The 288358-nt window shown below is 47.5% G+C and overlaps 6 protein-coding genes and 1 pseudogene across 10 annotated transcripts in view; 2 read left to right on the plus strand and 5 right to left on the minus strand.

The window, feature by feature from the left end:
• Window positions 1-7402: 7402 nt before the first annotated feature.
• Window positions 7403-8568, minus strand: LOC149343115 (uncharacterized; annotated as a pseudogene).
• Window positions 8569-29729: 21161 nt separating this feature from the next.
• LOC149343116 (blastula protease 10-like) lies at window positions 29730-68609 on the minus strand. The gene is made up of 11 exons (XM_089545639.1): window positions 68446-68609; window positions 67042-67246; window positions 46608-46737; window positions 45774-45843; window positions 43153-43347; window positions 41265-41397; window positions 39668-39817; window positions 35582-35688; window positions 32643-32797; window positions 31101-31237; window positions 29730-29820 (listed from the first exon to the last, which is right to left on the minus strand). Exons 1-11 carry the CDS (start codon window positions 68524-68526, stop codon window positions 29738-29740), a joined length of 1446 nt encoding a protein of 481 aa, XP_089401765.1. The 5' UTR covers window positions 68527-68609; the 3' UTR covers window positions 29730-29737.
• VhaSFD (V-type proton ATPase subunit VhaSFD) lies at window positions 56807-98194 on the plus strand. Of its 2 annotated transcripts, none has more exons than XM_089545634.1 (13): window positions 56807-57786; window positions 75664-75745; window positions 76543-76732; window positions 78201-78314; window positions 79073-79177; window positions 80024-80121; window positions 85188-85295; window positions 87889-87973; window positions 89072-89250; window positions 92172-92297; window positions 93230-93331; window positions 95950-96063; window positions 97639-98194. In XM_089545634.1, exons 1-13 carry the CDS (start codon window positions 57519-57521, stop codon window positions 97709-97711), a joined length of 1644 nt encoding a protein of 547 aa, XP_089401760.1. In that variant the 5' UTR covers window positions 56807-57518; the 3' UTR covers window positions 97712-98194. The 2 variants fall into 2 exon arrangements, with proteins under 2 accessions (XP_089401760.1, XP_089401761.1); XM_089545635.1 differs by lacking the exon at window positions 56807-57786 and adding an exon at window positions 74830-75176.
• On the minus strand, window positions 97670-99205 carry LOC149343118 (homologous-pairing protein 2 homolog). The gene has a single exon (XM_089545637.1). It carries the CDS (start codon window positions 98931-98933, stop codon window positions 98298-98300), a length of 636 nt encoding a protein of 211 aa, XP_089401763.1. The 5' UTR covers window positions 98934-99205; the 3' UTR covers window positions 97670-98297.
• Window positions 99206-99440: 235 nt separating this feature from the next.
• Window positions 99441-237024, plus strand: ck (unconventional myosin-VIIa ck). The gene is made up of 46 exons (XM_089545638.1): window positions 99441-99713; window positions 167023-167080; window positions 174458-174718; window positions 177937-178121; window positions 179920-180041; window positions 181593-181735; window positions 182051-182164; window positions 182349-182502; window positions 182635-182711; window positions 183298-183557; window positions 185104-185314; window positions 186225-186467; window positions 187269-187406; window positions 188210-188455; window positions 191723-191902; window positions 193737-193832; window positions 194689-194811; window positions 196161-196268; window positions 199646-199777; window positions 203582-203653; window positions 207077-207283; window positions 207869-207946; window positions 208044-208142; window positions 209683-209900; window positions 210639-210756; window positions 211275-211577; window positions 212163-212390; window positions 214884-215057; window positions 215666-215910; window positions 217521-217684; window positions 218150-218248; window positions 219312-219525; window positions 220463-220629; window positions 221686-221777; window positions 222410-222471; window positions 223216-223368; window positions 224649-224754; window positions 224897-225011; window positions 227194-227280; window positions 229697-229803; window positions 230213-230331; window positions 230524-230590; window positions 230681-230797; window positions 231940-232023; window positions 232457-232576; window positions 235447-237024. The coding sequence occupies exons 2-46, from the start codon at window positions 167063-167065 to the stop codon at window positions 235534-235536; spliced, it is 6516 nt and encodes a 2171-aa protein (XP_089401764.1). The 5' UTR covers window positions 99441-99713; window positions 167023-167062; the 3' UTR covers window positions 235537-237024.
• Window positions 237025-238675: 1651 nt separating this feature from the next.
• LOC149343120 (uncharacterized) lies at window positions 238676-242341 on the minus strand. Of its 3 annotated transcripts, none has more exons than XM_089545642.1 (4): window positions 242056-242341; window positions 241906-241994; window positions 239862-240015; window positions 238676-239129 (listed from the first exon to the last, which is right to left on the minus strand). In XM_089545642.1, the coding sequence occupies exons 1-4, from the start codon at window positions 242125-242127 to the stop codon at window positions 238986-238988; spliced, it is 459 nt and encodes a 152-aa protein (XP_089401768.1). In that variant the 5' UTR covers window positions 242128-242341; the 3' UTR covers window positions 238676-238985. The 3 variants fall into 3 exon arrangements, with proteins under 3 accessions (XP_089401768.1, XP_089401767.1, XP_089401766.1); XM_089545641.1 differs by having other exon boundaries at window positions 239862-240081; XM_089545640.1 differs by having other exon boundaries at window positions 239862-240065; window positions 242056-242339.
• A 7519-nt stretch (window positions 242342-249860) lies between these two features.
• Window positions 249861-288358, minus strand: part of LOC149343121 (growth factor receptor-bound protein 14-like) — a 200689-nt gene continuing 162191 nt past the window's right edge. For both annotated transcript variants that reach the window (XM_089545644.1, XM_089545645.1), the window contains 9 exons: window positions 275945-276104; window positions 261165-261295; window positions 260351-260440; window positions 259804-259941; window positions 259522-259626; window positions 258869-258970; window positions 258181-258375; window positions 256853-257140; window positions 249861-255444 (listed from right to left, as the gene is read on the minus strand). In XM_089545644.1, coding sequence (XP_089401770.1) covers window positions 255238-255444; window positions 256853-257140; window positions 258181-258375; window positions 258869-258970; window positions 259522-259626; window positions 259804-259941; window positions 260351-260440; window positions 261165-261295; window positions 275945-276104 — 1416 coding nt within the window. In that variant the 3' untranslated portion in view covers window positions 249861-255237. The remainder of the gene's footprint in view (window positions 255445-256852; window positions 257141-258180; window positions 258376-258868; window positions 258971-259521; window positions 259627-259803; window positions 259942-260350; window positions 260441-261164; window positions 261296-275944; window positions 276105-288358) is intronic.

Raw genomic sequence — 288358 nt, forward strand, 5'->3', positions numbered from 1 at the left:
CTCTCTCTCCAATATGAAGAGGCTCACACAGCCCTCGCTGTGAAAGTGATTTGAAAGCTGAGTGTGATGTGATTTAGATTGCACCGCGAATACGATACCATCTGGCTTGTCGACGAAATTGATGAGCGCCCTGAATCCTTTTCCCTCGTTGCTCCTCCTTCCGAATCCCGTGATGAGCAGCATTTCGGACCCCTCTGCCGTCAGCGTCTCGTTGGGCTTGATCTCGTCACCGCAGTAACTGCGTAAAGAGTGTGCACAACGCGGCAACTCACTGAGACTTTGTGGCTGGCATCCACAGACTCAGTCTTTTTTTTTTTGGGGGGGGGGGGGGGGGGTGGGGGGGGACACATTAGGTCATACCAGCTTCCGTCAGCATCACTGGCTAAAGAAAAGCTTATAATACGCCTGGTTCATTCGAAGTTCATCAGTCGAGAAACTTCACATAAATGGTCAGCAGCCACTGCAGTCGACTACCCTCTAGGCGTACAAGACACAGTTTTGCACCAAACGTAATAACATAATGGGTCTAGTGAACATACGAAGTCACCAGAAGAAGGAGTACACGAGACAGCGCTGTCCCGTGTACTCCTTCTTCTGGTAATCCCGTCTGTTCGCTGGTCCCTGCATGTTTCATTCACATAAACTGGCCCGCATATTTACCTTGTTGAAGCACAGTTTTGCTCCCGAGAGCGACTGGCTAGAATGACAAATGATGACTGTGCTCCTCGCCCCTTCTCCCTTTTCCTTTTCAATCCCCTCGTCCCTCCTACTCAGTGCAGCGTAGCCAACCGGAACACCTTTCTTGTTAACATCCCTGCTTTCCCTCTTCCCCTTTATCTATCGCTCCCTTTCTCCCTCTATCATATGAGCCTGATGAAAACTGACGCTGTTGCACGTCGGCAGGAGACGTCGAAGTGTATCGCGACAATTCGCTGCACAAGTCAGATATACAATTCAGAATTGAACTACCCTGAACCACTTAAAAAGTATTAGCCTGTGTTTCGGCGTGTGGCTGCGTGCGCAAAAAAAGTGTGCTCACATGTCGCCATCGAAGCGATTCTGGGTGCGCACTTCGAGCCACTCGAAGGCGCACTGGCCGTTGTAGATGCTCTCCGGGTGACCTTGTGGGAACGCACGACGGGGCCTGAAGCCAAAACCCGTGAATTCCGCCTGGACCGCCGTGCCCCTTGGACCCTGCGTGGGCCGCGGTGACCAGGAGTGCTATTCATGCGCAGCGTACGCAGTGCAGCTATTGCTCAACTATATGATAATCTCGAAATCGTTGCTTTCATTCCGTTGCCATGAAAATAGGACGGTACTGATGCGATAGCGGAGTTGCCTTTTCGAAACCGAATGGTAACACCGCAGTATAAAAAAATGTTGTGCGACTTGAATTTCCCACCTGTTGGAACAAACCGGGTAAACCTTCCACGAAGCTTGAAAAATTTGCCGATCAGCGAACAACGAGAATTGCACTTTCGAACCGAGCAGCGCATTTTCCGCTAACTGGTTCGTCTCTGACACCTCTTGACATAGCTGCTGTGGACACACACACACACAAAAAGAAACGCGTGGCCGTTTAATGCAAACTGAGATACCGCGAATTATCATCACTATATCGAGCAGCCGCGATAATATGCGAAAGTTATCAACGTGAAACACATCGGTTGCCCGTATAGATATGGACATTCGATATATTGAACTATAGGATCGAAACACTGCAATCTGCAAAGCGTGACCGCTTCCGTACATTTCAGCTTGGGGCTTCCATGAAGTTCTTAAATGACAGGAAGTAGCATTTGTAGTTGTCATGACTCCTTAAAGAAGAAAGAAACCATCCTTGAAAACGTCAGCAATGACGCACCTGGTCTAGCAGTCCTTCTGGGAGGGCGTGACATGCACAATATGAAATGCAAGATGCCACTTATGAACCGCACAGCCTCATTATACTCGCAATAAATATATGTCTCCTGCTGTACGTGAGGCACTTGCTTCTAGTGCACTGCACGGGCTCGGGCCAGCCCGAAAGCCCGGGCCGGGCCGGGCCGGGACGTGATTTATATTTCCGGGCCTGGGCCGGGCCCGGGCCTGAAGTTGCGGGCCCGGGCCGGGCTCGGGTTAAAGCTGCGGGCCCGAGTCGGGCTTGGGTCCGTACAGAAACGGCTGGTGTCCGACTTTTCATTCGCTATTGCAGAGTGAAGTGCACAACTGCGGCATTGAAGCAGCGACACGGATGAGCTGTGGGTTATAGTACGCGCCGAGAAAAAAAAAACTAAGCTTTATTCATTGACTTATTTATTTCCTTATTTCCACGCCGCGGTGCAGAACGAGTAAAATTCAACCGGCCTTAATTGGCCATTGATCGTTCGTCATCCCAAAACATACCTATACACTACTAGAAATGCATTCGGGAAAAACATATCAGTTTATTTATTTATTTATTTATTTATTTATTTATTTATTTATTTATTTATTTATTTATTACAGATACCTGCAGCGCCCAAGGGCATTATTGCAGGGGGGGGGGGGGACACAATAACTTCTGCTCATTTGGCCGAAAGTACACATGATAACAGCAATACAATCACACAACTAATAGATGAGGAAAAGCATGCACTGAAGGAAGACAACCACGCTCCACAAATAAAATGACACTAATGAAATGAAAAAGACACGCGCAAGACAACTGCGCGCCACGTCACACATCAGCTAAGAAAGCGCGGAATTGACCTTCCGTGCAGCACTCAGTGACGCCGGCTGGTAGCCTGTTCCACTCATTGATCGTCCGTGGAAAGAACGAGGTTTTGTAAACAGCTGCGCAACACTTAATCTCTCGGATCTTCCACTGATGATCAACTCGTCTAGAAAAAAAATGAGGTTGAAGCAGATACCGGTCTTTGTCAATGCTCAGCTTTCCAAAATAGATGCGATGCATGATTTGTAATCTCAAATGTTTCCTACGGTTAACTAAAGATCCCCAGCCAAGGTGGTTTTTAAGAGACGTGACATTAGTTGAGAAGCTGTAATTATTGGACACAAATCTCGCAGCATTATTTTGGACGCGCTCGAGCATATCACATAAGTAAGCAAACTGGGGGTCCCATACAGGGCAGGCGTATTCAAGAATTGGTCGGATGTAAGTGAAATACAGGAGTTGTTTGACATTAGACGGTGCATTATTGAAATTTCTTTTTAAGAAATTAAGTATTCTGCAGGCTTTGGATGTAGTGTACTCAACTTGCCTCGTCCATGTTAGGTTAGATGAAAAATAAACGCCGAGGTACTTGTATTCAAGTACTTTTTGCAAGGGAACATTATGCAGTGAGTAATTTGTTTGTAATGGAGAACGCTTTCGAGTGAAAGAGACAAATTGGCATTTTGTGGCATTCAAAGACATTTGCCATTTTGAGCACCAGGACTGGATGGAATCGAAGTTTCGCTGTAGTTTTAACGCATCAGAGGAATTTTCCACAACAGTGTAATCGACACAATCATCAGCATAGAGTCGAACTTTGCAGGTAAGATCCAAAACAATATCATTGATATAAATCAGAAAAAGAAGGGGTCCAAGAACAGACCCCTGCGGTACACCTGAGGAAACGTTTACATAACCTGAGTGCGAATTATTAATCAAAACGCTTATGATCTTTATGGACGCTTATGGTCTTTAAGCACACACCGTGAAATACTCAAGCCTTTTAGCTTTTCGTTTCTGCTGAAAAGCGACCAGTTCGGCTATGAGGTCAACCTATGAGATCGCGTTCACTAAAAGAAATGCCATCCCACTGCTTGCTAGGCAGCTTTAATATTTATACTTCGCGGGCGGCAGAATATAACTGATTAAAATCAGAGGGGAACGCAAAGTAGACTACTAAGAGTGTATTCGGCCCTTTTTATTTAGCTCTCGGTACATCCGAGTTTATCTTTGCCCACCTGCACGAGATCACTGTCCAAAAGACGGGCCTGGCGAGCACTACTCTTCATCACTTCCTTCTGGGTTAAAAAGAACCAACTTTCTGAAAGCCAAACTGCGGTTTCAGAACCTTTGTCGGCCAGTTTCTTATCGGTGTAGTAGCGGTCTACTTGCTCAGAGTGAGCAGTATACCTGAAGCGTTACTGTGAAACGGGCCGGGCCGGGCCCGGGCTGGGCTTCACTCTGGGAGTCACGGGCCGGGCCGGGCTCGCTAGAGCGATAATTTAGCGGGCCCGGGCCGGGCCCAGGCTTGAAGCCGCGGGCCTGGGCCGGGCTCGGGCTTCAGGTCTCGGGCCCGGGCCGGGCTCGGGCCTCAGATTGAGGCCCGTGCAGTGTTCTACTTGCTTCTCTCTTTTACGGCGTGAGCCTTTATTCCGAGGCCACCTAGAGCAGTCACATGGATGAAGCCCGTCCAAGGTCAATGATCGAAGCAGTCAGAAGGTAAAGAAGAGATAACGAATAGAGGGAATAAGTAGAGAGATAAAATGGAGGGACGCTGTTGCTGACAGAGAGGTTGAAAAAAGAAACAAAAAAAAACGCTGGGTAGGAGAGAAAAAAGGAGGGAGAAATAAGAAAACAAGAAGGGCTGCCTAGGGAGAACGAAGACAAGAACGGAGTGAAAATGAAGGAACGCTGTTGCAGAGAGAGAAATCGGAAGATCAGAGTCTCAAGCTAGTGGGCTATAGCTGCGAAAAATTTCCATGTGCGTATTGCCGCCCGCCGCTTGTTATCTAAGCCACACCATCGGTGCTGCGATCTCTACGCCCCTTCCCCGTCGGTGAGAGGCAGCTGAGCCAGGATTCGCTATGCGGGCAGCCGGAGAAACAAATCAACAAAGCGAAAAGCCAGGTCACGCCGATGGCTCAGCAGCAGCTCAGCCTTCTCAAGAGAAAGATAAAAAATACATAAATGAAAAAGAGAAGTCGCTCGGACCGGCTGGGCTTTGCCAGGTGTAAAGGCAATACAATATCAATGAAAAGCACTTTCGTCGCGCTTGTGCTCGCGATGCTCGCCGTTGGTAAGACCAAGTTGTACGCGTTGGTAAGACCAAGGCGTACGACGAAGACATAGCAGCTGCGAGAGCAGGGGCCGGCAACCGCGCGTAGAGAGCAAACCTTCAACATCCGGAACTACCACAGGAGGGCGGCGCTGTAGCAAAAGCGTAAGATGTGTCAGCACGAAGCAGCAGCCAGCTCACGCCGATCGTTTAACTTGGCCTTGGACGTTGCTTAGCTTAGCCAATTTTTTATTGCGAAACCAATTCTACACGACAGGTCTAACCGGGCCTTTAGAATGTGCCTGGCTTGACCTCGAGCGGGATCCTCACGCAAACGGTCGGAGCAGCCGATTGCGTCTTGACGCGGCAGCTGGTGCAGGATGGGGAGCGCGCTCACCTCGGCGCGCGGAGAAAGCCGCGGCGGCGGCTACGTAGAGACATGTAGAACTTTGGCAGCTGCGTCAGGCTGCCTGCCATCGGGTTCCGGAATGCGCAGGGCGCACTAACGCGTGCAACTGTGTTAAAGCAGTGAGCGGGCGGGTTTCACCTTCTCACATGTCTCCGTGATGTTATCGGCGCGCAGCTTCTTGGCTCGCTGCCAAGGTCTCTGCGGACATTGGAAGCAGCGACGCGAAACTGAACTCGCTCCCTTAGATGCTCGTATAGCATAGAATACCCTTCGACACGAACGTGAATCTTGTGCTGTTCAAATGTCTGGCGGCGTTAACATAATGCTGGTATACATTGCGCCCAACGCGTCCAATGATGGAGCAATACACGCGGTTGACTCTGGTTTACCCCTAATGTAAGACAGCGGATCATATCTACGATTGTCTTAGGGGACTTCAACAAGAATGCCCAGAAAGAACACCAGTTCCTGCACCGAATGAAGGAAGGGCTCAACCTAAACCTGACGTCGTCACCAGATGTGCCTACCGCTCAATGGAGCACATGCATAGGTTTACTCCGATTTTATGGTTTTATGAGGGTTTAACGCCCCAAAGTGACTTCGGCTATGAGGGACGCCGTAGTGAAGGGCCCCTTGAAATTTCTACCACCTGGGGTTCTTTAACGTGCACTACATCGCACAATACACGGGCCTCTATATTTCGCCTACATCGAAATTCGACCGCCGCGGCCGGGATCGAATCCGCGTCTTTCGGGTCAGCAGCCGAACACCATAACCACTGAGCCACCGAGCGGGTTTACTCTTTGAGCAGTCAAGATCGGTTCACATCGTGCCAAGGAAATGTGCACAATTGCTAACTACGGTACAGACCACAAAACTGCGTTAACATTGCGGCTGAAGGAAGTGAAAGCAGTAAAGGTTGACTTTGCTTTACCATGTGTGCTAATTTGTGTATATCCTAGAGCGTAACCAAAGTGAAATTGAGAGCAAAGCCAAAGGCAAACCAACAACTAAAAGATGTCAAACCATGCTTTCGTACAACTCGGTTTGACCTTAACTGAAACCCTGAAAATTTTTTTTCTGTGTGCCTTTATTCGATGAACCCGAGTAACGTAACTGATTACGAGAATAGTAATTTTATAAGAGTTCGATTGTATAGAAGAGCATTTAGGAGTCTCATTTGTCTGACCGCAGTGTTAGTAAAGTGGGCTGTTCGGTAAGTGTTTGGATTGGGGGCACTGCGGCTGTTACTCTTGCAGCCGGTGCGTGTGGCATAAGCGGTGCACCCAATCTCTACAGTGCACTAAACACCACTTGATAGCATAATTTTCTTCGGCGTAAAGTACCTGTATCCACCAGATGCATATGTGGTACCCGGAATCGATGATGGGGAAACCAGGTGACTCGATGATCACGTTGCCTTCGGTGATGTTGCCTCCACACCGGGCACGAGGCCCTGCAAAACGTTTATTATGCGCGTTACTTCAGCAGAATTCACACGTCATAGGCTGCATGAAGTACAGATTACTTCATATACAGCGAAGTCTACTGCCCCCCCCCCCCCCCCCTCCAAAAAAAAAGGACTTCAAATAATATTGTTAAAAAAATTGCCGAAGATTACGTTATTTCCTAATGCGAAATTTGAGCACAGCTCATCAGCTGTTTCAGCTTTTCGATAGATTGAGGCAAAAAATGCGAGCAAGACATGTATGTACACTTGGTTTGGTCTGGTTTATTGGGGTTTAACGTCCCAAAGCAACTCAGGCTATGAAGGACGCCGTAGTGAAGGGCTCCGGAAATTTCGACCACCTGGGGCTCTTTAACGTGCACTGATATCGCACAGTACAAGGGCTTCTAGAATTCCGCCTCCATCGAAATTCGGCCACCGCAGCCGGGATCGAACCCGCTTCTTTCGGGCCAGTAGCCGAGCGCCGTAACCACTGAACCACCGCGGCGGGGTATGTGTACAATTACAGACAGCTTTTTATTTTTCAGACATATCCCTTCTTCAAGAAACACTCCACTAACAGTTCTTGATTGTCGGGAAGGAAGCTCTGTCGTCGGAGAAATAGATCGATATATGCTCGACTTGCTGCACCAATGCCTGGTTCTCAAAGACGAGGTCTATGAGAGTGTTTCACGAGGTTGTCACAGCCGTGGGTGCGTTACGAGCGAGAGGAACGGGACGTTCTCCTGCATAAGTGGTACGAAATTCGTGTTACTTTTTATATCTGCGAGTCGCAGGAAGTGCACGACGTCTTTGGTAAGCGCGGTAGGAGAGAAGTAGACAGCTACTACCAGCAAGCCGTCGGGCAAGTTTGCAGCGCACAGTCCGCCAACTTCATCTGACGTGCCAAACATTTCGATAGATATTGCAGAGACCCGTACGCAAGTAGATAGCCACTCCCGCCGCTCTGTTGTGGCCTCTGCGAGCGCCACAGCAGTACTTGCAATCTATGATTTCGAGAGGCTCTTCAGGATCCATCCAGGTTTCCGCAAGGCAAAGTACAGAGGCATGTCACAGAATGTGATCGTGATGTACGTCCTTGGCATGTGCGGCAAGGGAGCGTACGTTAAGCGCGGCACCCACCAAGTATTGCGGCTGTTCAGTCATGGCTAGGCACTTGGCGGTGATGGTGTCAATTTTGTGGGGTTGCAACCGACGAAATTCATCGCCTAGCTTTCTGTCCGGATTGGATCTTCCGTGGTAGAATGTGAAGTCGTTGCCAACATTGATTAGGTAAAGTCGGTTGATGTCTGTAGCGCGACTCAGTGCCACGTAACCCAACTTTAGTGGATCATTCTTGGCGTAAGAGTACACGATCTCATTGTATGTTCCACCCTGGGATTTATGAATGGTGATGGCACTTGCCTGCACAACGGGAAGTTGGAATCTTCTGACCATAGGTTCGTCTTCTTATCGATAACGCAGGGGACCGCGCGCCTTTCAATCAGTATCCAGTTCGGTTGAGTGTTTCTGTTCACCTTCCGCAAGTGGTGGGATTTTGCGGCCGCCACGGTTCCGATCGCAAGTTTTGAGCCCAGCTCCCCGAACTGCAACTATATGCGTTGTGGTTTCCCATGGGTGTCGTTTTCGATGTATTTCACTGTTCCGGCCGATCCGTTAACAAGACCATCGGAAACATCCAGGTTGAGGATGATCACGTAATGCTTTCCAACGCACTGCATTATATTTGCTGGCAAATTTCCTAGTTGGGCCTTGGGTAGCGTTTCGACCTTGCTCATTGCCTCGGTTTGCTTTTGCATAGACCTACACTCTACGATTGTGTCCTGTGCCGTGCGTGCTACAGCGTTATCCTCGGCTCGTATGGCCTTTGTTGTGCGGTAGCAATCGGACTCCTTGTTGGAGTAGAAAAAGCTTATGCCACCGGAGCAAGAAGCTTCTGCTTCCTGCAGGTGGACGAACCGACTTTCGATCAGTGCGTCTTCCTCGGGGTTTAATTCGACACCATCTCCAATTTTTGGAAAGTAACGTGGATAACCTGAGTCTGTGTTGTCGTGCCACCTTCATGAGTGGAAAGTAGGCAAGATGGTGCCATGCGATTTCTCTGTTAAACACATCGTCTGTTTTGACGCGCTTGAACACCTCAGCTGCATGAACGGGTGGAAGCTGACGCAGGTAGAGCTGTGCACGGGCTCGGGCCTTGCGGAAGTCTATTCACCCGGGCCCGGGCCGGCCTCGGGCCACGGTATATTTGTCTCGGACGGGCCGGCCGGGCTTCGCGATCGCGATTGCTCCTGCGTGGCTAATCTAATCCTGCGAAACTAATCTCCACATGAGTGGTCTCACGAGCCCAAATGACACTACACAAAGGAACGTGAGGTGTGTCGAATCGAAGGCACTCGCAAAAGTACCCTCCGCCACGCGTTGACGGGGGCCGTGTGGGAGGGGTGGGGGGAGGGGTCATTATCACATGTACGGGACAACAGGATTCTCGCTCGTGTGGCAACAACGACGCGGGTTCCAATAAAATCAGATGTTAGTTGGCGCTCTGTGGTGTTATTCTACGTTTTGTCCTTGTCTGCCGCGCCGAAGCATTTCTTGAAACAACGACGTGTTGTGACCATTATATTCTTGCTCGCCATGGTTACCTGCGTAGGCGCATAGTTTAGTTGCCGTCACGTGAATGCGCAGAGGTCGCGCGACTCGATTCGTCACGGAGGACAGCGAAATCTGGCATCAAACATGTCGCTGGCGACTCATTGGGGGCGCCCCCTCCGTGACGATTCGAGTGCCTCCGCGAGTGACCAGAGTGAATTAGCCTTTAGTCAAAAGTTAGAGCTCTGCGGGTTTCCGGGTAGTAAGGTTCATGTAGTATTCATGCAAGTCATGCTTATTGAAGGGGGCAGAACTAGGAATTTTACCTCCAGGCTTGGAACTCTAGGAATGTATCACGAGCCACACGGTGTGACTCAGAACCAAACCTCCTGGGCTCTAAACTTTGGCAAAACGTCCGATCTTTCCCTTCGCTTGATACCAACAACGGCGAGTCAAAGAAGTTAATCCTTTCCCCGGACGCTGCTACAAAAAACAAGGACCTCTCTTGCGCTGGCAGTGACGTTCCGTTTGACAACCTCCCGTCAACAGCCAGTGCTGCCAGTCTTCAAGCAATACCGCAGTTCATTAGAAAATCTTCCCTTGCCGCCACGGCTTTTCTAAATTGTATGCGTTGCAAGGGCGACCCCGTGTGCGCCGTACTCAGCCTCACCTTCGCTTCACAGTATACCCTTCATACTGCAAGGCTCCCACAACTAGTGGCTTCCAGCATTGGTACCTGCTAGAAACGAAAATGCGTTTCGAGCCCCACCTAGCATTTGTTTGCTTTTTTGTTAGCATTTGTACTTTCTGCCCTCCTAGTACATTCCTTACTTGATGGTGGTAACACAAAGCACTTCCTGCTGTGCCTGCAAAGCCCCAGCGCACCGTGGCTAAGTTCACACTTTCCTTCTGCGAAAGTGCATTTTAAAAGCAAAAAAGCATTTTAAAAACATTGAAATAAAATGATTTTCCTTAAATTATCTCTTTCTGTTTCATCGTCACTTCAATTTCAGTTTTGCAGGTAGGGCTGGGCCCGGGCCGGGCCTTAACTCGGGCCGGGCCCGGGCGGGCTTAGGTTTCTTCAGTGTCGGGCCGGGCCGGGCCCCCGTCAGTAGTGTAGGGCTCGGGCCGGGCGCGGGCTGAAATTTGCGGCCCGTGCACAGCTCTAGACGCAGGTCCCCGCAGAAAATGACATCGAACCCTACGAAGGACTGCAGATATTTGCAGGTGATTGAGCGGAGCCGCGAGTCGATTCTGTGAAGTATATCAGCAGACATCATGCTAACTTCGTCAATAATCACGCATCTGACATTCCTGAAAGCATAGCGGAAGGTGTTCAACTCGTTGTCTCTGAGTTCGCCGTCTGTATTGAGGCTAAGTTTGAACGCTGCGTGCACATTTACTCCGCCTATAGTGCCACCGCCGCCTTTCCTGTTGTAGCGCAGGCCACATATGCGTTTAGATTGTATGAGCCAGAAGGGTTACAGCACCTGTAGACGTCCATGCTGAGGCGCAGTACAAATGTTTTGCCGCATCAGGCCATTCCCGTGAAGAATATTTGCAGTGGTGGGGAGTGCGGAGTTGTTAGTCGGTGTAGGACCTCTCGGACGATCTCGTACTGCTCTTCATTTGTCTTTCGCATGGTGTCCAGGTACTGATCTGTGGTCATGACATCTTGGGCCATGCACACGGCGGGGCATTGCTTAAACGGGGCATTGGACTCGACTGCACCAATGTTTATGAGATTAGAGTCGTCGTTGTCCATGGCTGGCGGGTGCACTCTCACATCACAAATCTCAGAAGGCGTCCCCAGTTCCTCGTTATTGGGTCGTACCAGGAAAATACAAACTTCACGGAGTTCTTTAATATTTACATCACTCTGGTAGCGTGCTTTGTGCACGGACCATGCACTACACCCTTCTGTACAATTCTTGCATAACCAGATCTAGCCTCTCTTACAACTTACTTACATGAAGTCTGGGACACTAGGGTTCTTCCATCTTCCAGGAAACAGACCACAGTCATTGTAATGCCCATACTCACACGCCAGCTCTTTTTAGTGCCTCTGCTGCATTTTTCGCCTTCTTTGTTCATTGCCTCGTTCATCGCCTATCCGACGGCGCGGTTGAGGTGCTCACCGAGTGTGAGACAGTTACTGTTCCTTATCTTACTTCATAATCAACTTTGGTAACAAGAAGGCTTCAGTTGCATGTTTTTTCTTGGCTGCCCACCATTTAACGAGACTAAAGGGTGAGTGTGACTAGCTGAGACGCACTATTCAGTATTCTTACGTGCTCTGAGGAGGTCCATTGTGTCTCTCATGGAGAAGTCCGGCCGCTGCATATAAGATTCTATACCCTGGATATGGGCCCATATGCAGTAACTACTAACGGGTTCAGCGCGGCTTTAACACATACTACTTTGTACGCAAGCCGAAACTTGGCCCAACGTCATTTCAGCCAGATCTCTGCGACAGACATTCAATGTCATGATCGTACAGACAACAGCACCGTTGCAGTAGCTAACCTATTTGGAAATACTTGCGGCGAGAATTAAAGGCCGTTAAATTACATGTCGTGGACATCATGTTTACCGAGCGCGCATGTGTACTGAGCTACACAGTAGGGCATGCGCGCATTATTCCTTGTGTGTGCATGAGCAGAAGGTCATGCACGTGGCAGTACGTGCGTTGTCCCACAAGTCGACGTCGTAGTAGACGTTCCTGCGCGGCCACAGTTTCCAGGTGAAGGGTGTGACGATGTTGCTCGTAGGCGGCACCGTCCCATTTGTTGGATTCGTTGCAACCTGCGCCGCTCTGCTGCCATTTGTGATGCGCACGGTCATGTCGACCTTGCCCGTTCTAAGTGGGCGCGTGGGCTGATAAAATTCCCATTCTATTCTATTCCTTTTATCTGTCCCGCCATAGTTTTTGCCGTATCTCCCTCGATGAGTGTCAGGTCCTGCACCGAGATGTTCGCGCGGCTATTCTCTAGAGCTTCTACCGTGTCAAGCGGACAGCTACCGTGTCAAGAAACGCAGTGAAACCTATTGCCAACCTCCGCGAGATGACGTGCATGTTGAAAGGGCTGAGCTTCTCAGGTTTACTTGGTTTGTACACTTCTTCACCTTACTTTCTTATTTCTGCGGTAGAAAAATGGGAACATTGTGCTAATTGTCCGCAGTGCAAGGCAACTTTACGTCTGTTCATAGCAAAATACTGCTCTCTTCATTATATCCTCTTGAGACTTAGCTGTCCATTCCTCTTAAGGCTTGAATCGCTGCGTACTAGATGTCTTTCATATCGGCAGCCTTACGTAGATATAGTTCACCGCAGTTGGTTACCATAGAGTTGCTGGTAGCGCGTAAAGTTAGCTGTCCTCTCGCATCAAGACAGCTTTCTCTGTCGTTCTGTAACTTGACCGATTCTCCCTATAACCGCAACCATACTGCACTTTATAGCGCGGGCCTGACGCCATCGGACTCAGCTGTTTCTGCAAAAAAAAAAAAAATACCTACAAGGTTTACCTGTCGCGTCCGACGAATAGGTGTCGAAGGCAGTGCGCCATTGTTGTTATTGTCAAACTGTAATGCATCGGTAGCGCAAGTGCGTGTAACTGCATTGTAGTGGTTATATCAAAAAGTCATGTACTGTTGGGCTCAAGTACATCGTTGACTTTAATTTGGATGCCACGTCTTTCAACGTCATCACTTAAAGAGTTAAAACTCATTAGGCAAAACTTACTGAACATTCCTCTTAAATACAGCACGAACATACGTACTACATGCCGTGCTGTCGCGTCCCGATGAAATTCTGATCAACTGGCGCGTTAAAGGTCATCTTGTATTAGGCATTAGGCCTTACCTGAGTCATCCGGCAACTGGGAGGCAGACATAGCTGCCAAGTGTAGGACAATCACCACCGCAATCATGGTCGCTCTGGGTGCTCGAAGGGTACGCGTGCACTGCTTACTCGAGCTATGAATAAGTTCTACACATGGAGCCGTTCTCTCAGCGTCTGGCTTAGTCCTACCTACGAAATCTCTTATACAACGCAGGTCCATGTCGAATACACGCGACGGAAACGTTCCGCCGCCATGTGTTACGTTTGTTTTTGCGCCGAACTCAAAGAGGATATGGGTCTAGGGACATCTGGCATCCGGCCCATGTGTGTTGTATGTATACGGTCAAGAACCTGTCGAAAAGCGCGCTCTTTCAACATTTACATTGTTATTTCATTTTATTTTATTTATTTTATTCAATACTGCCAGCCTCCATTGGGTGGCCAAGGCAGGAGTGGTACAAGGGTACATCGTACATCGCGACAAAACAAAGCAAGTAAAAATGCGAATAAAGAAGCAAAAGCTAACACACAGGGTTTTATAGAAAGACAAAGAGCAAGGTTAAATGCACTCGGTTACCCAAACATACAAAAGAAAGCAAACAAAAGAGCATGAATGAATACACTGCGCTTAAAATGACGATATGACAGCAGATAAAAAAGACTTCTGATCTGTCAAACGGACCACGTCACACGGAAGCCCGTTCCATTCCAATATCGCTCTTGGAAAAAAAGAAAACTGATACGCTTTCGTTCGGCACCGCGGCACCATGATTGTCAAATTGTGTTTATTGCGCGTTGGTCGTGAAGTGTTGTATGCCATGTAGGTCTCAAAATGAATGTTTGTTAAGTTATTAACAATCCCATGCAACATTTTTAGACGGTGCAACTTGCGACGAGATTGAAGTGTCTGCAGTTCAGATTGCCTCAATAGATTAGTAACCGAAACGTGCCTTCCATATGCGTTGTAGATAAATCTAAGCGCCTTCCATTGAACGCCTTCAATGCGCTGTACATCTACTTGGGTGTGCGGATCCCAAACCACATCTGCGTATTCCAGTAATGGCCGTACGAGTGCAGTGTAAGCTGCTAATTTAGTTTTAGATGTGCAGTGCCTTAGACGATTTCTTAACAGCCAAAGCCTGTTGGACGCCTTTGAGACTATATGCCCGATGTGCGAACTCCAACTCAAGTTACTATTGAATACAACCCCCAAGTATTTGTATTCGTTTACGGGGGAGACAGCTGCACCGTTAATTGTGTATGTGTAATTAAGAGCGCACTTTTTACGCGTAAATGTCATTTTTGAGCACTTAGACGTGTTTAGTGACATTTGCCAGACTAGGCACCACCTTGAGACCTCTGAAAGGTAGTCATTCAGCACGTGGTGATCCTCCGCATTTTGAATAGGCAGATATACAACGCAGTCGTCAGCGAAAAAACGGCACCGTACAGGGGAGTCGAAGTTTAAGTCGTTTAAGTAAATAAGGAACGATAGTGGACCGAGAACGGAGCCCTGGGGTACTCCTGAGAGAACTGGAGCTGGCATAGAATTGGAACCTGAGATCTGGACGTACTGATGCCGTTCAGAGAGGTAGGAATCGAGCCATTGAACAAGACGCTGATTTTGTAATAGATGTTTGAGTTTTATTATTAGATTACGGTGCGAAACGCGATCAAAGGCCTTCGCAAAGTCGAGAAATATTGCATCTACTTGCCCACCCTGATCAATGCATGCCAAAAGTTCATTGGTTGTGTGAATTAGTTGTGTTACGGTGGACAGGCCACACCGAAACCCACGCTGGTTTCTAGAAAAGAAGTTACTGCTTTCTAGAAAAGAAATCAAGTGCTTGAAAATGAAATGCTCCATAACCTTACCCGAGGTACACAGGAGTGAAACTGGCCTGTAATTGTTTACACACAACGTTTGTCACCCGATTTGTGGATAGGGATGACCTTTGCAGTCTTCCAGTCAGCCGGAACTTCTGAATTTAAAAGACTTTCATTGTAAATGATGACAAGATATTTCGCGCACCATTCTGCGTAGCGGGAGAGAAACGCATTTGGAATGCCATCGGGCCCAGGAGACTTCTTTTTGTCTAAATTGAGTAGAGCTGCAAAAACTCCTTCGACAGATATTTGTAGGTCTGGTAAGATAAGGCACGTGGATCGAAATTCAGGCTCCTGCCTACTGTCAGTAGAAAACACTGAAGAAAAGTAATTACTGAAAGCTGATGCAATGTCGTAAGGATCCTTACTTTCTCTGTTATTCAAATGAATTTTACTAACTGTATCCTTCTTCTTTGTTAAGTGTATCCAAAATTTGTGTGGGTCTGCGGTGAGAAAGTTATGCATTTTAACGTTAAAAAAAGTGTACTTAGACTGTTTAATTTTCATGCGCAACTCTGTGCGAAGTGACCGTAGGGAAACGTGCCCTGTTTTAAAGCGCTTGGATCCTAGACGCTTGATACGACGCTTGAGCTGGAGCAGATCGCGAGTAATCCATGGACTACTGCGATTCATTTTTCTAAGTTTAGTCGGCACGTATCTTGTGATACATTTGTGTACAATAGACTTGAAGTGCACCCATAGGTCATTAACTTTCATGAGACCAGCCGCGTGTTTCTCAACGAATTCATCGTAGTCTTCGTAGTCTTCGTAGTCGCTTTACCTTTTGACGATTGCCCTGTAGCGTAGAGCACAAGAAATGCCTGATGCTTCTATCCGCGCTTTAGAAATTGTGCGCAGAAGGTGGGTAGAGTAAAGCGAAATTAACTCCATTATAGCCACACTCGATACCCCGATTGTAGCATCACAATATGACCCAGAAAAGTTGCTCAAAGCCACATTTTGCATTGATGCTTAAAAGTTGACCAGATAAGAAAAAAATATATTTTCCTGCATTTTTCATCGAACGCCCCAGCTTGCTCTTGTAGGAAAAACGCAATTGTGGATTTCCCATGCTTCCTTAGGTTCCCACGGGAATGAAATGTTTTAAGCAAGCTGTAAGTTTGGCGATGTTTAGTTTCTTTGATGCCAGAGACTGGCATTTTAAACTTGTGTTTGACGCGTGACAGTTTAGCCACTTATGCGGTATACAAGCCGAAACAACACACCCCAATATTTTAGCCTGCATTATCCGTCCAGGGAGAGTGCTATTTGTCGTTTTCGTTCCCTAGTTTGATCAAACGAGTTTCTGATATTCGCTGCCCTAAAAATATTGTAGCTTTAGTGCTGTGCTGGAGATGATTACCTGCAGTCTATCTTCAGGGAAAAAATAGGTTATAAGGAATGCGTTGCACCTCCCATGCTAGAAAACGGGAAAAAAAACTAACTCCGTGGCCTGAAGAAGTTACCATTTAAATCGCAGGAGAGGAATTCGTGCTATTTGAACCTCAATGATTTGAACCTGTTATGAGCATTTTAATTGTTATTATACTCACGGCCGACTTCCTGTGGCTCTACTGCCAAGGCTAGGCAGGAGAAGAGAGAAGACGGGCCTCTGTCTCCTGCAGGCCTGAGGACCGAAGCGCTAGTGTCATAATGCGGTAGTATATATACCGGGTGTTTTTTTTTTAGAAGGTCCAAAATTTTTAAAGAGAGGTAAATTCCTTTAGATTTATTTTAACCCTGGGGCTATACTGAGGGCTACGGCGGACACGAGGTAAGAGGCAAACTACTTTAATTAGTTTGCTGATTAACTGAATACGTTAATTAACTTTTCTAATTTTTATTTTAGGGGATATGTTGTATTAGCAGAATTGGAGATCGTCTTCCGAACAGTCCAGCCAAGAAAAAAGATTTTCATGAAAAAATTTTTTGCTTGTGTAAAGAAGCGAGAAAAAGTCACCCTGGTAGGCAGCTTCACACTGTAACACAGCGTCTGTGAGCGTCTGTGACGTAGCTCGCTCCGCCCTGTACTTTGTGTCAATGCGTTTTTGTTCCAGCGCGGCATTCCGTGAGGCTGCGGAGCGAAGCGAGATAAGCAGCGATAGCGCAGGCCGCCAGTCCGGGACGCGTGACGCAAAGCGCAGGGCGGAGTGAACTACGTCAGAGGCGCTCCCGCCGCTGCGTTACGGTGTGAAGATGCCTACCAGGGTGAATTTTTCGCGCCTCGTAGCGTGCGTGAAAAATTTTGAATGAAAGTTGTTTTTTCTCGGTTGGACTGTTTAGAGGACGATCTCCAATTCTGCGAATACAACATATCCCCTGAAACAAAAATTAGAAAAGTTAATTAACATATTTAGTTAATCAGCGAAACAATTAAAGAAGTTTTCCTCTTGCCTGGTGCCCGCCGTAGCCTGCAGTATAGCCCCAGTGCTAAAATAAATCTAAAGCAATTTACCTTTTTTTTTTAAATTTCGGACCTTCTAAAAAAAAAACACCCGGTATAGTCCTCAAGATGACGGGGATGAGGCCAACAAGCTCACACAAAAAAAAAAATATACTCGTATCTCGCATTAGCGAATGACCGAACCCGCCAGTCACCTCTCGCAGTTATAGGATTAGGGGGCTGGACAGAAAGGGGCGGTCAACGCACGGCGAGTGAGGGAAAAATAATGGTTTGTAAATTAACTGGCCAAAATATTGCGGTCCCTCTCCTCGTTTATTGGCCGAGCTACTTGGCGCAGAGACATAGTACGGTGATAAAAAGCACTCATCCCTAATAAAAAGGGTCTATAGACGGTCTGTCGACTTCTTATAGACTCTGTTGCCTTCCCATAGATATCTCTTTTTGCGATTCATAGTCTACAGACTGCGTACAGGCAAAAGTCTATTACGTAAAAGTGTATGACCATAATCTATGGATTGTCTATAGACTGTCTATAGCATTTGTATTGTCTATAGACTGCTTTCTAGGATTTGTCTTTAGAGAGCATATAGACTTATAGACAGAGCTCTATGGACGGTCTGTAGACTGCCTAAAAAATTTTGTAAGGGATCATCTTCTTTCCTGCCTATAGGCTTGCCTGCAGAGCCACAGAAAGTTGACCGTGCATATAGATTGTTTTCATAATTCTTAAGATGGCCTCACCTCAATGTCACACGCCTGCATTATTGCAGAACAGGCATTTTTTTTTAAAACAATATACTCGTAGCTCTATCCTTAAAAAGTAAACAATGTATTGTCAGCCAATTCGCAAGACAACACGACACACCTTTGTCAAGGAGTAGCCTGCGTGTTCAGCACTTCATTACCTTTTTTTGCTGATGGCCAGTGACTTCATTTTTAGGGAAAAGGTTAACATGGCGAACACAATCTAACAAATTATGATAGGGCCCTTAAGATCTAATTTGTAAGCTTTTCATTTAGTAACAGCATCACCAACATCAAGGTTTCTACAGTTAAGTAAGTATAGTGAAGGTGAGTGTTAGCGGACGAGGATATTTGGTGTTGACTGTGTGCGCGTGTGTTGTGCGTGCTCTCACAAAAATTTCTCTAAGACAGTATATAGATAGATATAGAAAGGACAGAGTTAATTGGAGAATTACGGGGTTAATTGGATAAACATGGAGGGGGGCTTTGGCCTGCATTGGGCGTAGTCAGGCTAATGATGGTGATGAGACTTTCCAAGCACTTTCGTCTCTAAAGTCTATAGACTTTATGTAGACAAATCCTATAGACTAGTCTATAGGAAATACAAATCCTATAGACAGTCTATATACAATCTATAGATTTATGGCCGTACACTTTTTGCAGACTTGTTTATAGACAATTTAAAGGCGATGAATTGTCAAAAAAAATATCTGTAGGAAAACAATAGTCTATAACAAGTCTATAGACAGTCTAATGACCATTTTCATAAGAGCAGGCCATTCTGGCCGTCAACCCGCCAGTTCAACTCAGCGCCCATGAACTCGGGCTATGACGAGTATACTATATACATGTAGTATACTGCGGGATGCCGGTTTCCGTTGTGATGCTGAAAACTCAAAAGAGCCCCTTTTGCTCATTTTTTTTATCGTTTTCATCTGTTATGTTTCTGTCACAGCCATTTACACCGTCGTTTTTTATCGCCTTTAACTTCATTTTTAGTCCTTTTTTGTAATCTCCATTTTTGACGTTGCTAAACTTATTTCCGGCGATCGCGCAGCAATACCGCTTTTCCCATCCACTCCAGAATTGGGGGACGAGAGAATTTGGTGCTGATCGTGCGCGTGTCCGCTGTGTCATTCTAGCTGACAACGGTGGATTGATGCCGGAAACGGACGGCCTGTCTTCTTCCTTTTTGCAGGCGATAGCCTGTGCTCATCTTTTCATCAAGGACTCGCGGAGTTCGAAAGATCTGTCCAGGCACCCGCCTCTTTTGATTAGCATATACCTGTACGCGCTATCACCCTTATTGAGTAGCTTGTACGTACACAGGTTGTCGTGTTGGTAAGACCGAATGTGAGCTCTGAACTGTTGTGATAGCATCAGAAAGCGATAAAAAAAAAAGCTCTATACGCACGTTCGCAAAGGTAACCAAGACTTGTACGTGTATTGACCCTACTCTGCAAGCAACTGAAGAATGCGTAATATACTGGATGGCGCAGTGACGGCTTTGACGAAATTGGCATTATCGATGAAAAAGTTGAAGACGTGCATAACTGGCTCCCGGGGTCAGAGACTTCACTTTCAGGTACGTGGCGGTGGTGTCCATGCAAGAAACTGTGCTTTCGCACAAAATTTCGTGCTTAATAATGCTGTACTGCCGGCCAAATTTTTTTAGCTTTTATTTAGCCAAGAGAAGTCGAGACCAGGGAGCCTGCTGTCTTATTTTGTGTACCTGAGCCTTTAGAAAAATATATCACATCATATGCTAACAAAGAGATCACGAAAATCACGTGACATAAAAGGACGCTACATAGCGCGCACGAATAGGCCATGCAAGGTAATGATTAAAAAATCTTTAAATATTTGATGTGAACACAAAAATCAGAGAGCAAAAAACGCCTGTTTAACGGAGATATATCCTTCGCACCACCTCTTTGCTTTGAGTGTCCCTTTGCAACTCATGCAGCTCATGGAGATTTTTGCGATTTGGTCTTTGCGATTGTTGGCTCATATTTGTTGGCTCATAAATAGCATGTAAAAAAAATTTGCGCTGCTATGATAGAAGTGTTTAAATCTGTTTTTGTCTCACTGTCGTAACGTCTGCAAACTATGTTTTGTCGATTTTGTACTTGGGTCTTTCACTAGACATAATGACTATGGTTCCAAACAGCTGTTTGTGTATTCGTTTTTCAAAAATAAAAATGCGAAAAAATAGAAAAGGCATGATAGCTGGAAATTACATTTAGCTAAGAAGTGACTTTTTGGTTTTCAGCAACCATAAGTTTGGCAGATGCAACCATATTTTCCTGCAGTATAAGTGATTCAAAGAGTTTCTTTTTCAACCTGACCTTTTTTCGTGATTTAAATTCCACAGAACACTGCTAACCAATATAATGCTAATCTTTCCACGGTCATTCACGTAACGCCTGCAGGCCCTCTCTCCTGTAGTTGTCGTTAGTGCTTCAGCAGCAGAGGACGAAATTCGGCACAAGCATATTTTCTGGCTTCACAACATGGACTGCTGTGACGGTGGTACCAGCAGATGAGAACATGACTCTTCATGCCTCCTGCACCGTACAAAGGAGGAGTTAGCTATTGCTCTTGCGCTCTATACTTCCAAAATTAAGATAGTCATCAGCTACTCTCAGCGCGCTGTTCTGTATTTCACCCATGGTTGTATTTCAGTCGAAGCGTTTTGCATATTCACATCGAATCTGCCTAAACACCTCACCATCCTGCTATGGGCTCCGGCTCACCTGGATCTGAAGGGTAATGCGGGGTCGCACGAGCTGGCTCGAGGGTTCACTTTCCGATGAGCTTACCATTCTGCCTCCTACGTGCCCGCCCTGGCGAGGAAGGATCCCATGATCACTACACGCGACCTGCTCCAACACTATCGTCTTTCTCGCCAACTCTGTCCAAGTCTGCACCCAGACCTTACAAAGACGGAGGACCTCGTTTGGCGCCAACTCCAAACAGACACGTTTCTAAATTCCAAGAGATTTCATATCATCTTTCCCGAACGCTGTGCCCCGACGTGTAAACACTGCGGCATTTCAACAGACCTCCTCATATGGTCTAAACTTGCTCACGGCAATACACCCCTACACCCACATACCACACTTGGGAGGCTCGTCTACGCAGCTCTACCCTGGACGACCAACGAGAAATCATCGTTCTTGCTCTAGAGGCTGTAAATTCAAAGGAGTCCTGGCCGGCCCCTAGGTTGGAGAGATATGGGAGAGGCCTTCGTCCTGCAGGCTGATGATGATGATGACAAAATATTTATATTCCAGTGATGGTAGTGATGGCAACTATGGTCATCTCCTTTGCAACGGGTCCACTGCCACGGCTATCCTACACCATGGCTTGCATCGTGAGTACGGACCGTTTCAAATGACACCCCCAAGAAAGCAGGTGAAGAACAATACAGGAGAACCAAACGTATATACGGCACCAAAATGTTCTTTTCTTCTCTCCAGCTGCTACAGTAATTAAATACAGAGAGAATGGGCTTGGTTACAAATAAGGCAGAGATCGTAGGCGTCCTGCGCAATTATCCTCTGGCCTGCTATTCTGCACTGGGAATGCGGAGAAGGGGAGACAGAGGGTTATGAATGGTGGCGACGTAGGCAGAACACAACGCACTTGATCAGAGCCTCGAATCGAGACCCACGTTTTGGACGAAACTAGGGAGGTCCGGATTTTCAATGCAGCTCTTCAGTGCTCCCAGTATAGTGTCCTACGACAATGAGCTTCTCTTGAAAAGCGCCAAAAATATCGAGTTAAGGTGCTAATGGTTATACCGTGAGCTTGTATACTTCGTCCTTCTTATGAATTCTGCTATTTATTTTTTCCTTCCAGCCACTGCGGTGGCTGAGCTGTTACGGTGCTTGGCTGCTGACCCGAAAAACGCGGGGTTGACCGCGGTCATGGCGGTCGCATTTCGATGGAGGCGAAATGCTAGAGGGCCGTGTACTGTGCGATGTCAGTGCACGTCAAGTAACCCCAGGTGGTCGAAATCGACCGGAGCCCTCTACCACGGCGTCCCTCACAGCCTAAGTAGCTTTCGGACGTTAATCCTCATAAACCAACCAACATTTTTTTTTTCCTTCGAAGAGCGCTCTGGAACGAAGAAATCCCCGATGCGTACAGGAGTGGCGAATAGGAGTAATGACCACGATAAGTGAAGCCTCCTAGGGACTAAAATAAAGTTTTCTTTCCCTTTCTCCCCACTACAAGCGCCAGTTGAACGCCTCATCTAGAGTCGAAGAGGCTGATACGCTTACTACTACGTCGCAGTACAGTTCCGCTCTCCCCCTCCCCCGTTTTTGCTTCAAATGTCTAGAGGAAACCCCAGTACCTGCACAGTAATGTCTAACAAACCCGCATAATGGATGAATTTTGCGTTCCCAATGACTCTCATTCTCACCCCTCCTTTGTCATCCCTGTAAATGTAGTAATATTCTACTGATGTGAAGGGGTTGGCGTGTCGGTTATCGTACACAGTAAACAGCACATAGACTAGAGCTGAAAAAAGACCACATGAAGAAGCTAGAGAGCTTTTTGTTATAAACCGCACCAGGAAGTAAAACTACCCGGGCACAAGACCATAAAAATGCGGACATAAAAAACGAGCAAACGTATATATGAAAGCTTTAGTCTGGATACCAAAAACAATTTCCCTTCCAAATAGCGCACAAGCAACCGTAAGAACGATAGCTCGCGCACTCTAGAATCCTGGGAGGCTTTGCTCTGCAGCCCATACTCTGACGTTCAGCAGGACATCATCGGTCAAGCCCTCGCTGCTGCTGTGTCCCTGGGGATTCTGACAGACGGCTAGGGGTGACGGGGGAGTTAGACTTCTCTTCTGGCGCTCATTGGCTGGTGTTTCAGTAAAGTTCTCTTCCAAACAGGGCTGCTGATGACAAGCTGACACAATTATTTTAAACTCTCCATCAGCGGCTTCCATGAGATCACAAATACAGATCCCTGTAGCCACAAATATTCATCCTCCTAAAGGCAATATGGCAGCCGCATTTCTTGGAACATGAGCTAACATGCAAGAAGTGCACCTTAAAGCAAAGTTTGCTCTCCTTGCACTTCTCGCCTGAATAATTCGTGTAGCTTGTTTTCACGAGATATTTGCTCCGATTCGTAACGGTCCCTTGATTTTATTGCAGAGCCTTTCCTACCCCATTGCGCAAAATCCAAATAAAATAGTTTGCGAGTTCATAACTCGCTCGCATTAAAAAATCTGGCTTGTATATGGCACTGGCGATGTGAAATGTCGAAATGCGCTTAATGGGTACGCGCACATAAAATTATTATGACACCAAGCTTGCTGAGCGTCACATCACAAGGCGTTCACTGCAATGATGCGAAATAAAGTAACGTTTACGCTGAAAATAACAAGGGGTTCTTTCTGGCACAATAGTCCCCGGAGCCAAGTTCAGCGTGCTGAAAATCTGATTGGGGCTTGGTCTTCGAAATAGCGAGTATCCAAAACATACGTTGTGTCGGATGCTTATCCAAGTTTCCTTTCTGGTTTCGCTATACAACAAATCGGCCGACAAAACCGCTACCGCTGTTCATCTTCGAACGTACAAGCAGCCTTCAGAAAGCACATTTCCTCAACGGATTCATTCCGGTGCCAACGGAACAGTTGAACGCATTCGGAAATTCTTTGCTGTTGCGCAGCGCTATTGTCCAGTCCCGTCCGGCGAGGGCGACGGCTCCCGTGTTGAGTCGGCCGCTACTCTCGCATGCCTGGAGCATTAAGTTGACGAAAAAGACCTGGCGATCAGTAAGCAGGAGACCACCCCGCATCCGGACAGCCAGGACTCTGTCCGACGTCTTGACGACCTTCCGGAAGTGAGCGTAGGCGATGCGCGCTGCCAGCGAGTCCCTCAGCTTGTTCAGCGCGGCCTGCTCGTTCTGGGCGTCGAAGCAGCTTTCGATCTCTTGCAGTCTGGATCGAGTGTCTTCGGTAAGCCAGTGCTCGGTTATGTTGGTCGAATTGGCCTCGCTGAGAAGCGCGTCGAAGATGCACCTGATAAGGCGCGGCGCTACCCGAGAGATCTGCAGAGCATCTATGCTGCCGTCGAACGCCTCCGTCATGTTGAAGAGCAGGAGCGGCACGTGGATTGCCCTCGTGCTCGGCTCGTACCAACACTCCGTGCTGAACGCGGGCCGTGACCACCGCTGAGCGGACCCGCGCCTCATTGCGTCGACGAACGTGTACTCGTAAGTGGACACGTACGACTCGAGGGGCTTCCGGCTTCCCGTGATGGCTGGAGCTTTGTCGGCGAAGGCGCCGATGAGATCGGGGTCGTTCACCCAGTCTGGACCGAGCACGCGCACCTGAGTACTGGCGAGCACGTTTCGAACAGCGGTCTTGGAGCTGTTCTCAAAGTACGCAGAAGCGTCGATGCCGCGCGTGAACTCTGAAATAATCTCGCTTGTCAGGTCAACGAATCTTCTCACGGATACGTGAAGCTTGAGGTCAGTGAATAGCGAGATGTAAACCAGAGGAAACAGCGCCTTCTCGGCGACCCGGATGCACAGCTGCCATCGTGGCAACGGGCTCCGACGCCTGCCGTAGATCAGGGCGCTGTAGAAATCGGTCAGATCGGAATGGGGGATAAACGGAGACATCTCGATCATCAGTCGCACGCCCAGGTAATTCATCACGGTGTGGGTTTCGGCGCTCTTCACGATCTCTAGGATCTTGTTCACGAGGACAGGGCTGATCAACACCTCTGAATCGGTCTCGATGGAGGGCGCCCCGTTCACTCCTCGAAACAGCTCACCGACGAAATCGAATACCTCCGGCACCGACCCGAGGATGTAGGGCACAGAGCCGCTCTTCTCCAGCCTCAGATCAGCCAGCATCTCGATCTTCGTCGCGAATTTGACAATGCCGATCGCAAGCGACGGCGGCAAGAAGTCTTTCCTCAGGGTCTTGATTGCCGTGAAGGCTGCCGTCGTGTAGAGGCGGACCGCTTCGTTGATGTCCACGCCGCCCTTTGCGGTCAGCAAGTCCGGTGGTCCGAGCGACACGACGTCCTTGGCCTGCCACGGGTGAGAGCCTATGCCCGCGCTGAGGAGAGCGGAGCTGCCCGTTTTTCGGAGCACCATTGCCGCCGTCTTCCAGACGGATATGCTTTTCCTCACCGGCGGAGTGAGCGGGAAGCCCTCAAGGGACACGTTGAACATGAGCTCCAGCAACGAATTCCAGCCTTCGTCCTCCGTACGCTTTGCTTCCGAACACTTCTCGTAAAGGTCTTGCAGCGGCTGCATGATTCTGCTGGTATGGGACGCGTTATGAAGCAGCGCGTAGAGCCGGTCTTCGAGGTAGGTTGCGTAGTCGTCATTGGAGGAGACGGAGTAGCCGGCGGACGGTGAGGAGTACTGGCTCGTCCAGCGACGGCAGACGAAAGCGTAGAAATCGTCGCACGGATCCACGTTGTCCCAAGAGAGAAGCTTGCTAAGGTACATCGCATTCTGGAGGCAGCTGGCGGAGGTGCATGTGGGCGGCTCCAAGACTGTCCTGGCGTGACCGGAGAGGGCACCATGAGGGTAGAAGAGAACGGTGAGCACCAGTACGAGCGCGAGGCCGAGGGATAGCGCCAGCGGGTAGAGGAGGCGTTCTCTGATGACCAGCGGCCCCCAGGCTATGACAACCGCGCCTTCGTTAGCTTGGACGACGGTTTGCTCCGGTTCCTGTGTTCCGGGGATTTCCGAAGAGTGGCAGCTTCTGCGACTCTCTTGTGGTAACGAGCTGACAGTACCCGCCTTCTTCCGTACCCATCCTTTGCGCAATTCCTCTTCCTCCACGCCACTTAGAAGCACTAAATCAATGGGTGATCGGCTTTGAGCTCTTGGGGTACCCTTCCGTGTTGGTTTAATCTTGCACGCTGCCGGGATCCGACTGTTGCCTGGTGGTCGCGGCTTCATCAGCGGCGGTCGCTTGTCAGGCGTATGTGTGCTTGGCCGTTGGCCGCTGGAACATTCGGCTTGTTCGGCAGACGTATCCAGCTGTCCTATTGGTGATGTGCCTGATGAGTCTATGTTCACCTTCGGCGTCAATCGGCTGCTTCTGGCGTCAATGCTATCCTCGCTGGTCCACTCAAAGACTGGTTTTATGGTTGTTTTGGCTTCTTCGCGGATGGTTCGGTGAGCCTGTCCTTGGGCGCTTGCTCTGGAGCAGTGCTTCCCACGAGTCTTTGACTTGGTCACTGCGGTGTGCTTGGGTGGTGAAAACTCTCTGGGTGGGTACTGGAGCTCGAAAGTGACCATATCGCGGGCGTCGTCTCTTGAGAGCCGTCTTTGTTCTGAGTAAGGGTCTTGTGGCTCCGAATTCGGTAAATTCCGGGTGGTGCTCGATCTGCTTGGCTTACGGCTTTCTACCATCCGTTGTGGAACAAGAGTGCTCTTGGACGAAGTTCTTGGGACGTGTGTTCGTGAAGAACTCGACTCCAAGGCGGGCTCGCTCGGTGAGTCCTGGGCGACGACTGTGTCTGCCAAGCTCTCCGAGGACACTGCTGAAGCCTTTCCCAAGGGCGTTGTTTCCTCCTTTGAGGAGGTGGTCGTCGTCGTCGTTGTCCGATCTTCTTGTCCAGCTGTCTTCAGCTGCTGGTCCCTGCTTTTACGTGGGGGTGCAATGGGCGGAGCGGTACCAGGTTCGCAGTTTGTGTCGGAAGACCGCTGTGGGCGCCTTGACGATGAGGAGCCAATTCGCAGTGGCGTGACGCCTCCAGAACTGGGCGCATTACTTTCGACCGACGACAATGTCGCCACTGCCTGGGGTAAACCGCTGCTGGAATCCTGGGTACTCACGTCAAAGTTGACCTCTCGCCTTCTAACATGCTGCAGGACATCGACGTGGGGCGACTCTGAGCTGAACGCGGACTGGTCGCCGTCAGCAGAGCGTGGTTCGCATGATCTCGCTGAGCTGGTCATGGAGCAGCAGACGAGTGGGCCGGCTGTCTAATCTCTCTCCGTGGAACAAGAATCGAACAAAATGGAGACGCGAGTGAGCGCGTGAGTGGGAACAGCGTGCGATCTTGATTTCTTTTCGTCGTCTGAATATAAGCTCGTGGCCATGGGGGGAGGAAGAGAAAGAAGTCCCAATAAAAAATCCGCTATGCATCCTGACCAATCCCCGCCGTGGGTATGTGCCATTAAGCCTGGGGATCATCATCATCAAATAGAATCTGTTTCCTCTTTTATTTATTTGTTTATTTATTTTTGTCTCCTTTTCTTTCTTGCTATTTCTTTTTCTGTTTTTTCTTCTCTTTTCTTCTTTACTCCCCCCCACCCCCCCAAAAAAAGCTTATTAGGTCCCAATTACCACCCCCAACTATCTCTGTCACTGAATCTAAGATGCTCCTTTTTCCGATATCATCTTATTTCTGCTGTATCCAGCCCACAAAACTAATAGACACCACCTGGTCATGACCAAACCCCACTGTGGGTTTGCGCCATTATATTTCGAGGACAACAACGATTAAATCAATATACTAGATATGCTCTGGGGTCTTGCTTCTACACTGAATGCTGTGTGCTTAGAAGAGCAAAGAAGCATTTCAAGTCGATGACAGAGTGTTGTTTGTGACAGATGACAAAAAGGCAGGGCAGTAACTTCCAGGAAAGGTTTAGTTTCACGCGAAAAACAATACAGGGGCGGAAAGAAGCACAGCTAACATGCACGGGACGCTGCCTACAAGCTGTTTATTTTTTCCTGAGTTTTCATTCGTTCCGGCCTTGCTTTCTGCCGTTCTGATGCACTAGACGCTTCAGATATGGAGTACCGACTAGTAGGAAACTACTCAAAAAAAAAAAAACAGCAGTTGGTAACATTGGGCCACGGTCCGCGGCGTCCAGTATTACTCCGCTTACCCCGCCGTGGTGGCTCAGTGGTTACGGCGCTCGGCTGCTGGCCCGAAAGACGCGAGTTCGATCCCGACCGCGGCGGCTGAATTTCGATGGAGGCGAAATTCTAGAAGCCCGTGTACTGTGCGATGTCAGTGCACGTTAAAGAACCCCAGGTGGTCGAAATTTCCGGAGCCCTCCACTACAGCGTCCCTCATGGCCTGAGTCGCTTTGGGACGTTAAACCCTAATAAACCAAACCAAACCTGTTTAACGTTTGTCTATCGAAAAAGCCGGATGCATCAAAGTTCTTGAGCTTATCATTTTGTCTTATATAGCTTCTTGTTCACGTAACAAGAAGAGTCTTAACAGTGGTCTGCCTTTTGTAACAGATAAATTATGTTCGTCTGTCCAAAATGTGGGCAGAGCTTTTATGCAGACTTGAGATGTATCCAAATATAGCCCTGCTCATGCTGTTTCGAAGGGTATCTATAAAGAAAACCCGATGAATTTTAACATAAACTGCTACCCAGTTAGAACTAACAGTAATTGCCCCTATAAGTGAATTTGCTCCGTATCAGCTGATTTTAAGGAGAATTAAAGAAACAAATGGTGATTAAAGTCTTGACATTGGTGACCCTCCGACCTTTCCGCAGGTTTGGTGCTAGAATTGGACATCAAAGTTGCAGCTGCCGTTACTCCAGGTAATGACAGCTACTGTGAGGCAGGTCGAAGTCTGTTCAGGCGAAAAATATGGGCGAAGGAGCTTAGATGACCCGTGCATTATCGCAGCGTCCATCTCTCTGTTCGGAAAAGAGCTCCTTAATGCGGCAGCAATAGAACGCCCATTACCGCAAAAAGTGTCAGGCGTTGGCTTGTGAAGCCTTGGTGGAGAAGAGACCAACTAGAGAGAGAAAATATCCCTCTTAACATGTGGATTCTGCATCGACTTTCGACACTGCATTAAAGATGTACAGCTGGATTTATACCGTCCGCAGCCACACTCTGCACGCCGTCGCGGAGGGCTCCGGATGGATTTCTACCACCTGAGGATTCCCAACGCGCACCGATAGCTCAGTACAGGGGCACCTTTACATTTCACCTTTACAGAAATGCAGCCTTCTGCGCCGAAGTCGAACCCGCTACCTCATGATCATTAGCAGAACGTCATGGCGACTGAGGCATCACGGCGGCTACCCTACTGAAGTGAAGCACAGTGGGGTCGAAACTTTCGAGAGCATTCACGCTGACATCAAGAATCTTGATCCTGCTCGTTATGCCTAGTGGCATGACAGGAGAGATATTTTTAATTCTTCTTCGGGTGTCGCCCCATAGTTCCTGTCTTTCGGGATACAACTTAAGTCGCGCCGTGGACACTTGGAATATACATGGCTAGCGGTCTTTATTTCCAGCCGTCACCGTGACAACTTTTTGTAATCTCTTCATTTAAAATTGTTTAAATTGTTTTATTTTTTAATAAAATTCTACCGTTGCGCACTCTCGTATGGGGGCCAAAGTAAACTGGCATCACTTCGTTGCGCCATCCGTCATCTTCCGGCCATCTGCGCTTGAATGAAGTTTTCTGCCACGTTGATGGCCCCAGTGATGATATTGACGATCTCGCTGACACCTGCGCTAATCGGAGAGGAAGAAGAGAGAAAGAAAGGAGAAGGGAAAGAATATGAGTCAAGCCAGCATCTATAAGAACAAGCCCATCCTCAGCCCACGTTTTGCACAATGAGTACACGCACGATAGCAGCAAGTCAGTGAAGTGTATACCCACGTGGGGCACAGGACCATCGACGTGTGTGAGTGCCAAATAGAAGGCTTATGTCTCACTACGAGACTGCATACGGTGTCCAGACACCACTACTCTTGAAAGCAACGCTTTATAAAGTGTGACTTCCAATGTTCGCTGGTATCTCTGTCTTGTACTAAACACTGGCTTAATCGGCAGAGGACGCGAATGCGCTGTAAGAGCACAGTCGGGCCGATCATCACGCGCTTTCAAGTTACGGGGTTTCTGTGAACTTTTGTTGACCGCTGCTAACAACATGAGACCCGTCCATTCGAATGTTGCTGTTAACATTTATGGGGTCTGTGCAACACCGTGAAGGGCCAAATCCGCGAACACGCTGTACCTTTCCTATGCCTGGTAGTTTATATTTCTCAATAATCGCAAAAATTACCGGCTCAAACAGCTTTTTGTTAGGGCTATTAGCTGGGTCCTAATTAAAACCAAACTATTGATAACATAACATATTATAAAATTAAAACAAATGACCTGAACCAGAAGGGAGGGGAGACAAGCACTAAGCAGCAACTGTTTATCAATCGAAGTGTCTTCCTGCATCAAGCGTCAGTTGTTACCATTTTGTCTCTGCCTCCCTCTCGTCTGGTTCGTGCTTTTTATTTTTATGTCCAGTTGATTTCCAAAGCTTCAACAAATAATACAAAATTATTGTGCGGCGTCGCAACTCTGTTTTCTTACTTGTTTTTATCTGTTTTTTTATCTTCAATTAACGCGCTACTTACTTTATATATTTCACAGCGTATCAATCCTCATTCGACACCTTACGCCTAACTTGTGCTTCCATTTCGTTCAAATCTAATAGAGTGACTCGAAAGCTTATTGTTTTGGCATTTTGATTGACCCAGTTCTCAGGGTCATTCGGAGCAGTATGCGTACCATGATTTGCGTCTCAGTCATATAGTGGATCACTGATAAGGATAAGGTAAGGAGGACCTTTCTACACTTTTTGATCGTTAGGGAAGCCATAAGGGCCCCACTGTATACGCGTGAGAAGCAAACCATGCAGCCTATTTACTGTTAACAGTGACGCATGTGTCGAGAAGCAAACCATGCAGCCTATTTACTGTTAACAGTGACACATGTGCCGAACACATTACCAGTGGGCTTGTCGACGAAGTGGACGCGTGCCCTGAATCCCTTTCCAGTGTTGGTTCTCTTCTCTCCCAAGATGAGCACCATTTCGGACGCCTGCGCCGTCAGCGTCTCGTTGGGCTTGATCTCACTGCCGCAGTACCTGCGCGAAGAGTAATCCGGCAGCTCATCCGGTCTTTTCGGCTGGCACAAAAGAATAGAGACAGGAATGTTTTTGCTGGGCCATCTCCTAGATGTGCTATCGGGGACAAAAATGCCCAGTGCACATGACCGACATCAAGAGCCTATAACTCTGTTATCAGTTGCTGATTGCAGATCACACTTGAGGAAATGAAACTAGACCTTGGAGTCTATAATGTGTGCTAGAGAAATCAGCCGAGGAATAGCGCACAACGCACCTATAAGGCAATATCATCAGTCTTGCGTCCTGGAGAACTTGGTCCCCAATGGTACACGCTTCCCTCAGCGAGCACTGGCTAACGTAAACCATATACGTTCCAAAAAGTTAGCTGAAAGTTTTGGTCAAGGCAACGGCACTGCCGCGAGGTTGCCGTTTATATCCTCTTTATTTTACTAGCTCACTGAAAACTGAATTGTTCATCGATGTTTCAGGCCAGCAAGAGGCGTGCTGCAAGGGTTCGATCCCGACGGCGGCGGTCGAATTTCGATGGAGGCGAAATTCCAGAGTCCAGAGTACTGTGCGATGTCAGTGCACGCTAAAGAACCCCAGGTTGTCGAAATTTCCGGAGCTCTTCACTACAGCGTCTCTCATAGTCAGAGTCGCTTTACGACGTTACACCCCCATAAACCATAAACCAAGTAAGTCCTTCTACTAACGTGGCAGTTTTTCGTTGGTAACGAGTGCCGCAACAGTTCAGTGTAAATAAAGGAGTCCAAAAAAATTGGCTGTGGCTTAGCTAAGGTTAAGCCTGCATAAGCGAAAAGCTCTCGCTGCTTTTCAGCCAACTCCCAAGCTACCACTTCTGGTTCGGTGTTTCTGCGCCGTCCGACTGTTGCTTCTTCTTCTCCTTCCATGGCGAGTGTCTGCGCCTGTTCTATGGGCAAGCTTGCCTTATATACCCCTCTTTTCAAATGTGCACTGCGCACGGCTGCGGCGAAAGGTCAAACGGTGGCGAGGATGGCCGCCTCTTCTATGGCCGCCACTGCCGCTCACGCGTTCTCGCAACGCCTTGCAAAAGAACCTTCTCCTCTTGGGACGGCGGCGGCGACCACGCGGCAGCGGCGAAGGGTGGCGAGGAGGAGAAGCGGCGACGCTCAGACGACAGAGTCAGCGCGCGGCGACGACGACGGCTGCGGCAGCAGCGGCCACCTGCGCTCCGCGTGACGTCGCTCGGTTTCGCGCATGCGCAGCTGTGGCTAAAATTGATCACGCTGCACGCCAGACCCGCTGTTGACGAGCCTATTATAGTGAAGCTTTTCGCTTCAAAACAGGTGCTCCGTATAAGCTTATTAGTAACACTATTATTTTGTGTTTAATCGTTGTCGGCGTGTGGTTGCGTGCCAGGAGAGTGTACAGGTGCGCTCACATCTTTCCGTGGAAGCGGTCGCGGGTGCGCACCTCCAGACGCTCGCGGGCGCACTGTCCGTTGTAGGTGCTGGCCGGGTGCTCCTCCGGGAGCGCCAGCCGGGGCTCGATGCTGAACTCCTCGAAGGTCAGCCGGGGCACCTGGCCCACGGGTGCCTGCACGCGGCGAGCCGACCAGGGATAATCAGTGCGGAGAGCAAGCAGCGTCATGCAGCTATTGCGCAGGCCAGGTAAACGTGTTATGAGTGAAATCGTTGCTCCTTCTCGTTGCCTTAGGAGCAGGCCGGCAGTGAAATCACTAGCGGAATCGGGCTAAAGCCGAATGATAATTGAGAGGATCATAAGTGTATCTATGAGGATTAAAATTGGCTTTTTCTTGTAGGAAACAGCGCGAAGCGCACCCATATATATTGTCGCACTGATGTATGTACAGAGAGTCTTGCAGGCTGCGAATAACAAGGATTGTTATTTCGCACCGTGCACCGAAGTTCACAATAAATGACCAGTCGCTGATCACTTCTTTACGCTGGTATCGGCATTCTGTACGAAGAGTATTGCGCTGGCCGCTTACCGCAAGTGCAGATACAACGAATTGTGCCCCATATTGAACGCCCGCTACAGTATACGAAATACAGGGTCTGTTCTGAAAGTAGTAGGACTGGTTTTTTCCTGGGCGAACAGGCGGACGAGAGGCGGTCTGCGCGTGCAGGATCGTTGAAGGGGGATATTGGGAATGCTGGGGAAAATCGCCAGTCGGCTCTCGGCCGTTGAAGAGAGCAGGTCACTTGTACTCTGAACCCCTGTCGAAGCGTCTCGTCACGCAGAATCATGGAGCGTTTACTGGATAAGCGATACACGATAAAATTTTGTGTAAATCTTGGTAAAACGGGCAAGGAGGCTCACGATATGATTAAGGAGGCTTACGGTGATGCTTCCATGGGTAGATCAGGTGTTTTTTGAGTGGCACAAGCTTTTGCGAGAAGGTCAGGAAAGAGTGGAAGACGAAGATCGCTCCGGACGACCTTCGACCAGCAAGACCAACGAAAATGCGCGGCGAGTGAAACATTTACTGAACAGTGATTGTAGGATGAGTATCAGAATGATTGCTGATGACTTCGGCATTCCTCAAACACAAGTTTTTGAGATTGTGACAGAAAACTTAGCCATGAGGAAAGTGTGCGCGAAGTTGGTGCCGGGAGTGTTGTGATCTTCATCATGTGAAGGCGGACCGCGATTTTTTGCCCAGCACAAGGCGGAAACGCTACCTAAGGCCCCCTACAGCCTCGACTTGGCCCCGCCAGACTTTTTTCTATTCCTGAGAATAAAATCGACGCTCAAGGGGAAACATCACGGATCGGTAGAGGCGGTTCAACAGGCCGTGACGAGGGAGCTAAACAGCATTCCGGTCCAGGCGTTCCTGGTGGCGTACGAAAACTGGAAAACTCATTGGCAGCAGCGTGTAGGTGCGGAAGGGTGCTACTTTGAAAATTTTTAATCGTTTGTACTATTCTCTTGAATAAATTTTATTAAATAAATTGAGTCCTACTACTTTCAGAACAGACCCTGTATGTCAGTGTGAAACTCATTGCTAATCTGGACATTGTATATATATCAAACATATCGCGTTCCGGCACCTCAAAAGCACAACTGCTTTCCCTTAGTTCCGGCTCCTGGCTTTCTCACAGTTTATGGAAGAAAGCAGCATCGACAGCGATTGCGACTTTTTGATGAAGGAAGAAATAATTCTTGGCCAGTCTTCATCATCTGAGCACCTGACAGGGTTCTCCTGATGCGAATAGCGTCACCGTGCACTCGCGCAGTGGCCGTGCAAAACGATGAGATCTTATTAGTGAAACTAGATCTTATGTGAAACTGGAAGGTAAAACATGCGAAGTCCTTTCTGGCTAGCATTTGAAATGGTGACGTAATCGCCAATTAAAATAGCGATGTCCTTCAGGCTTCTCTGCAGCACGCAGCGACAAGAGGGGGACGCATCATGACGGCATCGAAGGTACCGATACATTTGCAAAGCATAAACGCTTGCTTTCAAGGGAAACAAAGAACCAACGCCACTGAAGGCAAAGGCCACCTAGCGTTGTGTGGAAGTATCCAATGAGTGTGGCTGACGGCAGAGTAAATTTGAAATCATACCTTCCATGACTTCACACCAAGTTTCTCCGCAATCCTGTAGTGTTATGAGAAGAAGCCTAAAATTGAATTGTAGATTACAGCATTAATTTGAAATGCCATCTCTCAAAAAGCACACTTTGCCTAGAGTCTATATAGATTTGAATTCTTGAATTGCCATTTAAAGGGAAATCCCGGCGTTTTCTCTGCCTCCTCCGATTTCACTGAAACTTTAACAGTGCGTTCTCCGCAGCTTTCTTATCCTCTGCGCCAAACTTCGTCTCGAGGCGGTGTTTTGTTTCTGCGCAGACCAGTTTCAAAATTTTCCCTTTCATGGCCTCAATCGGGCAGATTTCTAGCGGCAACCTTGCGTCTGTAACGTCACTGGACGCACGGCCGTCGATATCCGTTCTGCGTTTGCTGAAGTCAGGACAAAATTTCGAGCCGGCTTTTGGTCGTTTCAGACAAATAATGACCCAAGCTGTCCCTTACAGCAGCCAGTTTGGCCAATCAACGCGCTCACGATAGGTTTTGTGACAATACCCGCGACGTCATACACTGTCTGTCATGACGTCATCGTTTGGTCGGAGCCCAGTTTCACTTTCGGTTTTCTGTTTTCCGCTCTATTTAAGCATGTACCTCTCTTTGGCATTTTTAAAAGCTTTGTTTTTTGTACCGGGGCAAGGCTATCTAAGGAGTGTGATGTGATTATCAGCTCAAAATGTAAAAAAAAAAAAAAACGGACGTCTGCGTGTCCTCCTTGTACTGACCTGTATTCTATAGATACCACGTGACGGCATGATTTGCTCGTACCTGTATCCACCAGGTGCAGCCTTTGTAGTCGACATTTCTGTTGGGAAAACCCGGTGACTGGATGATCTCGCCGGTTTCGGTGACGTTGCCTCCGCACACGGGATCCCCTGCAGTAGTGCATGCACCTACATACACAACTCGCGCATGTGGAGCATGAGTTACAGGCTCTATATCGTATCTCAAGGTCAACCCGCCAATTAAATCTTTCGAAATAGCATGCATTGAAAATGACACAAAAATAAAGATGTTGTCAAGCGCTCTGACTTCGATGGAGACGGTACTTGAAACAAAGTGTGTGACCAAATTGTAACAGAAAGGAGGACGCCGCGGAGTGAATGTGGGACGTTGGGAATCAAACAACATATTCTCCACGATCCAACCATTGTTATTCACAATGGCTGCACAAAAATCGGCAAGCACGACCCTGCTCTACACCCTGAAAGCTTATAAATGGGTCACAAGAAATTCCAAATCGAGTTTCAGCCTCATCAACCCCACTACACGCAAAAGTAACCAAGCTACATGGTTCGCTTCTCACTCGTATAGTGGAGCGCGTACTGCTTCCTTGAAGATAGAGAGGCCTTACAAAAGGTCAATACAAGAACTATTCTCACCTTATAAATAATTAGAACTTGAAGGGTGGCATAAGTTCTCCACTATACACTCTAAATAAAAGAAGTGGAAAGGGAATAAGTTATCCTCTAACGCACTCTTTTATAAAATAAAGCCCACCAGACGACAGTTTACTCTCGTTTTACTCCCATATAGGCATATTCGTGTTTAGAGAGTACGACTGGAAAGCAAAACATAAAGCCTGGTTACTTTTGGAAAAGAGGGTACATAGAAGTTTCTTTTTTTTTCCCCCTCTCTCTGAATTGCCAGTGGTGTGGCGGTATATGGCATGTTTGAAGTTCAGAAACTGTGCGTAGACAGTGACAAAGACAGTAGGCACGTAGTGCAGGACTCCCTACTTTCAGAAGAGAAAAACCGCTGCTTCATCTAATGCTGTGCATAGCTCTGTGAAAATCCTCGTAATCCCTGACAGTCGGCAAAATTTGCTCGCCACCGCATCCAGTGCTGCTCAGCGGCTGTGGCCCTGGTGCGACTCATCCTTACGCGCAATTCTGCGAGTGACCTTCCCCGCATATCACGGTTGACGAAATTGGAGAGGCGGAGCTCTTGCCAGCAGCGTACAGCCGGCCAAAGCTTTGGTTAGCATGCGCGACGACCATGTTTTCTGTGCACCTGCAGCTTATGACAGAGCAAACTTGCGAAAATAACAAATCTAAGCACAGGCTCACTAAGCCCGCGCTTGAAATTGAGCTTTCCGCAAGTTTGCTTCGTCGCAAAGCGCAGAAGCGCAGAAAAAGCGGCCGTCGCGCACGCAAGCTAAAGATTTGGCCGGCTGTACATTTTGAGGATTAACCGACTAGTGTCGGTGGTTTGGACGAGAAGCATGAAACACAGATTTGAAAGGTGAAGTAAGGTTCCAGTGACTAGGATCAAGCAGAAAACCGCGCATTCTCGTGAACGCTTCAGCCGCGTGGTTCGACCGTCCTGTTTCTCAGAAAAGGCTTGTGGAAAAGCTCTCTTGCGAAACTTCGCAGGAGGCGGAATTTCGCTTGCTCTGGCCCAGCTAGCTTCGTGTAACGTATGGAAAGCGCCGAATAGTTCCACTACGTCCTAAACACGTTTTGATAAATATGCATTGCGGCGAAATGCCTATATGTACGATCAGCTTCGAGTAGATCGACACGACTTGTACGCCGGCGTTGTGCGAAAAATTTTAAGGCGCAAATCTATGCGGCGTGTGATGAAAGAAACGTGAAGGAATCCATGGCTTTTCTGAAATCACTACGCAAGTGTTATTTTTGACTCCTGTATTCAAAACTATCTTAATCATTCCCTCGCTCGTTTTTTTATCATGTTGTACCAAAACTCGGGAATCCCATTGGCGTCTCTTCTCAGCAGCCACTCGTCATAAAGTTAGATAAATGCGTCCCAAACATCGCAACAGCTGAATGTGAACTCATACACATGTGTGGTGCCGCGATGTCAAGGCGACGAGACCTACAGGGCTCCCACTGCTCAAACAAATGCCTTTATCGTGCTCATTATGCCCGCGCGCGTATTGTCTCTTATGCTCAAAGGGTGACGGAAACTGCACTGTTGACCACAGAGGTGAATTTACACGACGGACAGAATCTCGATTACTGTCCGCGCAAAATGCATGCCGCGTGACTTACATCAGTAGTTTCTATGTATGCCTCTGGCGGTGTGTAGGGAAGCGAAATCGCTCTGCGGAAGTGTTTGCCAATGGTGGCCCTAACATAACACCAACAAAGTTGTGCCTGCCAACGCCTGGCAACATATGTACTATCATGGACAAAATTTTATGGCATGTTATTTCTTTTCTTCGAATTTAAGGAGCGCTAACTTTTAAGACGAATACAGAGAGGACATGACAGGACAGGCGCTGACTCCAACTATGTTTATTGAACACGTTTTTCGTAGAGCATATAAGAAAAGACGACCGTGAGCGCATGCGCAACTACGACTGACCACAGGAGGAAAGGCCAAGAAAACGAGACGGGGGGCAAGAGTAAAGTGAGGTCGCTTTTTTTCTTCTTAAAGATGACAGCAAAGGTAGATTAAGGTGAGCAGAACGCATTTCGTCCCTTATTTTCAAGCAATCTGAATTCGCTGGCATGCAGGGAGACAGAGGTGGCGCTGACACACATGTCGCCTCTTTTCTTGATAAAAAATGCTTCGGATAATGCCCGAGCTAATCTATCTTTGCTCCTGGTTAGAATTTTGATCTTGTCAAGCCATGGCTTACAGTTCTGATCGCTTAGGTCCTTGCAAGAACGGCACTGGGTGAGTAGATTCAGGCATGAGTCCGATGCGTTTCCCAAACTTCGTTCATGTTCTCTGGCACGTTCGTTAACACAGCGCCCAATCTGGCCAACGTACACTTTGCCACAAGAAAGGGGGATTTCATAGACCACACCCGTGGCACACCGGACAAAGGGCTTAGAGTGTTTATTTTTTTTTTTTTCCACAGCCGGATGTTGCAGGGCCACTACTGCTGACTTTAGGGCACATCTTGGCCAATTTACAAGGCGCAGAGAACACCATCGGAACGCCGTACTTGTTGCCCACCCTTTTTAGGTTATGGGACTCCTTGTGGATGTATGGCATAACCACTGGTCTGGCGTTCCCGGGTCTTTCTTTTCTGCGTGTCTTTTTCTGCCTACCCTTGAATTTCTATAGGAGTGCCTCGGTCACAGCTGTCAACACGCTACGCAATCAGCTGATGGAGCATTCATATCTCCTTGTGCTTCCGGAAACTTCAGTGAATACACTCCCCACCCTGCCTGTTCTTTCCTTTACCATCTCCGACCCTACCCTGCATGCCTGAATTGCCGCGAACCCAATGCTAATCTGGAACATTCCCTATTCTTCTGCCCCATTGTCATTCAGTTCGCCCATGACCCATACCCCATCTCCCCCAACGTTGCGAGCCTAGATACCCCGGACCAGCTGATGAACCAGATGGCTTTGGTGACCCTGACGCTCGATATTCTTGGCGCTTATAGCTGCGTCGCAATGAAGCTGTCTCTTTCTCTCTCTCTATGAGAACTTTTTGCCTGACCGCGCTGAAATTTTATTGTTTTCTCGAGTCCGTAGCGCCTAAACTTTTGTCCATGCCCGCGCATACTTCCAGTCTGCGGCTCTCAACGTCAATTTTCCTACTTCACGACATTAGTTGCAGTTCTGAAAAGCTTGCGCACCATATGGGCGGCAAGCATTTAGGACCAAGCAGCGCTGTTCATAGCCGCAGTTCCACCTGCCCTCCACTTCGTCTCTTTCTTCGTCAGGCGTCACCTTTCTTGAGTGATTTCTCCTCGAATACAATGAATGCGTGAGGTCTTCGTGCAGGCTATGAATGAAGTCGTGCTCGATGTTTCCACGGCGGCAGAACATGGGTGGATTTGCCACCAGGTGAACGATCGATCAGCATGCACGCGTTCACCGAGCGAATGAAGCAGTTAAAGCTGTTTGTTAAAAACTGAGTGGACGCACCGTAGTAGGTTCCCCGCAGCTCCTCGCACTGTTCCCCGGCGGTGTTGGACGGACAGACGCAGTTGCAGGGTTCATCGTCATCCGCGTCTCTAGACTGGAACAGGAAGCCCTCGTTCTCGCACTGTGTGCTGCGTCGGTTCGGGCACAGGTCTGCATGCGTAATGAATAGAAGCACTGTGATTAGACACTGCGTGCAGCGTCTGCGCCTCGGTTCTTCGCCATCCGACTGGTTGCGTGCAGTGTAAAAGACAGTGCTGCATGTATACGACTTATGCACGTAGAAATACTGCAACAGGTGTTTTCGCTGCCTTGCGACAACGGTCGCAGCGAAATGCAGTCCACCGGCTGATGTCAACTGATTACTTAGTTATACACAACTGACCTAAAAGACGTAATTAACTAAAATCAACCGGTTAATTCTCTAATTTTGGTTTAAGGCAAAATATTATATTGTCGAATTGAAGGCCATTGCCATCGAAGGTGAGCCTAGTTTTTAAATTATGTTATCGGCATTGTGGTTTGAAATATCCAGAGACAAAAATACGCATTCGAAACCTCACCAACCAAACCTCGTGTAGTTCACTTTCCAGCGTTGCACGGTTTCAAAATGGCGTTGCTGCTTGTGGTATTTTCGCCGAAATCACTTTGGCTTCTTCTACAAGATAAAATGCACGCACTGTATCTCTTTTTCCTGCGTTAGAAATGAGAGCGGCGCCATTTTCAAACTGTGCAACAAGGAAAAGCTAACTTAATGAGCTATAAAAAGCGCATTTTTCACCTTACGTATTTCGAACTGCAATGCCGATTCAGAAATCTCGAAAACTGGACTCGCCTTCGAGACGGCAATGTCCGCCGTCACGACAGTTCGGTTTGATTTTCTCTGCTGGTGTTGTTCTTTCTCTTGGTATTTCGGCCCCTGGGCACAGCAACGGGAAAGTGTTCTCCGCCATTCAAAGTTTCGTTTTAAATACGAAACGGCTGCCGTCCTAAAATCTTCCTGAATTCCATATTCTGGCTACTCATGTTCAGAATTCGCCTGTAATCAAAACATCCAAAACTCTGCACGTATCGTCCCATTCCCATTTTCAGTCAACCCTCTCACAGCAATCTATTTTTTCTTAATATTAATCACCCAATCTGCTTTTCTTATTCTTATTTAAGTTTCTAATTCTAAGAACGTTTTTGAGCATATGTCTGTCTCATCTGTGTCTTGGCCAATACCACGCAGTGGGTACGCGCCATTAACTCCTTGAAGACAACAATCCACGTGTACAGACCGCACTGACGTACCTCTCATTGGTTTTAAAATTGAAATAAAAATCTGAAGAGGTTAAAAAATAATCACCGGGTATATATAAATAATGCAAACAGTTTTTCAGCAATGTAAGCGTGTTTGTAAGTGCTGCTAGAGTTTGAAGACCAACCGCGCAGAGAACCGAATTCAATGCCCTTGCCGACAAATGATCTTAGTGATATTCAAGCTTCCACGTCATATCTCAAGAAACCTTATTTAAAAACTACGGCAGACGTGAACACGCAAGAACAAGGCGTCACTTGCGGACGGCACTTGTGGCATATCGGCTTAGACCATACGCACCGGGGCAAGAGTACATGAAGTTGGCGAGCTTGCGGTCCCGGAAGCTCAGTTGCCCGTCTCCGCCCAGCCTCAGCTGCATGTGCGGATCCAGCGTCACGATGGTGTTCTTCTCGAACGGCTGCGGACTGAAAGCCTGCGCACCACGACACACGAACACCAGCGTGGGCGTTGTCGTCATCGCTGTCTTGCATCCACTCATGCACATTGCTTTCATTTGCTTGTTGCGGCCGCTTTCTACAGTTGAACCTGGCTAAAACGAAGTTGAAGCGGCCCGGTGATTTCTTCGTTATAGCCGTAGTTTCGTTATACGCATATTGACCGAGCTTTCATGGGGAATCATCATTCCTTCGTTAGATCTATTTTTTCGTTACAAACCGTTTCGCTATAACGAGGTTAGACTGTACATGCTACCGAGCTTACGGTACCACAGACCGCTCTTCAGTGATGCAGAAGGGTAGGCTCGGCATAAACCGCGTGCAAACGCCCATTTACCGCTGCAAGAACGAACCGTACTCCTATTGAGGTAACTGTCGTGAACCCCGTGCTCTGAATACCTCGTATCAACCCGCTTACATCGAACGCCTACCTGAATACCTGCTGTTTCTTCGGGAACTCGATGAAGGAGGTAGGACCGTACAGCTAACTTCTGTTCGCCCATGGATGTTCATGAACGGTGGGCAAACCCCAAACGCCCGCTTAATAGACCTTCTGAAAAGGACACTTCCCTACGCATGGGTTGGTGCAATAAAATATACAGACATCCACTACCCCAGCCGTTCCATATTGTATTTAAATGTCAACCTGCACATGATACCGCCTGGCATGCCACTTGCGCATCGCCTGACAGTCTGCTTCTACAATTGCATTTCTACATTCTACAATTGCAGGTACAATTGCATCTTTCCACGAATAACATCAATGCAAAGCTTAGCCAGAGGTGTTTTTATAGCCTGGCTTGTTTAATGCAGTCTACTAGAGAAAATATGACGCTCACAAAGCTGTTAAAGCTGCTAATATGTCAGGATGAAGGAAAAAGCGCAGTATAGCGTGTTGGATTTGACATATCAGCTAGTACTTTTGTTAGTCCAGCGAACGGGCGATTGAGCTAGAACTGATGAAATCGGCGGAAATCTTAGTGACCGCAGCGCCGTAGTGTTGCCTATCGTTGCAAGTGTTGTCACATATATTCAATACTGAGACCCCGCTTATAACACTGGAAAATAATGCCTGGTATTTCCTCCTCATTGCTGTAACGGTTCGCAGCCTGCAGGAACATCTCATCATAAGCGCAATGTATTATGCCATCGTCACCTTTCATCTTTACCCTCTCCCTAAGCTTCTACCGTTACACCTTTTCCTCTCCTTTCGCGTGAAGCAGCAGGACAGAAACATGTTGCTCCAGTAGACCTCTCCTCCCTTTAAAAAAAAAAAAAAGAAACGCTGCAGAGGAGTGCACTGTCATGATTCATGAAATGTAACAGTGTACCCTGAAATGGCACATTCTCCTCAGGAGTGCTAGGTTCGCTTCACACAGTGCAGATAATAGAGGCAATGTGAACGAATCTGGAGTGACCTTTAGTAAAAAAAAAAAAAAAAAAACGATTGGAACACTAATGGCTTAAAAATAGGGCAGTGACTGAAAGTTACCAGATCATAATTCAAGACTGGGATTGCGTAAAATTCAACAGCATTTGTTTCTTTTTTACAAGGAATAATTTTTAGATAGTGCCTGTAAACTGGACAGATTGGTTATATTAAATAAAGAAGAAGAAACGAGCATGGTGGCGGCGGCCACCACCACCCCGTTTCAAAGGGGACGCTCCTATAATTCACACAGACGCGAAGGTGGGAGCGCAGCGCGTATGCTATCTATCGCAGTCGTACGCACCCCCTGCGAGTACTGCATGATGGAGGTGACGTCGTAGGGCACCCCTCGGCTGTTCTCGTAGGCGTGGGCGAACTGCGGCGCCTTGTCCCGGGGCACGTTCTCCCAAAGGATGAGGATGCTCCGGTCCCGGTCCAGGCGCGACTGCTCGTGGAAGAAGCCGATCGCGTGCCCGATCTCGTGGATCACCACCGATGTCTGCGAGGAACCACGTCCGTTGCATGCTAGTACTAGCAGGGGACGCACGACGCCATGCCACCCCAGATGCGTCACCTTCCCGCCCAAATGTATTCACTAGTCTTTAAGAAGACGGAAGTGCGAGCTCCTTAGGATATAACTACTCAGAGGGTTGCGAAAAGGTGAAAACGCTCCAAAGACACCAAAGCATGTTAAAAAACGATTAAGCGCCACCGCGTCCAATGCCACAAAGAGAGTCATTTGGTTAAGGAGCGCAGATGAAGCGCTCATATAGGTACAGGCAGCTCCAGTATTAAAGGGAGCATACAGTTTGCTCACAATTACAAATTTTGTCGTTATTTATGCATTAAAATCGAAAATGTCTAATGGATATTACAAGTTCGGAGAAAACAAGCCCAGGAAACCTGGACAAGCGCTTCTAGTTTCTGCAGTTGCCACCACGTAACGCATGGCGCTGAGCATCAAAAGTTACCGTGGGAATTTTTGAATCCATGGTGTAGTTCATTGATTTCCTATGGCTGCCAAAATCCTTTGGTGCAAGCGTAGGGAGTATTTTATATCAGACTCTGCAGCGTGTAGGAAGAGCAAGCCATCAGTTTTAGCATCCTTGCTCATCATTTCACGGGAGGTTTTAGTTTTTTCTCAATTACAAATGAAAATTTTGTCATTCAGTTACTTGGTGTTCGCTATTGGCGGTATAGATGGCGCCAGTTGGTGATGTCCAAGGAAACCGAGCATGACTACGTAGGAAACAGGAAACGTGGGCTTGCAATTTATACTTAGAGAATAATAACTGACTGAATGCTAATACTGTGTTCTCTGTCACGTTGCAGGCACCGGCACTATTTTCAGTTACCTCGACGGGACGGCTAGTCAATGCAGGCAAAAGAATTATAAGGCACTGCGATCAATAATTAGCAAACCTTAAGTACAATACGCGAATACTCCCTGTGTTTTGGCGACTGCTTTTTCCTCTATTATTCTTATTTTCCTCAGCCTCTTTCCCCTCTATTTTTTTTTCCGCCGACAACAGATGCTTCTCACTAGGCTGTCTTTATTTATTTTATATTCGCACTTCCTCTTTCCAGTTGACACCACGCCCCCAGCTACCGCTCAACATCGCATTTCTTAACATACCAGAAAATATTACGTGACACTTCCATGAGGACCAACGTGAAGCACAATCAAAGCATCACCGCAGAGACAGGGCATCTATAACGATATAGGGTACGCCACATGCTCTAACATGGGGTCATGTACGCGAAGGCGATATGGGCACCTGGACAGACAACGCAATTCACCCACACGGCTGGGCCATTTTTCAACCGCCGCGGTGGCTCAGTGGTTACGGCGCTCGGCTGTTCACTCGAAAGACGCGGGTTTGATCCCGGCCGCGATGGTCGAATTTCGATGGAGGCGAAATTATAGAGGACCGTATACTGTGCGATGTCAGTGCACGTTAAAGATCCCCAGGTGATCGAAATTTCCGGAGCCCTTCACTACGGCGTCTCTCATAGCCTGAGTCGCTTTGGGACGTTAAACCCCATAAACCAACCAACCAAACCATTTTTCAACCCTCCCAACATAACCATTCTAGAAACTCATGCGATGACATATGCCACACAAGAAGCATATCTGTTCACTAAACACAAAAACACTAACACAAACATCTATACTGACTCCAGCAAAGCCATCGGTAACGTACAACAAAGACCACTGGAAAATCAGCTACATGACATTCTAATAGAATCCCATAACCGCAGTCCGAGTATTACAATTCACCCAGCGTTGGATACCTGGTCATGCTGCGATCGAGGGAACTGAGTTGGTTCTTCAACTGGCCTTCGAAATTAACATCCAGACACCCTCGATTTCCCGGCAAAGTCCAACGTCAGCGCAAGGCGCCGCAGCAGAAATAAAATAGCTGAACACTACCAGAACATCAAGGAAAACCGCACAACCCCACCCGTCACTAAGCACGAAACAAGTGCACATCCTTCGCAGAGTTCAAACACTCTCCTCACCCTACTTATGCTCTGCAACTTCGGGTGGCGTGACACTGTACCAGCTGTCCGGAGATCATGGTAGATAAAGAACACATGTACTCATGTAACACTGCCACTACCTTTCCTTATCTCCGTTACCCTCCCCCTCATTCTTGGAGTGTTTGGCTTCACTCGAGCTCAGCAGATCAACAAAGGGCCTGAGAGGAGCAAGCGCTCGCCTTCACTGAGCCTCAGTGCAGGCCTCTCCCTCTTCCTCCTCTGCGATACAACAGTGGTGGGAAAAAGACCGGTTCTTCTCAGGTCTCACTCAACAATGTGCCTAGCTTGGAATGCGCGTTCGTTAAAGCGCTTCACGCTCACGTCGTGTACACGCTTTGTATTCTTTCGAACGTCACGTGCTTTTGCAACCTAAGAACGTACGTGCTCACATCCGGGACCGATGTTGAGGTCTTGCGGGCCAAGAGGTTCCATGCCTACCAGAGACCAGCATCTGCGTGGTTCGGGCAGCAAATTTTGGCAGATTAGAGGAAGGAGAGAGAAAAAAAACTTACTTCCCGCACGTCGCATGGCGCTTAAGCAATGTTTCTACCGCTTTTCTCTCATCACTCCTGGAAGAGCATGAATTTGGTTTGTTGGAGGCTCGCACCAACCACAAATTAACTCTGTCATAGTAGAGAAGAGATAATTACAATTACAAACCAATCAACACAGCATCTTGATTCCTGACTCAGAAGAGCACTAATGCAGTGCCCTTTTTCAAGTAGCAGTGGGCCAAGAACGACGTTGGCGACATGAAAAGAGCTAAATTACATTGAACTAACTTTTTCTCACTTAAGGTGGCTGTTCTCCTTCACATTCTCTTTGGTTTAACTTTGTTTCTCGCTCTCTTTCTCCTACTATTCTTCCTGAGTGAACTGTTCAAAAAGAATTTTTAAAATTGAAGAACTCATTTTTCTGCACGGCTAAGTTCCTCCAAGGTATTGTTTACATCACAAAGTTCCTTCCACTGAAAACTAACAGAGCTTTAGTTACCTTAAGTAGCAGGGTAGTCAGTACTACTGCCAAATCTGCGTCTTATCATGTAGACGATTAACGAGGCCAGAAGTTTGATTCGTACATGTCTGTATTAACTAGCTTAATTGCTCTTGCACAACATTTATTTGCAGGTACTAAACAAAGCAGCGACACCCATTTTAAAAGCTTTCAATTATATCACAGATGCTGATCTCCGCGAAACAAAGTCACGAATCTCACCCGTCGTTGTCGGTGCGGAAGTTGATGTACCACATGTTGGCCCGGGACCTCTTCTTGAACGTGAGGCACGTCATATCTTCCCAATGAGCGATGGACTTCAGTATGACGTTCTTCACCTTGTCGTTAACAGCTGGGTGCCGGAATAACAAAAAGATAATGTGGACAAAGTTTTTATTCATTCTTCCTTTCACAGTGATCCTAGCGTGTGAGCGCATCTGTGTGACGCCGTAATTCCACTGCATTTTTTTTTTGTCATGAGTCGTAGGCACAGATTTTTGTTCCAGTCTTTCGATTATTGGTTGTCAAGTGCACTCCGACGGTGCAAATGGTTATGAAAACATGATATTTCATACCTTTTTCCTTTTCCGGAAAAAACATGTCCCTGTGATCTGTGAGGCGGAGGTGCGCTACGTAGGCTTGCAGCTGGAGCGGCTATTGATCGATTCTGCTTTTTCTCACTGAAAAAGCTCTGGAACTGCACTTTATCGCACTCTATTTGATTCGCTAGCCTTTAATCGCAACTTTCGACTACACCGGCTGTCCAAGCTAAAGGTATATATATAAACAGGATTTTAAGGAATACGGATTGTCCCAGGCGAGTGACACCAACTGAGTGCTGTTAAGGCACGCTTGGCATAGTCAGCAGTAGCTTTCTAGTTCCGGAGACGTAGCTACTTAGTTAACACCAATTGGCAAGCTTTATGATGTTTTTATCGAGAGTAAAGTGCTAATACGGAAACTGAAGATTACCTTGGTAAACAGCCGCCGACGTGTTTGTACCATTTACGTTTACCATTTACGTGAAGTCGCCTTTTTATCGGTCTTAAAAGAGTTCACAAAATACAAAAGCTTTCACCTGACGGCGGTGCTGCTTCAGTGTACCAAAATGTATCTCAGAGAACAAAATCCGCTCTTCTCCGGAAAGCTGTCTCGAATGGAGCTTTGCTGGGGCACTGGGCAAGAGATATGAGCCGTCAGCTGTCACATGTTAGTTTTTTTTAAGACCGGACAGCTGTTTTTCAAGACGATCGACAACTCCTGAAATGACACTTTATTCCTGAAGCCAATATTTGAAAAGTTGATATCTAATCAGTATTTACTTATTAACAAACAGAACAAAACATTTTTTAATTCACATAGAAAGTGAAAAGGGAGGGTGGAGAAAAAGCTGTTTGAACATAGCCTGACAGCGCTCCATCCCCCCACAGGGAATAGCAACAGCATGCATATTTAACGTTTCAAGATTACAGGAAAGACTATAGATTTAAAAAGTTAAATACTGCATACACGACTACAAGCTTAAAAGTTTCGAAGTAACAAAGGTACAAGGCAAAGGACTCTAAGTGTTTACAGAAAAAAATATATAAAAAATGATGATCAGACAGATATACGAGGAAGAGAGTCATACAGACGCAACGCATTTGTTTAAAGCGGAACAACGAAGTGAAAACTTATCCACATTGATAACTTCTATTGGCATCACAAATGTTCACTATGACATAAGAATATGTGCAAAATTCGGTTGTTTTTAAGCCTTTCCACATCCACGCCTTCCGAGTGGAAGCGGTTAAGAATGTCTGGCAACGTGTGCGCAATTCTTTGTTGGCCATAGTGAGTACGCGAAAAAGGAATGTACTTGATGACGATAGGGGTAGACGCTGTGTGTGTTCTCTGAGTGTGCCTGTGTTAGGAATGTCTCAAGTTCCCCCTTAAATGCGCGCTTGTAGCATCTAATTAACTTGTAGCTATATATATCAGTAGCTTTTAATATATTGTTTTTGAGGAAAGAGGTTGAGTGTGTTCTAAGTAATAAATATTCTGAATTGCTCGTATTGCTTTCTTCTGCAATAGAACTAAGCTATGTATATTCTCTAATGTCGTGTTCCCCCAGATCAGTGAGCAATGATCAAGCTGCGAATAGATGAAATAATTGTAAAGAAGTTTTTTTACGCTAGTTGGAAACGAGAGACGGCACCTTTTTAAAATACCAACAGCTTTTTGCACTTTTGAACAAAGAGTCTTGACATGTTCGTTCCAAGTCATGTCATCTGAGAACGTCACCCCAAGTGTTTTCACACTTTTTTTAACTTTGGAAAATGAAAAACACTGCAGATTACGCCAAGCCACTCTCTACAGCTTTCAGTTTGTATACTGGGCTATAGCCCAGTATACAAACTTTTAGCTTGGACACCTCCTGTGTATACATGGTGACTTTTTAACGCTTACAGATTTTTATTTTAGAAACTGTGTGTAAGAGATGTGGCCGGTGCGGTTTCCGTAGATGGATTGTGCAGAAAGGTGAGTATTATATACTGTGTGGGGATGGACTCGCCCCGTGGTTCCCTTTAGTTTATTGAGGGGCTTTAGCTAGAACACTGTACCAGCGCCACGGATGGCGTTTTGCTGCGCGCGCGCGGGGGAGGGACGGCTCTCTTCTCCTTGGGACGGGGAAACACGCGGACGTTTCGCGCGCCGCTCCGCTCTTCGTCGACGGGCGTCTAGTGGTCGGAACATGCTCCCGCCACCCCGTCCCGTCCGGCCTCGGAGTTTCCCTCTTGCCCTAGCATGGACGAACGTTCGCTCGTAACCGTGCTGGTGAGTCGGACATCCTCGATTCCTCAGTGTATTTTGTTGCTAGCTGGCTTTATTGTTGTTATAGCAATAAATGCCTTGTTTGTGTCAGCCAGTGTGTCGTTCCTTTGTTCCCGCAGAGCAAGGCCCGCCGTGGTCGGCGAGCGCTCGGTAGCGTACGCGACCACGGGGTGGGGTCCGCGCGGTTTTGAACTTGGTCAGCCGTGGTTAAACGGGGAATACGTGTTTATCCCCCCCCCCCCCCCCCCCCCCCACATTTTAAACCCCACAACTGTTGGGAGCAAAAGTGGTATCCAACCTTAGCGCTTCGGTTAGACTTGATTACCGCAGAACTTTCGAGCAGCGCCTGCTGTCCAGACAGGCGAGGAGGTGAGAAAGAGAGATACTCTTTAATGAAATACAGAGAATTTAGCCGGCGTTAAAAAATCGCTGGCAACCTACTCTGCTTAGGGAGGGGAATTTGGGAGATAAAGACAGAAGGAGAAGTGTGGAAGAGGTAAAAAAACGATAAAATGCGGCCATGAAATGGGCACTAAGGATGCAATGGCTAGTATTGATGTAACCTATGGAATGATGGAGTGCATTGTCCGACAAATGGGCTGACGAAGTTCACTGCATGAAGAATGCATAAAGGTAACGTGCAAGTGAATTTTTTTTTATCCAGAGGCATGTGGGCTTGCTCGTTTCGGTGCGTGGCGCTCCAGCTTGGCGTAAACGACGAAAGGGACCACGTGAGCAGCGAGTCATGCAAACGCAAGTGTTATATACCACTCCGGCGCCCGATAGTACCTGGTAAAGCTCAATAATTAGAGTATTCATTAATTAAAATGGTCTAATCAAGTTTTTATTTCAGGGGGAGATAAAATTGCGGAAATGAAGGCCGTAAAAATCGAAGGCGAGCCCAGTTTCTAAGTTTTCTTTAACGGCAATGTGGTCCGAAATATCGATCGTCAAAATTACGCATTTCAGAGCCCGTTAGTTGGCTTACCCGCGTTGCGCATCTATAAAACGGTGTCGCTGCGCGTAATATTGTCGCCGAAATTACTGTAACGCACTTCTACATCCCAAAAATTCAAAAATGGAGTCTGTATTTCATGCATTATAGAAGGGCGAGCGCCACCATTTTATTCATCTTCGACGCGGAAAAGCCACCTCAAAGCGCTTTCAAATGCGTGTTTTTGACGTTTCATATTTCTAACCACACTTCCGATAAAGAAAATTTTAAAGCTAGCTAACCGTTCATGTTTACGTTCTTCAATTGCATAATGCAACCTTGCCGCTTAAAATCAATAATAAAAATGGTTAGTTAATTTCAGTTCATTGATCGTCTCATTTTTGTGCTTTATGACGTAGTACATGACGTCCGCCTCCCTGTGCAATGCACCTGCACAGGCCTCACCGATGTATCTCTCACATTTTTAAAATGACCATCTGCAAACGTATAAAAAAAATCACCCGGTATATAGAGTACAAGTTCTTTGCTATATCGATTGTATATAGCAGGATACAGGGAATAACAATCGGTACGTCAAGAAAAAGACAGCAAAAACAAATATCAACGTAAAGTGCATGGTCCCTCCCCCGGCAGGCAAGAAGTACTCGTCAACCTAGAGATTTATGTATTTGTCTGTGTGTTTATCTAAAGCCGGATTTGTGGCAGGCTGCTCACCTGTGCTCACCTGCCCACCGAGCGGTAGGCAGATATATATATATATATATATATATATATATATATATATATATATATATATATATATATATATATATATATATATATATATATATATATCTGGGTGGCACTGATGAACACTCTCAAGGTTAGGTTATTTGTAAACATAAATACCCCCGAAAGCAGAAGAATTGACAGCCGTCGCCGTAGCTCAGAGGTAGAGCACCGGACGCGTAATTCGGAGGTCGTGGGTTCGGATCCCACCGGCGGCATGTGGTTGTTTTTTCTTCTGGTTTTCTAATAAATTAGCTTTAAGCGATGACATATTCAGTAATATTCTAAACTAATCACCAACGCAAAATAAATAAATTAATTTAAAAAAAAATCCCCTGTGCCCCTTGGTTTCTGTGGCTGTTGGCTTCTCTTATATTTATAACGAGCCCCTCATTCCCCTTACCTTGTTTGCTTAATTGCTTAGCGAGGGCCTCGATTCTGGCAGCCTTGATGCCATAGGAAGCATAAGAGGGTTCTCACACAGCTTCCATTCTCGCCGTTTGATGACGTTCTACGTCACACCAGCGGTAACTCAGGACGTTCTACGTCCGCCGCTTACGAACGTGGGTGGCACTGATGAACACTCTCAAGGTTAGGTTATTTGTAAACATGAATACCCCCGAAAGCAGAAGAATTGACAGCCGTCGCCGTAGCTCAGAGGTAGAGCACCGGACGCGTAATTCGGAGGTTGTGGGTTCGGATCCCACCGGCGGCATGTGGTTGTTTTTTCTTCTGGTTTTCTAATAAATTAGCTTTAAGCGATGACATATTCAGTAATATTCTAAACTAATCACCAACGCAAAATAAATAAATTAATTTAAAAAAATCCCCTGTGCCCCTTGGTTTCTGTGGCTGTTGGCTTCTCTAATATTTATAACGAGCCCCTCATTCCCCTTACCTTGTTTGCTTAATTGCTTAGCGAGGGCCTCGATTCTGGCAGCCTTGATGCCATAGGAAGCATAAGAGGGTTCTCACACAGCTTCCATTCTCGCCGTTTGATGACGTTCTACGTCACACCAGCGGTAACTCAGGACGTTCTACGTCCGCCGCTTACGAACGTGGGTGGCACTGATGAACACTCTCAAGGTTAGGTTATTTGTAAACATAAATACCCCCGAAAGCAGAAGAATTGACAGCCGTCGCCGTAGCTCAGAGGTAGAGCACCGGACGCGTAATTCGGAGGTCGTGGGTTCGGATCCCACCGGCGGCATGTGGTTGTTTTTTCTTCTGGTTTTCTAATAAATTAGCTTTAAGCGATGACATATTCAGTAATATTCTAAACTAATCACCAACGCAAAATAAATAAATTAATTTAAAAAAAATCCCCTGTGCCCCTTGGTTTCTGTGGCTGTTGGCTTCTCTTATATTTATAACGAGCCCCTCATTCCCCTTACCTTGTTTGCTTAATTGCTTAGCGAGGGCCTCGATTCTGGCAGCCTTGATGCCATAGGAAGCATAAGAGGGTTCTCACACAGCTTCCATTCTCGCCGTTTGATGACGTTCTACGTCACACCAGCGGTAACTCAGGACGTTCTACGTCCGCCGCTTACGAACGTGGGTGGCACTGATGAACACTCTCAAGGTTAGGTTATTTGTAAACATAAATACCCCCCAAAGCAGAAGAATTGACAGCCGTCGCCGTAGCTCAGAGGTAGAGCACCGGACGCGTAATTCGGAGGTCGTGGGTTCGGATCCCACCGGCGGCATGTGGTTGTTTTTTCTTCTGGTTTTCTAATAAATTAGCTTTAAGCGATGACATATTCAGTAATATTCTAAACTAATCACCAACGCAAAATAAATAAATTAATTTAAAAAAAATCCCCTGTGCCCCTTGGTTTCTGTGGCTATATATATATATATATATATATATATATATATATATATATATATATATATATATATATATTACTTAGGAAGAGCAACCTGTGTCGCAACCTAAACCAAGCAAACCAAGTCCCACCGAAAGAAGCACCTGCCACTGGAGGGCAGTGGCGCATCGCTTGACCGCTGCACTGTTGCGCCAGGAGTGTTAGGAAGACTCCCAGGGATCTATGAATGTCGAGAATGAGAAATTCCGCATATATGGACATGCACCCGTTCTTGCTATATGAACAACTGCCATCCATGAACACTTGATCTGAACACAGGAACCAAAGTGAAAACCGACCTGCTAGAGCATCTAATTCGCATATGGCCTAACTACGAAAACCGACCATCATTTTTATTAATGGTAGCGATCATGATAATGAACCGAAAACAGCGGCTTATCTGGTGTTTACTTTTTTATGCGGAAAACTTTTCCAAACACCACCTCTCCTCTCCGGCTTTCTATTCTTAGCGCGAAGACAGAAACCGCAGCAAGAGGCACAGAGAACGCATATGAATTACGCACGACAACAGTGATTACAAAAGGATTGTGAATGCAGCCATTTTCGGAGTTAAGGCAAAATAAAAAAATTACGAGCACACGTCCCCCTTCAGAGCCTGCACGAAATAACAGTGTGTTCCAACTAAAAGCACGGCGTCGTGGGAGCGCTGTAACGGACATACGTACGTATATCGCCACTGAAACAAGAAAGATCTTAATTAGCCTGCTCTCTGGTTATTGCTGCTCCCTTACGCAAGCGCGTGACGCAACACAAGTGGCTTTTGTTCCTCGCAACCGCACGGAAGGAAGTCTCCCAACACAACAAAGCGACACCCCGCGTGTGAGGAGGGCGCCCAGAGGCACATGCGATATGCATTCCGGTCGACGCACACAAAGACGCCTATTCTAATGAGGGCCGCGCCGCTTGTCGGAACCACGCTTGTCCTGCCTGTGCAAGGGTTCACCTGGATTTCCTCTATACGCGTTGGTTATCGTTGAGACTCGCTATAGCAAGGTCGCCCGATAAGAAGAACGCTCCTGACATGCTGCTGTTGCCAGCACAGGCGTACGTCCGTGAGTGTTGTTCCTGCATGCGCTTAGAAATTGGGCAAAGCAAAAAAGGAAGGTGCTCAGGCCGGGTGTATGCTCTCACTTACAGATAGTAGGTGAGTCCTTTAGAGCGGACTCCCCGCTCCACATAAGTACTCACTTACAGATAGTAGATGAGTCCTTTAGAGAGGACTCCCCGCTCCACATAAGTACCGCGGGTAGTACTTACAGTCAAGCCTAGCCCGTTTCTCCCCATTCTTTGACACCATCGACGAGGCATATATGCCATCGACAACTGAGCTGTTCTATGCCTCGCCTTTCGGCGGCGTATTAAGAGCCCAGGAAATGTGAGTGATATGACGCATGCGCACTATTTAGCGTGATTCAAAAGCGAATCTTTGGAGACATTGCGGAGCGTATCACTCCAAACAGAAGGGAGTAAAAAGGGAGTTAACTGACCTCTAGACCAGTGCGCTAGAGGATAGTTTTTTAATCTTATATAGGTATATTCGTATTTAGAGTGTTATAAGGTAGAGATGAGCGTCGCGTATATGTTTAGTGGAAAATAATTGGCAGAATGCATTTCAGTGCCAAGGTTTTCATGCGTTGTGGATAACATTTTTGCGCGGTCAAGAAAAATTGTACCAATGAGAACATACAATACGAGGAAATTATTAAAACCCTCTCGCGCAGCACCCGTTAATCATTTGTCGTCTTTCCATTTCCGGCAGTTTTCTTCCGGTATTCGTCGCCCTTGACCCTTTCTCGTTGCTCTTGATCCTCTGTCAGGAGCACCTGAGCGATCGTCAACGTCTATACAGCCTGACGGGCCCCCAGCTCCGACTTTAAAGCAGCGGCAGCAATGGATTAAAATTAAATAAAGAAAAGATAATCTTCTTAACCAGGCAGCGATTTTCTCAACGTGGTGAAATGCGTACAATCAGCAGTTGGCTTTGACTTGCCATATTTTTTTTTTTCTTGGTCTGCTGTTCACTTTTGGTCGTTAAAAGGAGCGGTGGAGGATGTAGCTGCGTTGCTGAAAGAATTCCACGCGCAGCTTGGCTGCTCGCGCGCGGATAAGCGGCGGCTATCTCCCTTTTTACGGCGCTGGAGAGCCATTCTCTGCAGGTCACATGCACGTGATGTCCTTATAGTTGACTCTTGGCCGTGTAAACGTGCGCGCCGGCGAGCAGGAAAAGGAGAGAGGGCGAGGGGGATGAGGGAGAAAGGAAGTGATAGCCCACTTGAACTGCTTCTTGAAACGTAAAAAAAATAATAAAAGAGGCGATTAAAAATAATTCATAAAACAAAATGAAAGGTAAAAGTGCATTGAAGAAAAAAGTGTTACCTCTGGCGTATAATGACACAAAAAATAGTGCCGACAGTCCTCCAGAGCACGCCAAATTACCTTAATTTGCGTTAACTGCATACTTAACAGTTTAATTTTAAACCGTTGGTGTTGAGTGGAAGGCTCATTTGCAAATTTCCGCAGCGACGAAAGAAACCGCGAAAAGCGCGCTATTATCGGAGCGCGCAGAGAATTAAATGTTGGGGTAAGCGGCGCGTTTTGAGCTTCCCGCGCTCTTCTGCGTCCTCGCTAGCCTTTGACATGGCGCGACTGCGCTCGCGCAGCCGCTCCCAGGGCGAGTGAGCGGCCTTGTTTCTTTCTGTATGAAGTTCCCAGCGTTTCCTTTAGGGTGTGACAAAATCGCTCACGATATCCTCATAGCTATAAAAACTTTGTCGCTCTGGTTTTGCTTGAAGCTCTACAGCTCTCATTAAAGGCAACTAATAAAGGTAAATACTGATCATAACTAATCATTTCGAACAGTGTGATACAAAAGTACGTTTGTTTGCTCCAGGTGACCCCCAGCATTACTGTGGCAAGTTTAGTCTCCCCAGCAATTTTATTATTTAAGGCCTTGCGTCCGGCACCTACGGCTGATGCTTGTTTGAATCTCGCGCTTTTGTTTAGAAATTCGAAGTCTCCAACAACAAAGAACGCTACTGGAGGAATTCTCTCGGATCGTCCTGCATTTGCTATTGTCATCTTCAGTGTGTCAAAAGCCTAGTCTAGCTAAATGTTTTTTAGGTGCTTATAGTCACCAATGAAGACGGCTGGGTGGCGCGCGCACGCCCAACTTCACCAGACGGAGGCGCCACAGCCATACTTGTTCACCTCAAGCGAATTTATGGATCAACTAGTTAAAAAAAGTGCTCAGAAATTATGCTTATTCACCGAATACAGCTCGCCGCTCAGCCTGTCAAATGGGAAATACTAACCTTGAAAAGAATCGTTGGACCCAAATCTCGCACCTGACGCACCATAACATTAGGAGGGGGGGGGGATACGAATATTACGTTGGGGTTAAAAAAAAGGGAATAAAAAGATTAAGATTCCTGCCTATGCCAGACGACAAATACAGCAAGAATGCGTTTTCGGTCCTGACATACCGCTGCCCGCCAAGCGACCTCCGCTATATATCCAGCGACCTCAGAGCCTTCCACGCCGACAATATACGAGTGCCATAGCACCGCGCGTTGATCGAGACGTCAAAACCGGGAGAACTTTGTTTTATAACGCTCAAAATTCCATCTACGAGAGGCCAACTGCCGCTCACTTCCAGAGCAACAAGTGTCGACCGTTGGAACGCATTTATATATACGTTGGCCAGGTGGAAGCTTCGCGGAACTTCGCTCCGAGGTCCGACGGATAGGTGGGTCTCGTGACGAGACAGCAGCCTCGCCGCGTTCCCGGTGCGATAAATGCGCGCGCGGCTGGCGGTGCGCACATCGCGTTACGGCTCCCTTTCCGACCCCGCGCCTTTCTCTCAGTCCGCGCCGGCAGCGGAGACGGGAAGGGGAAGGCTCGGCAAACACCGCGGACGACCGAGCCTCTGCTCTGTTTTACTATTATCCTCCTCTCGCCCCCGTCTGCTTCTCTCTCTCTCTCTCCCTTGTTTCTGTCACAACGCGACGGAGAACGGAGTGGGTGCGGATTGCCGGCGAGTTGCCCCAGCAGCTCACGTGCTGCGCGAACACCGCGGCGCTTTGAATTGTCGGTACACGGTGCGCTCGTTTCTATATCGGCAGCCTGCAGTGCGCGTACGCGCTCAGGTAGAGAGCGAGGTGATAGCTTAACTCGCTGTGCATACAGTAGATGCGCGAGGTGTAGCCTGCTTCGCCGGGAGAACACAAGTGCACGGAGCCGTGAACAGATCTGCCGGTGGAAGCGTTCCGCTGCGGCAGTTACGGAAGGCGCTGCGTCAATATTCCTCCAGGAAACCTACCTCTGCATCGTCTTGCCTGCTTGAACACTGACTGCTTTCTCAAGGCTCTGACGTCTATCGACCAGCGGCCTTAACAAAGTTCTAGTAAGCGTCGCTCCACAACTCGGTCAACTGTTTCAGTTCCTCAAGACATACAGGGTGGCATATTTCAAACATTCGCGCCATCAGCAAAAGAAGTGGCCCTTTGAAGAGTTCAAAAGGATCACGGAGTTCACTGTACCCCGCCAAGCAGCACTTGGTACTGCGCTCCGCATTCGACTTTCAGTGCTCCCTCTCTCGGGGAATTCTTCAAGTGTTCGTAACTTCGCACCGAATCAAGTCTGTACGACTGAACTTGGTTACCAGTGCTGAAAAGGTTCGAAGGAGGCTATACCGATCTACAAGGAGACATGCCTCGCGGAAAGATGGAGACCGGGAGCGGGGACAATGGGAAACATCATCACCACCACCACCACCACCACAAAAAGCGGGGCGCTGACCAGCTGAGCCCCGTGAGCGGGGGCACGTACGAACGACGCAACAGCGACATCGAGCTGGACAAGGTGACGGGTCCACCGGAGGCATTCTACCACACGGCGAGGCAGTCGAGGCGCGCCTCGGTCATGGCCGAGCTGGTCATCAAGCACCTCGAGGACCAGGAAGACAGGAAGGACGAAGGTGGGTGCCACTCAGGTTTGCCAGCCATGGTTTACAGGGCAGGTTCTCGTTTTATGTGTATCGTCACCCAAATGCTGTTGCTGAACGCAGTGCACGGTCGGTTCTCCGTGACGCGATGGTTTTGAGTGACGAGAAGACCAGAGTCGCAGGCGCTGAGTTGAGGTAGAAGGCATGCGTTCATACTTCGATTTCGAAGCGCTACAATGACCAGAAAGAAGGAGTACGGCGACATAAGCGCTTTCTTAGTCCATGCTATTGTTGCGCTTTGAAATCGAAGCATAAATCCCTTACCAACCTGCCCAATCAGCTTTCTTTTTAAACTTCTTATCCTTGCCTTGCCGCGGGCATCATCACTTGCCGAGTTGTTCTGGGCGATCGCACCTCGTACCGTAATGAGACACTTAAAGCAGTTGCAGAATTTTCTAACCACAACAAATCTCGACCAATCACCTTCTCCTCTGATTATCATCTTGTATGTGCCTGACCGTCAATGTGAAGTATGATCAGTGCTTCCATTCCCTTTTTTTTTTTCTTGTCAGGAGGCAATTGCAAACTTGTACGGCTACCGTTCGGCAATCGTCGTTCGCTTTACGGGTTTTCCTTGTATCCTTGTTACGCAATAATGAACAAAAGGGGAAGTGTATGTGAAAACACAATCAGCGACGCAGGCTGGAACGTGATGTCATTACTCCATCGCCTCTGTCCCATTCGCTGTTCCATTCTGGAGAGGATATGAGAATTATTGAGAGTGGGGGCAGTTGAGAGAGAGGGGGCGCAGTCGCATATACGGAATATATCTTTTTAACTTTTGAAACTGGTAGGAAAAATTAAGGACACTCGGGGGAGGGGGAGCGTGGGTCTCTGCTAGAAAATTTCTCTGCTAGGGAGGAGAGCAGTAGCCCCTCTTGCTCTTTCCCGCGTTTTTTTTTTTTTTTAATCCGCCTATGGCTGCATTCGCTAATGCTTTCAGTTCAAACATGTGGTAGGAGCGTGTCGAGCTCTAAGGAAATTTTGCAGCAGCAATAAAAGTTTGCTTGCATTGTGTTACTGCTTCAGCGAAATGACCTTGGGTCGGAAGCTCCTCTCCCCTCACCCCCCACCCCCACCCCCAACACACACACGCACATACTCCTCGCACATCTAACCGCATAACTGCATTGGCTCTGTCGACTGCACTAGCATAAGAAGTGCATGGCATATGAAAAGTGCATGCAGGCGTTGTTTTCCAGAAGCATGGCCTCCTTTTTCCTATTGCAAGGTGCTGTTAGCTGAATACCAGACCAACGGTGCAGGTGCATTGGCGCAAGTCTATTGACGTTACGGAACTTGAACGATGAGGCACCAGCTGCCACCTACTTAGCCACGTAGGAGAAGCGAATGCCAGCTCGACTGCGAGACAGGGAATGTTCCGCTCGCCCCACGGTGGAAGAATATTCTTCCACCGTGGCTCGCCCACACCCATGCCGTGCCATACTTGTCTGCCGGTCTCTACTGGCGTCCTCGCCTTACATCTGCAGCATGCCGACAGGCCATATGTGGGACTGCTTGCCACCTGTAGGCTGTACTGCTGCTTTTACCTGCAGCCTTGCCTTCTGGGGATAAGTGCATGCCGCTCTGCGTGGCGTACGTATATATATAACTTCCGGTATTCACTGTAGTGCGACAGCAGTGCGGCTTTATAAACTGGAAAAACGCTTTACAGGTGCATGACATCGGATGTAGCCGCATATTCACCTCGGTGCTGACAGTGGTATCAGTATACTCGGCATAAAATATTACCCTGCGCCCACATTTCTTTTTACAGACTCTTCTGTTACAACATTCATAAAAGGGTGGGCTAAGGTTTCTCAAAACTGTCACGTGACCCTGTAGAATGTTTCCCATCTCTGTCGGGTGGCAGTTGAGGAAGGAGTGCTCTTGAGAATGCACTAATTTGCAGCCATTGATCTAAGTGTCCTTGGTTGCAGAAGAGTGGGTGGTAGGGACGGAGGACTGGCTAGACGCTGGCAGAATGTAGTGGTTATTTTTGTGATAACTGCGCAGCGATCTTATGAATGTGGCTGTCATACGCTTCCCTCAATAGAGTATGTAGAGCAGCCCCCTCCCCCCCCCTCCCCCCCGCCCCGTCCCCCCCCACCCCCATCTACGTTTTTCAGTGTGTTAGCAGCGCAGCCCTCATTCGGCGAAGACGCCAGGGTCTGTGTATCTGAAGCTTTCACCTATCTCCCACCACCCGAGTTTTACCCTCCAGAAGCAGCATCCACCACTAACCCATCCATACAATTCCACCCTTTTCCCCTAGCCAGAAGTTCACGCAGCCGCAGTACGAAAAAGCGACGGCGAATTCAAGTTCAAAAATGCAATGGGAACACAATTATTGTAAACGCGAAATGTAAAACCAGCACTTCTGACGCAAATTTAAAGCATAACACTCTATGATCGCCTGCCGATTTTTTTTTTTTTTTTTACGTCCAAGCGATTGAGGAGGTCGCCATCGGGGTCTGAAGCCCCCATTTTGTTATCGTTTCAGCAGTTTCCAGCTTCCTGCGTTCTGCCCGAGTGTTTGGATGCCTTATCGTTTGCAAGAAATGCTCACTTGTCCGTGCACAATAGGATCATATCCGACCTCTTTTAACTGAGTAATACACTCGTCTTCGTGTGCTTCATCAACACTGTCGTTTGGCGGAACAGGTTGTGGCCAAGAACATTCTTAGTGATAGGTCTACGTCGAAGTTGCACTGTAAAGCGAAGCTGTTGTGTATAACGCATCATTCTCTCGCAGTAACGTTGAAACCTCGTGTAAGGTGAGCCGTTGCTGGTTGCAGTGCCAATAAATCGGCAGCCCGGAGGTCCTGAGTTTAGTAAATAGAGGAGATTGAGACACTGGGTAAAATCTTCGTAACTGCTTAAACTTCCCTGTTTCCAACCACAAGTATTCCTTATTTATATCGATGGAAATCTACCCCATAATTACCCCTGCCCTAAAATCTACCCCTGTCCCTGAAAGGGAGTGCTCTGGAGGACAGCTTAATCCGGTTTTGCTTCTTTCGGGTTTAGAATGTTCTGACTACCGCGCATGGGGGGAGGGAGGATAGAAAGTGGCGCCCATGGTTGGCTGAGCATGCCAGAGACATTCTGGGCACCGGATGCTTGTAATTCTCACTGCGTAAAATGAAACAAAGCTTGAATTCAAATGTTTGCTCTCGTCCTTTTCAGGCATGAACTATCTCTCGTTTTCGGACTCTGACGCCTGCAGGCGAAAATACAAGTGGCAAGGAAGGGAAAAAGTATAGCTGTTCACTTAAAAGTCGTCGCTCAGTGTAAGGAAAGCCGACCAGCTTTCTCGGTTACGGAGCGCAATCTTAATCTGCACATCCCTCTTTATTTATCTTCATACTCTAAAGTTTCACATTCTCAACAGAAGAACCAGCGCAACGCACGGAGCGGTTGATACGTCTGTTTAGATTTTGTTGTATACACCATGTCACGTTCAGCACGGATGTACACGCATATACTGCTCAAGATTCGTTTAGAGACCTCACTTTTTTTTTAAGCACAGGTAATCATTTGTTATTACCTGAGCTTCTTTTCAACCTCAGTGGTGCAGTTAGAAGGTATTTTGCTCTTTTAATGCTCCATCCTTTCGTATTCTTCTTTGTTCTAGCAATCCATCGTCCAAAATACACCTCTGCACACGTGATCGTGTACATCTTACACCTATCTCTATTCACAATTTTCTTATTATATACACACTCTCGCATCCTCTTTATTCTAGAGGCCCCTGTACTGTGCGACGTCAGTGAACGTTGAAGAACCCCAGGTGGTCGAAATTTCCGGAGCCCTTCACTACGGCGTCCCTCATAGCCTGAGTCGCTTTGGGACGTTAAACACCCATAAACTATAAACCATCTTTATTTTTAAAGTTTAGTTTAGTTCGGTTTTTAAAGAGGTCACGCCACCCAAATTCGGGACATAACCTGCTTATTGCATATTGTTCCCCGTATGCCAAGCTACATTTCACATCCTAACTTGCGGTCATTGCTCCGAATTAGGAGGTCGTAGGTTCGGTTCCCACCGGCGGCATGTGTTGTTTTTTCTTCGGCTTTTCTAATCAATTATCTTTAAACGATAACATATTCAGTAATATTCTCCTTTAATCAACACCATAAAAATAAATGAATATTTAAAAAATCCCCTGTGTTCCTTAGTTTCTCTGGCTGTCGGCTCTCTCTCTCTCTCTCACACACACACACACACACACACACACACACACACACACACACACACACACACACACACACACACACACACACACACACACACACACACACACACACACACACACACACACACACACACACACACATATATATATATATGTATATGCGGTCATATAACCTTTTAGGCGAATTGCATGACCTTTGAGCCTTGCGTGTGGCGCAGTTAGACATAAGCTGATTTTACGCCAAAAAAAACCTATCATCGTTGTAATCGCCATTTGTCTCTCTTTTCCTTTTTTTTCTCCCTTTACGCTTTACAGCTCAGTCTGCTGGAGCATGTGTACGTGTCCACAATATCCCCACTGGGCCCAGAATCGGGGCCGAATGCCGGCTGGTGCCACAGATCGGCTATTGCTCGTGTCGTTCGTCCATGCCTTTGTGTTTGCTTTACACACAGCTGCACCGCTCTGTCCACGCTGCCTGACTGCGCATAGCGCACGTGTCCAGGCCTCAGTGCGAGCTGCCACTTTCCGATGTGGGTGAGGAGGCCTCTCCCTCTCTCTCTCAACAGAGCACGCGCGTACGTGTCTGTAAATTCTCCCTTTCCTCCGATGCAGCTTCAGAGTATAGGTATGCTTGGCACGCTAGCGCAACTGTGGGCGTCGTGCTGTTGAACTGTGCCTCTAATTTCAAACGCACGATTCCCGCGTGCCAAGCAAGAGGCCTAATAATGAGGTCGCCGGAACAACGGTAGGAATAGCGTTTGTCAGAGGAAGTCATATGAGGGGTCATGAATGAGGCAACAATTGAATTTACCTCTCTCTCACCATACTTCTTTTACTTGTCATCACCTTCATCATCATCATCATCAGACTAACTACGCCCACTGTAGGACAAAGGCCTCTCCCATATCCCTCCAATTAAACCTATCCTGTGCCAGCGGCGGCCACCTTTTCCACGCGAACTTCTTAGCATCATTCGTCCACCTGACATTTACCTCCGGCTATATACCCGGCTACTCCAAACAATAATGAGTGTGGCTTTATCGCCCGGCCATAGGGCGTGCGCACAGGGGGAAAGGAGGTGCCTCCCCCCCCCCCCCCCCCAATCATCTAAGGGGGGCGCCAAGTCTGCCCCATACCTTTACTCTGTCGGACCTGTCCCGTCGTTCTGCAGTATTTGGCCGCGCAGGTTTTCTGACGATACTGGCGGCCAAGGACCCGTAACGTTGGAACTGTTTACTTGCCGGGTCACTTTGAGGAAATCTTTTCAGGTTCTCATTCTTTGTTTGCAGTTAACAACATACAGATGTGTCATATATTTTCTGTGATTCGGAGAGAATGGAAATTACTTCGAAGGGGCTTTTTACAATGATGCCTGAGAGGCGCAGGGACTGCTTTTCTCTGCCGATGTAAAAAAAAAACTGCTCAGTAATATTTTGCATATTTTGCAGTTCCATCACATTGAAATAAGTGTTTTATAACCCTTCCTCATCCCGGCGCTGCGTTTTGACAGTAGGATCCTCAGTGGGAGGGGTGAACATATGTTAGCTGATGTACAGAACAACGTTCATGAGCATGCGTGCGGAGGTGCTACTCGACAGTTCCGTATTTGTATACATGTAATTAAATATTATCTAAACAAGCGCGTTATTGGCCGCGATTTTTATCTGTCGGTACAGTAAAAGTACACAGAGGCTGAGCGGTCCACATTTGTGCTCTGAGTAATTCATAACGTCGGAATCTTTTTTGTCGAGTATGCAACCAGAAGCATAACAGCCGCAAGAAACAGGATATAATGTGGTACACCGCAGAAAAAGTGAAAAAAAAAAAAATCAAGCAGCTGAGACATGTGCCACCAGCGGCATGCCGCAGCTCTGTTGGTGCGATGATTCGGATTATTCTAAAACTCGGTATACGAAGCTCAAAGCGACAGCTTTGCATGCATATTGTTTTAGTCTATAAGTGGGACGCCACATTCATAACGCCGGTTCAAACGAGCAGTATGTTTCCTAGTGCATTTGTTGATCTCTCACTTAAGCGGATCATTCCACCTCAGGCTTCACATTTATGAGGCTGCGAGAAAATGTGTGTGTGTATATATATATATATATATATATATATATATATATATATATATATATATAAGCTGCAAATGGGGCCAGCCCTCAACAGATTCCTTCTACAAGAACGGCCCATAAAATCTGCTCCTGGCTGCCATGCCCGCTATGTAGGTCGTTTCTCTTACCGACTAGAATCACTAAACGAATCGTAGGGTTAGCCACCGATGTCTCCATAGCATAGCGCCCAACTCATTGCGCCGACAAACAAGGCCGCAGTTCTGTGCGGATGCACACCTACTATGAGCAGGGCGCTCTTCATGTCAGCGTGGCCTAAAGCTGGAATTTGACCCGTCAAACTGCGAACGCTGTACGTGAAACGTAGGTGGGCCACATTGTACAGCGTCCTATCGTAGCCGACTGTAGCATATTCGGTTGCCATTGACCTCTGCCAAGAGAGCAGGGGAGCTAGAAAGCGGGGAGAAAGTGCTGGACGAGCCACCTCGCGTGCCGAATTTACAGTCGATGTAGTTCGTAAAACATAGTGGATGTCCAGTTCAGTCATATGCTTTGCATTGCGCCAGTTATCCACCAAGCGCTTGTGTTTTCCAGAGCAGAAGACTGCTGCCCGTGCACGCATGCCTCTTGTCATGACGGTCAAGCAGAGGCTCTATGGTTAGGGCGCTCGGCTATTGATTCGGAGGACATGGGTAGTCCCGGCCACACTGGATATTCTTCCACCGTGGTCCCGGCCGTGGCGGCCGCGTTTCGTTGTAAGCGAAACTCAAAAGACGTCCGTGTGCTGTGCGTTGTCAGAGCTCGTTACAGAACCCAACATGGTCTAGCTAAATACGGAGACCTTCACATACAGCATACCTCACAGCCCACGCTTCGCTTGTGCGCGTCGAGGCCCACAATTTATCGTGTGGTGTCAAGGAGGCGAGTGGAATATGGATGTCGCAAGCCAGAAGTTTAGAAAAGTTGTTGAAGATCCAGCACAGTGTGTTGTCTTCCTCTTCACTTCCTGTTCCGTTCAGTTTGCACTCTTTTCTGTCACACTCTAAACACAAAATGAGTAAAAAGGGAGTAATCTGACCTCTACTGCACTCTCTTTTATAAAAGTTTGTGTGCTACAGGACAGCTCACGCCCTGTTTATTCCCATATAGGCGTATCCGTTTTTAGAGAGCACTATCATGGATATGGATATCAGGGCCCGAAGCAAATAGGCTTTTCAGTATACCGAGCGGTCTGAGTATTGGCGAAGCTAGTGCGTGCTATTTAATTACAGACAGATAATGTTCAGTTCGCACGGGTGTTTTGATGCACAGGTGTACGAGTTCCGGCACAGCGATCTTGATCACATGTAGTGCGTACCAACGGACTCACCACCTGGACGTTCAGTTCCTGGCACGTACCTGCACCTCTTCCGCTCTCTCCCTCCCCATCTTATCTCCCCTTATCTGTACTACTCCGCAACTACGAAGTGGGAGGAGCGTCAGAGAGCGGAATACTGTGCAATCCTCAAATCAATTTTCTTTTTCATTTTGTCCTGAGCGCGATCCGGCCTCTGTTACCACGTGTCGAACCTGTGACCTCGTGCTCATCAGCACGCATAGCGCCTCGACCGCTAAGTCTCAGCGCTGGGACGGACTTCAGCCACTGCTTTGCGTAAATAAGAATAAAAAAGAGGGCGCACACAGATCCCGAGCCCACGTAAAAGATGACAAGCCCAGAGAGAGAGAGAAAGAATATTTTAAGCAAGCGGGTCGGAAAAGTCTTCTTGAAAGTTCTCCAAATTTGCATTTTTAATTCACCATTAGCGTGTGCTCAGCCACTTGCTATACAAGCACAATGCAGTCATAACTGAGCGCACTTTTAACGTGAGTTAGCACTGACAGTGGCGAATGGTATACGTATAATTTTTTGTCGCGTGGTTAGGGTGAGTGTGGCGAGTTGAGACGTATTCGGCGTGATTATATGTGCTCTTGGGAGTTCCTATGGACCTCGTGAGGAGCTCGCGACATTTCGGGTTGGTTGGTTTATGGGGTTTAACGTCCCAAAGCGACTGAGGCTATGAGAGACGCCGTAGTGGAGGGCTCCGGAAATTTCGAGCACCTGGGGTTCTTTAACGTGCACTGACATCGCACAGTACACGGGCCTCTAGAATTTCTCCTCCAAAGAAATTCCAGCCACCGCGGCCGGGATCGAACCCCCGTCGGAGCAATATCATCTCCGCATCTGGGTACACGCTCCTTCGCACTGCCTGTGCGTAACTCAACGATCTTTTTCTGTGTGCGAACGTCGAACCTTGCCCCAACGTCAATTCAGCCAGATCTTTGCGTCAGACTTTCGAGACCATGCTTGCACAAATATTAGCACCCGGCAGTATGGCTGCTTTCCTGTCTGTGCTTACTGCACCGTGCTTACTGCACCGTGCTTACTGCGTACGCTTTGGGCAGAGGTGTGCACAGTGGAAGGTGCACGCTATCGGCGTCATTTGAAACGTGAACTGCAAAACTGGTAGGGAGGCAGACTGCTATAGAGCGTTTGATTTTCGCATCGAAAGCGTAAAAACTGCTCTTTAATAAGACACGCCTGTATTCCCTCTCCGGCCGCTAATATTTTTGACTGTTTGCGCTCGCGGTGAAGTTGTTCATGTTTCATTTGACGCTGATGGTACGTACTTATTCATACAAAAACGCCATGTTCTCTATTACGTTTTGCCGTGCCTCATCCCCTTCACGCTATCGATATGAAGAAGGCCTTAGGCATATAGGTGTATCCCCTCAAACACACCTTATGCTATTTTCTGGTTTGCGTCGACGTCATATAGTGCCAGCCATTTAGAGAACAGAAGCGAGGCGAGAACCTGCAGGGCTTTTCTGACCCGCTTACGCCACCTGCAGCTGCATGCGCTTTGGTATGCATGGCCCGAGCTCCATCATGACGCCAGGTAACGTCAAGTGCGTGCTCACACGAATGGAAGTCGTAGTAGACGGTCCTGCGCGGCCACCGCCTCCAGATGAAGGGCGTTCCCTTGCGCTGATGCTGCTCGTCGGTGGTCTCGTTGCCGCCTTCGTCGCTCTGCAGCCAATCGGCGAAGCGCACTGCCATGTCGCCCTCGATGAGCTGCATGCCTAGTGCCGAGAGGTCCACCCTGCTGTTCTCCAGGGTGTCCCACTGCACACCGTGTAATCAAGGAACAACGATGGAATTGGTTGCATGAAGCCCCCGCGAGATGACGCATCTGTCGGAACTCGGAAGGGTTCTGCTTTGCAAGTTCACTTCGGTCTTAAAAGAGGCTTTATAAGGCAGTCACGACGTGGCAAGAAAAATAATAATGGCTCAAGACCAGCAGCGCCGATTTCCTTTTTTTGTGTGTGTGTGTACGCTTTTTCTTGTTACGCCTTTTCTTGAGCTGAAAAGTAGTATCTGGACAATGAAGCATACCTAGCTGAAATTAGTCTGCTCTTGTTTATAAATTCCGCTTGGCTTTCATATTTCTGCTGCCGTAAACGGGTGTTTTGCTAATTGGATACATTGCCACTGGTAAATTGGTAAATTGGTTTTTGAAGAAAGGAAATGGCGCAGTATCTGTCACACATATCTCGGTGATCACCTGAACCGCGCCGTAAGGGAAGGGAGGAAGGTGGGAGTGAAAGAAGAAAGAGAGAAAGAGGTGCCGTAGTGGAGGTATCGGTAATTTGGTGATCATCGCAAAATACTTATGGGTCAGCAACAACACAACGCTTTGAGCTTAAAATGAGCCGTTATGTAATTTAGAGCATCTGTTCACTTCGCGCTGGATGTTCGTATTGGTAGTCCAAACGAAACATAGATAGTTCACTAGAGTTGCGTTTGCATACTGGTGGTGATGGCATGCGAAATTATCTCGCTCAGAGGCAGGTTTCCTCGTCGTTCTATAACATCACCGGGTCTCATTGCGCTCGCATAGACCTGCAACTTCATTGCACGTCGCAGTCTGGAAGTGGTGTCATTGGACTTGGCTGTTCCGGAGAAATGAACAGCTAAATGATGCACTCTTCGCGTCCGACGAATCGGTGTCCAGTGCGCTGCGTCGTGTCTGTTCTCGACAGCTGCTCTCATTAATTTTACGTAGGAATGTTCAGACCGATGTGCACCAGGCTCAAGGACACGATATTGGTGGCTACTATATATGTAGAAAATTTATGCTCTCCTGGCAAGGAGGTCTGCAAATATTCACTTTGATCCTACATATTTTAATTCCTTACATTAATAAACAGATTAAAGCTCATTAGACTTAAGTTATTGAACACCATCTAATATATAGCGTATATGTCGTTCCGGTCATGCCCTGGTGCGTCAATGGTCGGTTCATAATCGACATTAGGGCTTACCCGGTTTGTCAGCTCATGCGGCAACGCGTAGGCAGACATCGATATTAAGAGCAGGACGATCACCGCCGCAGTCAGATGCATGGTTGGCTTGGATGTTCAAAGGGTGCGTGCACACTGCTTGCCGCTGGCTGGATCGAAATCTACATGCGGGCCCGTTTGCCCAACGTCTGGTCTCATCGTGCGAAATTGCGTGGACGACGCGGGTAAATGTTGAATACATGTGGCGGGAACTTTCCACGGCTGTCACTCTCTGCGTTTATTTATTCTCCGAGCACATTGACTATGCGGGCCGAAGAAGCTCTAGCTGCTGGCTCATGTGATGTATACGGTCAAGAACCTGTTGAAGAGCGCGCTGTTTCAGTTTTTTTCTTTGTTTCGCTCTAACTGTTCATAGTTGCATCGTACCCTGCTGCGCGGACCACAAGAAACTCGTGATACTTCAGGCTGGGAATTAATTAACGAGTGCGTGAGGGCTGAGATGGGTAAATATAAAACAAATAAACTTTCTTGAAGCTACACTTGATAATCGCGATTGTACATCAGCCTGATGACTAAGTCTTCTCAGGAAAAACATCTAAAGAACAATAAAAAAAGACACACGCACGCACTCATGAGTTGTTGCACCTTAAAAACGAAGATGAGGTGTACTGACTATTCTAGACAATGTCCAGCACGCTTCAATGCAAATGAGCAACAGTTGTGTGCAGCACGAACCGAAGTAATGTGAACGCCACTAGTTTTGTTTGTATTTCGAGACGATTGTGAAGTCTCCTGAGATAGAATACCAGGCGCTGGGACGAAATACCTTCAGTCTAACACCTTCATTGAGCTAAGGCCCGAAGACCGTACACTTGGAAGGCTGCATATTTGGAAGATATCAGAGATCACAGTGCACGGCCTCTTGGCAGGCAAAGCCGCGTGGCACTGCGACTAATTCATACGCATCTATCCAGAAGCCTTGCTTCTGACGACAGGCAGATACGAGTGAGAACAATGTGCAAGCATACCCAACAATTGTGGACAAAAGCATTTTTGAACAAGAAACCACTTATAAGCTCAATTTTTTCGTATAATGTAAGATTTTACTATAACAGTCAATGTATTTGCAGATCACCCAACGGTAGTCTTGAACTTTTTGTTTTCTATTAACGTTTTTGCTGTCCTCAAAAGCGTTCCTCATTTGTTTTCTATGGCAGTCTTAACTGTTCGATGCGATCGATGGAAACACTTTAAAAGAAAGATTTTGCTTCATATCAGAAGAATGGATCATTACCTCCAATATTTCCGTTGAAATTTTCAGATCACTGAAGTTACAAATAATTTAATTTATCCCAAACATAGAAGTTTGGACTGATTTCGAGCATGGGGATGTGCGAACTTACTCCATGCACCAACCAGATGATACGAAATTTTCTAACATCAGATCGAATATATTTCTATTCGATCCGCTGTAGGAATCGAATAGTGAAGGCTCCAAATTATGCAAAGCTGTTCGAATAGTATCCTAGGTTTCCGAATAGGTATCAAAAAACGCGCAGCCCTTTCGTGCGGCGGTGTCCGGGGTTGTGCGACGCGACAGGCTAAAAGGTTTATAAGCTCTGCCACGATCCCCTACCTCTGAAGTCTGGCTCAGAGCTCGTACCTCTTTAGTCAGCAACCCAGACATGGGACTGATAGCAAAATTTTCTCTCTTTCTCTCTCTCTCTCTTTAATCTGCCGTTATGTGGTGCTAGATTATACGCTGTCATCATCGGTAGCAAAAGTTTTTTTTTTTTATGCGTGTGACACAGTTTTGCGCCCCGAATAGGGATCAGAACTGCGTCTGTGCAAAGTTGTAGCTAACACTCCATGTCAGCATTGCTGCTATCACTTCGCTGTCTTCCCTCGCAAGCTATAAGTATCGAACATTCGCCACAAGTAGCGAATATTAGTACGATTATTCGATCTGTATTCGATTCGATTCTTTCACCATTTGATTGGGGCTTGATTCGGCGTTGAGCTAAATTATTGTTATTCGATTTGGTAGCAAACCTTCACTATTCGTATTCGATTCGGTTTTGAGAAAGTATTAGTACTCGTGCACCCCTGATATTTAGAGGTGCACTGTGGGGTACCGTACAAGAGTGCAGATTAAATCTGAGTTTGTGGCCACATGCTTATACTCACAAGGGAAAACTTTTGTGGGCACCTGTATATACTTAGCAATTAAGTTGCTTGCTAGTTCGATATTTCGACAAGACGCGATAAACCGGCGCAGGTATCAACGGACACATGTCACGACACCCACACGCATGCGTACCGGAATTTAAGGTCGTATAATGTTATATATCTCCTGGACTCATTCGCTTACTCTCCAAACTGCTCCAAATGATGCAGTGTTTTTTTCTGCAGTTATACCGGGTGTTTCAGCGAAAACTTTCAACAAGGAGTAGAGAGTTCGAAACAGAAAGAGAATATGTTCAGGAGCAAACCATCATTAGGTAGCTAATTAACTAAGTTCAATTATTGGCTTCCTAGTAGGCATGTCGAGGAGTTCCTGTCCTTTTTCTAGCGCTAAGAGGCGAAGCAGAATGATGCGCTGAACTTAGCACAAGGGCGAAGGCTGTTCGAATTGGACGCCGTAGACACTGCAACACGTCATCGGGGGACGCTGCGTTTGCAGCGAGCTCAGTTTTTTGTGCTCAAGCGGCGGGACCGTGGAGAATGATTTTTTTGCTCGTCTAAAAGAGTGATGTGCCATCATCTTATTCACGGCAGTCGTCGCCAATTTCGTGGTCGTTACTTTCGAGAGCGACGTAGCAAAAGAAAGTGCATGCCATGATACAATGGGGCAAGCAGTTCGAATTTGGCGCCATAGTTAATGAAACGTCATCGGCGGAAGTTGCGTTTACACCGAGCTTCCTGAACGCCTGATGCGCTCAGTTTCGGTTTTGAGCGGAATTAAAGTGCCGGATATCCTCGCGCTGCAGGGCAAAACGGTTTTCCCTTCGTTTCAAAAAGTGATAGAGCATAGTTTCGTCCATGGCTTCGAACTTCCAACTTACACCAACGACTAGATCGTAGCCGCCGCGGTGGCTCAGCGGTTATGGTGCTCGGCTGCTGACCCGAAAGACGCGGGTTCGATCCCGGCCGCGGCGGCTAGAATTTCTTTGGAGGAGAAATTCTAGAGGCCCGTGTACTGTGCGATGTCAGTGCACGTTAAAGAACCCCAGGTGGTCGAAATTTCCGGAGCCCTCCACTACGGCGTCTCTCATAGCCTTAGTCGCTTTGGGACGTTAAACCCCATAAACCAAACCAAACCAACCGTGCTAATTAAAGTTGTTTAGTGAAGTTTAATTGCTTAGCTACCTAATTGGGATAATTTCACGTCCGCCGCGGCTGACACGTTGTTCCTGAAAATATTTCTCTTTTACATTGAACTGTGCACTTTCCAAAGTGTTCGCTGAAACACCCGGTATATTTCGGCCGATTCGCCATGCAGAGGGACGACGCGAGGATAGCAGCACCCGCGTCGGCACGTGCCGTTGCCAACACGGAGAAGAAGCAGAAGAAGCCATTTCGTGGTGGTGTTGTAGCTCCGCGCGTTTGTCTCGTCGACCAGCATCACGATTCTGCGGTCCAGATTCAGCTCGCTCTTGAAGACCACCCTACAGCTGTTGGCGGGCAGCCCTGCCGAGACCTCCGAGCACGCCATGCAGGCCTCCCAAGGCCCGTCCGGACCCGACACTGGTAACGAGCATGAGAGCTTACAGCGCCGTGTAACTCTGTTCGCGGTCTTGGCACTAGTCTTGATCGTAGTCTCCTTGTGAATTTAAGGAGGCAAAATTCACAAGGCGATCGGCTTAAGAAGCTTGTAACCTGTCATTAGACAGCCGGTCTGTTTGTGTAGGGACTGCAACAAAACTGGATCGGAGGTAACTGCTACAGAACCAATGAGCAGTTCATTGAAGGAAAAAAATCATTCTCGCTCAGTGGTTAGCCCGCAGAAGCTGCTATTCACTTTCCAATGCCCTTATCAAGAGTGTGCCGTGGCAGCTAGACACTGCCGCTGTAGGTGTATTCACATGACGGACCAATGGCTCGCGGACCACCGCGGACCAAACGACGCGTGACATCCCACTTCCGCTCCATGAGGTAGGCGCCTGGCCCGCGTACGGAGGAAGGCCACGCGCATGTCTAATCCGCTTATCCCAGCCTCCTCAGACCTTCACCTTTGCAGGGCAGTAGGTGGATTAGGCATGCCCACGGTCTTTCGTCAGGCTGAGTTCACCAATATCGGGGGCCAGGCGCGAACATCGCGGAGCGGAAGTGGGACGTCACGTGATGCGTGGTCCGCGGGCCAATGGTCCGTCGTGTGAATCCCAGGCGTGGACCCATAGGTGCGGATCGTGTCTCTCGAGGTTAGCACAGTCGAAAGATATGTATTCTGAGAATAAGTATCCTTTGGCGTTTATACTTCTCTTTAATTACAAATGATAAGTGAAAGGAGACTGCTAACCGACAGCGCTGGTGTACGAAGTGAGCATGAAACACGACTCGATCTCCACTTGATTGACTGTAGGATTGGGGGATTTGGCAGATTCTCGTTATATCCTTAGCCAGTTGGCGTAGCGGTGTGCCTAACCAGCTCAATCTGACACTCGTCGATTTGGTATTAACTAATGAACGTGCATTAAAGTGCAGTCATGGACATAAGTATGGCATGCGGACTAGCGGTAAAAAAAGAAAATTATTTCTGCGTGATCAGCCAAAACAGGTTAATGAAAAGCATAGATGCAGAGGATACATGCGTGCTACATCCGCTGAAGAAAATAACGCCTGTTTGGATAAGCGAGTCAGTGCAGGAATAAGCCTTTTTCTGGGAATCCGCAACCCGCAAACTTGTCCATGACTGTTTGTACCTACGTTTACTTTCTAGACGCAAACATACAAAGCCGCATATTATGTTGACATTAACGGGGATTATGTATGCTTATACGACTTGTTGTTTTATACGTTGCTGAAATGAATGTGCGCGAGCGTGTTCTGCGGTTAAGGTGAACAAATCTAAGAGGTGTGGCTGGTCGCTGGTTTGAAATACAGTAATTACAGAGTAATTTACACGGAAACTCAATTCAAGCTCTTACCGACACCACATAAACACCTCATGGTCTTGTCTCCATTGGTCCTCGCCAGTGCGCATGTAATGTAATTTAAGCTACAGGAAATTATGTGCAACAGCAGAGCTACCAATAGTCCTATGTAAGCCGAAGCCCAGAAGTTTACCGCGTGCGATAATGGACGAGGTTTCTTTTCCTATCCCAACCAGGCGCCAACCGAGCTGTGCACCTGTGTGCAAGTGCGCACCTGTGGAGTGTGACGCACGCTTCTACGTGTTCCAGTGTACGTGCATAATACTTTTGTGTATGCGCGTCCATCTGGGCGTGACGTGAGCGTGTTTTCGCGGTCTGTAGTGAAAATGTGTTCATCCGCTCAGGGGCGCACCCGTAACACGTACCTAAAAATAGATCCACCCATTCGAAGCAGCCCAACATTATCCCGAACTTTTTCTGAAATGCCAGCACACCCCACACCCATCCTTCCCCTCTTTTCCTCTTGATGCCGCTGTCTACTCTGGTCCACTGAGGTTCAGCGGAAGTTGACCCGATGAAAGGTTCTCGGCTCCATTTTTCCGTACTTCAATCCAGCTCACAGAGTTCCATCTTAATGGAATCGTATTACTACTGAGCCGGAGTACACAGGTTTGAACCCGACCGCGGCGGCCGCATTTCGATGGAGACGAAACGCATAAGGCGTCCGTGTGATGTGCGGTGTCAGTGCATGGAGATCCCCAGGTGGGCGAAATTATTCCGGAGCCCTCCCCTACGGCGCCTCTTTCTGTCGTTCTTCTTTCACTCCCACCGTCTTCCCTTCCCTTACAGCGCGCTTCTGGTACCCGCCGAGATGTAAGGCAATTACTGCGCCATTCCTCAAAAACCATGCAATTTTCGGACACCTCGAAACGCGCGAGTGGGTTGCGCAAAAAGGACTGGCCAGCTTTCTCCTTCTTTACGACGCTTGCAGCTAGGTTCTGCGTCATCGCATCCTCACTCAGACGTATCTCAACGCTGCTCTGTGCAAACACGATCACATTTCTTCACAGAAGTAACTTCAGTTTATTGCGGGTGATATCGCAGTTACGCTTGAGATGTCGGTACTCAGATCACGCATTTGAATTTGGCGCCAACTTTGGGCTTGCAGCCGATGTTACTTTAATGATAAATAGCCGCTTAAAGCAACTAATATTAATACGTTACAAAAACGCACTAGATTTATATATGATGTGAGTGGTTTTGCGAGAAAAATATGTCGTTATTGTTTTTGACTCGAAGCCAGCGCTACCGCACGACTACGCCGCCAAAAGTGGCCGTCAGCTGACTGGTGCTTAGCGTAGTCGGAGCACCGTCAGTTCGTGTTTATTGCCGCTTGTTTCGTGCAGGCACGGGTTCGGCAAGTTTGTTTGAGGTTTTATCCTAACCATCGTATACCGCGCCGTTTGTAAGCTGCAAACAAGCCCTCGCAGTTGCGGTGCCCTCCTAGGATTTGATTTCCGCTCAGGAGCGGGGTGTGCCGTGTCGCTGCGGCCTCACGTGACGTCTGCTGCTGTTTCCAGTACCCGCACTAAAAAATGTCTTTGAGTGCGGATATAGGTTCCGTTTTGACGGGATTGCCGGATGATTTCGAAAAAGGAGGTTCGTAACTTCACTTGAAGCCTTTCTTTATTAATACATCCTCTGCATTCGTATATTTTGTTCCGGTGAGCGCATTATCACGGTTATCGCGGTCGATGAAGAACCGCCGCAGAAAGTGCGATTCTCGTTGTAAACGCTTGCGATTGACTTTTTTGTTGAATTCGCGGTACCGTTGTGTAACGAGCTAAGTCTTGCTGAAGTATTTCTTGCAATTTCTGCATTTTAAGCACGCCTTCACATGCCCAACCGATTGCTAAACCACTGCAATCAAATGGAACCGTTTTGGTAATAAAAATGTGTTTTCATGTGCGTTTGTGCATTTACAGCGCTTTACGTGGAAAGATAAGAGCGTAACTATCTTGTAGGCCAAATGTTTTGAGTAAGACATTATCATAGCTTGTTGGATGCGAACACTTGATGCCTACTTCACTTTCGTTTTCGCACCAGAAACATTACCGTGACGATGCGCTTGTCTTGTCCTTCTTAGGTGTGGTGGCTGCAACCAGTGTTCTTCACCAAAGAGCGAACGAAATACGGCAGCAAAGAGTCAATTGGCAGTCCTACCTTCAGTGAGTAAAAATGTTTTTCTGGTCACATATGTAACTGCATGCATATCCTTGCGTTGTTACTCGATTGCAGTTTCATGCATATCCTTGCGTTGTTACTCGATTGCAGTTTCTTGTGACGAATCGCTTTTGATAGCCGTGTTTGAGGCACCGCAGAAGGCTCTTGCATTATAAGCCGCCTGGATTCTTCATATGAATGATATAAGACTATGAAAATCTATGAAGAAAACACAGGCTCAGTGATGCCACGCCGTGTGCAGCATGTTGAGTTCAGGATACTGGCATGAGCCTCTTGAATTGCATGCCGGTAAGCGAATACAACTTCTCAAAATACAGTTTTATGATTCGTATAAAAAGCGTCACATTTAACAAAAACTCTAACCTTGTGTTTGGCGCATCATAGCCTCAGTTGCTTTTGCGCCATTAAAATCACTACAGCTAACTAACTAACTAGTTTTATGATTCGGAGCCTGTCACCTTGGCTCGGATTTAGTTAGTTTTAAATAGCCCAGCTCTTTAAGACACTATCTTTCCAACAGCCGGCACATGCTCGTGCTTTGTTCAAATCGAACCATTACCTTCTTTTTTTTTAAATACATATCTAGGCAATCAGTTACCTGAGTCCCACGTGTGAGAGCGTGTCCCGGGTGTTGTGATAATTCTCTTGAGTTTTCCAACGCTGTTAAAAATTTCATCTGTTAACTGGTCAACCAGGCAGAGAGCCTTCGAGCTCTAGACTGATGCAGATTCGGAACTTCTTCATTTTGCCAATAGGCTGCACTGCGATGTGTGTTGTGCAGGAGCCAGATGATCACCCAGGAGGACTACAACTTCATCGTGGCCCTGGACCAGTCAACACCGGAGAGCAGGGCCAACCTGCTCAAGCAACAGCGGCTTCAGTCAGCCAAGACCTTCTTCAACATGTTAGGACACATCTCGCGTGACCAGACAATTCAGTACATCCTCATCCTGATTGATGAGATGCTCCAGGTATAATATACTGCATCCCTTCATCAATTTTCGCTCTTATTTATTTCTGGTAGTCACTGGAGCACAGGTTTGCTCACGCAAGTGGTGCTGTGCATTGGCTAATTCAGTGAAAAAATAAACGTTTTAAGCATGAAATGCTTTTAGCTCCCGTTGTCGGCAGTGTGGTGACGTCACGCCGAGACCGAGAGCCAGCATCCGGGCACTGAATTCCACTCATCCAGGCACTGAATTCCACACATCCGGGAGCTAAAACGAGAGCATCCGGGCACCGTACAAGATTTAACGAGACTCTCTAAGAGAGAGGGCCACTTAGAGCAAGAGGGAAGCTCCAGGGCGAGAAGGGCTTTGGGCGGAAAAACTGCTTCTGCGCTGTCCCCAAGGATGGCACTGCGGTCCCACACTCACGCATGTAAAAGACCGGCTGCTGGGCCTTCAGCTCATGACATTTCCCCCTTTGGCAGGCAAATGTATACACGCTCGCGGAGTATTCGAATGCGCTGCATATACATTCTTGTCAGGCCTGCGTCTCGTCGTGTCTGCATACGCTTCTGCATCGTCCTGCATTTCAATGCCGCCACCGTCACAGCTGATTAAGCCGAGCAATGGAGCCTGAAAAAAAACGGATATAGCTGATGAGGCAGGGTGGAAGAGATTTCCCAGACACTCACAGGAAACAATTCCGTCCACATGGACCAGTGCACAGTGTGTGTGGTGTGGTGTGTTGAACACTAGACCCATTTCAAGATTTTGACTAGTACCATCTACAACCAATGTGTTGTGCCCGTAAACATTTCATGCTTACTCTACTCTCGGTTACGGGAGAGGCAGAGTTTTTTAAAATGAAAGCAATTAAAGCACCAAATCTAGCTGAATAAAGCTATAATCTGCTTTGAAGTAATACCCGCGCACAAATGACTACAGGTAAAAGTGAGGATTAGTGGTGGTTATTAACAAAAAACCAGTGTAATTTACAGATATTCTGTGTTGCATGCTTTTTAGGTGTTTCAGTGCCAATAATTGTGTAGTAGATGCCAGGCAACAGTAGTCACTTTTACCTGCTTCTAATTTTGAGTGTAGCCTATCTAAGTAATTTGAATTCACTACTGAACAAAACTGCATGTAGTGGCCTTGGATAGGCACTGTCTTTAGTGTTTCTATGCATCTCTCTGTGATGCGTCTCACACATCGTGTAACCTGAGGGCTCCCGAACCAAGCGACAATTAGTGTCATGATCACTGCTGAAGTTTTCAGAGAACACTGGTCTTATGGGTCAGTGGTAGGGACGCACGCTCTTAAATCAGTGACTTAGGCAGAGCATTTGCCGACAGGCCTCTGTAAGGCTAATCCCGCATGTATATTTGTAAGTACCAGGGTTAGTCTTACGGGATTGATTTGCGATATTGAGTATTGAGCTACAATATGCCCTCGTTTTCTATTAATGTAAATATGGCACCTTTGTGTATTGCAGGAAGACAAGTCACGTGTTGAGATCTTCAAGGAATATGCCCGCAAGAAAAAAGAGTCGGTTTGGACCCAGTTTTTGACCTTGCTGAACCGCCCAGATGGCTTCATCATTAACATGGTATGGAGCATGTCAGAATTTGTACCTAGTGCATTTTGTCATTTCAGGACTCGCAAATGGCAGCAGTGTAAAGAAACTGATGACATTTTCCCAACTGATATTGACCCAGTTATGAGATTTTTTTTGTTATGTGAAGCTGAGAAAGTAGCTAAGGTTGATAATTATTACTTTCTGATGTGTTATGCTTGCTAGGTTCAACAATGCCTTTTGCATGGAGTCCTTTCACATGGTGCACTCAACAGGTTGCCGGTAGTTGCATGCCATCTTTTCTATTTAAAGCTTTGTTTTCCTTGAAACCTACCGCTCATGCAGTTAGAGCAGGTAAGGTCTTGCGCAGCTACCCGTTTGCTGTTGGCAGGCTGAAGCGAGGGTAGCTCAAACCATGAAATGTACCATATTTTCTTGCATGCTAGATGCACTTCTTTGTCCAAAATTTAGCAAAAATTTTGAGGGTGCTCTCATTATGGGAAGTTAATACATTAAAAAAATTGACATCTTGATAACCAGAAATAGTGACTGTTTTCATCATGCATTGCATTGTAGGTTTATTTGATTGATCATTGCCATGCATTAGACAGCATCCAAGTAATTCAAGCATTCAAGTCATACAACTATGCTATGGGCATTTTCATGCGCCTGTTTGAATTTGTGTTGGAGTGAACGTACTACTGCATTATGGTGCTCCTGGAGCTGTGGTACCAGGTGTCTTGATTAACCTGGTGCGCTCATGCTTTGTCCTCATTGTCCCTGGCTGCCAGACAAGTCGCATCATTGCCAAGATCGCCTGCTGGAGCCGGGAGCTGATGGAGGGCTCCGACCTGCAGCACTACCTCACTTGGCTCAAGGACCAGCTTCGAATGCCGGTAGGTGGCACAGCTTTCTAATCAGAAGGCTATGAGCACTTGCTGGAGGGGACACTTTAGTGCTGCTTTTCTGCAAAGTATTGGAAATCTCACCATTACAATGCTGTGAGCCAAGAGAGCAAGATGTACGGTGCAAGATCTTTTTTGCAGTCATTAGGACCTGCACAAAGTGTGTGCATTTGACTGTTGGTTATGTGTGCAGCTCATTCATCGTTTGAGGTGGAAATTTTCTTGTCCATTGCTTCAAGGAATTAAAAGCAAAAAGTACTTTTCCTTTCCTCATCAGATAGGTGCTTTCTTCGTGCTGCATGCCAGAACTCATTATTGCGCTGTGCACTTGCTACTTTTCCTCATGGCAAGCAATACACAACTTCTGTTCCTGTCATCTCCAATAGTGTACTGGTTCAGTGTTTTCATATTGAATGCAGCCTAGGACGAACTTGTGTTTTAATTGTTATTACTACCAAGCTGTCGTCAAAATGTTGTGCCATAAAATATTCACGCAAGGCTGTCTTTTACACCCCTGTTCAATCCTGCATGGTAGCTTTCAAAATTTTATTTAAGCGAAGTCACAAAAACTATCAATGTTTCAATTTTCTGCATGCATGTTCTTAGAGCTGAACTTAATAAATGATCTAGAACAGCACGAACAGGACACGGACGAAGACGGAAGCGTAGAACACGAGCGCTGTTTCCTTCTTCCATTCCCTTTCTTCGTCCCGTGTCCTGTTCGTGCTGTTTTAAAGCGTTTATTAAGTTATTAAATGTGATTGCATTATGTCACTTTTCAAGTTGGTTATAAAACATTGCTGAGTGCTTTAATGTTGATTTATTTTTTGTGTCCAGAACAACGACTACATTCAATCAGTGGCAAGGTGCCTGCAGATGATGTTGAGGATCAATGAGTACAGGCTGGCCTTTGTTGCCATTGACGGCATATCGACGTGAGTATGGTCCAATATATTAGCATGTGCTTCTGCAAGGTTGTTTTGGCCTTTTCATGTGTGCAGACTCTTAAGAAGGCTTCTTTGCAGCATACATGTCTGTGACAAGAGTGTTTGTTACACTGAACTCACACTGGGTGGGTTCAGCAAACTGTAAAGCGAAATTTCAAGACTGTGGTATTTTTACTAATAAAACTAAAGTTAGAGCCATAGTGTGTACAACAGTGTGCTTTCATATGCCATTCTGGAATTTTTATGTCCTTTTCTGGACCGCTTGGGACATAATAATGCCATCATAGATTGTAGAAAATTCTGTTGTAGAGCAGCAGACATTTAATTATGTACAGAAAATGGGCACTAGATGTTTTCTGGAAGAAGTATGGTGTTGTGAAAAAAAAAAAAATTTGCACCAGCCTCTGAGCTTTCTTGTTTGTGTAAGCTGCACAGATGTCATCCCTAGTGCAAGCTTTACATATACATGAATGTTAGAAATTTCAGGCGTTCATTATTTTCTACTGTCAAGAAAAATCTGAAAATTTGTGTGTGTTTGTTTGGGGTTCTCTATTTCACACAAATAACATGAACGACCCAAAACCTTTAAGGCACTCTGCTCACTTCCACGATCATGGATTTCCAACTCTGTTCTTTAGAAAAAAAAAGTTATGCTCAATTGATTATTTTTTTAACGTCTGAAGCTGTTTCTACAATGAAAACTCAGCTACAGTGTCCTTTATTAAAATATTTCACTGCGTGAGAGAAGAAAAAAGTTGCAGCACCAGATAGCACTTCCTAGGCACACCATAGAACTGTGATGTCCGTCTTTATTTCTTGTTTTTGAAAAGTGATCTTTTTCTGCACACAAAAGGGCCCTGCCATTCTGTCCAGCAGGGTTTTTAAATGTAGCTAGAATTAAAACTGCTCTGAACCCTGCGTAAAAAGTTTTAGAAGTGGAGTGCACAATCATAGATGCCGTTGCTGGAAGGTTTAATGTCATGTGCTGTTAACATGAAATGAAACGGCAAAACGAGGAGATGGCAAAACGAGGGAGACTGAACATTCGTGCACTTAATTTTCTCTTCGATGATTTAAAGTCTGCTATATGGAAGTGTTAACTGATCCTGCCTGTATTTCTTCCTCAGCAGCTAAGTTTTATCTTACTGTTGGGTCTGAGTTATCCTGTTCACTTTTCATTTTATGCCGATGGTACATTTCAAACTGTCATATCAGTTCACTCATGCAGTAGAACATTTGTAAGGGTGTCATTTTGCCACAAAGAGGCCTTTGTAGTTGGGTTGAACTTTTTTTGTCTAAATGAGAGGCTTTAATGGAGCCACATTAATGGAGCCACACTTGAAAGCCTCTTTGTTTATAATGCTGTAACTCAGGTTTTGGTTAAATGCCAGGAAAGGACCGCTGAACATAGTGCTATGAGCAAAGCAGGGAAACTTGGGCTGGATGGCTCTTCCTATAAAACGAAGTTCTGTCGAAATTGGTGCATAAACATGCGGAGTTAAGGCAGCACTTACCATCTCTTGTTCACGGACATTTCTTCCTTGCATCTTGCCTTGCACTGCACTGTTTTTCTTGCACAGTGTTTTTTCAGCGTGCTTAATAAGCACATTTGTGTATTGAGGAGAAGGCATAGGAAAACGGAAGCGCCATTGTCTGTGCAGGAACTGCGCACAAATGGGCAGTTGGGTGAAAGCTTGTCAGATGATGATCTACTTCGGACATGGCACACATATGCTTACCTTAGTTTTAGTTTAGCTGCTCATACCTGCAGCTTTTAGCTTTTCCCTTAATGGTCTTATAGCTTATTGGATATAACTGCAGCATAAAAAAAAAAAAACATTCACGAAGGAGTCCATCGTAGAGCGAGGGCAAGTGGATGGGTTTCTTGCGAACACAAAGTGAACAAGGGAGGCGGAAGCCTCAAGGTGCTTGGGAACATTTTGGCAAGAGGACTTGTCTCCGTCCTCTTTGAGAAGTCCACTTGTCGAAACGTTGGCAAGCTCGCTGAGACTTCCCCCTCCCTTGTTCACTTTGTGTTTGCAGAGGAAGGCACATGAGACGCGAAATTGCTTGCTGGTACAGTTTATTTTTAGGCCTGATTTATGAAGTGCAGGCAAGATTAGCTTCGTGAGCGTTTCTTTTGCTCTGCAGTTAAGTCTGGGAACCAAAAAAAAACAATTTGCCCAGAATCTTGTCCTAGATATACCTATTCAGCACACTTACACTTTCTTTCTTTGCTTGTTGTCGTCTCCGCTGTAAAACTTTTTTAAAAGCAAAGTTTGCATTGGCCACATGGTCTATTTCCTGGCTTCATTCTTCCCTTCCCCTACTACATTCTGGCTTTGGGCTTTCTCACAATGATTACGTTGCATTTTGTAACACAAAGCACTGTAGCATTCTCAAAGCTGCAGTGTGTACAATGCTACTTGTTTGATGCCATTGTGCACAAGGTTCAAAATTAAGGTAAAGACACAGTAAAACTTTAAGGTGTTGTTCTGTTTTTCTGTTTTGTTCGTTGTTCTTTCCTTCTCTCATCTTCTTCACTCGTTATTGCTTGTAGATTCTTCTTTCTTCTTAGTAGGTCCCGTTTCCCTGTTTCGCCCAATGAACCTCTCGAATTGGCCGGATTAACTGAGAACACTTTTAATTAACACTTGATTACAACAGAAAGGTACAGTACAGTTATAATGATGACAGCAGCATAGAAAAGAATAACTGAGCTGGGCCGCCCCTGGACTTAGGACAGTCCGTCGTCCTAAGCAAGCATGCGGGAGGAAGTCCGTCTCCTACCGAGCTCCGACCTCAACTGCCGCCCGCTCAGAGTTCACGGCCGTGGCTGGGCTTCTTCCACAAAAACAATCATTCTTTCAGCGCTCTCATATTCCCAAGGGCACTTTCCCCCGGTTTCGTGGAATCCATGTACCACGGACGGGGCTGGGACGCCGGCGCATCTGGGCCCCGGTCCGCAAGTTAGGAAACTCATTCCCGAGGAGAAGCGCAAATTTACGACCAGTGGCTCCGACATCCAGTAAAGAAAAGCAACGCAAACCCAGGCACCTAACAGATGTGCGGGGTGTGGTTTGTCGAAGGCGTCCGAGCCCCGTGTTGATGATGATGATGATGATGATGTAGCCTTCCCTTTGTAACGGGTGGGCGCCAACCAAAGGTGCCCCGGCTGGATATACACACCCATAAAAACCCCACTGTCAAACGCGAAGCGGCAAACACACACGCAAATACCGACGAAACAGTACTGTTCTAGTGTCGCACCAGCGTCCACCACTCTGTCAATCGGCGCTTCGTCGCTGCAACCGCCGCCTGGTTTGCCGCATCCGCCGTGCAGCCCTTGTTCGCAGAACGGAAACCCAGCGCCTGCGGAAGCGTAGCGCCCTCGTGCGGTGGCGTTGGCAGCTTCTCGCAGAGTAGGACGATGTGCTCCGTTGTTTCGTCGTGCTCTCCGCAGGCTCTGCACTGGGTGCATTCGACTGTATTGTCGAAGCGCTTGCGATACACAAGCGTTGGCATGGCGCCCGCGCGTGCCTCAAACAACAGGCGGCTGCCTACACTGTTGTCGTAGAAGCTCTCGACGCAGATGTCCTGCTTGGCTGCCCGGTACACTTCCAGCGTCGACTTCCCTTCCATGGCAGTCCTCCACGCCTCTCGCTCCTGCGCACGCACTTGGGCATCAACTGCTTTGGCCCATTTCCTCGCGCTGTCGGCTTGTACTTCATTACTGAAGAAGCCGAACTTGCGACGAAGGTGTTGGAGCCGTTTCACCCATGTGGTCCGCAGGCAGTTTTGACTTACATAGTCAAAGACTCTGCGCGCCCACCTGTTTTTGTGCATCAGGCGCAGCCTGCCGTCGTAGGCTATTTTGCTTCTTGCCTCGCGAGCCTCGAAGGTAGACCAACCGAGGTCTCCCTGCACAGCCTCATTAGCCACCCGCCCATGGCACCCCGGCGCCAGGCGTCCCACCGCTCGTTGACCACGCTCAAGCCATTCCCTTGTGGGCGATGTCACGCAGATAACTGCGTTCGCAAATGACAATGCGGGCACATGCACTGCTTTCCACAGCTCGCGGACCATAACAAACCGATTGCAGCCCCATAGGCACCGCCTTCGCAGTATGTTTCCCGCTCGCTGCGAAGCTTGCTTCAAGTGCTCCTCATGTCTTGCTGCATATTCTGGCTGCGTGCTGAACCTAATGCCGAGGTAACGGTATTCTGTTGCCATCTCGAGGACGTCCCCATTAGGTAAGTGGACCGGCTGCTCGGCGTCCAGCGGCGCTGAAAAACACAGCACCGCCGACTTCTTTGAGTTGAAGCTCAGGCCAAGTGGTGCCATGGTTTCAGCGCATATGTTGATGAGGGCCTGGAGCTCCGCATTTGTCTCTGCCATTAATACTACATCATCGGCGAAGACTAGGCCTGGCAATATCCATCGGTCCTTTACACCACCGCTGATGTAGCTTAGAGTGAACCCCAACTGCGCGTCCAACAGCTTGCGCTCCACCCCTGCAGCGTACAACATATACAGAAGAGGGGACAACGGGCAGCCCTGCTCCGGGCAGCCCCGTACATGCGCGAAGCGGCGCCGTCTACGGAGACACACGGCGCCTTACATGTCGGTGCTAGAACGAGACCCAACAAAACCAGTAGCACACTCAATGCTCACTCCACGCGAAGTGCGAGTCCACCCGCGGAAACAAACACCTCAAAATGCGGGTGATGAACGCGCGGTCCGTCCAGGGGGCCCGCTCCGCACGACAAACAAAAGACAAACAAAAGCTCCGCCCCCGAAGGCGCGCGGCGCCCCGCCGACGCGGCTCGGGGGTACTGCTGTACGAAACAGAACTCCAAACAGCGTACAAAAGACAAACAAAAGTTTCCTCCCCGCCCGGGATGCTCGGCATCCTGGCGAAGCGGCTTGGGACGTAACTCTATAAAAAAAACACAAGCAAAAGAAACGCGTACAAGCGGGTACAAGCGACGACCTTACAGACACATTATGGGTATTGACCCTTTCTTTGCTGATTTTTGCTTTCTTGTCTGCAGCATCGTGACAGTGCTGGCAGGTCGAGTGAACTTCCAGATCCAGTACCAGCTTACCTTCTGCCTCTGGGTTCTCACCTTCAACGTGGACTTGGCCAAGAAGATGAGCAAGTAAGGCCCTATACTTCTATTAATTTGGTAGATAAGTCGTCTCTTTTTTTTACATGGGGCACATTTATGAGCAACTCCTAGAGGGTAATAAAGTTTGCCGGGCTACTTGGTTCATACTGATGAAGAGTGTAACTGCGTGAAAGGGTTAGGACAGTATGAAGGAGCACGCATGACACTTAGAAGCACTTCTAAGTGTCACGTGTGACCCTGTGTGTTGTCCTAACCCTTTTTTGCAGTTAAACCTTCGTCTTCGAGAGGGTGGCTAGGGCACGCAGGTCCCATACTACGATGCATTTTTTGGAAATTTTTCACTGAAGAAGGGGATCTGAATTCAGTAGTTCAGCAGAAGGGTTCTTGCTGGAAGGAAGGGGTTTCTCCATGCTCCCCTTTTATCTTCTCATGGCCACATGAATCAAGTTACACTTTCTGGCCATCCTACCTAGCCAGAAGAATAGGGAGACTCTCTACAACATATCAATGCTAAATTAATGCTTCAGCTTATCCTACTCATTTGCCACAAAAACTGAACTTATTAAACAGTATGCATTCGCTCTATGATAGTAACCTGCTGTGGTGGCTCGGTGACTGTAGCGTTTGGCTATTGATACCAAGGTCATGGGTTCGATTCCGGCCATGGCAGTCATATATTGATTTAGCCGAAATACAGAATGTCTATGTGCTCTGCACTGCCAATATGCGTTTATAAACCCAGGCGGTTGAAATTAATCCGGAGTCCTCCGCTATGCGGCGTCCCTCATATCCCGTATCTTGCTTCAGTTTGTTAAAGCCCGCAATTCACAATTTGCAATTTAGCATGTGCTGTATGAATGGTTTGTTGGAACTGAGTTCGGTCAAATGCATTACAGAAAGTGTGCCAAGACTTAACGACATGAAACCAAGACATAGAACTCTGCTTTCACTGATAAGCCATGGCATGTGATGACCGTCTAATTACCCCTGGTCAGATCTCACAAGAGGGCTTTTGATAAACACCACACTTACAGTAAAGATGAAATGAACCTATTTTGTGCAGCTGAATGACAAAGTAACTTATCTGCACCAGTGCTGATGCACAGCTGAACATAGCATGGGATGTTGATAATTCTGTTTATTTTGAATGTTGCAGAATGTTAGCCAAAACATGAGGTACAGGTAGATTGAACTTTGCTTCATTTTCTGTTTTCTGCTGTCAAGGTGCGCCATTCTTCAATATCAAACTGAACTGTGTGTTTCCTCGTTCTTTGCGCCTAGCTGACGCAGAAATGGGCAGTGGCGTGGAAAGGTGTTAGCCTCTGCAAATACTTCATTCTTCTGACACATGCAGCAACATGCCTTAATTGCACCTTACAGTTATGCTTGGGAAAGGACTTTGTGTAGTAGTGGTCTGGACTCAGTTGATGGTGATGACAATTGGCTCATGGACACTGGTAAATTTGCTGCGTAAAAGTGGTGATAACACTACAGAGGCTAGATTTGGTGGTCGTCTTTAGCAACAGTGTGACTTATGTGCGATTTTTTTTTGGAAAGCTGCTGTTTGTACGGTGTGGCTTATAGACCGGAAAGCTTTCTGTATGAGGTGGGGTGTAACTTATACACAGCTACGACTTGTAGACCAGAAAGTACACTACTTGGGACCTTTTAGCTCATCGAGATAGCTATCAAATGAAACCTATGCAATCCTTTATTGCATTCATTTGCCTCTTGCAAAGGCCACCACTGTGTATAAAACCTGCAAAGGGTTGATTAAACCAAAACTGCATTATAAAATTATTTCTCTTAGAACAAATTTATGGTCCTTGGTGTCAGTGATGTGGAAAGACAAAGCATTGTGCTACTTTGCAAATTTTATTATATTTACCGTATTTACTCGAATCTAGGCCGGCCACGATTCTAAGCCGAGACCCGAAAGTTGAAGGTCACAGAAAAAAAAAAAAAATTACCTCGATTGTAGGCCGGCCGAAAAAACAACTGCGAACAAGAGGTACAGCACGCAAACGACATTTATTGCCAGGAACCCGCTCAGGCTGATCCCGAGCTGGCGTTTGGGCGAGGAGACATATGCAACGCCAGCCCGGGATCAGCCGCCAAAGTCCCGCCCGGCTTGAAGATTTGACGACTGCTCTGCAGCAAGTATAACTTTCTGCTTGAAGGCGGCACTATAATGGCACCGCCTGTTTGGTGCCATGGTGTTGGTGATAAAAACCACGCACGAAAACTTCACTGCTGCGGATGTGCTCACGCCACCGCACGAGAACAGAACAAGGCCAAAATGGCAGCCAGTGCTCATGTGTGCTTTGATCAGTATCGGCTACGGATAGCAACGGCTACAGATAGCAACGGCTACGGATAGCAACGGCTACAGTGCTGTCTTTCGTTGGCGTTTTGTGGGGGCGCCACCTGCGTGCTACATTTATTCGTATTTTACGAATATGAAACCTCGAAACAAAATCCTCGAATCTAAGCCGACATAAGAGTTCTACATCTCATTTTTTTGAAAAAACTGTCGGCCTAGATTCGAATAAATACGGTATTCAGGTTTGTTGGTATCACATAAAGGCGGGCTGCATGCACTGATCGCTGTCTGCTCTTACAGGTACAACGTCATACCCATCCTGGCCGACATTCTGAGCGAGTCTGGAAAAGAGAAGGTGGCACGAATCATCCTGGCAACATTCAGGGTCTGTCGACAATTCATCTCACTTGAGCTTGCATGAAACAGACTGAACTTAACCTTTACAGTATTCTGCACTTTGGCACTAAAACTTTAATTTCAGGTTAAATTAATTTAAATTAATGTCTTTGTGGTAATTATGTGTTTTTTTGAGGTTCCACCGTGACCTCACACATTTATCACATGTGGCACTTGAGCAAAACTCCAATGTGAACTTTGAAGGTTATTCAATTAACGACAAGTTGTTTTCATTTTATCTGTTTCTGCGGGTACCACATATTTGCAGTAAATCACTATTAAAAGAGGTCATTCCGTAGTGTGGCCCCAGGCGCTCTGCAAGTAATGCCAGAGACTGCACGAGAAAAACAGATGAAAAGTACTTTTTATCTGGGGGCTGCGATAATGGTTGCATGGTCTGCACTTTAATGAAATTTCTGATTTGAGGGCTGTTTTCTCATATGTTTCTTGGTTTCTCCTTCGTGTTATCTCTTTTATTTATTAAAGGTGGTAACTTCAGAATCAGTATTTGCTGTGCGCATTCCATGCTGTTAACAAATGCTTGTACATCATGCGACTTAGTCGGTGCATTGATGCAAATATGGTACATGCCCCAAGGCCATTGTGGAAAATATCACACAAATAGAAGCTTGTCCTAAAGCTTAACAGCATGGAATGAGCTGCTGTTGCAATTTCGTGGTAGTGATTTTAATCTGCCACATAAAATGCTTGAATCTGCAGATTATTTTTCTAAGTCATTGGTCTCCGACATAGCTATTATGCAAAAGTTTAGACCTCTACCTATGGCTCATTACACTAAATTATGAAGGAAAGGTAGTGCAGTTTTTGTTTTCTGGTTACATAGTTTGCTGTGGTCATTTTTATGAACAAAGTAAACTTATCTGAGTAGCTATGCTTTGGACTTGATTTACTGGGATTGTTCTTGCAACTTTGGTTTTTGTTAGTGGCTGGTCATCTCTACCAGAACTTCCTCACTCACATGAACATCAAGTGCCTGTGCAGTTGTGGTTGAACAGTGCATGATGCCAAGTATTTGTCTAATCGAGCATTTGACCGGTCACTTCCTGCTGGCTCTTGAAATCTGCAGAACCTGATTGAGAAGCCCGAGGAGAACGAGATCCGGCGAGACAACGCCATTGCCATGGTGCAGTGCAAGGTGTCCAAGCAGCTGGAGATCTGGCAGGGCAAGAAATCCCCGGATCCAGACTTTGTGGAAGACATTGAGTACCTCGAGGAGAAGCTCAACAGCAGTGTCCAGGACATGAGGTAACAACTGTAGAGCAGCCACGGATAATTTGCAGACGTTTCAGGTTCCAGTATAAAGGTAGCTTACAGCAAAGGTGATCTGTCACGGAGACGAGCATCTGCAAGGTTGTCAAAAGACCTTTGTCGTGAGAGAAAGAACATCGAGGCATTATGCTGTATGGGTGGTTTAATGGTCACTCCAAGGGGGCCAAAAATTTTCTCAAGTAAGCGTAGTCTGCACTAAAGAGAGTCCCTCTAGACATCAGTGCCGATGCTCTTCATAGGTTCACACATGCAGTCTTCACCATATGTGCGACTGGTGAATGAGCATGGTTATACCACACATTCACTACGCAGCATTGAGAAGTTTGGGTTTGTGGTACTGCGTTGCTGAAAAATGTGAGTACTAGTTTGTTCATTGAAGGATGGAGGCAGACTAAAGAATTTCGTACACAGAGTTTGTGGCTGAAGGAACATAGAAGTGCTACTTGAAGGGAAGACTGTATGCGTGCACTCTTGGCAAACTGCTTCATGATTATGGTTGTGATATTTGCAATAAGCGATGTTCCATCCCATCTTACCTTGCAGAGTTGAAAAACAGCATATTGCTAGTTTCAAGATTCATGCAGAGATGTATCCCTGAGCACTATTTGAAGATCAAACATAAGCTCAGTGTCTTTTGGTAGGCATGTTGTCTGTTGGGAATCTTACGCATTACCTTTGTTTTTTCAACACTGTAGCTGTGGCAACTCTGTTGGTAGGCCAAATTATGTAGATTATAGAGAAACAGGCTAGTAGATCCAGATATGCTCCTCATTCATCTTAGTCCTTTCGTACATAACATCATAACAATTCTTGGCACCATCATGTGTGCTTCTTTGATGGATACCTTCTCACATAATAGCCGTCATCGAATTATATTGCTGTCCAGAGTCTCTGCAGCTTTTTGGCAGTTGCCGCATCATGGCTCACTTGTGCACTTGACATTGACGCATAGTGCCACGCTTGCTAGTTATGCACCAGACTAAGTTTAGCTGGAAAATTTTTAAAAGTAGGTCTCCTTGCCTCTGGCAGCCTGTTTTGAATTAGTAATTTTGCATTTTCCTTGATTTGAGAGGGGGGTAGGCACCCATTCAAGCACAGAAGTTTCTGGCGAAACCTAAGCTTTCATTTAAATTATCTGAGTTCAAAACGCTGCGATGCCACCACAGCAGCAGCTGAAGAATTCCAGCATTCGATTGACTATAGCATTACAATGAATTGTACATTAGTGGCATTGGGATGTTTCTTTGCGAGATGTTCAATCCTGTAAAAGTAGCAAGTCAGCCTGCCCCCTTTGAACCCTCATAATATGGAAGCACCAATGAAAGAAGGTAGACATTTTCTCGTGTGTATAGTACTATTTGTTGGGATGAAATTCTTTGCTATTGCTCCGCCAGCCACAAAATTCTTCTTTCTTCCTCTGCATTCGCCAAAATACTGTTACAACATTACTTTTTATTTAAAGTGAATTTGCTCACCATAGATTCATTCACCCGGACACGAATAGGTTTAGCTGTTCTCGTCTCCCTACCCTGTACCCAGAGGGATGAACTGATGAATGATTAAAATTATGCAGAACAAGCTAACCCCTTTCACAGCTTTTACTATGGTAGAAGCACTTGGTGTAGTGTGCCTGCAACATTGTGCAGCTGCACTGAATGGCGAAGCTAAGGTGGCTGTGTGCTTTTTGTTACATTGAAGTTACATACACACTGGTTCCTCTCATAATTCAAAAGAAAGCAGCAGGCCTGAGTGCTGCTGAGGAATTATATTAGGGCACATGAAGACCAAAACCTCAAGGATACATGCTTGCTTGTTACTTCCATGCACGGTGCTGCTTGCATTTTAGTTCCAAGGATTTGGCTTTCATCAAATTCTGGTAAATTAAGGGGGGACGCGGCAGTTAAAACTTTGTTATTTATGCCTTTAATTGTAAGTAAATTTGCCACCGATATGCAACTTTTCTGATGATTTCAGAAATGGGTTTTATTTCTTGAAATTTATTGTATGTTAAGCTTGATAGTTTTTGAGTAATTACAATTAGCACCCTTGTAAAGTCATCCTCAGGTCGTTAAATAATTACAAAGAAACTGCGCAAGTTTTTATGTCACCATGTTTACAGAGCCCATTATTGTGCAATAAAGCTTACTTCTTTTTTTTTGATGCCTAGTGCTCATAGAAATATAAGTTAAGCTTCGGAATGCATTTTTACATGAAAATGTTTCTCACAAAAATAACTAAAAAGTATTGCTTGTGAACATAAGAAAGCGAGAGCTGTATTGCACTCCTAAACGTCTCAAGAATCATGTGCAACGAACAAAATCATTCTACTATCATTCGTTATGAAATGCCGAAGGGATGAGTGATAGCAATCACAAAGAAAGTGAAAGCGAAGAAGATCAACCTTAGATTTTAATACCTTGTTTGCCTTTGATCATCTTGTGATCAAAGGCAAACAAGGTATTAAAATCTAAGGCGGTGCTCCGTCGTCGGAAACCCATGGAATTTGCAATGCATTGGGAACATCAGAGTCGCAATTCGCTGATAGTTTTCAACAACCACACATGAAAGAAAACTCATTTTCTAAATTTTTACCGCACATTTTGCTATAATTTTTCACCACGAGATAGATGAAGGGAGTGCTAAAAAAAATAGAAATACAAAAATTTTGACCAAATTTTCCACTTTATTTGCTGCATTGTAAGCACAGGCGCAGCCATTTTCCAGGTTGTTTTCTAAGTCATTTGCTCGTCTGTCATATCGCAGTTTGGACGAGGTAAATATAGCGCATGCCAATTCCTCGTTATGCAGGCACTTTTATTGCTTCTTCACCTGCATGTTTACATCCATGCCTTTGGTACGCTTCATGAAGCTTCACTATCCTCACATGCGTGCTGCAGTTCCTTTGATGAGTACGCCACGGAGATCAAGTCTGGCCGCCTCGAGTGGGGGCCTGTGCACAGCTCGGAGAAGTTCTGGCGGGAGAATGCTGACAAGCTGAATGAGAAAAACTACGAGTTGCTTAAGTGAGTGCGAGGCAATGGTGATGGCATTTTCTTGGTGATTTTGTGTTCAAGCCGCTCACTTTTTCCCTTTGCTTCACAGTGTGCTCATTTACTGCATGTTATTGCGATGGCTCTTTACAAATCTGCCAAATGCGCTATTGGAGTCAAATCAGGCTTTCTGGCGCACTCCATCAAAAGGGAGAAAACAAGGCAAAGCAAGCTGATGATGTCATGGCTGTAGGTAGCATGGCTATTTTTAGTTTGTTACTGCGTGAATCCAGTCTGGACTCGAGGAGGCACTACCACCTGCTTTCTTCAGCTCATGCCAGGCATGGTCGTTTCGGTAATTTCATATGGGAGCTGGGAACTTGTTAAATTTGGACCGTGCGTGCCCACACATTGCTACTTCTTAGTGAGATTCTCAGTGTTAAGCACAGCATAAAGGGTAATCTGAAAGTCTGAAGTACCAATGTTGGCCTCCCGCATAATTCAGTAGAAGGTGGCTGGTCCGATCACTGCTGAAATTTTTATACTGAGTTGAGCTGGAAAGCAATTTCTAGAAATCATGATATATGACAAAAATGCTTTTGAACTTGGTGTTTGGCTGTCACAAAAATAAAGTTTTTTAGTATTGTTGGCTGTCTAGTCTTTGTGTGGGAAGGCCCCCACTACCCTTTTTGTCTGCCAAGTTACAGTGAGGAAAAATATTTTGGTGTTTTTGTTCGCAGATTCCTGTTGTAGCATGGCAGTGAAATGAACTGGTACTTTGGGGAAAAATTGAAATGGCACTTAGTCCAGGCTACAGAATAAAAATAAACCTCCCTTTGTAACCAACTATAGAAGCATTAAAAACACGTTATATTGGAAGTTATCTGTAGATTTTCTTCTGGGTCATAATTTTTGGCATTTGCTAGACTGAATATTGCTGGAATGTTTAATTTTTGCTTGAACAGAATCCTGGTGCGCCTGTTGGAGACGAGCAGAGACCCCCTTGTCCTCAGTGTTGCCGCCCACGATGTGGGAGAGTACGTCCGCTACTACCCTCGAGGAAAACAGTTGAGTGCGGTTTTCTTTTTATTCTTGCCTCGGTCCTGTGGCTATTGGCATATTTGTTATGGACACAGACTTTATTCATAGAACCCACCGCAGTGGCTCAGTGACTTTGGTGTTCGGCTGCTTATTCCAAGGTTGTGGGTTCGAATCCTGGCTGCTGTGGCTGCATTTCATGGAAGCAAAATGCAAAGACGCCCTTATGCTGTACAATGTCAGTGCATGCTAAGAACCCCCAGATGGCCCAAATTAACCCTTTGAGGGTCGAATTATTTTGAAGAAAACTTTCCCAGGTGGTCAAATTACTTTATTGCGGATCTTGAATCTACAAAATGTATATAATCGAGAATAAATAGTAAAAAAAAATTAGGAACAGTACTTTGGTGACAGCATCACTCACAACTGGAAAATGTTCAATAGAATAGAATAGCAACGGTGATAAGCAAGCTAAGAGCAGCACCAATAAAGATAGAAATCAACTTTCGCTGCCTCTGCAAAACAGTGCCCACAAAGAGAAAACACGTTTCGCGCGACTCCGTTGCGATCCCGCGGCGGAATCGAAACCGCATAGGCGCGTTGCCTCAGAGGGCGAGAATACCTCGCGAGCAACGGTGATAAGCAAGCTAAGAGCAGCCCCAATAAAGATAGAAATCAACTTCGGCAGCCCCTGCAAGATAGTGCTGACAAAAAGAAAACTCAAATTTTGCGCCACTCCGTTGCGATCACACGGCGAAACCAAAACTACAAAAGGGGTGTTGCCACAGTCTGTGCTGCCGCGCTAAAGCTAGACATAAGTTCTGCTTATCTCCGTAAGAAGGCAGCACAAAATTCAAACACTTCTTGTAAGTCCTAAGAGGTGGCAGCACCCCCCAGTGAGCACGCATTGTTCTTTTGGCGCAAAATTTCAAACGGAAGATCGAAACCGTACCCGTACGGCAAAGACCTTGTGGGACAGAAAACCGCCGCCGTACATATACGGCAAAAACCTTCAAAGGGTTAATCCAGAGTCGTCCACTATGGCATCCCTCATGACCCATGGCTTACATTGGGACATTAACCTCCACATACCATCAGCACTTTATCCACTGCTCTAATGCTGCTCAGTAAATGCTGACTCTCAGAGAAGGAAATAAAAATTGTGTTAGTTTGCCTTTAGCTTAAGATTCTAATTTCACGACTGACAGTAGCAATGGCTGTTGATGCTGAGCTCTTTGAAGATCCTGCATTTGTTGCTACATGTAGTAGGCATTATTAAGTACTAATGTTGTCGTCTTCACAGTGTACATCTTTCGGCATAACTATTTCAAGCTTTAAGGGGATGGTACCTTTATGTGATTTACCACTTTGTGTTTAATGTGGAGCTTTCTCCTAAGGCAAGTGCAGCTGCTATAAGAACACACGACTTGATTGTAGTCTGGTACTGCTTATGGTATCATTATTCATGGCTCTCGTAGTGCCTATTGTTTCCGACTCGTGTTCTTTCTCAATAGCATTGGTGTGCATTATCCTACGATGTCCATAACACAAAGCTCTTGAGTCTTTTTGTCTGACTATGGCATCAGACGTATGCCAAAAAAAGTTTACCAATGCATATTTTTTGCCCTGATATAGAGACCATGATGTCCGTATACATCAACAGGCTTTCAGCAGGGGTAGTAACAGCAAGCAATGTGGTTTTACATGAAAGTGGGCGCTTTGTACAGTTGTGCAGATTTCCTGCTCACTATGGTTAGCATGTCGCAAATAAGGGCTACAATACTTGAAGCCTATCTCATGCCATTAATACGATTATTAAGTATGTGTTGCTTGGGTATGCAGGACGGCAACTGAGCATAGCGTAACCTCTCGTAACCTGATGTCAAGATATACGGCTTTATGTGCTGAAATTGCTGATGCAAGATCTAATTTATATGTGGCACTGTTAAAATTGTTTATTTTAAGAAACAGGTAGTAGCTGTTTCATGCCTACCATTTTCTACATTTTCTGTTTTCTTCTGCCAGTAAACATACTGAAAATATTGTATGTTATTTCTGGGTTATAATGGAAACTTTACAAATAAATAAAAACATTTGATTCAAAGAACTAGGTACTAAAATAAGTGAATTGTACTAAAAGCAACTTCTTAATATGTGGGGTTTTAACTGGGGAGATCAATACGCTTTCCCTGCTTAACCGCGGCTGGCACATAGTCGGACGGGATGAGATGCAGGAGAACATTTTCCCCCATGGCCTCGCCCCGCTGGCGAAGAGCGCAGCGTTGTGCCAAACATTCCGTGTGTGCCGAATTCCCGAGCCGACTAGAGAGCTCGTCTCCCCCATGCACACACACAGCAATCGCGCCATGCGTGGCGCTCGTATCACTGCGACACCAGCGCCCTTCCTTGTTAGTTAAGGTAACTAACTTGGCTAGGGAGGGTGCATCGTGGGGAAGCCAACAACAGGGGATGAGCAGGGCAGGTTCCCACAGATGCTACACAATGCAAAAGCCATGTTTAGCAAAAACGAATGTTATCATGCTTGCATAGGTGCACTGTTCACCATCTAGTAATGAAGTAAAAGTGTGCTGTTACTGAGTAATGTTTGTTATAGTAGCAGTGGTGCTCTCCTTCTGATTGTCTGCAGTGTCATTGAAAAACTGGGGGGCAAGCACCTAGTGATGCAACTGCTGGGGCACGAGGACCCCAACGTGCGGTACGAGGCTCTACTCTGCGTGCAAAAGATCATGGTGCACAACTGGTAAGGCTGATTGCTGTCTGGGTTTCTGAGCACTGGTCCATTGCTCAAGCAGATATTTCTGAAAGACATAGGAATGACATTCACAAAGCCTTGAGAAAATTTTCGCAGAAGTAGGAGTTTGAATGATCAGACTAGACAGTCTGAAATCATGTGTACTGTGCAAAATTTTAGCTCATACAACCTTGTGTGCTTGGTGCTCCATAATGGTGATCCATTATATTAGATGTTCTTTTTTTAATCTGTACAGATGTTTTTCTAAAAATACCGTGAAATATGACGTGGTCTGCACAGATGCATCGTACGACACGGCAGACTTTACGTCCGTGTTAATAGGCAGTTAAAAGACTAGTTAACTAATATTATCAAATTAACTTTGCAACTCCTTGTTTTAGGACACAGTATTAGATTGTGGAATTGGAGGCCGTCAACTTCATAGGTGAACCCAAATTCCTAAATTTCTAAATCGGCGTTGTGCTTCAAGATCAAACGTCGAACTATGTATATGAAATGACCTGGTACCAAAACAGATGCACAGCATGTGCAGGAATCGTATGGCCTCGCTTCAAGTCGGAGGACTCTCGGTCACGAAAAAAAGCGTGCCCACATTCTAAATTATGAGAGACGAGCGCCTGATTTATACCGTTCCTCATTAGATGCTTCCAAATTGGCCAGTTGGCATAGTCATGCAGGCGCATGCTACACGGAGCTTTCACTGCGTTCCTAGTGATGCTAAAGTGGTGAAGTCAGGAGCGGTAGCCAGTCTCGCTTGTGAGTTCACCTACTCAACCATGCCTATGCGTTTTCCACTGCTGTGCTGACATGCTGAACACTGCGTCGGTTTTATATTTTATAGTAGAAACACAGAAGCGCTTCTTTATCATTGCAGCTCTGTGCTCAGAGCGTTCCTCCTTAGTTTGATACTCTTGCAGCTTAGTGTGTTGTGCTGCGCGTGCATACTTAGAAGTAATTTCTCTTTGAAGGGCAGAGACACCCAGTTAGTGCATTGTTTGCGACATAGGTAGCTGATCGCGTGCTGCAGTAAGGTTTTAGAGAAATAAAGCATATGAGAATGTGACCATTCTGTCAGCTTTATGCATAGCATTTCTTTGATAACAGTGATCTCCTGCATTCTGCGCTTGGTTACAAAGTGCGCATACGAAAAGCAACAGATGACATTAAGTTCGGATCTATGATGTGCATTGATTTGTCATCTTTATGGCTATAATGAACTGTGGATGTGTTCACACAGCATCATGCCCCTATAGAATTACTCTAGAGACTGACTGCGCTTTTGGTTGTCGCTGTTAGAGGCAACAAGTGAGCTCAAGGCAGGCATGTATCTGCTCTTAGAAGGGCAATAGCTGCAAACTAAACATGCCACTACATAGCTCTAGTTGTATGGAGTTGCACACGCTCTCGTGTTCCCCCTTCATAAAGCTTTTCACTGTACATTTTATCTTTGCATGTGCCCGAATTTCTGTGCAGAGTCTTGTGAACTGGCGGGCTTTGTATTCTTTTGTCTGTCTCGTCCTTTTGAAGTAACGGCCCGATTTGTTCTTTGTCTTCCCTTTTCAGGGAGTACCTTGGCAAGCAGCTGGAGAAAGAAACTAGCACTTCAAGACCTTCACAAGGTGCAACCAGATCATAACTCTTGTGTGTGCATGTTACCTTGTTGTTAAAACCTCAGGAGGAGATGTGTAATAATAAACCTGTGTATTTATTGATCCAAAGACACAGCAAGCCACCTGCATTCCACTTCAAGCTTGATGTCATGCTAGTGGTTTTTCTTCAGTCTTGATGAACAAGTTGCCCCATGCGTATGGTGCAAATGACATTCCAAATAAAACTGCCCTAGCTTGTGTAAGTTCTTGCAGAGAATAAAATTCTTTGTGAAGCTGCACTCTAATCTGCTAAAAAAACATTGCCTAGGGCTGTAACTTGTTGCAGATATTTTTTTGGTTTTGTAGAATGTATTTGACATTTCTGCTAGTTCAAGTTAATGGTTTGTTTAGAAGCACATAGCAGCGGATTGTCTGGTGTTTTGACACTGACAGAATTTGCAGAGTTATGCCGATGCTGCTTAGAAGCCTCTGAGGAAAACTGTATGTAGCAATAAACATGTTGTCTGTGACCACAGGCTATGTCTTTTAATTCAACACTTGGTAATACATTACACTTAAACTAAACATTTTTCAAGAACTTCTTTCAAACAAAACTGTATAAATATCCAATGCCTACTTTGGCAGCGACACTTTGACATCCTCATCCGTCTCTACGCCTGTTTCCTCCAAGAGTGCTTTCTTGCCCTTTGGGTAGCCCTCAAGGATAGCCTCAATCATGTCGTTTGCCAAGCGCTTTCTCTTCCGCCACTCCTTCACAAACTTGTCATTGTCTTTGAGGATACGGTCCTTCACTTCGGGCTCAACGAAGTTGGCATTGGAGGTAAGCTTTTCAAGCCTTGCTTTCAGCTTGTCCCGTTCAGCAGCGGTGGCTGCAATCCTATCGGTGAGCTGTTCGGTTGTCAAGCTCTGGCTCACAGCGTTGAGCTGTGACTCACGGGACTGCAGCTGTCGCATGAGTTCTTGGAGCTTCGTGCCGAGATCGCTGATCTGCTGGTCCATGGCGGACAGCTCGGCTTCGGCCACGTCGGGGAATTCATCCTGGTTGGCGAAGTAGATCTTCTGTTTTCCGTAAGTCTTCTCTGTAATCTTGCCGTCTTGCGCGAGTTGCTCTAGTGCTCGCACTACGGCCGTCTTTCCGTGCTCCTTGTGGAGGTTGTTGAAGATGTCGTTCGAACTGTAGGGCCGGTTCTGAGCCTTGACGTAGTCGAGAATTGCCTTCTCTACCGCTCCTTCCTTGGACTTACTCATGGTGCGTTCGATAGAAGAACATAAACACAGCTGCCGAAACTATCGGCTGCGTGCGGTCCAACGCTGCGCAGCTCGAACGAAGCCCGAGAACCTGCCGAAGGTCACCAAACCGACGAGGCAAACATGTCCACTTACGCAGGTAACAACTCGTGGGTGTGAAGTTTGATCCGACACGGGTGGGTTGTGATGAACGAGCACACTGAACGCGAAGTCAAACGGGAGAACCGGTGAAACTTTGAAAGGCGCGAAAACAAGCGCGTACAGACGTGCAGGCTTCCGGAAACGGTAGTCTGCTGAGTAGTTATACTCACACCGAACAGATGGCACCACCGTTCAACGCGGGAGGCGCCCATCGTGGTCCGAGAAGCGCTAACTTTTAGAACAATAATGTTGGCAGCTTGTCTTGAAACACAATTAAAATGCTTCGAAAAAAATTTTACGTGCCACCGGAGACGCGTTTCGTGCCCGTAGGATATCTCGGCGGGTCACCGGCTGTCATTACCCGGCTTGCTGACGTTACATACCTCGAGGGGGAGAAACACGCTCGCAAGTTTTCCCCTCGCTTACCTGTTGGCTGCTGCTGGCCTGCCTGGATTTGCACGGCAGGTGTTGTGGGGTCCAGTTTGTGTTTGATGGGTGTGTCAGTGGCCGGGACTGTGAGAGCCTCAACATGAGTTCATGTGTTCTACAAGCGTTACTCTAGCGTTCGGCGAAAGAAGCGCATTTGATGGGATTACATTGTGGCCGCTTATTGGAACTCCGGATAGCACTGCACCATCGGTAAGTGATAGACAATGGCCCAAACAGGAATGTTTGCCGGCTCTAGGCTTAATTGACAGTTAAGTCGGCAGGATTGTCGCCTCCTAAAGTGTCGTTGGTGAATGCGATCTCGACTTAAACAATGCGATCGGATTGTATGAACCAGGTAACATGTATCCGGCGCTCTTGCTGCCGAAAGGCGCTGTTGCGTGGCCAACGACTTCGTGTTTCGCTAATTTTCTGGGACACGGAAAAAAGCGCGTCGCGTCCAACTTCGCGGAGCGCCGACAATTTGAAGCGATCCGGAGCGTTGTCGCTGCCTCTGCCGTGCATCCAGTTGCAGTGTGTTTTATATGTGCGGTTTGTTGTGTCACGAGAGCATGATATATCGACCGCAGTAGCGGAGTCCTCGTCGCGAGCGCCGCTCGGGAGCCGCGCATTCCTGAGCAGCCGATCAAAGCTCGTTTCGTTGATTTTCTTCTTCGCGCCAGTGTCGTCCTGAACTAGGGTGCCTCGATGCGCGCGCGCTCCGCTGAGGGTGAAGACAACTGCGTCGTCTGCTACGGCAGCCGCCATTGCCATGCCCACTTCAAAGGCGCGGGGCGTGCGCCAACAGGTTTTGTGCACTTGGCGCTGCAAAAGCGCGCTTGTCTTCGCGACCAAAAGAAAACACAACTGCGTTTCGCACCTTTTCTAATGAAGTATCAACAGAATAGGCTTGTAAGAGACAACTGTCCAAATATTTTAAGATTTGGACGGTCATTTCTCCCAGCACACGGCGACTCGGGTGATAGATTGGAAGGAGTTCATAGAGCGCACTAGGAACTTAACTGCAGGACTAAAATAAATTAATAACAACAGCAATACCATAAGCAGGTAGATTGCATTTAATCACTCAATTGTGTAACTAATTAAGAACGCTCCAATCGCTTTATTCACATTTATTGGCAACCTCAGTACTAGAATGACGATTTTTTGTAGAAGAAAAAAGATTAATGTGCTTTACGTACCTTGTCCTAAGAAATAAAAGCCAGCGCATTCGCCACACGTACGCGAACCAAATATCGCAGTACCTGGGCCACGCATGCATACATTGTGCACTGAAAACCCCAGATATCTCCAGGTATTTTTATACGCGTGTAGTCGGCCATTCGAACTTGGCGGGACCACTGTATATTGGTCAAATGATGAGGAAAGTTATTAGTCGCAGTGAAAATAAATCCGTTTATACTCGAATGGAATCGAAATTTTGGTGTCATTGATGGGTCAAACTAATGAGAGTCGACTGCACTAGTATAATTGAACGCACACTGAAGACAGTGTTTTAAAGACAAAGTAACAATATATTGCCGCGATCAGAGGTTAGTTGAAACGAAACAATCATTAATAATGTTTATGACCATGAAAAATGTTTATTTGCCCTGAAAAAAATATTTCAGGGTACTTTGAAGGCATTTTGTGCACAATCATCATTGTCTTCAAAACCTGGAGCCAATGCAAACCAAACAATGCAATTTAGGATACTTATTAGGTGTAAAAATAGTAATTCTGTTAATGCTAGCAGAATGGGTGCACTTTAGTGTAGATAGCAACTTAGGTTAAATTAACTCCTGCACACAATTGCTTGCGTGACCATTGAGACGAGCTTTCTGAAGGTGTCGGAGGAAGATGCGCAGTCTCAATCTTGCGTACCTGTCGGTCAGCGTTTTCCAGATTTCTTCTTCATGGCTTGCGCAGAGCTTCAAGCGCGGTCGGTATGCTTGCATGCAGCAAACCTTTCCTAGGTGTGCTGTAAGTGAGCGGAGAGGTGACTTCATTGTCACTAGTTTGCCTGTGCACCATGAGTTTATTCCAACAAAGTGCTCCTCGTTGATTTTGAGCATGTGCATCACGTCATTACTGGGATAAATTAGGTTGTCACCCCCTGACACATATTCCTTCAGAGCAGTCATAGGCGCATGTTCATCACTAGCACATCCCAGTAGGGCATTCTTGCATTACTGCCAGCTGACAAACGGCAAGATTCCTTTAAAAATGAAGCCTCCTATGCAGTGCAGAATGCTGCACTCTCTAGTGGACAGTTCTTCAATGAACAGAATTTCTGAGTCATTTATCTCATCAGCTTCCGCTTCTGTCCTTTGTTTCTTTGCCTGGGAGAGAAGGTCTACCAGATATTCGCGGTTATCGAGATCGTAGCTCGTCGTCCGTGGGGTAAATAAAAACTGGCCCACGCTCACAAGCCTCAGAGCGCATTTCATGCCATACGCACTGGGTACAGGTTTTCTCAGTCCAACCACCGAAAAGAGGTTCTCGAGACAATCTTGTAAGAGTCTGCTGGTAAGAAAAAAATCGCACTCCTCATTTCCCAGCAACACTTCTTGGAGGTGGTGGTGCACTGTGGCATACAACAACCAGGCATTTTTCGATATGCGCCCGGTCAGAACCAAGAGAAAAGTCGACAAAGCGAACGCACGTGTTACGGCCGCCGCGCCGCCCCGAGAAAGGGCATGAAGATGGCCGCCGGTGGACTGTCACGGCCGGTGAGGCGGCACTCGCCCTCCCAAAGGGTGACTTCACCCTAGAGAGGGCGCGCGCGCATCGAGGCACCCTATCCTGAACCGTTTTAACAGCGCGTTTTCTTGGGGCACGGGTTTCAGACGGATTGCAGTCATGAAAGTTTTATTTCTGAGCCAGGTCTTTGCCGCAGGTCTTTGCCGCATTCTGAGTTAATTTTCTTGCTACTTTGGGGTTTCTCGCGACGAAGCCGATGAATGCCGTAAAGCAGCTGTGCTTTAACTGTTCATGTGTTTTATGAATGGCTCTGAGCGCGTAACACTGAAGCCCTATTCCCTCAGTTTATGGTATAAACCTTTCGCAGAACTTTACCTAGATATTTTGAAAACAACTGTTGGCGTGTCGAAAACCACCAGCACTATTATGCAGCGATAAATGCCCGTCTGGTTACTTCACCGTCGATGTGCTGGAGCACTGCGTAGCTGAAAAGAGCAAGGGGACGAAAGGTCGGTCGCGCTCCCTGGAGTGCGGTATGCGGAGGCCATCCAACTTCGCGGCCACGTCCTGCGCCCGGCGGCGCCTTGGAATCGTCCCGTGGCTCACCGGCCTTCTTTTCTGTGTCTTTGCTGTGTTCGCCGTCCGCATGCCGGCTTCCTTCCCCGCTCTTTCTTGTAACAGTCGGCCGGCAGCGATCCGATTGCTTCCTTATTTGGCTCATGCGGGATGTGAGCTAGGTCTGTGCACATGTAGTACTACACGGATACCGGTTGCGGCGGCAGAAGCCATTTGCGACAAGCTTTGCGCAAGCGCGTGCATTAATAGCACCGGCATGAGCGGCATTATATTGTTTGCTCCGTCGCATACTTCTGTTGAGACTTCACGTTTGAGCAAACGCGTGGAGACGGGCTCGTGAGTCGACTGGCGTTCGACTTGGGGGAAGGTACTTTTTTTTTATCCTGAAGGAACTGCACAGTCCTGCATGGTTGTGTGGACTTGCAGAAGTACACTGGCAGAAATACGGGTGAAGAGGAACCAATGAAAAAGAAGGAAGAAGGCGATCGAAGCTCTGCACGGCTGCACGTTGGAGAACCACGTGGAACTTGGACCTCTATTGGCCAATATCATGAGCGCTGCGCAGCTTGGGTTACTACACTGGCGCATACGTTTTGTTTTACTGCGCTGAGCTGCTACGTTGGGTATACTGGGAATTTGTGGCCTACAGTGCATCACATGGTTTACTCGTGTATGAGTATTTTGTGCCTCATTATGTGTTACTTCACCAAGGACCTGCGGTGAGGACGATTTGAGAGCAAGAACCCTTTGACCACGTCTTCACACCCATGGAGGGTTTTCCTTTCTCCATATTTGCCGCCGCGGTGGCTCAGCGGCTATGGTGCTCGGCTGCTGACCCAAAAGACGCGGGTTCGATCCCGGCCGCGGCGGCTAGAATTTCTTTGGAGGAGAAATTCTAGAGGCCCGTGTACTGTGCGATGTCAGTGCACGTTAAAGAACCCCAGGTGGTCGAAATTTCCGGAGCCCTTCACTACGGCGTCTCTCATAGCCTTAGTCGCTTTGGGACGTTAAACCCCATAAACCAACCAACCTTTCTCCATATTTGCACCCTCCCCACTGGCTCATAACTTGCTCGATGTTACAAGCTGCTGTAGAGGCGACATGATTACGACTGTACTGCGAGGGTAGACGCGTGTTGTTCCGTCTCTTTCTCGAGGTGAAGGATCCATTATGTCCACTTTCTCATCCACATTCGCAGTTCCCATGTGCTTGGATATGTTACGCAAGTAATCGATGAAGTCTCGGCATTGAGAATGTCTGCACCTTCAAGGAATTTTCACTCATTAACGCGACGTTTCCGCAGGAGCAAGCCTGCCCTTTCTTATTGTTTCGTTTTCGACTTCGGGGGCCAGAATCTGCCGCAGTTTCGAGTTTTAAAGCGAAGCCGTTGTCAAGCCTGCACAGGCCACGACCGGTGCGCTGTCCATGCGGTGGGACATTTGGTGGAACTCAACAGGGCCGTTGTGATTTACGTTTCCTTGAGCTTGAGCCTACGACAGAGCGTGAGCTACAACAGAAATTTTGTATCAGCCAGACCAAGAGGTCTGACCAAGCTGTAGCCAGGTCGCGTGTCGCGGAAAAAATTTCGACTACACAATCCCTACCCTACCTTTAGCTTCGACACGAATCGTAACATAATTTGTCAGCCTAGCAAAAAAAAAACTTTACCTCCGTGCTTACTTTTTGTTTTCACCCATGTCTATCCTGTCCGCCATATTTACAGGAAAATTAAGTTCAGTTAGGCATGAAAGAGTGGGAAAAACTAAAACGAGCATATCGATTGGTGGGATGTCAAATTGAACGGAAAAGAAGACTCAATAAAGCTTCACACACCTGCGTACTCTCCCCGTGCCTGTCATTTCGCCGGGATACTCAGGCTAACTGCTGGGTTCGTGTACTGCACGCGAATATGGTTCTGAAGAATAGAAATGGCTCCCGGATTCAGTGTGTTGGTACTCGTCTTGTTTTTACGAACAGTATTCGGTAACGACCGTCCTTTTAAGCCACTGTATACCGATCAAGATCTTACAGGGCTGCTGCTGATGAAAAAAAGGAGGGTTGGCCGAAGTGCGTTATTTTGCACACCTTTTAAATTTTCCATTTCTGAATTCTTTAGTTTTCTTCAGCGTACGCCGTCGCTGCAGCTCGCCCTGCTTCAGCGTCGGGCACGCATGAACGGAATGGAAATGTCGCAGATAAATCCGAAGCAACAAGGGAATAGTTGCGGAATGGTGTGTGTTGGTATAACTGCAGCATAACTGCCTCAGGAACAGTGCAGTGTGCCAACCGTGCATATTGCCTGTATGGCGTGAGCTTCCGTTCGTGTGCGTTTGTTGGGGGAGGCTAGAAAATATAGAGATCACAAAGGCCCACTGTGCTTGTGAACCCTCCTACGGCACCTGGCACGTTTTATGCGTTTTTTTTTTTAATCTTAAATAGTACAGCCTTGCTGTGTTCATTTTATTGTTTTCTTTCCTGCAGCACTTCCTGTCGTTCGAGAAAATTGCGAGGTATATATATATAGCCCGCCGTCTTTTTGCTTTGTTGGTCACGTGGAATCTCGTTAGTCTGCCGCGTTCTATCGCCTCGCCTGAGCCTCTGTAGAGCCGCGCATTCGGCTAAGTTTGCTTTCTGTCTGTTTTTATCCCCCTCTCGGGAAGGGCTTAAAAATAAAAAGCGAATAGTAGAAAACCAGGACGCGCGGTAAAGCGTCACTCGGTTGCCAGGCATGCGCCGCGCCTGACTGCGCTCCGCGCGTGTGTACGCTGGCTCTCTTGATCGGAACGTTTATAGCCTACCGTTGCCGCTCCGACCGGCCGCCAGCTTGACTACGTTTTCCGCGCACGCGCAGTTAGCTGAACGCTTTGGCTTAACTTAGAAATTTTCTACAGGGCACTCCGGCTTTATCATATAGCGTTACCCATGCGCTGTTGGCGGCTAACGGTGGCGGTACACGGTAGTGCCATGCTTGAGCGCTCTACACTCTAAACAGAAGGGGGTAAAAAGGGAATAAGCCGCCCTCTAGAGCACTCCAAAAGGGGGTGCGCTAGAGGACACCTTACCCCCTTTTTACTCCCATTTATATAAGGCGTATTCGTGTTTGGAGTGTATATTGACGAATACGCCTTACATAGGAGTAAATTGGGAGTAAGATGTCCTCTAGTGCATACTCTTTTAGGGGAAGGGTATGCTACCGAAGTTCCGGAACAGATTTCGATCGCTAAATATACGGAATTCTTGCTCTTGGCAACGGAGGTAATATATTCCGGCACTCCGAATCACAGTAACTTGACGGAGTTAGCAATGGGAGGAGGCCTTTAAACGCGGCACCGGAGTTCTTGAAGTTAGCAAATCGAGGAGGCTGAAATCTCGGTTAAAAATCTTCGTAACTGCTGGAATTTTGCGTCTTTTGAAGCGGGAATTTGTTCCCGTCGCCAATATAAGTATTCCGTATTGCTTGGGCAGCATACCCTGCCCCGTAAAGGGAGTGTTGTGGAGGACAGCTTGCTCTTTTCTAACTCCTTTCGTGTTTAGAGTGTCTTTAACTTGTTGATGATGATGGATTTTTGATGGCGCAAGGGCAGCTTTACGCAAAGAACGCCATGACACGCGGAATTCTCTTGTGCACAAGGTGGGGTCAAAGACCTATTTTCCAAGCATTTCACCCTCACCAGGCCAGGGGGAAACTTGTACTCATTGTATCACCGATGGTTACCCTGATGTTCTAGTCTCTAACTTGCCGCTACCACTCTACCGCTACTATTTGCGGTACATGCAAAGTGCATGTTGTGCACAGCTGGCAGCCGACTGTTATAGCGGCTGCATGCCAGCTGCCGTATATGCTAAAGCGCTCTATCACGACTTCCGTGTACTTTGAAGACTGCAAAACCGGACTTTCGCAGATCGAGCCGCTTACCTTATCTGCTTCCCCGTTTTATTCGAAGTTTCCCGTGCCACCTTCTTTGATAGAGCTATAGCAAAACGGAAAAGCGGAACAAAACAAAAAAAGTGCCGTTTCATGTCCTTCCTTCCTTCATTCGTTGCCCTGTGCCAAGTGATTCTTGGCGAGAGAGCGCTATGGTCCAGCGGGAAGGAAATACGAAAAGCGTCGCGCTAGCTTTCCAGCGTATCGCACACACGCGGATAAACGGCGGGTCCAGCCAGCGTCGTACGAAGGTTCCGTAACAAGGGGGGTGCTATATTGGTGTCCATTATAGTGGAAAGAACTTTTCCCGCTTCGACAATGTTGTTCGTTTTGGCCCTCTTCACGGTGCCTGCACACCGGAGGGAGGGAAGTCTAGCTGAGCCCTGCGGGAGAGAAAAAAAAATAAATTAAGGAATGAACGATTCGACTTGTTGCCAAGGGCCACCGTTTATGGCGGCCCAGTCTGCTGTTTAGGCTGGCCGGTGCAACTCAAGAAAGCAGCGAATTTCCCCCGTGAAAGGAGCCACTTCCAGCCAATGGCGTCGGCCGATTCTCAAGAGCTTGCTAGCGTGACAATGCAGGTAGTGGACTATCCCCGACCTACCAGGGCCATGGAAGGAGGGCAATTTTCATCGGCCACTCCCTGCATTGTCGCGCGAGCAAGCTCATCAGATTCGGCCGACGCTTTGACGGAGAAAGCCGCGCTTCGTTCTTGAGTTGTATCGGACTACAGACGTGTTGCTGCTGCCGAATGGCTCCGTTGCAGGGAGCGAATGTAACCGAGGACTCTTCTGTTAGGGCGACTGTTCGGGTTCCATTCCTTATAACTTTGACCGACTGGGTATAGAAAAGTGATGCTTCTTCTAAATTCTGTCAGTTGTGTTCGTTTATTTTTTTTCTTTTCTTGCTCTGCGCCGTCACTGTTTGCAAAGAGAGGAGTCCTTATAGAACGCGGCTTCTTCTTACCACCGCGCGCGCGGGGAATCGGCTCACGGTTTTCGCCTCTATGCGGAATTCTCGGAGGACAGACGCGGCTGTTTCTTCGTACTGTTGTGAGGAAGAAAACGTGTGGGTGTATCGTCCTTAGCCGCCAGCTGCGCCGAAATAAAAAAAAAGGAAGAAAACGACAGAGGTGAAAAATAAAAGAAGCGTGGGTTATTTTGGAACCGAATAATTTAGCATGGCGCGACTAAACGAAGCAAAAAAATGCATGAAGCTGTGGTGCGATTTCTCACTGTGGCACGAACGCAAAGGAATCCGTGTAAAATGCGAAGAGTGAAGAAAGCCTATTTCAAACGGATGCACCGTTTGCGTAGCGATCATGCAGACGACTTACTGCAGTCGGATGCAATTCAAGAACAAAGCGGCAGATATGCCCATCAAAAGAGGCATTCCAGCCAATGGCGTCGACCGATTTTCATTACGTCGCGGTTAATCTTATTAAACCGTGTTTGATACCCTTTCACTTGTCAGCCCCTGGGATGTCACGCTAGCAGGTCCAAGAGTGTTGACCACGACGTCATGAGAATCAGTCGACGCCATTAGCTGGAGGGTCTCCCCTGAGGGGCATTCGCCCTTTCGTTCTTGTATCCGACTACGGTATATTTTGTAATAGTATTATACGACTGAACTGTACGGGTAGAAAAAAGCTGTCATCACGCTCTTCTGTGTAAAGGCGTCTACACGAAGCCTCCTGACGACAAGCGTTAAGGTCTCGTCATGCGAAGAGCGCGTCATGCAGAGGAAACTTTGACGTCATTTCACGGATTGTATGCATCTTTGAAAAAAGCTGACAAGCCGTCGTTTGGCGTGAAAAGCAAAAAAAAAAAACAAACAGGCAAAATCATCGCAGTCGGGCGGCACCTGCTCATCTAGTTTTGTCTGCCCAGCTTTTTTTTTCTGTTTTTTTAGCTGCGAATGCGGCAGACGTCGGAACATCTGGACAGGGCACGTGCAGCGCAGCGGCGGCAGAATTCATCGGTTCATTGTCCTATCACCGTCGGCCAGTCCGCTTTTATGGGGGCGTATTCGTGTGTATAGAGAGGGTTTGCACGGAGCTCAAATCTGTAGAGTAAAATGGAACTTTTCCAGTGGCTTTTCCGGTGACTCTGTTCTCCAGGCCACCCTGTGTGACGAGTTTGCAACTTTGTTACTGCTCGTTTTGGACTACGTGCGAAAGACGAAGACATGCGTATTAAAGTGTCCTGCTCCACAGGGACGAGCGCAGCTGTTGTATTATAGTCGTGCCTTTCTTTCATCATCTTTTTCGCTCATTTAAGATCAGGCACTGAACTGAGCTAAGTAGCCCAAGAAGTCTTAACAAAACTTTGTTACTATGATGCTCCATGCCGTAAGTGAAAATTCCCTCTATTAGGCCCAGAAATTCCTATTTCAAAACTTTTCCCCGTAGCAGTTCGAAAACTCCGTCGGTGTGGGAATAGTGAGACAATTTCGGCTCTATAAATTCCCTGGCACTCCGTAAAAACTCCCGTTTCGCAAAAATTCCCTGACGCGCCTTAAAAACTCCCTTTTCGCCAAATTTTACTCCTCGAATTCCCCGGAAGACAAAATTCCCCGAATGCAAGGAACACCACTACTTTGTTAGCTCGTAAGAGCGGAGCGCAAGCTTCTTCCGGTATCACTTCGTGTTTGATCACGTCAGTTGATGTACTTTTTTCACGTCTTAAACGCTGCATCCGCTGGGCGTGACCGAGGACGCTGTAACGGGAAGCTCTAGATTCAACCGGCAGGGGCAGGTACCTGCTGTGGGGTATGTGTGCATTTTGCTTTTTTTACTTGCTAGAACCAACACTCCAGGTTACGGGGCGCGCCGCAGTGGAGAGCTCTAGATTATATTTCCGCTACCTGGGCGTGTGAAGGCCGCCACCAGTCATCGCAAACAAGGAGCATAAGGGAATGACTCTTTTTCTTAATTTATGATATTGGCCAATGGGTAATTAACAGCGTAATTATTTTAACGCTGAAAGATAATTGACTATAAAGTAGAAGGAAAACGAACCGCATGCTGCCGGTGTAATCCCAACCCACGACCTCCGAATTTCGCGCCCGGTGCTCTACCAAACCACATCCGCCGCTACGGATGAGGCTGACGCTGGTGAACACTCAAGGTTAGGTTACACGCAAACATAAATAGCCCCGAAGGTAGAAGATTGGACGTCCACCGCTGTAGCACTATAGTATTACAGTGCACGCAGCCGCAGTGCCTCCATTCATGCCGCACGAGGCTTCCTGTCCGGTAGGCGCTCAACCCTTCGCCACGCGTCGTCAAAAAGGCGACGACGTGCATAATCGGCGCGAACGGCGCTTAGGAGGCGACCCCCGACACCCTCCGGGAGCGTTTAGTGTATCCGCAATGGACGCCTGAAAGCGGCCTGCCCCGAGCGCAAATGCCTTATGGAGCTTGGCTTCTTTATTTCCCTCGTCTTGCTTTCTTCCCTTGCTTTATTTTCTCTTTCATTCATTCCTTATGTTTTCTATCTTTTTGTGCGAGTGTGTGCGGTATCGCTGTTTGGCCCATTAAAGTGCTCGGAGGTGCTTATGGCTCCTCCTCCTCCCTTGGGAGAGATCGTCAGAGAGGGAGGAGGGGGGGGGGGGGGAGAGAGAGAGAGTAGTCGTGACGACGTCCGAGCGCCGATGAACGCGTCTTTCCTCGGATGCCTGTGGAGGGGGGATGCCGCGAGTGGGTCCGAAGACCACGACTTCTCAACGTCTTCAGGGTCACGCTCAGCGGCGTCCGGCGGCTTTCGGTCCATTGCATCTCGGACCCGGTTCCTCGCTCCTCCACAAAAGGAAGAAGCAAGAATACAGAGGAGTGGTCGGCACACACGCACGCCTGTCTAGCGGGCTTCATTTCCGCCGCCGGGCCGTGCACAGCGCCTGCCCGTATGGCCAGTGCGGCACCGCGGCTTCCTCTCCCGCCCCCCATTTTTTTCCTCATACGTGTGTTTCTTTCATTTTTCCTCTTTCTTCTCCGGCCTAAAGTTCCCCCATCTTTCCGTCTGGGTTCTTTGCCGCGTTATAGGAAGCGCACGCGGGGCGATATGGTGCAGAGCGGATATGTGCGCGCGCATGTCCACGTGAATGAATATACGCGGGCCGTTTAGGGTCCCCTAATGCCGTCGCCGCTTCTCATCGTCCGTCGTCGTCCATCGGAGGCGGGCGGAGAAGGAAGGAGGAAGCGGCTGCATTTGCGGAGAACCGCTCTTTCTTTCCGTTTTCTTTGCTTCGCGAAAAAAGAGATTTTCGTGATCGACGTTGCGGCGGCGCTCAGCGTTGTATAACCTTCGTGTGCGTCTGCGCTGTGTGTGCTTGCTTGCTTGTGTGGCGCGGATAATCGTGCTCTTTGTCACGAACGTTGAAAGCTCGAGCTTCGTAGAGTTCGGCCGCAATGACTTTGGCGTGCATTATGTTTCATTCGTATACCTGGCATTCTTCGTTTATAACGAATATATAGGACCTTGAACTAAGACGATGGCGGGAAGGTACTGGTATGTTGATGGCATTATAGGACAGAAATGTGAAAAGGCCGATGTTGCACTATGCAGTTTGGGAGGCGTTGATGGTTCCTAGAGCGAAAGCTCTACTCCTCCGGTACAAAGCTGAAGGTCATGTGGCGATGAAATTTGACCTTGAAACCAGGAGGAGCGGATGATTGGCTCTGACGTCATACTACGTGTCTCGCCATGACTCGCCACAGCTGTGTATGCGGTTTTTACGATATGGACGCGCTGACTGCGTGTGGATTGATTCTGCAGTATATGACGGGAACGGCCATTCGTGCGGTCTCATTGGCTGTGTGTCGCAGCGTGTTGCCTTTCATTGCTCAGGCATCGCAACTCATTATCACCATCGGCATAATCAGCCCACTTAAGCCCACTGTGGAACAAAAGCCACAGCACGCAATGCATCTTTGCATAAATGTTCGCAGAGGGAAGTTAAGCCACCGCCAACAATGGTCACTTATTTACGTCATTGGTCTTGCGCGCGATCCAAACACGTATGCCACGACGAAGAGCAGAAAAGTTTTCGAGGCTAACCTCTCACTTTAAAGGAACTCTGGATGCTTTGAAGCAGAGTGTTGGAGCAAACAAATTCATTGTTTCCGCTGGCAATTTAACTGTACGCGGCTTATAAAATTAAGAATGCCGAAGCACACACGTGATGGTAAAGAACAGGGGACAGACGTGGGTGGTAAAAAAAAGCTTCCTTGACAGTGGTGCAAAGTATATATTTTATTACAGCGCACTTAGCAGCACTATGTTGTTGGTACATGTCCGCTGTGTTTGTTTTGTGTATGATGAAATTTCCCATTCTGCTGCAATGACCTCGCCGGACTTTGCCAAAAAGCCGACTTTGAGAAGAGGAGAAGGATGGAAGCGAGCGAAAGGGGTGGGAGCAGATTGCTAACTGAGGGCGGTGCGCGGTACGTCTGTCATGGCGGATATAGCGAAGTAATCAGTACAGCGTTCTATGTTTGTAATTCCATTTTCTATCGCACATTCATTTTTTAGTGCGAAGAGCACGCTGAGTAGTGACGAGACCCATAATCCTAGTGCAACAGCGTAACGCACACATCTTTCCTGTTCTTTTTCCCTTTTCCTCTGGATCCGCCAAACTTAACAGTATAGCATCACTTGCAGTCTCTGGCTGTATCTGCAGACACCTGTAGCTGTAGTCGCAGACACCTGTAGCTGTACTCGTAGGCACCTGTAGCTGCAGTTGCAGGCACCTGTAGCTGTAGTTGCAGGCAAGCAGTAGTTGCAGGCACCTGTAGCTGTAGTTTCAGGCACGTGTAGCTGTAGTTGCAGGGACTTATAGCTGTAGTTGCAGTCACCTGTAGCTGTAGTTGTAGGCACCTGTAGCTGTAGTTGCAGGCGCCTGTAGCTGTAGTTGTAGGCACACGTAACTGTAGTTGCAGGCACCTGTAGGTGTAGTTGCAGCCTCCATACCCTACTACTCCCGCATCATCGATGCTGGCCTTGAACCTCCAGACTGAGCTGCCGACTCGGCACCCTTCCGTCTGTCTGTTGCCCCTTTGCTCTAGAAAAGGCGAAGAAAAAGACGAAACCAGGACGGGGTCTGTCTGCTCGACTCTCCTCCCCCTCCGCTTCGCGTTGTCGGCACCGTTCCGTGCCTGGTGTAGAGTCTGTGGCCGTCGATTCTGATGTGAGCTGACGGCGCGAAAAAACGAAGAGTCGCGGGAGAGGAGGTGCCGAACGAGAAGCGAACACGGCAGACGTGGCGGAGAAAATAAGCGAAACAAGAGAATACAAGGACGGAAATTGGGGCAGCCTTGCGGCCTGTCTGTCTGGCCAATTTTTTGTTTTCCTTCGCGGTCGTGGATGCCTCCTCCTCGGCCGCCGCCTAGGAGCCTCGAGCCACATATACTACCTAATAGTGTACTATATTATACTGTACCATACTATGCTACACTAAAGCTGTACAATACTAATACTATACTAATGCTGTAATATTGTAATACTCTACTAACGTTGTACTTTACTTTATTCGTACTGTGCTACTACTGTGCTCTTACTGTACTTGTTTTTATTCTGCACTGTACTACGCGCGTGCCCCCCATTCCATCACCTCCGCCGTCTGGGCCAATTGTTTAACTAGCTGCGCGCAGTGGGTGGAGAAAAAGGGCGGATTCCGCGATTTTTCTCTCCCCGCTCATTTCCAGCATTCCCGCCCTCGGCTATAGCGCATGTATGGGTGTACCATGCCTGCACCCTTTGTTTCTGGCTTCTTCCTCCCCCTTTGCGTGTCTTTTATCTGTTTTTATGCTTTTGTCGACACAGTGAGCGGTCGGCGCGTTCCCCTCTACTGTGTTCTTTGTGGGGGCGTTTGATTTTATTATTTTTTTGACGTTATGACCTTCCTCGTTGTTCTTAGCTTCGCGTTGTCACCTGTCTTTAATTGCGTGTTCGCGTGCGCGCTGTTCGGCGGGCCGCACGTCAGGAGGCGGCTGGGCTTCACGCTGTCAGATTTGGCGTTTTCTCCTTTTAGGCGCCGATTGTGCATCAGTTGCTTTGCTGACAGTTCAGATTCTGTGCAAGCCGGGTGCTACGAGTTTGCAGCAGAGACCAACTGCATTGTGAATGGATATGGCATGAATTGCTGCAAGTATACGCTCTTTGGGCCTAGCTTAACTTCGCCGAACACTAAATTGCCGTTCGGTGCAGAGATTTAGGAACGAACTCGGCGCTTAGGAACGAAGTAATAATAATTGTACCTTCGGCGAGCCTTTCGCCTGTGATCTTCCAGCGTGAAATTTCTGTGTGTGTGGTTTTGTGCAGCGACTCTTTACACGTTCTACGACATCGCTAAGAAATCACAGTCGAATGTGTAGCTCTTTCGTCAGCAGCTGGTGATCGCTGTTGGTGATTGCAGCCAGGTGATTACGCGAGAGAACATTGGTCTTAGCTGCTCAAGTTGCCTTCTTTTTCTGTCGCCCAGTTCCCGTGACTATTAAGTCGTGTTAGACAATCACCTCTGTTCTTAATTTACTGAAAGACTGATCCTTTCTCGCGTTTTCCGCCGGCCTCGTTAAGAAGGCCCGTAAAGCGCACCGAGAGCGCAGAGTTGCCTCGTATTTCTACTACTGCAAAATGGCTCCGATTTTAGGCTCGTATAAAATGTCGGGGCCACCGTTTCCACAAGCATCATCCTCCGTGGCCTCCGCTCGATTCAAACGATCGCTCTTCTCTGTCGCGTCTGATCTGAGGGCTTCGCCGCTGGTATACGCGACAACCGGTCGTGGCGCGGTGGGCACTTGGGGTGGCAACTCGTCCGATAAATCTAGTATACGGCAAAGAGCGAAGCTAGTTACCTGGACCGCGCGTGCGGGGTCGATCACCGGACCGGCATGCGTAAGATCGATGTCATTCCACAGCCGAGTGTCAGCACAAAGAGGATTCTCCGGAGGATTCTCTCGACGGGTCGCGTCCTTGGTCGTTTGGGGTCGGAACGGAGTGGAGTAGTGCAATGGTGTGGGTGCGGCGCCGCTGTGTTCTGTCTGAGGCGATACTCTGGCGTCGGATTTACCCGTTCAGTGACTGCCGCTTGCTCGTTCCGGTGATTCCCCGCGCATCTTCGAGGACATAAAGAGGGGGACCTCGAGTCTTTGTTATGCATCGCTTCGCCGTCAAGCGAGACCCTCGCCACCTGCGCGCTCGAAGGACAATGATTCGCTAAGGCGTTCTCGTGGCATTGCTTGGCTTGGCATCTTTTGTCCGAGACGGGCGGGTGGGTGCGGCAAGGACTCATAAGTGGGGCCGCATTCCGTGTCTGCTAGTCACGTCAGGCGCAGACGTAACGCGGTTTTGAAGGTAGAAGTGCCCTGACGCGCAATCATTTAATCTAGCTGACAGGCCCGCCGGCCGTATACTGCGGCCCCGAATTTAGGACGCCCCGCGTAAGCAGGCACAGTTAGGACGCGTTATGTACTTGTGCTTCTTGTTCACACGGGGGACTGTGTAGTGTTGCGAGGAACATACAAATAGTTTGACACTTTCACTCCCCCATTTCCCGGTGCAAACCGTACTCTGTGATGTGGTTGTGTTTGCTAATGGTGGGCCTTTCATGGCTGGTGCTGAATGGACGTTGGAAAATAAGCAACATAATAACGTTCCGGATTGCTTATTTTCAGCGCGTCTAAGGCTGCCTGTTTTTGTTTTTCAGTCTTTTATTGTTTTTTTTTTCTTCCTTGCATATCAGTCTCTCATTTCGCTCTCCCTGCCGATGACCCCGCCGCGGTGGCTCAGTGGTTACGGCGCTCGGCTGCTGGCCCGAAAGACGCGGGTTCGATCCCGGCCGCGGCGGCTGAATTTCGAGGCGAAATTCTAGAGGCCCGTGTAGTGTGCGGTGTCAGTGCACGTTAAAGAACCCCAGGTGGTCGAAATTTCCGGAGCCCTCCACTACGGCGTTTCTCATAGCCTGAGTCGCTTTGGGACATTAAACCTCAAAAAACCAATAAACCAATCTCCCTGCCCACGTGGTATTGAAATGTCTCTTTAGTAAGTAAATCGAAGAAAAACTATTCATAAAGCAAAGCCTGGTTGCTCGGTGTGGCAGCCGACGTGACGCGCTCTTTCGGTCTCGCGTTGTCGTAAAATCGCGTCGTAAATTACAAACCGGTCGGGGGCCGACAGCCGTCGCACGTACTCTCGTTTTCATTGCAAACGGCCGCGCATGCACGATCTGTGCGCGTATAGCCAATCAAGGGTCCTGCACAACGAGGTGCAGCGTTTATAACGTGGTCGGTTGCTTTTCGTCGTCCCTTAGCTTTCTTCTCGATTCTCAGCCGTCCGTCTTTTTAACTTTTTGTTTTCTAGTTATTCAGGGTCAGACCGGAGCACTTTGAGCGCACTTCGCTGACTTCATAAACCTGTATCGGGTGCAGTAATCAGCGAGTGTTCGCTCTCTCCTTCCGCTCCTGTTTTGGCCGATAAGCGGGGCGGGGCTCCCTCGCTGGACAAAGGAAACTGGAGCATTGGCGCTCTCGGCTGGACGCTCCACGGAGAGTTTTTGTTGTGTTTTTAAAGTGGTCAGTCGCCTTGGTCTGCGGTCTATAGAGCTCTCTAAACGCGCACGGTAGGAGACGCGGCTGCCCGAGCGACATAACCTTGAGCTGGACCGGTGATACATCGTTCCTTATCGTGACTTTCAACAATCGTCCGAGGCGCTGAACGCGTTACGCTGCGGGCGGGATGAAAACATAATGAAGTGGTGCGCATGTATGCGTGCGTGCGGCGGCGCGGGCGCTGCCGAGTGATCTGGAGCAGTTGCTGCGGCTGCAGCACGGCTGGCGCCAGATCTAAGACCGTCCTTACCGCACTTCCTACTATTGACTGAGATCTATAGATCTGAGTCAATAGTAGGAAGTGCTACCGAAGGTGTTGTGCTTGGCAGAGGATTCTGAGCGCGATTAATCATCGTCGTCATCATCCGGACTACGCCCACTGCAGGGCAAAGGCCTCTCCCATGTCTCTCCAATTAACCCTGTCCTTCGCCAGTTGCGGCCACCCTATCATCCCAAACAAACTTCCTAATCCCATCCGCCCACCTAACGTACTGCCGCCCCCTGATATATACGCTTGCCTTCCCTTGGAATCCACTCTTTTACTCTTATGGACCAGCGGTTATCTTGCCTTCGCATTACATGCCCTGTCCAAGCCCATTTCTTCCTCTTGATTTCGTCTGTGATGTCATTAGCCCGTTTATTCCCTCACCACTCTGCCCGCTTCCGATCTCTTAATGTTACACCTATCATTTTATTTTCGATAGCTCGCTGCGTTGTCCTTAACTTAAGCTGAACACTCTTTGTTATCCTCCACCTTTCTGCCCCATATAATGTACCGGTAAGATGCAGCCAATATCCCTCAGGAGAAGAGTATACAACAGCTGTATCTCAGCGCGATTAAGCGCCGCACGAAGTTTGCCTTGTGGCAGCGCGTGAAATTAAATTGATTCAACTCTGGCGAATTGCGATGGGAACGACGCTTCGGTCAATGAAGTGGCGGAACGAACACTTTCGCTTTCTCACTCGTTCGTTTCAAATTAGCGTTTTTGTAACAGTGGGGAGGTAGGGTCGCTGTGCGGCGGGGTATGAGGAAAGAAAGGGCGCAGTGACTGTCTCACTCCTCGGTGGACACATCAACCACACCGCGAGGGAAGTGAGGGAGAGAAAGAGGAGCCATAGTGGAGAGCTCCTGATTAATTTCTATGGATTCTTTGACGTGCACCGACATCGCTGAGCACACTGGCGTGTCTGCATTTCGCTGCCGTCGAAATGCGGCCGCCGCGTCCAGGATTCGATCCTGCTATACCTGGCGTCCAAAAATCGAACGCCATAACCACTGAGCGAGGCACCGCAGCGCAGGTCAAATGCATGCAGTTTCAGAACGAGGAGGGAAGCTACTTTCCATTCTCGCCCGCGTGTACTGCTCCGAGTCGATAACGGGAGAAAAGTGCAAAATGTGATGTCTGTTCCCCTCCGTTCTGGTTGACCGGTTGCGCGCCCGGTCCGTCGCTCGGTCGTGGTGGTCGTCTTTCCAGCTATCGGGCTTCCGGGTTTCCGCTTAGGCTCCGTGTCCCGTCGCCTCCTCCCATGTATTTACTGCCGTTCCCTGCTTCCCGTGTTCAGTGTATTGCCAGCCCCGTTGCTGTGTGCATGTCGCGAGGATACGATGCGATAAGACCGCGGCGGGACGCCGTCGCCGCAGTGTGGGGCGAGGGGGATTCGCCGACCGCTCGACACTCGAGGAGGTTAATGAAGCGTTCGTCTTCTTGCCATTGATAACGGAATAGAGAGATGGGGCCCGGGAGGGGGCTGCTCAAGTGAACGGCCACTGCTGGAGGGACCAGTTTGTCGTAAAGATGGTGCCTTCTTGAGCTCCGCCGCGGTGGCTCAGTGGTTAGCTCGTTCGGCTGCTTAGCCCGAGGACGCGGTTTCGATCCCGGTTTCGATGGAGGCCTAACCCGAAAAGGCCCGTGTGCTGTGCGATGTCAGTGCATGTTAAAGAACCTCAGATGGGCGAAATTTATCTGGAGCCAAACACTTCGCCGCTCCTTATAGCGCATATCGCCGTGAAGTTAACTAAACTGATGCGTACTTCAAGGCGTTTTGCTGCCCTGCCCTGACACGCACTTAAACATGCCCAGACAAAACGAAAAACAAAACATTTAACGTTAAACTTGTGCTTTAGGCGGCAATACTATAGTTGATTATCTAGCAGTATTGTCCAAGGAACACTGTCTGACTATACCTGCCGGATTGTATACTCATTGCGACATCTGTGATGTCGCTTGAGCTTCTATCTCTATATTTTTGGCAACTTTGCATGGGGTAAGGGGCACATACAATCTCTATTATCTCTAAATTTAGGAATCCATTTGCGGTATCTTTTCCTCCACATTTATGTCCGATCTGCGCTGCGTGGTACCTCCCACTCTCTGTGGTGAAAGTCTAAAAGTTGCGTGCGTGCGTGTGTGTGCGTGCGCGTGTGTGTAAAAGAGAGAGAGACATGTACAGAACGTTACGTTATGTTCACGCTGAGAGGAGGCAGCACAGAGGAGGGGAAAGCTACACCCTAGCGGTGGCTCTGCTGTCTCACACGATACCTTGCTTGGTGCTTCTTTTTTTTTGCACTAGCGAAGAACAGGCATCGAGCAGACGCGCACGGAGAACGCTTATGCTGTTCACACCTGCTTGGTCAGCACAGTCAGAGGAGTTCTGTGCGGGAAAAGGGGGGGGGGGGGGGGGGGGGGGGGGGGGGTACAGCGCAGGCGCTCTGCACGATAATTTGCCAACGCGACTGTACGTGATGTTGACGGCTGCAGGCTGGACGTACGCAGTGTGTGTCTGCCCAGATGGCGCACTCTGGACGCCGCGGTTAGCGTAAAGTATCCAGATTGCCTCCATAGCTGTTGTACGGCTGCTGGGACGACTGTAAGAAGAATGCATGGCTTGCTCGAAACTGTCCTGGGAAAAGCTATTCGGCGTGCAACTCGTTCGCAAATTGGCTAGGAAACGACTAACGCTGTTAGAAGAGCGTCCGTTTTAGCTTTGTTATGATGATGGCAACGGCACTATCTCTCTATGTCTCTTAGCAGTGGGCTCTGCTCAGCCAAGGATGGTACGCATCTCCACGTTTCCCTCTGGCAGCGGGAACTGTTGCCGGCCTTTGCAGATAGCGATGCGCAGATTCGAGGAGATGCGGAACAATCTGGCGGATTTCTCCCCCTCTCGCACGGCGCTTCGTGGATGGCCTGCGGTGCGTGCCCATTGTCCATGCTTTGGTACGCTACTGTCTCGTATAGCTGTCGTATAGCTGATTTTCAGCCGAGCCAGTGGCATAATGGCGAAGTATGGGAAGTTTAAACCGACCAAATATTCTACACTCTAAACAGAACGGGGTAAAAAGGGCGCAATCTGTCCTCTAGCTCACTCCGACGAAAACACGACAAAAAGTGCCTGCTAAAGAATGTGGAGGGTTTCCTTTTTTCTTGTATATTCGGGAACGGCAAGAAGACAAAATCTAATGTCGTAGAGGTCGCCCTGCCAGGGAGCTCTTCTTGCGTGGTAATATGCGTATGTTCCTTGTTTTCACTTTGCCAAGACCGCGTTCCTCGAAGTACAGTGCTCTTTATGAGACGAAGCACATCTGTACCATCATGACGATTTGCTGCAAACATCAGACTATGTCACCATTCCGCCACCGCACTTACTCCGATTAGTCGATTACCTCTTTCTGTATCCGCGTGAGCCTGCGCCCAGCGTAGGTGAGGCTTGGAGGTGAGAGAGAGAGAGAGAGAGAGAGAGAAGCAGTGAAAGCATCTTCCCGGAGAATCGGCGCGCTACGAGCGAAGGATCCGCGCCCGTTTGTTTATTTCCGTTTCCTGACCGCGCGAATTCCTGCTATCGGATGGACAGCACATGCATAGTAATTACTACATCACCGCGCCGGCAGCAGGAAGCGTATGCGACCACTTGCTGCGGCTTCGTCCCAGCCGCGTTGTGTATGTGGGTATGTCCCGCGGTGGTCCCATCGCCGCTGTGTTCGTTGCCGGCCCGTCGTTGTCTCCCGCGGTCGTTGGCGCAGGCGTTGGAGCGTCACGCTCTCTTCGTTTCCCCGCTCCCCGCCGGGGGCCGGCCGCGTGCATTGTTCTCCAATGAACCGAACGACAGGAAGGCGCTGGTGGCGGCGGCGTCCGACTCCGAGGTGGCCGCCGCCGCCGCGGTGCTGTTCGCCAACCCCCGTTCCGGTCCTTTTGTGAGAGCGGCCACCTTGTTTCCGTGCGGCGCTGACGGCTATCGGCGTATGCGCGCAAAGTAACGTGGCGTCGGCTCGCCGCCTCCCACGGACCCTCCCCCCTTTCCCCACCGCAAATTGGACGCGTGCATGCATGCATAGACATCCCCGAGCTCTGACCCTCCCCACCATTTAGATGGCCAACGGGGGATCCTTCCGGGTCCCCCGTTTTGAGTACGGCGGTATATACGAGGTGTAGTTGTACTGATCCACGCCCCGTTTGTCCGTGTTGTTGGAAAGCGAGAGGATGGCAGCATTGGTGGAGAATGGCGTCTGAGCAGCTGTAGCGACTACGAGGTGTTTCAGTAAGCGCGCCTTTTAAGGCGAAAGCCTTTAATGGCTCATACTGTCGTCCATTAACAGAGGGTGGCACACTTTTGGCAGCGTTTAACTCGTGTCAACTCGGGAACTAAAAGCGATAGGAAAAAACGAATGATTGCTTCAGATAGAGGAGGAAAAAATGAACCTAGAAGCCAAGTTGGATGACTGTAGATTAATTAGTTAATTAATTATAGGCAGAAATGTCGAAATTGCGTCGAAATAACGCGGACGTCGATATAGCCACGGGAACGGTGTGACGTCACATCCACCGGAAGTCCTCGTGGCATAGTGAAAATTGTCACAGAATTTTCGGAAAAACGTCGCATTTGTGTTAAATTAGATGGGAAAATGTGTAATTAAGCGTAATTAACACTTCAGATCCGGGAACGATGTGACGTCACATCCACCGGAAGTCATCACGGCATAGTGTCCTCGGCTTTCTCCTCTCAACACTTTAGTTGCCAAAGTGTCCTCGCAATTTTTTTTTGTTCCGAACCTGTAACCACGCAACAGCTGTTTTGCGGTGTTCCCAACAAGATTTTACTGTAGTCTTCAACTAACTCTGCTTCCCGCTTAGGACGGGGCTGAGAGATTGTGCTCGCGAAACGACTTATCTTCCTCCTCAGTCAGCTTGGCGGTGAGCTTCGGAAGTCTGTGATTCGTCTTCTCTTCGTGAAAGCTGCTCCTGCACAACTGCGCTCTAAGATGAGCATTCATACGCGATAAAGCGTTCAGCTGTACCTATAGGCCGCGTTTTGGCACGAGGTAATGCGCAGAAACGTTAGTTAGTGCGGCTGTGTCCTATATCATTCTTTTTCTTTCTTTTTTTTTTTTTTACTGTCGAAATACTGCAGCAACTCAGTGCGCAAGCGTGACTCGTGAACTATTAAACAAAGCAAAACCGCGCATGTGAAAATTATATAGCGTGGTTAGCGTGGCACCCCTCTCGCCCCCCCCCCCCCCTCCCCCCCCCTCCTTTTCAGCCGCTCCTTCGCAAAAAGAAAAAAAAAAAGAAATGAATCAGCTCGCTTAAATGGGAAAGTTCCCCACTGGGTACGCAAAGAGCTTTGGGGATTCCTATGACGCGAGTAGAGCTGACTCGTGAGACAATTGGACGACGCCCAAGCAGACTCTTGCTAAGAGGGAAGGCAACTGACGCGGAGACATAGCAGGCAGTCTTGCGCAACAGCTCACTTTCATTTTCTGTAGTGCTTGCGCTGCGTCAAAGGTAAAGGCGCATTCGGTGTTTTGTCACGCTTGCGTGCTGCATACAAAAAAGCCCTAGAAGGTAACCAGCGCTGGTCAGGACACGGTCGCATAACTAGCCTTCCTATAACTACCACATCGGGTGGCACGAATGCTTAGTTGGAGACCACGACGGCCGAGCTCTTTTCTTTGCACCAGCGCGTTCGCGAAAAGCTCTCTCGCATAGAACGCGCGTGCCGTGTTCGCGCTCAATCACGTGCGTGTGTACCGCATAAGCGTGGGAACCGGGACAGCGCAGTTCAGCGCGCCTGTGTATTTGTGTACGCGTGCTTTTAATCGAGCAGCGCCTTACGAGATGCGTTTCACCTACGGCGACCACCCTTCTCCCGGCTGCGCAAATTGGAGTCCCCGCGCCGAAGAGCACGTACGGCTGCGGCTGGGAAAACAAGGCGCACGTGCGCTGTGCGACTGGCCGCAGCTAACTATACGCGCCATCGCGGTCCCCGCGGGGCGCACATATGTGCTAACCGACCGCGGCGTCTGAGCTGGCCACGGCTGCAGAGTGGGCGTCGGCGTGCCTAATAGGTATGCACGAGGCAGCGGTGGCCAGGGGTGCCCCAATGCGCGCGTAAAGGCCGATTCACACGACGGACCGTTCGCCCGCGGCCCGCGCACTACGTGTGCATACGTCAGCACTTTGAGAGGCGCGCTGGATGCATGGATGGATGGCGGCCGACAGCGCGCCCCTCAAAGTGCTGACGTATGCACACGTAGTGCGCGGGCCGCGGGCGAACGGTCCGTCGTGTGAATCGGCCTTAACGGGTACACCGCCGGTAATCGCGCGGCCCCCTCTCTCTCTGGCACGGCGTGCGTGCATGTGCCGGGTCGTGTTTTATGTATGCAGACTCCTGTGATGTGTAGCATTAGCTGCTTGGCTTTTGTTTTTGTGTGCGTGAGTGCGCGCGTGCGCCTTGCCTTCGCCACTCATTTCTGCCAGTCCCTGGATCTGTTTATTTCGTTTTACCTTGCGTTCTGTTTCTGATTACTCTTTTTTTTTTCTTTCTGTCCCTCTTTCTCAAAGGCGCCACGTGTGAACGGTATGTGAACCCTCGCCTACGCGGCTGAGTAATGTCCGCGGGGCGCATTAGTCTGCGCGCTTTGCTTGCACGGGATCGAAGGGGACGCCATTGTGGAGCGAATTCCGCAGCTGCCGAGGGAAAGGCGCGTTCCAGGGAAAGTGAGATATATATATATTCGTACGTTGAACCCGTTGTCTGTACGATTGAGCGATATATCTTCACTGTAAGGGCGCAGTTGCGTCGCTTGAGCGGTAGCGCGCTGACTTCGTTTCCCTTTCTTTCTTTCCTTCTTTCTTTCTTTCTCAGCATCGTTGGGGCCTTTTTATCTCTGCAAATATAATCGAGCCCCTTGCCGGCAGGGAGAGACCTCGCGTCCTGACATGTCAAGCTCACTGGCCGCTAGTAGTTGAATGCGATTTTCCACTTCGTCTTCGCCGGCTTATCTGTGAACTTAGAGTTAATGATAACGCACTGGGAAAGCTGGCTGCGGCCAGCACTGCAGATGTCTAATTGGAGATAATTGGCAGAGGTCTTTTTGCGTGCATTGAACGTTACCTCTTCCTGCTGCTGCTGATGATGATAGTAACAACCCACAGAACTACGCAGGAAGGAAAAGTGAAGTGGCCAGCAGTTCACAACTCGTTTATTGCGTGCCCCTCGTTGGTGCCAGCGCTGTGGTGCAGGCGTCTACCACTTGGCTTCTGTTTCATCGGTCTGAGTGGCGCGATTGCAGGCTCGGTAGTCACGGTGTGGTACACAATAAGGCTTCCGTTGCGAAGACTTGCTACTTCGACCGTTGGACTGTTGCGCAAATTCCCCTGCAGCCAGGGCCATTGTGTATGCGAAACTATTGTGTGCGTATGTGCGCGCGCTCGCGCGCCCCTTTACTGAGGGGAAGAGAGATTGATGGACTCAGACATACGCATGCAGCTACAGCGCGAGAGATCACCTCGCGAAACAGTTTCGCCGGCTGTACACCGTGGGTCTTTCGAGCTGAGCGTCATGCAGCGATCACCTGTGCGTTGATCCCTCGATATCCGTTCCATGACCTGCTCCTTTTTAATGGGTCGCGCTTTTGAAGACTGTAGGTGGTGCGCGCGATACAAGGTGTGCGCGGGAACACACACACACGCACTCTCTCTCTCTCTCTTTCTTTCCCTTCTGTGTGTTCGCCGTGGCGCTGGTAGATAGGATAATGGTGCCGAGCCAACATGCTGTGCTGTTGTACACCGCCTGTCTCAACGCTGAGGAAGGAACGAGGCCGAGGGGGGAGGAGGGGGGGGGGGGGGCTTGGACGTACGAAGTAATTGTTGCTCCTGACTCTGCTGCTGGATCGGTGGCACCGTGAGAGGGACACTCGGGGGGATTCTTTATCCGCTGCTGGCTTCGGCTCGATGCCGCGTTCCCCCAACTGCCGCTTAAAAGAGGCTTTACCGCGGCCGCGCAGCGCAACGCCGGACCCGCAGCCATGCGGCCTTCCTCGTTTCCTCTGGTATCCCGGCCGTGTTCCTTCCGTGCGAAGGTTTGGCATCGCGTCCTCTCTTTCTATATAGGTATTATGTACAGAGGATGCGTCGTCTTCTTGCCGTTTGACCTCGGACGGAACCAGTTGCGATACGGCCCCGTGTTTCCCTGGCGATGCTTGGCATGAGTCTGGCGGAGGATGCTGTTTTTGCCTCGTGTGTTCCTTTAATATGTATGGAGGACGTCGTCGAGCGAGCAGCGCGTGCTGGCTGCTCAGTCGGAAAGCAATTTTGGAAAACGCGACTGCTTTGCCTAATCCTTCCTTGCGCGCGATCCTCGTTTGTCGATTTTAAATGCTAATGCAACGGACGCTCTGCGCAGATTAAAAGATTTGGCTATGTCATCAGTTAGAGAGAGAGGAAAGGTACGCGCATGCAGGTGATCAATGACGAGGTAGTGTTTTTGTGCGAATCCAGACCTAAATTCTGGATTGAGTCTTCGGAAGAAACATTGATCGTGCGCTGTAGTCGGATACAAAACACAGCGGCGAATATCCATCAAACAAGACCGTCCTGCCAATGGCGTCGACAGATAGTCGTGACGTGGCGGTTAATCCCATTTCATAGCCGCACCGGCCAGTCACCTGCGATTTCACGATCGGATTAACCGTGACGTCAGGAGAACCGGTGCATGCCATATGGCTGGTGGACCTCCTTTGAAGGGTATTTACAGCTGCGTTCTTGAGTGGTATCCGAGTGTAGATGCCTTGACGTTACCGCACTGAACGCAAGAACAAAAATAAGGAGGAGAGAGGGGACTGGGGGAAGGGGGCGTGGAGGACGATGCGCCAACATGCAAGTGCCTGTCCGTTTCCCTCTGCTTCGATCTCTCGAGTACTCAGCTGTGATTTACCCATTTATTGGCGATGGGCCAGTGTCGAAGAGCCGCCTCCTTGCCTGTGCCCGTCGCCGTTTGGGCAATAAAACAATCCTTTTTGGCGCTGACGTCTCCGCAACGAGAATGCCGCGACGGACCTCCCCCCCCCCCCCCCCCCCCCCCTTTATTCTCTTCGTTGTTTTCACGTCAACGCCCTACATATTATATGTATGTGTAAGCGAGCTGTCGGGGCGCATTCCGAGTCCGCACTGCCCGCAGGCTCTGCGGGAAATCACCGCACGCACGGCGAGAGCTGTGTTCCGGGCCCCGCCCCCTTTTCATCCGGCTGGCTGTGCGGCATGCCTGCGTGGCATATACGCGCGGACCATGGAATGTCGTCGAACAGACCGGCTGCATGCAACAGCATGTAGAGCCCGTGCTTTTTCGCGTTCTCCCACGCTGTGTCTCCAGACATGCGTGCTCTGCCATAGTGCGTGCATTGCTCTCGCCCAGTCATTGCCGTTCGGTTCTCGTGACTCGATGGCTCTTCATTTGCAAGCAGTACGGCGCGGACGCAGGGGAGAGGAGGAACTTCGCTTATGGCGGCGCGCCTTTCTATACCCCGGATGTGCAGCGGTGGGCTGGAACGCGTAGCAGTAATGGTTATGCGTCTGTATATGCGGGACTGGACCTCTACTACTACTGCAGGCTTTGTAGGGAGACGGAGCCCCAGCGTGTGCTCGAAGCTTCCCTGAATGGATTCGGGGTGCAGTTAGGAGGCTTCCTTTGACGTATACATCGGTCTGTCTCGCGGGCGCTCGATCGGTTTGCGTTCACACAGGAACGCAACCGAATGCAACCGGAATAAGGCGCAGCCAGTGAATGAACTAGTAATTCCCGAAACCCGCTGCTGTCGCGTCGCCATGCGTAATTTGAAACGGAACGTTGAAGCGAGGTCGTTTTACCGGTACAGTATCAGTGACGTCTATAGCAAAGTACGTACGTGAAGTAGCCTAGATTCGTGCTCTGAATTGTCAGTACAGCCAGGTATACGGCCAGCTGAAAAAGTTTGCCAAAAGACGTTGGAAAACTGGATATGTATTTGTGTTTCTATTTACTCAAGACAATAATACGGAACAGTTATCTTGGCGTGACGTGACTAAATGCAGGAAACTGCTTGACGAGGTCACGACACGTTGGGGCGAACAGTTGTTTGCGCTGAAGCACAGTTCAAAACGGCATAATTATCCTTTTACAAGCAGAACAAATCTGAAGAGAATACTTTTTTTTTTTTTTGGCGGGAAAAATATTACTTGGGCCATGAAAGGGCATTCTGTGAAGAAGCGCCACTTGTAACGTGTGGTTAAAATATTCAACATAAATGCACGCACGGTTATACATGTAGGCATCTGGCACTTTCGCGATCCTGGTGTCGTCGACCAGTGGAGTCTAGATCCCGCTTCTGCATTGGCATCACAAATTAAGCGTCGACTGCGTCATTCGATTCCGTTTGCTGCGTACGGGCGGAAACAACTTCTTTTTGGCCGCGGCGGCTAGAATTTCTTTGGAGGAGAAATTCTGGAGGCCCGTGTACTGTGCGATGTCAGCGCACGTTAAAGAACCCCAGGTGGTCGAAATTTCCGGAGCCCTTCACTACGGCGTCTCTCATAGCCTTAGTCGCTTTGGGACGTTAAACCCCATAAACGAAACGAAACGTATGCAACGAGAAAATTCACTTCGGTCTCCAGCGTTCTCGAAAGGTCGCTTTATATGCCATTACGCTATTTTGATGGGCGGGGAAAGTTGAGGTAAGGTGTTCCCTTAACGCGACCTGTCCTTGCTTTGACCTCACGCGAGCAACGAGGGGTATCAGTTTACCGACTGCTCAAGCGCGCACGCGCGTTGCACCAGAGCCGTTTCAAGTTCACCGTCGTCCTCGCAAGCTATCTCGAACAGAGTACATTCTCACTGAACGGTCTTTCTCAAAGGAGGAAAGGGTTTGTTTCGGAGAGTGAATAGACGTTGGGAGAAAAAGAACGCTTTTGTCTGCTGTTAACATTTATTGCCCCATTGTCTGCGTTGTGCGGCTGCTGTATACATAGGAAGCGGTGCATGGGAGACGCTGCGTGAGACCTGGGAGGCCGCGGGTTGGCCGCCGTGCGAAATTTCACGCACTTCTGAGCGCGGTGTGAGAGTGTGTATATATGTACTCAGAAGCGTGCGGTTCCAGACGCTGTGACCTTATCCTTTGCTCATAATAAGGGGCTGCCCGGCCGGCTGCGTGCATACTTTTGTTAGTGCGATGTCCTAGCTTAACCCTGTCTACCCCTCCGCGATTCCCGTAAGTGTCTAAAAGGATATCGTCAAACTATAGCGTGCAAACAGCTTGATGCAAGTCATCATTAGCCCGCCGCGGTGGCTCAGTGGTTATGGCGTTTGGCTGCTGACTCGAAAGACGCGGGTTTGATGCCGGCCGCGATGGTCGAATTTCGATAGAGGTGATATGATGAATTACCTGCGATGTCAGGGCACGGCACGTTAAAGATCTTTAACCCCACGTGGTCGGAATCGTCCGGAGCCGTCCAATATACGGCTTCCCTCATAGACTGTGTCACTGTGGGATGAAACCTCACAAACCAAATCAATGGATTCATAAGGTCATGATTTTATTGATTTCGTTGTGACTTTGTGACTTTCTTCGTCCGATACTGCCGAATGCATTACCACGATCAGGGCTTATATACAGGGTGTTTCATATCATTGCAAATTAATTGAAACAAGACAACAAAAAGTTAATTAGAGCATCCTGGTTAGAAGTATCTTAATGTTCTCAAATGTGCTTGAAAGAGTCACCCGCCTGGCCTGATAACCTCAGAAGCAAAAGCGGTGCTGTGCAGTTATTGCATCTTTTTGTTAAAAGGGAAACGAATTGAATAAAATGGAACATTCCGTGTATGAATCGTCACATTCGGAGTAACCGTCAGCCTGCAAGCTCAGTAGGAAAAGGGGTGTCTGTGGTCATTGCCGCTTCGCGCACATAACCGTTAAAGGAGGCGTGTGAAACGCAAAAGGAGCGTGTCTGTCTAAGCCCTTTGAGGTTCACTCGCACGCCAGCCCGAGCTAGCGTACTGCGGACCGCAGTGAATAGAACCGCGCGCGGCGCCTTTGCACGTCACGCATGCGCGAAAGAATGCGCGCGCCTCCGACCCGCGGCTTGTCTTTTGTTGTCCGCGCTCCAAGTTCGTTCGTCACGCACTTATTGCCGCATGAAAAGCGGTTTTCAACGAGCGCGGTGCCCTGTCTATTTTTTTACTTTGTTTATTCCTGGGGGCGTTCGCCTCGTAAACAGCCGTTCTAACGAACGAGGTTGGTCGTTTGTGGCCGGTGGCGGCGTTCGATCGGCGATCCGACGGCGCTCCTAAAGGAGGCGGCCAGCAGGGAGCTGAACGCGTGTAGTATATACGCAACTCGCCGGTCAGACCCGCCTCCTTCGCTATAAATACTGATTTCGCTATACCGAAGGCGTGCTTCGCTGTCAGCGCGCGCGTGCCGCTCGCGTTCGCTTAGCGCGGCATCGAAGGCCGCCGAGCTTGGGCTGCGGAGTGATCCACTTTCGTTGTGTTGTGTATACGCTTAACAGGCCGCGTGCGCAGTTTCTGAATAATCGCGACAAAAATAGCGAGCAAAAAAGACTACGTGGTGCGGGGTGCTCTTAATGGCTCGTTCACAAATTGGGGTAGCTGGTTGGTCGTCGTGCTGTATGAAGCGGGTCGTTGTTCTTTCACGGGTGGAGAGGGAGAGCGGTAGAAATATTTTATCGTGAGGAGAGCCCAGTGTAGAGGAAGGAGGCAGGGAATCCGGCGCACGCGGTTTAGAGGCAGTGCTGGAGCGTGATCGAGAGCTTGCCATGAAGGTCCGCGAACGTTGTTGGGTTGTGATACGCCTGCAAAAGCGCAAAAAAAAAGGGGGGGGGGGGGGGGGGGGGGGCACGCGTAGCCGCCGCTGTTCCTTTGGTGGTCACGATATCGCGCTCGAGAAAATGGATTGGCATATACCGCGGAGAATGGAATGTGCGCTTATATTAGGAACCTGTGCGTTTGGGAGTACAGTTCGGGCGGTGATGCCTATAGGCATGTTACAGAACTATGAGGGCATCCTTGCGGTCATAGTTGAAGATGTCGAATGACATCGCTCATTAAACTGATGTCAGTTGTAACGGTGGGTATTTGTATCTTTAGATCTGTAGTAGAAATGCGCCGAGTAGAAAAACAAGACGGTACAGGACTGGACGGTTTTCAGTTCGTTCGCCACTTTGACTGAAAGCGATCTTTGTTCTGCTGTTCCTCGATTCTTTCGGATTCTCTTAACGGGCGTGTACTGAACCTCAATGAAAACCGTTCCCAAAGGTTATAAATGTTGGCCTGCGCATAGTTGGGTATAACGTGTTGCCTAGCGAAGGTTAAGTGTTCTATAATTGTCAACAGTCACGTGGTGGTGTTGGAGACAGAAAGAGGACAGCTGGGATTAGAAAAAAGATTGAGTTGACGATATTCTAGCGCAAATGAACTTGATAGGAAGATGTAACACGGATAACAGATAATGTACCGTCTTTGGAAGGGGGGGGGGGGGGGGGAGAAGGGAGGAAGGGTGGAGTCTTAGTGGGAAGGAAACGCATATGTAGGCTGAAAATCAGGTGAAGGTGTTAGTTTAAAGAAATCTGCTGGGATTGGGCGACCATGACTGGCTCAGGATAGGGCTGATGCCCAATCAGAAGCCGCTGACATCCAGTAAGTGGCTTTTATCCTGCGTCCGACGTATATTAATAATGATGATTACGTCACAGTCCTCTCTTCCCCATCCGTGTTTGTCCTCTTCTTGCGTCACCGTTACATTGAGCACAGGCAAAGATGGTATGCTGTGTGATAGCACACAGACACGCACGGACAGTCCCACACGTAAAACAAGGAAATAAAAAGAAGGGGGGCAGACGTAACCCCCCCCCCCCCCCCCCCCCCCCCCCATCTCTTCGCCGCCTGCTAACTGCCTGTGTTTGTGCTGCGCGTGTTCACTTCCGCGTGTGCCCTCCTCGACACCGGCCGCGTCCACAATGTCGTGCGCGCGCCCGCGTCGCTCCCACGAAGAGTCACCACTGCTTTGTGGCTGTGGCCGCACGTGTTGCGTGCCTCCCCGCTGTGGCGGCAGAGTGAGCCAGCGGCGGAGACGACGCCAGAGGCTAGGAAGAGGAGCAAAACGGCTCCTCTGGTCCCTGAGCTGCTTGCTGCTGCTGCTACTACGAATACTACTGCTGCTGCCGCCGCCAGCGCGCCGTCGTGTTCTTCCTCGGAGAACCAGTTTGGCGAGGAAAAAGAACCGATTCTGGGCCACGGCGGCAGCGGCCGGACGCCCCGTCTCCCCCTTGCGCCTGCCTCTTCGATCGACCGATGCCTCCGCCACTGCTTGCCGGTCACTGAGCGCCGCCGCTATTAAAGCTGCCGATAAAGGCAAAAGCGTCCGTGCTGGTTCCGCTTGTGCTGCTGCTTTCGAGTGCGGCTGCGAGAGGCATGGCTGTGCGCCGGCTGAGGACTGACTGAATCGCTGAATGCTGGGTGAAAGATGTATGTGTACGACGGGGCGCGTCCAAACTGCCGCCACATATCTTGTCGCCGTATACATCACGGTGATAGGTGGCAAAACTTCATGCGCCAGTCTCTCTCTCCTTCCTCGCACATACGCTCTTCTTATCTTCTCAATCCATCCTCCTTCTTTAGCCTTGCCGAGAGGAGAGCTATACAGAAACGTTGAAAAGAGGAACCCGCATATTCCGCGCCTGGTTCTGGCTTTGACCTGATGTCTCTCTCTTTTCTCTCTCTCTCTTTCTCTCTTATCTGGTTGAGTTAGTTCTGCTTCTCTAAGAACCGGCAGGCCGTCTACATCGACACGCTTACTGCTTTTGCGTCTCGGTTCCCTTGTAGCCTGTGCGCGAGAACCTCGTTTTGTGGAATCGTCGACAACGCATGCGCCTTCTGTGATGGCCCGTGCCATTCAGGTTCGGTGGTAGCAGCTAGGAACGGGGCTTATCCTGAGCTTTTACGATGTCTGCCGTGTGACCCTTTATATGCACGGACATAAAATCCGTTTACTTCGGCATTTCTTGCATATGTTAGACTTTCAGGCAGCGCTGTGCGCTGCGTGAACAGCGTCATAAATTTCTAACGATGGCGATGCTTTTATTCTGGCATAGAAAAAAAAAACAATCGTGAAGTCAAACACAGAGTGCCGTTTGCAGCGACAGAACGACAGGTTCCTTTCGCACACGCTTGTCTAAGCATCGTGTTGTCTAACGTACGAGTCCTAAAGCCGCCGCGGTGGCTTAGCGGTTATGGTGCTCGGCTGCTGACCCGAAAGATGCGGGTTCGATGCCGGCCGTGGCGGTCGTATTTCGATGGAAGCGAAATGTTAGAGGCCTGTGTGTTGTGCGATGTCAGTGCACTTTCAAGAACCCCATTTTGTCGAAATTATCCGGAGCCCTCCACTACGGCGTCCCTCATAGCCCGAGTCGCTTTGGGACGTTAAACCAGAAAACGTACGAGTGTTATTCCGCGCAAATGATTGGGTAAAAAAACCTCTCAAGACACGGGACTGAGCCAGTGGACGACGCAATGCGTTGCTAGCAACTTATAATTTATTGAAACGACATCGTGCTGTCGAAATGGTGACAGCATCTGTTGATAACTATTATGGGTGTTTGTGTGCGTGGCGGTGAAGCGGAGATATATGCCCCACATTTGTGCCAAAACTCTTGCCCGCAATATTTAAGTGTCGGTACGGTGGAACAGTTGCCTGTAGGTAATCGCAGGGATAACTCTACCAGTAGCATGCAACTCAACTCAACCGTCGAAAAGCAATCGGGAGGCTATAGGGTGAAGCGCTAATGGAATCTCAAATTTTTTCGCTAGCATAGATGAAACCAACCTGCACTTGGAAACGATGAGAGGAAAAAACAACCTAATTCTCACTTAGAGCTGCTTAGCGTTTGCCTAAATTCCATTGTTGTGTCCTTTGAGGATATATTGTATGCCCAAAAAGGGCTTTGCGTAATATTTCTTGCAAATATGGGTCGCTTGCTCGCGCTGAAGCTGACTCATCGCTTGATTTTAAGGATATTTAGTTTGTAGACAATTTTTTAACCATTTGAAAACATCTACCAGCTCAGTCACAGTTGTAAGGGTTGCTACCCGAAGTTCAGTGACACCGAGATTACCGGAAGGAAAAAGGGACAGTTTGAAAGAGAAGTTGTCGAGGCATCGTATACATTCGCAGCCTGGTGATTGTGTTAAGCTCGTCTTGTGTTGCCATACCCCCAAAATAATTATTCTTCTTTTATTCGTGTGACAATTCGGCTGCTTTTCTGCCTTTCGTCCCGTCCGCGTGTAGGTTGTCATTCGCATTTCATTCGAATTTTCACCCTCGCCGTGGGATTGTCTTTCCCACGTTTCGTGGAGGTTCTGGCTTGCAAGCCAGAACCTTTAAAGACGACACACACGTCTTACGAGCAGTGGGAGGCTCAACTCACTACCGTATCCCTGGAAGATTAGCTGAAGCTCATCTGCCAAATTCGTGAAGCAGCTCGGGCCACTGGAGTTCTCGAATGGGGACTCCCACCCATCTGATCTTCAAGCAACTCACAGGACCAGTTTCTCAGTAAAGTTTATTCTCTCTCTCTCTCTCTCTGGTTAGCGATTGCATTCTCATTCTATTCCATTTCGATTCTTTTTGAGCCTCGCCGCTGCCACGGGCAAAACCACGCCGCTGCTCGTGCTGCGATCGGCCAAGACGGTGAGGCGGATGATAAAAATCGAATAGAACGGGTAGAAAAGAACCCTGCTATTATGCCGGCCCAGTTAACGTATGTCTTTCCTTCTCTCTTTCTCTCTCTCCATCTGTCTGTGTGTGTTGTGGCGCCTCCTTTGGCCTTGCCTCATACTTTGCGCAGTAGTTAAGAGTCGTACACATTGCCAGGGGCTGTATTCCTATCGCCCGACTGCGGAGAAAACAGCGCACTTGTAATGCGCGCCTTTTGTTCCCAGCGCGCTGCGGTTGACTCACGCGACGCGTCCTTGCGTCAGGGCTGTTTCCACAACTGTTGTGACGCCGGCTGCGGCAGCTCTTAATGTCGTTGGTGGCGTGAGCACATTGCACTGCTGGCGCTCGTGTGCGCAGCAGTTTTATATATTATCATTTGAGCACACTCTTCTTTTTTTATTTTTTTGTTCGCGTCGGCTCCGTGCGCGCAGCTTGCCTTACGGATGGCGTGCACAGTTCCATTTGTGACGCGAACTGTTGCGTTTTTCTCACTCCTCCCTCTTCTTTCCTTCCTTCTTCCATTTTTCTTTGTTTCGTTCATTCGTTGTTTCTATTCCTTTCTTTCTTTCTTTCTTTCTTTCCTTCTTTCTTTCTTTCTTTCTTTCTTTCTTTCTTTCTTTCTTTCTTTCTTTCTTTCTTTCTTTCTTTCTTTCTTTCCGTTTTTCTTTCTGTTCATTTTTTGCCGTGCCACGTATTCCGCGCAACGCCTACCGAGCTGAGTCGGTTAATTTTCGCCTCGAAAAAAATAAAAAGGGAAAAAAGAACCCCGCGCTGCTCTTGCGGAAGCATCGGCGCGTGTAAGCGCGATGTGTACAACGCGGGAATTGCCCTCCGCCGTCTCGCCTCCTCCTCCTCGCCGTCTTCTTCCTGCGAAAGGCAAGCAGGTCGGGCTTCTCGTAATCCGGTAAACATGCTTGCTTCGCTGGAGTGCGCGCCAGTTTTGCATGCGCGGGCGTCAGGTGGGCGCGCACGCGTTACAGGAAGCGAACTTCGACTCCACTAAGTAACTCAAGTCGGGGCATGCAGGCTCATATGGCCGTTTTGACTGTATGAACTTGAATGTATTGCGAGTTGCGTTTGACTGGTCGGAAACATGGATTTCGTCGTTCGTTGGAGGAAACTCCTTCATTTATTCGTTTTTGTACGTAGCCTTGTTCATTTGTTGAAGTTCTTTGCCGACGGTCTGAAAGTCTCGATCGAAACCGTATGATTGACTGGTTTTTCTATCATAGATCACGAAGTAAGGTGAAAGGGAAAATTTCGTGTTTTATGAAGTTGCTGTGCTCGTCGGCATTGACCAACGTATACGCCTAGGGTACCTTGTAAGAATTGGTTCATTAACTTTTTACTCAATCATTCATCGGCAGCGCATTATGGTGCACCACGGTTAGGGAAAGCAGAGGCATTTGGATGCGCGTCAAATTAAAAAGAAACATGCGTGGAATCCTCGTCTGGTGCGTAAAGATCGGGCATATTAAAGTAAGATATAAGTTGAATAGCTCTCCTTTTTTAATAGGACGACTTCATTATTACACGAGAGTCTGCTGTACTCATGTATAGTTGTAAATATAGGTCTAGGATAACGAACTGTTGTCGAAGACGATGTATACTGTAGCCGTGTGCTCTTCTTCGGAGAGGTGTATGCCAGCTTGGGATGACGTCCTATTGTGTTTTCGCACGGAGCGAGCACGTAGACGCAAGGCCCCGCGCACGAACGGCGCAGGTCTGCTTTCTTCGCCAGCGGCGGCGGTGTTGCTGTTTCGCTAATCATGTGGGAACCGTTCGCCGATGCGTCGCCGTCCCTAGGAACAGCTCGGGCGCACGCAGAGCAATCTGCGAAGGAGGTCACCGCAGCGCGCTTCTGCGTCGCCCAGTTGCACGCACGATTATGCCCGCAGCTGTATACAAGAGACGAAGCGCACACTGCTCAAGGTCTGACCACCACTGCCGCCTTGTGTCGTCGTGTCTCCCTTCTTCTTTTTCTTGCATTTCAGCTGCGCTGCCCCGCGGTTTCTTGCGCGTATGCTGCATTTCTCGGTGCAATAAATCCTCTTTCGAAGAGTTCAGATAAACACGAGCTGTGCTGCAGTTTTACAGTTTTGTAAGCTGAAGTGTGTAGAGAGGAAGGTGAGCTTCGGTTGTTTTCTCTCTCTCTGGCGAAGAACGGCCACGACGTAGAGGTCACGAGATGGGCTCCGGTAATCTCGGGGATTAGGAAATCAAGGAGTGACGACACATAGCCCTTCTTTCCGTCTCCCTGTCCTTTTTCTCACGCTAGCCGCAGCTCAAGTTGCTTCAGGTTTCAAGCCGCAGCATCTGCTACGGCTAGCAACATCTTTTCCTTCCGTTGTTATTTGTATTAACAAATAGCCACTAACAACAACACAACTGTCGAAAAGGATACCGCGGCATGGCACCATGGACGCGTGAATTTGGAAGAAGTGCTTTGTAAATTGGGGGAAGGGACGCAGTTACCACGAACGTCCACGTGAGCCGTAACGCGTGGTATAAAGTGTCGGACCATTCGCATGAGCGAAAGTCATGCGGAACTGTGTGCCTGCACATACGCACGCATGCGCGCACGAACGGGCCTTTTCCCAGCATTCTCCGTCCTAGCTGGTCCTATAGCCTTGAGCCCGGAATATGCGTTCACGCCGGCGTTGTTCTCAGTCCTCAGTAGAGGACTCTGAATTCGTTTTACCTTGCCAATTAGCTCGGGGGAACGAGCGAGAGAGATAAGAACACTGAGCGGCGAGCCAGCACTGGGCGACAGCGTACGCTTTGCTGAATTGAGTAGGGCGGAGAGGAAGCTGGCGGACGGGTGGACGGAGGTGGCGCGCACATTCCAGCCGCTCCGTTCCCTCGCCCCCGGCCTCTGTTAGCGCTGCCCCCATTCCCAGCATTGCACAAGCTCGAGCGCTCTTCCACGCCGAGAGGCAAGGCCAAGGTGAGTTCGAGCCATCATCAGCGGCAGCCGTGGGCTCTCTCTCTCTCACCCCTGCGGATCTGTGCACTTCTTTGTGCGGCGTGCACGACGTGGTGGACGCAGCGCCGCCGACGTTAGCACCGCGCCGGACGACGCAGACTGACTCCCCTTCCCCCTGCATCGAATCTTGCATATTCCGTTTTCATTGCGCCTGCTGCAGATTGTGAGAGGGAAAAGAGAACAGAAGAGAGACGCGGCTACTATACTGTGTTGTTTCCGACAGTGGCAATTATTTACGGGTGGGCGTTTAGGCAAAAGAGGTGAGGAGAAGGCGCATTGTCATTAGACATCGTGAAGAAGATGGTGGAGTAAAAAAATGACTGTGGCTTAGCTTGGTTAAGCCCGGTAATTGCGAAAGCAATATCCGTAGCTACGCCATGGTTCAGCTGGTAGTGTAGCTGGTGGTGGTGCTTGTGGTTAGACTTGTGGTGATGCATCGGTTATACAATCCAATCCAATCCAATCCAATCTATTGAAATCCAATATGCTAATATGGTAGCTACCGGCCTCGCTACGCGACGGGCTGAAAGTGCAACTAGTATTGCTTTCGCAATCACCACCACCAACTACACTACCAGCTGAACCATGGCGTAGCTACGGATATTGTTTTCGCAATTACCGGATTCGCTTTGGTTTACTTCAGTGATTTTGTCGAAGTGAATCCAATCCAATTCAATCCAATCCAATCCAATGCTAATATGGTAGCTACCGGCCTCGCTACGCGACGAGCTGAAAGTGCAACTAGTATTGCTTTCGCAATAAGGAGTATGCTATGCTCTAGCCACTTTTATAAAAGGGAGTGCGCTATATAAAAGCTTCGTTTTTGCTCCCATAGAGGCGTATTCGGGTTTAGAGTGCAGTCTGATTATTACCAAATTTTGAGTTAGACTCTAGAGCGATGTCCTTTTTGCACTTCTTCCAAACCTCGGGACCCTCACTGGAATTTAATTGTACGTGCATTCGGAAAGAAAGGACCACTCGCCACAAGCAAGCATCCGCAACAAGCAACCTGCTTGAGCGTAGCCGTACAGCTTGGATGCAGCCGACTCTGGGTGATATATAATTTTTTTTTTTTTTTTTTCAGATTTGAATAGTTGACGAAGCTCTGCTTGCCTTTTGTAGCCGAATGGCTGCGGCCAAATGGCTATTATTCCTTTCTTTTGAAATTCACTACACCTCCGATGATACCCCTGAACACTCGGGACTGAAACTTCTTACTTTTTTGTTTTCGCTGCTCTGAGCTCTGTGGGGACTAGTCTGTTCTGGGTTTAGGGCCTAGAGGAACAGAGGAACACTGCACGCGCTTGCAGTGCTCGTCTACCTACTGCATCCGACGTCTTTAGAATGCTGTTTAATTACTCAACTTTCACGATGCTGAGTGGAAAGCTTTCTTCATCAGTTCATATTTGGCTCGCGCGGTTGAGAACGTGAAGAAATGCGGGGCAGCCTGCGTATCATTCAGTTGCCTTTTAGCTCACGCTGAGTCGAAAAGTTTGCGCGAAAACCGCGCCTCCGATTATGCGCATTTGAAGTGGGCCGAGATCTGAACAACGCCACCTGAACTTGTGGACAGACGATGTCTGGTCTCTTCCTCGTTTTTCATCTCCTTTCTTTTTTGTGTGTCACGTTACACCAATCAGCGTTGCCTCTGTGCGAAGGCGACCAAGAAATTTTCCTTCGCGACCTCTGTTGTGACCCTTTTCTTTTTTTCTCTCTTCTGCCGTCGTTGACCCGCGTCCCTTGTGCCGACGGGGCCTTCCTCGCTATTTCATAGCGGCTTTCTTACGTGCACCCCATTCACGGGGAGGAAAGAGATGCACGCCACAATGGGGCCTCTTCTCGTGGGATGGCTCGGCATAGCGGTCTCACTTTCGGCGTGGCGGACCGACCGCGCTCCGAGGAGGCCGTTCATTCTTCAAGGTCGACTCTGGATCGTTTATATGGCCGACCCTCGGGTAACGGCACAGCGCGGCCGCGTGCGTTCGTCATTTTGTTTCCGGAAAGGAACCGGTTCTCCAGAAACCTGCTGCCGCCGCTATATAGCCACTCCGATGCTTCTGTAGCTTTGTATATACTGCACTCTGCCTGCCCTAGGGGTGATCGCTTGGAAGGACCCTGAAACGACGCGGTGGAAAGGTTTGCGTAATTTGGGTCACCACGTACCTCACCAATCGGTCGCGCCTCCGCTCCGCTCAGGACATGTCAGCGGTGCGTGTGGGCTTGGAATGCGCATACTTGGCGTTCTATGCGGTTGCGTTTCCGAGAAACTCTGTTACGTCCGGCGCTGGCAGCGACGTGCTCCAAGGCCGGGCTCGCCACAGCTCGCTCGCTCCCAAATGCCATTTACTGTGTTTTCCGTGCCGTGGTTTTCAATAAGGGGCGACTTGACGGCTGCCCGTCCGCCTTGTCTTGTCGTTGCCTTGCTACTGCCTGCACCGACGTTCGGGTTTGCCTTGAAACACGCAACACCCTGAGGCATATTCTGCGTTGCATGCGGAGAAAGTAAAATATGCGTCTCAGAGGTAACTGCGTTTTTCACTTTCCATGCAGTGGCGGAAATCGCAGGCTGAGTCGCGGGCAGCGAGGTGTCTTCGAGTGGCGCGAAATGTTCACGTAGCTGTTCCTGGCTGCTAAGTTTCGTAGTGGTTCTTATCTGGCGCAATGGGAAACGTTGCACCACGTTTTTTTCTAGATGCGTCACTGATTCTTTGAAAATCCGGAACCCCTCAGCATCGCTTTACAGCACTGTAGCAGCGGAATCTTTGTCACTGACGCCACTGTCTGAATATGAAGCCTGATTAGCGATGTGAACGGCTCCCGACTCCTAGGAAGAGCATCTGGCATTATTCGCACCGATATAGATGTCCGTCGAAACGCTGTCCGACAGAGGTTCCAAGTGTGCTTTTATCGACGTGTGTTCCGATTACAGTGCACTCGTTTTGGCTCACTGCCTTCCGAATAAACGATTTTCACACATGCAACATTACGCTCCGATTCTGCCTCGAAAGTCGTAGACTGACTGTGGTTGATATCTGACCATGCTTGCACCACCTGGGTCTGTTTAATCACCGGTGACTCCGCATGCGTTGGACAATCGATGGCACAGTTGCGCATCGTGAGGGTACCGACACCATATGGTTCCTCAATATTACCTAGAGGGAAAGCTGGCGTCACCGTCTATGAGAGTTTCTTAAAAAGCACTTAATCCACCGCTGGAATTCCGGGAAGACGACGGTTTCGTGCTTGGCTTGGCTAATGTTAGAAAGCGGGGATTGTACCTCGGAATTGGTAGTTACGCCGCGATTGTATCCTCTGTGCGGTGGTTAAGTTATTTCAGTTTTGCGTTTTTCACTTCTTCAAAAGTTTTATTTATTAGGATCCCGACTGCGGCGGCTGAATTTTTTCGGAGGAGAAATTCTAGAGGCCCGTGTACTGTGCGATGTCAGTGCACGTTAAAGAACCTTAGGTGGTCGAAATTTCCGGAGCCCTCCACTACGGCGTCTCTCATAGCCTTAGTCGCTTTGGGACGTTAAACCCCATAAACCAACCAACCAACCAGTTTTATTTATTAGGTTTTTTTAGGGAACGGAAATGGCGCAGTAACTGTTTCGCTTCTCGGTGGACACCTCAACCACGCCGTAAGGGAAGGAAGGTGGGAGCGAAAGAAGAAAAAGAGGAAGGGATTCATCCCCTATGAAAATGGTCTATAGACTTCTTATGGATGCTATTGGCTTCCTAAAGATATTTCCTTTTGTCTATTCATAGTCTATAGATTAGTGTATGTCTTTTCATAGTCTATAGATTAGTGTATGTCTATTCATAGTCTATAAACTAGTGTATGGCCATAAATCTATAGGTTGTCTGTAGACCGTCTATATCATTTGTTTAGCCTATATAAACTAGTATATATAATTTGTCTATAGAAAGTCTATAGACTAGGCAGTCCAAGGAAATTTTTGTAAGGGATAGATTTCACGCATGTGAAAGTTCGGTGTTAGGCAGGTATGGAAACTTTCTTAGCATCTCTTCGAGGTTTGCGTCGAGAAGGGTCATATCTTTACTGCTGAATCCACGTCTTACGCCCAACAATAGCCAAGCCAGCAAGAAACCTTGTCTTCCCAGCATTGCTGCACCTCTCCATGGTGGATGTAGTGCGCCGCCTGCTTTTCCTCTAGTTATATTAAGAAACTCTACAACCGACACGTGTTAGGCGACCAGTAAACCTGACGCAGCTTAGATGCCATCTCGACATGGGCTTGTTCCCTATACTGTCAGACTCTTCGCGTCGAGGAGACTCCGAGCTTCGTTGTCCCAGGAAAACACGCGCGTGATGCTCGGGATGGAATGTAGAGAACACTAGCTCGCGTTATTTTTGTGATTCGCGCCCTGGTTACCTCCAGTCGTGCCTAGCACAGAAAGCAACGCGTCGGCGGCGAATATCTACCGCTCGCTCACCACCTCGTGAATAAATAGACCAGACGGGAAACGAGTACAGCACGTGTGCGCCGTATTCACGCCGCGTTCCTCTCCGATCGACTTCGCGGTCTTCCCTTCCGCGCGCACCGATATCTCACCTTCAAAGCGCAGCGCGCCGCCGTCCCGTCTCCCTCGTGTGAATTGGGCCGAAAAGCAACCCGTTCGCCATAGAGTGCGCGGTCATCGTTCTGGCGCCTGCCGCCGCCGCCGCTTCTCCTTTGGGACAGTGGGCGATGGGGCGTCCCGGCTGGGTCCTTTCCGCCACTTGGCGCGAGAATAACTCCTTTTTTTTCCTCTCTCTCTCTCTTCTACCCATTATTTCCAGAAAAGCCCGGCAAGCCGCCGCCATGGTACGCGAGGGGGGGGGGGGGGGGGGGGGGGGGCTATTCTTCCTCGCAGGCTTCGACGTTGAATAGAAAGCGGCGAGGCCGGTGTTGCGTGTAGACACCACGGGCCACCGCTTGACCACTAGCGCCGGCCAAGAAGTAAACAAAAAAGAGAGGCAACGAGAGCAGGGCGACCAACTTGACCGCGTACGCGAAGCACCGTGGCTCAGTTGCTATTGCCGGCGCCGCGCGCGTCGCGTCTGCGGCGCCTCGGGGGCAAAGAATGGAGGCTTCCGGCCTTTTCGGCCAGATTCCTGCGATGACAAGCCACGGGGGGAGTCTACAGCGAAAACAATGCCTGTCTGGTCGGCCGCGCGCGCTGCTGCTGGCCCCGCGGGAGCAGCTAGGGAGCTAGGCCGACAATGAGAGGAGCGAGAGAAGGATAAAAAAAAAAGAATAGGCAGAAAAGTAGGCTGAAGAATGCGCAGGGCCTGGGAGCAGAGAGAAAGGTCCCCCGAGCGTCCAGAAACAAAAGAGACTCAGAAAGGGGAACTCCTTGTGTGCTGCTGCATTCGCACGTTACGAGACGAGGAAAAAGGTCTCAGAAAAAGCTGCCGCTGCCGCTTCTGGAATGTCTCGCGTCGGGCCTTCGCCTGGATGTTCGCTTCACCGCCTTGCGGCGGTCTGGCGTCCTGCGGTGCTGTGCACCTCAGGTTTTGGCCGACGATGTCCGGCACCATCATGGTCGGCTTGGTCGTCGTGCCTTCTCGCTCTCTAGTTACCTTTCTCACTTGGCTCTCTCTCTCTCTCTCATTCGTAGGCGCTTGAAAGGTGAAGGGTGAAGGAGGGTAACCCTCTCCTCCCCTGTGCACGGAGGTCGTGTAAGCGTTGGCCGTGAAGCACTGCCCACTGCCGTTGTGTACGTGCTGTTGTGCGTGAGCGCGTGCTCGGTTGCCGAGACTACACTCTGCAACCTTCGTGGCGCATTGCGGGGTCACGTGGAGGCGGGTCCAGACCACGCCATGCATCGTGACCCTCGTTTTCTCGCGTGCGTGCGTGGATCCTCGCCTCCGCCGCTGCTCATCTGACGACGCTGTTCGGCTGCGCGCAGCGCCTGATGCGAGGATTCCGTGCGCTGCGCGGCTGTCGCGTGGAATGGATTAGTGATTAGCACGGGATTTGCGCTGGAGTGGAATATTGGAAGGAACCTCGCCGCGGTAGGTCGCGCGGCTCACGCTGGTAGCGGCCCGCCTGGAGGCTTGCGCGGTAATGACTGCTGATCACTTTGTGGTTCCGCTCGTTGGTGTTGCCGCTAGGCGTGGTCCGCTACCGACACTGCTGCACTTGCGGAATGACGTCATGCATCTGTACCTTTCGTGCGCGATCTACCTCTGTTATCGATAAGTGTTCACACTTGACACCGGTGGCAGATCAGGTGAAAACTGCATCCCAGTTTCTGAGGTGATCGATATAGCAGGTGAAAGTGCTTAGCGGTGCAGTAATCTGTCCGCCAGTACTGCAGAGATGGCTTCACCTGATTCCCACGGCCTCTGTGTTAGTGAGCCATGGCGGCGGAACGAAGCCACATGTTTCTCCAATCCTCATATCGCATTCGCCAACGTAGAGGTACTGTACCTTCGTGGTGTCCGTGAAGTTGCGTGCAAGCTCTGCGCAAGATATCTGGACTTAGACTCGGTATACGGTGGTTACCAGACACGTGGGGGGGGGGGGGGGGGGGGGGGGGGCACCATGGAGCGGCCGTATAGTGTCGGGCAGCGTACAGCAGATAGAGCTGCCTATAACTCTCCAGGAATAGGGGCTATGGGGTGGAGAGGGATTTGCATGGAAATAAGTGCAGCGACTGAGTGGCGCGTGGGCACGTGTATTGTCCAGAGTAAGCGTCACATACCTGGTATAAATGGATGGGGAGGGGGTCTTTTTTACGAGCGCGTTGTCTTCAAAGAAGATAGAATCGGCGCAGCAGTGCAGAATCTGCGTTGGGAGAACAAGGGAAAAGCCTCGTATACGGAAAAGCGCCAGCTTCGACAAGGTGACGGTTTAGCTCGGGCCCTTTTTGATATGGCGCTTACAGTTCGGAGAACCCACGAGCGGCTCGGCTACTGTCCGAGGAGTTCCGATACATCGTATACTAGTCGTGCGTGGTCCTCGAGGACCGAGCGAGAGAGCGTGCGCACCGACGGCACGCTTCACAGGCGACGGCTGCGTGCTGCCGTCAGGAGGACGCAACCGAGTCGTGGGCGCCGCACCCGCCGCCACGTAATCGCAGTCGGATGCATTACATTCGCGCCGTGTGTACCTGTGCGGTGATCGCGGCGGCGGCAGCCGTGGCCCTGACATCAAAACCGCGCGCATACGAAATGCGCATGCCTCCGGTTGCGCGATGCGATCTTCTCCCGTCACGCATCGGCCGCCGCCTGCTACATACGCGGCTTGTTTGGCTTCCGAGTACTTTGTTGCCCCGTCAATCTGTCTGCGTAACCGGCGACGGCAGCAGCAGCCGCGAGTATCGAGCAGTCTTGGAGATGATATGCTCGGTACAGCGGTGCACGGCGTCGGGCTTGATGGACACGCCGAGTGAAGGTCTTGTTGTCGGCTGGGGTGAGCGTCCTTGGCGCTGGCGTTGGCCGGGCGTCGAAGACACGACCGCGCCGTTTAGGCTGGAGGGAGGAGCGCCCGATGGTATACCGAACTCTATTACGCATATCGCGTAGGCGTAAGGTCGCGCTCATGGTCACGCTTAAGTGGTCATGCGACCACACAGCTTCCACACAGTGAGCCACACAGCTTCACTGCGTTGCTCGTGCGGGGTCAAAGTGCTGTAGAAAGCTCGCTGAAACACTGGATTCGTGGTGAGGGACAGGCGCTGCCGCAACATGGGTATATGCGATTGCAGATTCAGTAATAGACACATGCGCAGAGCCCGCAACAGTGGCTGTCCAAATGAAGCGCATCAATAGAGGGCGAAAAGCCGTTGAACATACAACGCCCGAACTAAAAAAAAAAAGAAAATCTGTGAAGTGCAGAGCCATCTTTTGAAAGGCTAACAACAACAACAAAAATAAGATCCGATGGCGTAGCGTATACACTTTTCGTTCAGACGCGAAAGGCGCGCTCAGTTGGGACTATGCACTCTAAGCCAAGGATGCCTCAAATGGGGCATCATTAGTCCTCGCGTTAAACGGTTAGTCTGTGAGGAGGCTGCTGTGACCATTCGCAGTGTCTCTGAGGGAGTGATGAGGATTAATGGTCGTGGAAACGCAGTTGGTCTCAAAAGGACTTAACCCCTGTGGCACTTCTAATCTCTTCTGGCAGAGTGTGCCTCTATTATTCCCAACATCAGTTGTGCGTCGCTGTGCTTTTTAGATATGAAGCTGTCCACAAAAGAAGTGACAATCTCCTCCTGCTGCCTCACTCGCGTAATGAGAGGACAGACCAACTTGCCTCTCCGCTTGCATTTCCTGTATCTTATCTCGCCTCTCCATGTCGCCTTACGTTGTTTCTCTCTTAGCGCATAGAGGGGCAGTGTTTCGTTGCCCCAGTGGGATGCCTGGCATCAAGATGTAGCTCGGTGCCAAGAGCCACAATTCCGTTAGGGGCGACATTGAACGCCTAAATTGTCGTGTAAGTGTGATGCTTGGCACCGAGCTATACAGCTTGATGCCAACTATGTAATTGTTTAATGTTGTCTCTGACGCTTATGTAGCACGTGCTTGAACGTATGTTTCACATATACACCGTACTTGGAAATAACTGCATGCGACCATGCAGGATCTCAACACATCTGCAGCCTTTGTCAGAAATATGCAGCCCGAGGAGTTTGCTCTTAAATTCTGCAGCGTGGCTCGTTTTGCATGCACAGCGACCCTAATCTTTCGTTGGCCTGAATGACTCGCATTCTCAAACCTGCCAAGCTGATGACTCTTATACCCCTGTCACACGGGCACTTTCGATCCTCATTGAGTCAATGCTCATCGAACTCAATGCAGATCGACGGTTGTCACACGGCCACTTTCAAGCGCAATCGAGCTCTATCCTGCTTGACTCGATGCCGGCCCCTCAAGAGTGCTTGAGGTTCCAAGCACAATCGAAAGCACTCTCGCTCTCACGAAGCTATAAATATAAACACTAGTTAACAAAACAAAACTACAACTGTTGTTGTTGTAATTGATTAAAATGCAAGACAGAACATTTTCAGGCACTATGCCTGCTTATATGCAAACATATTTATATGTAATCTCGGCACCACACTCCAAGCTTCGCCGTCAGTGTAAACAACAAAGATGGCGTCCTCCAGCTCGTCGACGCGCACACTGTGGAGCGAGCGCGAGACAGCCGCTCTCATCGACTGCCGGCTAGACCGCCTAGATAATTTGCGGCACCAGAAGAGAAACGCCGTAGTCTAAGCAGAAATCGCGGAGGCGTTGCGGACCCTCGGGTTCCATCGCACAACAGCAGAGGCACAGAGTTGCGTCGCACGTCTGGCTACGGATTTGGCTGCCGCTGCCCCCGACTGCACAGTGTTGCCGGACATCACCTTGTTATGGCTGTTGGAGAAACATTTGGCGCCACCTAACACACATGAGGGAAACTTCTCAAGGAGCATTGAAAATGCCCGTGTAGCACCGGATGTTTCGAGCGTGCTCGAAAATCTCGATGCAGATCGAGTTCAATGAGCATCGAAAGTGTCCGTGTGACAGGGGTATTAAATGTGCTGTAGAGCTCCGCTACGCGGCTTAGAAGCCAACCGCTTGGGCTGTATATTTTGTGCATCGGCTGTGCATGTTCTGATATCATTCATTCATTCATTCATTCATTCATTCATTCATTCATTCATTCATTCATTCATTCATTCCAATCAATCAATGAATGAGTACTGTCAGCTGATCGATTTTTGGCCATGATCTGGCTTTGTATTCCATATAGGTCACAGTTCAGATGATGTGCTCACGAAAAACAGACTAATAAACATAAGTATAGTCTCGAAGTCGTTAGTATCTAGTATGCGTCTATACACATGCTGGCACGAACGCCAACAAGAACAAAAACTGAGCGCGCTGCCTCTGCATTAGCTGCATTGACGCGCGTATCGAAAGAAATGAAGGCTCCTGATTAGCAGAAATGGAGATTCGTGTGTGTTGGTGCCCGAGGAGCGTGCGCGAGCGATGCCGTCCCGCGTGCACAAAATGCGCCCCAACATCCGCTTGTCGTGCATTGCTTCAGTGGGTTTAAACGCCACAGCTGCTCCACTTCTGTGCAATCGCCTTTATTGCTTGCTATCGTGAGCAGACATTAGACTAGACGGGAAGCGAGAAAATAAAAATGGGACACTCTGTCGCGTAATCTGCATGACAACGGCAGCTGCGGTTATCTCCGCGCTGTCGTTGCTGTAAAACGCTCGTAAAGTGAGCGTATATAGGCCGGAGGGGTGGCGCCGATAGCGACTACGCTCGATTGAATGTCTGCAATGTTTGTGATCACTGTGGGAGCAAAGGAAATGACTCTGAAGTAATGCCTTGCGTTTGTTAAAGTGCAGCACGATGGTGTAACGCATATATGCGATTCTTTGCTATCTCTTTCGTGTGTTCGCTGGCGTATCTTGTTGCCTACGTGGCTAATGCCGGAGGTCCTGTACGTTGTCTCTATAGTGCTTGCGGTCATCAAAGGAGCTTCGAGCAGTCCGTGGCTTACCTTTGGCATACCGCCACCAGTGAAAACAGCAATGAAAACGAGGTCGTGGGGCCTTTGAAAAGCATGACTGCGGACGCAGCGGCGGAAAACCTTTCGCAGAACCACTAACGGGTGTCACTGTAAAGTAAAACCGTAATCGATGGTTTTGATCGGTAGATATAGATATCTGTAGACATGTCTTGTATATAACGTTATAGGGAGAGGTAGTTATTTTTATGTGTGGACGTACCAACTTTTATCAAAAATGTACGCCCTCATATAGCTGGCCACCGCGGTTTTGCTTCCGGTCCATACAGAGCGGCTCATTTTGCATCGCCAGCGTTGCATTGGTCTTCGTGGTGAGAGGAACTGTCGTCCAAAGATTCGGGGTTCCACATGTGCTGCAGGAGGTCAGTTACGCATCTTAGAACTCATCCCTTCGGACTGTTTATTTTTGTCAAAGCGTTTATATTTCTACGTGTCGATCGTATATTTGTATGTATAGATTTGTGTGCACGCACGTTCAGTCATAACGTCTACGCAAGTGTGTCACGTCTCATTTGGGAGACACCCGCCGCGGGGGCTTAGTGGTTACGGCGCTCGGCTGCTGACCCGAAAGACGCGGGTTCGATCCCGGCCGCGGCGGGCGAATTTCGATGGAGCCGAAATTCTAGAGGCCCGTGTGCTGTGCGATGTCAGTGCACATTAAAGAACCCGAGGTAGTCGAAATTTCCGGAGCCCTCCACTACGGCGTCCCTCATAGCCTGAGTTGCTTTGGGACGTTAAAAGAAAGCCCAACAGCAACCCCCTCCCCCCATTTGGGAGACGTTACCGGGCGCATGATTGTACTGGCAGTCCCCCCATTTCTGGCTCGATCGAGGCCCTTCTCGATAGTCGATGCATGCTGTGACCCTGACACGTCTCGCTGTAGCGACATCTTCTGAGACATGCACTGTTCCGTCAGCCAGTAGAGCCACGGTGCTGCGAGGATTCAAGAGCAAACGGGGCGTGGGGGTGCACAGAGCACGGGACACTTTCCGCGACCCCACGCACGGCCCACCACCCCGACGACCGCGGCAGCAGCAGCGTGCAGTGGCAGTGCGTGTGTGCTGATCCGTGCTGGCCCCCGAACAGACGCCGCCGGAGCCGCCGCCCGCGACGACGCGGTTCAATCATCCCTGACGCGCCCGCCGCGGCTCTTGCGTCCGCTCTTCCCCGAGCGAACTGCCGTCGCCGTCGTCGACGCAATGGCGCGGAACTTTTTCCTCCTCCCGGAATGCACTGCTGCTTCCGCCGTGCGGAGGCGGCGACCTTGACCCCGGCTGAGCACCTTGCCACCGCCGTGCCCTGAAACGGGGATGCCCCCGAGTGTCGCATTCCCTTTACACCGGTCTCCGTGTAGTATACATATCTTCTCAACGCCGTTTCGATATAAAAGTTACTTTACGCTAGCTTGCAGTCTCGCCCGACCATCTTTATCGAAGATCGACTCAGAGGATGCCAGAAAGTTGACGTGGCCAAAGTTCACTGTGTAGTTACGCAGAGAATGGGTGAATTTGGCACCACAGCGGTCGCGCAGTGGTTCGAGGCGGGAGGTGCGGCGTTCGGTTGCAGTGCCGCCGGTTTCCCGTCGGATACCCGCCGGTTTTCGAATGAGTGCAAGCTTTCCCCTGGCCTGATGCTCGACCTTATCCGGTATGAAATGCTTGAGAAAAAGGGTATTTGACCCCATGTCGTGCAGACCAACAAATATGTTAGCCATGGAGGTTGCCCGTGCGCCATTAAAATTAAACCATCATCACTCAATTCGGAGCTGCGCAATGAATGCTGTTCAGTATGAATGCTGTCATCCCATGCACTTCCATATGCTGTTCGAACGACCGACGGATAAAGTTCCGGTTTCTTCCATCAAGATACGTTTCTGAATAGATATCTTTATTATTATTGCTTGTTTGTTTGTTCTTGATACGTGAGATGTGCCATTTTTGTTGTTTTACCGGAAGCGTGCACGTGCACATCTCGCTTTCCTTTTTTTTTTTTCCTATTCAGTTTCATTTAAATAGCCTGAGCATAATCTTGCCTAGTCTGAATGGCTGGGACGATTTCCCGTTACAGCGCAAACTGCACCATTCTGAGCCAAACGAGATTTGCTGCTCCATCCAGATAAAAAAAAAAATTACGCCAAAGTGCGCCAAAAAGACTGTGTTATGCAGTGGTGGTTCCACGGTTTCGGTTGGCGATTTCAACGTCTTATGTACCCAGGGCAATTTTCAGAAACATGCGCAAACTGCGAACTTAGGGCCACCTTGGACCACATACTATGGGAATGTCCTCATGCTCCCCGGGAGGGACGAGGTATAAACACAAAAGATCAATGGGAGACCATGCTACTGAGCTCCGAGCCGGCGACTCATTTACAACTCGTCCGACTGGCCGAAGCCGCCGCCGAGAGTCAGGACCTTTCGGCCGTCGTCTAGGCGGGTAGCCCTCTGGCTACCCTCTTTCTGTTGGACAATAAAAGTTTTCCTATCCTATCCTATGGCGATTTCAACGTCCGTAGAACACGTTCACGTGTTAAAGAAAGGAGCATCCTTAAAGCGCTAGTTTAAAGAATCGTACTTCGTTGTTGGCCACTTTTTCGTTTATTTCTTGCTCAACACGCTTTTATAAAATTTTGCAACACTTCGATGTTCACACGATCGTTATGGATGTGCAGAAGGTCCTGCGCCGGCCCTCCGCCTGCCGGAGCAGCTGTCGATCTTTATAAGGGAAGTGGGGCGCGGGCGAAGTTGCGGCACGCGTACGTTCTTGGCCGTTACCGCGGCAGCCGTCTTAATCGCTCACAGTTCTTGTCCATTATAATCTAGAAACTTCACAAAGAAGCAAAAAGGGGGACATGGAAACAAAAGTTCCGGATACACCGCCGTACAACTGCACCTTACAAGGCGCTGCCCGCGCGCACTCTCGCGCCATAGTTTCGTTTTCACGCTTTTAGTTGCGTTTGCTTGCTTTACTGCGGCGATGGAACTTCATCAAGAACCGCAACGTAAATCAAGCCGCCTACAGGAGCTTGATACGTCGTAGTGGTCTGAGCGCGTTGGATGCCGCGAACGGTGGCGGTCAAGCGCTGAGTTGTTTGCACTCAGCGGCTTTCGTCACCGCCATCGCCACTGTATTGTACAACACAGACTACTCGCAGTGACCTCCGTCTCGTACGAGGCACAGCCACCCCAACATTACCACTTTGCTGTATTTATGCTCTTCACTACGTTTGTCTGCCCCCGTTAGCCACTGAGTCAAGTCAAGAAACGAGGGGTTATCTGCTGCGCGCATCACGCGCCCATCCGTTTTCGTTCTCCTGTTTGAGTGTTCTGCAAGGATCGAAACTTTGCGGCTTGTTGCGCCATTGATCTGTCAAAACCGGCCGTCGAGTGAGAAGAGGCTGAGCTCGACAGTCACGTCTGTTAAGAGTGGACAACGAGACCTGGCGCCGGCGGCAGAAGCATAGACGACGACGGACGGGGGTTGTTGCTCTCCAAATCACCGAACCTCCGAACCGATCGAAGGACGCTGTCTCCCACGGGCCTGGGAGAAATTACTGTCAAACGAGTGTCGTCGTTAGGCAACGATGTGGCGAGAACTTGGGACAGCAGCAGCAACGCTGGAAGCAGAGATGCACATGAAGCACGGCGGACAGCGGTATACGTTGGCCGAGTCGGCCTTCGGCTCACCGAACGGGAGGATGCTACGCAAGGTCACGCTGAGCGAGGCTGCTAATTGAAAGACGCTGTGTCGAAGGGGTCTCGTGCTTCGGCCATCCGGCGGGGGAGTTCGAGAAGGTTAAACCACCTGCGAGGAGACTGCGGGATTCTGCTTTCCCACGGAGGCAACGCACAGAACACTTGCGGCAGTGGTCAAGGTGACGCATCTGTGTTTGATGACTGTCTTCCCCTTCTCATCCCCCAAGCTGTGAGAGAGCGAGAGAGCTTCAGCACCGCCCCGTGCCGGGGGTGGTACCGCCAGCGTCATCAATGGCCCATCCGATTGGACAACGTTATTCGAACCAAGTTCCCCAGTCAGGGATCTAGGGAACGCGAACCGTATTTAACGGGATGTTGTTGTGTGATCGGAGATTCGCATTGCATAGCATTTGGATTCGATTCTCTTCTGTAAATATGTAGAATAAACCCTTCTGTACAGTTTCCTCGATGACGCAGTCCGACATCGTCATTCGGAGCCGGTACCTGTGAGGCTAAACGAGTTAGTCATCTCCAGGACCCCTCCGTCTTCAACTCTGGTTCCAGCGGTGGGATAGAAGCCCCATCTTTAACACTGGTTCCAGCGGTGGGTAGTGTGGCCCGTTCTCAACACGTCGCATACTGAGTTGCACTGGCGCGCTCTCTGTAACTTCGTAATTGTAGAAGTTCACAGAAGAACCGACTTCTTGTATAGTGTGTACACTTGTGGGAAAAGAAATGGCAGTGAGACGCAGCTGATCCCTACGACTCGAAATACCGAGAGCACTGTGGGCAATGATCCTATTATACAGTATACGTGCCTCAGTGCCAAAGCCTTCGAGCGCTGCCATATGGTGAGGCCAGTTCGCCGAACTTGTTGCAGGCTGCTGGCATTGTTTTTGCCGTTAACTTTGCACTCTGATATGATGAAATCATGCGTTGTGCGAAAACTCGTCTAGCATAGTGTACAGTCGCTTTAATTTGAGTGTCCATTTTATTTTCGTTTAATTTTCTTTTCAATTTACTTCTTTGTTTTTTTTTTTCTTTTACATATATAAAGGGTTAACTGTACATCTACGTCTTCTACAACTATATCCGCCGCGGTGGTTTGTAGGGGCTACGGCCTTCGGCTGCTGAGTCGAAGGACGTAGGACCGACGCCCGGACGCGGCGTCTGCATTTCGAAAGAGACGCGCCCGTTTGCAGTGCGATTTCTGTGCACGTTAAAGAAGCTCTGGTGGTCGAATTAATCCGGTGCCCTGCGCTATACAGCCTCTCTCATGATCCATATGCGCAGCTTTGGGGCGTTAAGCCACGCATACCTTATACCACGCGGCTGCGAGTGGTATCACAATGAGAAATAAATAGATAAATAAAATCTAATAGCAACGCAAAGGCTGAAAAGGCGAAAAACATGGACGCTTTTCATATCCCCGCCCCCGGGAGCCTTTTTCACAATCCCGCGGGTTTCGGCTGCCATGTGGGAACCGGAAACCCTCCTGTATCAAGCCTGTATCGAGCAGTGTTTCGCCTGCTTCTAGCGATAACCGAGATGTCTGCAGACCGATCAGAATTGATGCGTTGAAGAACCGGTGCAGGTATATAGCATTTAGCTAACCGTAGCGCACTTTTTGCCTCGAGAAAAAACCGGCATGGAATCAGTGCTAACTTTTCTCGTGGCAGAGTGACTACTGCGGGCTGCGCTCATTAAGTGAAAGGCAATGAAGCACAGCCGTTTTCATTTGATAAAATTATTGTAGTGTGTTAACTTTTTGTCATCCATGTGAAGTGTCAACGAGGACTGTAATTAAACCTTCAAAATGCGCATTGTTTGAGCTTTCCGACAGCTTAGTGTGTGTCGGCGTTGGTGTGCTCTTGCGAACACACCTCCGCTGGTATAGGCACCCTGCACCCGCCAGGCACCGCCACCGTCGAGGCTGCGTTCAGCTCCCCCGCGCGGCCAGATCCTCGTCCCTGTCAGGAAGGCTCGCCCCGCGACTTCGAAGGGATGGCGTCTGCTAGCGGCTGCCGCTGTTCGTAGAGGCGGGATTTCGACCTATTCATTCATGAGGCTGACAAATTCTTTCGAGGAGCGAACGTCAGGAAAGGAACGAAGCTTTTTGAAGCAGGCCATGTACACAACGTGAAAGAGGTGGTATCTTGCGACAGGAGCGAAGTAGCAGCCCGGTGCACTGCGCAGACAAGCATCCCTGCGCCACCGAAAACCATCAAATTAACGCTAAGAAATATTTGCATCTGGTGCCTGTTACCGCTGAACTCTCACTAATTTTTTTTATGTAGCTATATTCCAGTAGACAGCTTGTTACCGCAAGCTGTAGTTGCAAGGCAGGCACCGCAGGCAAATGTAAATGCGCTGCTGCCGTTGCCGTGTTTTTGGAGCGGTGTGAAACGCTCTCCAAAACGAGCCACCCGCAAGCCTGCAGTGTTCCTGCATTTAAAAAAACTTACTCTAAACTCTCAAAGACGTCCAGGCGGCATAACATTGAAGGTAATTAGAAAAGTCCAGTTTTTGAGCGAGCGCCGCAAACTTGACTTCATAACATTCTCGTCTGCCGCAACTTCGGTGTTCGATGTGAAATGCCCGGTTCAAACTACGCCTTGAAATGATGTACCCATGGCGTAATCTGCCGCTCATATTTTCTAATTTTTCCAGCAACTGCCAGGTCCTTATCGTTGCAACACGTGCGTCAGTGTTTTGATGATATGAGATGTCCAATGAACGAACTTTTGCAAGCAGAAAAGGATGCAAGCTGCGGCGAAGCGCCTGTGCTCACTGAAACTCCTGCGGAAAACAAAACTTTTTGACTGGGATTGTGCAAAAAAGGAGTATCCCAGCTATTTCATGCAGGATTCTTGCAGAATGCGTGTGCTCAAAAAGCGGGATTTCATTGCAAGCTTTGTTTAATTTCTACACATTCAGTACAAGTACCCTAAATTTTCGACATTCGCATTGTACTAAATTATCACCCAGTCGTTCAGATGTGGAGGCAAAGATTTATCAGGAACATGTTGTCGTTGCCTCTGAAAACGTGCCTTTACTGTCGAAAAAGACGCTGGACGACAAGGCGCAGTGGAAGCGAGCAAGGATTCTGCGCATAACTGGAAGTAAGGTAAACGATTCTTTACTGGGCAAAATTTCGGCTTCTTCCACAGGCGTGACTGCGGGCGAGTTATGCGTGGCTTTTCAAGACCACATATTGTTTACAGCCATGCATGAGTCAAGTAAGCTTCTGCACGGGTTTGACCACTGCTTGACCAGAAACCGCGCGTGCGTGTTGCCCGTTGCGAAGGGTGGGCAGTCTCCCAATGTCACGTCGGAAATCCACAAAACCTTGTCCCAGGCGAATTTATATATGCATTATTGCATCCTGCAACACAGCAGTGTGTCCTGCTGTTGTTATGTGCCATTTTTTGCTCGGTATGGACGCCCAAAACTGCTTCGGGACGGCGCGCGCAGCAGAGCGGGAGCTGTCGGGCTGCCCCCGCCTTCCTGACAGGGACGCGCGCGCCGCCGCCAGTGGCGCGCGCGTCGCGCTGGAGTTAGATGCGCAGGGTGCCTATATTCGAAATTCGCGTGTGCGCTTGGAACGTTGGCGTCAATGAGGAAGCTCTACCGCCTCTCCAATTTCGTTACAGCGAGGATCAACTAATCATTATCTGTTTGTTCTTGCGCAAAAGATGTGTGCATAAGTCACACGCGAATGCGGAAAAATAATAGTATAGTGTTTGAACAAAGTTAAAGTAATAGTGCGGTTAATGTTGAGTTGCGATTTGCTACCGAGCTCACTGTAAGCGAAGAGGAACCGTTGCAATACCGAAGCGGCATCGATAACTCTGTATGTTCAGCTCTTTTTATCACCTTATACTGTTGTTTGCATATTCTCGGGCTGGACATTTTATTCGTAGTTTTTTTTTTTTTTTTGGGGGGGGGGGGGGGGCGGCCCACTCTGTTCTCAGCCCAACAACACAACAGCGCATGTACTCGGCTTTATGCTGTGTCAATCTGCAACTGTTTGCACATATGATCGAAGTGAGTTCGAGCACTCATCGGAGTTCAATGTACTTTGATGGCCCTTTCGAGCCGTTATTTGCCTGCATTTCACGCTTGAGAGGGTCACCTTTCAGACATGCGACGCCGGCACCAACTTTGCCCAAAGTCAGAAAGTGCTAATTTGTCGCCATACCTGTGATGCACGAAAATTAAAAGAAAGAAAAAAAAAACTCTAGAGGGAGCGTGACGTCATACGGCCGGCCTACTGAAGCCTCCACTGTATGTTTATTTGATTCTTTTGCGCGGAAAGGCAGGCTGCCGCAATGAAAACTATGCGTAATTAACTCATTTCTCTCCAGTCATCAAACATGGCTTCTAGGTTCATTTTTTTCCTCCTGTATCTGAAGCAACCATTCGTTTTCTCCTGTCTTTTTTAGTTCCCGACTTAACACGAGTTAAACGCTGCCAAAGGTGTGACACTCTCTGCTAACGGACGACAGCATGAGCCATTAAAGTCTTTCGCCTTAAAATTAAGCGCTGCTCTCTCTTCCTTACATTTATTTCCTCCTCTGTCTCGTACCCGTGAAAAGATGGAATTGAACGACCTCTCCACTATCTAAAATCGAAGTCTCAATATAGTCTGCGCACGTCTACTGCGGTCGATCAAGAGGAACTTGCGGCTTCCTTTTAGTCGCGCTTCCATCGGAACCGGGCGGCACCCTCCACAGTGTCGCGCGCTGCGAGCGGGCGGGTCAAGCGAGCGTGTCAACGTGTCAACTGTCGGGAGCGCGGTGCGCGCGCTTTTACGCGCCTGTCCGAACTGGCGTCGGCGGCGGTGGCATGCGCAGCGGCGACCTACATCGGCGGCGCGCGGGCGCAGCATGACCCACTTGGGCGATGGACCGCCGGCCGTGGTGGTGGTAGCGGTGGTCTTCGCCGCGCGCGCCAGATCGACAGATTGGGAACTGCTGCGCACTGTGTGCGGGCAAACTCCTTCTCTGTTTCTCGTCTGACCCGCTCACGAGTGGCTCAAATCTGCTTGGTTACGGTGCGCTCCGGTTACGAGGAGCGAGTGCGCGCTCTCGTTTTGAGCAGCGCCAAGGGCCGCCGCACCTGTGTGCGCGTATATATGTGGAATAAGTACGAAGCGAGTCGGACGACTGCAGATTGAACACCTGCCGGCCATCCCCTATCTTTCCGTGCACGCTTGTCACTGTGAGTGGCGTGCGAGAGCGCATTTCTCAGATGACTGGGAATTGCCGCTGGCTGCGCATGCGTGTATGGTCGCGGGCGTTCAGCTGTTTCCAGGCTATGCGGTGCCGTCTTCTATTGTCGGTACCTGCCGTCCGGTCAGTGTGCTTTAGCTGTGCTTAAAAGTTAAAGGTGTGTGCGAATCTTCGAAATAAGTTGAACCTCGTTACAACAAAGTTGAAAGGGCCCGGCGACTACCTCGTTATAGCCGCAGCTTCGTTATAGCCTTTGTTGACTGAGCTTCCAAGGGATTGTCATTCCTTCCTTATGTCCAATATTTTGTTATAAACCGTTTCGTTATAACGAGGTTCGACTTATCCTAATACCGAATCGAATACCGTCCTATTCGATTCACTGAACGAACCAAATAGCGTGCACCTTCCAAATTATTCGGAACTCTTCGAATAGTTATCGAAAAATTGGTATGAATAAATTCTATAGCTTTGTATTGTGTCTTTTTCGGGAACGGTGCCCACTCGGACCGCGCAACGCATGCTGACACGCGGCCTTGCGCAAGAAGAGGAAGACGGAGACACGGACCATTCGTTTGGCGAAGCTCATAATGCTCATTCATGGCCTCAAGGCTGGGCGATTTAGAGGCGTCACTCCACTCAGCCACCTAGACGTGAAGTTAAATCGTTAAGAAGTGACACATGGAATATCAAGGGCGCCATAGTGGAGAGCTGGGAATTAATTTAGACCACCTGAGGTTCTTAGATGTGCGCTGACATCGCATAGCACAGGGGCGTGAAATACGACCGCCGCGACCAGAGAGGACTGGGAGGCGGCCCTGCTCGGCTGTCAAGACCTAAAGAGCCAAAAGGCCTTGGTTCAACGGACGCGGGCGGCGTTGCTTGCCAGTGGGGCACCGGAATAGGGGCTCCACCCAGTATTGTAAGGGGAAAGGGCCAATAGGGTCCTGCCCCAATCACCTTTCTGTAAAAATTTAATTGCCCATAAATGTTTTTCACCACCACCACCAGGATCGAACCCTCACCCTTGGGATCAGCAGCCGAACGCCAAAGTCACTTAGCCACCGCGGCGGGTGAGATGTAGAGTTAGTTTATTTGCAGTCATCAGCGGCAAGGGTTTTTTTCTACACCGATGACATGACTGTTGCGTCCCCACAGGGAATTTCTCCGCGACAAAAAAGTAGTCACTTATCAAAGCTATCTTTGTTACCTCAGCAAGGAGCCAATCACAAGGCGAAATTATAAGTTCAATGATTTTTATGCCTCTGGCGAAAAAGCTGATTTTTTTTTTATTTTTTTATTTTGTGATCAGTGGGCGAAGACATAGGATGCCTCGGACCGTGGTTTGTTGTTACGAGCTGGAGTTTTTTTTTTTTTTTACTTTTGTCCGGCCGCAGTCGAAATCAATCGATATATCTTTTCAGAGTTATAGGTGTTATAGTGGCACCGTACCGCAGCGTCATGCACCGTTAGCGCTTCGCTGTTGTCGCTCGCACGCCTCACGAATATTCAAACAAGCAGCGAATATCTGTACAACTATTCGATTCGTATATCATATGATTTGGTTCTTTCACTGCTTGAGTCACGTAGCTTCATGGCGCATTGTTGGGAGCCGCTGCTTTCCGGCCTTTTGCTTCTGAACGCCATGAAATGCGTGCAGGAGGAATAGAAAATGAGGATCTAGTACATCGCTGTTCATCTGATAACGCGCTGGAATGCGTGTTACGGAGAAGGGGGCTGTGGCACTTAGCCGGAGGGGTATTTATGGACTAATCGCTCACGCTTCGACCCCGGCGAACTTGGCGGCTTCATTCGCCGGTGTCAAGGGCTCCACATGCATGCGTCGATGGCCCTGGACGAGCGCCCTGTATTCTTCCGCGCAATTACTGCGCCTTCCCAGCTCGCGGCTGTCGAGGCCGCGGCAGGCACAACATAGGAGGCTCGCTGTGATGTTTCTCTTTGTTCTTCCTACTCTCGCTCTGCTCACGGCCGGATTTGCTGGTGCTATAGGTCGCTGTGGTATGTCGAACTGCAGACAGGCTTCTTCTTTGATCTAATGATGAGCTGCTTTTAATTATCAACTGTAGACCGAACGCAAGGACGACTTCGGTACTATCGGTCTATAGGGAATCCCTCAGCTCTCTCGCCCCGTGAGATGCACATGTTATGCAGGAAGCACAGTGGAATTCATAGGTATTGCGTTTTGGAATGACATAAACCCTGAGACCTGAATGTTGTCTTTGTATTCCATGGGCGGTGCAAAAAGAGCTACCTGAGCACTAATGTATGCGCGTTACGCGCGTCACCGCTTGTTCTTTTGTGCTTCTTAAGCTGCTGCAACCTTTAGAAGTGTGATGGGCTCCAGAACCTCTTTTCATCTATCTGTACGTGCATAATTTTGTTATTCTCCGCTCTTTCACAGTATAATATTTGATTACGTTACGAAACAACGACGTAGGCGGGTGCTTCTTGCGTATTAAAAATCTCGGCAATGGTTTACGTATATTCGCAAGTTTGGTGCGTACACTAATGTGCTGTAGCGAGAGGGACGTCCATCGCGAGGTCTATTCTGGACATTCCCCGTTTATGCTTCTTCTTGCTTAGCGCGATGACCTTGGGCACAATCTTTGTCTATATAGTGTACATCCCAAGGGGTTTGCTTCTGAGCCATGTTTTTAGGGCTCTCTGATAGTGTTTTTGGAGGTCGTATAGCTTTCGGATGGGTGGGGACGACAGCCTCTCTCACCTTCGAATGCTCGAACGCGTCTACATGATTAAGAAGCACACCCGACGGGCTGGATATTTTTCTCAGAGGCCCGTTTTTGGCTGACCTTCGTGTTCGCTTCGATATCTCGGTCAGCTGCGTTGTTTTAATAACAGTTATAAACAGCTCTGCTCGCTGCTTGTTCTCGTCCATGGTTATCGGGATCAGTGTCGTTAGGACACGTACACAGTGCCTCGCGCTTCGCTGGTTTCGCTGGCTTACATGTTAAGGCATGCTCGACTCGGCACGCGTCTACGGTTTCCGTGTCTCGGTAGCTGCCGTTTAAAGGAAAAGAAAACAAAGGAAAGGAAAGGTGTAAGAGAGAGAGGAGGATTACGAGAAGGAGGCCCGCGGAGTGCACGCAGTTCCGGGAGGCAATAAAACACACGTTCTGAACGCTGGCGCTCTCCCGCCCGTTCATTTCCTGCCGTCGTAATGGGCGATGTGTTTGTTGACTTGTGACGGGTCAGTTTCTCGGGCCGCTTTCCTGCTCCGTTGCAGCCCATACCCTCCCCCGGACACGCTCGGTGTAGCAGGATAAGCAGTCTGACCTTCGGGATTGGCTCTGTACGTTGTCTTCCGCGCTGAGACAAAGCTCTCGTACCACGTTGCCTGAGGGCATATATCGTGCAAGCGCAGCACTCGGCGACGGGCACGCAGTATTTATATGCGTATGGACCGCAGTTGTATCAACAAATTTTGTTCTGCTTTTCGTGGCCTGCTTATCGTTCGAATCATGGCCGCTAAACTTTCCAAGTTGAGTCACGACTCAACCGAGGCCCGTATTTCGGTTTTGGGTCAGACATGGTGGAGACACGGCCCACGGTGATGCCCGAGGGTTTAATTCAACAGCCGTCTCGCCGTCTGCGCACTTATTACTGGTTTCCGAGGTGTAAAACGAGGGGCGGTCGAATGGCTGGAAAGCGCGACAGCTTCTAGCGCTTGGCACCCGTCGTCTTTGGAGCAGAACCGGAGGTCGGCGTTTTCTCGTATTTTTTTACTTGGTTATTTTCTTCTCTTTGTGATGTCGGCACTTGGAAAGTTCGTTTATCCATTAGTTGCGCCAGTGGCGGTTGCAACTCCTTAGCCTGACACTTATTGCAGTAGTTGAGCTTCGAGCCAGATTGGCTGTTTGGTAAAGACGCAGGAACGACAGGTGCTGACTGCTTGCTTGGCTCTGCTGTGATTACTGGCCCTAGTTGTCGCCGGCATGTGAATAAGCCTGCCGGCCAGGCTTTGAGCCATCACATATTTTTTTTCTTCCTGGTTGTCTGGGCGAGAATTTCCCAGCTGGCCGGGAGAAATGTTTCGTTTCTATCCTCCAGCTTTATCATGGATGTGCTCTCTAAACCCGAATACGCCTATATGGGAGTAAATACGGAGTAGCCTGACCTGCAGCGCCCTCCCTTTTGTAAAATGGAATGCGCCGCGCGTGACAGTGGTTGTACACTGTTTGTTGATACTGGTTTTCAGTTGGTGAGTTATATGCATGGACAACAGCGATGCAGTTGAGCAGCAAATGCAGTTCGAAATGATAATTGACGTCTTTCGCTACAGTGATGTTCCAGTCGGGGAATTTTTCCTCTCTCAGTGAATTTGAGGAGTAAAATTTGGTGAGAAGGGAATCTTTGCGGAAGTTCCGGGAATTTTAAGACACGAAATTTGCTCACATTTTCTACACTGGCGGATTTGTAAAGCTGCTGTGTGGAAAAAGAGGGCGGAAGTAGGGATTTTCGGGTCTAATGGATGGAATTGTCGTTTACGGCATGGGCGATCATTGTTGCGCTAACGACCGTATAACCTATTCTTTGTAACTAAAGGTGATGCGCGGTCTGTCCTGTTCGCCGAAACGGTTCAGTTTTATCTGAACATACATGCCGCAGAGAATACTCCGATGTGTTGACAGCCATTTGTGGAAATATTATTCACTCACGTTTTTGCCGCCGCGATGGCTAAGTGGTTACGGCGCTCGGCTGCTGACCCGAAAGACGCGGGTTCGATACCGGCCGCGGCGGCCGAATTTCGATGGAGGCGAAATTCTAGAGGCCCGTGTACTGTGCGGTGTCAGTGCACGTTAAAGAACCCCAGGTGCACGGTCGAAATTTCCGGAGCCCTCCACTACGGCGTCCCTCGTAGCCTGAGTTGCTTCTGGACTTTGAAGCCCGATGAACCAAACACATTATTTCTCACCACTTAATTCTTTGTTTTGTGGAAATTCATTGTCACTGTTTCAAATACATCCGGATAAATCTATTCGTTCGTTCCTTGGAATCGTTCCTTAGCGAGTGACAATTCTACCCCTGGCGGCTGACTGTCAGTTTCGTTCTCTAATAGAAACAAACGTAAACACGGCAGTACATTAGAGGCTTTCAGCGTAGCGGAGGCGTACTCTCGTACTTGCGTATACTGGTTTACCAGACGCCTCTTGCGCATGCGCAGTAGCGTGGGTTCCTCTACTACCGTCGCGTGCACCTGGCAGCCTAAATCGATCACAACGTATCCATATTTCGTACCAAAGTACACAGCGTGCATGCGTACGCATCCCGATCTGCATGCGTGGCCATGACGCGCCCGGGCGACCCCAACGCATGCATGCGTAGTGGCCATCAGCGCACCGCTGTGTACACACTCTCTCCTCTGAGAAAAAGGACGCACCCTTTTGTTCGAGCTATAGGCTGCGCAGCGCCCCTTTTGTGGCTCTTTTCGGAGGGTGGGCGGGCCTCATACCCGCTTTTAAACTCTTTGTGACTCCCGTCGTACGCGCGGCTGAATCGTCCCCAAAGTCCGCGGTGCGCGGCGGTGGTGCGTCGCACGAGCGGGCACCACCGCAACCGCGGCTGGCTGGCCCATTTTCCGGCCTCGCGCGGCGGACCGCGTGCAAATGGAAGAAAAGTGTCCTTCTTGGTCCGCGAGACGCGCTCGCGGTGGTGGTCCCGTTCCGCTCGCCTTCCTCATCCTCCCCCTCACTTCCCTCCTCTCGTGTTTGAGTGCGTATTTGTGCGAGTGTAAGCGGTTGGCGGTGTACCGCAAGTCACCACGTATATGTGGACAGTTTTTGTTTCGCTCGGCGGATGCAAGCAGCTTCCAAACTTGCAGTGAGAAACTCAACTTTCCTCCTGCACTCTAAACACTAATACGCCTGTATGGGAGTAAAAAAAAGAGTAAACTTACACCTTTTTTTACTCCTTTCTGTTCAGAGTGAGTGCTCTCTTCCGTTCAGTTGGAGCACTGGGGTGTGGGATTGTACTGGCACAAATAAAGCTTGGCCGGTGTACGTAAAAGTGTTCGGCGAAGAATGCGAGCTTCACGGATCGGTAAGGATGGGTACGGCGGTATATAGATAAGCTCAACTCGATTTTTTGTGCGAGTATTCCTGGACAATGTGTTTGTAAGCCCTGACCGCGTCCACCGTCGGTGGACTCGTCCGTGGCATCCCAGGGAGGCAAGCTGGTCATTGCCGGGATTGGCTCATCTGACCAGGGGTCCACCAGTCATGTGCTCATTGTTGTGAGTGAGGCGCCTAAGGCCAATTAGTAGGGAAGGGAAGGGCTCCGTCGTGAAATGCGTGGAGAGCTGCCTGCGAGTATTTGTATATGTGTACGGTGGCGAGGCGTGTAGTGTGGTGAAGTGTTTGATGGCCTCGGCGACTGCTCACTCATACCCTGATATAGAGCGCTGCCTTACGCAATGCCACAATGCCTTCCAGTCCCCCCCCCCCCCCCCCCCCCCCCTGTCTAAACTTGGCCCATCGCTCTTGCTTCCCGGGACCTGGCCTAAAAGGCTGTTTAAAAGTGTCTTACTGTTACTTCCGGTCCAGTTTTCAACCCCTCCCTCAAAGTAGTGTTGCCTAGGGTTGCGCACCGGGCATTTTTCCGAGTCTTTGTTTTTTTTCCCCCTTTCTGGGCTGTTAAGAATCACGAAATTTACCTAGTTGTTGCGGTTGGCTACGCTAACCTTACTCGTTCGTGCAAATATGGCAAGTGTGCTGGAATCTTGAGAGAGAGAGACATTAATGATTAAAGGAGAGGTCTGCATGATTATGAGCCTGGCATGGTACTCCAATGGAAGCTTGTGGTGTTTACATAATGGCCGTAACAGCAAGCTTAAATCAGCACGATGACAAAACTTGCGTCTTAGGAGCCGAGGGACCTGCATGAGTTGAAATTTACATTAACAGGCGCTATGTTTAGTAATGAACAGGTTGTTGAATAGCGAGGGTTTATTTATAAAAGACAAAGCAAGCGGTGACCCATGCAGTGACTGGTATTGCATTCCTATACGTGCGCATGCACTTATGGTTGTCCGAAGTTAAGGGATCCTCGTTATTCGGCGGGTATACCGCGAACCTATTATGATCCCTTCGAAATCAAATATTTGGAGTGGATATGTCCGTTTCTGGCGCTTTTATGCAAGTCTTCTTTCAAGGTACAGAGGTCATCCTGGTCCAGTATAGTTTCATGCTCAGCTACTTAGCCCTTCCCAATGGGCACTGAAATTCTCTTGGACGTTCCATGGACGTCCAAGAGAATACCATTGCCCATTGGGTTGAGCCGGTAAGAAAGGGGTTGAGAATACGCCGTCGTCTTGTGTGTACGGACGGCAGCGCTGTGCTCTGCACCGGTCACCTTGTGGGATCCGTATATCTTGAAACGAACGAATGCATTCATATGCTTCTTGGCAAACTTTACCAGGCATACTCATTCTGAGGAAGTGTTTTGCAGAAAGTTCCGTGCAAGTAGCCACGTACTGGTACCACACGGGGAGATTATACATTCCAAACACTAATACGCCTATATCGGAGCAAGCAAGCTGTCCTCTAGCACTCGCCCGTTTGTTTTGGCCGGACTATGCTGGGGACAAAGAATAGTTAGTGTGTTACCACGGGCTAGTTGGTTTAGGGAGGCACTGTTATAAAGCGGTGCGTAATGACGGGACCAAGTGCACTCCTCTATGGTTTGTCCCGTCATTTTGCGCTGGTTCTAATGTTCTGTGTGGGCGGACTGCTTGTGTTTCTATATCTGCTCCTGCTCGAGTTGCCTCGGAAAGCTCTGCCAGCGCGGAGAGCTCCGGCTTAGTAGAGGCATCGGCCTTGACGTCGCTAGTTTGAATCGAGTGGTTGCAACTATGTATGTTCCATTCTTCAATCCAATTTTTTGAAGGCGTCTTCCGCAGCCGAACAAATACCAACATAACCAAAAAGAGGCGCATAATCGATGTTTGCCAAGCATATAACTTGGATGGAGTCGTCCTCAGTGCCGGCCCTTTAGCACTACAGATAATTTTCTTCCCGGCATATCATTGTCTTCTTCAGTGAAAGCAGTTTGTGTCGTGCGACCTTGTTTATACGCCTTCTGACCCCACGCAGCGCCCGTTCCCCTCTCTAGAGGGACTCTTGCAAGCGTCACATAATGCGTGTGGAAGCGCATGCGCCTTATAGCCGGGGAAAGTGGCACATGTGGTGCAAGCTCTCATTGTTCGTCGTCCTTTCTGAACGGGAGGGTGAAACAACGGGGAGACGCAGCGCGGCGTCGAAAGAGAGCTCCTCGTTCTGTCGAGCCCGGTGATCGTCCTCACAAAGAGGGCCGGGTGGGGGAGAGGGGGGGGGGGGGGGGGGGGGGGGGGGTGCACCCACCACCGGCGGTCATCCGTCCGTGCCCTTCCTCCCCCGTATGTTTACGCAGATATGCGCGCACCCTTCGCTCTTCCTGTGTGGCCGGCTCTCTTTGCGTCATTATGACGGTGAAAGAGAGCGCTCTGTCTTTTGCTTTCTTTACTTTCTTTGACCCCTTCGGCACCCTCCGTGTATGTGTGTGTGTGTCGTACGGACGGACGGACTGCATGCGACCCGGCTCCGCGCTTGGATGGCCCCGTTGTCGCCATTACGACAGCGCCGGACCGGATAGACGGTCGTCGACGAAACAGTGACCCTCTCACCGCCGCCGCTGCTGCCGCGGAAGTTTTCGCGAGCAGGAAGTGGCTTCCGGTCTCCGCGGCCGCGCGTTGCGATGTGTCCATTGGCTTCGACTGGGCGCCGTGGTTCCTGCCCATGCGCACAGACGCACGCACGCCTCCCGAATGACGCTGTCTGGAGTCCAACCTATATGTATGCATGCCTGCTGCAGCTTCTTTCTTTTTGGCAGCGCGTCGGACCGCATTGTTTGTTCGCTCGCGGTGAATGCGTGACGACGAGGATTTCGCATGCGTCCCGGGTGGGACAATTGCGGTCGTCGCAACCGTGGGCCGCACAGAGCTCCGATGGAGGTCACTCGCCACCGTAGGCACAAAGAGAGTGCCATCAGGAGTCTGTCGGAGGCAGGAGCACGTCCCCGTGTCGTAAACGGCCACGGACGTTGCAGACACCGTAAACGTTCCAGAGATCGCGTAGACACCCAGTGGAGCGGTCGGAGGCCACGGCGTCTGCGAGCACGTCTGCGGTCCGTCTACGGATACGCAGGTAGCTCCGATATGCAAGAGGGAGCTGCAAGTTTGCACGCTTTGCAAGAACGAATTCTGTCGTTGCTTCTGCACTGAAGTTGAAAATGTTTCACGGGCATTGTCCTCCCAGAAGAAAACTGCTTAGAATAAACGAACAAGTGTTTTTTTTTTTACTCATACTTATTTAGTAATCATTGGTTGAATGTAAATAATGCGTTCTCCTTCACATCTCATATACGTCTACGAGTATGAAAGGTAATTAAGGGAGTGTATAATATAGATTTACATATATGCTGTACAGCGCGCGATGTCATTCCGTCACGAGCCGTTCGTGGTCTTTGTGCTTTTGCTCCGGGCTATGTTACTTATTTTATTTGTTACATCACCGACACTGCCGGGCGCACGAAAGGCTGGTAATGTATGACAGCCTCTCATGTGCATGTTCTGAAGTATTCACTCTGGCGGTCAGCAGCATATGGCACCTTGGCGATAGATTGGCAGAAACGTTAAAGAGGAAACCAAGGATTGCATTTCTGCGTTGTGCATTTCAGTAGCGTCGTTGAATTTCTGAGGCTCTATGTACATGCGTTGGCACGTGGTTTATGTGCCCATCGATGAGACGTCGATGATGCCCCCAGTCTTCCTGGGTCATCCGCGGCGCCAACTGTGTCGCCACGGAGGGTGCTGTTAAAACGTGTTACAGTTATCGGAGACTTGCAGCCCACGACGCACGTTCTCGGATAGGAACTATTGGCAAGTTTGTTGTCATTGTCGATCAGCTGCAGAGCTCGAACGGAGTTGTAGGGGAGACGTATAAACAGCCCGATATACGGGAGCTTGAGTAAGCCGTATGCGCGGACACACCGCGAGCAGCGTCCGAGGCTGTGAGTGAGTGGTCGTGGTTAAGCGAACAACCACGTGCGATGAGGATCACAGTAACGTGCAGCGCGATAAGGTATGCCAAGTTAGTATTCAAACGCTGACTGTGTATACTGGTCTCGTCAGAAATAAAGGCTACTAATCCCCCCCACCCTGTTTGACTCATCGTATCTGCCGCTTTTAATCGAGTCCAGAGTTGAAACGCGAAAGTTGTTCGCACTTGAATACCAATGAGGCGTACGTGTGGCGCCAACAAATGCGCTCTGTAGGGGGACCTCCTCGAATGCACGCGAGTCCGGGAGGGGAACTTTCTACAGAAGTGATAAGCCAGCTTCACCGCAGAGCTGCGTGCCCGCATAATGACGGAACCACCGATTTTTTTTTTTTTTTTGATGGAATAAGCGTCTGTCCTGTCTTCTTTTTTTTATCTTTTCATATGAAATTCACGATGGTTAGCCCACATAGCCGGAATTTTTCGACGTATCATTTCTAAACCCCCTCCCTATAGCGCTGCCGGCGAGCGACTTTGTGTGCGTATGAATGGTTATTTTATTTATGTGTACGAAAACTACACCAAGGCTATGAGGTGCGTCGTTGCGGAGTGCTGCTGTAGATTTTGAGCGCGTGAGGTTCTCTAATTTGCGCCGCATTCTGAGCACACGGGAGGTTTTGCATTTTGCCTCCGTCGAAACGGGGCCGTTGCGGCCGTGACCGAACCCGCGACCTCGTGTTCTGCGGCTGAACGCTTCAGGTACTGAGCCACGTCGCGAAGGGTGCGAACGAAGATAAGGCGACTAAGTAAACGGACTAGCGTCTGCGCTCTCAGATTTTATCGCCATCCGTGGGATGACTGATTCAGCGCAGGGAGAAAACGGGTTACCTTCTATACTAGTTGCGAACCGGCTATAATCGCGAGTGGTCGGCGGATCGCTGTGATTGCAGGGCTTTTTATTTGTGTTACTGATCTTTTTTCCTTCACCTGTTTCACGTTTCTACGTTTTATTCGCAGTGCATGTACGCCGCAGTGTTGTAAGCTGTTTCGTGACACAATTTCTATGTTTACTGTTTTTGCTGATGGTTCACCTGAATGCAGCGTCTATATAGTGTTTTTGGTGCTTATTCTTATCCTTTTTTGTTTCTGTTTTCCAGGCAGGACTTCAAGCTTTGATGCTGAACCTCTCCTGCCAAGATGGTCATAGTTACGCGGGTAAGTGGAACAGCGGCTCCATTTAGAAGCCTGACAGATAACTTGCATGCAGCTGCGTATAATACTCCAGGGAACGCGCTGAGATATTCGCTGCCTTTGATGCACTGACAAATGTGCGCACCACAACTTTACTCTAGGCCATCTTGGAGGAGAACTGAAACAGCGACGAGAAAAAAAAAATGCCGACGATTACGTTACTTCCTAATGCGAAATCTGAGCGCAGCTCATCAGCTGTTCCAGCTTTTCGATAGATTGAGGCAAAGAATTCGACGCCGGCGACGGTAAGCTTCTGCTTCGGCGGCACGTACCTCTGGATTCTGGCGGATACGCCGCTGGGCCTCTTCTCTGGCAGCTCGTTTAGCAGCAGTGGCTGACGAAGGACTTCCACCGGCTGCTTCGCTCATGGCTCAAAAAGAACTTAGTTAGTTATATGGGGTTTTATGGCGCATAAGCAACTGTGGCTATCATGCGCCAAACACAAGGTTAGATGATGTTATGTTAGGTGTATAGATGTTACATTATATTAGATTTAAAACATTGGCTTCCTTTAGAAACTTGCAAACAAGTGAAAACTTGACGAGTGTTTGCTCGCCTAAAAGCAGTGCGGGATGAAATGGAATGTGTTCATTGTAAAATACAGTAAAAATTTTTTTTCTAAGTTATTCGAGATGCGAACAAAAAATTAAAATTTGATTAACTGTGAGCTCCTCACCACACATTTCACACACAGGTTTGACTTTTTTTGTTAATAAGAAGCTATGGGTGATGTGTGTGTGTGACCTATGCGTAAGCGACATAGAATTACTTCGATAAAACGCTCTTTATGGCGGCTTGATTTCCATTCTTTTAAAATGGGCTTTACAGTATGCAGCTTGTTGTTTCCTTCATTTTCCCAGGAAGCTTGCCATTTGGCTCTTAGTTTGCTACGTACTAACTTCATGTAATCCCTAGGAGGCAAATTCACATGTTTTATTTCCATGGTTCTGGCTTGTGCAGTACACATGTCGGCTCTCTCATGGCAGAGAGTAAACTATTTATAGAGGCAGGCGGTTCGCAGTGGCGAACGGCGGCGGCTACGCGTTTCGGCTCGGGCGGTGCACATATCGAGGTCCGCCGCCACCGATGCGGCGCTCTGATTGCCGCCGCACATGAGTGGCGTTGGAGGAGGAGCGAAGAGAGCAATTAAGTTATCGGGAGGTCGCGGGAGATGGCGCCAGGAGCGCGCGCAACTAGAGCAGCGCGCTGCCCCGGCTGCGGAGCTGGTTACGAGGGGCAACCGCGACGCCGCGAAACGCAGGAACGGGCGCCAAACAGCTGCGCTCAAAAAAAATGTTCTGATCATTCCTGAAACCGTGGAAGTTCTGTAAATGCCCAGAAACTCTGAACCCAGGTTTTGATTAGAAGTGCAGCCAAGTAAAAAATACCGACACTTTTTTTTTAATCCTGTAGCTTGCATTAACTAAAGTTTTGTTGTACTCCACGACATTGTTTGGGCGATGTGGTTTGCATGTTTTAATTCCGAATTCATTGTTAGCTCATTGCATGTTTAAAAGGGTCTCGGTAATGTTTAATGAATATTTTCGCCGTATGCAAGCAAAGTAGTAGTAGTAAAAACATTTATTTTCACAAAATGAAGAGTAGGGTGTTGGGGGTTGGGGATAGATAGATAGATAGATGTGGAGCTTCAGTGGTCGGTCTTCCCTAGTCCAAGATCCCGTTGGCCTCCGCCGCTGCCTTGGCCCTTGTCACCAGCATAAGCTGTGTACTCGGGTCGGAGTCAGCCAGGAGGGCCTCCCACTGCTCTAGACTAGGGCTATTTACCTTTGGTAGTAAAGGGCTTTTTTCACAGCCCCAGGTGGCGTGGTACGTTGTGGCGTAGCCCCGACACCACACGCACTCTTTCGCGTATCTGTTCGGCCACATAATATGATACATGCAAGCAAAGACAGGCAGGTCTTGCACGGGCACGGAAGTGCTGCGCAGGAGATGGCATTGTGCGCCACGAAATAATTGTAATAAATGAGAGAAAAAAAAAAGAACCATCTGATTTCGTAAACGGTTTTTCAGTGAAACCTACCATTTGCCTATTGTTTACGAACGAGAAAAAAAGGGATTTTATACCCCGCACAAAAATCTGGCTTTTATTAATGCGGCAGCATTAAAATCCTCGTCATCATCATTTTTGTTTTTATTTTGTGATACATGTACCAAGAATTATCAGTATTGCGGTAGAGGAGCGTACAGGAGTGCAGAATAGGAAATTTATAATTCAATGCCTAAGAGAAAAAAAATAATATAGTTCAAAAATTCTGTTCAGGTTTTAAAAAGAAATGTGTCGTCAGTCATAAAATTCACCCACTGGCTCGAGGAAAGGGACGTCATTTCCGGTGAAGGCATCGACAGATTCTAAGCTCCTCCCACATTCAAGAGCGCCGCACACAATTTCTTCACGACAAAAAGTAGTCCGTTGTTAAAACTTCTTGTTACCTAAACAAGAAACTAATCACAAGGGAAAAAATTAGCTCTGCATTTTTTTATACCTGGCTTGTTTAATGTAGTCAAACATTACGAAGCTTACTTCGTTTACTTTTGTGGCTGGCCAGCGAACTTGTACAGGACGCCGCGGACCGTGGCCCAGTGTTAGCAACTGCTGTTTTGAAGCGAAAAGCTTCACTAGGCTCGTCAACTCCGGGTCTGGCGTGCGCCGTGATCAATTTTAGCCACAGCTGCGCATGCGCGAAACCGAGCGACGTCACGCGGAGCGCAGGTGGCCGCTGCTGCCGCAGCCGTCGTCGCCGCCGCGCGCTGACTCCGTCGTCTGAGCGTCGCCTCCTCCTCCTCGCCACCGTTTTACCCTTCGCCGCTGCCGCGCGGTCGCCGTCCCAAGAGGAGACGGTTCTTTCGCAAGGCGTTGCGAGAACGCGTGAGCGGCTGCGGCGGCCATAGAAGAGGCGGCCATCCTCGCCACCGTTTGACCTTTCGCCCCAGCCGTGCGCAATGCACATTTGAAAGGAGGGGTATGTAGGGCGCGCTTGCCCATAGAACAGGCGCAGGCACTCGCCACGGAAGGAGAAGAAGCAACAAAAGTCGGACAGCGCCGAAACACCGATCCAGATGTGGTAGCTTGGGAGTTGGCTGAAAAGCAGCGAGAGCTTTTCGCTTATCCAGGTTTAACCTTAGCTAAGCCACAGCCAATTTTTTTTTAATTGTATCATACTATAATGTTCTAGCAGTGTCAACAGTGTCCTAGTGAACTTGTGTTAATAGTATTTTTCTTCGGAAAATAATTCCCGAATAAACTTGAATTGTTTAACTTCTTGCTAAGTAACCCGATTTGTACGCGAATTCGAGCTTAGAAAATATCGCCCGATTTTACCCCTCGCTACATCCCAAAGCGACTCAGGCTATGAGGGACACCATAGTGAAGGGTTCCGGAAATTTCGACCACCTGGGCTTCTTTAACGTGCACTGAAATAACCCGCAGGTGGTCGAAATTTCCGGATCCCTTCACGAGGAAAACAAAGCCCGAAAACGAAGGGTTCTAAGTATATAGAAGACGCGGGCGGTCAAGAGCGCTAAATTATCCTATGCCGGATTTTTTTTTAATTTTTTGTGGTCGTACTTGCTCTCATGTTATCCGCATAGATGGATTGCGAGGAGCTCGGGACCCCACACACGCGACACGCGTGACTGCTGTCCCCGCCTTCGGATTAGTCTGGGGATTGGGGCGGCGTCTAGTGAGAGTGAACGCGCGGGGTGTAATGCAGGCAACGGATGCCGACCTGGACCCTGCGTGTGCTTTCGCTATCTGCGCGGACACCCGCGGTCACGCTTGAGCAGTCGTTCCGTTTTTGTTCCAATAACATCGATGCGCCCTAGGGAAGTCACGCTATAATGCGTGGAATGGGAAAAAAAAAATAAAACAAGGAAAGGAAAGAAAAAAATTGCATTCGTGTTCGCACGCTTAGAAATGCGACCGAATGCGCATACTTCCATGGGACATGCTTTTCCGTGTGGCAGCGATGTGTAGGGTGTTTCTTTTCAGCTAAGACTTTGTACATTTAAAAAAAAAAAGCTTTTTGAGTTATAAGAGTGCTTTTTTCGGCTAGTACATCAGAATACAGCTAAGACGTGCCGCCGCGGTGGTTCAGTGGTCATGGTGCTGACCCGAAAGACGCAGGTTCGATCCCGGCCGCGGCGGTCGAATTTCGATGGAGGCGAAATTCTAGAGGCCCGTGTACTGTGCGATGTCAGTGCACGTTAAAGAACACCAGGTGGTCGAAATTTCCGGAGCCCTTCACTACGGCGTCCCTCATAGCCTGATTCCCTTTGAGACGTTAAACCCCCATAAACCATAAACCAGCTAAGACGTGCTAGCTAGCAAGCGGGTTAACTAATATTGAGTAGTCAACTTTTTAACTATTACTGTTAGGCTCCTTAATTATTGAGAGACGTGTAGCCCGCCTGAAGTAATATCCATATCAATTTTTAGAATTTAGAAAACGCAGTTACCCTCGGCGCTGTGGCCCAACAAATTTTGGCTTCTTTCGAAGAGTTGCGTGCACTGGAGAGGTTGCTTTGCCTACAAGCTCCTCGAAAGCGCATGCATTTTTGCGCGATGTAACCAGGATTTGTTGGGCCACAGCGCCGAGGGTAACCGCATTTTCTAAACTCCAAAAACTCATATGGATATTGCTTACGGTGAGTTACACACCTCTCAGTAATTAAGAAGCCTAACAGTAATAGTTAAAAAGTTAACTATTCGATATTAGTCAACTCGCTTGCTAGTTAGCACTCCTTGGCTCTGTTCTGATGTATTTTACCACTGACAATGCTATGCCGATGAAAGCGCTCTTCTAACTCGAAAAGCCTATTTTTAAAAATTGTGTAAAGCCTTTATAGGGTTGTGCGTATAGGCGAAGTTTCGAAACACTGGAGGCCGTATTGGTTTATACACGCCGTGGTGTGTGCTTACTTTCTTTGGTTGTTGAAAAATGTGATAATTAACAAAATTGCCTCAGATTATACTTCCTGTGGTGCAGTGTCGGGCTCTGTTGCAAACGTTATGACCGTCGAAGTTGTGGCAGCGGTAAGTTGTGGTTATGAGTTGGGAGTGGTCGGTGTCGGACGATTCGCAGCTTCGTGAAGTGTAGTGTTTGCGAACACGTGCTGATGTAAACCGGCTCACTTTCACGGGTGTTTTAACTTTGAAAATGCGCCTGCATGTGGTATTCACTTTTAGTTCTTTTTAGGCCTATAAAACACAGAGTGAAGCTCGATCGGACGACCATCTGTGTTCCAGGAGAGACAAATATTGATTGGGGAAGCGTCTTTACTAAGCAGAATAGACGCTGGGGTGGTACGTGATCTGCACGGCTTGTGGCAGTGAAGTTAAATGTACTGATAATTTCTGTAACTATTTATGAAGTCAAATAAAGTGAATTCACTGTTCTCAATAAGCGGAATAAAAGCTTATTAAAATGTACAGGTAAAGACCCGGCCGCGGCAGTCGAATTTCAATGGAGGCGAAATTCTAGAGGTCCGTGTACTGCGCGATGTCAGTGCACGTTAAAGAACCCCAGGTGGTCGAAACTTCCGGAGCCCTTCACTACGGTGTCCCTCGCAGCTTGAGTCGCTTTGGGACGTTAAACCCCTCACAAACCAACCAACCAACCAACCAACCAATGTCTCTTATACAGTAAGATTTTTTCCATTTGAGCTTGTCCTGAGCTTGAGCTGTCCGGAATGGACTTGAGGATGGTCGTTGCAGGTCCTTCACCAGACCGAGTCCTATAGTAGGAACTAGTCTCTAAATTCGTTTTCTGGATGGCGTATATGCCATTGCATGTGCTTGTTAATCCTGTCAAAGCTGTAATTCTGTTCCATGATGTTCTACCGCAGTCATTTGCCCTTCCACGCGGTTCAGCGCAAAAGCCCACGCACTGTACAACCGCCGTGGCCGCTACGCTCGAAGCGTAATTCTTTTATCACCTGGTAATTATACCTAATTAACGCCTTTTTTTTTTTCAAATGTAGTAGGATGGAAAGTTGAGCTAGTTGGGCTACGTTCATTTTAAAAGAAAATATACAGCGCGAACAGGGACGGCGGGCGAAAGAAAAGGTGCACAACACAAGCTCTGCCTCGCAACTAAAGCAGTAGGAAAACATATATAAAAGCGACCGAAAGAAACGGCGAAGTCGGCAATCAACACATGGAACAAACTCAAGAAAGCAAAAGATTGCGGGGGCGCCCTTTTCAATGACACGTGGCACGTCAGGTGTTGTCCAAGAACCGTATCTCCGCGTCATATGATAGAGGGTTGGCTGATGCACGCGCTTAATTTTGTTTTTTTTTTTCTTATGAAAAACGCTTTCATAATCTCTCTGGTACGCTGGTCGCTGGTCTTAGCCAGTGCGGTCACTTTTACAGCTGTGTACCCGTGCCCGTGACTCACTACAAATATCTTGTATCCAGAAGTGATCGCTCGTCTTTATTTGCGCTTTTCGTGCGCTATCGATAGATGCCTCGCCAGCGAAAAAGCCGTCCTGTCTGCAGGTGAAGGCTCCTCATTCCATCTACGACCTACCAGCTACCACAACGAAAAGGCCGTTAATTGTCACGTGGTACGCGCGTCACTGAGTGACGTCGCTTAGCGCTCTCCACAGGCGCGCGGTTTTCGAATGATGCGAGAAAGGGCCCAGATTTGTTGAGCCACCGTGGCGAGGGTATTCGCGTTTTCGAAATTCTAACAACTGATCTGGCTATTACTACCGGCCGGCTACGGATCTCTGTTTGCAATCAGGCGCATATCGGTAATAGGTAAAAAATTAACTATTAGAATTCAGTTTATCACTTTACTTGTGAACATGATTATCCTGTTTTCTGGCGTCTGCCTGCGTCGGTATTTCTATGTCGCAGAAACCGTCTCCTTACCTGAAACCTTTTTTTAAAGATCAATGGCGTGCTTCCCTGCAACACCTGGTAGTTCTTTCGCCCTTGGGACTATTAAGTGGGGTGTGCATATGCGTGTTGGCGCAGGGCGACTACATCTGGATCGGCGAGGGTATTCGCGTTTTCGAAATTCTAACAACTGATCTGGCTATTACTACCGGCCGGCTACGGATCTCTGTTTGCAATCAGGCGCATATCGGTAATAGGTAAAAAATTAACTATTAGAATTCAGTTTATCACTTTACTTGTGAACATGATTATCCTGTTTTCTGGCGTCTGCCTGCGTCGGTATTTCTATGTCGCAGAAACCGTCTCCTTACCTGAAACCTTTTTTTAAAGATCAATGGCGTGCTTCCCTGCAACACCTGGTAGTTCTTTCGCCCTTGGGACTATTAAGTGGGGTGTGCATATGCGTGTTGGCGCAGGGCGACTACATCTGGATCGAGCCACAGGCGAAGCGGGAGTTTGACGTCGCCATCGGCGCCCGTGTCGCCTCGGCCGAAGGCAGGCGCATACAGGTCATCGACGACGACGGCAAGGAGCAATGGCTGACCCCGGAGCGGCGCATCAAGGCCATGCACCCGACGTCCATCCAGGGCGTCGAGGACATGATCTCGCTGGGGGACCTGCACGAGGCCGGCATCCTCAGGAACCTGCTCATCCGGTACAACGAGAACCTCATCTACGTGAGTACATGCACCAGGAGCATGATGATGATGATGCTCGTGTGCACGGAGGGGGGAGACTGTCTATACTTTGGTGCGCATCATTTGCTTCGTCCATGTGCTGAACTGGCTGTAAGGCATTGGAGTTGCGTGAGTGGATAATCACGAGTTGCGGGCCCGCCCATGGGTAGACCCTATAGTCCAGGGCCCCATATGGTCCCCGGCTGCTACGCCACATTGCCTATATGGACCGCCGTCGGTACTAAAACGTGCGCGCTCGTCCAATCTTCTTGTCGTCTGCAGCAGCGGTGTTCTTGACCTCCTGTAGAAACCGGAGTAACCATTTCGACTGGCTTAGCACAAACTGTGATGAGTCGGGTGGAGCATCTAGCTGAAGCAGAAGCACATGGTGCAGTGTCAGCGCGACTGCGAGTGATAGATCCTAACAATTTCGTTCTATAGTTGCTGACGGCGCCGAAGCCCCTTTTTAATCTTCTTTCATTCCATTTACTTATAACTAAGCGGCGACGTATTGCCGTTTCGACTAGGCTGTCGCGGCGGGGAGTTAAGCCTATCTAAGAATGCGGCTTTATAATTTTCTCGTGTGCCACTGGGAGCGTTTGGGGGCGCATAATCAGCGGGCTTTCATTTTCCGCTGCGCCGAGGAAAATGTCATGTCGGGTCGCGAAACAGTGTTAGCATCTCTACCATGCAGGATCAAGGCGCGCGCTGACTGCAAAAGCGCCTTTGCAGCTGACAGAGCGAAATCTGGAGCCAGTTTATCTAGCTTTTTTCTCCCTCGGTCGATAGTGGGGCACAGTTTGGCATGCCTATCTGCCTTCATAAATTCCTTCCCTTCCCAGCAACCCTGTAAAAAATAATAGTGTATATAAATAAGGATAGACGCTATTGGAAGTTATAAACATGCTCTCTGAACCAAATGCAGACCAAACTCCGCATGCCTCGGTTTTCCAACTGCAACACCGACGCCAACGAACTCTGCCTGCGGGTGATGGAGTTACGCGAAGGCCGCTCCAATCGGTGCGAAAAAGTGAAAAGTCTTTAGTCATTATCTATCTCTACTATTAGCTCTTTCGTTCGGTCGCCGCGTTTCTTTTCGTCTCGTCTATCGGGCGCGAATCGCGATGCGGATACACTGAGCATAGCTGCGCGCTTGCTTATAAGCGAACCGTTAGCTCACGCCACACGCGACCTTGGGAGACCTGCCAGCTCGCGCTTAGGCAGTGCGCTAGCAGCGCTTTTACCGGCTGCGTACTACGTGCGCGGACTGACCGCGCGCGCGAAGCCGACAACAGGAGGAACTCACAACAAACGAGACAAACCACGCCGCTGCACGCGGAACGTTGTCCGGCAGCATTAGTTGGCCGCGCTAACGCGTTTCGTTTTTTTCCTTTTTTTTTTCCTGGTGCAGTTGCGGCGCTTGCCGGGGACGCGAAACGTACGGGCTAATAAGGAACGAAGGGACCTAAGCCAGCGGTCGTTCTCTGTCTCTTTTGCACAGTGGAAGTTTCAGCATTGCACACTGACACAGAGTAGCCTCTGGCTTGAAAGAGTTGAGACAGAGAGGAAAGCTTGTGTGTAACAGAGAAAAGTGTTATCGAAATTGCAGTTTTGTTCACAGTCGTAGCTGTTGGGGCCTAAAGACACAACACAAGTAAAAGAACACTTCCACACAATAGTGCTGCCCCCTTGCTCGGGAAATTTAGACCCTTCGTGTGCGAATGCATCAAAAGCTGTGGTTTGCTATGTAGCTGTTATAAGCTTTCTGCTGAGTATATGGCATGAGTTTGTGGCATATATTTTTGCCAAAAAACTCCCACATTCGCCTAAATATCACATTTAGGCGAATGTGGGAGTTTGGGTTAGGCAAGCTTGGGAGTGAGTGCATTGATTTTGGGGAATGGCGGGGAGTTGAAGAGATGTTTTTGCTGAAGGGGAGATGTAGGTTTCAAATCATGAAATTCTCGAAAAAACGTCTGATTTTATAAACCACCAGATTTTGTGTCTATAAGGTCTCTTTAATTATATCAAAAGAAAATATCCCCCGGAAAGTGACCTTAAAAAATGTTTTTGTGACCGTAAGTCACAAAAAGCTGGCTGAAATCGTGAAAATGCCAGTTTTCTCACAAGTTTTTTTTGATCTGATTGCCCTGCTTGCAAAAAGCATAGAATGACGATGGCTTCATGGATTTTCATGCTGTTTGACGTATTGTTTTCCTTGATAAATTCTTTAAGCAGTGACTTTCCTATTTTACTAAATAACTTTTTCACTTTGTCACTAATTTGACATGTCAATAATGATTGCATTACGCAAGCATGGATATAAAATTCTCTGTAGGAAAAAAATTGGGCTGCTAAAAATATTTAGAGAATATCACTGCATCAACCATTCTTTTGATAAAACACAAGAGCGACTGCTGGCTGTTGCCATGTTTTGTTGTCACGTCAGGCTTTTTCCAAGTTTGGTATAGCAATGAGGCATATAAAAGTTTATGATGCCAGAACTACTTAAGATATTTCAGTGAAATTGTGTACTTTAAGTACTCAGTGCACTTTTCGATATGCATGCTAAATTTTGTTGCTCTGAACCAAAATCTAGAAATTTCACCTCCAATCTCTGCATTCTCCCTTAAGAGACAAAAGGTGTGAAAGTCTTTTTTTGTTTTCAATCGTATGTAATTTTATTAACGCAGTAGCATGAAGGCTTCTGTTGTGCAAAAAATCCAGCGTCGTCGGCGTTGTGAGCGAAAAATCCCCCGAGAAGCAACCTAGGTCACATGACCTTATGGGGTCATCACAACCTGCCCACCGGACTGACCACCGTGGCAAATGGCAGTTGAATTAATTATTGGTCACGAGAGGTTGCTCGGGAAGAGCAATCTGGCTCACGCATGCCCCACCAGTGACAGCACCTGCCATCACTGGGCAGGGGGGCATCGCTTAACTACTGCACCAGGAATGGTGTGAGGACCCCCAGGGATCAGTGAGCCTGAAGTGAAGAATGACCAATTCCGCATATTTGGGCAGTAACCCATTAACACTATTGCCTCATATCTTTAAGGCAGAGCTTAAGGATCCCCTACAATTTTCTTTTTACTTCTAATTGCATATGCATTTTTTGTTAGTTTGTTTTTGGGCTGGAGAGTAAACTACTTATACTTCATCTGCAGTGTGAAGTTGACATTTTATTTTGCTTTTTCTCTGCCCTTCTTGTGCAGACTTACACGGGATCCATATTGGTGGCAGTAAATCCTTACCAGATTCTGCCCATCTACACGGCGGAGCAAATCAAACTGTACAAGGACAAGAAGATTGGGGAGCTGCCACCCCACATATTTGCCATTGGTGACAATGCCTACACCAACATGAAGAGGTTTCATGTCAACCAGTGTGTCATCATCAGGTATGTGCGCCAGGCCTGGTGAAGTGGAAGACTGACTTGTATACCTCTGTTTGGTTAGTGCTCTACACAGTGGTTTCTGCTGCTGTCTTAACCCTTTCAGGCGCCATTTTTTGTTTTGGCTGAAATGAATTATTTTTTCGCCTAAGTAGTATATTCAGGCCTCGAGAAAGGGAATTTGTTAGTTTTCGAACGTGAAAGACCAGCAGGTAAGTTTTTACAATGATGTGTCAGGTAAACACCCTAGGGATCGAATCAGTTTGTGTTTCGAAGATTCACATTATGTTCAAAATTGAGCAAAAACAATTGATGTTTTCACTCGCGGCAAAATCTATCTGCACAAAAACGGCGGACAAAGTGCTACCTGGCTCCCTCTTATGTGAAATATTATTTACTGCATTCGCTACATGGTACAAAAAAGCAACTTATTTGCAACAAGAAGGGTGCTCAATTTGACTGAAATAATGAAATCACTGTTAAGGGCTCCAGTTTCTCAGAAAAAGCTGTAAGTTTGCCACTTACACAATTGTGTACAAGGCACCTGAAAGGGTTCATTTGCAACATGTCAAGCTTATACTGTTTATAGAGTCTGTTTAGAATTACTGAAGGGACAGACTGCTGCCAGAGACAAGTATAAAAATATTGTCATATTCTTGTAGGTCTTTTCCTGCGATGATAATAACAAGTGTAGAACTCGCAGTTTTGGGAGTAATTTATGTTTTGAATTGGCAAAGAAAGTTAGCCCAGCAGATGGCTGCGCCGTGCTGTGTTGAAACATAGTGGCTCTCCAAAAAGTGGATGATTGTCATGCAACACCTCGTGGAGTTGGTGTACAGCACTTTATGAATAGGACTGAGCACAATGCACACCCTTATTTTTGTTATTTTGTCTGGAATAAACTTCAGGCACCTTAATTTTTTTTTTTTTTCATTTTGCGATCAGTCACAATTTCTCACATGGTTCAACTATTCTTTCTCGTCATTTCTTCAAAGATTTTCAGAAAGTCATACTGCCACTATGCTGACAGTGGCACTGCTGACAGAAGTGGTTTCTTGCATCTGTGATGGAAATCACCAGTGTTACTTTATATTATTTTTAAAGCTGTTGTAGTGCTCTCAACCGCAGTTTTAACAAAACATATACATCTCGGCTAATGTCACACTCATTATTGCCATTGCACGACACCTAAGCAACACACGACAGTCACCGTGTCCGTACAGTGGCATAGAGTCACTGTACTGTCTATATTTCTGTCACCAATGTCAGGGTTTACAGATGTCAACTACCATGAGAAAGTGAGGTTACCAAATGGAGAAAATTAGGTTTTAAATTCTACTGCTGTGTTCCTCAGTGCTATAGCCAGGTATTCATTTGAGCATGAAGCTTTCAATTGCCACAAAAAAATTTAGTCGATAAATGTCAGTATACTGTCCTCTAATTGTGACAGGGCAAGAAGTTTAAATATTCGGGATGCATGGTTTTTGTTGAGATGTGCATTATTCTGTAACAAAACATTTCATAAGTTCAGTAAATGTGTTTTTATACCTTTTTTTCCTTTTTAAAGCCATTTAATGACACATAGCAACATTCATTAGCTGTATTTTCGTGCCGTTCTGACAGCCTCATTGTAGGATTCTATGCATAATTTTCTGAGGCCACCTTCATGACATAAGCATGTTCGTTCCCTGTTTATTTTTTTCACTAGAGATATTTGACCTGTCGTATGAACAACCGTGTTTGATGAAAAATGAATGCCAGTGTAATTAACAGTTTTTTTTTCTTCATTTCTTTTTTTTTCCAGTGGTGAAAGTGGGGCGGGCAAGACAGAAAGCACGAAGCTAATCCTCCAGTACCTGGCAGCGATTAGTGGACAACACTCGTGGATAGAGCAGCAAATCTTAGAAGCTAACCCCATCCTGGAAGGTCAGTCCATCTTGCATTCCCCTCACTCTTCCTTATGAAAGAGTATCATGTGGTCATAGTTGCTATGAATTTCAGTAAGCTGTTTTTGATTTCTGTACCCCATACCAAAATTTGTGAAACCTGGTGTATAGTCATATGGGCTTTCATCCTGCTCAGCAATATAGATATTTATGTAGCGTAGTACCGACAGTGTCAGTGACTGTCAAGGTGCATCAGTCAAGAACTTGTTTCGGAAGCAGAGTTGTATGGAGTGTTTGATGGTTTGGTTTACTAATCGCAGCCTAAGGTCATATTATGCACATCTCACAAATTTATTGTTTTTTCTTTTTTTCAACATAAAAACTTGCCAGTTTTATAGCCATATGTTCTTAAGTTAAACTGTTTTGTTCCTATAGCCTTAGTTATAAAATAGTTTGATTTATTATGAAGGTATCTTTTTACACAGTCTACATTGTGATAAAAAGTACATACGAGGGGGTACCCAAAAGAAACCGGACTTATTTTTGTTTGAACTTATTTGTTCACATTTTAAGCACAGACCTTCAATCTCCTTCAAAGTATTCCCCACTTGCAATGATACGCTTGTCGAATCTTTCATTCCATTTTTCAAAACATTGTTTAAATTCATCTTTTGTGATGCTTGACAGTGCCTCCGTCGTTTTTTTCTTCACCTCAGCAACATCAGCGAAACGCTTTCCATTCACCTATTTTTTCATTCTAGGAAACAAAGAAAGTAGCACGGGGCAAGGTCGGGAGAGTATGAGGGTTGAAGAATAGGGGTCATGCCATTTTTGGTCCAAAATTGTCGTAGAGACAGGGCTGTGTGAGCAGGGGCATTGCCATGATGGAAAAACCATTCACCCGACCGCCACAAATCTGGCCGCTTCTGCCGCACACTGTTGCCCAATCTTTTCAAAACCTCCAAGTAGAAATCCTGGCTAACTGTCTGACCCTGCGGAACAAATTCTCAATGGACGACTCCTCTCACGTCGAAAAAACAAATCAGCATTGTTTTGAGATTTGGTTTCACCTGACGAGCTTTTTTGAGGCGAGGTGAATTTGAAGTTTTCCATTGGCATGATTGTTGCTTTGATTCAGGATTTAATTCAGGAACACTTGAGTTGTCCCCATAGCATCGTCCTTGTACGCCTTTCTTAATATTACAAGAGTTTCCATTCAACTTTTTCCGAGCAAAAATCAGAATTTCTCCGGCGCACGCTGTTCATGAAAATCAGCCATTGCAAAAGCGACATTCACACAAAACAGTCGTCACTCTAAAACTCTGCCTAAACTAGTCTGACCTCCTTCAAAGACGGCACTCGGCTTACTGACTCTGGAATGTTTGCTCTATGCGCTCCTGTGGAAAAACGCGGTACCACAGAAGCTTTGCCGACCAAAAAAATTTAGTCTGGTTTCTTTTGGGTACCCCCTCGTAAGTAAGGAAAGTGTAGGTAGAAGGCATAGTCATTTGTGCTTCTATATAAGGAATAGGCGAAAGTCTGCCTAGCCATAACATTTATGAACCATCTACTTCATCCTATTTTTTTCCAGCATTTGGAAATGCAAAGACCATCCGAAACGACAACTCTAGTAGGTTTGGAAAATACATTGACATTCACTTTAACAAGCAGGGTGTGATTGAAGGTGCCAAAATTGAACAATACCTGCTTGAAAAGTCCCGTATCGTGAGCCAAGTGAGTGGTTTTCTTTCTTGTGTTTGCCAAATCTTTGCTGCTGACAGCTCTCATAGCTTGTGGTACTTTGCTTTGCAACTCAGTATCATACGGTGCTACGTTTGGAGCCAGCGTTGTCACGGCCCTCCTCGTAATTTGCTTCTTTGATGCCTTCCTGAAATATTTCTGCATAGTACGTAATGTAGCTCAGTACTGAATAAGAAATATGTGCAAATGTTTGATACAGATATAGGACCTTTGGACTGAGAGATTTAATGACACCAAGAATTGAGCGTGTCAGCTAACTTTTTCTTTTTTTGCATTGCTCTTTTTCAGGCACAGTATGAAAGAAATTACCACATATTCTACTGCATGTTGTCAGGGTTGAGTAAAGAGGACAAGGCAAAGCTTGAGATTCAAGATGCCTCTAAATACCATTACTTGACTCAGGTATGTCCTTGTGTGCCATGAGGCATTCAATTTTTGTTTTCTGTTTTTTGCATGTTGAAATGAATAGTCTGAATTTCGTCAGTAATGAATGCTTACTGTAAGCTATGTAGAAATATGTGCCAAAAGATTCCAGAAACAAATTTAAGCTGCCTGTATGTAAACTCCATGTTTTCACTTCAAACAGGGTGGAAGCATCACTTGTGAAGGCAGGGACGATGCAGCTGAGTTTGCGGACATTCGTTCAGCCATGAAGGTGCTGATGTTCTCTGACCACGAAATTTGGGACGTTCTCAAGATATTAGGCATTGTGCTTCATCTTGGCAACATCAAGTACAAGCGTAAGTGCATATAGAAAGTTGAATTTCCACGCTTAAATTCAGAAGCATAGTACGTTGAAGGAATACATGCCTACTCTCTTAAGGAAGTTTGTGTTATCAGTGCTGTCATTTTGCATTTATTGATAATTTCAGCTCGTCTTATCGACAACCTCGATGCAGTTGAGATTATTGGTGCAGGGAGCGTTCAAAGTGCTGCCAAGCTACTTGAGGTAAGTGCTGCCTTGGGTATGCGTTATAGTCCCGTAAATGCGCTATGGCCAATGACTTTGCTTCAGCAACACTGTCCCCGACCTAAACATTTCACTTTTAATGTCTAGCTTGTGAGAGCTGCCTGTAAGAGCTTGCTGCTTTTGGTTGTGTGTACATGCCTTACCTAATCTTGTTCTTGAATAGTTTGTAGATCTGCAGCTAGCACATGTGCACATGACCAGTGTCAAGATATGGAAAACAACAAATGGACTTGCGCTAGTCTATTTATTGTTTTCCATTTCTCATCTCATCTTCCACGTGTATTTTGACATTCTTTTGTGTTTTGTCATGGCGGTTGCAGCTCCCTCAACATCATGCACACACAATCGGACATGACTGAATCAGTGACCACTAATTGTGTTTTTTGTCAAATGAGATGCTTTTCTGCACATATTGATTCTGTTGCACAACATGCTTTATTACTTCCAAGATTTCTCTGTAAGACTTAAAACTTAAACTTTGAAAAAATTTTTCTCTATTTGCTCTGTTGTTTGTTCATCACAGAGCTATTCTTCTTTTGCTTTTTTTATATATACATATACACAGGTCAACCAGCAACACCTAATGGACGCCCTTACGACTCGCACCATCTTCGCCCATGGGGACACTGTGGTATCAACAATGAGCGTCGACCAGTCCAGGGATGTCCGGGATGCCTTTGTGAAGGGCATCTATGGCCGCATGTTCATCTGGATTGTGAATAAGATCAACTCGGCTATCTACAAGCCAAAGTCAGCCACAGGCCATTACCGGACATCCATAGGTGTCCTCGACATCTTCGGCTTTGAGAACTTTGCTGTAAACAGGTGAGTTCGTGATCGTCAACACAGCATAAAAAAAAAAATCTGCTGATCAGCTTGCTCTCTATCACTTGTTAGCATTTAATTTGAATAGTTTATGAATTTAATTGAATTCACACAGCACAGGAAACTGGTTTCTCACTTGTTCTTTACCACATACTGTCAAGAGACTGTGTGGTTGCATTTGTGGCCAGGTGTGAATACTTGTTTCTCTTAATAGACTGCTTTGAAGCCTTTCACCTAAAGGTATGTATTGGTGTTAGAAGAGACATGCAACATAAAAGGACAGTTGAGTTGTGGAGTCAATAATACTGCTCAAAATCTTCTTTTAAAGCTAGTTAGGGTCGTCCAAGATTTACTGGCACAAATTTGTCATCCCCCGCCAGGTATTGCCATTTTTTCGTTTTGCTATTCATGATGTTTGTTCTGTTATATATAATGGCAGAACAAGAATCTTGAACCTTTGATTTATACGGTGGCTTATCACAGAATTATATTTTAAGGGCATTCGAAGGAGCTGTAGTTCACTTGCTTCATAATTTCATATAGATACTGCTGTCTTATGTTTTGCCTATTTCATTTGTCCAGGCTTAGTGAGTTTATGTTTGTAGGCATTAAGTGACTGTGCACACATACCTATGCCTGAAGAAGCAGAGTGCTGTGAGTAAATTTACAGTAACATTTTCTTTTTCTATTTCTGGCCTTTTTGTAGCTTTTATAAAGTGTATATTTATTTTCAAACCTGCGAAAACTTCATTCGAACCTGCGTAATAGGTTTAATAATACACATCTATGTCCGATATCTACCATTTTGACTGGGCTACAATCTCGCTTAGAGATTCTCGTATGCAGTCATCAAGCTAAACAGAAAAAATAGGAATAGGCTTAGTTGGCATTTCTTGTATGTTGACGCATTGCTTCTTCTGCAGTTTGATGCTTTGTGAAAAGTGAATAGTGTGGACTGGCCGCCGCGGTGGCTCAGTGGCTATGGTGCTCGGCTGCTGTCCCAAAAGACGCGGGTTCGATCCCGGCCGCGGCGGCTGGAATTTCTTTGGAGGAGAAATTCTAGAGGCCCGTGTACTGTGCGATGTCAGTGCACGTTAAAGAACCCCAGGTGGTCGAAATTTCCGGAGCCCTTCACTAAGGCGTCTCTCATAGCCTCAGTTGCTTTGGGACGTTAAACCCCATAAACTAAACTAAACTAACTAATAGTGTGGACTATAAAAAAAAGAGCGTTATTTAAGCATAACTTGTTTGTCAGCCTATGCAAGTTAGATTTTAAATCTTGTCTTTTGCATTTCATTAACCCTGGCGAAAATCTTTCCCAGCCCAAATGGTTTATGGAACAATTTCCAGATGGTTCCAGTTGGAACCAACTGGGTTCCAGTTGGTTCCAACTGGAACCAACTGGAAATTGTTCCATAAACCAGTTATTTGACACAGAGTGAGGAGGCTGTTATTTCGGGTTGAAAACAAACAAAGCAGTGAGTTGAATGTTTGTTTCTATCGTCACCTTGTGTCTCTGTGCATGTTTTTTTCTGCCTTCCCCCAGCTTTGAGCAGTTCTGCATCAACTATGCCAATGAGAACCTGCAGCAGTTCTTTGTGCGGCACATCTTCAAGTTGGAGCAGGAGGAGTACAATCTCGAGTGCATCAACTGGCAGCACATTGAGTTTGTGGACAACCAGGACTGCCTGGACCTCATCGCTGTCAAGCCCATGAACATCATGGCACTCATCGATGAGGAAAGCAAGTTTCCAAAGGTCAGTGGTCTGAAAATGCAGCTGCTCAAACAAATCAAGACAGTGTTTGCAGTGAGAACAGTCTGCTGCCAAAATCCACTTTTGACCTCTGTCGTCATGGTGATGAAACCACTACATGAGCTGCATAAAAAACATTCCAGCTTTTATGTACGTTTTCATGTAGTGCTCTGAGGAAACTGTAAATTTGCATACGATTTTTGTCATCCCCTTTGGATGTCGTCGCCTAAGCATGCATGCCAGGGTCAAGTGAATGCTCAAACTTTTCGAGTACCAAATTGATTAATGCAATGTGTTATTCAGCTTTGTACAGAAGTCAAATTAAATTGCGGCTTATTGAAATTCAGTCAGTGAATTTTTCTCTCTACATACATTATTGTAAAATATTCACATTGGTATAAAAACTGTTTGAAGAGAATGTTAAAAGAAAAAAAATTGTTGTACTCTTTTACTTCACTTCTAAATAAACTTGTTCTATTCTCTTTTAATTCACTTTTGTATGAAAAATCAATATTTGCAAGTTTTCACTTTTTACTATCAGTTTTGTTGGCACAAAATACAAGTTCCTTGTGTACTAACTGTTTTACATGTTGGTATTTCACTCAATATACACACACGTATGCATACATCTAGGTGTGATTACAGGAGGAGTTACCTTTCTGCAAGTGAGATGCTGTCCTTGCACATGTGATATGCTTAGTGTGTGCATTCCTTCTTTTTATTTCATATCTTAGTGGCAAACGCAATGCTCCTCAAGGATTTCTGGGGTGTCCAAAATCCCTCCCCCTTTTCTCGACTCTTTGAAGCTGTTTCTTTTATTTTTTTTGCTTCTTCATGCAGTCTGTGTGTACACAATTAGTATGTCTTGTTTACTTGTTGTATTTGATTAGTTCTTTTTCAACATGCAATGCAGGGTACTGACCAGACACTTCTGAATAAGCTGCACAAGACTCATGGCACCAACAAAAACTACCTGAAGCCCAAGTCTGACATCAACACAGCGTTTGGACTCAGTCACTTTGCAGGCGTGGTCTTCTATGATGCCCGGAACTTTCTGGAGAAGAACCGGGACACATTCAGTGCTGACTTAATCCAGCTGATTCAAGTCAGCAACAACAAGTTTCTTCAGAACTTGTTTGTCAACGACATTGGCATGGTATGAAGACACTCTGAAACTTTTCTGTCATATGTACTTGTGTAGTGGTCGTTTGAAATGCTAGACTCTTCTTGTGTCTGTTATTTATGTACTCGAACCTTACTTTATCCCTTTCTTCCCTCTTTCACCTTTACATGCCTTCTTTTCCCTTTTCCAGTACAGGATAGCCAACTGGAATTCTTCTATCCTTTCCTGTCTCTGCTCTCTCTGTCTTTCTTTCTGACGTACTCACTCTGCGGTAAGCATGGAATGGAATTGCTAAAACAGGTTTGCGACTTTATCATAGTGCTGCAGTTTTCTTTTTTCTAATTTGGTGTTGTATCTGGTACAGATGTGAAAATGTCTTCAGATATTGAGTAGTTCTCCATGGTAGAGCAAGGGTGTGCTTGCTTTTGCTTTATACTGTGCTCCAGGTCAAACAGACTGGTTCAAGGGGCCTGTATTGTGCAACATGCTGTTCAATTGTCATATGCAGAACTCATTTTAGGCTTTTTTGTAATTCAAAATTTTCTTCGATTAACTTTGCACTTAAAAGCAAAACATGCATTATCTGTTTGCTTAAGTCCGATACAAGCGAGGAAAGAACTTGAGAAGACTAGGAAAATCACTTATATATAAATGGTTCTGCAAGAATACCAGATCTTTTGCTTTTTTAAGGTGAGCCAATAAGTGAAGTTCATGGAATAGCACAAAGAAAAGTGGTTAAGTAGGGACAGTGTTTATGTCACATTAGATGGTCACATAGATATGCAAATTCTTTGAGTGGTCTTAATGGTTGCACCTGTCTCTCAATCCTTTCAGGGTACTGACACTCGAAAGAAGACACCAACACTGAGTGCCCAATTCAAGAGGTCCCTAGACTCTCTGATGAAGGCGTTGAGTCAGTGCCACCCTTTCTTCATCAGATGTATAAAGCCCAATGAGAACAAGAAGCCCATGGTGAGTGACGCATTGGTGTTCGTAAAATCTGAACTTTCTTGTGCAATGTTCTACACTGGTGAACTTCACCAAAAAGCTCATTAACAAGCATTTTTTATGCAGCAAAAAATGCCATTTGTTATCGCACTGTCACACTTTATTTTGTGTTATAGTGCTTTCGCTCTTATACTCACTCAAGCTAGACAGTGCAGCTGATAATGCATGTGCCTAGTTGAAACAAGGTGCACAAGACAGTGCACAGGATGGAGGAAAGAAACAGACATGGACACTGCGCTGGACATGGACACAGAGCACCATGTCCATGTCCATTTCTTTCTTCCGTCCTGCGAACCGTACCGCGTGCTTTGTTTCGGCTAGTCACGAACCAACTCGCCCATCAGTCGATTCTTCAGTACCTGTGCGTTCCTAATTCTCTGCTTCATGTGTTTCCATTTATTGTATATATTAATGTCAAAATGTTGAATTGTGAATTAAAAGCAAGTGCACTGGAAGTTCACAAAGAGTCTTGTAGGAGATGGTTTGCAATTGCCTTCGTCATCAAGATATATTTGTTACTGTTAAGTCTTGGAAGAATGTTGCTCATTCAAAACACATTGCATATATGAGCCGAATCGCTTGTGTTTTTGTTTGGTGTTCTTTGTATTAAGTAACTTTTTGCATATCTACTGTTATGAAGGATGACTGCATCTTTTACCTAGTACTTGGTTTCTTCTCCTGAGGTAGTTGGCTCAGTGCTATGCTTCCGAGGTTCAACCAGCTTGCAAGAGACCCAAGCTCATTATGCAATCTTTAATCTTGCATAGATGTTTGACCGGGAGCTTTGCTGCAAGCAGCTGCGATACTCCGGCATGATGGAGACGATCCGCATCCGGCGAGCGGGCTACCCAATCCGGCACACGTTCAGGGAGTTTGTGGAACGGTACCGTTTTCTCATTCCTGGTGTCGGGCCTGTGCACAAGGTGGACTGCCGGGCTGCCACAGCCCGCATCACGGCCGCCGTACTGGGCAAGGCTGACTACCAGATGGGAAAGACCAAGGTTTTCCTCAAGGTGTGTGTTTTGTATCTTTCCATGCTGATGTCAGGCAAGGGGTTGGAAATTGAACCCTGGAAATTGAACCCTGGCATAACTAATTTCAAGTGTACATCCAGTCACAGTTTCTGGCTCTCTAGACGTTTTGAAGAAAAACTTGGTAGAAAACTGCAATAGAAAACCGGAAACAACTATGAGTGATATTGAAATTAAAACATATTGAATAAAAATGAGTTAACATCTGTTTACATTGCTTTTGTGTCTCAAAGGGTCTGTTAATTCCTTATCATGCATATAAAAGGTGGCATAATGTTCGGTATGCTCAGTAACCTGGTACATGGAGTAGCATAGTTTGATGAGCAGTGGTTTGTTTGGATCAATGTGTGCAGTTGCAGCACTATTTTTGGAAGTGCAAAAGGCTTTTCACAGAATATATAGGTGTTGGACTTTTTGGTTCAGCCAAAAATAACCATTAAACTTGTGCTGAATTAACTTTTTAAAGTCAATTTTAACCTAAAAAAGGTCAGTATCTGTGACAGACACGCCTATGCAGCTGGCTATTGAATAGGAGTTACTCTGCACAAGAGAAATTTAGCAAAGTCTGGAACCTAGTGTTGTGGGCACAATAGAATCATATGAATAAGTGGTGCAGTTTTGATTTGAGGCATTACTCCGTAACCTTAGACAAGGTGATGCAGACCAAGCAGCTGTGTCTTCAAAAAGCATGCGTGCTTGTGTAGCGCCATCTATTCACAGACAGTCACCACCTGCTGAGGGTCGTTACTTGGTTAAGTAGGTTTTTTGCACTGCATTTGATGGTGCTGACACCATTTGTAACTGTAATAAGCCCTGCAAATGCAATGCTGCAGTTGCCAGTTCATCCCTTCTGTCAACTTGCAGATCATGTGATGCATAGCCATCTCACTCAACCCAGATCACAGCTAGACCATGAGGACCCAATTTATAGAACTAACCTTGTACTTGTGTTTCCCAGCGCCGTATCGCTTAACTTCTATGTTGTCAATTTTTCTTATAGTGTTAGCACTTACGCAAAAACACAGCTCTAAATACAACTGTCTTCAGGTTCGGTATTGGTACATCAACTGCTCGTGCTAAAAAAAGGCCAAGATAAACTTTACGGACACTTATTTATGAAAAAAAATGCTGATAGTACATCCGTAGAAAATATGTATTCTCTGAAAAATATTCTCTCTAAGATTCTCTGAAATAAGCGCTGAGAACAGTTGACTGAATGGTCAAAAGTAACCGAAAAATCCAACTCCTAATATCTTGTTCTGGTTCGCAGTGCACGTAGTGATTCCAGGTTACTCAATACATTATTGTGCTTGAAGCCAACAACTTGCTGAGAAAACATCGATTAGTAAAGTTGGCATTTTCTAACTGCAGTTAGTATCACTATAGACTTTTGAGACATCATATGTCTACAGGTTTAATGAAGCATAACTTTTGTGTGCAACATTCTCCGACATCAACTGGCATTGTTACACTTGATTTCACATAAGTCGTATCTATGTCTATTCCCTTTCAGCAAGCTAACCAGTGAAATGCTACTCTCTCATCCAAGTCATGTGAGGTTCTTTTCAGTATGTAGCATATAGGGACATAGTACTGCACTAGGAGGCATTGCCTAGTAGTCTGTAGGGGAATTGTTTGCTGGTGTCTGCATTGTGCTTGTAGTTAACCAAGCTTTTTTTGTTGCTGCTCACCTGCACGGCCTTGTAGTCATGTGATGTCGTGCAACCTAGACAAGTGAATGCCTCACGAAGATGTACCATTGCTCTAGTAATTGTGTTCTCTTCACCATATGTGTACTGTCATGAGCAAAAGTCTCCAGGACGTGTGAAGAGCAATCCAGATTCGTAGATGCCATATTTTCACTGATCACCTCATTTCCCTGACGCACATTAGAGCATGTGAGTTTGACTTTCACCTTCATAAACTTGACCTCAAGCATCCGGTTAACAACAGAGATATTGGCTTTGGTTGCCTCTCGCACGTCCTGGAGTTTATTCTCAGTTGTACACTTGAACGATTTCTACTACCAAGTTATTATATCTCTGAAGCTGTGTAGTCCAGCACATTTGTTAAGCCTCATTTACTTAGTTTTAGATGCGGTATTCTATATTCATTTTCTTGACTCGTCATTATTCGAGGCCTTTCAATCGAATTTTGAATTTACAAATAATTGATATTTGAGCAGTCGGCCACACGCCTGTCAAGGACGCTTGAACGGCACACTCTGTTTTGTGTTTACGACCCTTGATGCTGCTTGGTGGGCCTGATACAGCTTTTAAAGACATGGAGAGTTAAAGACGATCCATGGGAATGTGCATGCACGATAAGGTCAGGTTTCCAGGCCATTCGTAAGTGACACAAGTGTAGTCCCTAATATGCCGTTGGAGCATATTTGACAGGTGTATGGATTACTGTACCTGTTTGCTTCGGATGTAAAGAAAGAATTGGGCACTGAAATTGAGTTCACTTATCTGGTCCTTAGAAGAATGAGATGGATTCAGTACTTTACACTGTTAAGAAAAAGGAATTTTTGAAAGGCTTGAAAGTAAAGCTTTAAGAGAATTTGTGGCAGCCTATCTGGCCCTCCTCTTAGTGCAGCGTACCAGTTATTCAATATTATCCACTTCCTTTTTTGCAAAAGGTGAGCCTCACTTTTCTGGTTGTGTAGCACTATGTCCTGTATGCTTTGAAAAGGCTGCAATTACTTTACATGTACAGTAGTTATGTCACATTTGTTTTTCTAAGCTCTTTTTTTGTATTTGTGCAATATGCATGGTGAATTGTACTCTGTCAGGTGCTTACCAGATAAAAAAGAATAAATATGCTCAACAATGTGGAAAGGCTTTACAGAACAAAGTTTTCATGCCAGGTTGGCCTAAGAATTAGGAGAGAGTTCAAATGTTCAGGCAATTTTTGTTGGAAATTTTGGGATTCTGTATATAGTAACAAAATAAACGTACATACTACTTGAACGGCATATTTGCATAGGGGGATAGACATAAATTAGGTGCTGTTTTTCATGTCATGTGGGGGGTTTCATTGTTGCAATGGCAGTTGCACAAAGTGCTTGATTCATTGTTGTTATTATTGTTTTTTTGGTGCAAATTTAAGTATCTATTGTTGTTGGAGTGGCTTAAGAGCTAGCAGTTTAGCTTTTCAATTATGGTTGCTTGCATTAAAGACTGACGGGAGACTGCACACATCATATGACAGCAGGTGTGAAGCTGCTCTGCGTTTGGTCCTCCACAGGATGCCCACGACCTGTTCCTTGAGCAAGAGAGGGACCGGGTGCTGACACGCAAGATCCTGATCCTGCAGAAGGCCATTCGCGGCTGGTACTACCGACGCCGCTTCCTCAAGATGCGCCAGAGCTCGCTCATCATCCAGCGCTGCTTCCGTGCCTACCTGCAGCGAAAGCGCTTCCTGGCAGTACGTTTGTCTGGAGATACTCCTGCATTTCTGCTGTGCACTTTGCTTTTCATTTTGCCTCTCTTTTTCCTCGCCACGGTGGCTCAGTGGTTATGGTGCTCGGCTGCTGACCCGAAAGACGCGGGTTCGATCCCGGCCGAGGCGGTTGAATTTCTTTGGAGGAGAAATTCTAGAGGCCCGTGTACTGTGCGATGTCAGTGCACGTTAAAGAACCCCAGGTGGTCGAAATTTCCGGAGCCCTCCACTACGGAGTCTCTCATAGCCTTAGTCGCTTTGGGACGTTAAACCCCATAAACCAACCAAACCAACCAACCAACCATCTCTTTCCTTTGTTTGTTATTTTTTTCTTCTTTTTTTTTTCCTATTCTGTTTGTTGTGACTGTAGCGAGCATCATTTGTGACCAGTCGACAAGGTTGTGCCAGGGAAGGTTCCAAGTAAGAGCATTGAAATGCCAAAGTTTGGCATGTTGGGCAGTTTGAACATGACATGCAGCAATTGGAGTTTTAGTGTTTTTTTAGTTTCTTTGCATTGAACGCAGTAGCACCGAGCGAACTGCAGCAGGTATTTCATGCACGTATATTTATCACATCAGCATGATGGGTTAGGGTTTGATTTTATTTTTTTTATCCACAAATATAATATGCTTCAAAGAGTTTTGTATCTCAATTTCTGTTTATTTCCACTCATTCTTCTGTGTTGCCTTGAAAAATGGAAAGGTGAAAATTCAACTAGATATGTTTAATGAAGTTTGCAGGTTATGGACACATTGGGTTTAGTGCTTTTTCTAGGCTCTCTTGAATGCTTTGCTCAAGTGTCAATGACAGAAACATGAATTATGCTCTTGCAGAGATTTCTTTCAGTGCCATGCCTTATCTGTGAACAATTGGATGGGTTCAGTGAGGGCTCTTCTTAGTAGTCCTTTCTCTTCTCTTCACATGCTTCTCGCCTCTGCTTCTTTATCTTTTACTGGTTGTAACTTATATATTTCCTCATAAAAAGTACTAATCACCATAATCTCAACAAAGGCACTCAGTTGTAGTTATCACTGCAATTTTAACTTCTACTGATCATATAAAGGATATTGCTGAAGCTTACAAATGAATTATTTCGTATGTACAAGTGAAAGTAGAAAGCAGTTCTGTTTTATTTCTAACCTAAAAGGGAAGCTGAATAGTATTCTTTCTTTTTTTAGAATTTACCTCAAGATTCAAGGGTTCAAATATATGAAGCCTGTACATAACTTTTTTTGCGCTAGCATTTAGAATGGTGATGTGATCAACGATTAAACCTTGAGTTTTTCCTGATAGCATTGGGAAAGTGCGGAGAAGCTTGGTGAAGCCTCCGAGAAGGTTGGAATTCAAATTTCCACTGCCTTTGTCCATACCCTGCCATTTATCATTGGATGTGGCCAAACAATGCTCCATGGGCATTGCCTTCAGTGGCATTGGTTTTCTTCTTTCAAAGCAATCGTTTCTGCATTGGAAATATACTGCCGCCATAGATGACATCACTGTGTGCCCAACACCCAGCATTGTGCATTGCAGAGAATGCTCTTCAGTTGGCCTTCAAGAACTATCCATAACCACTGATGTTGTGAGAAATCTGCACTGGAATGTGCGCTAAGCAACTTGGCCAGTGTGGCATTCATTTGCTGTTAGTCACCCCCCCCCACTTCTCCTCAATAAAGAGAAAATCCTCCACTATGAATTTTAATCTGGTGTTGGATTTTTACACATAAATAAAATGTCATTGCACATATGGATTTACAATGTTTGTTCATTGACTGAAAATTTGAAGCTGCAGTGTGGCTGATGATGATGGTTTGCCTTGCAGATGCGGACAGGCTACCAACGCCTGCAAGCTCTCATCCGCTCCCGCATCCTCTCGCACCGCTTCAAGCACCTGCGTGGCCACATTGTCGCTCTGCAGGTATACTGAGTAACTCTCCTCTGTTCCTTTGTCTGTGGTGGCACGACAAATTTTTGTGAAAGAGTGAAATGCGTCCTCAATTTTGTTGTGCTGTCTTCAAACTTTTCACATTGCAAAAAGCAACGTGCCTCTCACTGACTGCCAATTATATGAGTGATTTTTTAATGTATAAGAGAAATGATTTACGTTGCATTGGCAAGAAAATAGCCCTTAGTGTATGAAAAGCTGCGGAGCTCCAAGTCTGTTTGTTAGACTTAAAACTTGCAATATTCACAGGTTGTCTTTACCTCCTTGTGAATGGCAGGCACATTTATGGTGTGGCGTTGCATCAAGAAGTATGCTTTTGTTTTTTTTTATTTTCAAGTCCTGCAGCTAGTTATGAAAAAAAAAACAGGTTGTTTTCAATGGGATAAAATTTCTTCACACCAGCAAAGGACTGTCACATTGTGTTCGCCTTTTGACCGGTTTTGATCATATTATTGTGTGTTCTGAAGCAAATGTTACTGCTTTTTTATGGTATAGGTAACTATTCTGGCATTGGTGTGCATTAATCTTTCTATGAACTATGTGTTTCTGAATTAACAATCAATTTCTCTCCATGTAGCATTTTATAATAGTCTGCTTGGCTGTGGGGCAAAATTTTACGCTTCATTTTTAAGTTTTATTGAGTGCAGTGCAGAAACGCTGGCAGTTGTCTTGTAGGTCTCACCATCTTGGTGCACGTGAATGCAGAAAGTGTGCAGCAGTTAAAGATAGTTTATGCAAACCAGGCAGTTTATTTTCCTAGTGTGACTTGCATAGTGCTTTCCTGGTGTTCATACCTAATGTCTTTGCTTGCTTTCACCACTGCCACTAGGCTCTCTGCCGAGGCTTTGTGGCACGTCGCGAGTACCAGAAGAAGCATGCTGCTGTGATCAAGATCCAGGCCTTTGTCCGGAGGGTCATTGCCCAGAAGAACTACCAGAGGATGAAGATTGAGGTGAGTAGATTGTGCTTATTGGCGTTTATCGAAGCTTTACATGTGGTCGACCCTCTTTTGATGATGCTAACCTTTTATATACGCACGTGTAGTCTTGAAGTCTCATATTTTAGAACTGCATGTTGACATGGCCTTAGCTGGATGCTCAGGATTTAACTGAACAGTCACTCTGTGAGTTAACGTTGTGAAATAAATTGTTGGTCTTCACCCGCATACAACCATGCAACCATCATCGAGGGGTATGCAGCGAAGTGTTTTGCAAGCTGGTCTTATTTGATAAGCTGTCTGATTTATGTGCAGTTGAATCACGTGGAATATTGGCTGCATCTGGTGCTTGTCCTCTCTTAAACACTGACTTAGTGAGTGCAAAGAACATAAGGTGCGTGCATATAATGAGCAATGTTATTCTTTGTAATGCCTTGCACAGCGTATTTCTTGGAATGTGAAAACAGCATACCGCATTTACTAGCCTAATGAACCCACCCACCACTTTTGTCATTGAGAATTTAATTTTATTTCACCTCACATAAAAAATGCACACGTGACCTTCAGGGTCAGTGTAGAGCATGTTTGTTTTATCTATCCACTACTGGCTGGCACCCTTGGCTATCGCGAAATGGTTTGATTGCGCTCTGATGCAACAAACACCTTTGAAGCGAGCAATACTAAACAGTGGCGATACGAACGCAGTTGGCACGGGGATGCAACTTGTCAACTGTGTGCTTTTGTTGATAATGGACAGACAGGCAAGCAGGTGGACATATATGAAATTTCGATTCTTAAAAAAAATTTGTTGAAACTTTGTTCCCCCACTTAAGGAACCCTCCTCTCGAATTGATGTCAACTTTTCTGGAAAAAAGTGGGTTCGTTGTGCGAGTAAATATGGTACTTGGTAGGCAACTTACCTACACTTTCAAACTTCTCAAAGTACAGGAGTGGCTTAGATGATGAAATGCACGCCGCAGTGTTCCAACTCTTCTTATGCATTCTCCGGCAGAAAACAGAGAATTTGTAAAGTTAATGCTTGTCATTACTGCTGATATGGTTAAACATAAATGTAGCCAACCTACCACTAATTGCGAAGTAGCCCTTGAGGAGAGTTGGAATACGGCAGCATACTGCATTTTTTTTCTAGCTGCGCCTGTTTTTGGAGACAAAATAAACCGAACACAGTCGTTGTTTATCTGTAACACTAGAAGGTTCTGTTTCTTTTTTCTTTTTTTTTTTTTTGCTTTGTGCCTATGCCCTTAACAACCAAAACTTTTTGCTTGTGGACATAACGGATTGCTCATGATCTCTGTCCAGCACCATTTCTCATGAGTTGACCTCTTTCCTTTGCATGTGATCAGCACCAGCATGTGCTTGAGGCCATGCGGCTGAGGGAGCAAGAGGAAGCCATGCTGAAGAAGCAGATGAACCCCAAGAAGGCTCGAGAGATCGCTGAGCAGAAGTTCAGGGTGAGTGCTCAGAAAAGCTTCAACTTTGAAATGCCCATTTCTGCTGAAACTGCAAAACAACCACCCTTTGTATATACAATGAGCCCAAGGTTGCCGAGCAAATACTAGGAAGTGGGGTTATCATTTGGGTAGCATATGCCGAGGATCTCCCATTTTCATTGGAAGCCACATGTATGTCATGCCATTGGCAGACTTGGCAGTAAAGAAAAAACTGCGTCAAATTTTTTCAGCTGTACAGTGTGGGGTTTAAAATGGGGGGGATAAATACGTTCTCCCCGTTTAACCGCGGCTGACACAGTTCAAAACCGCGCGGACCCCACACCGTGGTCGCGTACGCTACCGAGCGCACGCCGACCACGGCGGGCCTTGCTCTGCGGGAACAAAGGAACGACACACTGGCTGACACAAACAAGGCATTGATTGCTATAACAACAATAGCGCCAGCTAGCAACAAAATACACTGAGGAATCGAGGATGTCCGACTCACCAGCACGGCTATGAGCGAATGTTCGCCCACACTAGGGAAAGGGAAAAGCTCCGAGGCCGGACGGGACGGGGTGGCGGGGGCGTGTTCCGACCACGAGACGCCCATCGACGAAGAGCGGAGCCACGAGCGAAACGTCCGCGCGCTATCCCGGTCCCAAGGAGAAGAGAACCGGCTATCCCCCGCGCGCACGCAGCAAAACGCCATCCGTGGCGCTGAGACGTGAGCGCCCTCCCCTGTTAGTTAAAGTAACACAACTGAGAAGGGTGCATTGCGGTGGAGCTAACCACAGGGAACTAGTGCATTACAGGAAAGCGAACGCAGGGGACGAAGGCGTCCCCACAACAGTCACACGTAGCGATCACTATTCAAGTGCAGCAGTAAACGAACGTATGTGGCACCTAAAGTGTATGAAAATTAAAATTGGATCCTTTGTGAACACAAGCTTCAATTAATTAAAATGTCTGTGACACATTTATTTTTCAATACATCATGAGCCGCCGCGGTGGCTCAGTGGCTATGGTGCTCGGCTGCTGGCCCGAAAGACGTGGGTTCGATCCCGGCCGCGGCGGCTGAATTTCTTTGGAGGAGAAATTCGAGGCCCGTGTACTGTGCGATGTCAATGCACGTTAAAGAACCCCAGGTGGTCGAAATTTCCGGAGCCCTCCACTACGGCGTCTCTCATAGCCTTAGTCGCTTTGGGACGTTAAACCCCATAAACCAACCAACTAAAACAATCAATACATCATGAAGCATAACAAAATATCGCTCTTCAAGTGTCTACTGTTGGTTCAGTTTAGCACTATATAAGCTAAAAGCTTTGCTTAGATGAGTGCAACACAAATGCACGTCACAGGTGAGGGAAGTCAGGGCAGTGTGGCTGACTCGTTGGCACATAAGGAACTAAAGAAAGGATTGTCAGCAGTGATCAGAAAGAGTGTTGTGATATTACTTTGCAGCTTGGAAAAAGTAATTCCTAGTATAGTTTCTGGCAGCACACAGTGACAAAGACTGACAGTAAGGTACACAGACGTAGTTCTGTGTCTGTCACCTTGTTGTCACTGTGTCCGTCTATGCTGGCATTCTTTCTCATTGTGCGCTGCCAGAATGGGCAAAAATGGAATACCAACTAGCCCAACATAAGACAGTTCATCCCTAGATTGCTTTAGCGCTTTGTGTGTTGCCACTTCATCTTTGTCCGTTGTCTGCTTAGTGTGCTCCAATTTCGCAAACAATGAACAAACAAGCCTGAGTTGCAGTGCTCATTCCTAGAATATCTCTTGCACCATCTTATACTGCTTTCATGTGGACAACTGCGATCCTAACTGAGTCTGACCCCGATTGAAGTTCCAAGAGCATTCCGCATGTAATGCTGATACACATTCACATTCGATCCTGATTTTCTAGTTCAATCCCGGCCGCAGCGGTTGCTTTTCGATGGAGGCGAAATTCTAGAGGCCCATGTACTGTGCAGTGTCAGTGCACGTTAAAGAACCCCAGGTGGTCGAAATTTCCGGAGCCCTTCACTACGGCGTCCCTCATAGCCTGAGTTGCTTTGGGATGTTACCCATAAACCAAACTCGATTTTCAAGATGGCCTGCTAAATGACAGGTGGCACTGCACCCACATGTAGTAGAATTAATGTTGGCAAAAAAAGCGGTTTGTAACTAAGTAAATAGAAACGCACTGCTGATGAAAAATTCAGTCGCTGTGACACAGCTATAACAGGTTCCACCTCGAACATATGCAAAACACCATACTACCAGCTGACGTACTTGTGTGCTGCAATTGTTCACTACTACCCATACAGGTGCATGGTGCTGACACAGTTCAGTAAATCAAGCTGCTCTGAATAGAATAAAAAGTTATTTTGAAAAAATCATATCTTTTGCAGAACACCTTGTGATGCTTTTTAGTTTTTATTTTCATTTTATTGTTCCCTGAGTACGAGGGTAGTAGCCCTCGATCAGAATCAAAAACCCCAGTTGCGCTTCAGGAACTGGCTTGGGGTCGAGCAGGATTGGGCTCAGCTGCAACTGAATTGGCCATTTGGTAACGCCAGACGTGCACTGGGTTTAACCCTGATCGAATTGAACGTGATGAGAAGTGCCCTTGTGACAGCAGTATTACGTCCACTCAAATTCTTTCCTAGCTAACCCCACTGGCTTAACAGCATCCCCTATTGCAGACGGGCACCTCCAGTGTACAAAAGCTGCACGCTATACATTGTGCACTCCACAGATATTCCACTATTCCGCTCAGCAAATGCACCATGTTCCTAGCACTCTTCTGTGTCCTTTTGTCATTGACTGCTGCCAAGTGATCTTGCAGTGGTAATAACTAATCGTTGAATCATGCACTTTCGACTGAGCCTCAATCATGCCCGCCCAGTCATACCAGCCAATCACCGCTAGTAATGCCTTGCAAGTTTCCACCTCCATCTCTGCCTCCAAGCATGCACTCATGTTCCCTCATACTCTTCTGTTAGCTGGAAGATCAGTAGAGGTGGTCGAGGTCATGGTCATCCAACAGCTGCAAACAAATATGACTGCAGCAGCAGGCTTGCTAGCCAAGTGGCCTACTAGTCACACGAGGCCTGCTAGGCACTTAGTGCAAATAAATGGTGACTCTGTGTATACATATCATTGCTTGATTTTTAACTCGGGCACCTCTGCAGTTTTACCTTTGTCTGAAATGATTCCACAGAAAACATAAGAGAGTTTCAGCTTTACAGGGAAAGAAAGCGATGGAAGACACTCGTACTGCTCTGAAACTCTGGAAGTCAAGGCGTCCTCTGCCGATGCTTTCTGCTTTGTCGCATTTTTTTCAAAATGTGTTCTCAGTTGCCATCCTTATTGGTTCTGACTGTTCCACACTTTTTCTTCACTCTTAGGAGCGGCTGCAGGAACTGCACATCCGGCAACAGGAGGAAGATGTGCTGGTTCAACGCAGCTTGGAGCAGAAAATGGCCGTCATCAAGGACGCTGCCAGCCGCCAAGATGAGCCGCTTGATGATTCTAAACTGGTTGGTTTCCTGCTTGTGCTCTCTTACTGCATGTGCAAACACCTGTCAAATTTCTGTCTCAAATAATGCACCATCTAGCCCAAATTGACATTCTTTTAAACACCTGTCATATTCGGCAATATTCAGCACATTAACTGCTGCATACTATTAGTTTCCTTAGCATCCAAGCAAAGGCCAGAAGTGACGAAAATACACAGGACTGGCCACTTGTGCTAATGCCAGCCTTGACCACTGCAGATGATTAAGTGACATGGCAACAATGCATACACGGGCAGTGAAGTTAACATCAGTGACTGGTTTCTGCATGTGCTGCATAGCAGTAAGTCGTATGAAGAAACTAAAAGAACTAAGGCTTATTCTGTACTCCTTTAGGACTGATGAGATTGGAATTGGCCATATTGGTGAATTGTGCAGTCGGAACCTGTGTCGCCGTCCTCTCATTGTTTGAGCAGTAGTAGGCTAATCTGGCAGTGGAACTTGCTCATGAACCGCACGTTTAAGATCTCTCTGTCAGGCATGGCAGCGCAGCATGTAGTCTCATAAAAAACTTGCTCATAATACAACGGCCGATGACATGCTTTTAGGTGAGTGCTTGTCATCATCATCATCATCAGCCTGACTTCGCTCACTGCAGGACAATCCCATATCTCTCCAATTAACCCTGTCCTGTGCCAGCTGCAGCCACCCTATCCTTGCAAACTTCTTCATCTCATCTCTCCATCTAACTTTCTGCCGCCCGCTTGAGTAGCACAAAGTAACTGGGCATTTCAAAAAGTGTTTCCTGCAGGTCTACTCTTTACTAACAGCTTCATCATTTAAGGAATGTAAATTCAGGAAAATACGATATATGGACCGCCAGCTTTGCTTGGCACTGGTGTTGTGCATATCACACTGTTGGGAGGTACTTTTCCCTTTATCAAAAGGGAACCAAGTGCAAAAATGAAGAGATGACACTGGTTAGGATCCATGTTGGATAAAAATTACAAAATGTGTTGTAGGCAGTGAGATTAATGTAAGTAACTCATTTATTTGTTTTGCCTTGCTCGTGCTTGTTGCCTTTTACAGTGCTATTCTTTCCTGAATACTCATTTTAATGAGTCAAAAATAAAGAATGGGCTGAACCATGAAAAGGTGCAGAAGTATAATGCGTACTTACCATGCGCTCAGACCAAGCTTAGTTCACGTGACAGCAGAATCTGTTCACCTGTATTTGTGCTTGGAGCACTCATTTTTCGTGTTTAATGTACAGTGGAACCCCGATTATACGACGTTCAGGGGACCGCGCGAAACCGTCGTATAATCCGGGTGTCGTATAATCGAAAATCAAAGAATGCGGCCAGTGGCGCTCGGCCTTGCGCCGAAAACTGTTGACCGGCTTCAAGCCCGCGGCAAGTACGCCAATCAGATTAAAAAAGACAAAACCCAGCATTTGTTTGAAACAGATTTGCAAAAAAAAATCTTTATTACCGTTTAAAAAAAATCGGTATTTTTTTTTTTTGCACCTTTGCCCAACCTCGGCGCATCAACTTTCTTTCAAGGGCTGCCACGTCCGGCAGTAGGTCGCCAACATCGTCGCGCGCGCAAGCAAAGCGCCGGATGTTGTTGACGCTCTGCAACACGTCCGCGTAACTAGGAATGGGAGCCCAAACCTCTGCATCGTTGTCCACTTCCTCTTCGTCGGAAGTTTTATTGTGGGGCACAAGCATCCATTACTTCCATTACAAAAAGCGCCGTGGACGCCGCTGTCCTCGCTTGGGCGAGCGCGGCCTCGCCCGCTTATCTGTTTTTTCATCAGCGTCGGCTCCTGCGGACGCATCTGTTGCATGCGACCCACGCGCGTCTTATCTTTTCTCTTTATCTTTCCTCTGATCTTTTAACTCTCCTCGGCAGCGGTGGTGGCTTGGCTCACGCCAGTAGGCGGGCCCGTGCGCTTTCCTTTTCATCCTTCTCTCAGTCGCAACACGCAGGCCGCGCCTCCTTGGGACTCCGACTGCACAGGCTCGACGAAAAAGAGAGCAAGTGCACTTGGCGGCCTCGGCAACGCTCTCTTCCGCGCAAAAACGGGGGTGCTTAGATTCGCATGCAAAGTTTTTTTTTTTTTTCAGAAATTTTTTTCGAAAATAGGGGGGTGCTTAGAATCGCGAAAATACGGCACATCCCGGCCTGCGTTTGCTGACGACCTTTTTTGGCGGACGGTACGAGCCAGCCGTCGTACGAAGCGGGGTCCTTCTAAAATTTGCGTCGTATAACCGAGGTTTTTAATGCATTGTCTCTATGGGGGTTTTGCCGGGACCGCACAAATTCGTCGTAAAATGCGGGTCGTCGCATGACCGGGGGACGTATAATCGAGGTTCCACTGTAGTTCCATCTTTAATTACTACATTCACTTATGTCTGTAAGTTGCCTTTATAGTGTGTTATGTAGTCTGTAGACTAAAGATGCTAGATTCCTGTTAGGAATGTTTGGGGCTATCATCATTATCAGTAGTGCAACTGCTTCGACATGCGAGGGCTTCAGATTAATGTTTTTTTTTTTTTTTACTACAGGGAAAATGGCATATCAAGATGTATCATTTTTATTTTTCTGCTCTTTGCTCAATGACATTGCCATTTTATGTGCTATGCTATTTTTTTTTTTTTATTCAAGAAAATTTAGACAACACAGTCAGTGCCTTGGTGCAGAGGGCAAAAGGCGAAAATCAATCCGCCTGACTGGGCCCTAAGCACCACTCGAACACAACAGCAAGGGGCACATACATGCACATACATAAACAATATAATGATCACAGTGCAAATGTTTATGCAACACAACTTCCTAATAGAAACATTCATTATATTCTTATTAAGCAGAAAACACGTCTAAAAAAAATTACAGGAAAGGACAGTGCAAGAGCATAGATCAAAAATATGTATGGAAACTAATAGTATACCTAGAAAAACAAAAGAAAGAAGAAAAAAAAAACACAAAACAGAGCAGTGCAAGGGAAGATACAGATCCCACATATATATAGAAACTAACTGTGTACACAAAAATAAAACAAATGTGCGATCAATAGAAAGATGTAAGCAGAAAAAAAAATTATAGTGCATTTTCCTGAAAATAAATTTTCGCCCGCTTACGAAAAGCAAAGAGAGAGGAAGATTTCTCCATAATATCAATTAAGTCGGGATGGGAGATCAAAAGGTTTGGGATTTGCCAGTTTAAAGACTGCCTACCATAGTTTGTTCTGTTTCTTGGTTTCTGTATTTTGGTGTGCCTGAACTCATATCGTGTTTGATCAGTCGTGTATTTAGAAAAAAATTGTTGACGATTGGCTACGAGTTCCAAGAATGCCACCTGGGACAGTCGCTCATAATATAATGTTTGTATAGGTAGTATTTGGTTTTTGCTGAAGTAGGAAGATGTGGAGTCATATCTTGATAAATTTTGGATAAAGCGAATAGATTTCTTTTGCAATAAAAAAAGGCTTTCAAGATTTTCTTTTCCAGTGACTCCCCAGATAAGCAAACAATAGCGCAACCTTGAATGAACTGCACTGAAATAAAGCTGGCGCCTTAGCGGGAGCGGTAGAAATGGGCGAAGCCTGTTGAGCATTCCAATGCATTGTGCTATCTCACCTCATGGCTTCCTGTACTAATTTATCTTTTGTCCCCATCATGTCTATCTGTATTCTCACTCTCAAAAGCAAGAATTTCATCTCTGACACAAAGATGGGGCTTTTCTGTTTTGACAGCTTTACTGATAGACAGAGCTTGACAAAAGATGTTCAACTTCAATGTTTTTTCTTTCTTCCTTTTCTCCAAGGTCGATGTCATATTTGACTTCTTGCCTCGATCAGAGTCTGTCAATGACCAGGTGGCCCCGTCGGCATTCAAGGTAATCAACAGCATTTCTAACTGTGACTTTTGCATTGTGTAGTGTCATGGGCACTGTGCTATCACAAACCTCCTGCACTGTTTTTTGATACTTTGTGGCCATTATTTTGCTTTTAGACTGAAGGCAGTTATACAAAAGTGCACAAGAACCAAGCAGTTTAATAAAAAAAAGGGGGGCTATACTTAAAAACATTATTTTTGTATTCCTATAAGGATCTGAGAACACTGATGGATGGTTTTCAGTTTTAGCATGGCTCTTTGCTGCTTTGTTAGCGCATTAATTAACATTCTGCCAAGGACCTTAGTATTGCTGTAGCGTAGAAGCTGTGCCACTGCCTTCTGTGTTGCTTGCTCGTTATCCTCATAGTTGCTGTCACATTTTCTTCAGAGGTGCTGTAAGAACACCCTGATGTTGTAAGCGGCCTCTCAGTCGGATGTTTTTGGGTACTGGCCGGTGAATCATCATCAGTTTTGCGTAACTCATTCCTTCTTGGAAAATAACATTTGCCCGGCCAAGATTGCTTAAGTTGCTAGCGGGCTTGCATGAGAAGCAGTTCGTTACTAGCCAAGCCTCCTTCACTCATTGGTTTAATGCAAGAAGCACTCACTCAAGGTCAAGAAATAATATTGAAAAAAGTCTGAAAGGAAATTCGCGGCTGTCGACCATCTGTAATGATTGCTGCCAAAACCCGAACATAGCTGTAGGGCCTTGTTTGGTGTTCCTGCTTCTGTATATTCCAAGATGGTTATCTAGCAAGGATCAGTATTTTTGTTCACTTTAAAAGCAATAAATCCCTGAGGTAATTTTAATTCAAGAGAGGTTTCGTACAGGGCTTCAGACGTTCCCTAATTACACAAGGTAACCTGCCTAATTTTCATTGGCGGGGTGTTTCTGCTTGTACTTCTGTCAAAGTATGGTTGTCGTGGCTAGAATTGAGCCGGATAACTTACGTGTACATGCAACTCTGTAGCCAGTCAGGCACTGGAAAAAAGAAAGTTTGCAAGCAAGCTTTCCAGTATTTATCTAGATATAGCAAATAGTACAGTCAGCAGAAAAAAATACAGCAAGCAACATTTGAATATGATTTCATTCTTGCATGCATATAATGACCCATTGCTTAAAGGTAGCAAACATTTTTTGGATTGTATATTTAGTTGCCAAGTCTTCTTGGGAAAAAAAACATATGCCTTGCATAGGTACTGCTTCTTATATGGCTTGCATCAGAGATCAGAGATTAAAAAAAATGGTTTTAGTGCAAGGGACATGCACTTTATCATGTTTTGCAGTTTGTTAAAAAGTAGGTAAAAGGACAATTAAGCCGTTGGCCAAATATGAATGAGAACTAAGATAGGGCTCCACACAATGGCTGTGTGTTGACTTCTTTCGCTTTACCATTAAACAGTAGAGTCGAAGTGCCTATCTGTGTCAATTGGTTTGATGAGGACCTGTTTCTGTCATCATCAGCCCGTGTACGATTATTGGGTCGTGTGATATTAGACAATGCAGTTCTAAATTTCATAGGTAGCATCGCTGACACTTTGCCCGCTTGTAGTGCAAGCGAAAGAGCCTGCCATTTTTCCAAACTGCGCATATAAAGGAAGGCCGCTGACGGAAGCCTGCCTGTCCTGGGAGGCGCATCAATTGGAGGATGTGGAGGCAGCCATGCGTGGAATGGGGTCTGGTGGGGGAAACGGAATGTTTGCTCACTGTTGCATGGCCGCATTGGAGAGGAGGCGGCCCTGGGCCGGCACTTCCCAATTGTTTACTGTGTGGCACAATCGGTGGCGCAATGAGCCTGCCTCACGGGCACCGCAAGAGGTTTGCCCTGTACTCGTACGTGTGCGTCGATGCTGGGAGCACGTACGCCGAGCGCCTGGTGCATGTGAGGCGGCTGCGTGTGGACAGGTGCAGATGTGGAGGTGACGTGTGGGTGGGGGAGAAGGTCTACGTCTGGACCCGTTGTGCAGGTCCCAAAGTGTGCGCTGCACTGGTGAGCCTGTTTAACCGAGCTTCAACTGACGGGTGTGCTGATGCTGTTTATTATTTCAAGAGGAAGCTTTGCTTCTGGGCCAAACTTTAGTCTTATTAGATATGTGAGCAATGCAGAAATGATCGTATTAAGCAAGCGCTTCACCAGTCTGGATGAAATCCGTTGCATTTAATGGAAACAATAAGACGCTGATGGCTGATAAAAGCTGAGTTTTGATTCGGTCTCTAGGTCTTCCAAATGCTCTACTTTGAAGACAGAAATAGGCGTCCTTTTTATGCCAGGTCTCGTTGATGAAAAACGAAGCTTAAATTTTTTAAAATTCTGTGGCTCTTAATGAATGTTTCTTGAAAGAAACCAAAACCCTAAATTCAACCTTTTTAATCAGTCACTGCAGTTTTTCTATCAAATGCGGTGAATTTCGTCTTAAATCAGTGCATTGGTTGAAAGTGTTTCTGTGCATTTCGCATAGCTGAACAAGGAAACTGGAGTTTGGTTGCAGTATAACTTCTTTAAAATCAAACAAGGTGAACGACTGAGCCAGCTGCCTATGATGTCCTAGTCAGCTTCCTCAGGCTTTTGACCTATACCAAAAATGGAGTGTACTGCATGTTTACAATCTTTCCTTTTTGTCCAGTGTAGACTAAGTGCTTGAGATAGATGCTGTATCTGTAATTTCCGCCATGCCTATTTCTTTCCTGCTTTGGCTGAAGATGGTGTGCTAAACACAATTGCATGTTTTACTGAAGCTCAAGGTTTGATCCTCTCACTCAGTTTCTCACAGGTTTCAGTTGATTCTTTTGTATCATGCAACGTTTGGTTTTCTTGTTTCTATTTATGCTTGTTTTGTTTGTACAAAGCAAGTGTAATCTTAAAATGGTGAATTTACGATTGCCTTTGTAGCAGTCTGGTGAAAACTTTTTCTTTTCATTATCCCAAAAAAGAAAAAAATGCTACTTGGAGCTTCCTCATGTCTGAAATTTCAGGCAGTATCCGGAAACTCTGGGAAGGTGATTCAAGAGCCTAGTGGAAATCTATCATGTTTTCTGTTCCTTAGCCCTTGTGTGATAAACAGCTCAAGGAGACAGCAGTTAACCTTCAGTACCCAAATACTCAACTGCAAGTGGAAGATAGCAGGTGACGAACCCACCACCGGGATCACCTACCATTGTCATGATGATTGCACCATGACTGCAGTGAATAATAGACAGACTGTCACAAGCCCAGCACTGAAAATTCTCTTTATGCTTGTTGTGTGTAATCTTCCATCTGTAGCATGCGCTTTAACATTGTTCAACAGGGTCATTTCTGCAGGGTCGCTTATGGAGTCTACCTCACATATGTTGAAGAATGCCTGTTTTTTAGTGTCACATGCGTAAAACGGTGCTTCTTTCAAAAATGCTGCATGATGGATGGATGCTCTAAATTATGTGCAGGACCTGGAGGCTTCTCGGGAGAATGCCATCAATGGAGGAGAGGTGGAGGGCTCAATACCCGCCGTACCAGAAGACAAGGATGACCTCAGTGAATACAAGTTCCAGAAGTTTGCGGCCACCTACTTCCAAGGCACTGCCAGCCACCAGTACCAGCGGAAGCCCCTCAAGAATTCTCTGCTTCCCCTGCAGACGCAGGGTGACACTATGGTCAGTCTTGCTCACCTGCTGTCAGAGTTGTCCACTACTGTTGAGGCCAAGCCGACCTCTACTGTGCGGTATCAGGGAATTCAAATTTGTACCGAGTGGAACCCTCATTTGTTTTTGTAGCATCCCGAAGCTCTGTTTGAGCCACACTATGCTACAGATTTAGATTGGGTAGGTCTTTGATTTCCTGCTTCATTTTATTAAATTACATTGGTGCAAAAAATAGACGCTTTCATTCACACGGAGTACATACTTGCTTCCACAGTCTAATGCTACTTTATATTCGTTAACCTTGATGGAATGAAAATTATAGATGCAGTGGTATGGGCTGATTACAATGAGGGAAGGAGATTATGCCGGAGGAGGGGAAGGAATGGACAGAGACTAACAGTGCCGTACATTTGAAGGGTATCACAACTTTCAGTGCACCTCTCTGACAATTATTGGGCTTCACTTGTCTTAACAAGCTGTAAGAATAATGGTACTTAAGACCTTCTTTTGCATTCTGCTGTTTTTACTGCCCCCTTGCCAGGTATTTCACACATACCTTCAATATCTCAGTGAACAACTATGTAACCCTGGTTGCAGGCTGCCTTGGCACTATGGATCACAATCCTGCGGTTTATGGGTGACCTGCCAGAGCCAAAGTTCCACACAATGGACAGGGTACGTTTCTTGCTGTCTCTTATCATTTGGTGCATGTCTTCTTTGCCTTCCTTTCTTCGTAGCAGTGAGTACTGAAAACATGCAATTCTTAACGCAGGACAACTCATCTGTGATGAGCAAAGTCACTGCAACCTTGGGCCGGAACTTCATCAGGACTAAGGACTTCCGCGAAGCACAGATGATGGGTGTTGACACGGTAAGGGCATGAAAATCTGAGAAAGTTGTGTGATGTTAATTTCTTTTCCGTTATTGACATGAATTTAAATTTAAGAGATGTTGGTGTCTAGAAATAGCGTCATCTGTCTCTTTTCATGCAGATCTGATACCACATTTAATCACATAATAGATGTACTTTTCGTAAAAAAAAAAAAAAAAAGTAGCGATTCTCAATGGATGGTTTGAATGCGTTAGTAGCCAAACGTTCATTATATCAGGGGTAACACACAAAGTTTTGTTATATCCATGGACAGCCAGACGTTCGTTATTTCTGAGGTAACACACAGAATTTTGTTATATCCGAGGTTAGCATACGAAAGTTTGTTACATTTGAGGTGGCATACTTAGGTTTGGTATATCCGTGGTTAACACACTAAAGTTCATTATGTCCAGGGTGGCACATTAAGGTTCATTATATCTGAGGTAGTTTACTAAGTTCGTATAAGTCTAGGTATAAGTAAGTTAAGTAAGTGAGTGGGAGGTGTTTCTACTATAAGGGGTGAAGTTCATGCTGCGGGCAATAAAAAATTTCTTAAATTTTAATGACTAATGTGGGGGTGTGTATATTAAATAAAGTGCATTCGTTATGTTAGTAAATATATAAAAAGTCGAGGAGGCAAACAGCTTCCCATTCTTTTGGCCCCAGTCGGTTTGGTTGGTTTATGGGGTTTAACGTCCCAAAGCGACTAAGGCTATGAGAGACGCCGTAGTGGAGGGCTCCGGAAATTTCGACCACCTGGAGTTCTTTAACGTGCACTGACATCGCACAGTACACGGGCCTCGAATTTCTCCTCCAAAGAAATTCCAGCCGCCGCGGCCGGGATCGAACCCGCGTCTTTTGGGTCAGCAGCCGAGCACCATAACCACTGAGCGACCTCAGAACTGAACTGGGATGAAGAAACATGGCACACAGAGAATGAAAATACGCTACAAAGGTCAAAATGTCCTTTTTCTTACCTGCATTTCATATTTCTTTCGATGTGGATGTGGAAATGTGCTCTTCTTTTCAGAGAGAAACTATTGACACAGCTTAAAACAAACCAGCTGGAATCCGTTTGGTTGCAATACTGTTTTCTTTGGCTGCGCTCGGGTGGATGTCAATGAGTGATTACTCCCTTATTACAAATCTACTCCACCTTGGGGGATTCCCCTAAGCATTTGACCAACAAAGTTCCCACTTCGAGTTATTGATCTATTTGCTCTTGACCTACCATAAGCTTGCTGTCCCGGTTAGCTCAATTGGTAAAGCGACTGCCCTGGTGGTCCCGGATTCGAACCCCGGACCAGGATGAATTTTACTTACTACGATGCTTCTGAGAAAGCAGTTTAGCTTTCCTTTGTAGCCGTATGGATGCGCTCGGGTGGATGTCAGTGAGTAATTACTCCCTTATTACTGTTTTATACAACTCCAAATGGTCTTTTTTGGCTGGGTTCTGACCTCACAGAGTTTGATGTGAACTTGGAAACTGCCATGTGGTATCTAATCTTGCTTTGCAATCACTTTTCATCTCACGTCGCAGGACTCGTACACGAAGCAGAAGTCCCGCAGCATCCGCAACAAGCTGGTGTCGCTGACGCTCAAGCGCAAGAACAAGATCACGGAGGACGTGCGGCGCCACCTGCAGGAGGAGGAGCTGGCGGCCGACAACTACAGCCACTGGCTGGAGAGCCGGCCCACCTCCAACCTGGAGAAGCTGCACTTCATCATCGGCCACGGCATCCTCCGAGAGGAGCTCAGGTCAGCAGCTGCTGAGCGCGAGTTCATTTCCTAATCCTGCGTGTTTTGATGTGAACATGCCTTAATCTCACAGAGATTGCTTTGAGTGCAGTCCACTCACTGGTCACTTTATAGGTGAAAATTTCAGTATGTGGGACCTTTGCATATTGCCATGCATGGTACCAGCTAGCTTTTTAATATGCGTGGGAGTGTTAAAGCGTCATTCTTGTCACTTTTTAAATATCGTAGTCAATATTTGAAATAAAATTTTTCATTCTTAAATATTTTTTGCTGTTGCTGTACTGTGTAGCATGAATACGCTAAGTGGAGTAAAATTAAGAAACTCTTTTTTTCTTATTGTTTTCAATAAAACCAGTGAATCTTTGTTTTTTGCATACTTGTTTACGACATTGTGGAAACTGTTATGCTGTTTTTGCTTCAATGTGTGTCAACCATATCAGTTCAGAAAGCTTGATAAGGAGAACTGACCTACCCTTTGTCTTTTGTTCATGCATTAGAGCCTTGGAGCATTGTTGTCATGCAATACAAAGTTTCAATGAGCGAGGTTTGGGCAGAGAAGGACTTTTGCCTGAGAGCACTTTTGAGACTGAATGCTTAGTGCCTGGTTGGCTTAATCCTTTCATATGCATGTTTCATGAGCTGTTCCTTTTGAAGATGTTATCCTGGTTAGTTTAAGTGGTTATTTATGTGTATAGAAGTCTGGAACAATCATTTTGTGGTGGCTTTTCTGTTTTACAGGGACGAGATCTACTGTCAGATCTGCAAACAGCTGACTAACAACCCAGAGAAGAACTCTCATGCCAGGGGCTGGATCCTCTTGTCACTCTGTGTTGGCTGCTTTGCTCCTTCGGACAAGGTAAAAATGAAACCTTGGGTGAGATTATTCAAGCAGAAATGTCAGCATTGGTTGGCGCAGAAAACGGCCCATGTGCCGTAAAATGTGGCTCTATTTTTGGAACGGGCTGTAGAAGTGTGGTACTGTCATGTCTTTTTATAGGTTTGCACCATGGCAATTCTTTTATGCTTTTGTGTCCCAAATCTAGCCATGCAGTCCTTATCAGTGTGTAGTATCTTTCTTATCTTTTTCTGAAGATATATCTTATGTAGAGACATTAAATGTGTGATAAAATGCAATGCATCTGGACTTAGCATTCCCCATGTGCATCGCTAGACCAAAGGAATGGGCTGGTGTTGCAGCTAAACATTACATTTGTGTCTATGCTGTATAGATAAATCATTATGCTGGCCCATCTCTGATGTGAAACATTGATAAACAAGTGTGCGAGCATTTAAAATATTTCCATGTTGCCCCATTGCAATTATTGCTGTACACATCTAGGGCTGGTTCCAAGTGGTGTGCCTGTCTCACTGCAGTTTGTCAAGTACTTGCTCAACCTGATCCGGGAGGGCCCGCCAGGCTACGCGCCCTACTGCGAGGAGCGGCTGCGGCGCACTTTCATGAACGGCACTCGAGGCCAGCCACCATCCTGGCTTGAACTGCAGGCCACTAAGTCCAAGAAGCCCCTCATGCTGCCCATCACCTTCATGGACGGCAACACACGGACCCTGCTAGCCGACTCTGCCACAACTGCTCGTGAGCTGTGTGCGCAGCTCGCTGCCAAGATCGGACTGCGGGACCAGTTCGGATTCTCCCTCTACATAGCTCTCTTCGACAAGGTCAGATTTTGTGTGGTGTGGTCTTGTACTAAAATCTATGCGTGCATGTGTATGTCTGTGTACTCATGCATGTGCCTGTGTATGTGTCGGCTTTGGTCTACAGTGGCTGCAAATTGCATTAGTGATTTTCGTGCTCGTGCATTGTTGCTCATGCTTTGTTGCTCATGCTTTGTTGCTCATGCTTTGTTGCTCATGCTTTGTTGCTCAAGCATGAACAACTGCTCATGCAGTTGTTCTTGCTCTGAACCAATTATCCCCACTGCTGACATTTAAAAGCATGCAAAGCATAAACTTAGCTGACTGAACACTTTCCTGTACACTGTGAAAGAGCATGTCCTGTCACCCCTGTGATGTCATAGCCTACATGTTTGTGCTGGTGACAGGCAGGCAGTCAGTTCTTGAATCCCCCCCCCCCCCCCCCCTTTTTTTTTACCTTTACTTGGACATAAGCTGAGGAATAGAAGTTTCCCTCTCTCTCTGACTCTCTCGCTACTTTGATGGTGTTGTGAACATTCAGTTCTTGAATCCTATTTTTGTTGTGGAACTCTCGTGCGCATCACTGCCTTGATGGTGTTTGTCATGTAGGTGTCGTCGCTGGGCAGTGGTGGGGAGCATGTGATGGACGCCATCTCGCAATGTGAGCAGTACACCAAGGAACAAGGGGCGCAGGAGCGGAACGCCCCCTGGCGGCTCTTTTTCCGCAAGGAGATATTTGCACCATGGCATGACCCCACGCAGGACCCAGAGGCCACCAACCTCATCTTCCAGCAGGTGGTGCGTGGCATCAAGTTCGGAGAGTACAAGTGTGACAAGGTACGAGGCTATTCACTCATTCATTCGTGTGCACGGACTTCTGCTGTGCCATGATGTGTGCCCATGGAAGTCCTTGAAAGCAAGAAGAGCAAATTCTTACTCAAGTTTTGAATTCACACTCTTTTATGTTAAACCAGATCTGCTGAGCTATGCATTCGTTCGTGAGCCCATGGCTTTGCAGAGATGATAGTTTTATTGCAAATACCAGAAAACAGATAATGTAGATGCGATTGCTGCGAATGAAATGCAGATGCGAATGAAATTTCTGTATTTTATATAAAATAATGAACAAAATGAAAGCACAGCTGTGTGTGTTCAATTCACTCAGGTGCCTGCACAGTTTGTGCATTTTCAGAGGCCGTAGCGATGCTGCTAACTTTTTCCGTTGCTTGACATTGTGTTGCATGCTTCAGCTTTAAGAAATGAACCTACTGCAAGGTTAAATGAGAATGTGGCCCTCAGTGTTGTCTGATGGGTTTGCTTTGCATGTTCTTGTGCTGTGAAAACATCTGACAAAGTTACAGTCAAAGCTACTTGTTGTCTAACTTGAGAATTAGCATCACCTGAAATGAATGCAGCATTAGATTAAGGGCACTAAATTGCTTAATGGGTGCATCATAGTTTAACCCTTTTGGGCACTGCTTGCCGTTTTTCTTCAGAAATTTTGTTCTTGCATCAAAATAGCGTTTGCAGGCCTCAAGAATCTGTCTAGTTTGAAACGGAAAAGCATGCATTTCCATGATACACAGTCAGTTGCCAAACTGCATTCAGTGGTCGTCAAATCTCAAATTCAGCAAAACCACTTTTCATCTCTAACAGACATTTCTTTTATAAAATTTGCGCCAAAATGGTCTTTTAGTACTGTGTTGTCATCTGTCACCTGAACAAAACTCTACATTGGACGAGACCCACTCTCTTTGAGCCACTCCTCTGTGAAGCAGAGCGCCACAAAACACATGACGAACTGTACTCGCCGTGAGTCAAAAATGATTGCTGGCTTGCAACAAACCTGACCCACCGCTGTTCATTGAGGGTTTAAGCAAAAACTGTCATTCAAGTGTGTACCCATTTGATGTCTTTTCTAAAGTAGCATTGTCTTGTCTTTGTGAACTCCTTTCTTCAGGAGACCTAGGGAGTGGCTTTTATTCTTTAATCACTGCGTGTCCAAAATTTATCTGTCGAGGTTGTAATTCTCCTGTGAAAACTACTGGCTATTTGGGCTCAACCAGCAAACACAAGGTTGGCATTTTTCGATAAATAATTTAACGTCGAAACTTGCCTTGATTGTATGGAATCGGTGAAAAACAGCAGTCGGCTGCGGCAGAATTTTCGTTAAGGTGAGAGTAGCAACAGATTCGGGAGGCTGCACCATCTGGCAAACTGCAAGGCAACCAGCGTCCCTGTTTGGAGCTGGGATGGGTCTTGCAGTTCCCCAGATGGCACAGCCTCTAAAGTCTGCTGCTCCTCTCGCTTCGATGATAATTCTGCTGCAGCCAACTGCAGTTTTTTGCTGATTCTGGATGGTCCAGGCAAGTTCCAATGTTCAGTTACTTGTTGAAAAACACTGACTATTATAAGCTACCTTGTGGTCAGCGGCGGAGCCAAAATAGCTAGTAGTTTGTGCAGAATTTTTTAGAACCTTGGCAGATAAATATGGAACGTCCTTTTAGTATAGATTATAGAGAGATTATAGTGGCTAAAATGATTAAAATAGTGACTAAAAGCGATTTCATGCTGTCGTATATCTTTCCTGTGTTATCACTGCAAGTGCATCCAAGAAGCGCACATTTCCAAAGGTGCTTATGCTTAGTCATCAGCAATACAAACACATTTCACAACATGTGGGAAGCAAAAAAGAATATAGTGGAGAAACTAAAGAAATGGATAAGTGCGAACTCTTACTAAAGTTGAAGTGTGTGGATTTTTAATAGGGGAGTAATTACTCATTAGCACGCACCCAAATACAGTCATATGGCTACAGAGGAAAGCCATACAGCTTTTGCAGAAATTGTAATTGAAGAAAAATTTATCCCAGTTTGGGGATCAACCCTGGAACCACCGCATGTCCAGGGCAGTCACTCTACCAACTAAGCTAACAGGATGGCTAGTAAATGACAGGGCGAGGTAAAATTTATCAATAACTTGAATTTAGTCCAATTATTGGAAACCCACAAGGAGGGATAAATTTCCCATCTTTTTCTTTTCTCTCCCCTTCCTATATTCAACATGTTAAAACAATACTATTGGGTTCTGTAATTTTAATAATTTTCTTTCTGCGGCTTTGAATGCTGGTGCACAGTGGGTAAATTTTCTAACAGGATGGTGCTTTCATCCACAAACTGCACTTACAATGCCGGATTTGTAGCTGCGCCCGTATAAAAATCAAAAATAAATTTCTTGGTTGTTATTTGCTTTCATTTGCCTTCCGAATTTACATTTTTTCTCTACCATACCGTACCAACACGTAATATTTTTTTTTTATTTTCTTGGCAGGAGGAGGACCTGGCCATGATAGCAGCTCAGCAGTACTATGTTGACCACGGAACGGAGGTCAACATGGAGACCCTGCTCGCCTTGTTGCCTACCTACATTCCTGACAACTGCCTCCAGGCCAGCGACAAGGCTCTGGAGCGGTGGGCTGGCCTGGTTGTGCAGGCATTGAACAAGGTTTGTCCAGACCCAAGTCACACATCTGCAGAACGATTTTTTGTCACTATGGCAAACAGAGAACATTGCCAGTGAACTGGGCACTGCTGTATGAAGCCAACCAGACAGGAAGTTCTGTCGAAATGTTTAGTCTTCAAACACATGTGGTCTACACATGTTGTAGGACTTGTTGCTGTATGCTTGCATGAAGGGAAGATTAAAATTTGTACGAAATGGTAGCCTCTGAGTGGCTATACCTAGCACTGGTACAGTAGTGCGCACAATGAACGAAGCTTATCTGCAGTGCATGAGTAGTGTTGCAGAACAAAGAAAGGGAAGTTTCAGAACTCTTTCTGGGTTTGAGATGGGGTGCTTCTGTATGAATGGCTCCACTCACACTTTTATCATTCCTGAAACCTTCTAGCTCCTGTCAGAAGCACTAATTTGCTGCTGATAAGCTTGGTGCACTCTGTGCCACTGAAAAATAAGCCGTGGCCTGCAGGCGACGAGCATAAGCAACACTGTCGTGCCTACTTGTGAAACAAGACACAGCTGTTCCAACTATTTCTCTGAATAAGTAAAATCTGGCCGCAGTTTTTTTCCTAACTGTCTTTGCATTCCTTTTGCAGAGCTACTTCTTCAGAGAGCGAGCTCCTCCGCTGCGGGTGAAAGAAGATGTTGTGGAGTATGCTAAGCTGAAGTGGCCTCTGCTCTTCTCGCGCTTCTATGAGGCACTCCGTGCATCAGGCCCACACCTGCCCAAGAATGATGTGATCATTGCCATCAACTGGACTGGTGTCTACGTGGTCGATGAACAGGAGCAAGTGCTGCTTGAGCTCTCGTTCCCTGAGATCACTTCAGTCGCCAGCCACAAGTGAGTTCACGTTGGTGCAGCATATGCATCTTGCTAAACCCAGGGGTGGAAGTGCTGCGCCAAATGCGCCATGCTGTGCCAATTTGATCTCCTGCGCCAAGCTGCGCCTGAACGGCAATTTACGCCCATTGCGAGTATACTGAGCCAAATTTAGCCGAGTGTTATCGTCGGCTGGGCAGCACTGGGCGCTCGTTACGAAACGGACGCAACCGCATTGGCATCGACAGTTTGGTTCGCACTTGGAGGAAGAAAAATTCTGGAGTACAGTATTCTAGGCACTGTATCTAGAGATAAACGGCGCTAAAACGGTGTCCTAGCGATAGGCCCGGCTGACTAGCGGCAAACCGAACCGACGGTTCGGTTGTTTAGGATTCCGGACACCTTGTCCTTCACAGGACAAGGTGTCCGGCCCGCGAATATAATTTTCTTTACCGGAGATAATTTAACAAACGAATTACGAACTTATACGTGGAGCTGCCAGGGAATGGACACCTACCCATCGTGCAAGGTACCATCGTGCTCATACCTCGCACGCATTTGATGTTGCTTTGGCTTGGCCTGGCCAGTTACGGGGTGACATTTTCACAGCGGCGCGGCCGGCGTCCCCTCTCTACTCGCACCTTTCACAGCCGTACACAGCAACACGTTCGCGCCGATTTTCCGCAGACTGCCTAGCATGCACCCGCGTGCACGCTGGAGCATTTTTTTTTTTTCATATACGCTTGGGTAATAAAACCTTGGTGCGCATTTATGTGAGGGCTCAAATTATGTGAGTACCTTCTTGTTGGTTTGGCTGCAGCAATTTTCCGAATTTTAAAATCCACCGGTTGGCGGGTATTGATTTTTTTTTTTTTCGGTCTTTACATAGTATATTCGAGATTCTACTGCTCTCTTTTGACGGTTTTGACGAACTGTCGCCGTTATTTTGTTTTCTTTTTTTCTGAACTAAAATTGATAACAGCTAATTTGCTGCAACTACTGTTTGTAGCAGCTGCCACATGTCTATTTTTTTTATGAACTCTAGCAAATATCTTTAGAACAATTTCAGTCCTTTTAAAGAATTCTGGCCTGTAGGATTGATGATCAGTATTTATGCAGTTTTTGGACGAGTTGCAAACAAAATTGCTCTCAGTCTCATTTAAATGTCGCCAGGCTGCTCCAAAAGTGCTCCGAAATAGCCTGCAAATTGCTCCAAACCTGCTCCGAAATGGGCCATTTGCTGCTCCAAAGCTGCTCCAAAATAAGACTTTTGCTGCTCCCATGCCTGCTCCAAAACGCTGGAGCCTGCTTCCACCCCTTAAGAACTGCCAAGATTTCTATGAGAAAGATTGCTGTTTTCAGAACCACAGAACTATGATTGCTGAACATGTTTTTCGGGTGTCTTAATCCTTCGAAAATTCATTCTGCAGGCTAAGAGCAATATATTTTTGGAATTGCTGTAATGAACAGCCTGCAGTAATATTAGGGCACAAGAAATGTTTGCCTAACTACTTCTAGAGCATGTAGTCACGGTAATTCCTGTTTAGTGACCAGGTTCTCACTTATGCAGGGTTGTCAGAAATGTGCATAATAAACTGAATGAAACGCTCTCTTCTCATCTGTGTGCGCAGGGGAAACCGTCCCTTCTTGCAGAGCTTCACGCTAAGCACTGTGCGTGGGGAAGAGTTCACTTTCCAGTCTCCCAACTCTGAGGACGTGCGTGACTTGGTCGACTTCTTTTTGGAGGGCCTGAAAAAGCGCTCAAAGTTTGTCATTGCCCTGCAGGAATACAAAGGTACATCCACAGATGTGTACGGGATTCATTTTTGGTTCAGAACTTTTGCCTGAGGCTATGCAGCCAGGTTTGTCCTGGCATATAGTGGGCAGCATTTTTGTGTACGCTTTCTATGTGCAATGGGCATAGATTTTTAATATTCGAGCCTGTGGTCGACGTGAGACATTGGATTGAAATCCTTTATTATTTCACATATCACGTTGCATTGAATTGTTTTTCGTGACCTGTGTCTTTTAGTATCGACTGCACTTTTTTGAGTGCGAATTTCAGGTAGTCATTCAATTCAGAATTTTGCAATGTAGTTAAGCTAGTAGGTTGGCTAAATTCTTCTTTCTCACAAAAGTATCGCTTATGTGTTCTTAGCATTGATAACTTAGCAGCTAAGTGCTGTTTTCATCTTAGTTTCTGTCGAATTCTGATCTGAAGATTGTCTGTACCTTGTTCTGAGTATCGTCCTGTTTGCAGGGGATGTGGCAAATTACTTAAGCTTCGAGCAGGGTGACCTCATCCTCCTGGAAGACAACATGTGTGGCGAAATTGTGCTCAGCAACAACTGGTGCACAGGTAAGCCCGTGCTGTAGTGACTCATTTTGCACTTTAGAAATTGTGCCATCAAAGGTGAAGCTGTCTGTACACCTTCTGCATTGGACACCATCAACAAGTGCGCAGCTGTGAGGTTCTTTGTAGAATGAAGCTGTTAACATTATTTGCAGAATTATTGAATAGTGGGGAAGATTATAATGCCTGATGGTCCCAAAAATTACGAAGATTTGTGGTTTAAACCTGATTGCTTAGACTCTGGTGTTCAGGAGAAGTAAAACGCCAAAAATCAGAGCTGAACCTGAGAAAACAGCATTAAAGGAAATAACTACCCAGTGTCCTGTGCTCCTATGGCTCTGCAATAATGGAAATCATTATGGAATTCGATTTGAAGGATGCAGTGCAGTGCGCCCCACCGCGGTGGCTCAGTGGTTACTGCGCTCGGCTGCTGACCCAAAAGACGCGGGTTCGATCCCGGCCGCAGCAGCTGAATTTCGATGAAGGCGAATTCTAGAGACCCAAGTACTGTGCGATGTCAGTGTACGTTAAAGAACCCCAGGTGGTCGAAATTTCCGGAGCCCTCCACTACGGCATCCCTCATAGCCAGAGTTGCTTTGGGACGTTAAACCCCAATAAACCACTAAACCAAACCGAAGGACGCAGTGCTGAGAATAGTTTCCAGGCACTAGGCTGAAAGATAGGATGTGTTAAATAGGATGTGAAGCTTAGACTATATATTGTGAGAAGATTTTAGAAACTTGAGTCATGTGCCACCTGAGAATTATGAATACAGACTACCGAGTAAATGGCTTAGATCTTAAAATGTGCATTTCTGCTACTCAGTTCATATTCGGTTGGAGAAAAAGATTCAAACCACTAAGTTTCTGTCAAGAAGAACTATGTACATGTGGATATCTGTCTGTTTCCATGCGGTAACTTGCACTTCTATGCATATCTCCTGCAAAAATGTCTCACTTCTTGTCGTTTTTCATTTCAAGATCGTAAATGTCCAAAAGACATGGCAGGTGCCTCAGAGCAAGCCCTTGGAATGTTTACAACAGCGGTTTTCCTTTTACCACTGTTCCAGGTCGAAATGAACGAACAGGCGAGAAGGGTGACTTTGCCTCCGACTATGTATACGTGCTGCCTGCATTATCCAAACCGCCAAACAACATCCTGGCCCTCTTCACACAAGATGGAGCAGAGAATGGCAAGAAGCTGTTCCAGCACACCCAGACCAATGGAGTTGAATCTCGGGAACACCCGCACACCCTGGAGGAATATGCTCTCGACTTCTTCAGGTAATGTGCCCATTGATGTCCACAGCTGTGCTTTGGTTTCAGAGGGAGAAGACATTAGCATATACACCAAAAAGTTGTATTTTATTCATCAGCAGTACCCAACATGGTTGTTTGGAAGGAAGTCTTTGAAGGCTAAGCATCTTATGTTATGTTTCATTCTAGAGTGGATTCCAAGAGAAGGCAAGCATAGCAGGAGGCAGCAGAGGGTCAGATGGGTGGATCAGATTGGGAAGTTCGTGGGGATGAGGCGGCATGACAGAGATGGAGAGATATGAAAGAGTTCTTTGTCCTGCAGTGGGCATAGCTAGGCAGATGATGATGATGATGGCAGATATGATTTTTGTGGCTAGGCAACAAGGACAGTTAGCACTCTGTGTGGCCAAATAAATCCTGTTTATCATCCAAATCAAACCCTTGCCAGATTTCTCTACCTCAGGAGCACTACTTTTTTAGCGATCCTGCATTGCACTGTGGTAGCAGCACGCATTTTTAAACTAGCAGAATAAAGCAGCGCATTATTTCTTTCTCTTTTCATTTTCTTTTTGTCGCTGTGCAATTTATTTGTAAGCGGTAGCCCACTTTTGAGACAAGCATTTTTTGCAGTCTGCTGCAAGAGTTTGGTATTTGCCGCAGCTTTAGCTTCCAAGTGGTGCCAAGTGGTTAATGGGAGGGTGCAGTTGCCACAGTGGCTCAGTGGTTATGGTGCTCAACTGCTGACTTAAAAGACGCAAGTTCGATCCCAGCCACGGCGATCACATTTCGACAGAGGTAAAATGCTAGAGGTCCGCGTACTGTGCAATGACAGTGCACATTAAAGAACACCAGGTGTTCGAAATTATCCAGAGCATTCCACTATAACGTCCCTAATATCCTGAGTCGCTTTGGGATGTTAAGCCCCGTAAACCAATGGCAGGGTGCTTTCTTCTTTGCTCTGCAGGCCCCTTCCCAAGAAGAGCCTTCAGCGTACACTGACCCTTTCATCTGCACGGCGGCGGGACGGAGAGCAGCTGTGGCGTCACTCGCGGGAGCCCCTCAAGCAGCCACTTCTCAAGAAGCTACTCAACAAAGAAGAGCTCAGCCAGGAAGCCTGCTTTGCCTTCAATGATATCCTGAGATGTGTTCACAGTCAACTTATCAACTTGACTTTTTCTACACAGAGAATTATATCCATGCATGTGCAATGCACTCATTATTGTCACGTCAAAGTAGTTGCAGAGTAAAAAAAAAATAAGGAAGTAATTCTTTTCATTTTCCTTCTTCCCGTCTTAGGCCGTGTGCCGTTGCACTGGAAAACTATTAATTTAAATACCAACTAGCCCTACAACTAACTCAGCTGCGGTAATTAAACAATGTAGGAATGTCATTACCTGAAGAATTTGTCAAGAAATACAACAAACCTCATGAAAATTAATCAAGCCATTGTCATGCTATGCTTTTTGCAAAGAGAGCTGTCGGGTCAAAAAACACTTGAGAAAACTGGCACTGGAGTTGCGCGAGCAGTTCGTGGCCGTGGCATTGTAGAGGCTGCCATATATTTAGTGTTTATGCATTTATTTTTCATCGCAGACACGTTGTTCTAGCGCGAGGAGAACTGTGATGGAACAAGATTTCCAGTGATACCGAACTTGTCGCGAGCTGCAGTGCAAAAGCGGAGGTATCGCGCATGGAAATCAGCCTTTTTCACAGAGATTTCAGCACTTTTTTTGCTGCCTGTAACAGAAACGTTTTTTAGGGTTACCTTGGGGCTGTTTCCGATCTAAATTTTTTGGATGTGATTGAAAAGGCTTTGTCATTTCCAAATCTGCTGGTTTGTAAAGTTCAAGTTTTTACAAGATTTTCTCAATTTGAACCCCACGTCTCTCCTTAACACAATATGCTTATGTGCTCCAAAGGGTACTGACTCTGTACAGAATTATTGACCTATATGACCTCAAAGTCACAGTACCTTGAGTCAGTTTCTTACATGAAGGGAAAAAGCAAAGCCTATTGGGAGAGAAGGATGCTTGTGAATAAGCACAGCAACTATACCGTCCCATACCTCTTTATGCCTTGTCCCTATTTTGATGTGATATGTAACAGCAGGAACTACTTGCTGGAGTACGCTGTCTAGAATACATTCAGTGCAACATCTTGCTGACATTTTTCTTGACTTTGGTTCACCTATTCTGAAGTATATGGGTGACCTTCCATCTAGAAGAACAAGGTCGGGCAATGAACTTACCGATCAGCTCTTCGAGGGCCCATTAAAGCATGTGAGTAGCTTTGCTGGTAACCAGTGGTTCTTTCTCTCATGTTTTTTTCTTTTTGTTATGATGAACAAAAATAAATAGTGAGGCCTGCTGACATGGGGCTTTATTAACAGCTGGCTTCGATGTTATTGAATACAATTATGCATATGACTTTTTTCAAAGGTTATTTCCCGGCTAGTGTTTTTATTATAATGATTTGTGCAAAGACCACATTGCAACAATCGCTAATTGCGGATCCACTCACAGACTTGAAATGCCATCATTGTGTGTAGCAGCAACTTTCTCTTATTGAAATAAATACTAAATTTATTTTGAAAATTTTTGCCATTCTATTAACTTTGTTATAACAACAGCTGATGCTCTAAAAGCAGACTGTACTTCAGCCTAAAAAAGAATCATTCATTTGTGCATTCTGCTCAGTAATTGACCATTAGTGTGGTGCATGACTGCATTAATTAGTGAAGTGACCAGGGTCTCACTTGGATGTCACTTCATTTGTTGCGGTATGCGAGTGTAGAGTTCACCTACAAAAGTGACTATATGAATGATTTGTAGATAATGCATTTTTTGACCACAGAGTGATTTGTATCAACATAGGCCATCACGATTTATTGGTCTTAATCTTTTTCCGCTAGGAAATACTAAGGGACGAGATCTACTGCCAAATCATGAAGCAGCTGACCGACAACAAAAACAGGTGAGAGACACTTTTCATGCCTATTTGTAAGCACATCAAGGAGTTTTCGCATGCTTGAAGACGTGCTAGCTAGCTCGTGCCCAAGCTGTAGCAGTGCCATTAAATTTTGCATGTCAGAGTTGAATTAATCATTACGACAATGATATTTACTATTTAAATTCACATGATAAAATTACATTAATCTTGGTTCACTTTATTCGAGCCAGTTGTGATGTTAACGCAGACCGTCTACGAGGGCAGTTCTCTTAAAGCAGGTCTTGGTGTTCAAAGCCATGCTAAATTATTTGCCATGTTGAATTAACACATTTGTGCTGTGCTTCAGTTGTAATCCAAGGGCTATGTTTTTTCATTGGCAGATAAATATTTTACTTGTCTCGGTATACTTAGATTTTTCATGAACTTCTTGAAGTGTTTTGACTATGGTGCTTAGGTGTATTAATTTATGAATTCAACTACCCTGTTTTTGCCAATTTGCAATTAGTAATTAGTCCAGCAAGAGCTACTTGCTAGCAACTTTTTCTCTGACACAGTGTTTGACACAGTGTTTGACACTGTGTTTGACACTGTGTTGACGCTGTGTTGACGCTGTGTTTGACACTGTGTTCATACATTAGTTGTTTTCGAGGTTTTCTTAGTTTAGAGAGCAGCGGCTAAGCGTGCCGCATTCTAAGGCTTGGAAGTAGCTAATACTCGTATACGAGAATAGAGAGGTGTCATAACGTGTTCACTTGCCTTTCATGGAAGACTCAGTGAGGAACGGGGCTGGGAGCTCATGTGGCTGGCCACAGGACTCTTCGCGCCCAGCCAGTCCCTGCTCAAGGAACTGACGCAGTTTCTCCGGACACGGGCACATCCCATTTCACTTGACTCTCTCCAGCGACTTCAGAAAACACTGCGGTTCGTATCTGATGTTGTTCTCTCTCTCCTTTCGAGCAATAGATGAAGATCTCCAGAGGATCCTTTGAAAATCTTCTGAAGGTCTGTCAGAAAGTTAGGATTGCATGCTGCACTTCTTTTTTGCCTTTTAGTCTAGATTTTGATGACGCCAGTTCAGATATTTTTCACCTCTCACTCACATGGATCCTGGTCAGTGTTATCATTGCAAGGATGGAAACTGCAGTTGGATTTACCATTTGTGCCTTTCATTATTCAGTACATTGTTAGTGGCTGTGCATGATTGCTATTTTTGTAGCACAGTATTTCAGAGACATGTAACAGAATGATTGAGTAAACTATCTTCTAATCAGTAAGCTCAAGATGTTGGTGTTGTTCTAAATGACTGCAGATTCTGTTCGAACTCTGTTCTTTAAAAGTGTTTCAACTTGTTAGGCTTTGCAAACACTTCTCTTTGCACTGCCTTTGCCGGAAAATAAATGATGTGAAGAAGGAACTGTGGCACTGTAGACACCTCTTTCAGACCATCATTACAAAAATAGGGTCATAAAATTCTGTCACGTCTCTTGTTGCAGCATGTATGAGAATCCCTATCATCAGCACTGCATAAAGAATGCTCTAGAAAATTCTAAAGTACTACCTGCAGTTGAATACTAACAGTGTGACATTACTGTTCTTTAGTTGCTTAAATTTGTCACTACATTACAATGCTAAATATATGGTTCGGTTTATGGGGTTTAACGTCCCAAAGCGACTCAGGCAATGAGAGATGCTGTAGTGAAGGGCTCCGGAAATTTCGACCTCCTGGGGTTCTTTAACGTGCACTGACATCGCACATTACACGGGCCTCTAGAATTTCGCCTTCATCGAAATTCGGCCGCCGCAGCTGGGATCAGACCCGCGGCGGCTGAGTTTCAATGGAGGCAAAATTCTAGTGGCTCGTGTACTGTGCAATGTCAGTGCACATTAAAGAACCCCAGGTGATCGAAATTTCCGGAGCCCTTCACTGAAAGAAGGCACCAACCTAGTGAACTCTCGTTTTTGCCAGCGACTTGTCTAAAAGGGGATGGGTGGGTATATTTAAGTAAGAAACAATGTGCTTATTGCTTTCTATTTACAACTTTGAAGCAACTAATTATTAATGTGAAATTGATTAATGGAAATGGTGGGTATGTTAGTTCAAATTTCTACTTGCTGCAAACTCTGCCGAGAAATCTTATAAATGGAATTATAGTAAAGGAAAGTAATTTTGAATGTCAAATGTCTCCTTTTCTTTCGCACAGCACTGGTCAGCGGAAGTACCCGCCACACTTGGTCGAAGTTGAAGCAATCCAGCACAAGACAACGCAGATCTTTCACAAGGTCTACTTCCCTGATGACACAGATGAGGTAAAATACCTCACTTAGTCCTTGCTTAGTGAAGCATTCAAAAAAGTACTGTTTTCAACCTTTTGTAGTCTCGCCAATTTCTTTTTTCTCAGAAGATGGTGTACAAACTCACCCGTCTTTCTGTTTCATGAACTGCGCAAAGGCATTTGAAGTGGACTCTGGCACACGGGCCAAGGACTTCTGCCTCAACATCAGCCAACGGTTGAACCTGAGAACTGCTGAGGGATTCAGCTTGTTTGTCAAGATAGCTGACAAAGGTGTGTGCCACCCGTTTTTTTACGGTGGCAGTAGTCGTGCATGCACTACATGCATGAAAATGAGGCACCCTTTTGCTATTGTTGTTTCCTTGGTTTTAATGTTTGCTGTTAGTTTGTGATAAGTCAGATGTGCCTGGACGCTCAAACTATTCAGTGACCCTCTTGAGCTTTGCAGAAGAACACCTGGTGTTCCAAAATAATCTGACTTTTGCATGCCATGTAGCCACAGGATTTATTACAGCTTACATGGTGGTTACTTTGAATTTTGTTATAATTTCCAATTCCAGAGCTTACAGTCAAGGTATATATATGCTAGTTATTGATTGTGATGTTAAGGCTAACAACAAAAGAATATTGCGGGGCTGAAGACCTGGCTGAAGGAAGGCAGGTTTTGTTATGGCTTGAACTAATGGCTTGTGGCTTGAATACTTGATCAAGCCATAAGTTCATAGCGTGTTTGCAAAGACAATTATATACAGGAAGCCTGGTTACAAGCACGTGCTCAATATTCTTGTTTCCATTTTATAATTGCTTAGCTTGGTCTCAGCCAACTATGTTAAAAATATGGAATATACCCGATTGCATAGCAGATAATTGCACCAAAGTCACAAAACTGGATGTAACTGTGTATGTCTTATTTACATGTCTCAGCCGTGTTTAGCTGCCGTCAGAAGTAAATGGAAGGCAATATTAATGAAAAAATTTAATCGTTGACCCCCCCCCAATTCATGCATCCTTGAATACATATGTGCAGCCTAATTGTGATTGTGCAAATTGCACTGTGCACCAACAAACATGAACATTATGCTTTAGATTTAAAGAAATTAAACTGTTTTGACAAAGTCGCCTTCCATTTACTTTTGAGGGCGAGTGTGCACTCATGCAACACAATGAAAGCTTCTGTGGTACTGAGCTTTAGCATTAATCTGCTTGCTTGTTGCTCAGCTTAAACGCACTGTTAAGCAGAATTTTGCAGTGTATAAGCACTGTTTATAAATATACCTTGTATATTTATAGTATATTTTTTTTTATTTTATATTTTATACAGAATACCCCTAAAGGCCCTCGAGAGGGTATTACATAGGGGGGGGCACAGGCAATTGAACAGAATAAAAAAAACACAAATATAAAACAAACAACAAAAGCACAAATAAGACACACTGGATGAAATAAGTAAGCAAAAGAATCAATCAAAAGCACAAATAAGACACTTTGCATGACATATAAGTAAGCAAAAGAATCAAAAGAATGGCAGCGCGGCAAAGAACGAAGATTACTGCATTATTAAAATTATACAAACAGAACACTAATACAATGAATCTTTTTAGTAACAAACCCTGCAAAAAAGGAAGCCATGAACAAATAAAATAACAATGTATGCGAAGAGTTAAGCAGTAGTTATTGAAGATATAAGTTTAAAATATTTATCAGGATCAGTGGTGGTTGCGATATGTGAAGGCAGAGTGTTCCAGTCAGATATTGTGCGTGGTAAGAATGAATGCGCATAGATAAATGTCCTGCACGTGAAACGTCTAACTTTAAAGGGATGATCGCGGCGGTCAAAAATCGAAGTAGGCAAAGAAAAAAAGTCGTTATGAAGTGATGGATGATGATAAAGTTTATGAAAAAGTGACAGTCGTGCAATTTTACGGCGGAGACATAAATCCTGGAGACCTGCGCGTTTCTTTAAGGCTGTGACGCTGGTGTTACGTGAATAATCGGAGTAAATAAAACGAACGGCGCGGTTCTGCAATGATTCAATGTTATTTATTAGGTAAGATTGGTAAGGGTCCCAAATAGCCGAGGCATATTCAATTTTAGGTCGAATTAGAGTGGTATAGGCATGAGCACGGAGGTGAGGAGGAGCATGCTTTAGCATGTTTTAAGAGACCTAATGACCGATTAGCAGATGCAAGCATAAGGTTAATATGGTGGTTCCATGCTAAGTCTGAATGAAGGTGAAGTCCTAAGTACTTATACGTGGTGACTAGCTCGAGTGAGCTATTATTTAAGGAGTATGCTGTTTGAATTCGAGACATTCGGTTAGTAAAAGACATCAATTTAGTTTTTGAATGATTAAGTTGCATAAGCCAGGTTGAGCACCATGCTGTTACTACATACTGTTACTACATGCTGTTACTACATACTACATAACTCCTTTGGTCCACTTATGTCTCAACAGTGATCAGCGTTCCAGAAGGAGACTTCTTCTTCGACTTTGTCCGGCATCTCACTGACTGGATCCGCAAAGCAAGGCCAACAAGAGATGGTGATTCACAACATATGTTTTGTAACATATACTTATGTAGTTTATGTACAGTAATGTCTCGTTCTTGCTTTCTTGGTAGAGTGCTTGTTTTAGTCTCTCTGTACCCAAAGACGCTATAGCCGAAGAGGCGCACAGGTTCGTAGTGTGCGAGTTTTGCTATCTATGGCAGGATTCAAGGCATCATAATGTGAATTTTCAAAACGAGCAGCTTTGCTGCTATGATGCAAACATTCCCTACATCGCCAATAGGTAGTATATAATCATTCAGTAAGTGGCGAGTGTGGATTCCAAGAAAAGGCAAGCTTAGCAGGGGGTGGCAGAAAGTTAGATGGGCGGATGAGATTAAGAAGTTTGCAGGGATACGGTGGCTGCAAATGGGAAAGGACAGGGTTAATTGGAGAGGCATGGGAGAGGCCTTTGCCCTGCAGTGGGCGTAGTCAGGTTGATGATGATGATGATAAAGTGGTGAGTATCTCTACAGAGTTAGGTGAGCAGTTTCTTCCAAGGTAAAGATTTTTTGAAAGTGAACTTGCAGTAAATTTTCATGTATGACTTTTATCCACCACATGGCTCTTTACAACACCATGAAGACGTAATGTGATGAGGAGGTGGGCTGGAAGTAGGAAACGATTTGTTCTCGGCACAACGCTCCTCTCTGATTTCTGGTGTTTGATGCCTGTGAAGCTGCATGCACTGCACAGTGTTCCTCGCACCACCCTCAGACACCTATGTTTTACTCCAAGTTGGGACACAGTGTGCTTTCAGGCATGCTTGCGAATGTCGAGCATCATCCAGAGGCATGCTGGAACCACCGAGCACCACCAAACAAAACGTGAGAAAGCACCTCATTGGAAACTCCCTAGCTCTAACCAGTTGACTCTGGGTTACTGGATGTGAAGCTCACTGCGAGCTACTAGCTTAGAGATAAATCTCACATTTTTTCGTCAAGTGTTGCCTTTCTGTATAAAGGCACACCTGTATGTTCTCTGGCAGTCTCAGAAGCACTTGGCAGGCACAGTAGCCTTCCTTTTCCTCTTCTCTTTCTAAGCATGGACTTTGTTTCCTATGAGGCGATGGGCAAGCAATTGTGTTGGTGGTGGTCGGGCAGTTCTTTCAATTCTGAACTCTCTGTGACCTCTTGTTCTGCACTACTGTTATAGGTGTTGGTTAGGACATGTTTCCGGGCAAACAGGTGCATTGAAAACTAAGGCTTCAGTGTCCTTATACCACTCACAAATGCTTGGAAACAAACAAACAATAAAAAAACGAGACATTACTGTACAATAAGGATGAATATAGAGTATTTGCTACCACAAGAGTTTGGTGTATACCCCCTTTGCCAAAAGTAACCGAGCAACAGGTCATGGCTTCTCAACCGTATAACAGAGACTTTACGGCACCCCTAAATACCGAAAGGTGTCAAAACATGAGGAAAAGGGCCCCTCCTTAGCTTACACAGATTCAGAGCTTAAGAGCTGCCATAAGTGCCTCGCTACGCGGCTAAGAAACGAACCACCTGTTCCCTGTTACTTTCAGCAAGGACTGTACACATGCCATCCATTCCATTGGGGGTTGCTTTTTTCACATGGTACATGATGTATCGATAATTCAGTATATAAAAAGCCTTCTGTAACGTAGAAGCAAGAATACATTGCAACCCGCACTAGTGACACGCTTGCTGCATCGACGCGTTGCTAGGCCTACCTGCTCCTTGTCGGTGCTTTGTAACTAGCCACTGCCTATCATAAAGCGTAAGATCGTATAGCTGTTTCTGCCGCGCGCCTTCGGCAGCAAAGCGAGCAAAGCATGGTGGCGAAGGCTGCCGCTAGGCTTTTAGTTAGTGAGGTTGGCTTCACCGCATAATAGCGATGGGGCATGGAAAGTGACCACAAGAGACCGAAGGCCACTCGCAAGCATACCCCACATTCACCTCGTCGTGGGGTTTTCACTGCACTAACACTGCCACCAAATGCTCAAGGCCACGCATGGCCACCAGTGTCCGAAGAGTGCCATTAGGAGAAGCGTCACTTGCACGCCTTTCGACACAGAGAATGCTCCGCCGAACGCAAATCCAATAAAACGCAAACAGTAGTGCTATACTTTTGTATGGGATTTTCAAGGGGATGTTCTGACTGTTCGATACGAACAGTATTTAAAAAAAATCTAGGCTTGACTGCAATAAGCATTCAGCACGTGCACATTACATCTAATCTGATTGGTGTGCACATGATGAATTCAAATACTATCACCAAACAGCCGCCAATGCTCCTGACCATGTCATTTTGTCTGTTTCATCCTTGCTGCCACTGCAGAAACATTGTGAACTCACTTTCTTCCAGAATTTCTTGCAAAATCAGAATTTGCTTAGATCACTTCCTGCAAGCACTGCTATAGGCTAATTGTATTCTGGCTGCAGGATCTATTCCTCAGTTTACATACCAAGTGTTCTTCATGAAGAAGCTTTGGACCAACACGATACCTGGGAAGGACAAGAATGCAGACATCATCTTCCACTTTCACCAGGTAGCCACTCTTTTTGTCTTTGTTCGCTTGTCTTTGTCATTTTCTACTCTGTGCATAGTTACTCAGTGTTGTGGCTGGACATTCAAAATGCGTCTCAGTATGAAAAGTTTAAAAAATTACAATCTGTCAACTTTTTTTTCCACTCAGCAAGCACAGGGGAAAGGTTCTTAAAAGGTGTACAACTATGACAGGTTTTGGAAGAGAGCTAACAACTGATGCTTAGGCACTTGTGCTGGCAGCAACAAAACTGGGAAGAAATGAGAAACCATGGAAGAAAGAAAGGAAATGAATAAAATGAAGGAGAAATTGCATAGAGTGTAGCAGTTTTGCGTGCTGATATGTATAAATAGAATATTGGTGGCCATTTGTGTGCGAATCTGTTTCGTCCTTTTGTTTGGGTGTTGAACAGGAGCTGCCGAAGTTGCTTCGTGGCTACCACAAGTGCACCAAGGAGGAGGCAGCAAAGCTGGCTGCCCTCATATACAGGGTCCGGTTTGGGGAGAGCAAGGTAGAACTGCAAGCTGTCCCGTAAGTGGTCTGTCTACAATTAAACAAAATTTTGCACGTAAAAACGATTCTTAATTTCTAGTGTGCACTAGTCTTGAGCCCCTGTCCAGCAAGTTGAGTGATGGAAGAAGCAGAAACTCTAGATAATTTAGTGTTGCCAAGAAATTGCAAGGTGCAGTGTTCCTGACTGACTTTTAATCCTCTTTCTGTCAGATCTATGCTGAGGGAACTTGTTCCTGCTGACATGATCAAGGCACAAAGTGCTAATGACTGGAAACGGGTATGTTGGCACTTAATGTCATTGTTTTCATTTACTTGTTTCTGCTTGCAGAGTTCATGTTTCTTAGCTGCCGATTGTTACTTCCTCTAGGCTATTGTAACTGCTTACAACCAGGACGCTGGCACTTCACAAGAGGATGCAAAGATAGTGTTCTTGAAAATAATATACAAGTGGCCAACATTTGGCTCGGCATTCTTTGAAGTTAAGGTAAGCTACATGTGCTTTTTTTTTTCTTGTCCATTCAATTTGACTTCAGCAGCTTCATTTAGCTGCGTTGTACACGACTGCTTGATGCGGAACTTGAGTTCTTTGAATTTCTGAGGCAAAAGCAACAGAAATGCAAAAAACTTCGCATTTGCAGACACAGTGTTAACATGTAGCCATCGAAATTGACATCTATGTCTACAACCTGGTGACAGAAAGTGTGCAGCAGTGATTGTGAATTTTCTTGGTTTTAGTACCTTGTGCTGTTGTAAAGAGGTGTGCATGGTTGAAATGATCAATCGATGAGTTAGACTGACAGTGAATTAATCCAGACATCTCGATTGAGCTAGCTGGTGGCTTAAGTCTGATGTTAGTGCGGAAGCACTATTCCGACTGGTAAACCCTGAGCAAGATCTTACAACGTTTGTGAATTTGTGCCAAGAGCATAGCAACGGCAACATGGCAATGCTATAACATAGTTAAATACATAAATACATAAATAAATTAATAAATATTGCCACGACTGAGTTTCGAACCCGCGGCAGCACACGCAGATCAGTTTTGCTGCCCTGTGCACGAGTACAGTATGCTATCGCCGCAGCCGATCACGCCTCATGTTAAACTGCAACACACTCTTGTGCTGTGCATTGCGCATCATCGTCTTCATCAACTAATACTATGTCGATCTAATATCATTGCCAGACGTGCAGACGACCGAGCAAAGCAAAACAATTAGCCAACCAGGCTAAACACATGCTTTCACACGTCTGTCGTGAGTGTTCGACGAACGCGGAGTAGAACGACTCTCCAGACGGGTGGCTGAGAACAGAAAAGCATTTATTTTCGAAAGGGACGGGCGAGCAGGGGCTCGCCCTCCGACGGGCACCGGGAGAGGAGGGCGCGTCCGACCGTTCACATTACTTGGCGCTCGGCTGTTACACTAGCCGGCGGCACACCACAACATCTACTTGGTTTAACTACGTTAAAACGCTACCTCTTTGTTCCGCTAATATGAAAAAAAAAATGCCCCTTTGTCCAGGCCACGTTTTATTCTAGACCACCGAATGCCAGCTGGGCCACACTATCCCAGTGTTTGAAGGATTGCGTCAAGAATTTTCATTTTGAGTTCATTCTCACTGTTGCAGCAAACCACGGAACCAAGCTATCCTGAGCAGCTGCTAATTGCCATTAACAAGCAAGGAGTGAGCTTGATTCATCCAGTTTCCAAGGTAAGAGGACTCTGCAGTCTCTGCACAAGGACACTACTTGTACCCCTCATAAAAGTATGCATTCACAGGCATGCACAGAGGGGAGGGGGACAGTGCCCCCCACAAACGTCATGAGGGAGGGGGACGCAGATTTTGTCCCCTATTGTTCCCTGCTACCCAGAAGACTTGAAGGGCACTACCGTGAACATCGGCCACCCCTTATCGAGAAACCTGTCCATGCCAGTGTGTGTGCTGTATATGCATGCTGACAGATTACCTGCTCAGAAAAGCTCTCAAAAGTTAATCTGTGTGACAAAATTGAACCACTTGCCATGTCCCTAGTTTAGTGTAGAGATAATCTTTGAAGGAAAAAAGTCCTAGCAATTGAAGTGCCACTCCTTCTGTTTATGTGTCTGACTGCTCCTCTTTGTTTGTTGGGGGCATTGGGTAACAGGAAATCCTAGTCACCCACCCATTTACACGCATCTCCAATTGGAGCAGCGGAAACACTTACTTCCACATGACCATTGGCAACCTGGTGCGTGGCAACAAGCTGCTCTGCGAGACGCCCCTTGTGAGTTTCTACTGCTCGTTTCATTTTATACAACACTAGCATAATTTGTGGGCATTTTAGGAATGGGTAAGTAAATAAAGTGGTGTGCATACTTCAAGATGTGGATTGGAGCACAGTCCTCTACAGCAAAGACTGTGCATACTAAACAGACATTCTGTTCAAGCAATTTGGCTGTTTCTTGAGTAGCTAGCTACCTTCTAAAATCCTACAAGGGTGAAACTTCGTAGATTACAGGTCAGTCTTCAAATGCCACTCTGCTGCTACATTTCTGTGTTGTTTACTAAGAATCTTCGCAATTAATGGCTCATCATCATGATTGGCTTGGTTATACCCCTGCTGAACATATGCATCTTTTAATGCACATCACAAAGGCACACTTTGATGTTTGTAAACACTATGTGCTGACTTTTCAATGCGTGTTAAAGCTTTAGCACAATTCATTATTGGCAAAGCATTTTACACCGTCAAATTTTTTGCGCAGTCTGTTTCTAGCAGCATTAAAGCCCATTGAAAGCAGGAAATGGTTTTAGCTCTCCATGCCAGCATTCTCCTTTGAGCTTTGCAAGAAACCCATCCATCCAGGACATACACTTTCAGACCATTGTTGGTGCATGCCTTTGCATATATGTAAAGCCCCTCATTTCCAGGCTTTATTTTTTCTGGCATTTCAGTGTAAATTGGAAACTATTTTTTTAGTTGAAAATTCAGTTCAGTTAAAGTTTTATAAGAAGGCAGAATTAGATTTCTTTCTGGCGGTTTTTGCCATTGACAAGAATCATGTAAAAGCGTTTTATTGGAACATAAGTGTTCTTATTATTTATTGATAAATAGCAGCTAAATTTAGAAAATATTTGCCAGAATACATTATTTTTGTCTTCATTACAAACATTTTCTTGCTTACATTACCATCCCCATCCACAGCATTTCAGAATCCATGCAAGACCTGCCTGTCTTAGCACATAAGGTGCAAAAATATTTTTTGGAATCGCAGCGACAACTTTTAAATTATAAGAGCACTAAAGCTAAATACTGTCAGTATTCGTAGCACTTGATTGGTAGCTTGCGCTGTGGGGGCTTTCTAACTTGTCCTGAAGCGAGGCCAGCCGTGCTGTGAATGACAAAAATGAAGTTTCAGTTTGAAGGTTGCAGCTCAGCAGGAGAAGTAGAAAATACAGTGGAACTTCGACAAGGTGTAGCTTGCGGGACAAAAAACTACGCGCCAAGTGGCAGTACGCCCTAACTGAAAACAGCTTAAATATATCCACTGACCTCATACAGGATGATACCTGAGGTATTCCATGAAGGAAGGCTTTTATATTCACGTAAGACCATGGAAATCCATTAATTCTTGACGCTGAGATGGCCTCGCACCTAGTGCAGCTTTGAGAGCACTTAAATGGATCCCAGCTGCTCTGTGAGGCCCCATTTCTGGGTGAACAGGCCAAGCGCATCTAGTGCACACCGTTTTTTTGTTAATGGTAGGGCCTGGGCAGCTTTCAGCTTCCTCGATCATCAACCTCACTTGCATTGGATGACGTTTCGCCAGTGATAGAGGCAATAATGTCACTATTGGGCCACACTGGAGAAGTCTCAGCTGCACTGTCTTATATCATTAAACACGCAAAAGGTGACAGTTTGCACAGCACCTTCCCACTTCAAAACTTCTGAGAAGAGCTCTGCATATGCGTTGTCGTCAGTGGTGGTAAACACCCGGAGCATCACCCCGACATGAGACACGTTGAGATGTCATTTGGAAAGCACTAGATCTGGGAAGTGCATGATCCATGGCAGCGGCAGTAACGCAACAACGCAAAGGGATGGGGCCAAATCGCAGCCATGCAGTGATATTGGTCAGGCAGCAACACACCAATGGCAGCTGCGACACATGCAGGAAAATGAGATAGCTGTAGCCAGCCGTGTCTGCAGAGTCTGAGTTGTGTGACAATGATAATACAAAACTATGGCAATGGGCACACCTCCATGGCTCAGACTGTGACTGCTTGGGCACCAGCACCACTGAACAAAGTGGTGTGGCGGGGCAGCGGGGATACGATGGCACCCCCGTTGACAGGAGGGGAGAGTGCTTTCTCAGCTGCAAGCGTGCTCATCACATGCTGCACCTTATCAGTATCGACATGTCACCACAGTCTACATGCTAGGAGCACTGGTGAAGTTTTCTTGCAATGCGCAGCGTAGTTCATGGCTGCTTTAAGAAAGCCTCTTCAGCCTCATTCGTGAGGGTAGGTATGCGCTAACCAAGTTATGGTAAACCACTACATCATAAGCGGGCACCAAATGCATAAGGCTTAATGGCAGTTGAGTTGGGGATTTCATGCTACTGTGCCCTAAGCGGAACTACCGCTTAAGGGAGTGTGCCTGAATGATTACTGTAGCTAATTCATAGAATAATGTATTATTCTCAAAGTTTCTCCCATGTGTTGAACCATACATGTGCAAAACAACGCTTGAAATGGCAGCTACCTGAGTAAACAAAGTGGCTCCAGCTGCACAGTCTCGTGCATATCATGTCAGTGTAAAGTTCTTGAATGCATAAATGGCATGGTGTTGTTCATTGGCTTTCTTTGTCCCGATATCATTAGCCTCAAGAAAATCTAATTAGCTGCACAAAAGTTATGAATTTAAAGATATGTTTAGACATTCCTGAGGCTAATCATGATTCTTGATTAGCCTAAAAATTATAAATGTATATGACATTTAAACTTATGAAACGGTTATTTTCTCGGACATAATAGTGAACCAAATTAAAATTACACAGACTGTGGCTCGGCGCACAGCGAGTCCCAATTGATTATGGTCACTTTGTTTCAGTCTCGTTCTTTGCATTTCACTGTGCACAAACTTTTCTGCAGGGCTACAAAATGGATGACTTGCTGACTTCATACATCAGCCTGCTGCTGACAAACATGAACAAACAAAGGACTCTGCGGGTGAAGCAGTGAACTTCGGCAACTGACATCACTCAGTGCTGCAGCTGCTCTGTCGCCAAGTGGCCACGGGGACACTGTTTTACGTCCTTACACGTGTGTGCGCAAAGGTGCCAGAATGCGTGACAAGTTTAACAGAGGGTCAGGGTCCACTCATGCAAAACATTGCAGCAGTTTATGCGTTTATTCCCTTGTGCCTGCCGTCAGCTTTGTCACAGCAGCATTTGAGTAAGACTGGCTGCTAAGTATCGTGTCCGTCCAGGCAGGTGCACCGAGCCTAGCGCAGTGCCCTGCCTCTATTGCAAGCAACACGAGCATATTAGTGTATACTTGTCAATATATACATAAGTCTACATAGAAATGCATTGTGCCTCCCTCCTCTTTCGTCACTCTATTATTGTCAGTGAAAACACCTTACAAGGCAGCGGCATGTGAAGATGAACTTTGATTTTCACCACTTACAGTCCTTTCATTACGCAGGGTTTATTCTTCACTCTTTTCTTTCTCCTCATTCGCTTTCAGTCAAGGCCTTGAAAAGGCAATCATCCTTGACCCGACAGTCTGTCGGTATTTCTTCCCGAGGAATTGCGATGACGTTTTATTTATTCCTTACGTCTGACAAATTCCTTTCATGACATCTTTCGTGATCTGTGTTAAATGAATTTTTTTTGCAGGAAATTAGGAACGCATTTTCTGACTATATGTGAGAATAAAATGAGCGGCCAAGCAGCTTTATTTTCTGCTTCAAGTGTACTTGGCAGGGTTGTGAATGCAAAGGATGAGAGAGAGCCAATGAGTGCTCTGCACCTGTGGTAGCCAATGTTTTCAGCGTACAAATTGCACCGACCTTCCTGTTCATCTCGACACCTATAAAATGTTTTTTTTTGTGGTTCATTAGCGCTCAAGTTTTGCATGGATATCGCATTTTGAGGCGTGCATCATAAAATAATGCATAAAGCACCAACGCTTGCCTGGCATATGTCATCAAATTAAAAAGATAGCCATTTTTGCAAACCTAGCTATTTGATTACCAAGGTCAGCGTGTTCAGCCAGTGGGATGTAACAATCTGCCAGGAAAGAGGAAAATCAACAAAAACCAGTAACAGGGGTTGCTCATTCCAATGTACTTTCTCGTGGCAACGCCAATCCTTTCGAGCGACTCAGTCACCTGGGCTTGCATTTCCGTGGGCAGGGCCTCCCCATAACTATAATTTTCTAATAGTTTTCTATCTCTACCACAAAAATTAGGCAAGCACCAATTCCACTTGTGCTGCTAAATGAAGATTTCAAAATGCAGTCTCTGTGCAAAAATTGGACACAAGCTTTCACTATAGGAGAAAAAGTTTTTTTTATAGGTGCCGACATAGACACGCAGGTTACTGTACACTGCGACATTTTTGCAGCACATTCCAATGTGGAGGGCGTGGTAACTTCAAGTAATCACAAACTTTTGTAAATGACTGAGCGTACATTCCGGACGCAATAAAAGCAAGAATAACAGAGCCTTGTACTTATTTCTTGAACTTTTCTGTGTCACACCTCTCATGTGGTTGCAAATGCAATGGTTCCTGGTTGAGTACAGCTGCACAGTATGGTGTACGATCTGGACCAGTTTATGGAAATGAATGAGGTACTGAGTTTCCTTGAAACATGTGGTAAGCATGCTAAGCTACACACAAGTGGAGGTGTATGAAAAGTGCTATTTCAAAACTGCACTGAACATAGATATTATAGCTAAAACCAAATCAAATATGAACTGAATAGTTTCATGAATATTCAGTTCGTAAAGAGGCAACTCGCACAATTAATGTGGACAGCCACAGTCTTTGTTCGAACGGTGCTGCCCAACAGACCAGCGTTTGTGAGCGCCAACCTGAACTTCGTCAGATTCGTCTTCGACTTCTTCAGCTTCGTGGGCGCTGGCTGTTGGGGCATCAAACCCCAACTGTCTTTCTTACAAGTACTTATGCAAATATCCATAGAAAAATAATACTCGCGTGAAATCACCATGCGCTAATGATGGCGCTGCTATATGGCACCATAACTTGTAGGGTTATAGCCATAACTTTTAAAAGATGTAACAGTGATCTCCACTAGGAGATGTACAGCACAAAGTCAGCACAGTAACTTTATGACCATCATGTCGCACATATAAAGAAATTACCTTTTCCTACTGATAACGACAGCAAATAAACTAGTGCCACATCTCAGTAAATGAGAGACGAGGGTTATGTACAAGCCATGGATTCCGAGATCAGTCATCAAAGCAGGATATCCTAAACCTGCCTGAGCTGTGCTGCATCGCCCAGTCTTGGAGACCATGGCACTTAGAACACGTCCGCCCTAACAGACCATATCGTGGCGCCGAACCCTCTTTCCCACGCAGACCGATCGCGCCAGCATGCTGTGCGGCATCAGGAGTTGGCCCTGCTATTGAAACAGCCGCAGGAGAAAGCTATGTTGTGTCTTACTTGAACTTCGTGCTAATTATTTGAAAACTATACAAAAACTTGGGAACATATTTAGTCCGTTCAGATGCTTTAGAGCATGCACTGTTTGATTTTTTAGCAAACTGAACAGGAGGAGATTCAATTGTCTAAGAAAATTTCGAACATTCACACACCGCTGTACAAATTTTTTGCCAGTGACTAAACTTTTAGCTCTGCAGGTTTGAGCACTGATGCTTTTTCTTGGCTCTGTTTAGAATGTCTCGTCAGTGAACAGAAAAAAAGAAGGCAATTCTGTTCTGGTAAGCTATTCAGCTTGCTAGCATCACAACTAAGGGATTTCTGCAAATCGGGAAGTGGGTATAACTGCCAAGATTGCCAGGGACAAACTGAAAATGCTCCAATAATTGGGGAAAGTGAAAAGACACTCATGTTGGAACAGACAGAAAGTAAAGTAACATGTCGGGGTGTTCTCCTAGGAGGAAGAACAGCATTGTGCCAGCAGATGTAATCACACATGGAATAGTTGTGATGGTCTCAGGCCTCCAGTGTATGTCACACTTCCCCCACTGGAACTGTGCCCATGCTCCCAATTTGCATTGCTAGCAAATGCAGGTTTGAAAAGCTTAGGCAGTATAGGGTTTATTGTATTTGCTGTGTAGGTGACCACCATGCAAAGTAATATAAAAGTAGTACTGCTGTCGTAGTAGAAGCTAAGATGTCAGCATTTTATTTGCACCAGTCTGCAGAGTTAATAAAACAGATGGGAAAAAAAAATGCTATACACAACTTAGTATGCACTGAAAGTAAGGTTAACATTATGCTTGAGCAGTTTTCGAGATACTTGCCTATTTGAGTGACTGTACGCACCAGTATAAAGATTGAAATTGGTAAGTTTTACCCATAAGGCTCAACTAACTTCCGAATTTCTGAGCAAAGGCTACTTTGAACACGAGAACCGCTGTGCAGCATCTGTGCTTTCATTTGTTCACTGTTGATAGCCATGTTTATTCACAGTCACTGTAGCACACTAGAAAGATGCGAGTGCTTTGGCAGTGCACAGTCCAGTGCTGTCCTTCCATGATTGTCTTTCACTGCAAGCAAATTGGGACATTTCTTCAGCAGTATCCTGCAGACTTCCTCATGTCCATTTTCTGCAGCCTGTAAGGGCAGCCACAAAAAGACCCATCCAAATTCTGACATAGCTCAACTGCTCCAACTACTGTCACCACACACTAATAGCAGCTGTTTAAGTAATCTACTGCTGACATTCATGCAGGAGAGCAAGAGCTTCAAAAACCTAAGATGAACTGACTAAACACTGCAACGAGTATCGAGGAAATATTCATTGAAGCATGGCAAAATGGCAACATTACGAAGGTCGTTAGTTGGCCGTGCATTCTGAAGACATGAGGCGCACTGTACTGATGCACAAAGGTGAACGGGGGACAGCACAGAAACAAATAACGCTGCACAAACAACATTAATCCCCTTGTTTCTGTGCTGTGCCCTGTTCGCTTTTGTGCATCAGTATGCCTCATGCCTTCACAAAATGCAAGAGCGTTTAAAGCTACTTTCAGATGCTGATGCCCTCAGTTCTGACCATGCACAAATGAGTAGTTCTGTCATGTCTAGCTAGGGTTGCTTGCAACTCCAGCTGCCAATGCCTTTTGTAGCAGCTCCTCTTAGCATAGCTCATGGCTTCAATGATTGCAGGGTTTGGAAAGTGGGGGTGTGGGCATCAGTGCTTATGTCACAATCACCATAGTGAACTCTCTAAGTCAGTAGAACGTGGCCTGCTATTGGCACTTTGTGCCACTCGAGCAATGCAGCCCTGTGTTGACAGTACGCATAAAGAAATAAACACACAGTTCACAGTAAAAATTTCATTACCTTGTGCAATGCAGTTTTTCCATCACTGTCGACAAGGGCACAGTCTGCGCCTTTGTTGAGGAGCAAGGAAACACACTTCAAGTGTCCCTGGTATGAAGCACGGTGGAGAGCCGTAGCACCTCCTTTGGTCTGCACATTGGGCCGCGCACCATGCCTGAGTAGCAACTCCACTATGTCAGAATGCCCCTGCCTACAGGCATAGATCTGCAAAGTGATGACACTGCATAAACAGATGTGACCACTGTTTGTACCCTGGAAGATATGTGGCACTAAATGGAGACTGCGTTCTTCTATGCAGCACAAGTTTCCAAGTTTGCATTTAAGTTTATCTCAAGCTAACGCAAGAATAAGGACGTTGTAAACAAACAGCGGAAGACCGAGCTCTTGCGAACACTGCACACTTCGCGTGTCTATGAACTCTTACTTCTGTGTTGTCGGGATGCAATCCTCAAAAAAGTTAAACTAATGGTCTATAACGCTCTCTTTGTCTCCCACCTAAACTACTCTCATTTAGTTTGGGGAACAACAACGAAAACTAATCTGTTGAAGCTTGAAAGGCTACAGAAAAAAATAGTACGAATAATTGAAAACGTTGAATACACAGCACCTTCTTCACATATCTTTGCTTCGCTTAATTTATTAAAAGTAAGAAATATATACGAATACAAATTATGCAGGCAGTACCGTTTAAGCGTCCAACGAAAGAGTACAGTTTTTACTGAAATGGCAGAATTAAGGCCCAATTATCCCACCTACAGCACCAGAACTCCAGAACGATGGAAAATTCCAAAATGTCGCACTGCCTATGGACAACAAACACTCCGGTATAATCTTCCGCGATTATTGAATGCTGCAGAAAAAGAAGCCGCTGATGTATCCAATATGTCTCTTCCAAATATGTACAAATATTTTGCTACTCATACTTTTCTTTTTTTGTGTGAATGAACGCACAGATCTATCCTTATGTTCAATTGTTTATGTTCGACTGTTTATTGTTCGACTGTTTATTGCCCCACTCTGCTGCTGTATACACTGTAAGGGGGCGGAGGATTTTTCAAGCCGCAAATGTACGGCTTTTCCCTCCGCCTCCTTCCACTTCTTTGTGGAGAATAAAACTTGTATGCATGTATGTATGTATGTATGCATTCCATTTTGGAGGCCAAAGTGAAAGTAATGCTTGGCTTGAGGAAAAGTAGCTGTAGCTTTGAAGTTTTAATTTGTTATTTTCCTTTGCAGTGCAGCTGCCTGAAGAGAACCAATGGAACCTTGCTCATGCATGCACAAAGCAGCTGGGGGGCAACAGGCAGCACAAAGCTAGCTTGCAGTTTCCATCCTTCTGAATTTCCTGCATGCATAACTTTTCAGGAAATAAAAACGGCTAAATCTAGAGCCACCGTCAACGTTAGCCACTTTTAAAGTGACAACATTTTGTTACTGCACTACGAGCAAAGATCTTTATTTCCAGACGCAACGCTTCGGCTTGGACTTTACAGTTCCATTTAAAGGCACAGATGCAGCTCCCCGAAGTAGTAAAGTCAGGGCAGAACTTAACGCTTCAAAAGTAAAAAAACTTTGTGCCATGTTTCAGATGACATAACATGCTGATTTTCTAGTCTCTACGGTGTCAGTAATGGCAGTATTCGCTACATCGAAACATCACCTCGACATTAATTGCCATTAATTCCCACTGAGTATGGCAACACTAAAATTTGAACCGCAAGTTGGATGTAATTGCCTTGGTTTCCATGATTTCGCCGAAGCTACGTTACGATAATGCTCGGAAAAGTAGGTAGAAACAGTGGCGACCAATGCCATTTTCACAGAGCAGAAACCAACTACACTTAATTGCTGACTTCTAAAAAGATGAGCGCGGCGAGAGGATAGGCGATGCGGCGGCTTTCACAGACCAATTGTGGTTCGGTCGCAAGGGCGTGAGAACCGCAGACTTGTGGGGGCTGTCGTCTCGCACCCATAGCAATTCATGCGTAACTTCCACTCTACTGTGAGACTGTACGCCACTGTAGCAGCGCTGACTGCAGCTTACGAGTGCACAGTAGCCGTAAGTATCCACTTGGTCAGGGTCGATGCCTTTCCGAAGAAGTGACTCGACTTTCTCGTAGTCCCCGTCGGAGGCTAGAAAAGATCGAGAATTTAACTTTAACCACTGCAGCGCACTAAGCGTGACCAGGCTAACCTGCACCGAGTAGTCCCCTGCTGAAGTCCAATTCATCCAGCGTTTGGTGAACTGATGGCACCGCTGAATCATGAGAGCAGTCGTGCGGGCAGTGCATCATGCAAGATGACACAACCACAGCAGGCAGCGCTGAATACTATGTCCTAGTTTTGCAACATAAAAGCTACATTTGTCCGCCAGTTTTCACACTGACCACACTGCGTAATATTCCAGCTCACTTCAACTGCACGGAAACCCAAGCGCCCAAGCACCACCAAGCAGACGCTGCTGACATCAAATGATGATGATCACATCAGATTAAATGTAAACTAGTGCTGCCCTGAGTTAGCACAGCGTAGAATCCAATGCACCCAATATAAAACCACTCTATTTTTATTGCACCACAATAATATAACAGCAAATAATTCATTAGACACGTTGTCACATAAAAGCTCCCTTGTGTCTCATACAAATCACTATCATCACTATCTTCATCGCGTTCAAACATGAGCGCGAAATTTCAACAGCTCACGTTGAACACAATCAGTGCGTGCGCTAAAGCGGAGCCATGGTCTTGCTCCGTGAGCAGAGCGTACAAAGAAGGATTCTTTATATTTTTTTTTCTTGGGTAGCCCAGCTCCCCGCGAATTCTCTTCTCGGACAACTTGCTTTCAGTATACGTGACGTCAGCATCAGCGGCACCTCCGCTTTAAAAGCGACTCGCTTTGAGGTCTCTGCAGCAGTCTGCCCACGCCTTTGCCTGCAAGTCAGCCTCTGACAATCCCTCCGCCGCTGACAGTGAACTCGTTCAAATAAGTCGAAGCTGTAAATTGTGCCACTTACCATCCGTCAGCGACACGCGAGCTATGAGGGACGATCATGGGTCCAGGTTAATTTTGACCACCTGGGGCTTCTTAGGGTGCATGTGTAATTCACAGCAAATGAGGATTTCTGAATTTCTCCTTGACTGAAGTCCTACCAACATGGCCAGGCGCTGCGGTAAGGCCGCTGACCCACTGCAGCGGTTCAAATTGGAAGAATGGATGGAACAGCAGCAGAAGAAACGATTTTGCAAATATTACTCAAGAAAGAAAAACTTGCAAAAACACAGGGAAATATAGTACATAGCTTTTCCTTGTTAATATCCTAGAAGAATCTGTTCAAGCGTTTCGAAAAACAACGCAAAGCTACCTTCACCCAGTTCACGCATTTTACGAGCACATGTACCCTTATATGTGCAGCCAAGATATGCAATGCACCATTTCTAACTGCAGTTCCCACTTTGTCAGACGAAATAATGGTCTTATTATTGTGATGGGCTGATTGAGGCGTGATGGGCTAGCCGTGGCGATAGCATAGTGCTCTGGTGCACTGGCCAGCGAAGCTGAGCTGTTCGCGCCACTGCAGGCTCGAATTCCAGTCGCGGCAATATTTATTTTATTATTTATTTCCCACAAAATGGATTTAATGTGGTGTTGCTGCTGCTAGGCAAAGGCCGAAAGATCGGTTTACAAGATGTTGGTGAGCACATGAGGATGTGCAAAGGCTCCCCAGTCAAAAAAAAAAACATTGGAACCAATTGGACATTCCAGTTGGAACTAAATGGACACTCCCATTGCTTCCAATTGGATTTCCCAATTGGAACCAATTGGTTCCAGTTGTGTTTTTAGCCCCCGACCAATTGGATCCAACTGGACTAGCCAATTGGACCCATTAGGCCAGGCAGTTAATTGACCCACAAAATATTCACAAAATATGTTACGTTCATTGAGAAAGGTAGCTAAATGTTTCAATAATATGCTCTAGGATCTTGGATGAATATTTCTACAACTTAACACATCGTAATGTGCAAAAGGAAAATTGATTTATGAGGACTGCGGGGAGACACTCTGCCTAGTGCCAATCAACATTTTTCTACGGAATTGAAATTAACATGCTTTTATGGAAATTAAAGCCAACAGACACACAAGCAACACTGCACATTCAGGCACTAGTAGCATACATTAGCTCAATATGTACATCCAGAGAACACACTTCTGCTCCGACTTATATACCCAGTTTATTAGGCTCTCATGCTGGGGCTGGTGGCGCTTGCCCACTGAGCGCAGATATTTAGTTTAATTTCAGCTCCAGTGGTGGTGTAGGTGATGAGTACAATTTGCTAAGCTGCCGATAGCTCTTATTGTATAGTACCATATTAGTTCTACCTTTTTCGTCAAACATGGATTCATTGGATAAATTGGGTGCAGTTGGGCGGACCAATTGGATGCAATGGGTAAGACCAATTGGGCTTGTAGAGGGCTAGCATGCGCCATGTGTGTTTATTCCCCCCTCCTTTCTTCGCGGCTAAGGAAGGGGGGCTTCGTCGTTGAGCGGGCCCCAGGGAGATATGGGGATGCGCGCGGTCTCATTAGGAGCGCCCATCTTTCTGTGGCCTTTGGTGTCGCCACTGCAGAACCCGGAGAGCCCCCGGCGGGGGGGGGGGGGGGGCTGCGAGGAGAGTGCAAAGCGGGCAGCAGCCAGCAGCAAAGCGGGCTCACCCAAGCCTCCCATTGTCCCCTTTTGGGGAAGGACGCGTGTTCCTCGCCGGGGCCGCTTTGTGCCAGTGCACAAAGAACCAAGAGCATAAAAAGGTCAAGCCGCCGTTTCATCTTACGCCGACAGCTCACCGCGGCTTCACAAACACCACTTGCGGCCCAATTAAGTTTCGGACGCTTCGTTCGGAGGTTCGACCGCTTTTCTTTTGAGAAGAGAACACTGCCGAACGAAGCGGGGTCCGGTGCGTCTGGATCGTGGTCTGGATGAATGGGAGCTGTGGGCGGCGGTGCAGCTGGCTGGCGTCCGGGATAGCCCCGAGGCTCGACGACAACGCGGGCTCAAGAAACGGGCCGCGCGCAGAAGACGCCGCCGCACAGGACGAGCACTGCCACCTGCTTAATTGGGGACAGCGGCGGCCGCGTGACTTATGTCGCCGCCCCGACCCCAGAGGACAACTGGTGGCTTCGGCAGTCCATTGTGATCCGACTCTTATCGGAAAGTGGATCTGCGCTCCCGGGCGATGTTTGCGACAGTCGCAGCTGGGTTGGGGCCGACAATTGCCCTAGTGCCGGGAAGCGTCAAGGTCACGGGGACTGGGGAGACAAACGTACCCGTGGCAGTGTTTTGACATGTTGTTCTTATGTGTTTTGCTTTTTCTTTCCATAGGGGAGAGAGTTTTACTACGGTGGAAGTGTGGGGCGGGGCACGTAACCCGGGGGGCCAATCCGTATGTGTGTGAATTCTCGGAATGTACGGTGTTTTAAGGGAAAATGATGCCCTTTTTACAATATGTACATTTGAGAGAGGGTGACGTGCCTTAAGGAAGTTGGAGGGCGGGCCACACGCCTAATAACCAATCGTGTTACGGGTTCGACACGATTGGATGCTGATGAATACGGGCCGGGCCCATGTGTCTTTAAAACTGGGTCCCGGAGCCTGGAAAAGGGGTTCTGGGCTACGGAGATAGATGCAACGCATCTTCGGCTATGCCGAGTAGGGGCCTCCCCTAAATGTTAGCCAGTTCCATGTTGTTGTTGTGCTCACTGCTCAACTTGTATATATGTGTAAACTATTGTATATAAAGCTTCAATTTATATCCCCTGCAAGTTCTCTGTTGTTTGCAAGTATCATCTCCTATAGACCTTCAGCCTTCAAGTAATAACAAGCCGTCTCCGACGGGGCACCCCTGGTGCAGAAGAAAGAAGAGAAAAAGAACCTATTCGCTTTTTGGTAGAAGAAAGAACGAAACTTTACTGGGCTCACCAATTGGAAACCCAAATGGTCCAATTGGATAGTCCATTTGGACCATCCAATTGGAACACCATTCCAATTAGAACCAGTTGGAAACCCGAATGGTCCAATTGGATAGTCCATTTGGGCCATCCAATTGGAACACCATTCCAAGTGGAACCAATTGGAAACTGAACTCGTCCAATTGGAACCAATTGGAACCCATTGGAAATTCAATTGGTTTCAATGGCTTTTTTTGACTGGGTCAGTCAGAGGCTGCGTTCGTTTGAAAAACGACATAAATACATTTATTCCAGGCCGCACTGCTGTAGAGCTTATTTACAAAAACGTGCAGATATGCACTTCACTTTATGTGACAGTAACCAAAGCCAGACAAACGGTCTGCTCCAGAACACTTCAGGTCTTTCATATTTGAAGGCGTCACACAATCTTCATAACCTCTAAAAAAAATCTCTGCCTCTCCCGTAACTGAGAGTAGAGTAAGCATGAAATGTTTACGGGCCCAATGTCATCTCAGTGGACACCCGAACCGCACCGTACAGGAAGGGAGGAACGCCACCACCCGTTCAGCGCGATGCCTTGCCATTTGAACGCAAGGTTTTTTGAGGAAAGGAAATGGCGCAGTAATTCTCTGCCATCTCGGTGGACACCCGAACCGCACCGTAATGGAAGGGAGGAACGCCACCACCCGTTCGGCGCGATGCCTTGCCCTTTGAACGCAGCGCTTCTTTCCCGGGCCCCTGTGCGGCTTTGCTTCGATGCGCGAAGCCCCTAAGAGATCACGTATGACAACGAAGTGTATCGTGGCATTTATGTGCTTTTTGCACGCGTTATTAGAAATCAGAAATTATAATCCTGTGCATTATCAAACGCACAGCGGCTGATATCTTGATAAACATTGAGAAGGCACTGGCAGCAGTTATTTTTTTTACTCCTTTGGAGACCAACCGGCGCTTGCATGCCGGTCTCGTAGGGGGGCTTAGAGAGTCTCGTTAAATATCGTTTAGTCTCGTACGGTGCCAGGATGTTCTCGTTTCAGAGCCCGGATGACTGGAGTTCAGTGCCCGGATGAGTGGATTTCAGTGCCCGGATGACGGCTCTCGGTCTCGGCGTGACGTCACCACACTTCCGACAATGGGGGCTAAAAGCATTTCATGCTTAAAAAAAAATTTTGAGGAGCGGGCACCAGGAACTTTCTCTGCTTTCAATAGCTTGAAGCATCACAGTGGCATCGAGCGCAGTGCGCCATCGAAGCCCTGGAAATTGCATTCCATGAAATTGATATACGCACGCCAAATCTTCTGAGATCCTGCATGAAAATTCTTTCAACCCTTGGTACAGTGGAAAGCCCAGCTAGCCGAGACAGCCTGATGATGATTGTGGCCTTGCACTTTGAATCAGACGAGCACAGCTGGTGTGGTGCCCAGCCAAAGTACACAAGCACATGTACAGTTGCGGGGACGCTTTCGTCCCCTGCGTTCACTTTCCCACATTGCACCCCCTACTGTAGTTAGCTCCTCCGAAACGCGCTCTTCTCAGTTTTTTTAACTAACAGGGGAGGGCGCTCGCGTCGCAGCGACAGCAGCGCCACGGATGGCGTGTTTTGCCGCTCGCGCGCGGAGGAAGGCTTGCTCTCTCTCTTCTCCTGGGGGCCGGGAAGGCGAGTGGACGTTTCGCACGCGGCTCCGCTCTTCGTCGACGGGCGCCTCTTGGTCGTAACTTGCTCCCGCCGAGCCCGTCCCGTTCGGCCTCGGAGCTTATCCCTTTGCCCTAGCGTGGGCGAACGTTCGCTCGTAACCGTGCTGGTGAGTCGGACATCCTCGATTCCTCAGTGTATTTTGTTGCTAGCTGGCGTTATCGTTGTTATAGCAATAAATGCCTTGTTTGTGTCAGCCAGTGTGTCGTTCCTTTGTTCCCGCAGAGCACGGCCCGCCGTGGTCGGCGTGCGCTCGGTAGCGTACGCGACCACGGGGTGGGGTCCGCGCGGTTTTGAACTGAGTCAGCCGCGCTTAAGCGGGGAGAACGGATTTATCTTCCCAGTTTAAAACCCCACACAGTGCACACACAGCTATAATCACTCCCTACGCAGAAGGCATGCCAGTGGAAACCATCGCTGGGTGGTGGGTGCTGTGTGCCGACGATACTAGGAACACCTCTAAAAACATTGGTTGGGGGGTGTCATTGGCAGCATGTCGCTGAAATGGCCACCAAGCTTGCGATGTGCTGCTGTCATTTCTGTTCCTATGTGTGTGTGTGTTCATATCGGATATTACGTTTGCTGCTGTGATCACGATCCAGTTCATCTAGCTAGGTGGGAAATGAAGACCCAAACACCTGTACAATTTGTCATCCGTTGTGGACTAGAAAGGCCTCGGCAGCAGAGAGCCAAGTGTTCTGCAGTTTTGTCTGCTTGCCCACACATTCAGCATAGCGTGCTCTCCACTGTCTGATATATGAAATCTGCGCCACGGAAGGTAAGGGCAGCCTGTCGGTAGCCTTCCGTAACGGATTTCCAGCGAACATATCCACTCCCAGACATCGGAACTGTAAACTCTGGGCGAAGGTCTTATTTTCCATGGTTAATTCTGAATCCGCCGTGTTGGTTCCAGCAAAACAGAAAACTACAGTCTTCTTGCAACTGAGCCGCGGGTTCAGACGAGTACATTCTGTCAATTGTTTAGCAGAAATTGCAAATCCTTGGGGGGTATTCCACAGGCATTACTAGTCCGCGGCGGTCGTCATCCATGCCAGCTGAGACGGAAACCGTCTTGACAAAGGGGAGCGCTCATCACCTATTAACTCGCTGTACGGTACTACGACAGTGTTGCCTACCACTGCGGTAATGTCTGTGTGTACTGCCCCTAGCAGTGCCACATCAGCCTCCTCGAGGCCATGTTCAGTGCCCAGGAACTGACGCAGTCATGGGCCTTCAGTATGTAAGGCAGCATATATTGCTCTCGTTCGCAATCAGCACGCATTGTGTCAGCACAAAGAGGTTGTCCTCAATCTGCTTCCCAGCCCAAAATCCAGTATGCAGCTCTCCAAGAATGCCATTCTTTTCAGCCCATCGTTGTAATCGGTCTCTGATACCCATTCAGTAAAGCACCGGAGAAACCGATATTGGTCGGTAATTGAGCAAGTCCCTAGTCACCTGTGCCCTTGTACAGTGGTGTAATCCTGCTCTGCATCCAGTCCCGTGGGACCGCAGCTTCCACTGTGACCTTGCTCTGGCAGTCTCCAACCTTCATACATTCTTGAGGACCAGGTTCTCGATTAGGCTCAACGGAAGTTCACCGCATCCTGTTGCTGTATCCATGGCTACCCTAGAGGTTGCCCATTCCAGCTCCCGGTCTGTTGGTTTGGTTTATGGGGGTTTAACGTCCCAAAGCGACTCAGGCTGTGAGGGACGCCTTAGTGAAGGGCTCTGTAAATTTAAACCTCCTGGGGCTCTTTAACGTTCACTGATATCGCACAGTACACGGGCCTCTAGAATTTAGTCTCCATCGAAATTCGACCACCATGGCCGGGATCGAACCCTCATCTTTTGGGTCAGCAGCGTAGAGCCATAAACATTGTGAGGCACTGCGAGCCCGGTCTGTTGGGCTGAATCGAAGTTCACTGTTATGTGTACGCACCCTACAGCAGGATGACAAAGAGGTGCTGCAGGAGGAAGGCTACATAGAACTGGTTTGGTTTGGTTTATTGGGGTTTAACGTCCCTAAGCAACTCGGGCTATGAGGGACGCCGTAGTGACGTGCTCTGGAAATTTCGACCACCTGGAGTTCTTTAACGTGCACTGACATCGCACAATACACGGGCCTCTAGAATTTCGCCTTCACCGAAATTCGGCCGCCGTGGCCGGGATCAAACCTGCGTCTTTAGGATCAGCAGCCGAGCGCCGTAACCATTGAGCCACCGCGGCAGCTATATAGAACTGTGCAGGCACACTTTTTCATTGTGTATGCCCAAAGCCTCTGGTGCAAAAAGAAAAAAAAAGTGCATTCAGTAGGCCTTGCAATGAAGGAAGACGAGAAGAATCGCTGTGAATACTCAGAATTTTTATTGCATAGACTCACAATTCCTTTTTTTGGTTTACTTGTTTTTCCTCATCAAATAGCGACACAAACGAATACGAACGACACAACATTACAGTAGCAATAAATAAAACACTCGTGACACTGGGCACGTTTCGAAGAAGACATGACTCCCAAACCTTGCATATTTGCCTTGTTCTCATGAAGATGATCTTCAGCCTGTCTGTGATAAAGCGTTACATCACCAACTTGACCTCGTCGCAGCTCACCCAGCTCATTTGCTGCTAGGAAAATTATTAAAAATCTGGAGTGTTGGTAAAGATGGGCAAACTTGATTGTGTGATAAAGCGAGACCAATTTTGTTCGCACGACAGTGTGTAATGTGGCCATGGAGGGCATATTTCGTTTCCACTTTAATGTGCAAATAAAAGTGCAGGAAAGGACTTCTCACTACAGCTCCAGTGTTTGAATTTGAAATTTGCTCCATTTACCATGAAACGCTTAATTTCTTTCTGGAATTCTGGTTGCGGGTGCACTACTCAAATTAAACTGGCCATAAAAGAGGGACGTTTCAGTGATGAGCTACTGCAAGAGATGCCACACAGTATTTTTTCTTCGAGTGATTGCCAATTAAGAACAAAGATAGGATGAAATGCGCACAATGGTCACACATAACTGAGACAGTGCAAACACGAGTATAAAATCAATTAATTGGCAACTTTCAGTGTCTGTAGAATAGTTCAGTGTTATAGCTTCTGCTCACAAGTACTAACGGTCACGTCCTACGTATCCTTCTTTGTACACCATGCGAATGACATTCGTTGCATTGCATACTTGGACAGAAGAGGTGAAACAATACGCTTCAAGTAGGCAGGCACTGCAAGTCATTGACAGAGTGGAGAGTGAGAACTGAGAGATTATGCACGGCCAGTGATTGCATACGGCTGCCCCCTTTAGAGACTTCCCTTTCTTTGACATGTCAGTACTAATACACGCACATCCATCACAGAATGTGTAAGGACTCATCCGCATCCTTAAGTAACTGGACAGACTTACCCGAGCGTTACACCTTGGATACCAAACGCATTCCGATTACGTTCCCAGTAAACTTCACCGAAAAATAAAGACAAATTTAGTTGTGTGAAATATGACATCGCAAGTCAAATACTTTGTCAGTCAAAATGAGGTCATGGTACAAAGCAGAACTGAAACCAAATGCATTATGAGCACAAAGCTAGCAGCTTACTGGCGTTTATCGCAAGGAAATGCTGAACTTTCGAATGTGAAAGTTGTACTAGACCAGTAATTGGTGTATGTTTGTATGACATGCCCAGACAGTAATGATACTGCTAATGAAATAATGAAATTCCTGCTTGCACATTTGACTTTGTGCACCTTTTCAAATTTGCTGTTCTGGATGCAGCCACATTGCCACTAGATCATGTCAGCAGAGTTCCTATTGGTGGATTTCACCAAGGCAGCTCACTGGGCATGTGCGACGAAGTCCAAAACGTATGTGCACTCAGTCAAGCTGCAAACAGTGAAAAGGTCTACAGAGTGTCACAAGTTACATGACATCTGCAGTGAAATTGAACGCATGAACCTACCTACATTGTAAAAAGCGCATGCCCAAGGCATAAATATATTTTGCAGTTTCCAAAAAAAAGAAACCAAACTGTTTTTTAAGACCATGGAGCATGCACTCAAGAGAGGTCGTCGTTTACAATGCAAAGAGCAAATGAGGTCAGCCTCAATAGTTGTCAAACACACATCGAGTCAGTGCCACTTGTTGGCATGGACAATTGGCTTCAAACGTGTTCCTAATCAAAAGCCACAGCATAGCCTTTATCCTGTACCGCACCAAGCACACACAGTGTGCACATATTTGCTGGGAGGGTAACTGAGATGTTAACACATGCATGAGACACACGTCATGCAAATAGCTCAAGCACACCAGCTGATGGTAGGATATGCACATTCCAGCAAACATAAAGTGTGGCACTCCACAACAAAGAAGAAAGATGGTTGCACACTGAACATTTATCTGTACCACAACCAGCACATTCACCTTTGTTACGGATTAACACGAAGGGCTTGTGTGCGGTTTTCATTAAGGAACACATTTGAGCAATGTGGGCAGTACGAGACACAGCGAACCATTATCACCAGGGGTGCAACCAAGGTCAAGAGGGCGATGTGGAGGGCATCTGAAGTTGAATGCCCCACCTAGTTTTCAGTTGATCGGATAAGCTATTAACGAAACATGGCTGGGTAGGATGCAAGCTGCTGAACAGTCTCCCATCCAGGCTAAAGGAAAAGTCTGTCGAAAGGCTTAACTGTATGGTCAGATATTACGGCAAGGACAAATGATACTTTGAAGTGTTGCAACCATATGCACGTTGCTTCCACTCTTTAAATACACGACTTGAATGAGAATGAACTTGACTGGCAGCAATGTGAGATCGTTCATTCAAGCAACGCCTTCATAAATAAAAGTGCACAAAATGGTTCGCTACCTGACGAGGTTTCACTGTGAAAAACTAAGGCAGTGCTGGAGAGTGACAAATTCATCAACCTCACACATGATGAGTTGCAAAAACCATCCTTTCACGCCACTATGTAGAAATCGAAGAATGCAATCATTCAAGTTACAAGGCAGATGCTGGCGATCGCGGCTACCTTTTTGCTCAGTTTGAGTAAGGAAGACGGTGAATATGAATGTTTTTACAAACTGCTATGAGGTTGGTAACTTAATTTTTTTTTCTTTACATTAACAGCTAGCCCAGCTGCTTCTCCAAAAGCTACCAATACAAGCTCTCTTTCAAGATAAATTAATTTTCAGCAATGCACTAGGAACGTTCCATGACCAGCCTGAATCAGATGAGTTGAAATAGACGTGGTGAGGCAGCAAATAGTTTTGCAGAAAAAAAAAAAGCACCTACTTAAAGAAGATGTGAAAAATATATGTTGATACTATATACAACAGCCACTCATACTGTACGTTGTTTTGTGAGCTTGATGCAATCCCAATCATGCGAGTCTTCACAATCTTTACGAGTATGCACAGAGAGCACAGAATCACACAGACATTCAATTGCATGCAGACATGTGAGAAGTCCGAATGCAGCCAGAAAAATGGTTGCACTGGAGTTACTTTCCGACACTTCATGAAACAGTGAAACCAGCAAGTTTACTGAGGATTACGAAAGTGCACACATATGCAAACCAAAATAAAAATGTGCACTATGAGAAATCATAATTTAAGTACACACACACACATATGCTCTGGCATCTAGTTTAGTTAAATATTTCAGAGCAAAGACATGACATATGGGTACCAAATTTACAATGCATGTGTATGTACAAACTGGTGTGTCAGTGTAAGTGTGTGTGTGTGTGTGTGTGTGCACATGTTAGGAACACCCAAAGAAGCATCGTGACACCAAGAAAACAAAGAGCTGTATACAGCCGGGGTCTAGCTCAAGGATCGCCTTTTACACAACATAGACGTCTTTGTGCATAGTGAACTCTCCTCCTTAGCACAGGCTTGCAATAGAGAAGGTAAGGATTTGCGGGACAAAATATTTCACAACAAAATATGCTTTGCTTGCACCCTGCATTTACGTTCATAATTAAATGAAAATCACACAAAGGCTGCTTCAGAAAAGGAGAAATGCTTTGCACATAACAGCAAATGAACGCTACAATCTATACCTTCCAAGATTTTTTTCATCTATCAGGACACTTAAAACTGTTATACAAAATTCCTTTCCACCAGGGGACAAATTACATGTTTACTTTTGATACAAATGACCAGTCCACATATAAATACATTACGTGGCTTGTGCCACTAAGTTCTTTAAATTTCTTGTGCAAGCCACTTAATATGAAAAATTCACTTTACACCATCAGCAATCAAATAGTACCCCCATCTCCCCACAGCAGCAGCTGATATGGTCCTGAAAAACACCAAGGACAACAAAAGCGCATGTCCCAATACAATGACACACACTCCATGGTGTTTAGGCAGTTCCTGAGAGGACACGACAATAGGGTGTACGATAAACAGCACACGTGAAAAGCAAATTGTTCCCTGCATCAGCCAAAAGCAGTCATACTGGTTTGCACAATAATCTACAGATGGACATCCATTAGCACAAAAGATCAGTTCAATAACTTTCGCCTGCTGCGTGTTTTTCAGACGAGACTGAGAGGGTTTAAGTCTGCCCCAATAAACAACAAAAGTGTCATATGTATTGTAGCAGGGCAACTTGCATGTGTCATGCAAGAAAGCCACGCACGAGTATGTCAACAGCACAGGATGCAACATCGAGATGGCATATATTGCCGAAGATAAGCTCGAAGTAGTTTCAAGTGTTAATGGCATCCTACAAATATGCACATTATTACTAGGTTACACCACTGCTGCTGATGATGTAATGCTGAAGAGTGCTGCCGCTAGTTATGTCCTCATGCGCAACTTACTCACCACACGTGTATTTAACACGGAAAAAAAAAAAAGAACAATGTTACATGGCTTATTACATTAAACGGCAGTTATATTGTGACTGTCTTAACGAGGAAAGCAGCTCAAACCTTATATGGCTCTCTAGAGTACAAACTAATTAGGATTACTGTGATTTAAGATACTGTCAATAACAGTAACAGGCCAGGAAAGCTCTTAGGTGCACAAGCTAGCAAATAACCTAGGTGCACGACACTGCAGACAGCAAAGTCGAAGCACACTCCTGCGCAATGTACTAGGAACACCTCAGACCTTTGTGCAAGCCCAGCGACTCTTTGGACCTCGTTCTCAGGCTCAACAGAGGAGGGAGAAAGACAATGCTGCTCAATGACCATAAAGAAAACGAGGAACAAACAAAGGGAGGAGAGGTGAGGAGAGGCACATACAAACTGCCTCCAGAGTTCTCCTCACACTTCATCGACAGGGACCCGAGCCAGCCAGCCAGCTGAGACACAAAATAAATAGCGACTACAACACGAGGATAAGGCAATAACAAAGCCTCTGCTAAAATCTTCTTGGAGAGGAAAAGGAAGGAAACTGACGAGCACGTGCCACAGCCACCGTCCACCCTGTCCTCTCCTGCAAGCACGAGCGCCGACAATGGGGAGCGTCCTGTCACACACTCGTGATGAACAAACTTGGTCGGGGTTCTGTGCAAACAGCTGCGTCTCCCGCGTGCTTGTTCTTCCAAGCTTTCTTCCTCCATGTCGGAAAACACGACCGCAGCACCGCGCGAGGTTGTCCACCAGTTCACGCAGAGTTCACGCAATGACACACCACACTGGAAGGTCCATGTTTCAGGCCGGCAGGGTCGAGGCATATCATGGGTGTGCTACTACTCACGGGGGCTCCTCATTAATTGAAGGGGCTGCTGTGTGCCGAGGGAGAGGAGGAGGAGGAGGGCGGCGTGCACTTGCGGCGCGGCTGGTGGACGAGGAAATGCGTCAGCTTGGTGGGAAGGTAGCTCAGGTTGAGCTGGTAGAACTCGACCAGCTGCAGGAGGTCGTAAAATTTGGTACGGCCATTGTCGAGCGAGTAGCACAGCTGGTCTTTGTCTTCCAGCTGTGGGCGTAGAACAGAACAGAAAAAATTTGGTGAGATGCTGCACTCAACCCTAGCTGCTGAGCCAGATGCTGCAGTAAAATCCTGTAGAGCAAGCAAATCAAACTATACAAAGATGCACCGAGTAACTTCCTTAGCATTTCTCAATGGCATCCCACAACATAAATTAGGCTTAATGGAGGCATCCTTAAATAGGTAAATGCAAGGAGGCTTGTCTGCACCACAAGCCATGCAATGCAGAACAAAGAAAGCAATACTGATGGAAGAACAAGTGGCGATGCTTGAAACTTGCACTGTTGCTGGATTTTAACGCGAAAGCATTTCTCGCCTCATGGATGGCGTGATCATAAGATGGGTACACGAGATAACAATGATAAGAACGATGCTAAGTAATGATAACCAGGTAAATTAAGAGGCAATAATGAAATAAAGTAACATGTAATTAATAAAAATAATGAATGTAATAGCTAGTGGTAACAAGTGACAGTAATAATAGTTAGTGATGTCATCAACCAGGGACGTGATAGCAACATGTCTAAACAAAGAGTTGTAAATGAGTTGATGATGTCACAAAAGACAAAAAAAAAATAAACAACGTCTAGACAATAAGTTGCATTGCTCCCTGTCAGTTCGTCCTTGGATGCCGACACATGCAGTACTCTAAATGCTTTCACATTTCCGCAAGTAAGAAGAGTTAAGCGCATCCCATGAATTTTGACTTTCTTAGCAACACAATGCAGCAACTAAGTGCACTACAAAAGAATGATAAGGCTCCGTTATAGCCAACAAAATAGAGAAGGAAAACCACTTTTACAGCTGGCACTGCTTTTCCTCATTCAGTCTGCCCGAAACGGCATGCCACTTCTGCGTCGCAGTTTTTAATCGTAATGGAAAAGAAGGCTGTGTTCATGTTCCTTTACACAGCACTTCCATACTGACCTAAATTGTCAGATAGAAGTGACCCCTGCTTAAACACACTAGCTTCAAGATAAAAATACTCTCCTCGGTATATTCCCCTAGCTACGAGCCAATCATGCGTATGAATACTGACAATCTTTGCCATACCAAAACATCAGATTACAATTAAAATACGCTAAGTAAATTTACAGCCTAAATTGAATGCTACTAGCCGAGTTCTGTAGCTACAGCTCAACTACACAGCCCAACGACTCAATGGTTATGGCATTTAACTGTTATGGGACGAATCCCAGCCATGGCGGACATTTTGATGAAGGGAAAATACAAGAATGCCAATGTCCAGAACAATTCCAATGCACATTCAAGAAAGCCAGATGGTCAAAGTTAATTTTGCTACTCCATTACAAAGAATCTCTCTCTCCTTTCACCCCCTTTTTCATCCCATCGGTCAAGGAACAGTCCAGTGAATAACAGGGGTGTTGCAACTCACCGAGATGATCTGCACATGGTGCACCTTCCCCCGGTAAACGTAGCAGAGCACGTAAGACCCAGGCTTGGTGAGGCTCTGCCGCACGAGGAAAACACCGTCCACTGTTCCATGCTTGAGCAGTAGCTGGGTGGCCTCCTCACGTGACATACCACTGTAGAACCAGGGCTGCATGTGCTGCAGGCCCAGCTCGGCTGCGGCTGCGGGCCCCTGCCACTGGGGCGGGGGCCCACTGGGCTGCTGTACGGCCGTTGGTGACGCCTGGCCGGACCGACAGCATGGCAACTTCCGCTGGAAAGGCAGTCAGGAAGCAAGGACTCCCATCAGGACCACAACGTTCTGAGCACTTGCTCCTAGCAGCCATCCAATAACCCGACTACCTTGTTTATACATGTTAGTTCCACAGACTATCCACATCACATCAGTTGCACAGAGCACCTGTGCAGGCAACCATGACAGTCAAATGGACATGCAGCCACCGCTCCTTTGCACCACAAAAGCACTGTAGTGGAATTACCATGCATGTTCAGGATAACCTTATTAGGCCTAGCACTCTGTACGAAGAGAGTATTACAGCAGGTTTACACAAAGGCAAAACACCCGCCCTTGCCCAAACACCCACTCATCAGTTGTGAGATTTCAGCTGCTACCTTCCCATGAATGTGGTGCCTGCCAGGAAGGCCCCTCCCACTGCCCACCAAGTCTGAGAGCAAATAAGCCACAAGTCAGCCCATACTTGACACAGAGGTGCAAGATCTAACTGCGACTCGTTCACAGTCACCATCTCTGCTGGAATGTCAGCTGCAGCAGCGCCTGATGCTTTCGTTTCCCCCTCAAAGGTGCATGGCCTGTGGTGTTAGCTGCGATCGTTTTCACATATGTCTAGGTTATCCCAGAGAGTGCTTCCCATCAAATCGAGCAAGGCTGAATAATGTTTCTTGAATTACCAGCTTTTCATGCCCACGCAGAACTGCCCATGGCTGCAGATTCAAAGAGTCTGCAGTGGCGGTTGTATTCTGTGAATGCTCTATTAGAAAGGCATAGACAAGCTTCCCTAATCTTGTGTAAGTGAGACATTTATAATGACAGAAAAATCCTTCGTGTATTAGTTTGGCACACTAAATTCTTAATAAATCTTGACTCCAACCTCTTCTGTCCACACGAACCACAGTCTCGGAGAGCTCAAAAAAATGTAGACAAGCCCTTTTCCATCTAATCTTCACGAACTCTGCGGTTGGAAGCTTATGTCCTAGCCCTCGAACATGGCAGCATTGCAAGGGCACCTGAAGCCTCTCTGCTAGCATGGCTAAGGTCAGCAGCAAAGAACTTACCTTCCAGACATGTGCTTCAGCTGCAGCCACAGCTTCCGCCTCCTGGGGGTCCTCGATGACACGCCCTTTGCTCCCCGTAAAATCCATGGCAACCCAGGGTGAAGACATGGGGTCCCGGCCGGGCTCTGGAGCCCATGCGTGCTCAGAGTAGCGGGACCGAAGCTCTTTGTAGTTTTCACGCAGCTTCTTGCCAAACTGCGACCACACACAAAGAATGAGATTGCACAATCACAACTCAAGTCCACAAGAGGGACAAGGGAGGGACCTATGCCCATGCAACGTTTAAAAGTGAAAAAATTTGCAAATCAAAGGAAGAATCCACCAGTTACACATCCGACAATTTATGCTACAGTTACAATTATGTACACTTCACTGTCCACAGGACACTGAAGGTATAACAGGTCCATAGAAGTACAACATGACTACACAAACAGGACAATTCAGTGCAGAAGTTTTGTGGCAAAGCAAAAAGCTTCTTTTTCATGTAAGAGATGATCTGCAATGTCTTTAATAAACATTGTCGTGTACTACATGACCCAAAGAAGTGTAGGAAGTCCAAGCAAGAAAACTGCTAAGAGAGGAAGTCATGAAATAAAGACACGAAACAAAGGCTTGTAAAATTCATAGTCTGGGTGCCCAGTTGCAGTCACTCCCACAAGAGCATGCTGATGCCATGTAATTAAATTACCTTTGCAAGTCTAAGTGCGATGATCCAGCACTGGCGCTGCTGCTCTGTGCTGCTGCAAAACCACATTAGATCGCTGCTGCTGATGCCGCTGGATCTCGTGGGCTGCATGGTACAGAACAGAAACAATGGCAACATTTTGTTTTTCCACATGCAAGACTTCCTGTGGCGACATTCAGAATGGGGGCATACCCTTTCTATCTCCGTTTTGGCTGGTGACCATGAGTTTTCTTACTTCAGTTTCTGATGCTCTCTTTTTTTGTGCTCTTACTTTCTTCTCTCTTTCGATTGTTTGACTGCAACATGTTCAATACATTTTTGAGCACCCTCTCCTGCTTTGCATCAGAGGGTTGCAGTATTAAATGAAATTAACAAAAATAATAACTCTGCTGCTTTGAGCTACATGTTGTTATGGACGTGTCAAATAGAGAGCACCTAAATTAATACTTCAGGCAGCAATTAACCGAAAGCCTGATTTTGAAACATTTTCGCTGCACACGTTGAATCAACCACCACAAGCAAATGAGAAATGTGGTCATTACTTTGAACCGAAAACCAACTTTGGAATTCCTCTGCGTATGACTCTGTTCTGCAGGACCTTGTCAGATAAGCCAGGCTAGCTGGTCAATGTGTGACCACCCAATTGTTATACTAACCTTGAGACAGAACTGGAAAGCTGTTGGTCCACTCAAGCTTTTGTCGTATGGCACGTAGACGTTCCAGTCCTTCAGGCTGGCGACGTGCTGCAACTGCCACGCCTCCTGCAGGTGGGATAAGCAAGGCACAGAGGCAATGCCGTGAGGACAAAAAGAACACTGGCTAGAATGACATTATCAATGAAAAATAATGGCCATGCACAAATGCTAATGAATAAAAAAAAAGGCCCTTGCAGCCATTGCACCGACTACGACAATGACTTGACAAAAAGAAGAGCTCACCTTGTGACCTGGTGGCAAGACTGAGAGTTCGCCGTCTTCGACGCGGAAGTATGACTGCTTCCAGGACTGCTTCCCAGGCTCCCGGCACCACAACACGCTGTGTACCACGGGACAGCGCTCGCCTTGACTTAGGATGTTCTGCGGAAGAAAAGACAAGACAGTTCCATCAGGCAATTGTGTCCACAGTATCGAGCAAAACATCTTGAAATCAATATAAGGAATTTACTGAACAGAACCGCAGACTAGCCTCTTAATATTTAACATTAACACGTGCAAGGCTGATAACAACCATGTGCTATCACAAGTGAACCCATACCTCCCACGCTGAGAGCCCAACGGAAACAAAGACGACAATAGTAGATGTACAGGCTGTAGAACAACGATTAGCAACAACAACAGTGTGGGTGATGACAGCATTAAGGAAAGAACAAACAACAGCATAATAAAGCTGAAAGGTCAATGCAGGAGACACTGAGCATGACACTTTGAAAAAGAAAGAAAAAATAACTTTCCCTTCTGCACAAGAAGATTCATGTGAAAGTCCTACCTGCAAGGTTATCAATTTTGCAAGGTCTGTTGACTCCGCCAGGCAGTCCAGCTGAGATCCTAGATCCACCATGTCAAGGGAGAAGAATTGCTGCATAAAAACAAAAAAAAAAGCCAATGAAGGAGCTGGAACAATGCCACCAACACTCTATCAATATCAACTACAACAATGGCACGCCTGCGGCTGGAAATGTGATGCAAACGCAACTAAAGACTTGCAATGGCATGCATGCCACAGCCATCTGTTGTGCGAGGTGCACAATTCACGCAGTGAACAGCTTCATTTGCACAGGAAAAGTGTCACCACATTAACAGTGAATATTTCTAACCTGAAGTGTATCCCTGCTTAATCAAAAGAGCAAGAAAGCACAAATCTTCATTTAATGAACGTAAATTGTGCAAGCAGAGTAAGATAAGAAATGGTGGAGAATGTTTCGTGAAGTTAGCATACAATAGTACCTTATGTGACAAGTATTGTAGAACAGAGGTGACAGACTGCTGGAAAGAATACCTCCCAGCAAATGTGCTTACTTTCAGAGTCTCTTAGTTGAGAAATGGTAAACAGTTTCACTGAAATTGTCTGCTGGCAGTCATTTGACCCGTTTTTAAAAAATAAGCTACATTGGGCCTGACAAAAATGTGATACTCTAGGCAGACAGGTGTATACAAAAAATTAAAATATTATCATGTTCAGCTTTTCAAAGTGAGTACAAGCCAACTGTACTAAGAATAACAAGAAGAATAAAAAATGTGGTGCAATAAGTGGCACAGGGCAATGCAACAAGCCAAAACTGATGCAAAAAAAGTGTACTAACCAGGGGAGAATTAAAGAATTCATATTTCCTGAAGTCTTGCCGAAAGTAGAACTTGTTTCCACTCTGCTCCCTGTTCCTTCCCCAGGATGCGTACACTTGCAGAACCTCTTCGTGGTCTTCAAGGCTGCGTTCTGAAAAAGCACGAACAAGTCTTCATTAAAGGGCTCACTAATTAAAAAGTATTTCATTACCATCGCCTACCTTCTGCCTTAAATATGTATACGAGCAGTGGGCATAGCAAGAAAGGATGCAGCTTAAATTTGGCAAACAAGTCAAGTACAAAGTTTCTCACATCCAGATTACTCAGGGCCGTCAGTTCAAAAGGTGCCCACAAAATAAAAATGCAGGTAAACTAAAAAAAAACTAAAGTAATGCATATATCACTCCACATTTCTCTGTTCTTTCTATTCCCTTCTTGGGTTAGGCCCTGCCCTTCTACATATATATTCATTCTTTATACGCTTATTTAACCAGCATCATATCTAATCACGTGGGCACTTGATGACGCCACCTTGCTGTGTCTCTCAGGGACACGCCAGCGAACACATTAATTTCACGCCGGAACGGTGCTGGCCGTCTGACAGCAAAATGACAACACATCCATCATCCAAGTCGTCTAGAGATGACCAGCTAAGAAAGAATCACCTCCTACAGAGGCGCAGAAGACGCTGCTTCTGACGCAACGAGATACCGTTATTGCTGTGGAGAGGCAATAATAATTCGGCAACTGCGGTGGATGCGGAACAAAAGGCCTACGTGACCGGCTGCTAAGATATCACGTCTCACGGACCGACCTTCGGACATGATATACACCCTCCGCTCACTTGTTGAACCTGCCCGGACATATATATAAGCACCCAGCGTTACTCACTGCTCGTAGATGGGAGCTATGAAACGACATGTACCCAGGCGGCGGGCGATAAAGAGACGATGTTTGCACTGCCGGGCTAAACCGCGCTGCGCACGGCCGACCACGACGACAGGCACCCGACGCACACTCTCTCTCCCGTGTCCGCAACACAACCAGCTGTCGCCAAGCGCCACAGCAGCAAGCGGAGGCAGAGGTTTCTGGGCAAGGGGGGACGCGGGGATGAGAGGTCCCATACGCGCGACACGCGAGATTTGTCGCGTGATAAATGGCCACTCGACGACGCCCGAGATGTAGGGAGAGGGAAAACCAAGAGAGAAAAAGGAGGAGGCACAGCGCCGTAAAAATAAAATAAAACTCTACGCAACGCGCGCGGGCGGCGCGAGCCTCTTCCCCTCGTCCATCAGATCCCTCGCGGAGGAGGAGGACTCTTTCCCTTCTCCGGCCGTTGCGCGGAGACGGCAACGGCCGCGGACGCCGCCGCGCTGTCTGTCGACGCGATCTTCGCCCTCCTCGCGACGCGCACACCTCGGAGCGCTCGCTCGCGCCGGGCCCTTTCCCGCGGCAGAGGGCAGATACGCCCGCGAGCACACGCGCGTTTTGGGCGCTGTCGCCCGTGAGAACACACGTCACCGCGCTAAACTACGGTACGGCGCGTGACGCGTTAACCAACAGAGAGGCCGAGAGGCGCGACTGAAATACCTCCCTCTCCACACATCCGCAAGCTCTTCTGCGCGACTGCTGTTTGGCGGCTAGGACTCGATCTAGATAGCTGCACAGTGCTGCGCCAGTACAAGGTTGCGCAACAGGAAATGTACAAGCACTGGTAGTAGAGACTGCAGATAGTGCTTCGGCAGAGAATCTCCGCGGAAAGGGAAGTTAAGCAGTACATTTCCCAGACACCCACCCTCGCTGCAAGAAAAGAAGAACGTGCGGAAAGAAGAATTACGAAATTTAGACGCAATCGCGCAGCTGTGCCGCTTCAACAAATCGACGGACCGTTTCGCAGGTTGTCGCCTAGTCGGTGGACTAACCGCGGAAAAGCGCGATAGCGGAACTCGCTCCCGCAATGTAGTGGGAAATTGCGTCATCTCTTAAAAACTGTCTCGCTGCGATGCTGTTTAGGAGAACAGGGAAAAATTTTAAAACGAACAAAGTGAGAGAGAGAGAGATCGTCCAAAGCCACATTCTTCTCACCTACAACACAGCCAGTTCAACATTTAGGGCAGAGAAAGTTATCTTCAGATCGTCTCGGGCGCAAATTTTATGCAACCATAGCATGCTGAAACTGCATTTTTTTGTGATTTTTTTTTTGTTTTCAGTGAAGTGACGTGGAGTCACGGTGCTATCGACAGACTTTTCCTAAATGTGTTCCCGAGGAAACACTCGTTGGACCGTTGCGCAAATGACCTTGTGCTGTGAGCAGGCCTGGCGCAAGCACGGTAGAAGCGATGGCGCTGCCTGTCTACACCTGTTCACGACAGTCCAACGGGCAGGTAGGTGTTCGGCCATCTGCGTCTACCTGTAGTGAAGGCCTGAACGCTTCGAATTCCGAAACTTAACGTGGAACTGACGACATTCGTCTCAATCGGTGCGTAGCGGCGGAAGTCCTTCGCGTATAGTCGAAATGGGAGGCGTCCGGTTTCGCAAAGCTGCTCGCCTATTACCTCGAGCTGTTAGGGACTGGCCGGTAGCTGCAACGGCTACAACTCGCGCCATCAAGTCAAGTACCGAATTCTCGCTGCTCGCTCGCACGCAAGGAATTCGGACACCGGAGTGGCTCGCGTCCACCAATTTCGAAATCGTCACAGCCAGACAGAGCACAATATACAGCGAAGGCAACGGATTTGAGAACTGATATAACACTCAGTGGTGACGTGAAGGGGAAAAGGGGGGAGGGGGGGGGGGGGGGCGTCTCCCACCTCCTTTCGAGCGAGAAACCTCGTGCGCAAACACCGCTCTGCCTCCCCGTTCTTTCCTACGAGGAAAGTTCCAAGAAATGCGCCGTGCAAATAGACTCCCACACCTTCGAGAGTAGCCCATAAATTTCCGCCCTTGATCGTGTGCGAGCAGCCTGGCCTCCTGATAAGCCTACGTCAGCCGCAAGTTTTATCACAGAGCCAGCAAGTTGCCCTATTGCACAAGCTATACGCTGCACAAGCTATAGGTGTCCTCCGAGATATGCGAGACAGATACTGCGCCATTTTCTTTCCTCAAAAACCAATTTACCAATTTTTAATTCACATAGTTGGTAAGTTCGTGCAGGCTCGCGCTAACTTCTTGGGCCGCGTTCTGCACCTCTTCATCCTGTAGCGCTCGGTAGCGCAAAACTTGGTCGCAAGAAGAACGCATACACCGACACGCCCTAATATAACTTCCCTTCGTGTAAAGCTTTTTCCACAAAGCTCTCCCGTCGGCCGATCGCAAACCAAACCTACACATGAAAACAAATTTTAGGGAACAGTGCCTCGGGTTAGTTCTCCCTGAACAGTCTCGTTTGACGTCGCCCTTTAGGAAACGGTCGAACCTCACGGCGTTCTGAAGCGCCACGCCCTTACTACACCCGCTTCTGAGCAAAGAAGGCGACGTGAAGACAGATGGAAGGGGGAACAGGGTGGAAACAAAGGCACCTGGCGACTGAGTCCACCCGGCAACCGAAGGCGCCAGGCAATTTACGAGCACCGCTAAACGAAGCAAATAAGAGACGGTGACGGAGGGGGAAGCCAGCAGGCAGCCTTCGAGGAAAGAGGCCAACACTACGCCCCCGATGGGAGCCGGCGATAAACTTTTAATGAGATCACGCGCCTTCTCCCGGCTGGGGCGCTAATTTGCATTCGGGAAGCCGGCCGTGCCCACACTTCCCCCTCGGGGTCAGCAAATTGGAGGGGGCGCCATGGAATCTCAAAGATAAACACAAGGGAACGCGTACACTGTACAGGGCCGTGCAACGCCAGAGGCGCGCGGAAATTGCGCTTCTTCTCTTATCTGTTCCGAATAGCGGCGTTTACATGAACTCGACAAGGTCGAGCCGGGCTCGTCTGTATGGGAGAAAGCCGGTTAGCAGGTTCATTTAAACGTCACCGAGTCGAGGGGTCCGGTCCAGTCAACACGGCGGCAGCCGGTCGCCGTCAGGTTGACATACGCGGGTGGTGACTACGCGATTGGTTTATTACTACGGTTGGTTTGGGTTATGGGGTTTAACGTCCCAAACAGACTCAGGCTATGAGAGACGCCGTAGTGAAGGGCTCTGGAAATTTCGACCGCCTATGGTTCTTTAACGTGCACTGACATCGCACAGTACACGAGCCTCTAGAATTTCGCCTCAATCGAAATTCAGCCGCCACGGCCGGGATCGAACCCGCGTCTTTCGGGTCAGCAGCCGAGCGCCGTAACCACTGAGCCACCGCGGCGGGGCACCCCCCGCCGCTGTGGCTTCCATGTAAGCGAGGCTTATGTGAAACTTGCAACCCGTTCTTCCTTATTCACTTCTCGTCTAGCCAATGTAACCTCTCGGCGCAAGTCAAACCCGTCCCTAAAAACAGAGTCCCTAATTACATCTTTTCTTAGACGGAAAATTCTCGATATCGATGGAGGCGAATTGCTCCCTCGCCTCGATCCCTCCTTCATCCCTTCCACCACGGCATGGTTGATGTGCTTGCAGCGCGTTAGACGGTCTCCTTTTCCTCATTACCAAATATAATTTCTTTTTCGGGCCGGGCGTTAGTTCCGGGACAGTTACCGCTTCCTTCGCGCAGAGGATCTAGCAAAATCTGGAATGCGACCCTTCCAAGACTCCAAAACAAAACGGAGTAACGAGGGAATAAGTTGTCCTCTAGCGCACACCCTTTAAAAGAGTGTGCGCTAGAGGACAACCTACTCCTTTTTTACTCCCATATAGGTGTATACGTGTTTACAGCGAAGATGGCACGTGCCTAAGTATAGTGCGTCGCACGAGTGCACGAGTGCCCAGTACAATAAATGGGCACTAAATGGTTAGTGAGTCAAGGCGAACGTGGACCGCGGCCCGTGTGACGTCATGCCCGCACCGAGAGTGAAAACAACGAGCGCAGAACGGTATACATTATCTGACCAGCAGAGAATAACAGCACGGGAACGCGCCACGCGCTATGTTCCACAGCGAGAACAGAGAAAACGCGCACTCACTCACGCAACACCACCCGCCCCACTCCGTCACGAGAGTGGACTTCCGACAATCGCGAGGATTCAATCTCCCGACGAGGAAAGGCCACGCACTTTTACGAGGGCTACAGCGCGCAACGGCAGCTGTGCTTGTAAAGAGAAGGAAGGGAGCCCCCGGCCGCTTCCTCCCTCGTCGCGCTCAGCCATTACGCAAAGCGTACTTCGCGTGCGATGTACGCAGACAGAAACGACTTCGCGGTAAAGCAGGGCGTCCCAGCTGCCCGACTCCTATATAGCGAGACGCCGTATACTATGAGACAATGGCTGCAGTGTAACTGTACGGGCGGGTTAGGTAGGGGGGCGTGCATAGTATATCGCGTTTCGCCGCTGGAGGAAATAAAACGAAACCTGGGCGCCAATTGCAGTACGTTCCGTGCCACGGATTTGTATGGGCCGCGGCTTCTCGGAGAGAAGACGAAAAAAAGACGATGCCTCTCCGAAGCAACAGGAGAGCGCGGGGTGAGTTGGGCAACACGCACACACGAGCGTCGCAGTTCCTTAAATCCGGGGAAAAAAAAAAAAAAATATTTAAAAAATCTTGCGCAACTGGCGACTGACGTGCGCTGGCCACCAGGACGATACAACGGCAGCTGCACTGTCGAAACTAGAGGGGCTATTTGGTCTCTGTACGACCCCTCCCACTCTACCACACATGCAAAATGAACCAGAAAAAAACGCGGAAAAGCAGGCACACAGGGAAACATAGACGGTCACACCATTCGAAGGAAAGCTCGACCGATCCAGGCGAGATCTGCGAACACACCTATGCAAGCATTCACAGAAGTTGCGGAGGCGCGGCCACGCATTAAGTACACACGACGCCTCGATTGATTAGCACTATAGACTCCCCTCTTCAGTCATGCACGGGCTGCCAAGAAATTAACTGTTTCAGAGGCTTCCGCGTGTTTCGAGAACTTTTTTTGTGGGCGCCTGTACGCACCATGCATAAAGGCTGAGAGATAACGACGACCAGAGAAGACAAAGAGTCCAGACACCAAAGGAAGTGAAAGACTCCAAGCTGCTGCTTCCAGCGCGCTACCGTCTCGCGATTTAATTAAAGGCCGCGCTTTCCAAAAAGCACAACTTCATTTTTTTTTTCCTGCCGTAATTTAAACGCCGCCCGAAGGACGAAAAAGATGAAAAGAAGAAACACGCACGGTTTTCCCAATTTCGCTAAGCGATTTGAAGGATAGTTTCGCACAGATTTTAATAAGGTCAAGGGCGGCTAGTGTATTAGAACCGCTTACGAAAGAAGTCCCTTTCGTGCGCGTCCTCTGCCGTAGGCAGATCCCCGAAATCGAAACGTGGATGACTTGCTTCATAAGACAACGACGGGAAGAGGCACTACGTTCTGTCGGGAGAAATGAATGAATTTCTTTGGAGGAGAAATTCTGGAGGCCCGTGTACTGTGCGATGTCAGTGCACGTTAAGGAACCCCGGGTGGTCGAAATTTCCGGAGCCCTCCACTACGGCGTCTCTCATAGCCTGAGTCGCTTTGGGACGTTAAACCCCATAAACCAAACCAAACCAGAAATGAATACGCCGTAGCAAAGGTTCACATCAAATCAGGTTCAAGTGAAACTTCCACAGAACCGTTGTTTTTACAAAGGGCTTACTTTACTGCAAGCAAGCTACCAGGGAGCGCCGTTTTTTTTTTTTTTTACACTTGACAGGGTGCAAGATACGTGAAGCTAAAAGCTTATCCTGCCTCCATCTATGTCGGCGCTAGACTTTTAAATAATGATGACCCACCAACTAGCCTAGCTTTCCTTGATTGCTAAAAGCTAATCGTACTGAGACAACTTCCTCCGAAATGGGAAGGCCTATTCCCGTCAGGAGTTACCCGCCTTCAGGGAGCTTCGATACAAATTAGGTAACTTCATTAGACCAGTCGACCCGCGCGTCGTGTGGATCGTAAGGAGGAGTTCATGCACTGCGGTTTGCACACAGCTGAATATTAAGACAAAAAGTTACAATCCTAGAATAACAAAATAATGCGGCACAAACAACTAGTCCTGAACACACAGGAATAATTAGAATAACCAAAACACAAGACTGCAGCAGGATATCGGTATAGTGATGATATATATCACAGACGAAAACAAAGTGCGAGGGAGCGAGAATCAAAAGTTCAGGAGTATACGGAAGGCAAGGAAAGTTCTCTCACGTCACAGAGGCAATTGGAGGTGAACTGGGTTGCACGACGAGGGAGTCAGCAGGATCACGAAGGAAGGACACACCCGAGAGGTCGAACCTCCCCACAGCGCACTGCCTCGACGGGACGGAACCGGCCTTTTTTAACCCTTTCGTCAGGGTTGCACGGCGCGGCTGTCAAGGCTACGAGCGACGGGGTCATTGCTCCGAGGAGCCCGTCAGAACATGTCCGAACGTCGGGATGGCCCACCCGTATTTTCCGGGGTTTAACAGGCGCCTTGTGAAAGCCGCTTTGGATGGAATGAACAGGAAGACGCGGACATTCCGCAGCGGGCAGTCGGGTCCTGAGCAGCGGGCGCGGAAGAGGATGGGATCGAGTAACGATGACGTGACGAGATCCGCATAGGTAAAGGGGGTTAGCAGGACGGCTGCGATGGGTGGAGGTCACAGGAAGAGGCCTTTCGACTTGTGGCCGTCCCATTTCATCAGCTGTTGTTGGTGACGATGAAAATGCAAGCTGCCTATAGTCAGCCAACCGAACTGCGATGCGGGGATTGCTCACACAGCGAGAAGCTTAATTTCTTTGCGCGCCAGCCTGTGCGTGCGCGTCGACATCGTCTTCAGCCGCATTTAGATTAATGCGACAAAATGCGTCTCGAGACGATTTTTCGAGAGAAACAGCAGGTTTTGAGAACAAAAGGCGTGACTTACTCTACTGTCTTCCTCGACGTTTCCGCACTCTCCCCTCAAAAAGTGGACTGCAGTCGACTTCCGTCGCATTCATGTAAACGCGACTCTGGCCGCTACACCTAGCTCACTGTATTACGAAATCGTCACCTCCCCTTTCTTCTTCCCTTTCCTCTCTTCCCAATACGCAATGCGGAATAGCAGGCCGGACACGTTCCTTCTCCCCATCCTTCCTGTCACTGAACCTTCGCTCTCCTTCTCGGTTGAAAGGACATAGCCAGTGAAGTCGTCGAGCTCTTCTGCTTCCGAACAGGAAAAAAGAGAAGAAAGCCAGCCAAGGAAACGCATGCAGGGTCAGCAGCCAGAGAGACACACGAGGCGCTCGCCTGTCACGGCCGCCTTGGCGCCGTGCCGAAAGGCGTTCGCAAAGCATGCAACGCTGCTGACCTCCGCGCAACACGGAGGAAGGCCCGGGATTACGTGAGCCGCAACCCGTGCACAACGCGGGGGGCGTCAAGTATGGAGGGCTCCTCTAAGGCGGCCAGAAACAGCACCCCACTCCGCGGATTACAAAGATAGGCCTTCCTCACCCGGTGCGACGCGAGGTCTAACCAGCTAAACTCGATTCGCTGACCTTCCCCTAATACGAGCGTTGACTTTTACGTAGCGGGCATCCTCGGGCACGGGGGGGAGTTGCGCGCAGGTTTTAATTTTTTATTTTTCCTGTTTAGCCTAAGCTGATTTTTCGCGCGGAGTTCTATTTATTCATTCCTCAGGTACAGCGTTGGAGTAAACAAGGGGGAAAAAAAAAACAGGCTCGTTTTCGAGTGATAACCAAGCCTTCGAGAAAAAGCGCAGCATACGACCTTTTCTCGCGCATAATAAAGCAGCCGTCTATTTTAAGCCCGTCTCGGAATCACGTACGCACACTCGAAGGCTGAATGTCTAACCGCCTTTAAGCGGCGATGGGAGACAAGCTCCGTTAATTAGCCTATCGCAAAGAGAACTTTTAAATGAATAAACAACCACGTTCAGGCCATTCTCCGCATGCTAATGGCTGGCAAGGTCTCATTAGCCAAACAGAAGTTTGCAAATAGCCCCATGTGCGCGAAAAAGAGCGACGCGGCGAGGACCATCGCCTTTCGCTCAGTGCGGGCACCTCATGCGAGCGACAGCGACATACCGAGACGTGCGCCAGCGGCGACATGCATTCGCTCGGCGCATGCGCAATCCGGCTCGACACGCATCTCGCCTTACAGGGCCTCAACTCGCAGCTCGCGCCAAACGTTGTTAGAGCTGTACTACCCTTTCTTCCAAATTTGCGGGCGTGCCTTCCCAGCCACGGCTAGATGAATATTTTCTCTATGGCGACGGTGCAGACGCTGCGCAAAACGACCAAGACAGATGACCAGAGGAAGTCACCTCTTAAAGTGTTTTTTTTTTTTTTTAATAACTCCAGGTTTTGCAACGCCGTTCGCCTCAGAAGATGTCGGGGACAAACCGGAAACGGCAGCGGAGGTCCGACTGGCTAATCGCGGGGAAGTTTCCAGCGACGAGCGAAATTTTCTGCGGAAGCAGAGCCAAGAGCAACGAGGGAAGCGACACGAGCAAAATGGATGGATGGATGTGTTAGCACTCCCATAACTTACACGCTGTCACGCGTGGAAACCCCTTCCGATTCCAATTCTGCACGCCGCTAACTTCTCCTCCTAGCGTCCCTTGACAATCCACGATGCTGCGCCTTACGACAGCGGAGTCCTAGGAGAAGTATCTTCAACCAACACGTTTGGACTTGTCACAAGAGGCCAGACAGCGAGGCGCCGTTTCCTCCTCCCCCGGACGCCAGCGCGCGCGGCAAGATTTGAAGCGGTTGGCCGCGCGGTCGCTGGTTGGTCCTTTCGGAGTGCCGCCTTTGGATTGGCCAGTTCGGAGGGGCCACCGTTCCTCAGGCTATAAAAGCACCACCGCTGCAGCTTGGGAGGAGAGATGACCGAGAGGCGCCGACGATAAGAGACGCGTCGGCGAGGCCCTCCCAACTCTGCAGATCCGCCGAACCTCCTACGTATCAGTTATCTCATTCTTGTATCGTTAAGTCTTAAAATAAACCTGTTTCCCTAATTCGAAAAGAATCCGGCCACTTCTTGCTAACAGATGGATGGATGAATAGGAGCGCCCCCTTTGAAGCGGGGTGGTGGCAATTGGCACCATGCTCAGCTTTTCTTTCTTTATTATTTTTTTGTTTACTGTGTTGGCAATTCTCATTAAGAATCGCAATCATCTTTACCTACGGTTCCTACAATTCTAACCTTATGCCACACCTCTGCTTTTCAGCCACCAATCCTCCAATCGCTTTTTGCTAACTTCCACTGCAGATTTATTTACATGACCATTGTTATCTTTAAACTATAGTGAGCTAGTATTCTAGTTCACTATACTTTAAACCCTAGGGCCTCAGGAAGAGTGACTGCGCCTGCATCGACATCCGGATGGATACCATCACATTTGATTATGAGGTGTTCACTTGTCTCCACAGATCTGCCACACACTGCACATGTGTCATCTTCTTCGTTAAATTTCTTTTTGTAGCTGCGCGTTCTAAGACACCCTGACCTAGCTTCAAAAAGTAGGGCACTGCCTCTTGAGTTATCATAGAAAAATTCATTCCTGATCTGCCTTTTCCAGTATCGATATAGTTCTACACTATGTTTCTTTTCCATTGAATTCATCCAATTTTTAACTTCCGCGTTTTTAACCTGTCGTTTAATGCTCTTTCTTTCTCTGTCTTCATGACCGGCATACTTACTGGTTAGTTTTCTAGTTCTTTTCCGCCACTGTGAGTCAACGCTCTTTCTGTATAAGTATTTAAATACCTTAGCTGCCCACCTGTTATCGTCCAATTTCCTCAGGCGTTCTTCATATAGTATTTTACTCTTAGCTTCCCGTGCTTCGAACGATGCCGAGCCCATATCCCATTGTACTGCCTCGTTAGTGCTTTTGCCGTGGGGCTAATCTTCCAACAGCTCTCTGATTTACGCTTCGCACGACAGCGCCACCTAGGCCTTCGCGCGAAATTTCGCGTTGGCGTGCGAGATGCTTTACGATCTATTCGCCATTTCTTGCCATCGTCGATTTGCTTCTGTGCGTTCACTTTTGGCGACCGGTGACAACGGCTGGAGCGCCGCGTTAATCGCGCGAAATTAAATTTCGACACACTTCCACTGTTATATCGACGGCTGCGGCACTGCTACTCGAAAAGCGCATGGAGACAGCGTCCAGTTGGTTCTGGTACGATGAGCCACCTCAAAAGATAAAATTAGAAAAAAAAAATCAATAAGAAGATAACGAACAGAGACAGAGCGACGAAAGACACATCTTCCCTCTTCTCTTCCCTCCCTCTCTGTTTTCTCAGCGTCTTTTCTAGTGTCGGGAAAGCTCTTCAGCCCGTCGCGAAGCTTACGTACACACAACCTCGGCGGCTGCGGCAGAAGTGGTGTGGGGGGGGGGGGGGGGGGGGGGGGGGGGGGGGAGTGCAGTTCGAGCATGTCACTTTGCCGAAAGAGAACGGGGGGGGCAATCGGGAAGTCGCCGCGCGCTTCTTTCCTCGGCAGAGAGCGCAGCTTAACGCCTTTTCACTAGAGCCAACGAAGGCTGCTCGTCCGCGCACACACGGGTACACATAGGGCTATGTTTGTTATTGGAAGAGACGGAGCGGCGCCGGCGGTTGGCAGACAGGCAGATCAGAGACGGCTTTGGGGAACAGACCTCCGACCATGCAGAAAAAGAGAGAGAGGGAGAGAGGACCGTGCAGCAATACATGCACAAAGGAGAGAGAGAGTGTTTTAAAGGAGGACCGGGCAGAGATGCTGGGGGAAAAGAAAAAAGAAAAAAGGTTCGGTCGAACGTTGTTGGCACGAGCGCACGATGAACGCGGAAGACAGAGGAGGAACAGATTTGAGGAGCGCTGCAAAAGAATTTACACGCGGTTGTTTCTTCTCTTTTTTCCCCCCTGCAGTTTCCTTTCGAGCGCGTCGGACGTGCAGGATTGTGGACTGGCGCGCTGCAGCGGCAATACTGGCTTTTTTTTCTCTCTCCCTCTCTTATGTCGTCGCTTATGTCTTTTAGCCCCGTCGCTCCCCGTCTTCGACGTGTTGCTAAGCAAAGAAGGGCTCGTTTGCTGGGAGATTTTCGGGCGCGTCTGATGGGATGTTAGATGGGCGTGAAATGGAGTGCAGACGCCTTGGAAGGAAGCTGCAGCTGCGCTCACTGGGGCGGCTAAGGGGCGGCGAACGCAGAGCAGAGTCTCGACGGCTGATTGAGATTATATGGTTTGTTATAAACTCAAACAAACCAAAAAAAGTAAATGAATATAGGCGATATGATGCCCTCTTCAAAAGAAAAGAAGAAAAAAACCGTGCACTGCGTCCTCGAAACTGCGAATGTCTGATTCAGTGCCACGATACTGGCGGGGAATAATCTGCGCTCGTTGATAATCATGGGCGAAGCGGCCATGAGCGTTGCAAGGCTAAAGCTATAAATAATCAGATACACTAATCTGTCTCCTGCTGTAAGCGCGTTAACAGATTAAATTTTTATCGACACGATACCCGGCATTGTCCTTCCTTCCGCACAGTGCGGGAAAGCGGTGCTTCGAACGATACCTCTTGTCGGCGCGATGCCGAAGGGGTGGAAAGGGGGGCAACTAGAAACAATTACAACGACTGCCACGATGCGCCTGGACATCATTCCTGCGCTGGTTGTCCTCGAAAGTTAATCTATCAGTGGAGCAATTCTCATTAGTGTCCACCAGACCACAGCGGCATTACCGCTAGAAAGTTGAAAAACTCGGTCTGTCCACTGCGAAGTGGCTGCGTAGCATTCCTTTCAGGCCCCGTGGCGACACTCAGGTGGATGCTAATGAGTAACTGATCGGAATCTTGTCCGCATTGGGGGATTCCCCTGAACGCGTTGCACTGCGGTTAATTTAAGCAGCCGCTGCCACGTTAATTAGTTTTTTCTTCTTTTTTCCTCAATGAAGGTCAAGTCGAGGGCAGCTATCGCCGAAACGAAGAAACCGCTCTGGCGATCTCCCATCGCTGTAAAGCATCCCTTGATGCTTTATAGCGAGGGCCAAAAATACTCACGCGGCCTCCATTTAAGATCTTGTAGAAGCTGCTTAGCGCCCATCAGAAAGGTTTGCCAAAACTTGGTTTTACCTCGCACAGCGCATTCAAACCGTTCGACAAACAAATCACCAACCCGTCGACGGAACGGTTCGGTCACAAACCGGTCGAGCCTTTTCCACGCGTTTCACTCTCGAGAAAAACGAAGACCTAACCGGAGGATGCCCGCAGTCGTTAGAAAACCGGAGGGACCACCCTGGCGGTGCCACAGGATTCGAACCCGGTGCCTCCTGCACACGAACCAAATGCTCTACCACTATAGCCTCATACAACTCGAGAACGAAGCGGCAAGTGTCCCTCAAAGAAAGAGCTCGATCCAGCCAACGACGTCGACCCGATTTCTGACGACTGGTCGACGCCATTGGCTGGGTGGACAATGGAGGTACACTGCTTTCCAATTCAAGATAAAACACGCTTCCGGTGCGCATGCATCTTGGTTGATTGCGCATTGATCAGAGCAATCTTGCGCTGATCAATGCGGAGTGGAATGCTGAGCACAGAAGCCGGGCTAACCGCTTGGAGTAGGCTGAATAAGCCGAGCAGTATGCCGGTCTCTTCCGTTGCTACGTGCCGAGACTGCCGTACTAGCTTCCTCTGCCTCGACCAAACGCTTAAAATTAACCGCGCCCGCAGTTGCACCACGGGATCGCAATCATAGAGCTCCCTTATGTCGGCGACAGCTGTCGGTTCCAGAGGGGAAGAAATAAATAAAGAAAACGTAAGGCGCCGTCTCGTGTCACGACCGGCGAGGCGTGCGACAGGCAGTTGCGCAAAAGAAAAAAGTAAAAGGAAAGAAAAAAAAGAACCCTTGCATACTCCCGGCTAGAGAACTCGGCTGTAAGCAGTTCGCGAGCGCAACAGCCGTCACTATTCGCGCCGGCACCGCGCACGAAAAATTATAGCCACAGAAGCAGCGCCCAATCGCGGTAAAAAGAAGCGAGCTCTCTCACACACGCGCGGCGGAACCGGGGCCAAAAGAAAAACGGTCAGCGAAATTTTGCAACTTCAAATTTGCATGCTAATGGATAACGAGGGCAGAAATAGTAGGCGGCAAAGATTTTACGAAGAACTTGACAAACCAGAATGCAAGAGAAAAAAAAAAAAAACGCGAGGCGTACTTCTCCACAGGCCATCGAAGCCACAATCGGGATGTGTGCGGTGCAACTCGGGATAACCGACTCGCAGCAAGCGAAAGTGTGTTGTGCGATGTCGGCGCAAGATGAAGATCCCCAAGTGGTCGAAATTATTCCGGAGCCCTCCACTACGGCACACCTTTCTTCTTTCACTCCCTCCTTTGTCCCTTCCCTTTCGGCGCGGTTCGGGTGTCCGCCGAGATGAGAGACAATTACTGCGCCATTTCCGTTCCTCAAAAACTAATTTTCAGTTTTCAGACTCAAATGCAGGAAAACGGTAAAGTACATTGCGCACCCATTAGAGTGCCTCGGCTAACTCTCGAACAGGGATTATTCGGTAAATGACCATTTACAGACTGACGACCTTCAAACGACGGTGCATGTCGTCGCTTCAGTGTCTTGGCCCTGTCTACAGCGCCGCTGATGTCAACATGACGCGAGAGCCTCTCTGCACCAACCTAACGTGGAAGCTAAGGACAAAGGCACTAGACGCAGAAAAAGCGACAGGGATGGTGGAGGTGGAAAAAAGAAACAACAAAATAAAAAGGCGAGACTCACCGATGCGGGGCTGTGCGATCCTCTCGACGAGCGTCCAGGTGGGCGACCGGGCCACGTTCAGCTTGAGCGTGAGCAGCTGGCACAGGTCGATGCAGCGGAGGTTCTCCTCGACCACCATGCGCTGGGTGCCCCCGTCCGGCAGGTGGAACGTCAGCGCCGCCTGCGCACCCCGCACGGAACACGCTCGCACACACACATACACCTCAGGTAAGAAAGCGACGCTGCTCTTGCTCTTCCCGCCCGCGGCAGCAGCAGCAGCAACGACTCCACGCGCCTCGCCGCCGTCAAACCGCCGCCAACGCAGAGAGAAGAGGGGGACTCCCTTCTCCTCGTCGACGCAACAAAACGCGTCAGCTCGCAGGGCAGCGTAGCGACGACGACGAAACTTTCTCCGCCCCCTCCTCTCCCGCGCGCACATCTTCGCCGCGCGCGCGCGCTCCCTCAGGAGGAGCCCCGTTGGCTGCGGCCGCGGCGTCGCGTTCGCCGCCGCTGTTGCCGAGGCCTCCCTTCCCCTCCCCTCCTCGCCCCGACGCTCTCGGGAAGAGGAGGAGCGCGATCGCGCCACCGCCGCGCTCCACTGCACGCGCGTCCCAAGGAGAAGGGGGCGGACCGCTGGCCTGCCGACGCTATTATTCCCGCCAGGAATTTCTTGATGCCTCTTTATTTTTTGTAGCGAACCATCGTAAAGCAACTCCATCACTCACCGCACAGCCACTCCGGGATTTACCGTTTCGGCGTGCAGTCACTCACGGCGCTCGCGACGTGCCGTGGCCGGAGAGCGCTCGCCTAGCAGACGACAGTAGGGCCCGCTGAAAGTGCGACGCCATTGGTCGAAGGGGGACACGTGACCTGTTCTCCGGCAAGGGCGGCAGAGTTTGACGACGCGGCTGCTGTTCGGTTGCAGCACTGCACCCCCTTCCCTTTCTCTTTCTCTCACCCATCTTCGCGCCCTCACCCCTACAGGCATCGGACGGCGTTAGGGCCCCCAGTCTTCCTATTTTACTCGGCGTCGTGTTTTATTGCCCTTTCTCATTCCAGCGCCAGCGCGCCCCGCGTGCAACTTGGCTTGACAGTAACGAACTTTAACCCTGACTGGTCGAACGAAAAAAGACCCCGCGCTACGAGTCGTAAACCAGTGGTTTCCTCCTCCCCGGTTCGGCTTTCAGCCTTTCTCGCTCGGTTAAGGTCCGACGGGAGGCTGCCATTGGCCGCGTTCGGGCGATAGCAACGGCGCGAACCAATCGTAGGAGGAGGCGATAAGGACGCCAGCGGTCAAAAGGAAAGAAAACGTAGCGAAATATACGGTCCAATTTAGGTATCGTCAACCTCGGAATGCACGGAAGAAAGTGACGGCACGGAAGCCTATCTAGGAAATTTACAATTTTGATCTGTCAAGATTTTTTTTTTTTTTTCAATGCCAGTAGGAAAGGGGGCGGGGGAGGATTCGTGAAGCATTCGCTGAAGGCAGGCGCTAAATTATCGCGCGCTACATGCCCGTCGTCTCGCTGTCACAGGCGGTCAAACCTTTAGAGCCTGTTTTATTATTTTTTTTTCCTTTTCCTCCAAGCAGCGCTTGACTCATGCTGCGCTAGCTGTTTCAATACGCAGCTCGCGAGAAGCAAACGACGTTTCGCGGACAGAAAAAAGAATAAAAAAAGCTAAACGAGAATCACGGCGCAATTATCCCTCGGTTGTCGCGAGCCCCCTTAAGAGTCTGGCACACATTCGTTACTCTCGAGAGAAGCATATTAAGAAACAAAGGCTCCTTTCAGAGACCAGGCGCCAACTGAATGCAAGCCGAACGGGAAACCCCGCACGAAGTCAAAGTCGCAGGTGACTGCCGGCGGCTATAAGAAAAAAAAAAGTTCGCTTTCATTAGCGAGGGCAAAAGCCTGGAGAAGGAGCACTGTTTCCGTGCCCGCACTTATCCTTAATTTTATTCCTTCTCATTCTTCATTGCCTAATGTGCCGTAATATCTCTCCCCCTCTCGGCGCTATCCGTGTCAGCAGGTGTATTATTCATCAGAAACCCGTACCCGGGCATCCGTTCCACCGCACTAACTTCAGGGGCAGCGCGGTTCTGGAAACTTTCCAACCTATGGGGCCTCGATATAGGTATAACCCCCCGGCTGCCAGCCCGTTGCATGTATAGTAGCATGCCCATCGTACCGCGCGCACAGTTAGGCGCCTCCAGGCAGAAAGTGAGAGTGGGCGACCTAAAGCATTACAAATAAAGAAAGTAAAAAAAAAAGACCATCGAGGCACCGCGTTTAAACTTGCCGCGGAGGCCACCACACCGAGGATAACTTCCTTCCTTCTCCGGAGGCGCTATTTTTGGGTGACCCGCGATTTCGCGCGCCGCTGTAATCTCTCTCGCGGGCGGCGAGGTTACCGTAAACGTTATACTGCCTTTGCTGGCCGCTGAGGCACCCGGTAGCAATTACTATCCGCAGCGTCGGGATTACGCGCGCGCGATGAAATCACGAGGAAAGAACGGCGAATGAAAGAGGCTGGCAACTGACGGGGGCGCGGTGCCAGCGTATGCGCTGAGACCAGGGTAACCAGACTGAGAAGAGTGAGCACAAAATGTGACAACACACTAATAGCCCTTTCGGCTTTGCCACGTGCTTCAGGGTCGGTTTAGTTCCTTTAGATAGCGCGTTTTCTTCTTATCATAGGCCTTGTTCGGAAGTCCCATTCCATTTTGTTCTTACTACGTAACGAGAGGAGCCCGAGGACTGCAATGTGTCCGTACACACACCTAAATCAATGTTGGCGCGAAGGTGATCATGGGCAGGAAAGGTCAATCAGTAACTACGGCGGAAGAGAACTTCGCGCTGGGCAGGCAAACGTTTCTTTGCTAAAGCGCATGCGGCTCACGGGATTCTGACAAAACGTTCCTGCAGCATAAAACGACTAGCTGATTTATCGACTGGCCGACTGAGTGAGTGATATTAAAGAGGGCACACCCAAGACAAAAAAAAAAAAAAGAAAGTGCGAATTACAGACCATGTGAATAACAAATTAAAGCCACCGTTTTAAGCACTCCAATGTGAGGACAGTGCACACAACTGCTCTTACCACGAAACTTGGGGCGTATTTTATGACCGTTACCTTTCGGACTAACTGTTTTGCCGCTCTACCACTGATGGTTGTGGCTTGTGACGTCACGGCTGACAGCTGAACAAGCTATGTCGTTCATTCGCCGGCTCGAAGATCGGGCTTAAACTCGAGCGAAACTCCCTTATATAAATCCCGTAAGGTATGCAACTCCAGCGCGTAACAGAAATTTCGTTGCGTGTTAAAAGAAGCCCGGAGGTGGTCGAAGTTAATCAGAAGCAGTACATTGCAGCGCTCAGCGCTGCTTTGGTGGCGCGTAAAAATCCGATCTATCTAACGACGCCTTGCCCACACAGCTGTACAGCGAGGCTGTGAGTCATCTTCCACATCTTGCACACAAGGCAAGTGAGGAAGGCGTATAATGACCTTTAATTTACGCGCGAATGAGCTCACGCGTAGGCAGTTGCGTTGGCGAGCAACCACTGTGCCCGCCGCCGGCAGAGCGCTCGTGTCCCCGCGGCCCAGACGTCGGCGCCGACTCGCCGATCCGACGGTGGCTGTGCGCTTGTGACTCAGCCCCGAGCTGTTCTCTCCAGGCTACACAAAGGTCTTTTCCCGCGAAAGGGGGGGGGGGGGGGGGGGGGGACGAACAAATAGATGTCTACCCGCACAAGACACGTACCCGCTTGAATGGGGAACAGAAATAACAATAAAAAAATAATACTGAGAACACACAAGCGTTGTGCATACGGCCGATTGGAAGGAAAGAAAAGAAACAACAATAAAGCGGACCGAAGCGAAGCGCGATGCAGAAACAATATATGTATACGGGCGAGCGGACGCAGGCTCGCGACGGCTGTAGCACCTGTGCGACGAGAACTCCCCCCTTGTTTTACAAAAACCGGCGCCCGTCAAAGGGTTCGCGCGAAAGTGACGACGACGACAAAGACGCGAAACGAGAAAAATTAATGAAAGATGAGCGGCTGCTACGACGATGCTCTTTGTCTTCATTATTCCTGAAATTTGGCATACGCGTGCGCTAAAAAGCAGACATCCACCCTTGTCGTGCGCGCCCGTCCGTATCCCCTTACTATAAACGTCAGCTGGAAGTCAGCGCTCGTGTGTCAACTTGTCTTTGTGTGTCATTCTTTTTCTGAGTTGCGCAGCAATTCTTCGTCGTATCCCTTTGTTGGGGAGACCTTACTTCACGCTCAAGCAAGCTATAACAGGGACTCGCCTCCGCGTAAAGGCATACTAAACTTTCCGGCAGGCACATCGATGTCACTGTCATTCGACGGGGTGCCTCTCTCCAGGTGCCGTCTAAGTAAAGGAATACGCTCGACCAGCGAAGACTCGAGAACAAAAGAAAAAAGACGATCGAAGGGGAAAACTCAGAAGCGGAGGGGTTGCTCTCAGGGGAGTATTCACGAAAGAGAAGTCCGTAAAAATACGGGCCATTCGTTGTTCCGGGCTAGCTTGAAAGCAAGACAAGTGAAGAGACAAAGAAAGGGACGGAGGGAGGGTGCGCTCGCCATAGCTGCGCGCACAACGGCCGTTCGTTCCGGAGCAACGGTTCGCCGAAAACCGCTGCCGCGAAATGATGCTCGCAGTAGAGAGCGGAGAGCCACCGGGATTCCCGGAACGCGCTCACGCCACCACAAGGCATGGCTTTAGAGGAGCGCGGAGAGAGAGTGGAATGGGGGGGGGGGGGGGGGACAACATCACGCACTGCTCCTCCGCTACGCTGCACAGCAACAGGACAACAGGCGCTTGGAAGCAGGGGGAGTGTCCTCTCTCTCTCTCTACTCCACTGGGACGGCATGCGAGAGGAGGAGGAGGGAAAAGACAAAGGGACACACCCCGGCCTGCACTATGCCGGATGAGACTGTCGCACGCCCTCTCTCGGGCTGATCCAACTCGATCTTCCCTCCCTCCTATTTCCACACGATGGTCGGTGAGGACGACGAAGAGAAGGCGTCGAAGCGACACGACGGCGCCAGCACACGCGCGGCGCTTCGAGAGCATCGACGCGTAGCTTCGACGTCCTAAAAGCGCGATCTCCCCTGGCGACACGTCGTGAGACTTCCCCAAGTGTGTAGTAGTGCCGAGCTTGACGTGACGCTAGAGGCCGTAGCAACAACGACGCCAGTGCGAAGCGGAAGCAAAAAAAAAAAAGTGAATCCCTTTCCCCGGGAACAGTAAACTTTAAAAAAAAAAAACTTTAAAAGCAGCGGAAACAAAAAGAAAATAAAAAAGAAACAAATGCGAGAGAAGAAAAAAAAGCTCTCTGAGCTCGGGAGTAGAGAAAAGCTGACAGAACCACAAGCACGATCAGTCACCAACCGGCAGCTGCAACAATAGTTGGAAGCTTTTCTGCCTCGTCGATCATCCCACGAAAAGCTGTGAACGACAGGAGCCTACTGACTATACTGGTAATATGTACCTGGATGTGACCTTGATAAATGGTTCGGAAACGGACGCGCAGGGCCGGGGCCACGATTGCCAGAATGGCGCAACTTGCGTCTCCGCAGACATCGAGACACGCAGCTCGTCCGCCAGACGCGACGGGAATGCAGTTCGGCGACTAATTAGAGTGAGGTCCTGGTGAACAGGAATGACATTCACGGCTGAGACGTACAACAAACGTCGTCCAGCGAAGGCAATACATATTTACCCATAGTTAATAATCATTTTTAAGCACGCCTCGCCGCGACGCTTTTGCCTTACTCATAGCGCCGCTGTGCACACGTCAGGCAGACAAGGGGGAAGTGCCGATCACGCGTGGCAGCCCTGGACAGGTGTACGACGTGTTATCGCGGGAATTACGCCACACATGTTACGTGAATCGAAGAAAAAAAAGAAAGCTTGACAACCCGTGAATGCCCTGTTTTCAAACCTGCCTTCCCGCCTTCAAAGAAAAAAGAGGCGGGGGTGCAAAAACGTTGCAGTGAAGCTGGCCTAATAATTATAAAGGAGGTTCAGTGCAACCAGACAACAAAATTCAACCCAAACAAAAGCTATAAGACAAAGCAACGCACGAATGTTCTAATCGCAGTTAATTTTGTACGAAGGCAAAGCGCAAGAAAAAAAAAAACGCGAGGGCGTTCATCGGTCGTTCGTTAAGCCCGCAGTTCACGCAAACCAGCGCACTTACCACGCTTCGGGCGGCATCGCAGTAAAGACAGTGGAGCCAATGCCAATGCAGCTAAGTCCAGTGCTCCTAAGGCGGGGGAGGAGAGGTGGGGGGGGGGGGGGGGGAGAAGAACGAGAAAGGAAGGGGGGTTTCCAACCGGCGCAACAAGGCGCGATGACCACCGGGCGAATGAGAACCGCGATCCAGAACGCGTTGTCGCCGCCGTCGCCGTCGTCTGGCCGTTTATAACAATAGGGGACAGACCTCGCCACGCGTGAGCGATGACAGCGGAGCAGGACAACGACTGCAATCGGCACGCCAGAACGCCGCTAGAAGCCCGGGATCACGTCGCCCACCGGTAATACCGTTCGGACGTGAATATGCTATGTACGCTCTAGACAGAAGGAGCAACTTTAAGAAAAGGGAGTGCACTAGGGGACAACTTTACTCCCTTTTTACACCCACACAGGCGTATTCATGTACCGTACTCGTGCCGTGTGTGGAAATACAGTGATAGCTTCGCCACCGCGGCTATATGCAAAGCGAACTAGAAGCAGCCACTGTAAATCAGACCTGTCCGAACTGCGAGACTGCAGCGAGAACTGCTTTTACATTCCTTTGCTTTCTGTCGAGAAGTCATCGGCCGTCCAGCAAGGGCAGTCCTGTCCGCGTACAGACGGCCTCGGTACATATATTTTCTTTACTGAGACGCGAGGATACGGCGCGGACACTCGGGGCCCAACCGCATAAACCCGTCTCCCTTTCATTGAGACATAAGGACCTCGCAGACTTAGAGGGGGATACCTTCTCGTTATTTCGGCCTCGCGACAGCTCAGTGAGGACTATACATGTGTGGACACATACACGGCCGGAGCAGTCTTCAGCGAACGGCGGGACGTATGCAGGTTTAGATATCAGAGAACGGCCTGGTGACGTATACGCTCGGCGTCAACCACACGTATACCACTCGGAAAGCAGGGACCTTCCAAAACATATAAATATATAGCACAGCATGGCGTACGAAACTGAAACGCCACGTGTCGAGGTAACCAGGATCTCAACCTCGAAATACACAAAGATTGCAGCGGATCGAATAAAATTCGTACCGAAGCGGCACTATGGCGCACGAGAGATCCCGATTAGGGGACGGTGCTATACATATATAAACTGTGCGAAAATTACCTAGTTTGGTGCATGTAGTATGTGTGCGGCGTGGTCGAATTTCATGGAGAAGCGAAATGGATCCGGGCATGTTACCCAAGAAGCTTTATACCCTGAACCGTCAAACGCTGTGACTTTTAAAGTAAAGCAGCGAGTTAGAACCAAGAACAAAGAGCAAAGCGGTTCGAAAATAGAAAAAAAACCCTCATGTTCATAGATAAAAAAGACGGCGGAAGGGCGGTTGCTCTAGCCATGTCGCGCACAGGTGGAAGCTAATCGCTCCGAGCAACTTGCCCAACAATGGGAATTTCGCAGAGACACTGGGCGGACTACAATGGTCGTGCGACTTGAACAAGCTGTTGCTGAACAACAGCCAGGCTTGCGCTGGGACCGCCGATATGTATCCCAGTTGCGACAAACGCAATGACTATTCGTACAGTGGAGCAATTGACCTTCAACCCCCCCCCCCCCCCCCCCTCCCCCCCCACTACGTTCGCACAACTAGCTCTCCGAATTGCAAATGAGGAGCCCGGCAACGATATCCGAAACGCGATAGCTATAAAAGGTTTTGAGGGAGCACTCGTCATTGAAATTCGCAGGAAGAAAAGAAAAGGAAAAGAAAAACATGCAGGTAGTTAAGATGGTAGCAACGGGCCGTGCGCACGAAACGTTTTCTAAAAAAAAAAAAAAGAATAAAGAAACCCAGTCCTCGATAACGTGAGGAAAGCCTGTAGTTACCATAGTAAAATATGTCACGCTGCACAGTAGTGAGCGCATCCCATTTCGGCCAACTCCATTAGTTATCCCAGGACGGAAGTCGTAAAAATAATTCCCCATTTAACGAGGCTGACCTCTTGGCTGGGCAGCACACCAGCTCGAACAAAGTGTGCACCTGATGTCTGTCGGATTGCGCTTTTTTCCTCTCCGTGGCTATACATGGGGTATACCACGCGCCCATTTAACAATAAGGTTAAATACGCGCGTTTTTGTGTCGAAGAAGACAAACTCTCCAAAACGACTTGTTTTGTTCCGAACTTGTATTTATTTTCGAACAAGCTCCGCAAAACAAACAGGATGTTGTACAAAAACACCTGAAAGAGTAAAGGCGAACAACACACAACAGCGCTGGAGTGGAGCCAAACAGGAGAGGGAGGACAGAGATGGAAAACGACGCCCGTTGTTCGCTGCACAATACGATGCGGGGCACTACAAAGGACGGAGAGCGCGGGTGACGTTGGAACAGAGGGAAATGAGTCAGCAAGAATGCCACGGAAAGCGACTTCACCAAGCGACGGGCCTTTTCACACGACGCGCCCGCGGCCAAATATGTTGAGAGAGACCAGCCTATGGCCCTCTCCGTCAACGCTATTCCAATGAGGGACACAGCCAAATACGGAGGGAATTGAGTCGTGCAGGCCGGTGTAGCGGTTTCAAAGCACGAAGTCCAGGAAGGCATCCAAAGGACGCATACAATACTATACAGCACGGAGCATGGACGGCTCGACGCAGTTGATTTGTACGCAGTCAAGTTGCGTAAGCTTCGGCCCCTTACTTATACACAACTCCAACGTGAAAGAGCATGCTTTGATTAAGGACAATCATAACACCGAAGGAACTCTAAACACAGTTATCAGATCGCTTTCATTTCTGTCCGATGGAATACGGAAGACAGAACAGTGAAAAAAGTTTACGGCCGTTGAGGTCGGCTGGAACAGATATCCGGCAGCTCATCGTAAGCGTCTTAGTGGACGCCGCAACTCTTCGTAACATATTTTTGCCGGCGCACCGCGTCAGCGCCGGGTTAAGGTTAGACAGTTAAACCAACCACAGCGCACTCAGCCACATAACAAGCAACCTGAACTACCCCTACGCCTCCAGAACGACTACTGCAAGGGCCGTTCGGGGCGAAAGAGAAAAAAAAGTAAAAACGTGACAGCTCGAAACCGGCAGTTATAGAGAAGGCGAACCACGGAACTCGTTGCCGAGAACTGCCCGTGGAAGGTAAAGAAACTGCACCGGGCGCGAAGATTTACCGCCCAAAAGCTAAGAAATCAAAGAAAGAACGCAGCGCGCGGTCAAGCGCAGACAATAACAAGAGATGATTTACTCCCTCCTTCCAACTTGGCATCCAGTCACCGCGGAGAACACAGAGATACGAGCACAGGTCGGACGCTGGTCTGCGCAGTTTTTTCTTTCCATCCTGCGTCCTCCCCACTTACCTCCCCCTTCATTGATTCCCTGCTCCCCTGGAAATAAATCAGCTGCCAATATATATATATATATATATATATATATATATATATATATATATATATATATATATATATATATATATATATATATATATATATATATATATATATAGTGAACGGTAGCACGCACGCTGTCTCTACGCACTCCACCCACGCTCAGTTCCAACTCGGGGCTTCGTGCACTTTCTGTGAAGCTTATCTTTGACGTGAAGTTTTGCACGGCGTAGTGCTACAGCCAAACGGTTACAGAGAGATAACGAATGGAGGATTGTAGCCGAGGACTATGTAGTTGCCCCCGCGGCGTCAGAACGCATTCTCTCTCTCAACGTGTTGTGCAAGATTGCGAAAACTGGAAGGCGTGCACACGCACCACGCACAGCGCGCTAGAAAGGCCTGCATTACAAGCGAGTTTCGTTCCCGACCTGCGGCTCAAAAAACAACAAAAACACGGGACGTTGTATGCTCGCAAAGGAGGAATCCTGCAGGCGGCAGCGCACCGCGTCCGAAAAATGGATTAGCGGGATTGCGCGGGGGAAAATACGCGATGTCTCCAACAAAAGGGATCGAGGCAGCGAGCGCGCTCGGGGGAAAATTTGGGACCAAGTGTACACAGCTCGGGAAAAAGTAAAGAAGAAAAAAAGCGTGGGGGGGGGGGGATATAACAAAGCACGCACCCTCACAATGGACGAAACAGGCGCTATAACTCCGGCCAGATGAATGAGATATGGGCTTCGCGCTAATGACATACGAACTAACTCGGCGGGATTTGAGGGGCGGCAAGATTTCTTTTTTTTTTCTTTGCGTCTTTCCGGCCTCACAAGAGAGAGGCTGCACACAGAAGATGGGAGTTCGCAGCACGTCGCCAGTAGAAGCAGCAGCAACAGCGAAATGGAAAAAAAGTTCCAGTCCTTGCGCAAGATCGTCATTTCGGCCTCAACAAGTTTCACAACTTCCGTCTCATTGTTCTTCGTTATCTCTGGGGCAAGTTGGGTGACAGAAACTGAGGTTATACGTGTATGCGATTAGGCAAGGTGTTCGTTAATAATAAAGCAGGGCCGACGCACGCTGGTTGAGCGGTTATTATCCGATATACTAATTCGGGAGCATTTACATCTCGTCAGGAATAAACCGCGCACTATCTTTCATTAAAGGCGCCTTATATTAACGTACTTTTCTTTTCCCACTAGACTTGCTCTCTCTTCGGGATTGCTAAACACATAAAGTCGAACAATGGCAAAAAAAAAAAAAACGCGTCAATCACTAAACAAGAGAAAAACTGAACCACGTGTCAGATGCAGATAAATGAGCCTCTCCAGGAAAACCTAAAAGCAAAAGCAGATAACTGAACTTCTCGGAACTGCCCGGGCAGACCTTCCTTCCCGCGCGACATTTAAAACTCTCGCTTTCAAGTCACTTTCTTTTATTCCAGTTTTTTTTTATCACTATTATTTCCGCGCCGGCAGTAAAAGCTGCTGTCTTTTTGTCACTTTGACGGGCAACGTTTTTGTCCAAGCGGGTTTTTATTTGACAAAGAAAAGAGAGAGAGAAAAAACAGTGGTACAGCTCTGGTTAAACCTGGAGGATTGCGAAAGCAACGAGGAGAGAGAGAGAGAGAGGCGATGGCGGCGGCGGCGTGCCAGCTGTGCGCCGTGTGACGTCACCGCTCCTCGCGCATGCGCAGTATGGCCTTGCCTCAGCTCCGCGAAATGGCTCAGCGACTCGCGAAGTGTTGCTTTCGCAACAAAAAAGGGACGTAACAATCGCTAGAGTCTCTCCAGCCAGTTTAGCTACATAATACCTTAGCTGGATATATAAGGGAGCACACAGGTTGCGCCAAGCTCGCTATCGAGGAGTACGTTCTAGCGTGAGCGGCTAGCAGCTCTGCGCGACTCCGTGCGTTCCGGGGCGTGGAAGGATTAGTCAGCGCGCAGAAGCAGCCGTTGCGACACACACCCAGCAGCAGGAGCAGCGACGAAACACAGGAACAAAGAAAGGGTTGCAGAAGCGACAGCAGCCGCGTTTCGGGAGGGTTTTCCTCGAAGGTCGGCCGCGCCCGTGACGCATTGCTGCGCTTGGGCAAATATATGAGCACGCCGCTGTATACACGCGGCCGCAAGCACCAATGCGTGACAGGCGTAATCAATAAAAACAATTGCCGAAGCGCGCCTACAGCCCCGCTTTGCTAAATATGCGTCGCATAGTAGGAAATGCCTTTCACTGAAAAAGTCCCGAGTGAAGGCAGTGGGGACATCGCTCCGTTTTCTGATACCGGCTGCCGATACTCAAGAGTACTGAGAGACCTTTCCTCTCAGGCTGCGTTGATGTTCCGCGCTCGACGTCCACCAGACTGCTATTCAATGCTCGTTTGTTTATATATATATATATATATATATATATATATATATATATATATATATATATATATATATATATATATATATATATATATATATAATGTGTGTGTGTGAGAGAGAGAGAACGAACAGGCGGGCTCCATAAATGTTACGAGCATATAGTATAAAAACAAACGCGCCGAAATGGAAAAAAAAAAGAGTCGAGAAACAAGACGCCTTCCTCGCGATCGAGACAGCAGAACTACATTCGCGGCGCGCCCTGTAGCTCCGCCGAAGTTATCCCGAGAGGGAGTTCAAAAGAAATGGCCTACTGCTCGCTCTTCCTTCAGGAGGAAGATGTAAGCGCATGGCTATAAAATCGCCCTGAACGGTGATCGCTCACGCCTACTCTTTTTTCTTTTTGATTTTCTCGAGCTCCTCTTATTCTTCCGCCTGAGTGCGCTCCGCGTAAAAC

The sequence above is a fragment of the Amblyomma mixtum genome, chromosome 5 (genome assembly GCF_055824585.1).
Source record: "Amblyomma mixtum isolate Tamu chromosome 5, ASM5582458v1, whole genome shotgun sequence".
NCBI classification, from domain to species: Eukaryota; Metazoa; Arthropoda; class Arachnida; order Ixodida; family Ixodidae; genus Amblyomma; species Amblyomma mixtum.

Bases quoted from the DNA above. Each gene is read 5' to 3' on its own strand.
- LOC149343120 (XM_089545640.1), bottom strand. From the start codon at position 242,155: ATGATGCACTGCCCGCACGACTGCTCTCATGATTCAGCGGTGCCATCA. The intron at 241,995-242,055 runs GTTAGCCTGGTC...GATCTTTTCTAG, and splicing joins CAGGGGACTACTCGGTGCAG to CCTCCGACGGGGACTACGAG. The intron at 239,130-239,861 runs GTAATGAAATTT...CTGCCCTTACAG, and splicing joins GAAAAACTGCATTGCACAAG to GCTGCAGAAAATGGACATGA.
- VhaSFD (XM_089545634.1), top strand. From the start codon at position 57,519: ATGCCTCGCGGAAAGATGGAGACCGGGAGCGGGGACAATGGGAAACAT. The intron at 79,178-80,023 runs GTAGGTGGCACA...TTTTGTGTCCAG, and splicing joins AGGACCAGCTTCGAATGCCG to AACAACGACTACATTCAATC. The intron at 85,296-87,888 runs GTAAGGCCCTAT...CTGCTCTTACAG, and splicing joins TTGGCCAAGAAGATGAGCAA to GTACAACGTCATACCCATCC.
- LOC149343118 (XM_089545637.1), bottom strand. From the start codon at position 98,933: ATGAGTAAGTCCAAGGAAGGAGCGGTAGAGAAGGCAATTCTCGACTAC.
- LOC149343116 (XM_089545639.1), bottom strand. From the start codon at position 68,526: ATGCATCTGACTGCGGCGGTGATCGTCCTGCTCTTAATATCGATGTCT. The intron at 46,738-67,041 runs GTGAGCACGCAC...TCCGGCACCCAG, and splicing joins CTACTACGACTTCCATTCGT to CTGTTAACGACAAGGTGAAG. The intron at 45,844-46,607 runs GTGAGATTCGTG...CGAACCACGCAG, and splicing joins TTCCGCACCGACAACGACGG to ATGCTGGTCTCTGGTAGGCA.
- ck (XM_089545638.1), top strand. The intron at 188,456-191,722 runs GTGTGTGTTTTG...GGTCCTCCACAG, and splicing joins AGACCAAGGTTTTCCTCAAG to GATGCCCACGACCTGTTCCT. The intron at 210,757-211,274 runs GTAAAAATGAAA...GTCTCACTGCAG, and splicing joins GCTTTGCTCCTTCGGACAAG to TTTGTCAAGTACTTGCTCAA.